We start from the raw sequence: 262,249 nt of genomic DNA on the forward strand, positions 1-262,249 counted from the left end.
AAATATTATTTTATAACTTTTAATAATCGGAAGACTTAATAAAACATCATCCTATAGCCAGACCGTGTACTTTACCCAAAATATATTATACGTTAAATAGATTCGTTTGAGCCCAAACCCGAACCAAGTAAAAAGTACATTGAATGTTATAGCAAGCGGAGCACCCGACCCGACAAGCTCCAAGCTTGCAAGACAAGCCTCCACTCTATTAAATGAAAAAATAAAAATAAAAAATGGAAAAGCACACGCAAATATTATCACAAAACACGTAAATGAAATTAGGGTGCGTTTGGTTCACGGAATGTAAGATTATCAGTGGGAATAAAAGATTATCAGTGAATAGGATTACTGAAATATTGTATTTTGTGTTTGGTTGGTTTAGTAGGAATTTAAGATTACCGTGTTTGGTTAAAAGAATAAAAGATTATTGGAATGTATATTTAACTAAATTGTCCTTATTATATATTTGTATAATATTATAAATTTTAAAATATTTATATATTTTCTTTAAAAAATCAAATTCATAATATTTATATAAATTTTTTTTACAAATTAAAAATATAAAAAATGTTTAATGAAAGGGTAAAAAAAATTTAACCCCTGAACTTCATATAAAATTTTAATTATAAACTTTTTTTTGTAAATAAAATAATTTAAGGATAAATTTGTAATTTAACCTTCGTAAAATTTTTATTATTCAATGACAGAAGAAATATATTTTTGAAAAAAAATAAAAATTTAAAGGCATTTTAATCTAAAACGCCGGTAATGTTATAATACCTAAGGGAAGAGAGGTAATGACATTCTCGGTAATATACCCCAAAAAATCTACTATTGGTAATAAAACATTACCGGGAATGAGATTCCCGACCAACCAAACATAGGAATGTGGGATTCCCATCCCATAGGAATCCCACAATCCTTGAACCAAACACCTGCTTAGGGTAAACTAAACAGATAGTCCCCTATGTTTAGGGATGGACATGGTCGGGTTTCGGCCAATCCAACCCGGCCTGAAAATTTTACGTCCTTCACCGATCCGACCCAAAAAATATATACCCTCCAACCGACCCGACTTTTTGAGATAAAATCCGAACCCGACCTGAAATAATAATAATAATAATAATAATATTTTTATTCAATAAAATGATAATTTAATTGAAAAAAATAATATATAGAGGGGTATTATTGTAATTATTTCTAAATATATAAAGTAAAATCATATTTTTTTCGGGTCCGACCCGATCCGAACATAACCTTTAAAAAAACTCGACCCGACCTGAAACCGATATTTTTAAAAACCTAACCCGATCGGGTTGGGTCGGTCGAAACCGTCGGGTTCGGGTCTCATGTGTATCCCTATCTATATTTAGGTTTGTTTGACTTTAGTAATCAATTTAAAAACTAAGGAAAAATTATATCTAACATTATTGATCCGTTTGATTTTAGTCTCTCAACCATTAATTTTTGTTAACCCCCTTTTGTTTAAGTTTCTAACATGATTGAGAGACTAAAATCAAATGAGAGTTAACGACTGATGAACTAAAATTGAACAGATTGACAATGTTAGAGACTAAATCGAATGTATAGATAATATTAGGGATCATTCCCCCTTAATTTTTAAATTAATGACCAAAGTAGATCAGACCAAAAACATAGGGGAGTATCTGCATAGTTTACCCATGAAATTATCTATATTTCGATCAAGCATCAAAACGGTTTGGATTATTTTTCTTCCTCTCCTGATTGAGCTGAGAAAACCAGTGTCGATGGTGATCTTTCAAGGACCCAATCTCAAATTGAAGTTCACATCTCTTCTTATTTCGTTACCCAGAAATCAAGAAAGATTGGCTGCAAATTGGGTAAGTTTCTCAACGGTGTTATACGCGAAGTTCACGATGCAAAAGACCCACTCATTGACGATGAAAACGAAGAGATTTTTTTCACTCCCAGAGAATCATTGGATAGTCTGGGTTATGAAATCGGCGACGGCAGTGGCTACGGTTGTGGAATCTGTGGGGAGATGAAGCCGGTGGACGATTCTTTCGACGTCAGAGGTTGTTCACACTTCTACTGCGTCGATTGCACTGTGAAGTTCATCGAGTCCAAGCTCGACTATAACGTGAGCTCGATCAAATGCCCGGAGTCGGACTGCGAAGGGGTTTTGGACCCTGAGTTTTGCCGCGAGATCCTTCCCTGGGATTTGTTTAACCGATGGGGGAACGCCCTTTGTGAATCTGCCTTCTTTGGCTCCGAGAAATTCTATTGTCCGTTCAGAGATTGCTCGGCTTTGTTGATCAATGACGGAAAGAGGGTTATTAAGAAATATCGATGTCCTTTCTGCAAGAGAGCGGTGCAAGGTAGCTTGGCACTCTGGTCTGAGTTGCACCAAGTTTCGGAAACTCGAATCCCTTGGCCCGGATGCTCTGTTCGCTGATTTGGCGAAGAGGAAGAGCTGAAGACGCTGCCCTCACTGCAAAAACTACATTGAAAAATCGAGCGACCAGCATTGTAACTGTCAATGATAAAAAAAATGTTGGTTAAAAAATCACTTTATATTTATCTTTTGAATTTGAGAATTACGTTGAGAGAAAAAATAATACGAATTCTAGATTAATTTTTTTGAAGTACATGACCAAATACCAATGCCTTTTACCCTTGATTTATGACATAGGTTATTGTTTAGAAAATGGTGTTTGTTCTAATGGTTTATTTGTAGGTGTGGGAATGCCTTTTGTTACGACTGTGGTGGAGCAGCATCAACCAGCAACACCACTCATACTTGCTATAATTGTGCTCATAGGCGGATGCATTAAGTTTCATAAGGGTCAAGTATATTCTCAATTTTAAATTTCTAGATCCGTCAATGATTATGCTCATTAGAATTAAGAACTTAATGCATCATATGGGGTTTCCTTTTACTATTATTATTATTATTATATATTTTACCTGTTGAGTTTGATTTCAATGTAAAAAGTTTTAATGATTGTGGTAGTAGACGTTGAGACGATGGTTATGAATTTTATTATTTATGTACATGTGATTTGTGTCATGTATTTATGTACGTGTGATATATGTTACATTATTATTTGAACATGTGAAGTATGTCACATTATTACTTTGGTACATATAGTATGTGTCATGTTATCACTTTAGACATACGAGATTTATCATATTTACGATAAATATTGATTGTTAATTAACTAGTAATATTCATCTAATCAGAGGTCATATTTTATTAAAACAAAACGTTTGAAGTAGAAATAAAAATAGAGATTAAAATAATTATTTAATTGAATATTAAGAGTGTCTTTTATCATTATGGTAAGAATATAAGGTAAAGTATACTAATGGTCCTTTGATTATATGACGATGCTTTATTGAGTCCATCGACTATTAAAAGTTACAAAATGATCTTTTGACTATAGGATGTTGTTTTATTGAGTTTCTCGACTACTAAAACTTACAAAACGGTCACCCGACTATTTCATATATTTTAAATTTATTATTTTTTGTTAGAAAATTGATTGCAATTTGAGTTGGACATTAATATTTTGACTGAGATATGATAGAATTTGATTCCAAAATCTCAAACGAATATTTTATAAACCTCAGTGACCAAAAATGCCTTATAATATACGATTTTAACCAACTTTTTTTGATTTGCCAAAATGACCAACTAAATCGCAATGCGATCGATAATTCGCAACGCGATCTCCGTATCGCAAATCAGTTTCCAGATTCGCAACGCGAACATCGACTATCGCAACGCGAACTTCGACTATCGCAATGCGATTTTCCAAATTCGTTGCGATAGTCCAATTTATTCCAAGTTCGTTGCGATAGTCGAAGTTCGCGTTGTGATTTATTCAAAGTTCGGTGCGATAGTCGAAGTTCGCGTTGCGATTTATTCCAAATTCGTTGCGATAGTCGAAGTTCGCGTTGCGATTTATTCCAAGTTCGTTGCGATAGTCGAAGTTCGCGTTGCGATTTATTCCAAGTTCGTTGCGATAGTCCAAAATCACAATGACTGGGGTATTGCATTTGTTTCTTAAGAATTTTCTCTAAAAAGATAGTATTCGTGCAGATGTGTCGAAGACACGTATTACCACGACCACGATCACGACCACGACCACGACCCGAGACGAGACGAGACGGACGGACAGCGGCGGCGCGCGAGAGTCCCCCTTGTTCTCTATCACTCAACAAGGAAGTGGGAAAGCCAAGCCTTAAATACCATTCCCATAGTGTTTCCAATACTATGTGGGATTGAGCATTACCAGTTCCCAATACTATGTGGGATTGAGCCTTAAATAGTGATATTATTGTGAATTATAGTTAATGACTTTAGTATTTGTATGAAAAGTACTTGTGGTTCGTTTAGTTTTCATGCAATTCTAATTTATTTTCAATTGATTGTAATTGCACGATAATATTTTTTTTATTCTCGCGAGTGATGTAATTTTTTTTGAACGTTTTGCTTAAAATTGCAATAATCGCGATTGATTGTAGATTGACTTTTAATTATAACATATTTAATCGTATAATACTAATGCAATTGGGTTGATTATTGTTTTAAGGTGCATGATTGTTAATTGTTTCCTGAATAATCATAGTATTAGAAACAAGTGTTGGTAATGCTCAATCCCACATAGTATTGGAAACACTATTGAGAATGGTATTTAAGGCTTGACTTTCCCACTTCCTTGTTGAGTGATAGAGAATAAGGGGGATTCTCGCGCGCCGCCGTCGTCGTCGTCCGTCTCGTCTCGGGGTCGTAATAATATGTGTCTTCGACACGTCCGCGCGAATACTATCTTTTTAGAGAAAATTCTTAAGAAACAAATGCAATACCACCAGTCGTTGCGAATTTGGAATAAATCGCAACGCGAACTTCGACTATCGAAACGAATTTGTAATAAATCGCAACGCGAACTTCGACTATCGCAACGCGAACTTGGACTATCGCAATGCGAATATGTAAATCGCAATGCGATAGTCGAAGTTCGCGTTGCGAATCTGGAAACTGATTTGCGATACCGGAGATCGCGTTGCGAATTATCGATCGCATTGCGATTTAGTTGGTCATTTTGGCAAATCCAAAAAAAGTTGGTTAAAATCGTATATTATAAGGCATTTTTGTCACTGAGGTTATTTTCTCTATTTTATATCATATTCAACATGTTAACGTCCAACTCAGATTGCTATCAATTTTTTAACAAACATAAATGAGTTCGGAATAAATGAAATAGTCGAGTGAATGTTTTGTAAATTTTAATAGTCGAGGGGCTAAAAAACAACATACTATAATCAAAATATCATTTTATAACTTTTAATAGTCGAGAAACTTAATAAAACATCCTCTATAGCCGGAGACCGTGTACTTTACCCAAAAATATATTATACGTTAAATAGATTCTTTCGAGCCCAAACCCGGAACCAAGTAAAAGGCACGTTGAATGTTATAGCAAGCGGAGCACCCGACAAGTTCCAAGCTTGCCAGACAAGCCTCCTCTCTATTAATCTTTTGGCGCTCCTTCGAACTCCTTTCAAAATTATTTCGCTTCCCTCCACCACCATCATCCATTCCCTTCCGCCTGTTGAACCCTCTCTTTTTCCAGGTTCTGGTCTATCTAAGCCGATCCTTGGGTTGATTCTTCGTGTGGTCGGCGATAAATGGAACAACAGAGAAACGCAAAGATGGTTCAACAACAACAAGAAGAGTCCGAGGAGATACATCACGGCCTCTTCCCTGTGGAGCAACTTCAGGTGAAAAATCATCTACTGAATTTCGTTTTGTTTTTGTAGGATTTTATTAGAAAGTAAGACGCTTTTCTATCTGGGTTTTTTCCCCTAGTTGCTGAAAAGATGTTCATTTTTCTTGTCAAGCTTGAACCATATCATATGGAGATTTTGTTTAGTAGATGAATAGTTTGAAGCTTGGGGTTTTCGGGTCAAGTTTGTTCATCATCGAATTGATCAATTTCGGAATCAAGTTTGGGCTGGAATCGACATTTCTTGGCTTAAGTAATAGTTTTGGATATTATTCTTAGGCATCGGGAATTGCAGCTCTAGGCGTAAATAAGCTCAAGGATGGGGCCTTTTCACGGTTGAATCTGTTGCTTATACCCCAAGAAAGATATTCTTCAGATCAAAGGAATCAGTGAAGCTAAAGTTGAGAAGATCGTTGAAGCCAGTATGTTGTTTCCACAATTCTGTTGTTCCATCAGTTTCTGTTGATGGTATTTTACTATAATTTGTAAATTGATTTGAATTTAAGAGGCTTTTAAGTCTTTACTGGTTCATGACAACATCCAAACTTGTCCCCTTGGGTTTCACCAGTGCTAGCCAGCTCCATGCCAGGTGGAGATTCCAGATACAGCGAGTGAACCATGTACTGCTCTGATGTATGCAACAAGTTGCCATAGCAAAGTGGGCGGCTAAATGGTCAAAAAATGGCTTAAATTTTATTATTTTTGTATGGTAAAATTACTAAAATTTAGTCACTAAACTTTAGGGTATTTACAAATTAGTCCTTATGCTTCAACTATAAATATTCTAGCTCATTTAGCTTCAAAACCATCCCAAATCATTTTAGCTTTCTTTCAATACTAGAGAAAATTTAAAGAGTTTCTTGAGAGTTGTTTTCTCTTTTTTATCAAGAGAGAATTATCATTGTTTTCTCCTTATTCGATCGAGAGAAGTTGTAATTCCTATTTTCTCATAGTGAAATTCTTCTACCATTGCCCGTGGTTTTTACGTTATATTATTTAGGGGTTTTCCATGTAAATTTTGTGTCTTTTTATCTTCATTTTTATTTTCTCAAATTATCAGTTGCGATTTTGCTCTATCTGATAGCCGTTTTCCGCAATAATTGGTATCAGAGCCAGATTAGAGTGTGTAATATCTGCTTATTGTCTTTGTGGTTGCCACCAAAAGGTAGATCATCCAACATAAAAAAGTAAGAAGGTATTACTCATTCTTTGAAGGTTCCAAAGAATTATTCACGATAGTGAAATAGTGGGAGCTATCCGTAATTGAAGATATGGCAACGAAATTTGATATTGAAAAAATTCAATTGGAGAAATTTCTCATTGTGGAAATTAAAGATGAAGACCATCCTGAGGAAGGACGTGTGTCTAGCGGCTATCAGTGAAAGGTAGGTGGATTTTGCAGATGACAGCAAATGGATCGAAATGGACGGAAATGCTATGACAAACTTTCATCTAGCATTAGCATATGAAGTATTGTCAAGCATCGAGGAGAAAAAGACAGCTAAGGAGATATGGGATCATCTCACCAAATTATACGAGCCCACATCGCTGCACAATAAAATTTTCCTGAAAAGAAAATTGTACACTCTCCGGATGTCAGAATCTACTTCAGTGACGGAGCACTTAAACACACTGAACATTTTATTTTCTCAGCTTACATCCTTAAGCTGTAAAATAGTAGAACAAGAACGTGCTGAACTTCTAATTCAAAGTCTACCGGATTCGTATGATCAGCTCATCATCAATTTGACAAACATTAATGTCACCAGTCTAGTCTTCGATTACGTTTCTACTGCTGTTCTATAAGAAGAAAATCGGCGCAAGAACAACGAAGATAGACAAGTAAATCTACAACAAGCAGAAGCATTGACAACGATGAGAAGGAGATAAACAGAACATGGCCAAAGCAGCAGTCACAAACATGGTAGATCGAAGTCGATGAGCAAGAAGAATTTAAAGTGCTACAACTGTGGAAAGAAGGGTCACTTGAAGAAGGATTGTTAGAGTCTAAATAAAAACTCCAATCCATAAGGCAATACCGCAAACACTTCAGATGATGGAGATGTTCTATGTTGTGAAGCGTCAACCACCGTGGAAGGCAGAAAAAGATTTACATATATATGGCTCATTGATTCGGGAGCGACATACCACATGACCTCAAGAAGAGAATGGTTTCATCATTATGAACCTGTCTCAGGAGGATCTGTGTATAGTTACAATGATCATGCCTTAGAGATCATTGGCGTGGGAACCATCAAATTGAAGATGTTTGATGGAACAATTAAAGTTGTTCGAGATGTGCGGCACGTGAAAGGCCTGAAGAAAAATTTATTATCCTACGGATTATTGGATAATAATGCAAGCAAGATTGAAACACGGAAAGGAATCATGAAGGTGTTCCGTGGAGCGCTTGTGGTACTGAAAGGCGAAAAGATAGCAGCAAACTTATACATGCTGAAGGGGGAGACTTTGTTAGAAGCAGAAGCCTCTGTTGCCTCATGTAGTTCAGATTCTGTAATGCTATGGCATCAGAAACTTGGACACATGTCAGAACAAGGAATGAAAGTCCTTGTGGAGCAAAAGCTACTTCCAGGCTTAACGAAGGTATCACTTACTTTGTGTGAGCATTGCATAACAAGTAAGCAACACCGGTTGAAATTCAACATATCAAATTCTAGAGGCAAAAGTGTTCTAGAATTGGGTTCACTCTGACGTATGGCAAGCACCAGTTACATCCCTAGGCGGAGCAAAATACTTTGTCTCTACTAGGAGATGTTGGGTGTACCCTATTGAGAAGAAGTCAGATGTGTTTTCAACTTTCAAAAACTTCAAGGCGCGGGTGGAACTTGATTCTGGAAATAAGATCAAGTGTTTTAGAACAGATAATGGAGGAGAATACACAAGCGAAGAATTTGATGACTTTTGCAGGAAAGAATGCATCAAAAGACAGTTCATAGTGGCGAACACTCCTTAACAAAATGGAGTGGCAGAGCGGATGAACAAAACCTTGTTAGAAAGAACAAGAGCAATGTTGAGGGATGCATGCCTAGAAAAATCATTCTGGGCAGAAGCAGTCAATACCGCATGTTATTTGGTGAATCGAGCTCCATCAACTGCAATAGAGCTGAAGACATCAATGGAGATGTGGACTGGTAAACCTGCTGATTATTCAAATCTCCATGTATTTGGAAGTATTGTGTACGTGATGTACAACTCCCAAGAAATCTCAAAGCTGGATCCAAAATCCAGGAAATGCAAATTCTTGGGGTATGCTGATGGAGTCAAGGGGTATCGCTTGTGGGATCCCACTGCCCGCAAAGTGATCATCAGCAGGGATGTTATCTTTGTAGAAGATAAACTACAAAGAAAAGAAGATGATGATAGCGCTGAAAAGTCAGAGACTACACAGATACATGTGGAAAAAGAGGTTGAACAAGGAGATTCTTCTGAAGTAGAACCAACACATGATGAATAAGAACCAAAGAGTTCTGAAGCTCCAATAATTCGTCAATCAGATCGTGTGAGAAGACGTCCCAATTGGCACTCAGATTATATTATAGAAGGAAATGTTGCATACTGCCTTTTAATAGAGGACGGTGAGCCATCAACATACCAGGAGGCAATAAACAGCTCAGATGCTTCACTGTGGATGATGGCGATGCAAGAAGAAATCGAAGCCCTTCATAAAAATAATACATGAGACCTTGTGACACTACCACAAGGAAGGAAGCCAATTGGTAACAAATGGGTCTTCAAAATCAAGCGAAATGGTGACGATCAAGTTTAGAGGTATCGTGCAAGACTTGTAGTCAAAGGATATGCTCAAAAAAAAGTATTGATTTCAATGAAATATTTTCTCTTGTGGTTCGACTAACAACAGTTCAAGTAGTTTTGGCAATGTGTGCTACATTGAATTTACATCTAGAGCAGCTAGACGTTAAAACAGTTTTTCTTCATGGAAATCTTGAAGAAGAAATTTATATGCTCCAACCTGAAGGTTTTGAAGAAGAAGAAAAGAAGAACTTGGTTTGCAGGTTAAACAAATCTCTGTACGGTCTAAAGAAGGCGCCGAGGTGTTGGTATAAGAGATTTGATTCCTTCATTATGTGCCTTGGATACAACAGACTTAATGCAGACCCTTGCGCTTATTTCAAGAGGTCTGGTGATAACAATTTTGTTATATTGTTGTTGTATGTGGATGACATGTTGGTTGCAGGACCCAACAAAGATCATATTGAAGAATTGAAGGCACAACTAGCTAGGGAATTTGAAATGAAGGACTTGGGATCAGCAAACAAGATTCTAGGGATGTAAATTCATCGAGACAGAAGTAATATGAAGATTTGGCTTTCATAAAAGAATTACTTGAAGAAGATCTTGTCATGATTCAGCTTGCAAGATTGTAAGCCAATTTCTACCCCTCTTTCTATTAACTTCAAATTATCCTCCAGTGTGAGTCCTAGCAGTGAAGAAGAGAGGATGGAAATGTCTCGAGTATCGTATGCATCAGCAGTGAGAAGTTTAATGTTCGCTATGATATGCACAAGACCAGACATTGCACAAGCAGTGGGAGTGGTTAGTTGGTACATGGCGAATCCAAGCAAAGAGCATTGGAATACAATAAAGAGGATCCTGAGATACATCAAAGGGACCTTAAATATTGCATTATGTTATGGAGGATCAAAATTACTAATCAATGGGTATGTAGATTCTGACTATGTAGGGGATTTGGATAAAAACAAATCTACTACATGATATGTGTTCAAAGTTGCTGATGGAGCTGTAAGCTGGGTTTCAAAATTGCAGTCAATTGTGGCTACATCCACAACAGAAGCATAATATGTAACAGCTACACAAGCCAGTAAAGAAACAATTTGGTTGAAGATGTTATTGGAGGAGCTTGGGCACAATCAAAAGTATATCTCTCTGTTTTGTGACAGTCAAAGCGCCTTGCATCTAGCAAGGAATCCGGCATTTCATTCAAGAACAAAGCACATACGAGTTCAATATCATTTTATTCGTGAAAAGGTGAAAGAAGGAACGATAGATATGCAGAAGATCCATACCAAAGACAACATAGCAGATTTCATGACGAAGGCAATCAACACTGATAAATTTACCTGGTGTCGATCCTCTTGTGGCCTGTCAGAGACGTAAGCAACATGATGGTACAAGGTAGAAAGAATTGTGTGAAGATATGATTGTTCAATCAAATCTTCAAGTGGGAGATTGCTGAAAGTCATAGCAGCCCAAGTGGGACGGCTAAATGGTCAAAAAAATGGCTTAAATTTTATTATTTTTGTAAGGTAAAATTACTAAAATTTAGTTACTAAACTTTAGGGTATTTACAAATTAGTCCTTATGTTTCAACTATAAATACCTTAGCTCATTTAGCTTCAAAAACATCCCAAAACATTCTAGCTTTCTTCCAATACTAGAGAGAATTTAGAGAGTTTCTTAAGAGTTGTTTTCTCTTTTTTATCAAGAGAGAATTATCATTTTTTTCTCCTTGGTCGATCGAGAGAAGTTGTAATTCCTATTTTCTCATAGTGAAATTCTTCTACCGTTGCCCGTGGTTTTTACCCTATATTATTTAGGGGTTTTCCACGTAAATTTTGTGTCTCTTTTATCTTCATTTTTATTTTCTCAAATTATCAGTTGCGATTTTGCTCTATCCGATAGTCGTCTTCCGCAACATTTGTTTCATCTGTTAGGGGATCAATTTTATGTATCGTTGCACCCTAACTTGGTCTTCTTTTTGACAGGCGGAATCGAGACAGGATCCATTACTGAGATATATGGTGAGTTCCGTTCCGGAAAGACTCAGCTCTGTCACACATTGTGTGTAACATGCCAAGTAAGAGCTTTTCTCCTCATTAACCGAGTTGTCTTGTACCTCATGTATATGCCAAGTGAGTCAATTTTGGCCAGCTGCTAATTTTGTATGACATTTTAGCTTCCATTAGATTAAGGAGGTGGTGAGGAAAAAGCAATGTACATCGATTCTGAAGGGACATTTAGACCACAAAGACTCTTACAGATAGCGGAGAGGTGATTGACGGATACCATGATAATAACCATACTGCTATTATGCTACGTGGCAATATCGATAGTTGACACCGTCCTTGCATGTTGCAGGTTTGGACTGAATGGTGCCGATGTATTGGAGAATGTGGCCTATGCTCGAGCGTATAACACTGACCATCAGTCTCGCCTTTTACTTGAAGCAGCTTCCATGATGGTGGAAACAAGGTATTGATAAAGTATTTCTTATAAGTTAGGCAAACAAGCTGAATGCTATATAGATTATTGATCATTTGACGGATTGCTCGACAGGTTTGCACTTATGATAGTCGATAGTGCAACCGCCCTTTACAGAACAGATTTTACCGGGAGGGGTGAACTGTCAGCCCGACAAATGCATCTCGCGAAGTTTCTGAGGAGCCTTCAGAAGTTGGCAGATGAGGTTAATATACCTGTATTTACATTGAGGAATGCATTACTTTCATGCAATGATAATGAGATGCTTAGAGTTGTCCCTGTTTATCATGTTTTTATGTGCATTTTACGCTACCGTAGTTTGGTGTGGCCGTTGTGATTACGAACCAAGTAGTAGCACAAGTGGACGGTTCTGCAATCTTCGCCGGACCTCAAATTAAGCCTATCGGCAGTAACATCATGGCTCATGCTTCCACAACAAGGTTTGTCATCGAAATTGAAGCCCGAATTTATCCCTTTTCTCTAAACTACCTTTCTTTGAAAGCTACTAGTAACTACAATCTTGTCACTGTCTATAGATTGGCTCTTCGGAAGGGAAGAGGGGAGGAACGCATTTGTAAAGTAATAAGCTCACCTTGCTTGGCCGAGGCCGAAGCTTGATATCAGATATCTCCGGGAGGCGTTGCTGATGTTAAAGACTGAGCCGTTTCAGCTTATTGTTTGGCAAACAAGTTGCTGCAGAGCTTGGTTGTATTGATGAATCAGAATCGATATATGTTTTTTTGTAGCCATATGTTTCTCCCATAACTATGCACTTTTGTGCTGGGTATATCATTCTTCTCTATTTCTTCTTTTTTTTTTTATTAATTTAAGGGTAAATTATACGTTGAGTTCCTAAACTATTAGTTTTGTCCGTTTTAGTACCTAAACTTTCATTTTTTTAAAATCATACCTAAAGTTTAGTTTTTGTTTCATATTAGTACATTGTCGTTAACAATTTTAGCTTTCATTTTATTTTAGTATTGTGTTCAAAATTTAACGTTATGTTTTGAAAAAAATTGAAAGATTAGGTATTAAAATGGACTAAAATTGATAGTTTAGGTACTAAATGTGTTATGTTTTCAATTTTGGGGATAAAATGAGATGAAAACTAGGTGTTAGGTATAATTTTGAAAAAAAAATAAAAGTTTAGATATTAAAATAAACTAAAATTGATAGTTTAGGTACTAAATACATAATTTACTCTTAATTTAAACTAAAAATGAAGTTATGTCAAATTAAACCAATAAACCAATTTTTTTTATGTAATTTGATTAAAAATAAATAAATAATTAAACATTAAAATTAAGTTCTTGTTTAATTGAACCAAAATAAAGTCTAAATATTAAAATCACATTAAGAGATCAAAATATATATTTATCCATTCATATATATATATATATAGAAAATTAGATTAAAATAAGAAAAGAACAATTTATTATTAGAATAGTTTTTCGTGTCAGATTTTAATAAGATCAAACATTATTTAAGTCTTGAAAATAAATTAATAAAGGGTAAAATACAAATGATCCCCAACTATGAGGTATTGTTTTATTAAATCCATCGACTATTAAAGTTATAAAATAGTCTTCCAATTATAGAGTGTTGCTTTGTTGAGTTTCTCGATTATTAAAAGTTACAAAATGGCCACTTGACTATTTATTATGTTCAATTCTTATCATTTTTCGTTAAAAAAAATTGACTTTATTCTAAGATGAACGTTAACGTGCTAATTATAATATGATAAAATTTGTTCTCAGAATCTCAAATGACTATCATATGATCTCAGTCATCATGTTAACATTTGACTTAGAAAATATCAATTCTTAACGGAAATGGACGAGTTTGAAACATAATGAATAGTCAGGTGATCATTTATGTAACTTTTAATAGTTGATGGACTTAACAAAGTAATATTCTATAGTTGGAGGACATTTTATAACTTTTGATAGTTGATGGGCTTAACTAAGCATTACCCTATAGTCAAGGGACCATTTGTGTACTTTACACAAATTGAAGTGAATACGACGTCGTTGAAGTGAAAACAGTACGTCTTGAAAAGTCATCAGCTTCAAGCCTCTACAACCGGCTTAAAAAAATGGCGTTAGATACAATCACTAGCATCGTTTAATGAGCAAACTCAAATAGCTAAGGTCCGTCTGGTCCATTAGAGCCAGACTCCCTGGAAAAGAAGAAGAAAACAACAAAAAATGGCGACAAATACAGCAGCTACGCCTCCGAACCTCCCCAAATCTGAAGCCATTTCCAAAGGCTACAATTTCGCTTCTACTTGGGAACAGGTAATCTTTCTCTTTTTCTCTTTCGCCTCTTGAACTCACTTTTCAGAACTCAACAATGTTTTCCTTCAAACTTCACGTTGTGAATCTCTTCTACTTTAGATCTGCTCTAATTTTATCTCAACGAGCTTAAAAACGTTCAAATTATAACTATTTTGATTTTACTCTATTGCTTCGTCTTTAGATCTAGCAATTAAAAGATCCGATCTCTTAACCGGAGCCGTAATTGTAACCGAAATGTGATCACATTATTTTTCCAAGTAATATGTGATATTATTGTTGTTAATTATTTGAAGATCAGATCTGTGGAATGGAACTGAATGCGATGTTTTAGATTTTTGTTTCTTTAATTTGATTTGTTTATTTTGGATTTGTGTTTAGAATGCACCTTTGACGGAACAGCAGCAAGGAGCCATACTGATGCTATCTCATGCTGTTGCAGAACGGCCGTTTCCGACCAATTTGGTGAGTAACTATTTTGCTTGTTGGTTACTTTTTTTAATTGCATTATGATTGTCTTGGTGAAGATGTTTTGATTATGCTGTTGTAGGCTCAAGAGAGAACCTCTGGCCAGGATATTGGATTGTCTGTTTCTACAAAGGCTAAAAATTTCGGTGACTCTGGAGCTATCGAGGAAATTTTGGTTAATACTAATCAGGTAAATCAAATTTATTATATATCTTGTGTGAATTATACATTGAATCTTATGTGGATGGTTACATCGTTTTGTTCTTCTAATGAACTCATCTACTAGGTTTTTATGAAATTGATGAATTTGGATCTAAAGGTTTTGCTTCTTCTTTTCTGTGCAGTTTTATAAATGGTTCACAGACCTTGAATCGGCCTTGAGGTCGGAGGTTAGTAGTGATATCTTGTTTCAACATATATGTTCGTGGAGTAATTTTCTTTTATTTACTTCATCACTGGTTCTCTTACTTCAGACTGAAGAGAAGTATCAGCACTATGTTAATACTCTAACAGACCGCATACAGACTATTGATGCTATACTTCGACAAGTACGTTCATGTTCTGTTTTATATCTCCATATATTCTCTCATTTTCTTTGCTAGTTATTTATTAAGTTAGATCTATCATTTCCTCATGATTTCTAAGCTAGGAGTACACTTCTTGTAGGTGGATGAGACCTTGAACCATTTTAATGAACTACAGCTGCAACACCAGGCAGTAGCAACAAAAACTAAAACTCTTCATGATGCATGTGACCGATTGGTATGTTATTTGTTTGTATGGTTTGGAATGTAGTTTTATCTTCTTGTTTCTACCTTCACTTTCGGCTTTATATTCAATAGATGTAATCCATTTGTCTGTGAGATGGAAAATTTTGGTTTAAATTAGTTGATTGTTTTCATCACCAGCTTATTCATATTGCAGGTATTGGAGAAGCAAAAGCTGATTGAGTTTGCTGATGCACTTCGCAGTAAGCTCAAGTATTTTGATGAGTTGGAGAATGTAAGGTTTGAATGCTATCTTAACCAGAGATTGGTTTACCTTCTGTTTATATATTGCTTCTTTGTCCTGATTTATAGTCTATATCATCCTTAAGGATTTATATTTATATATATATGTAGGGTCTTGATGACTTTCTGTTAGTGCAATAGTTCTGAGATTCATGGTTTGTGTAATTTTATCTCTTGTGTACAGATTACTTCTAACTTTTATTCTCCAAACATGAACGTTGGAAATGAAAGCTTTTTCCCACTTCTTAAACGGCTTGACGAGTGCATATCGTAAGTTACATTTGAACTCAGTCCAACTTTGCAAAGCCCCTCTGATGAGCAATTGTAATAAAAATTTCTCATAGTATTGATTTTGTTGTCCTTGTAGGTATGTTGAAAGTAATGCACAATATGCAGAGCCCGGTGTTTATTTGCTAAAGTTCCGTCAACTCCAGGTAAGGAATCATGGTGACTATTTATGGATTGTTTAATGTAGTGAATGAAATGCATGTGTATAAATAGACATTTTTGAGTTTGACTAAAATAATTTGGAAGCCTGTTTTTACAGTCTCGGGCCCTGGGTATGATCCGCTCTCATGTACTTTCTGTTCTCAAAAGTGCTTCTTCTCAGGTAAAATATTCACCTCTAGGTCAAATTTGCATACATGGGTATGCTTTTATGGATGGGTTAATGCTTTCCAAAATGCTTGTTCTTTCCGTCATCAGGTTCAGGCAGCAATTCGGAGCAGTAGTAGCAGCAAAACATCTCTTTCTGAGGGTGTTGAGGCATCTGTAATTTATATCCGTTTCAAGGCAGCTGCTAGTGAAGTAATGGTTTCCTTTTCTGGTCTGAAAGCTGTCACTTGTATAGAAATATGACTCTCCTTTAGCAGAGATCACTAACAGTTTTAAGCATTTGCAGCTTAAGCCGGTATTAGAGGAAATTGAAAGCAGAGCATCAAGGAAAGAATATGTTCATATTCTTTCAGAATGTCATAAATTGTACTGTGAACAGAGGCTTTATTTGGTGAGTGAAAGCTATATTACAGGCACACACATCGACCACTTTATGTAATATTTGAACCAATTCTTACTCTTTCCGTTAATTTATGCTTCTTTAGATAAAAGGCATAGTGCATCTACGAATATCTGAGTTTGCCAAGAAAGAGGATTTGCCACCATTGACTAGATCAGGATGTGCTTACCTAATGCAGGTATGGTTAACTAACTGTCCTTGTGTCTAGTACCTGTATATGATTATGATTCTAGGAATTTCTGATCGGCTGAAGCAAAACTTGTTATTTAAGTCGTACGCCCTTTGCACATTTTATATGTTTGGTGGCATTAGAGACAATAAAATCTAGCCTGAATCTTTAAGTTTCTTACACTGGTGTTTGTAAAGTGAAGACACAAGTTCTTTTTATTAACTGGGGCCTACATGTTACCATGGCTGCAGGTCTGTCAACTTGAGCACCAACTCTTTGATCATTTTTTCCCTTATACTTCAGAGGATGTTTCAAGTTTGGCACCATTAATAGATCCTTTGTAAGTAACCTTGTTGCCAATGTTATAGAGCTTTCTTTTCTCTTTTTCCCATGTTCTTTTTGTCTCTTTACTACATGGCTTAATGGCTTTAGGGAAATTAACTGAAATAATTTTACAGAGTTTTGACTTAAGAATAAATCTTTTGCATGTCTTACTAAGTTGTATTTACTTGCAGGTCTACATTCTTATATGATACATTGCGTCCAAGACTCATTCATGAAACAAATGTTGATTTCCTTTGTGAACTGGTTGATATCCTCAAAGTTGAAGTCTTGGGAGAACAGCTCAGCCGAAAAAGTGAGTCATTGGCCCGGTTTCGCCCTACATTGGAAAGAATTTTGGCAGACATTCATGAACGCTTGACTTTTCGTGCTCGAACACATATACGTGATGAGGTCTGTTTATTGCTTATGTATCTCTGTGTCTGTTTGAGTACTCATAAATCGATGGAAGCTACCAACACTTTACCATATTGAGGAATAGAAGTCTTTTGGCTACTTGATATTTGTGGTAGTTGATTGAAATGAAGTCTTGGTTTGTCTATCTGATAGTTTCATGCTGGAAATCATTTGATTGCTAGTGACTTCCCTCTGTGTTATTGAAAGCACCATTCTTTTAGTTGCTTACAATTTGAGATTGAAAGAGAAATTTTCTAACAGTTGCATTCTATGCTTTCAATGTTAGGAGCAATTATATTGTGCCTTTTAGAAGTGTGCGTCGCTCTGGGCAAACGCCACACATTGCTGTGACTGATTGTCATCCCATATTTCTTGATTTAGTTGAATTGAATCTCTGTCTTCTTTCTTACACAGATTGCAAATTATATCCCATTTGATGAAGACTTGGATTACCCTGCAAAACTGCAGCACTCTGAAGATGTGAAGACAGAAACTACTTCTGTAAGTTCACCAACACTTCTCCCTTATCCCAGATTATAGATAATAAATTATGTGTCTTAAATCTACATATTTGTTGGACAAATTTCAAATTCGCAAGCTATCTGCTGCTACTCAAGGTTACTGTTTCTAGTTCAGACCCTTGTATCTATGCTCTTTGTAACCATTATTATAGAACCTAACTTGATACCTATTATTTGTGTTTATTTATTCCGTACCTTTTCTGCTCAGACTTCAATGTTTCACTATATGTTTGTGTCTGTTTAGGCTTTGTTGTTACATTACCGAACACACTAACAATAATATGTGGAATTGCAACTCCATTGTTTCAATTCATTTAATGAAAGAATCATGTGCAATATGAAGATGTGGCATGTCTTGCATGAATACTTTTCCTATATAGAAATGATTGCAACATGAAATGGAAAAATTGGTACACGGGCTGTCTCATGGTGAATGGGAACAAATTTGTCATCCTGTTGTATTAGACCAGCGTGTGGTTGTTCCAGTTGGTTAGCAAACATGCATATCCAAAGCCTACTTGCAGACTTGTAAGTGGAAGCACTTAGTGAAGTATGCAATGTCTGCAGTTTTGAAGTATCTGGAGTTTGATGTTGGCCAGATTAGTAGGACGTCACTCATGGCTTCTTGAATTTCACTTTATGTTTTCTCCTTTTGGAAATACAGTTACATGAAATTAACACTTCTAAGTTCTATCTGTCTTGATGTTTTTCTTTTTCTTCTGCAGGCTGATACAATCCATTTGTATTCAAAACTTGGTATCCACCATTAGAGAAAACAATATCTATTCTTTCGAAATTGTATCGCTGTTTGGAACCAGAAGTCTTCACTGGCTTGGCTCAGGTGCCTTGAGTCTTTCAATAATCACCCTTCTTCAGTTTCTTATCTAAGCATTGCCCTTTGTGCGTTCTGTTAAATAATTAATTTGTGTTGTTTTTTTCACAGGAAGCTGTAGAATTTTGTTCTGACTCTATCCAAGTAAGTTAGCTGAATACCAGCTACTGTTCAAGGCTAAAGATATTTGCTTTCTAAGCATGCTAATGCGATAGAATGATACAATTTCTATATGTGGCTAAGCTTGGATTTAGATTCTTAACAAAATCATGTTAACCATTCTTTGAATAAGTTGACAGACTTATTCGCTCTCTGAAATAAGTGGTGGGCTTGGTTGGATTTCTAACCATTTGCATTTTTTCCTCTTTAATCTTTAAATTTTACCTAGAAAGCAAGCAAACTAATTACAAAGAGATCAACACCAATGGATGGACAGCTCTTCCTTATAAAGCATCTTCTGATATTAAGGGAACAGGTTATCTTTATTATTCCTCTCTTTTGCTCTCTTTCTGTCATTGGATTTTTAATTAATAGGATGAATTTTGGCCTCGCAGATAGCACCATTTGACATAGAGTTCTCTGTTACACACAAAGAACTTGATTTCTCTCATGTGCTGGTAAGTTTTCTGAGTCTAAACTTCTGTTTAACCGAAATGCACTACTTGATGTTTACAGTCTTTTCAGGCTTATTTAGCTTTAAAAGCTGAAGCTCTTTCTGAGTTTCAGCAGATACTGGGAAGACCAATAACACTATTATTGTACTTTCTTAAGATCTATTTGATGCTTAGATTGTTCAATCTCCAGTTCTTTTCCATCTCGAACAGCTCTTTCATATTTTACCTTCCATTTACTTGGTTGTTTTAATATGCCTTTGATAGGATCACCTGAGACGTATACTTAGAGGCCAGGCATCATTATTTGACTGGACCAGATCAACATCATTAGCAAGGACCTTATCTCCCCGTATTTTGGAAAGTCATGTAGATGCCAGGAAGGTTAGGATTTAACCTTCTTTAAATTTATGACGGTTCTCAATGAGTCAAAGTGGCTTGTACTGGTTTTGGTGCTTGTTGAAAAAAATCTTGTACCAACACATCACTGTTCACACGGATCAGGATACAAGAAAGGAAATTTCAAATCTTTTGTCCCTGAAGCTGATGATTATCGGCGAACTATTTATGTTTCTCCAATGCCCCTCCCCTCTTTTCTTCTTTTCCCCCGTTTTGTGATGGATGCTGGGAATTTGCTTTGTCATCAATAGTGACTCATTTTTTCCAGTTACTTTCAGGAGCTGGAGAAAAGTTTAAAAGCAACTTGTGAGGAGTTTATTATGGCAGTCACTAAGCAAGTTGTAGATCCTATGCTTTCATTTGTTACCAAGGTCTCCTTTTTCTCCTCAATTGTTCTTTTAACGATTTTAGGATATTAGAATCTTAAAATAGTAGATATCCCTCGGTAGTGAAATAAGACCACTTCAACTTGCTATGTGATATTTAACTGACCGCCTTGTTTCCGTTTTCTTCCCTGAATGAAATCACAGCATTGATGCTATTGGAACTTTTTTCTGCTTCGATTTGTGATTAATTGTGTAAGCCTTTACTTCTTTTCCTATAGGTAACAGCAGTAAAAGTTGCATCATCTTCTGGTACTGAATCAAAAAATAGACTCGATTATGGCCAAGCCACTCAATGAACAAGCCTTCGCTACACCGGAAAAGGTGGCTGAACTTGTTCAGAAGGTGTGTCGCATCTTTAATTCATGTTTTGCCAACCTATTTTGGAGGTTACAGTTTGCATTGGTTTTTGAAGATTCGCCTTTTTTTAGTGGCAAATCTGTTTATACTTTCAGAGTTTGGATTCACCAACTGATGATTTTCATATCTCGAACAGGTAAATTCAGCCATTCAGCTAGAACTTCCACTGGTGATAGCAAAGATGAAGCTTTATTTACATAACCCAACAACACGAACAATTCTTTTCAAACCAATCAAGTAAGTTACCGTCCCGAATTTATAACCTTAACTCCATAGTCGTTGACATAATCATGGTTTTCTAATCGTGAAGCGAGTTTCGGATGATTCGGATTCTTTAGCAAGCTTATTGTACAATGCACCAAGATGATTGTTTATATTTATGCAGGACGAATATCGTGGAAGCCCATATCCAAGTTCAATCCCTTCTAAAATCAGAGTATTCTCCAGAGGACATACAAGAACTGGAAGCGCAGCTCGACAATCTCGTTTAGCAAACTATCGAAGCTCGTTCAAGTATGTTCCTCAATCCAAACCTTTTCATTAATTTTTGGTGATATCGTGGTTCGGTCTGTTCATATGGTTATACTAATAATAGATAACTAAAAAAGGTACTGTAAAGAATGCTTTTACTTTTCTCAACTTCCATTTTGTTAAACCCATTTTTTGGTCCTGCCCCAAGAACATTAAGTTCCGTTCTTAGTCTTACTATCTTGGCCACAATCGATGGAAAATGCATATTTTTCGTGATACAATTAGATGGATTGGATCAATTTTTACCCTAAATTTGAACTAGATCTAATTTGATTTTATAAAACTGGATCATAACTCGTGTTCACCCTTAAGTACAATACTTAAACAACTTAGACCATCTCCAGCCCTCATCTCTACTCTATAACATCTATCTCTACTCTAAAGATAAAACAGTAATTCATCTCCAGCACTATCTCTACATTACCACTAACTCTACTTTATTCACAATATTTAACTATTATAATATTGATTTTTCAAATATAAAATAAAATATATACATTTCTAATAAATATCAAATAAAAACATAAATAAAATATTCATAAATAACATTGCGAAAATACAAATAAATAAGAAAATTATAATTCATAATAATAATGTGAAAAACATAAATTACATAATTATATATTTTAATTCTTCGAATTAGAATATTCATTTCACAAATGCTCAATTAGTGCATTTCGTAGAGCAAAATGAGTAAAATTAATGCAATTTAATCTACTTGAATATATTATATTATGTTTAATTTTTATTTTATTGTGTATAATTTACAATAAAAAAACATAAAAGATAGAATAATGTAACAAAAAAAGGAAAATAAAAAGAAAATAACAAAATATAGTAAAAAAACAAAAACCAAAAATCATAAAAATAACAAAAAAATTTTTTGTGGTGCAACTACAGTAACATGCTAGATGTATCGTGAAATTAACAACCACGTTAAAATGGAGATCATTGTTAGCGCAGCGCTGGAGTTCTCTTATAATCTCCTAAACCGTAATGAAATAATTGGAGGTAAATTTCACTCGCGTCTTTTAGATTGTTGCAACTTGAAACACCAATCATATAATCATAAAGTTACCAAGTTATAACCGCATGTAACTATTTCCATTTCAATTATGGGAAGCTAACTAATTAGCAGACTTGTGAATTCTAAATCTTAAATTTTAAATTCTGAATAAAATAAATAATATTAAAACGAATATGTTTACTTAAATTAAATTTTGTAAAATCTGTAGATCAAATAATATAATCGTGAGATATAACATGTTTTGTAACACATTTTACAATGTACTGTGATCACACAAAAAAGATCTTTCCAAATAATTGCATGTAAAAGATGGCAGTCAAATGGGCACTATTGGCCCTGTAACATCAGCCTTGTCGGGATTTAGAGTGACCGGGTCAATAAAAGGTGATGGGGGCTTTATCTTGGTGTAGAAAGTACGATGGGTGGCGGTTGGCTAACGAGGAATCCGAATAGCAACCGTATGAATCAGAGATGAGGGATAAACACATAATTTTATGTTAAGTGAATGAATTTGAATTTATAAAATTTTAAGATAATAAAAATATAATTTTAATGAAAAACATATTGAAAAAAATTAAAATATATAATAATTTTGAATTTTATGGTCCATCTTTGCTGTGAACAGTGCCTAACAGGTGAACAGAAGACCATGTCGCGTTTATTTGGGTGTAGAAGGACACAGCCGTAAACTTTGAAATTGGACTAATTGATTTGTACAAACAAGATGGATCGAGGGAAAGATAGACGAAAAAATCTTTTTTAATTTAAAATTATCATATATTTTAAAAAATCAATGTATTTTGTTAAAAAAATTATTTTCGTCCTATTAAAATTTTAATTTGTCATTCGTTTAAATTCACTCTTCCTAGTATAAAGTTCTACATCCGTCGATATGTAGAAAGGCACACCACTTGTAGACCAAAACAAAAACTTTGTTATCTTCCCACTCCTGGCCTTGGGTCCAGAAAATCAACAGTTGCCCACCATTATGTTCCCTTGTTTAACATTCTTCTTTTTAGTCAAAGAAATCATCTCACCGACAGATATTTCTTACTAATATATTGAAATATTATCGTGGATGAGAATAATGATATTATAATATTAATAAACGATTATTTTTTTTATTTGAACGAAGAATTATAATCAACAAACATACGAAAAAGATGAAGAATGATAAATTGAGAAAATAATAGAAATTATAAATTAAGAGCGAGATTGTTTAATCTATCCTTTCAGCCGTGCATGATGATTTATACATTAATCTTTAGTATTTGTATTATACTTGAGGCAATGATATAATAATTATCCGTAGGTTAATAGAATACAACTTTCAAAAATTATATTCAATTCTGACAAAGCACGTTGATACACTAATAATCTTATTAGAAAATTATGATTTTGTTGAGTATGTGTAACAATTACTGTCCTTAAATCATGTAATTTTAAATTAAATTTAAATTTTAAAATTGTTTAATTCAATGTTAGAAATCAAACTATAGAGGACCAAAGTGATAATTTATATTAATTTTTATCAAATTCCATCGTCATATGGGAAATCAGTAGAATCCAACCAAGCTTCACCGACTATAAACTCCGACACAGTAAAATTATATGCATCGTCGTATTTCATAACGTGGTAACCGGGCCAATTGACCCGGTTATCCGTCCCCGAACCTGGACCGTAATTACTATACTCTCCGTAATAAAGGGTGTCCAACCCTTCGTCGTTAGACCACTGAGTCCATCCACTAGGACTTATGAAATCATCAATGTAGGATTCAATGTAAACCGTTGTCGAATATATCCTCCACGGCCTTCCTAGGTAGCTTTCGACGGTGCTGGAGTTCGCGTACAGTTCGTCGGCGGCAAGAATCGAACAATTCTGAATCGAAATCCCGGTGTTTTCATCCGGGGTTTCCCGAGATTGCGCCGTGATCACCGTGAACTGGCCGGGCATCGGCATTCGAGAGATTATGTTACATGCTTGGAAAATGACCGCTGCATTGCCGAATATGTAATCTATAGTGCCTGAAATGTCGCATTCGCGGTAAAATTGTCGGAAAGAGTGAGCGTATAATGTGTCTTGGTAGCCATTGATCGAGCATTTGTATAATGCGGCGAAATCTGCATTAATTCGCAATGCAACCGCTTGGTGCTTCGCCGGACCGGCGGCGTTCTCGATTGTTATGTCCCGAGCTAAAAAGCCTTCACCAGACACAGCTGAAATGACAAGCAATGATTTAAGCTTAAAATAACCCGAATTTGAGTTTTAAACTTGAATAAAAGACTCAATCTAAAATACACTGAGAAACTCAAACAACTCGAAACCAAAAACCAGAGGTACAAATTTTTGAGAGATTACCTTAAAATGACTCGTAAATGAAACACTCGAATCGAAAATAACTCGAATAAAAGACTTGATTTAAAAATTTAACCGTGACACTCGAATGATCCGAACCCGAAATCCGAAACCCAAAATTTAGAGGTACAAGTTTTTGAGAGATTACCAACAGTTGCTGATCTGAAAGTGGTCCAGCCATCAACCACACTTCGATTACCGGTAATGAAAGTGGCATCATTTCCATCTCCAAGGAGAACTATGTTAGTTTTATAGCTTGGGACTTGCACATTCTCTTCATAAACCCCTTCTCTAACATAGATTATCACTCTGAAATCGCTATTGTTTGGAGCAAAGTTTATAGCATCGTTTATGGTACTGAAATTCCCTGTTCCATCAGCCGCCACAGTGATCACTTCACCCGGATCGTACTCTTCGTCGTCGCCCTGCAAAATCCGTCGAGCTTTCGGTTTCAACCAGCTCGGAAACCCCAACAATCGACGATTTTTACGGCCCTTTTTACCTGTTTTGGGAACCATTGAAAGAGAGTTGCTCACGTGTTTGTAAATATTCCCCAAAGATTTCACCAACACAGGTTTGAAAGACCCAGAGGCCGAATCCAATCCTTCTAAGCATGTGTTGGTGTTCGTAAGACTTGCACTTAGATAAGATCTTGCATCGGTCAGCTGCTTCGAGTCACCCGATTTGATTCTCGACACTGATTTTTTCAAGGAAGATACTGTGATACCATGGAGTTCATTGCAATCTTGCATCGTCCCTTTTTGTTTTTCGATGACGTTGTTTCCTCCGCCATTGGAGAGAAGATTTGTGAGCTTTCCTGCTTCGGATAGTGCGGTGTCGAGTGTTTGAAGAAGGTAGTTGAGTATGTTGGGACTGATGTTTATTGAAACGGAAAGCTTCAATGAATCGAAACAAGCATCGGGGTAAGGCTTCGATCGACAGAAATTTCGTATGGAAGAGAGATTGGAGTTTAAAGAAGTTGTTGAAGATGAGTTTACAGCTAAAGTCGAAGAGAAAGACAAAGTGAAACAGAGGGTGATCAAGGCTTTGGTAATGGTGGAAGCCATTGAAGAGTGTTTGATTTGCAGAAGGTGAAAGGATCTGTTTTTATTTTATAGCCTTTACACCATGAGATATCAGACAAGTTGTTGAGAAGGTGACAGAGAGAATTGATATTTAATTAATATACTATCACTCTTTATATATTTTAAATAAAATTTTAAGTTTAAATAACGGTTTACGATCGTAATAGTGTCTTTAATATAATGGTAGCGGTGTCGTCCTCGATCGTTATTATATGATTGCGATACCCGTAATTACAACAATAACACTCATTATATCCGTAATCACGATAAATACGATGCCAATTTAAATCTTTCATACCAACCACACCGACTTGGCTTGAGAAGTGTCAAATTCCATGTTAACCACACGGACTTGGCTTGGGAAGTGTCAAATTCCATGTTAACTTATCAAATCATTAGTTTTTATTTTTCTAGTATTCTTTGAGTTCATTTTATTATTTTATATTTGAAATTTATAATCATTCTTTTAAAACCTAAATTCTTTTCTTAAAAATAAAGTAGAGTAAACTATAAATTTAGTACTTAAATTATCAATTTTGATATGTTTTAGTACTTAAACTTTTAATTTTTTTTTCAAAATCATATCAAACATTTAGTTTTTGTTTCGTTTTAGTAACACGTCGTTAAAAACTTAACGACGGATTGACGTGGCATAGTTTTGATGGATGGAAAACCAATTCAAATGGTGGACCACAAGAAAAACTAAAATAGTTCAATTTCAGGTCCATCGGGTGGTAGACCATGGAGATAAAAGGATGAAGAAATCAAAAAGTTCATCATTGATTTGGAGAGAGGCACTTACTAGTCAAACATAGGTTGAAAACACTTTCAGGGTCAAAAAGGTGTTGGTTGACAGATGCAACAGCTGATAACTTTAGATACATTGATTGGTGAGCCTGTCTTTTAAGTTTTTAATGGTAAAATATTAAAATAAAACAAAAATTAAATGTGATTTTAAAAAAAATAATACCAAAATTAGCCCCCAAAGTTGACCAAAATAATCATTTTGCCCCTATTTTTTTAGCATTTTGGCCCTAACGTTTCATTTTAGGGCAAAGAAACCTTTAACATTTGACAAAATAATCACTTTGTCTCTTATTCTTTTTTCTTAGGCATTTTAACCCTTAACATTTCATTTTAGATTTAAAAAGTTCCTATTTTGGAGCGTTAATCATTTGTTAACTAATATGTTTTCATATATATAGAGGGAGCTTTTTGCCCCAAAGTGAAACGTTGGGGACTAAACTGTTCCAAAAAATAGTGGTCAAAATGACCATTTCGGTAAATGTTAGGGACTATTTTTAGTATTATGTCTTTTAAAAAAAATGAAAGTTTCTGTCCGTTTTCAACTTTAATAGAATCAAGAGTCCTTTACGTAAACGAGATTGGAGTCTCATTTGCATGACAGTGCATCAGACACTCACCTTTTGTTGACGCATTTTCAACGTTGCAATGCATGGGAAAAAGTTGGTCCACTAATATATTGAAGGATATGAATTTGAGACGATCACTCTTATTTTGTCACATGCCAATTTTGGAAATGAAAAACAAATCACATAAATTAAACTTATTTTTTAAAATTTTTGTAATTTTTTTTAAAAAATGAGAGGTCTCGTTAAAAACCCTTTCTCAATCAATCAAGAATCGGGATTCAAGGTCGAGTAACGAAAGGAATAACGGAAGGGGAAAAAGAGTGCCCATAGGCCATATAGTATCATTTATATTGAATGTGATTTCAGTTTAAACAACAGATAAAGCGAAGGTCTTGAGAAATCTAATATAGCTCGAAGATTTTGACTTCTAAAGCAACACTAGCACCCCCATTCAAAACGCCAAGACCCATCCTACTCATGCCCCACGATGGGAACTATGTACGAAGCAGCAATGTGGAAGCAAACTTGTCAAGGAATATACTGATCCCAACCAATCTTCTCGACTCTCGGGCTGTTCAACCAATACCCTTGTTGGCTAGGCAGTCCGCCTCACTATTAACCGCCCTTGGAATATGTCGAACCACTAACCACCCTGCCGACAGAACTGCAGCAATGCGGAGAACCACCCTGCCATGCAAAAGAACATGATGATGCCCAGATTCTGGCTTCTTTAGGCAGAAAGGGCACGAAATATAGTGATAGCTGAAACACCCCTCTTATATAATTCAACTTTAACCGGCACCCTCTTGTAAGAGTAGCCATTAGCTCCTCCCACCGAGAAATTTCCTAGTCGAACAATTTACGTCTGAGCGTAATGGACCAGCTCCATGCCTGGTCCCTTTTTTTCTCCAAATTCTGCAATAAAGCCGGTTTTGTTTACAGCCAAGGTATGCTGATGTTAGAGGGCAAACATCCAAGTAATGGTCTCACGGCTATTAATGTACTCGAAATTCTCTCCGAGGTACAGATGTATGGTTAAGATATAATATCATCTTTTAAAAAATGGATAAATTATATGTTTAGTATCTAAACTATCAATTTTAGTCTGTTTTAGTACCTAAACTTTTCAAAACCATTCCCAAAATTTAGTTTTTATTTCACTTGAGTACCCACAAAACTTTAGTTTTTGTTTTAGTTTAGTAACCCGTTAAAAATTTAACGTTAAATTTTGAAAAATTGACAGTTTATGTACTAAAATGGACTAAAACTGATAGTTTGGGTACTAAACAGGTTAAGTTTTTAACGGTTGGATACTAAAATGAAATAAAAAAAACCAAACGTTAAGTATAGTTTTGAAAAAATTAAAAGTTTATGTACTAAAATAGATCAAAATTAATAATTTAAGTATTAAATATGTAATTTATCCATAAAAAGATTAAAAAAAACAGTTCTAGTAATAGAAATGAAAATTTTCTTTTAAATAATTTGAATTTGAATAACATTATTTACACGATATATATTAACTTAAAAAATATGACAAATAATATTATAAAACAAAAAAAATACTCATTGGTCTATTAATTAATTAAATCGAATTAAATTTTATAAAAGATTTATTATAATAGTTTATTACTTAATTAAATCAAACCTAATCTTATAAAAAAAATTAATAATAGAACCGAATCTTATAAAAAATTCATTACGGTGACAACTTTCTTAACTTAATATTCTTCAACTACAATATCAAAATTCAAACTTTTAATCTTCAGACTATGAGAATAGGGAACATAACAGGTCAGATTAGGGTTGAGTTTTTTATTGAACCGATCCTACCTGAAAATATGCATCCTTCACCCGAATTTAATTTGACCTGAAAATTTTATATTCTATATTCGACCTGACCCGATCCAAAAAATATATATCATTTATCCAACTCCGACCTAACTCGATTTTTTAGAATATAAACTTGACTTGACCTGACCCGACCATATACAAATTAAATATTTAATTAAAAAAATAATATTTAAAAAATACATTATTATCCTCGAGTCGGGTCAGATTTTTATCACCCTCCATCCAAACCTAACTCGACTTCATCCCTTACAATATCCGACCCGCCGAACCCGAATATTTAAAAAAAATCCGACCCGATGGAGTCAAATCAAAACCCGTCGGATGCGGGTGAAATTGCCCTATATGAAAATATTAACTCATGTTTCCCTAAGAACTCACATTTTTGGACATTGCGATTAGATACATGCATACATCAAAGTTGGGGGTGACCTTTGCTGCTTCAGTGGAATCATGGATTATCCTTAAAGCTCTTATGAATTTCTAACTACATCAAAGTTTCCAAGGGCATTTCTGCATCATACAAGTCAACAAGAAATGCATTATTTCACTCACGGTCCTTCCTGTTTTGTCTTCAAAATCAATCAGTACAATCATGTCCCCCACTGTTGGCCAGCCTCCTTACCGATGATTCGCCCTGAACGATAATAAACCCGGATTTTTCGGTGTTCAACGGCACGAGAAACAGTTCACAAAACTGTTATGCAGGAGTTTGTCCATAGAGACCGTGTTAAAGGATGGAAGAGCTAAGGATCCACGACGCTATTTGTCGTTCCACTTCTTCCCAGTTGTGTACTTTAGTCACCAAAGGGTGATCCTCCACTGATTGTATCTTACACCAAGGATACGAGTTCTCGTAATCGAAAAGCAGAACCCTGATTCCAACTTGAGCACACTCGAGAGCATATCTCGGGTTATCATCGATTAGGATCTTGGCTCCTAATGTCCTGCAAGAGAATAAAAGCTAATCGAGACAACTGCCCTCAAAAGATGCTGGTATACTTGCATTATATAAATGATATAGAAACTAGTGTGCTTGAGATTATTAAAAGGAACTCATCGATGAAAAGAAAGCAGCATCTGTACATACCGGCATATTTCTGACTTAGGTCTAGACTTGCCATCAAGAGCAAAATGGTTGCCAAAGTGAATCTCCTGGAAAAGTCCAGGATAGTGCTTCTCTAACCACCCTATTGTATGATCCTTAATAACATTCTGCCGAGACCTACTCATAAATTAATGAAGGACCGGCTTAAGTGCAAAGGTAAAAGAATAAAGGCGTTATTAAGGAAGACAGTATGCACACATACGTTACGACCGAAAGGTTGCAGAATCTTGATAACTTGTGAAGAGCCAGCTGAGCACCTGGGAGGGGGTGGATACCTTTCTTGAAATATGGTGTCTTGAAGAACTCGTGGACACGGATATCGGCTGTCAAAACAAGAAAACAGGGCATGTTCGGAAGTAGTACTTAACCAAAGCAAATTCAATTTTTTATTCAGAGAGGATATCAAAACATCCAGCATTCTATTAAACAATATGAACATGTTCAACATGTCGAAACATAAGGCAAAAACTTACAATAGATGCATTTTACACTTGATCCAATGCTTTTCCATTTTTCAAATGTAAAAAGAAATTCCTCAAATCACTTTCTACAAGGATCAACTTAGTCTATTTATTTAAGATGGAATATCAAAGAACAAAACAGACCCACAAAGGACTAGACCTAGGTTATATACATACATATATATATATATATATATATATATATATTCATACACAGGAATTAATGAGTATGCCTACTGATACCTTCATCGCGAGAACAGTTCCATATCTGTAAAAACAACAAAAAAAGGCATTAGAACACTCACTAAAGAAACTTAACCAACACCAAAACAACAGCCGATTATCTAAAGCAGAAAACACGGGCAAAAGAACATCGACTTAACCGAAGACCACATATCCCCAACTGCAAAGTAAACAATCATGTTACTGCGACTTGAACATGAAAGCAAATTCATCTCACAATTATAAAACAGAATGAGAACATTACCAACAAAACTTGTAATACAAAGGTCAAGAAGCATTCACATGGAAACCATTAAAAACATTGCTTGTGGCTACACCAATCATATCAAAGATTTTCAGGACATTATTTTTTTTAATATGGGGTAAGTAAAGGCAATATCTATTTATAGATAATTCTCCTCTATTTGGGATTGAATGCTAACACCCTGGCATTTCTTGTTCTCGAACCCGGGAATTCAAGGAATAACAATTCCTTTATCACAGAGGTTGCTTGGTTCTTGCCATGACATTATTTTTTATTTATTAATCTAGGATAAGTACAATGTTATATATGTTCAAAAATAACTCTAATCCTTTTGACATTGAAGGCTTACACCCCTGATGCTTAAACCCGGATCCTAAAAAATATCAACAATTCCTTTATCATTTTATCATGACATTAAAATGAGCCTTTTGGGGGTCAATGAAGAGCCTTTTTTTTTCTTTATTTCTTCTTTGGGTCTTCGATCTTTCACAATAATAGAGCTCATCATTCTTTTTCACTTAATTAAAATCAACAACAATTGACTTACAGCAAAAGACTTCCATTATCCCCACTATTGATTTCGTTCTACTACTATTCACAACAAGAAGTAAATAAATAAATCATAAAAAAGAAAAGAAGTCTTACCCTGAAAAACTCGTACACATGGTACTCTGAAACCGAATGATTCAACGAATAACGATCCGCTATAAATCTGTTCAAGGCTGACACAAAGTTTCCTAGTACTGCTTATACCAAAAAGCAAGAAGAAGAAAAAAGATAATAATGGCGTTTAGAAAAAAAGCATTATTCTCATCCAAAAAAAAAGGAAGTATTGGCAGGAAAAAAGAAAGAAATTGTACCTTCATCGACATCGACAGCAACCGCAATTTTCTCCGGCAACGGCTTGTCGGGAAAATCAAGAGCCCCCCTCTGAAACGAACCGTTGGAATCAACCGCCGTCTTTGCCTTTTTCTGGGGTTCATTATGATTAGAAATTTCCAATTCGCGCGCCAATGGGGAAGCAAAGACAACTGTTTTCTGATCCCTGGTTCTAGGGGAATTCTCCAAGCAACTTCTGATGCTCAAATTCAACCCGGGGGCCGATCTGTTAAACTTAAACCCGCCGCCGCCGCAGGCATTGTAATTATCGAGCGGGACGAGTTTGAGCCGCCGTTGGCCCCCCGGCAACGCGTGGAGCGGGCTCGAAAACGGATGGTCACGAGCCAAAAAAGCCATGCCCTTACGATTACAGCCCAACGTCTGATCGAATAACAAACGAACACTACCAATTTGCTTCTTTAACATAACGAGCTCTTCGCATTGCCGCTTTTCCCACCCAGAAAATGGAAACCAACAATAATGATTTTGCAGCCAAAAAGAAAGAAACTTTGAGTGAAATAAATCGATTAATTAATAAAAAAAATCCCCAGGAAAAAAAAGAGAGAAAGAACCCCAGAAAAAATTATTATTGGAGACTAAAGGAAAGGAGCGCAATCCAGAAGCGCGGCGACGTGATTTATTTATAATCGCAGTTCGAGGGGAATAACTAATTAAAAAAATTCCAAGAAAATTCCTTTTGGAATTTAAATGGTTTAAAATCAAAGTAATTTTTGAAGGATATCTAGAAATTAGGAAGAGAATCTTAGGGATTTCGTAAAATGATGTTTGAATTATAATAATAGGAGTTGAACAATTTTTGTGATTTGGGGAAATTGGAAGTTCCTTTCTTTTTAGTACCAAAACGTCCAAAAACACAAAGAATATGCCAAAATGAGGGGAAATGTGTTGCTTTGGACCCCCGAATTTTTTTACGACCAACTATTTAGATACGTCTTTACAATATCGAAACTAATTAATTTAGATTATATAAGGATCATGTATGAAAAATGTTAAAAATTCAATAAAAAAAAACTCGAAAAAAGTATATACGAACAAATATGACTCTATCAATGAATTAATCACCAAAAAGAATTAAGTAATTGAAAGATCACAGAGTATAAAAAATTAGAGTCAAGCCTAAAATAAAAACACAGAATCGAGTATTAAAATTCAATCCTAAGGTCTATAATATGGAAGATCTACAGGATTACAAAAAAATATTGTCTTGATCAGTCGTGAAGTCGTCATATCTCACCCTAAAACGAAAAGCATGCTACAAAGCTGGAGAAAAATATACCACAAAAGTATAATTATTTTTCTTCAAAAAAACTAAAAAATAAACAAACAAAAAAAAGAGAATCGAATGACGACAACCAACATCAAAATTAATATCATCGTTGATTAAATAAAGTCAAAAAAAATTAATATAATTTATAGAAAATGACACAAACACTAAAAAAATAATTATCAATAATAAATGCTTATTCATCCTTATATATATTATATTTATACTTAAAATCTAAAAAATAATTTTGTAATCACTAAAATTCACTTAATTATTACATATAAAAACCATGTTTAAATATGAATTATATGAATTAGGGTCGGTCACGCATAAGTTGGCGACATATGATAATACATGAAATTGAGGAAAAAGACAAATTAAAAAAAAAATTAAAACACGTGGGTAGCTGTGCGGTGCAGCGGGGAACCTGGTAGGCATTGGCAGTGTGCTAGCTAGGCGCGCCGCTCGCCCAGCCACTCACTCAGTTACGAAGGCATGCAAATCAGAGTCATGTTTATCTTTTAAGTATCTATGTACAAGATAAAGCTAAAAACTAAAATACATTATAATTTTTAATTTGAGGAAAATCTTACACTTGATTATTAAATATAATAAAATATGAATTTAAACATTTCAATAATAATTAAACAGTAGAATAAAACATTATTTTTTAAAATAAAAATTGTTGATATAAATTAGTCGATAAATAATTTTTTTATGATTTATAAAATTTAAATAAAATCTTTGCCATTAATTGTCCGTATTATAAGTGATTGTGATTCAGGAATTTGAGTTTGTAAGGTTAAGTTTGAATCCTGTCATTGTCTCTCTTAGTGGGTAATGTAAATTCCTATGTAAATATCAACTGGATCGTTCTGGCCCTGGACTGGGGAGCCATCTTTTTTTTTTTGATAAGTAAATTTTATATATCCAAAGAATAACAGTAGCTACAGAACATCCCAAAAGGAGTACAGACAAATACTTACAACAAAATAATGGTTAGACTAAGCCCCAATTACAACTAAGAGTTAAGTTTACATTATCATTCATATATTGAAGTTTTCCCCTCTAAGTTGATTTCGGATTATGTCCTTGATAATAGACAAAATTTGATCAGCTTCTCTTGATCTTTTTTGAAAGATTCTTCTGTTTCTCTCCTCCCAAATCGAATAAATGAAGGAGGTCCAATCAATTTTCAATAAGGTGGAGATGAGGGATTTTCCCTTCCAGTCATTACAAGCCCATGATAGCATAGAATCCCAAGGCATGTGAATTTTATGCAATTGAGAGAGGTTTAAGATGGAATTCCATAGAGACTTAGCAAATTTACAATAAGCAAATATATGGTTCCTAGATTCAAGAGCTTCATTACAAAGCACACATTAACTATTAGTAACAATTCATATCTTTAACAATCTGTCTCTAGTTGGCAATCTGTCTAAGATGACCATCCAAGCAATCATACTAAATTTGGGTATATGATAAGGAAACCAAATAATTTTATGCCAAGATACCTTACTTCTTCTTTCTCGATAGCTTCCCAAATGTCCTTGGTATTTTTTGTTCTAGCATTTAAAACAGAACGAGCAGTAGAACGAAGCTTCAGAAGTTTCTTAATGTTCCAGCTATGAGCAATACTAGCAGACATGTCCATGAAGTTAGGAGCCATCTTTGACCTAAGCTTTTCGAAAACAAAAATAAATTATTTAGACTAATTAATTATAGGATGAAGTACACAAATGATCCATGATTATAGGGTACAACTTTATTAAATCCCTCGACTATTAAAAGCTATAAAATGATCCCTCGATTATATAATATTGTTTTATTGAATCCCTCGACTATATAGTATTGTTTTATTGAATCCCTCGACTGTTAAAAGTTACAAAATGATTACCCGACTAATCATTATGTTCCAAAATCGTCATTTTTTATTAAAAAAATCAGTTATTGCCTAATATGGATGTTAACATGATGACTGAAATATGATAGTCAACAAGTTAAAGTTCAATTCATAATACCATTAATTTTTAAAAGAAAAATGATGCTTTTGGAACATAATTAATAATCAAATAACTATTTTGAAACTTTTAATAGTCGATGGATTCAACAAAGCAACAATCTATAGTCAGATGATCATTTTATAACTTTTAATAACTAATGAACTTAACAAAACAATACCCTATAGTCGAGGATCATCTCTATACTTTACCCTTAATTATATTATAAAATAGAAAAAATATATTATATTATGTTAAACTATAAAAACAAAAAATGTTTTTTTTATTTAAGCATATTATTACATGACCAAAAATAATAATTTTAATATAAAATATTAATTTTACATAAAGGAAGCCCATGTAATTTATTTACGGGCCCATGGGCTCGTCTTGGTTTTTGTTGACCTTTGCTTATAGATTTTTCAAAGCATCAATTAGTCAATGCATTTTATTTGGAGCGGCCCAAGTTTTAGATCGAAATCGGCATAATATACAAATTGGTACTTAGACTCAATATTGTTTTTTCAATTTAGCACCTGATTTTTTTATATAATAAAGTATCTAAACTTGCAAGTAAAACAATATAGGAAAAGTACACCAATGGTCCCCCGACTATTGGGAGATGCTTTGTTGAGTCCTTCAACTATTAAAAGTTACATAATTGTCCCTTTACTATAAGGTATAATTTTTTTGAGTTATCGACTATTAAAATTTACAAAATGATCACCCGACTATTCATATGTTATAAACTCATTCTTTTATGTCTGCTAAACAATTGACTTAAGTCTGAGCTGGACTTTAACCTATTGACTAAAATATGATTTTATCATATCTCAGAATCTCAAAAGACTATCATATCCCAATTAGCATGTTAACGTCTAACCCAAATGACTGCTAATTTTTTTAACAGAAAAGGACGAGTTTGGAACATATGAATAGACATGTGATCAATTTGTAATTTTTAATAGTTGAGGGACTCAACAAAGCAACACCATATAATTAGAAGACCATTTTGTAACTTTTTAATAGTTGAGAGACTCATTAAAGCCCATCATATAGTTGAGGGACATTTGTGCAATTTTCCCAAAAATATATCCACGAATTTGACAATGAATTTTTATTATAATAATAAATGGTTAATTTACAATGTAAAAACAAGTTTAAAATGCTCAGTGGATTCTAAGGAAAAATTAACCTCAAATGGAAGTGGCGATTGGCTCGTTTGAGTGCAGCAAAGAACTCAAATCAATGAACACCACAAATTACTAAACCCAGAATCAAGGCCGCAAATATGCGTTGGATTTTGGCAGCCGAAGATCTGTAAACCGTAGGAGGAGACGCCGCCTTCTTCTGTTTTCGGGTGTCGATCATGATCTCGAACCGACAAGGCGGCTTCGTCGGATCAACAGTTGTAATGACGGCCAAGTTGTTAAAATTACATGCACCCTTACTCTGATTCATGGTCTGAAAGTACGTGTTGAACGCATAAGAAGCATTGCTCTGGGAGTCCAGATTGCCGCACGAAGAACCATAGCCGAGGCTGGTGCAATCTCCGTTCTCGCAAGCGTAAGTGATGCTCTGAGCCAACGTGTTGGGGTCCGAGACGCCGCCGGTAGAAGGCGACATCACGCACCATTGCTTGGCCAAATACTTGACGCCTTTGGCCGGCACGACGGCTCGTCCGTTTCCCATATCCAAAGGATACTTGATGCCGCCATCGTATTTGAGGATACCCCAATGCCTCTCGAAATTCCCCGGCAACGTGCTCTTATGGTCTTCGTCGATGAGCGAAAAGATATAAACATCGGGCGGCGTTCGTCTCCTCGGACTGCCTAGGCCTTGCACTATACGGTCCAGAAGCGCCTGGTTAAACCTCTTGGCGTTATCGACATTTGCGCTCGCATCGCCATCCGTCGGCCAGCCAACTTCTCCGATGACGACCGGCATGTGTCCGAAGCCATTTTTCTCGAGAGCTGAAATGAGGGTATCGAAATTAGCATCGTACACGTTGGTGTAAACGATGGAACCATCGACCACTGGCTTGGCCGTGTTGTTGAAGAAAGCATATTCTCTGGGGAAACTGGGGTCTGCTTTCATGCTAAGAAAAGGATAGATGTTGATGGTGAGGAAGCCACCATTGTCTTGAAGGAACTTGATGATGTTCATCATTAGATTCTGGAGTTCCGGCCGGAAATAGCCGCCGGAGGGTAGGCCGGAGTCGGTCTGGTAGACGTCGGCGTTTATAGGGATGGTGGCCTTCACTTGCTTACCTAGCCCGGCTTTGACAAGAGCTGCTTGAATGTTTTCAAGAGCCGGGAATATAGTATTCACGAACTGATCTTTGTAGTCACGTAGGAATGGTTCATTGCCTACGGCTACCGACCTTCGTAGTTGTCATCATACACATAAATTAGTGATTTGATAATACAATGATTAATTGTAGAATCTAACTTTAAACAGACTTAACATATATTTGTCCAAATCAGTACTGAAATTTTAAATTTTAAAAAATATAAAGATTGAAAATATATATTTTTGGTTTAAATACTTTTTAGACCTCTTTAATTTCAAAATTAAACAAATTAGATCAAAACCCTTCCATATATAATTTTAAATTGATGGATTAACAATTAAGCTATAATCACCATTTTAATCCTATTTATATTTATATTTATCCTTGAAGTTTTATTCTGAGTGCGTCCCTGTTAAGGATGGGCATGGGTTGAGTTTTCGGTCAACCCGACTCGGTCAAAAAATATAAACCTTCCACTCGAAACTTGATTTGATCTGAGTTTAGGGGTGACTTCACCCAATTCAAACTCGACCAGATTTTTTGAGATAAAAATCGAATCTGATTTGACCCGATCCGAAATAAATATATTTATAAAAATATTATTTTTATTCAATAAAAATAGGAATCTAATTGGAAAATTAATATATAAAGAGTTATTATTGTAACTATCCCTAAATACATAAGGTAAATTTACATTATTTTTCGGTTCGAATTTTTTCACCCTTATTCCGTGCTCAACTTGACCTGAATATATATATATTTTTTTATAGAAACCCGATCGGACTTGACCCAAACCTGATTTTTAAAAAAAATTCCAATCCTTTCAAATCAGGTCGGGTCAAAACCCATTGGATTCGAGTATCGTGCCTATCCCTAGTCCCTACATATAGTACATAGATTACTAAGAAAAGTTAACCTAATAACTACTTGTTCATGTACCTTATATATGTTCCATGGTTGGAGATGTAGTTGGAAACATTTTGTTGGACCCATGCCTCAGCATTTCCCACAGCACTCGCAAGCGAAGCCAGCATGTAATTTGGTATCCCAACCATGACCTGGATGCCTGACCTGCCGAGAGCTTTGAGTGCACCAGGATCAGCTTCAAACAGCTTCACCTTGCTGAACCCGTTGTCCTTCAACAGCCTCACCACTATGCCCGGTGGCAAAGGGTGCGTCGATTGCATCCCCCAGTTGCATGCCAGCCCCGAGCCACCCTTGGCCAACTCCACGTACCCCAGAAGGCAAAGAAAAATGAACAAAAACGAATCGATTTGACCCATTTTTGGAGATGATGATATAAATCTGGGGATGTGTTATTCTTTAGGGTTTGTTTGCATGTGCTTATATATGCAGCGGTTTGGGGTTTAAAGGCTCTTTGAGGGGGAGAAAAAAATGTGCTTTTACCGATGGAAAAAGAAAGGGAAGGAATTTGCATGAAAGACTCAACAAGGAACTGGATTCCAAAGGGAAAACTCACATTTGAATCTTGATAACATGGAGGAACGAATGATTTTACGTCGAAGGACAAATTTATAATAGGATAAATTACGTGTTTAGTACACAAACTATCAATTTTGGTTTGTTTTAGTACCTAAACTTTCACTTTTTCAAAATCATACCTAAAGTTTACTTTTTGTTTCATTTTAATACCCTTATTCGAAATTTAACGTTATGTTTTGAAAAAAATTAAAATTTTAGGTACTAAAGTGGACCAAAACTAGTAAATGCATTAAGTTTTTAATGGTGGGTACTAAAATAAAACAAAAACTAAGCGTTAGGTATGATTTTAAAAAAAATTGAAAGTTTAGGTACTAAAACTAATAGTTTAGGTATTAAATGCATAGTTTACCCTTTATAATAATTTATAGGAAAATAATTATAAAATTTTAGATGACGAAAACAAATTATCAACAGAAAATACAAAGAAATATCTAAAACATACGAGAATTTAAAATTTTCAGGCGTGGTCGTCTGAGTCAATCCATCACCGGTTAATAAGCATTGTTTGAAGGGGTTAATTGTGCCAAATACCCCTTGATTATAGACTGAATTCCAACTTAGTCACTAATCCTATCGATAAAGTCATCCTATGGATCTAGCTGTGTTTTAAGAAAGCTAACTTGAATCACGCATATTTAAGAATATTTATTAATTTATACATATCATCTTTAAACTATTATTTAATGTCTAAATTGAAGTCACTTGGTACAATTAACCCTAGTTTAGCATATAATGAAAGCTTAGGTATTACTTAAAAAAAACAACCTACGGGAAGAGGTTTTTTAAAGCAAGAAAGGCATAGAGTGAGAATGGTGGAGATGATTACGTGTAGAGAGACATTCCAGCACAAAAGGCATGTTGAGAGCACTTTCAAACTAGGGCATGTGTTTGGTCTATAAAGGTTCATCTTTCATGGAAAGTCTCTTTTTGGATGCTTCACTTTGTCACATCTATGACCGGTGACGGATCTAAAAATATCTTTTAGGATGGACACATATTTATTAACAGTATAAATTTTTTGAATAAGGTAAGCATAAATAAAATTTAAGAGTGTAAACCATCAATAAAATAAGTCACCAATCAAAGAAATTCATATTTCAGGGTGGGCTACATCAATAAAATAGATGACTAATCGAAGAAAATCTGAATTTCAGAATGAGCACGTGCCCACGCTCAGCCATGAGTGCATCCGCATCAAGAGAAAATAAACTCATTCGAACATATAAAAACAAGTTTGTGACACTTGAAGAATGTTACAACACCTATCCAAGCAATCCACATCAAGAGAAAAGCTCTTTCAATCTTATTTTTCCTTTTCTCTTGTACATAGAGTGTTTTAGTGAGCTAAATTGTGTAAACACCTTCCTTTGAAAGGTTTCTTGTTTACAATCTTTTATCCTTATTGAAAAAGAGGTTTTGGTTCTATCTCAGCCATTGTAAAAGATAGGAATTTATAAAGGTTGCTCTTGAGCCTAGAAAAAAAGAAATAGCAAATTAGTGAATTTGTTAGAAATCCTTAGTGAGGAGATAAGTTAGTGGATGTAGACTTCGTTAAGAAAGTTGAACCACTGTAAACCATTAAGCCAACTTTTCTATCATTTCTCCTTAATTTCCAAAAACAAATTGAAAGGCCAATTCACCCCCTCTTGGCAACAATTTCAGTTGATCAATAGAGCAACATTAAAGCCAACACCAACATAAATATAACAAAAAATAATTTAATAGGAAAATAATTCACATATATAATCTTTTAATTTAAAACTTTAATAACAACTAAAACTAGTATAACTAAATGTTCCAAAACAAACTTTAAAATTTATATAAAAAAAATACATAGTCTGAAATATAATTTTTCGTCAATTAAGATGAACTCTCATTTTCATAGAATTAAACCCATTTATGATCGAGACAAAAAATATTGAATAATTTTAATTGAATAAAACATGATATAAGGAGTACCTTTTAATTTTTTTATAATCTTATAGATAATATTAAAAATTTGCTAAACAAACAACTAATAAATTACAAGTTCATAAGTAATTAAAGAAAAAAAACAAAACATAAAAATTAAAAAATATATATAATAAAAAATCTGCGGAAGGAGATCAAAAACTCAAAATCCCAGTTAAGATATTCGATTACCTTAAAGTTTTAAAAAGATTTTTTTTGAATTTAAAAATCACATAATGAAAATAAATAAATAAGAAAGAGATCGCATCATATCATATAAGTTAGAAGAAGACAACTCTTAATTTAAGATCCTGAAGAGATAAATTTATAGTTAAATTTGAAATTAAATAGGACTCTAATTAATTTAATATTAATTAAATAAAATTAAAATTAAAATTAAATCTATAGAATTATAGGATTAATTCTTTTTTCTTGGCATAGGGGCCGCCCCTGCATGACTTTGGTAGCCTTCCCGTTCTAGGATTTCGTCCCGGTTAATCCAGATCGACCCGCACTATACACATGTATTTGGTGGATGAGTCTCTCAAAAATGATTTTCTACATACACAAAGACTCGGACCTGAAATATTGCTTAAGTGATATCAAGTTGCTTACCACTTTTAACCAGTCATTCATGAGTCTAATATAAGTTAGACTTTGGGTTATTGCATTATATGTCATTAAACTATTATCTTCATTCTAAATTGGTCTTTAAATTTTTGAATATTTCAATTTCATCCCCAAAATATAACTTATTTTTAAATTGATTCTCAAAACTTTTGAACATTCTTAATTCATACTCAAACTATAATCTTCATTGTAAATTAGTCTCTAAATTTTTGAACATTTCAATAGCATCTTCCAAAATAATTCAAAAGATTAGGGATATATTTGAACATTCAAAAGTTTAGGGACTGATTTGAATGAAGGTAATAGTTTGAGGATGAATTTTGAATGCTTACAAGTTTGAGTATCAATTTAGAATGAGAATCCTAGTTTGGGGATGAAAATAGAATATTCAAAAGTTTAAGAGATCAATTTAAAATGAGGATCATAGTTTACGAATATGTGGTACAATTAACTCTTTTATATTATAACAAACTTTTCTTATTCGTTGTAAAAATTCGAGACTAAATTAAAATACATTCTAGGCTATAATACATACATAGGTAAACTACATAGTAAGTACTCAAACTATCAATTTTTGTCCATTTTAGCACTTAAATTTTCATTTTTTTCAAAATCATACATAATGTTTAGTTTTCATTTCATTTTAATATCACACCGTTAAAACTTTTACACGTTTATTACTTAAACTATTAGTTTTGGTCTGTTTTAGTATTTAAACTTTCAATTTTTTCAAAACTTAATGTTAAATTTTGAACGAGATACTAAAATAAAAAAAAACTGAAAATTTTAACGACGAGATATTAAAATGAAACAAAAACTAAACTTTAAGTATGATTTTGAAAAACTTAAAAGTTTAGGTATTAAAACGGATTAAAATTACTAGTTTAGATACTACACGCGTAATTTACCCTACATATATTTGCATAATACTCTTACCCAATACTGAAAGTTGGTGCTAAAAGTGGGCCAAAACTTCACTACCCAAGCTTTGGATTCCCAAAGGTGCCAAATTTCACAAACCCAAGCTTAAGCAAAGCCAATGCTCGCCCCAATAGGTCATTTCCAGCATAAATCTCTAAATTTATTTCTGAATCGTGGCTCAACGATCAGCATAAATTTTCCCAATTGGCTCATTTTCTTCGCCCGTTAATCAAAATACCGAAATTTAGTGGCTTTGCGTCCAGTTTCCCTTCGAAGATTTTACAAAGCACACATGGAGTTAGCTACCTCTTGAATCTCTGGCGCACAATTAAGCTTGCTTTGCCCAAATAATCTCACACCCTCGACTCTTCCCTCTTACAAGTATCCTAAAAGAACCAATCTTCCCAACGTTCGGCCGTTTTCCAGTGGCTTTTTTTGCCAAGGAAGCAGCGAAGCAGCTTTGGGTTCATTAACAATGCTCCCTCCATGTCAAATTTCGGTAACATCACCCCTAGTAGGATTTTGTTGTGGATCAAGTAATTAATACCTTGGTCTCAAATACTCAACTGAATTTCATTGATAAGCAAGGAAAATACAGCAGAATAGAGAAGGAAAGATAAGAAGAGAAATATGGGAGAATTAGTAAGGAAGAGAGGATAACAGATTTGTAAAAACTTTTTCATGATTTCATTCTATCTTCTATTGCCTTTAATAGCCAGCTAATGTAACCATCAAACGAATCGATTTTGGAATGCCCTTTCTTACGTGTATTCTTCCTCACCATTTGCTTACTTGGCAATGATCGATGTGTGTGCTGAGTTGGCATGGACTGCTCTTGGGTCATAACAGATTTACAAAAGGTTGGATTCTTGTTTGATCATACCCCATCAGGGAACAATAAGCCACGTGCAATCATCAAGTTCTTGGGCGGTTCTTTCCTCGGAGCTGTCCCCGAAGTTACTTACATGTGCCTTTTTTTTTCTTCATTGTGGAGTGAAAAATATAAACCCTTTGCGATTTTGGGTTTGGGTTTTGTTTGTTTAGTTACTTGATTGAGCTTTTGGCCAACGAAGGATTTTTTTTATTATATCTGTGCCGTACAACGTTGCATAATCAAGTGTACGAGAGGTTCAATGCTTGCTTGGACAATATTCTTGCTTTTGGATACCCAGATGCTAATCTTACTCCCGCTGATCTTGTTGACCTTCCAATTGTCTCAGTTGGTCATAGTATTTCTTGGTGGGTTTTCTTTTTAATAAATGGTTGTCTCTTGTTCCCATATGTAATGGGGTAAGGGGAGGTAAGATAGTAGGCTGCCCCCAACATCAGGTTGAGAGCAACTTCCGTAGAAGACTTCCGAATTATGAAATGCCTTCCGTGGGACTCGATCCACGACCTCTTGTGAGTTTTCTTTTTAATGTTTGTTTGATAACGCCTAAATTTTTTATTCATATGATAAATGCAGCAATGGTGCTCTTCTTCAGTTCTCACAGGAAGTTATTTCTCTGAAAATATACCAAAGGTTTGCTTTTTTTCTTCATCTTTTTTCAGCCTTTGAAGCTTTCTTTGTTGGTTGCAGCTTTGAAGTAGTTGATTTTACATTTAGTTTTTGTAGGCAAAATGTAGATTTTTGAAGTTTTAGATAGTGTAAATTATTATTAGGCTCAGTAGTTCCTGGAGTGTGACAAAGAATGTTATCTCTTGTGGAAGGCTAATGCCATAATCTCATACAACAAGAAGTCAGTGACAGAGGCGGTGCCATACTTTGAGCAGGTAATAATCTTTATTTTATGAAAAGCCCTGCATATTGATTATAAATTTACACTTACCTAAGGGTATATGTTTAATCTTATTGCCTTAGACTTGCTCGAATTTATTAGTTTTTTTATCTTCAATGGTTTATTTCTTTATAGCTATATGAATCTAGTTGATTTCTTTAATGAATTGCGGGCGTATAAGATGATGGAAGTTATTGAATATTATCAGGTTTATTAGAAACGGAGCTTTTTTTGGGTACAGTATTAGCTATAATGTATCATTAATGAGGCTGATTTTGTTGGGATCAACTAAAATTATTTGTGATGTTCCATTAAATATCTCATATTGTTAACGAGGCTGGTTTTCTTGGGATCATCCTAAGATGTATGATGTTGTTTATAAGTTTTCACTCACGGTGACTGCAAGTATCTCATTAGTTGTTGCCCTGGCATGTTAGTCTAATGAACCATTTGATGGTAAACGTGGGGATCATCCTTTGCAGTTGGGTCCTCTAGTGAGGCAGATGATGCCAATCGTAGAAGCATCTCCCTTGTATGCAATGGCTAGGAGTGCTTCAGGTAAATTAAATCCTAACTCGTGCTCGCTGACTTTTGCTACTATGTCATTAATTTGCTGCTATATTCTTAACCTGGGCCTTATCCTTTTGTATGCCTAAATAATATGCTCCTTTTGTATGTATTTTTTTCATCGCAAACACTGCAGATGATGCGTGGAAGATGTTTATTGGCATGGCTGGATCAATGATACCTGAGAGACCAAGAAGCCCTAGTCTCGTTCTCCAAATTTGTGGATCAATTGCCTTCTGTTTTTGTTCAGGTATGTATCTGTCGATTACAAAGTTGTCCGAGTTAATACATGGAGTGGCTCACGTTGTTTTTGGTTCCCTTTTCTCTATGCCATGCTGAGTATCAACTTATTGTGTTTTGCATATTCTAGTGGACGAGACTCCAAGTTGGAGTTTGTTATCATAATCTTATTTGAGCAAATACAAATGCATGTACAAAAATGAGGATAATGCCGATTTGCCAGTCTGAATAGGCTCCCCTGAACTGGTGTACTCTAGTTTTTCACTTTGGCATTGTAATCTTGTTTCTTTTATAGTTCACGGAAGGGATATCAGAGTTCAGGCCAACACCTTCTAAGAACCGTGAATGTTGCAAGAACAAATACAACGTACAACACACACTACTGGTATATATTTTGTGCTCTCTAATTTGTTAATTAGATGATGTAAGTTGCTTTTGTGTTTATTCTTGTGAATCTCCTTTTCGTAGGTGAAGTTCAACTCGGACACGATTGATGAAACTGATCTCCTCGAAGAGATATTGAAGCCTCGTGTGGACACTATCGGTGGGACACTCGAAAAGGTGCAATTAAGTGGCTACCATATAACACCATGCGTGCCGGTATGACGTGCAAAACTCATCTCTTTCTGTCCACTTTCTATATGCATTTGCCTGTGTGGAGACCATTGGTAATACTGAGCTTCCATGTTCACAACGAGAGGCATCTTGAACTTATATGTTCAATTTATTTAGCTTGAACTGAGTGAACCAAAGTGCTCTCTAGAACAATTTCTGATTGGCTCAGACGTTTTGAAGAGTAACTGCCGAAATTCGATCGTAAGTTGATTCTGTGCAGGCACACAGTTTATTGAAATTATAATGAGAGTATTGAGGAACAAGGAGTTGAAAATTAGATAGCTCCATGTGTATAGTCAAGCTCAATGAGCTTTCATATGTACCAACAAACGAAAAATAGGAATTGAACTTTAGACTACAAACAGATCAAATGAGAATATAACCCCCCCCCCCCCCCAAAGAGCTCCTTTCGTCGGATATACTTTTCTTGCTTGAACATACATAGTATGAATTCCACTAGCCAAATCGGTTCTAGTTTGATTCCTAATCCATGAAATCAATGGAAAAAACTTCTCTAGCTTGTGAACGTTATTTCTAAATGGATATATACTGGTGTATGATAACTACTTTCCTTTTTGCTTGGATTATCGCCCTCTTAACAGCTGTTGTTCTGAACTCTCGGAGAGGATGTGTTCCAAAAAGGCTATGATCCTTTAAATTAACTCGGTTTATTCGCTAGTTGAAGAATACATTTAAGTTTGAATATTTCGTGTTGATTTGTACTTCTGCATACTTCGATCTATGCATCATGTTAAATGACTGATGCTCTCTTATCAAATAAACCTAGGCATGGCCTTTCAGACGACGCTACGACTGAGAGTGCTATCGAATTAGTCATCTATCGCTGCCCTAGGAATGATCTGCAGATTTATGCAACTTCCCTGCAAATGGGATGAACTTGGTGAACAAAGTCTTATCTTTTGTTGCTTAGATAATGATCTATTCATATTTGTCGGAAGTTACAATTTTCAGCCGGATCGTAACCGGATTCTCGTGGGAATAAGCTGTAAGTTGCATATCTAGAAACAAAGCTCGAGTTTATTCATTGGCATTATTATTCTTGTTCTTGCTTGCATGAAAAACAAAGAGACAAGCTACCATATAAAGACCACCCTGCTACAAAAATTGCCCTCTTGGTTAAGGAAAAAGGAAAGAATTTATCTTTGGTGGCATTATAACACAACTAAAGTTGCCTATGCAGCAGCCTTCACCTTCTCGATTAAGTCCACAGCGTCTTGGACGGTTGCAATGTTCTCAGCTCCGCCTTCTCCGACTGAAAATCCGAATTGTTCCTCCAACGCCATCATAATCTCCACCTGAAATGAATCCGATTCGAAACATCGGCAGTCAGGTTAGTTTTCTGATAGGACATCAATAATATAACCTACAAGGGATTCTAAGAATCTTCGATGTGAAAGACTTGCTGTGTCAAGGGAATCAGCACCAAGATCAGCAAACTTGGTTTCAGGAGCCACTGAGCTCAAATCAATTGACAATTGCTTAGCAATGGTGTTCTGAACAGTTTTCAATGTCTCGGGATCGGCCTAGTCAAAAAACGTCCGATGTGTATCAAGACGACCGAGCTTTAAACAAAGTTGTGATAAGAACAAGAAAGCATAATGCAAGGTTCTTACAAGAGAGCATGAAACTGTTGTCTTGAAGCAGCTAGATCGAGTAGGCAACTTCATCTTTGAGAATCGAATCTTTGGAACGAGCTTTAATCTATTACATACAACGGGAACCCCCTGCAATAAAAACTCGATTCAGTTCAATCGGTCTCGATTCACATTGTATTTCAATTCCAACAGGGGTGATTGCTTACAGTGGTGGTGAAGCTTCTGTGCTGAGAAATGGATCCCCTGGCTGTGGGAACCATAGCAGGGCTGGCCATTGAACATGCCGGGGTTGAAGCAAAAGCAGCCATTCGGAGCTCGATTAACTCGGATGGAAAACGCAGCCTCGAATTAATGCGAGATCGTTTAGCAGAATCAAATTGATGAAGGAGCTTAAAGGTTGTAGATATAAATATAGATCGTTTAGCAGATTTGAAGATGATTCCAATGTATTAGTTTTGTTTCTTAATGAGTTTTAGAAGTGAGCGGTAGCTTCCATGTATGTTTAGTACCCATCGACCGCCGCTCCTTGTCTAGTTGGTTCAAGTGCTTAACTTTTCATACAATTTGGATTCCAATTTTCAAATTCTAGGAGGAGGTTATTGAGTTTCGAAAGTTGCCGTTAAATTTCGATCAGTTAATGTGACATTTCGACTCGATTTTTGATTAGATCATATTCGACGGTCTATATTGTTCTCGGTTAAGTCTCATTGTGTGTAGACCTCGTATGTTTGGATACAAACTAGTATAGTAGTATATGTTTAAAGACTTTTAATCTTTTAACTTTCTCACTCATGTATGCGCGGTGCTCAAACCCGAAACACAAAAAAATAACAATAAATCTTTATGTTCAAATCCGAGACACCAAATGATAACAACAAATCTTATAATTATAACCACCGAGGTCGTTTGGTTCGTTGCAAAAAACTTATTTTATCGGTTGAACTTTTATTCTCAAGTCAAATATTTGAATATCAGACAAAGTACACAAATGGTCCCTCGACTATAGGGTATTGTTTTATTAAGTCTCTCAACTATTAAAAGTTATAAAATGGTCCTCAGACTATAGAGTGTTACTTGGTTGAGTCCCTCGACTATTAAAAGTTACAAAATAGTCACTCGACTATTCATTATATTCCAAACTTGTCCTTTTCTGTTAAAAAATGGACGATATTATAAGCCGAATGTTAACATGTTGACTGTGATATGATAAAACATGATCTCAGAATTTCAAACGACTATCATATTTTAATCATCATGTTAATGTTCAAATTAAACAACAACTAATTTTTTAATAGAAAAAGACGAATTTGAAACATAATGAATAGTCAGGCGACTATTTTGCAACTTTTAATAGTCGATGGACTTAACAAAGCAACATTCTGTAGTCGAGGATTATTTGTGTACTTTACCCTTGAATATTAGAATGCTACGTGTTCAAATTTAATGAAATTTCTTTTATAACATTATCGATTAGACTTTACTTTTTAAATCAGATAAGTAAAAGGATTAAATTTATAGAATCAAAAACACAAACACGTCTAAAAGCTTGAAGAATTTTGAGGATGTGAACGTAATTAAACCTTTCATTTTGGTTAATCCCCCTTCTCCCATACTCGCGGAAGATAACCTATATGTCGATATCAACTAATGATTTTTCCAATATCGACAATTTTCTTTGTATTTTCTCACCTTATAATTTTGGTATTCTTCTAGTTTATGCAAACTACGTATTTAGTATATAAACTATCAGTTTTAGTCTATTTTAGTATTTAAATTTTCATTTTTTTCAAAACCACACCTAACATTTAATTTTCATTCATTTTAGTACCCGCCGATAAAAACTTAATGTGTTTAGTACCTAAACAATCAGTTTTGATCCGTTTTAGTGCCTAAACTTTCAATTTTTTCAAAACTTAATGTTAAATTTTTGAATGAGATACTAAAATGAAACAAAAACTAAGCTTTATGTATGTTTATGAAAGAATAAAAGTTTAGGTACTAAAATGGACCAAAACTGATAGTTTAGGTACTAAACACGTAATTGCCCAAATATTTTTTTACTCAAAATAATTGTATAATATTTAATTTCGTAACCTAAAGATTAATGTATTTCATAGTATTTTTCATTAATTCTCAGCAAATCATTAAGATAGATGAAAGGTTTGTCATATGATGATCACTACAACAAAGGGTACATGACTTGCTTTATTCTTCATAGCTTTAGCCTAATTTTGGTTAAATCTTTTGTTTATCTTCTCCATAATCTCGACTGTTGTAAGGAGCAAAAGCTTCCAGCACCCAATTGCTCTTCCTCCATGACTTCCACCCCATCTCTTCACAGATTTCATCACTGTGATTAATGCTAAACGTCGAGATGCAATGCCTCTTGTAGAACCGAGTCGTTTTCTTCATGATCTCGGTTTCTTCCCCCGTTTGTTCGAGCATTTTCCCAATGCTCGGGAGCTTGAACATCACGTCGACGAGCCTCGCGAGCCACGTGCACCTCAGCTCGGCCGTGTGCAGGTTCGCGACGCTCTCGACGTACCCCACGAACGCCATGTTAGGGATCAGGGGATGGATGGTTCCCCTATATAATGGCATGATCCCCGAGGAGTCCGCTATGAGGTTCGAGAAGGGAGGCGGCAGTAAGTCCCGGATCTTCTTCTTGCCGTCGAAACCGGTGGCGAGCAGCACGACGTCGGCTTCGAGCTGGGTGCCGTCTTCGAACTCGAGTCCCTTGTTCCAAAACCACCACTTGGGTGTTCTTTTGAACATGATCTTTCCCTTGTCTGCCTCCGAGAAGAAATTTTCGGGCAGGATGGCCATTTGGCAAGATGCATAATCTTCTTCAAATGGATGTTCTGGTTTCAGTCCATATTTATCCAATGGAAGCTTCCATAGTAAATACGACTCTATGAACTTGGAAACTGCTTTTCTCTTCAGTAAAAAAAAAGTTTGAGGACCATAGTGCAATTAACTCGAGAAAAATGGACAAAAAAGTATTACCAGGGGAGACAAAAGAGGGCATAGCAAATTCCTGAGCAGCCCTTGGTTTGGCCTTTGATGGAGAAACTGAGAAGATCTTGTTGAATAAAACAGGGAAAATGGCAAACCCCAAATCCAGTAAGCTGGGACCGTCCAATGTAATGTCCTTATCACCATTGTACAAGGTTGACCATCTGCTCCTGTTTTTTTTATTTAACAAAAGTGATCTATTTGTACAAAAAGAAAATTGTAAATTACGTGTTTAGTATCTAAACTATCAGTTTTGATCTGTTTTAGTATCTAAACTTTTCATTTTTTTCAAAATCATACCTAAAGTTTATTTTTTATTCCGTTTTAGTACCTCGTGATTAAAGACTTAATGGGTGATTTGCACGTGGCACCTTTTTTATGGGTATTAAAGTTAATTTTTTTAATTTAATTACTTAATTTTCAAATTATTCATAAATTAATCACTCTAACTTTCAAATTTATTTTTTTATTTTTAATTATGTATTAATAAAATAATAATAAATTTATTAGAGTGATTAAAATAGGAGCAATTTGAAAGTTGAGTAGTTAAATTGAAAAATTTTAAACTTTAGTAACAAAATAGGAGTGAGAAAATAGTTGGGTGATGAGTGATGTAATTTAACTATAAAAATGTGGTGGCAGCTAAATTTTTCACGATGAGGTACTAAAATGAAATAAAAACTAAATGCTAGGTATATTTTTCAAAATTTTGAAAATTTTGAAAGTTTAAGTACTAAAATAGAGCAAAATTGATTAGTTTATGTATTAAACATGTAATTTACCCTAATTTTTACTTAAATTATTAACATATATGTGCATGTATATAAAAACCTTGGTTTGTCTCGGCACATTCAGTAGCTAAATCAATGGCGGATTTCTTGTAGCCAACAACGGCGACTCTCTTGCCTTTCAACAACTGCCGGGCGGCTTCTTTATCCAGCTTAGAATACTCCATGGTGTGCATCACTTTGCCGCTGTAAATCTCTCGGCCTTTGCTCGGAGGGAAAACCGGCATTCTCGGTACGTCGCCGTACTTGCCGATACATACCACCAATAATTCGAACTCGTACCACTGCATGCACCATGGTATTATTCATTTAATTTCACAAGTAATCAACGATTTCGAATAAGAGATATGTTATATTTTGAAGGAACAACCTCAACAGTCTTCGATGAATGTGTTTCCACGGCGACTTCCCACGCAGGATGGCCGCTCAGAAGAGGTCCGAACTCTCCGGTACCGTCCGTCTTCATGTCGATATTCATCGTTCGTTCGGTGCTAACGTAACGAATCTCGACAACCCTCGAATTGAACCTCACGTGCTTCAACACATCGAAGTGCGTAGCGTAACCGTGCAAGTACTCTAGGATCTCGAGGTGGGTAGGGAAACTCGTATTATCCCTCTCGGGCCACGGATAATCCGAGAACTCGAAATCGCATCGGGGCGTTTGGAGCTTGGTGGAAGAGAACGAACAATGTTTCCAAACGCCACCAATCGAATCGGTGGCCTCGAGCACGATCGGGTTGTGATCGGAGAGCTGTTTAGCGGCGGCTATGCCGCTTATACCAGCACCGATGATCCCAACTCGCGATGGTTTACGCTCACGAGCCATATTTGTATAGGCGTATAGCTATGAATGAGTAAACGGGATGGTATTGGTGTGCCCAAACTGAAGAGGCTAGCTAACTATTTATAGGGGGGAAATGATATAGTTTATGAGATTTGGTACGTCTAATAATCCCATTAACTATATAGTTTATTCTTCTAATTATATGTCATGAATAATGAAACTTGGTATCAATTTAAAATAGATTAGTTAGCAAACGCGGGGTTTGAATTATCGTTTTCTGTCTAGGGATGGTTACGGATTAGGTCAGATTTTTTATTCATCCGGATCCGATCTTAAAATTAAATCTCTTCACTTACATTTGATTCGATCTGAATTTAAGGGATTTTCACCTGATCCAAAATCTAATTAAATTTTCAAGGTAAAAACTCGTACTCACCTAACACACATTCAAAATCAGGGTGGATCGGTTCGAAATTCATCGAGTCTTATCTCACACAAGTCAATGCATAAAAAATACTAATTTTGATCATGGAGAGACCATGGTCTAACTTGATTAATTAATGTGTAAAGTCTAGGGCTTTCCCTTGTACTGACCATAAATATGCTTCATTAATTAGGCGGTTGACGTTAAATAAATATGCAACAACATTATTCTTCCTCAACAGTGTACATAGAATTTACTTTGTAAATTTAATTATAGGTCTCAATTAGTAAATTTTAAATTAATAAATTAAATTATCAATTAATAATATATTTGTAATAAATAATAAAGTAAGTGCTTTTCGATTTACAACGATATATCGTATATTATTTGACTTCATATTTACAATATATATATATATATATATATATATTAATTATCAACTAGGATTATGCATGAAATATGGATATGAGGGGTTTTGATTTTACTTTATAGAATTATCTTTTTTAAAATTTATGTTTAGATAAGTAGAATTTTTAGGGATAATATTAGGTTGAGTTCGAGTTTAAAGTGAAAAATCAACGATATCATATGATAGTATAATAGGGATAATTACAATAATACTCCCTATTTATATTTTTTTCAATCAAGTTTCTACTTTACTAAATAAAAATGAAATTTATATATATATATATATATATATATATATATATATATATATATATATATATATATATATCAGGTCGAATTTGTGTATTTTTTTATTCCAAAAAGCGGGTTAAGTTTTGACTCATGTTTGAGTCTACAATTAATGTATTATTTTTCAGGGTAAATTACGTATTTAATATCTAAACTATCAGTTTTAGTTTATTTTAATATCTTAATTTTTAATTTTTTAAAATCATATCTAACGTTTAGTTTTTGTTTTATTTTAGTACCCACTGTTAAAAACTTAATAGACTGGTTCACCAGCCATCGCGTCTACAGTCGATGTTCTATCGATCGATAAAGCCCAAACTTTCCAGCCCACACCTTTTATACTCCCTAAATGTGATTTCGATCTCCGTTTCACTGAAAAATACCTCAATCTCCCCAAATCAATGATGGACTGTTTGACTTCTTCATCCTTCAATCTCCGTCGTCAACCGTCCGATGGGCCTGAAACTGGACTATGTTGGTCGACTCATCATTCCCTCATGGTCCACCATTCGAATTGATTGTCCGTCTACCGGAGCTATGCCCTGTCATCCCGTCCGTTAAATTTTTAATGGCGGGTACTAAAACAGACCAAAATTAATAATTTAGATACTGAATGCATAGTTTGCCCCATTTTCTAACAAGATCATGCTTCTAGTAGGAGGGAAAAGTGAAGATGGAACCTCATCTCTCAATGTGGAAATTTTCCCGAGTTGACTCACTTTTTCTTTGGTGGCACAATTTTGTAGTTACAAATCACACTTCCGCCCCAACAACTTTTTTCTCTCTGATTTTGTGGAATAATGTTAATGCCTCTTTGATTTATTCATCAAAAGCCGGCCCTTTGCATGCATGCATATATATTCATCAAAGAAAATGATGTTCATTGCTTCCTCCCCTTCTTCTTTTATTATTTTGGGTAAGTTACGCGTTTGGTATCTAAACCATCAATTTTGGTCTATTTTAGTACTTAAATTTTTTATTTTTTTCAAAACCGTACCTAAAGTTTAGTTTTGTTTCATTTTAGTATCCGTCATTAAAAGCTTTAGTTTTTGTTTCATTTTAGCACCATCGTTCAAAATGTATTGTTAATTTTTGAAAAAAAAATCAAAAGTTTAGGCACTAAATCGGACAAAAACTAATAGTTTAGATTCTAAACGCGTTAAGTTTTTAATGGCGGGATACTAAAATGAAACAAAAACTAAACGTTATGCATGGTTTTGAAAAAATTGAAAGTTTTAAGTATTAAAACGGACCAGATATTTAGGTACCAAATGTGTAGTTCATCCTATTTTTAGGTCAAATTATGATTTCCGTCCTCATATAATGTTTAATTTAGAGATTTAGTCCCTATGTTTTTTGACTCGACATAAGGACCTTGATTTTTCTAATAAAACATTTAAAAACCAAAAGAAACACCTCTAAAGGGAAAGAAATCAATTCGAAATTGAGGCATGTTGCAATGGTCAAAACAGCAGTTTCCTAGCAACAGCACAGTGCCTTCATTTGGTGCGTACTTGCTACCAAGCTTCCTTCTCCACGTTACTTTGTGGAGTAGCTGGACTTCTTCTTTCTCCTTGAAATCTTAATTATTTTTTTCAATTCATAATATATAAATTTATATATCACCAATTAATCGCATGTAACAAAGCACCTTATTGGTTAAAAGAATTGTTGTTATTCTTAAAAGTCCTAAGTTCGAGTATCAACAACTGTAGCAAGAGCGATTGAACGTTCATCGTCAAATTATTTAGAGTATTTAGAACAAATATTATCTTATAATCGATTTTACTTGATCAATATATATATATATATATATATATATATATATATATATATATATATCACCGATAAATCATTAATACACATCATCAATAACTTAATTTTTATTACTATTTTAAAAACATTATTCACTTATAATTTATAGGTTTAAGGGTCACTTTTGTCCTAGTGACGGACTCAATTTATCATTTTCGCCTCTATTGTATTTTCGCATCAAATTAGTCCTCAAAGTTGTTTAATTGTATCATTCTATACCCTACCCCTAACTTAAAACCCTAAACCCTAAACTTTAAATCCTAATTTAGGGTTTATATGATTTAGGGTTTTTAGATAAGGGTAGGGTATAGAATGATGCAATTGAACAACTTCGAAGGTTAAATTAATGTGAAAATACGATAGGGTGAAAGTGATAAATTGAGTCTACTACAGGGGCAAAGGTGACTCTTTCACCTAATTTATAAAATTATATATTAAAGGTGTATTAAATATATACATACAAATAACATAAAAAAACTTTACATACAAAAATTCAAATACCCTGCATTATTAAGTTACGTAGGTTTTCTACCTTAAATGCGTTTATTAGTCAAAGACTCAAAGGTAGTAAATTAAGTCAGCTACAGCTAGCAACAGTCTAAAGGCCAATCATCGATTCATTTATGTCTCCATATTTATTCTTTCACATTTTTAAATAATATCCGGTTATTATAAAATAATATCTATTTAAACCGATGATATTTTAATAGGTTGATCCTTTTTATAGTTCGTTTACTAATGCGGTCAGATCTATGCGCATTTATCTTTTATTCGAGCTAATTTTGTTAGATTTCTTTTAACATTTTCATTATGTGGTCCTTACGTGATCTTAATTAGCTAGTTTTTTGTGTGAGTGATTATAGGAAAACGCTCTTGTTTTGTGTTTAGTTTAGTTTTTGTTTTATTTTAGTACCCATTGTTAAAAATTTAACATGTTTAGTACCTAAATTATCATTTTTGGTCCATTTTGGTACCTAAACTTCCAATTTTTTTCAAAACTCAACGTTAAATATTGAACGGGATACTAAAACGAAATAAAAAAAATAAACTTTAGGTATGGTTATGAAACAAATAAAAGTTTAGTGATTAAAACAAAATAAAACTGATAGTTTATATACTAAATGTGTAGTTTACCCTAAAAAAACTAACGATTCAATGGATTGAATAAGAAAATGATAGTCTGGCCGATTCAAATGCCGATGTTATTCCATCAAAATGAACAGATGTTTGTGTGACAAAGTCAAATGCTTTCTTATTAGATGATACGTGTGTTAATATGTGTGGTAGTTGGGAATAGTCAAGGAAGATGGGGACTAAAGTGGATGAAAGAGACAAGTTTGTGTGTTAAATATGTGTTGTACGTTTGTACACGTATCCAAAGATGGTTAAAAATGTCGAGAATTTATTACCATCTTTGGTGCCACTACTGTCTCTACATGCATGCATGCATGCACGATCCATTTTAAATGTTCTGTTTTGTAACTTTTTGCGACAATGACGTGCATTTGGGGTCCTTAATTGCCTACATTTTTCTTCCTTCATCTTCCCGTCCCACTAAGAGGCAAAAGTAAGGTGGTGACTGGTGAGTGGTTTGCATAATATATATATATAGGCACGGAACTATGATTTTATTTTATTTTTTTATAAAGGATGAAATTTTCATTTAAATTTGAATAACATCGAGTAACACATCGTCTTTAATACAACTAAGTTTATCATAGTAAAATCAGAAAGGATTGCTCCTTGACAGAGCTTAATTCGTCAGAGAGTGGGCAACTCTGTTAGCACAACGGTTGACATAGAAGACCTTGAAATGGCCAAGGCCATGTGAGCCTCATTGAGTAACAACCCGAAGACGGAAATGTCCTCTCTTCTGTTAGCAAGACGATTAACAATGGAAATAATATCTCCTTCGATGATAACTTGTCATCGATTCTGAAGCATTCAGGGGATCAAGTTTACGAAGTCATGATTTTAGTTCAAGGGATAAAGTATAATTAACAATAGAAAATCGAGGGTAAAATTAAAATAAATCAGAATTTAAAGACATAAATAAATAATTATCCCTATATCATTTACTTTTTTTTTAATTTAATATTAATATAATATCATTGGATGAATATAAGTTAATAGTTAAAATTAAAAAAAAAATAGTTCGAAAAAAATGAATAATGTAAATGCACAAAGTTTTAATCTTATCTATTAGTTTATATTAGTTTATATTCGTCTAATGATCTTAAATTTTAGCAAATATCACTTGAATTGTTTATATAATTTATTTAATCACTAATTTATTAAATTTAAAGATAATATAAACCCTGAAACTTTAAAAAAAATCAATTAAGTACGTAAACATTTTTTACAGCCACTAAATTTGGATCTTAAGCCTTAATAATTTTTATGAGATATACGTGAAATATTATAGTCTTGCCTTATTGAGTTTGTAAAAAAATTTTAATAATTTTTTTTAAAAAAATGAAATTTGAAATTTTCATTAATAAATTAATCCATAAGTTATTAAATTAAACATTTTGATGTGATATATAATGTTAATCGATTCAATGTTAGGGTTCGTCAAAGGAGTGAAACTTCAAAATATAAGGACTTCATTGATTTTTTTTTCTTCAAAATTTCAAAAACTTCCAAGACACTTAAATCATTTATTAGTATCATCCTATAGACAATGACAAAGTTATTCCCTAAATTTGCATAAATATTCATTTTGACTACTTATGTTCTTTAGAACATTTTGATTTTAATGTTTCAATTTTTATCAAAATACCCGTGTTTGGAATGAAACCGTTAGTTAACTAAAGTCAATACAAATTACTGACGTGATATTTTTACATGCAATTAATTATTAATGTGACACTCACCACATCATTATGACATAACACATGTCACATCATCACTATGAGTGATGTGACACATATAACATCATTATTTTAAGAGACATAACACATCACGTCATTAATTAAATATATATAAAAATGTCACATTAACAACTTGATCGTTAGTTAATTAACGATTTCTTTCAATAAAGGGTATTTTAACCAAAAATTGAAATGTTGAAAGCTAATCAAAGATGTATCATAATGATTAATAATAATAATGTTAGAGTTTGTTGTTCAGATTTTTGTTTGATCTCGATTGAAAAGCCATAGTGTGATGAGATTTGTGATGGATGCAAATGAAACATGGTCCAGTTATTGGCTGAATTTCTTACCGTTTCATCTTCAAGTCTGAGTTCTGCTTTCACTTCACTGTAAATATTATCCATTGTTCAATCGAGTTTTCTTCTTCAATCTGAAAGGAAAATTAGATAGCAGTTTAATGGCATATAAAGGCTTGTTCATAATCATGGATGCTTTCTATAAGGTAATAATAAGATTGACTTGTAAGAAATATTTTAACTTTGATGTAAACTAGCAAGTAAAAGAGAGATAAAAAAGTAAATTACTCGCTGTAAAAAACAAGACACGTCCCCGGTTGAAGGAAACCTCATGCTATTCATAACAATAACCTTAATCCATAGTATCTATTTATAGCGATAAGTTTCTTGTTTACAAAGTAAACTTGCATAGAAAGGAATTACTTAAACTGAGTTTTCTAATCTTCATCAATGTTCAAAAGAAAAAGTAGAATTTTACGCGAATTGAATTGTTTTGTACCGTGAGGGTCGATGGCCCTCACAGGCTCCCACCCCAAAGATTAAAATCTATGGCGGGTTCTCCTATCACCACATATCTCCGTTTTAACCTCTATTTTAAGTGAGTTTCTTCCTAACCATTTAAAGTCCGACCAGAAATGTAATTTATGGTTGCAGGTAAGATAATAGCTAAATGACCAAAGAGTAAAACACTTGCAAACAGTTACCAAGAAGTCAAAGCTTTGCTTAATTTTTTTCATTTGAAGTAATGGCAACTTTGGACTATCAAACATAACTTGAGTGACACCAACTGAATTTGCAAAAGAAACTAACCTCAAGTTGTATCATTAGTGGCTTTGTATGCATTGCCAACATGAGGAATCTCCAACTCATTATCATCATTAGTTAGTGAAACAACCTCTAAACCATCCATGATTTCCTCTTCCTCAAAATTCGCACATATATTCTCAATCTCAGTATCACCTTCAATCATAACCATTTCCTCCATGTCTGACAGATCACTGAAAGTAGGGATCTTTTTCTTCTTTCCTCTATAACCAACAAAGCTCAGGACCTTGTCCTTCCATACAACCAACGGCCACTTCTCGATCAGCTCAGAACCTTCATAAGCTTCAGTCAAGAAAACACTGAATCTCTTCCCCCTTTCAGAAACATAAAAGATGCCAAAATGCTTCAAAAGAAGCCTCATCAACTTCTGCGGCATCACGAGCTCCCGTCGGAAATGAGTGAGATGGTCAGTCACCAATCTCTTTTCGATACTAAAGCTAAGTAATTCGTGCATAACAGAAACCGCTCTCTTATCGAATTCCAACGACCCTGCTTTCAGCTCCCTAGCATCTGCATAGGGAGACAAATAAGACCTTTTCTGAAAATGCTCGATCTTCCCTCCATGTCTATACACCTTCTTGTAGTTAGAAGGGAACTTCAAAGCAAAAGGCAATGAAAGCACACCCGGTTCACGTCCAATCCCATCGTTCAAACCCAATGATTTCTTCTCCAACTCTGTAATAGCCCAAGCAGGATTCCAATTTACAAGCTCCAAAAACTCAACCCCATCTTTAGATTTTACAACTCTAAAATATTGTGGATACTGATTCACCCACTTGTTCCTAAAATCAATTGGCAAACCAAAATCTCTCCTAAAATGAGCGATCTTGTCTAACCGAATCCGTTTATCGACTGACATCATTAGTATCCTAGTAACATACTCAACAGCTTTGATCGATTGTTCCTCAACCAGCCTTTCCTCTTCTTCCAACAAATCCTCGGCTTCTTTAGTCATTCCACACCATAAGGTTCCCCTTTGATCCTTATATAATTCGAACAACTTGGGACATTTCTCGATGAAATCGGTTATTTTATGGGGTTTGGGTATATTGATTTGCTTCCTGTATTGATACAATGACCTCACAGGGATAACCATCTCGGTTTCTCTCTTTATAACTTCCATCAAAAACAAAACCTTTGACAATATTTTCCATTTCTCTTTTACAATTTCGAGATGGTGAATTCGTTTGTACTTGCTACGGTCTTGGACTCGTCTACTGGAAGTCATTGGTCTGATTTGAAACCACCCAAATAAGGGTTGTTGGTAACAGCTTCTCCTCAGGGACAAAAGACCGAACACTTGGCGGTTGATAGAATGTAGCCGCTGGATATTTAAGCGTTCATTCAATAACACTTCGTTTATAACAAACCAGATGACCATTGCTTCAGCCTTATTTCTTTTTGAAGCTTCCTGGGAGTATGGTCTGACTACAAAAAGAAGTCAGTGAGGAATAAATGGATTTTTTTTCACCTCTCGTCTTCTGAGTGAATAAATAGAAAAAAGCGGAAAGGGACCAAGTCAAGCTAGAGGGATTGAGACATGGAGGCGAAGGCAGAGGATAGGGACGTCGGAACTAATCACGGACGGCGGCGATCAAAACGTTGCGGAGGCAGCAGCGGCTATCGTTAACTCGTCCGATGAAATGGCGTAAAAGATTTAGAGGGTCTTGTGTTGGAAATAATCTTTTAATTATTTATACTTTTTGCATGTACTCTTTTGTCTAATTATGAATTTCATCCTCCAACCTTCTACTTTATGGAAATTGAAAAATAATTTATTTATTTTAATTTACAAGAATTTAAAATTTATATAATTTATAAAAATTATTTTATAAATTATTTAGTTTATGTTTATATTTTCGATTTGAGTCAAATTTGAAATAGAAAAATTAGAATAATAAAAAAATTAGATTAAAATAATATCATTGGGTCTTTAGTTAAGCAAATCGATAAATTTACGATTTTCTATTAAATTTATCTATTTCTTTAATTTTTCCTTTTTTAAGTTAATTATTTTGACCAAATTTAAACTATGTATCCTTAAACCATTTTAGGATACCTATGTAAGTTTTAACTTTAATTAATTTTTTATTTTATTAATTTAATTCTTTAATTTTATATAACTTTTCATTTATTAAATTCTCTTTTATTTTATATTTTTTTTATTAAATTTGAATCATATATTCATTTATGTAACTTTAATATATATTTTTTAAACAAAATTTCGACTATGTTAAGAATAACATGCCACATTGCAATTAGGGACAAACGCAAAATTTTGTATCAGATGTACGAATATAAAGAAATAATATTAAAATTTTAGGGGTGAGAGATTATAAAATCATAGGAGTGTGAAATTAAATAATTCATAGAAAATATAAAAAAAATAAAATATAAGAGAAATTAAAACTTTTAAGAGTTCAACCGCATCCTCTCAATCCATCCCTAAATTCAGTGTAGTTTAGGTGACACCTAATTGTCCTGTACATGCAAGTAAGCTTAGGGATGAGTACGAGACTTATAGACACTCATTTTCATCCGAGTTTGGACTTTTTTATTTATTTATTTTTATTATAGTAATATAGTATAATTTTTGAAAATGTTTTTGAAAAATATAATATATAGTTTTCAAAAAAAAATATTTTTTGAAATATATATTATATAGTTTTTTAAAACGTTTTTTGAAAACTTATATACAATATATAAGTTTTAAAACATTTTGAAAATTATATTGTATATAATTTTGAAATCATTTTGAAAATATAATATATAGTTTTAAAAAAAACATTTTTTGAAAATTTATATAATATATAGTTTAAAAACATTTTGGAAAACTTATATAATATTTTTAAAATCATTTTTGAAAACTATATAATATATAGTTTTGAAAACGTTTTTAAATATAATATATAGTTTAAAAAATATATTTTTTGAAACATATATTATATAATCTATATTATTACTAATATTTATTTTATTTTATTTTATTTCATTTTATTAATCTAATTTAATTTAATTTAATTTATTGTTATTTTTGTCAGGGTCAACGGGTCCAAATCCAGTCCACATTTCAGTCCAGATTGGGCCTGAACCAGCCCAGCAGAGGTTAGGGTTGTAACCGTCTAGGGTTTCGTTCAACCCTCAACAGCGCCACAAAATCAGGAGATCAAGGGTCACGTGAAACGGCCGGACGTCGGCCGAGGATCCCGGGACTGAACCATCCTAGGATTTCAGCAGTAACGTTCACGACCCCACGACCATCGGAACTGACCAGCACCGGTGGGGGTATAAATACCCCACCACAGATCGACTGAAAAGGACGTAACTCACGAGAGAGCCAACCAGCCACTAGAACAGTACCCATTACGAACAGAACCATCGAGTACCAATAGTAAACGAGAGCCAACAAAAACACACAATACCAAATAGTAAACCAGAACCTCACCAACGAGAGCAAATCGAAACACGACCAACCAAAACCCAAAAACAGTCGAGATACACAACATCAATGACAAGCCAACGTCAACAAAGAGCCAAAAACGAACAGCCAACCATCCTAAAAATAAAACAGTGAGACCAAAGCCCCACAAAAAAAACACAAAGCAAATACGCAAGAAAAACCGAAAGTCGAGGTCTCAATCGAGAAGGCAAAAGGTCGTCGGCAAAAAGGTACAAACAGAAGCTTTCGGACTAGATCTACGTTGATTGGCGGGGTTTTTGGGGATTTAGGCATCGGGATAGCATTTACGGGGTAGAGAGGAGTGTTTTGAGTGATTCAGGTGTTACCGGCCGTCGCGAGCGACGATCGATAGAGGATGTCTACGGGTGGCCAGTTCCCCGCCGATGGGGATCTCTAGAGAGAGGCGAGAGAGATTTCATCTTTAGAGGGAGAGGGAAGATGCCAAATTAAGAAGGCTTGGCCATTTTGGCCTTTGAAATGTGCATATATAGGGGGAACGAAACTACGCCGTTTTAAGCTCCCATACCCGTGTTTTCCAGCTGTAAAGGGTCAATTTCCATTTTGGTCCCTCGGGTTTTGTAAGCATTTGATCGAAACTATTAATTTGGTTCTAATTTCGTTTTTTTCTCTTAAATTTGTCCCTCGTTTTATTTTATTTTTAATTTTAGTCCTTGCTGCCTTTCTATTTTATTTTATTTTTCTCACGGTTTTAATTTAATTTAATTTTTCTTTTTTTACCTTTTTTATTCTAATTTATTTATTTGTTTACTAACCTTTTATTATTAATTTTTTTTATTTTATTATTTCCCATCATCTTTATTTTTTTTACTAGCTTTTGTTCATCTTTGTCAACTATTTTGTATTATTATTATTATATTAAAATGGGTGCATATATATATATATATTCTTTTTATTCCTTTTTGTATTTATTTTTATTTTACTCTCTAATATTTTTTGGCATTTACAGCGGTAATTTCAAACGATCAAAGGTAAATAATTCAAATCGAGTATTTAAATTTAAATTTCTAATTTTTCGCAATTAAAGGCAACCGTCAAATTAATTGGTACCGAAAGGGCGGTTCAAGGGTGCTAATCCTTCCTTGACCGTACACGTTTCTGGTACAATGCAGATCAAGTAAGATGGTGTCCAACCCACCTAAATTTGTTTTAAAATGGTCGGTGGCGACTCTAACCCAATCAATTCAAATCGAAATCCAATTATGGGGCTCAACCGAAAGACAGTTCCGACAAGACTCAAACCCAATGGGTTCCGACCCAACCCAAAAATAATATAAAATAGCTAAACTCGGGTCGAGTCTGGTGAAATTACTCTAAGCTCAGGTCGGATTAAATTTCAGATGGAAATATAAAATTTTCAAATCAAATTGAGTTGACTGAAAACTCGACCCATATTCATCCCTAAGTAAGCTAAAAGCAAAGGCAATAAGCATTTAAATAAACAAGACTTTTCTTCTTTAACATGTTTTAACCGAGGAAATATATATTATAGAGGACAAAATTAGCAACAATTACCAGTCTTACTTTACAAACGCGTACGACCACCAACATTCTCGTACCTATGACCTATCACTCAAACTTTCATCCATTGACCAATCTTAGACATTCCTTTGTCACCTTATTTGATATACATAGATTCCTTCAAATTAGATATATATATATATATATATATAGTAACTATCTTTCAGGTGGGTATGAAATTGAGCTTTAATTTAAATAAGTGGGTTAGAGTCGACACCGATCATTTATTTTTAAGAACAAAAATTAGGTTGATCGGACACCTCGGTTTGTTATCTTACCTGATCTGCGTCTTACCAAAAATATGTCAGGCTCGGAAGTCGGTTACAGTTAAGGAAGGATTAGCACCCTTATACTGTCCTTTCGACACTAATTTAATTTCCAATTGTCTTAATTAAGAAAATTGAAACTATATATTATATATATGTTTTCAAAATGTTTTCAAAAACTATATATTATATATATTTTAAAAAAAAATTATATATATTAAATAGCACTCCGGTTGAAAATGAGTGACTAGAATATATATATTTCTTTTCATATTGGTCAATTATATGGCTCGGCTTAATTAGTGTATACTTGAACAAATATTTTTTATTTATCTTATAAAATATTTCGCTTCTCTCCCTTTCTCTTTCACCTCACCTCTAATCATTAAGCATAAATTTGACTACCAATCTGAATTTAATAATCTTTTAAATTTATAGGATGAAGAACGTGAATGGTATTCCGACTATAGGTACTGTTTTATTAAGTTATTCGATTATTAAAAGTTATAAAACAATCGCTCAATTATAGAGTGTTGCTTTGTTGATTTCTCGACTATTTAAAGGTATAAAATAGTCACTCGATTATTTATTATGTCCCAGACTCACCATTTTTCGATAAAAAATTGATGATTGTTTAAGCTGGGTGTTAACATGATGACTAGGATATAATAGTCATTTGGGATTTTGGGATCAAATTGTATCATATCACGGTCAACAAGTTAATGTTCAGCTCAGAATATCGTACATTCTTTTTTTTTTATAAAAAAGGACGAGTTTGGAACATAATGAATAGTCGGGTGACCATTTTGTAACTTTTAATAGTCAAAAAACTTTAAAAAGCAATACCTTATAGTCTAGGACAATTTGCCTTATTTACCCTAATTTATAATTCTTTGTCTAAATAAAAGAATGAATGTAATTAACGCCAGCCACTATCAAATGGTAGTGAGCCATGCACTGATATTATGGTTGTGGATGATATGGCAAAAAATTTCGTAGATCCTGGACAGCCTACCGGCCATTCCCCTATGGGCAATTTGGCTCCGAGTTACATGCACGTGAACTCTATGGATAGCAATACCGAGGTAGTCAGAAATGAGGAGCATATTGCTCCTATGTCGAATTGAGCTGTTAGCTCTTTTTCTTTCCTCTTTGTCATGAATCTAAAAGTTTTCTGCTGGAATGTCCAAGGCTGTGGACATACTCGTTTCTTGTCTGTTATGCGTCAATATATCCGGGACCACAATCCGGATGTTATTGGTTTTGTTGAGCCTCGGGTTGGTGGCTCCAAAGCTAATGTTGTAGTTGTTGCCCTGGGATTCCCTAATTCTCATCGTGTGGAGGCAATATGCTTCTCTGGATCACTCATAGAAAAGATAAGTTCAAAACACTCACTACTGTAATTTATGCTAGCCCAAATACTACTAAACAGAAATTGCTTTGGGCTCGCTTACAACATCTTGCTCACAGTATTCATCAACCATGGTTCCTTCTTAGGGACTTTCATGCCACTTTGGTTTCAGGTGATCGTAAAGGGGGAGTTGGAACCATGCAGCCAAGCAAATATTTTCAAGATTTTCTCATGGAATGAGAGCTTATCGATATGGGGTCCTTTGGCCCGCCTTATACATGGTCACGGGGATTAACCCATGCTCGCCTTGATCGTGCTCTTTGTAATAGCTATTAGGGTGAATTTTGTCCTACTGCTGTTATCCATCATCTCCTTCGTATCCATTCTGATCATCGGCCCATTCGGCTGCAAGTTGGTGACAAACCGAGGAATCCTAATTTTAAACAATTTCAATACTTTTCGGAATGGAACTCTCACGGTTATTTTCGGCCAATCAGTCTCTGTATTGTCATATACAAGCTCCTTACAAAGATAATTGTTCGACGCTTGAAACCCATCATGCCCTCTATGATCTCTCCCAAGCAAACGAGCTTCATATCAGGTCGCTTCATCACAGAAAATATTATCCCTAATCGGGAAGTTGTGCATTCAATGCGACAATTCAAAGGTGAGAATGGATGGATGGCGATCAAGATCGATCTTGAAAAGGCTTTTGATAGACTTCGCTGGGATTTTATTCAAGACACTTTATATGATGTTGGCTTACCGGAAAATCTAATATGTATCATAATGCATTGTATCTTCTCTTCCACCACTTAGATTCAATGGAAATGATGAGCTGACGAAGTCTTTCAAACCAGAGCCAGGTATCCGTCAAGGAGACCCCCTCTCCCCATACCTCTTTGTTTTGGCTATGGAGCGCTTAGGGCATGCCATTACCGATTCAGTGAATAAACAGATTTAGGAAGCCTTCAAATTCTCTCGTAATGGCCTTCCTCTCTTGCACCTGTTCTTTGCAGATGACTTGATTCTATATGACAGAGCAGATATTGCCAATGTCGACGTTATCAATTCAGTTTTAACTTGTTTTGGCCATTACTCTGGGCACAAAGTCAACAGAAGGAAAACAACCATTTACTTCTGGCTCGACACAAGTCAATTGTTAAAGGATATTAGTGACCACTTGGGATTTTGCCAGGTTAATGAACTTGGCAAATATTTGGGGTCCCTGTTCGACATAGCCAAACCACCCGAGCTGATTATGAGTTTATTTGGAAAGAATGTGTAGTCTCTTAGAGGGTTGGGCTTCGCATACTCTATCTCGAGCTGGCTATATCACTTTAGCAAAGTCGGTGCTGTTCTCAATACCAACCTACTTTATGCAAACAACCATGTTACCAATTGGTGTTTGTAATGAGATTGAGAAGCTGATTCGCCAATTTATCTGGAGTTCCTTGGACTCAAAGTCGTCAATTTCCCTTTTTAATTGGGAATCCATCTGTAAACCTATCGATTGTGGTGGCTTGGGATTCAGGCGTATTGGTGATCAAAACCAAGCGTTCTAATGAAGATTTGCTATAATCTGGTCAACCAACCGAACGCTTACTGGATAAAATTGCTATGATATAAATATAAAATGCATGAGCTCTTTCCTACTTCAATTGAAATGTCAATTTGTACACCTCTTTGGCGTGTTGTCTCCAACATATGGAGCTCCTTTACGATTAATATGGCTTGGTCGATTGGCAATGGCACTGCTGTCCGTTTCTGGGATGATATATGGATCTCAGATTTGGCCCTCTCAAGAATCATCTCCTATCCCCATTTCGCACTATCTCTCTCCAAAGCTTTAATGACTTCATCACCCCAAACGGGGAATAGGATGTAATCGATCTTGCTTCCCTCTTTGATGACAACACTGTTCGCCACATCGTTGGCATCTCTCCTCCAACTCCTGAGGATCGCGAAGATAAATGCATATGGAGATGGTCCCCCGATCACAAGTTCTCAGTGTCTTCTGCTTATAAAACTCTTCAATCCCACAACTAGAATACTTCTTATGCGAATTGGGAGTCGGTTTGGAAATTGCAGGTACCTCAGCAGATCCGTGTCTTTATTTGGACCGCCCTACACCAACAACTTATGTCGAATCTTGAACGATACAAACGGAAACTCACTTCTGATATGACATGCCCTTTCTGTGGAAATGAAGAATCTATCATGTATTCCATTAGAGATTACCCAGAAATTAAGCATTTATGGCAGCAAATTATACCTCCAAGCTGGCCTGAAGCCTTTTTCTCTCTAGACTTGTGGAATCGGATCATTGTAAATCTTTATGTTACTTCTACACACAGTAATGGTAGCTTTTAATAGAATAAACTCTTTGTCTCTTTACTTTGGCAGATAGGGAAGCATCAATGTGACCTAGTTTTCTCCCATGATTGTTCTAATGTTGAATCCATTTTTCATATTGCTTTGGCTTGGGCGAGGAACTTTGAATTCTGTTTCCACACTAATAATGAAGTTCTCTCCCATGTTGACAAAGCAATTCAATGGAAGAAGACACCGCCGGGGTGGTTCATCAGCGGTGAGATTGATCAATGAAGGTGAAGACACGGAATCTCCTAGCTCACTGATCCGAGCAATTTGAAGACTTCAAAGGCGTCCATGGGCAGCACACATCGAGTGGATTCCGAGAGAGGCTAATACAGTTGCAGATAGATTAGCAAAGAAAGCTCTCTCAAACACGTCGGGGCTTACCTTACTCGACAGTTTACCTCCAGATATAGATGACCTTGTTAAAAGGGACGTTTATGGTCTTCCATATCCAAATAACTTATGTAATTTAAAGGTCTATCTTCTATTAAAAAAAAAAAATCTTTAACAATACATACAAATAAGTATCCGAAGTATATATCATCTTTTTCATTTTAGTACCTAAAGTATTTTTTTATCAAAATAGATACTTAAAGTATTCAACTTTTTCATCTACATACCTAAAGTATTCTTTAATTAATACTAATTGTCAATTTTTTTAGAACTTAAATGAAAAAAAATTAAATGGTTTAGATACATATTTTGATATAAAATACTTTAAACACCTTGATAAGAAAAATAACTTTAAATACTTATTTTAACTAAAAAATAATTTAAATACTTAAATAAAAAATATATACTTTAAATAATTATCTATAATATAAGGCTAAAGAGAACTTAAAAATCCATCAATTATCATACAACTACAACGTGGAAGAGGGCAGAGCATGTAGAAGTATAATCGAATCCACGATCAAAATTAGGATGCTCATTGGTCGGGTTGGATTGGGTTTTCGATCAATCTGATCTTATTCAAAAATTATAAACCCTTTATCTGGCTCGAGTTCAATCCATTCTTTTGAGATAAAATTTAAATGTGATTTGATCTTACACGAATTAAAATATTTATAAAAATATTATTTTTATTAAATAAAAATAAAAATTTAATTGAAAAAAATAGTATATATAGGTCTTATTGTAATTATCTCTAAATATATAAAATAAAATTATATCTTTCGGAACAATTTGAAAATTTTTCATCCTAAACTTAAATATGATTTGAACTCGATTTAGTAAAAAAATCCAACCTGATAAGATCGAATTGGGTCCGAATAAGTACAATATCTCGACCAATGATCCACTATAGGGCCCAAACTTTTAGCGGATAATCGTCCATGGAAGAAAGGATAAAATAGAATTGCAATTATTTTGGTAATTTAACTCGAATTTAATGAGTTTTAATCTGAAAAAATGTTATAAAATTAAAAATTATTTTTTAAAATATTTGATCTCGGGTCGAGATAAATTTTGTGGAGGAAAATGTGAGACTAGATTTAAGGTGAAAATAAGGGATGAAATCATAATTTTCTTATATATAGTTAGAGATAATTATTATAATATTTCTCTATATTTTTTCAATTAAGTCCTTATTTACAGAATAAAGTTGAGATTTTTTTATATAAAAGTATGAGCTTTTATCCTAAAGATTAGGTCGAGTTTGAGGTTAGGTGAGAGGTATATTGCTCGAATTTGAGGTATAATTTGATAAATTTAATAATTATTTTATATATTTTGAAAATTTAGTGACTAAAAAGATTATGTGAATATAGCTTAGTGACGTTTAGTGTACTTTATCCAAAATAAAAGATATAAAAGAAATGGGCAGGCCAAGACGCCTAGTGCATCGCATACAGCTCACAAGTTCTCAGTTCACTCTTCTCAAAGTCCAGATCGGCGATCTCTGAAGAAATTTCTGCTCTTTAATTCCCATTTCTTTTGCTCGTCTCATTGTTTTCCAGTTACTGCTGGATTTAGGGGCAAAATGACGGGCGAGGAGAGATGGTGCGTCGTAACCGGCGGCAGAGGCTTCGCCGCTCGTCATTTGGTCGAAATGTTAATCAAATGCGACATGTTCTCTGTTCGAATCGTCGACTTGCCTTCTAAAATTGATCTCGAATCGCACGAGGAGAACGGTCTCCTCGGCGAAGCTTTACGCTCCGGTCGTGCTGACTACGTTTCGGCTGATCTTCGTCACAAAGCTCAAGTACTCAAAGGTATTAAAAAAATATCATTTATTTCCAGTCGATTTATCAATAATAGTCAAATTTAACTCTACTTTTAAAAATTTTAATGTAGCTTTGGAAGGAATGGAGGTTGTCTTCCATATGGCGGCTCCTAATTCGTCGATTAATAATTTTTCGCTTCATCATTCGGTTAATGTTCTAGGTATGATATATATAGTTTTAGTGTTTAGGAATTTATTTGAGATTCTTTTGGTTTACTTTTATTTTGTTACTACAATCTGCAGGTACGAAAAATGTTATTGAGTCTTGCATTCAACTTAAAGTGAAAAGGCTTATTTATACGAGCTCCCCCAGTGTTGTTTTCGATGGGGTTCACGGAATCTTTAATGGGAATGAATCTTTGCCTTATCCAGCTAATGTACTAATTTCAATCTATTTGAATTTCTTTAAGTAGGATTTGACTTGTGTTTTTTATTGCTTCCAAGTTGCAATTGATTCGCTTTTTTCCCAGCATAATGATTCATACTCATCTACAAAAGCCGAGGGAGAGGCACTGGTCATGAAGTCAAATGGGATTGACGGGCTTCTAACTTGTTGCATTCGTCCGAGCAGTATTTTTGGCCCTGGGGATAGGTTGTTGGTTCCATCATTGGTTGCAGCAGCCAGGGCAGGGAAATCCAAGGTGGTTATGTTACTTGTAGTCATTGTTTTCTTCATTATAGTGTATGTCTGTTTGATAATTTGTGGTCTTATTCATTTATGTTTTAAATGATTAGTTCATAATTGGTGATGGCAACAATGTGTACGATTTCACTTATGTCGAAAATGTGGCTCATGCTCATATTTGTGCTGAACAAGCTCTAGCATCTGGAGGAGAAGTTGCAGAAAAAGCTGCCGGTCAGGTACTCTTTTTAACCACCTTCAGATTTTTTTACTGTAATTGCTATCAAATGGAGAGGAGGTTTCAGTGTTTCAAGATATAGTATATTGTCACATAGATTGGTTTAAGTGTTTTGTTGCAAAATTCAATTCCTTGATAGTGGTTATATAATAATTTCGCAGGCATATTTTATAACCAATATGGAGCCAATCAAGTTTTGGGAGTTTGTTTCTCGAATACTTGAAGGTCTTGGCTATCAGAGGTAATCTGAGTTCCAACTTCTTTCTACTCGTTTTTAGTCTTTGTTCTGCTGATTTACTACTGTATTTCCCCCAAACCACATCATAATCTATATTCTTTCTTCTTCCATTTTGATTATATAGATTAGCTTCATTTTTTTAAGTTAATGGGTAACATCATGTTGATGTTGTCTTTTTGTAATAGCAAGTTGCTAGTAACTTTCTTTGAGATCGAGGTTGACAATCCAGGATTCACACTTTTACTGATATTGTTTACTTTTGTCGTGTCTTTCTTTCTCATCCTGCCCTTCAAACCCTACAAATTTTCGGATAAGCCAAAAGACTGCTTATTAGTATATATATTGTTGTTGTGCTATGTGATTATTGGATTTTGCCTTATTTTTTATTTTGAGGTTGTGCACTTAGCACTTTTCGCAGATTATGTGTATTCTTATTATGTTTATGTGCACAATATTAATTTCCAAATCCATTTCCCTTTGGCAAAAATTTAGGAAATAAAAATGATTTTGAAACTGCTAATACCTAGGATATTCCTCCATTCTGGACTGCTGTACTTTTCAGGCCTAAAATAAAGATTCCTGCCATTGTTATAATGCCAGTTGCACATCTCGTGGAGTGGACATATCGGCTATTAGGCCCTTACGGCATGAAGGTTCCACAATTGACACCTTCAAGAGTTAGACTTCTATCTTGCAGCAGATCTTTTGATTGTTCAAAAGCAAAGGATCGGATTGGCTATACACCAATTGTCTCACTTGAGGTTCTATCATGTTTCAGCCCCTCTTCTGTTTAATTGCAGCATTTTTTCCTCTTTAGGTTTAATTACTTTTAAGACTTGGAACTGATAAATTGATGTGTATTGGACAATATACAATAAACTATGTTTAATTGCTACTTGGTTTATCGCAACTTCTAAACCTCCCAGTTAAGTAATTTCCCCAAGGTGGTAGTGGTCCTTGTATTTGACCAGGCTCATTCTTCTACTCTTAAGTTCAGTGTATTGTATCAGCTGCAAATGTGGTTATAAACTGGAAGCATTGGACAACATAGACTTATTAATGCCTTTTATTGCCTGTGCAATATTTGATGGTTTATTTATGACTGATTTAATAATGTTGCAGGATGGTCTACAGAAGACAATTGAGTCGTTCTCACACCTGAGGGCTGAAAGCCAACCCAAGAGAGAAGGGCCATCTAAAGCTTCAGTCTATCTCGGACGGGGAAGGGGTATTTTTTTTCTTCATACTCTTCCTCTGCAACATGGTGCTGCAGCATTGTTCACATTTCTGTCGTTGTATTGCTGCAAGTCTCTATGTCATTTTTCTTCTCTTTTCTTTCTAGTATTTTGGAGGGTCAAAATCTTGTTTTAAGGAGCTAGGATTTAAGACTTAGTATGCGGCTATCCTGTAATCTTGGACCATGAAATAGAATTTAATGAGCCGAAGGCTAAAAGGCAGTTGGGCTAGTGTAGAAAGGGCTGTGTGAATCTCGTAATCAAGCTTTAGATATGTTATTCAACTGGTGCGGTAGTCAGACTGTTACACTGATAATGGTGATATAGTTGACTGTTACACTGATAATGATGATAATCTATGTTATAAATTTATAATGGAATTGATATAATTATTCAGCGCATGTGCATGTTTTACATTACTTAACCCATCTGTGTTTTTTTGCAGTTGCTGACACACTACTTTGGAAGAATAAAAGGCAGACTCTGACAGTGCTATTAGCATCGGTTGCAATTTACTACTACTTCATTGCTTCGGGTGCTACCTTTATCACTGCAGTGTCAAAGCTTCTCTTCTTGTCATTATTTTTCTTGTTCATCCATGGCAGTTTACCGAATAAATTGTATGTATACCAAACTAGGCAAAACAAGCAAAACATCCTAATGTTGGACACAATAACTGCTGAGTATAAATGGTATTTTCTGACGTGCAGATTGGGATATACAGTAGAGAAAATTCCGGCATCAAATTTCCACTTATCAGAAGAGAAATCAAGGAACATTGTTATGTTGATGGTTTCGTCCTGGAATGGTGGTGTTAATGCTTTGAAATCCCTTTGCAAGGGGAAGGATTGGACACTGTTCCTCAAGGTATTATCATTTTTTGGGTTCACTTCTGATTTGTATGCTTTCAAATATGTTAGACGTTTAGTCCCAAGTACCTCCCCGTTTTCTAAACTTAAATACTATAAATTGATTGCACCTCAAGAAAAGCTGTGTAAGACAATGCAACCTTTGGAATTCATCTCTTATGTTGCATGTTTAGATGGTGAATGATTGATCACTAAATTTGGACTGGGTCCTCAATTCTTTGCCTTGAAGATCAGTAAGTAGGTACACAATAGGTTCACTCTGTTAAACACGAGCTCATGCATAAACTACCGACCTTCCTTTTCTCTTCCATATCTCTGCCAGCCATTGGCCTGTGTATGTCTCTATTACTGGACTTAATTTATATGTTCATTGTGAAATTCCAACACTCTTGATGTGAAAAATTATGGTGGCTGTAACCATTTGGCATTACTTTTTCTCTGCAATGAAACAGGTGGTTTTTTCCTTATTGCTTCTTAGCTTCCTTGGAGCCGTATCTTTTCGGACTATTTTTGTCATAGGTTTGCTCTCTCTCTCCCTCTCCCTCTCTCTCTCTCTCTCGCATGCTCACACGAACACACTGGAAAATATACTCTAGGCACCTGCAAATAGGTATCAACGAAAGGTATCTATATCGGTAAACACATAAGAAATATTTATTAGTACTCCAGGCAGCAAACGTTGCCACCTGTCCTTTACATGAAACAACCTGAAATTTCAGTTCTGGACAAAGCATTGCCATAGGCTTATATCCTTCTATAACCTCATTCTTTATGATCACCTCACTGCAACGGAAAGCGTATCGTTGCAGGACTTCCGCTTGCCTTTATAGCTTTCTACGTATACGAGAAAAAGGAGCAAGAAATCGATTCTTTCATTCTAGAAGCTTTCTCGAAGGGGTGCAAATTGAAATCTGGTATTTCCAGGAAAATAGTGGCCTCCAAGAAGAATGACTGATGGCATACTGCACCAGTTATCCTTTAGCATGAAGGTGGGTGGAACTGTGATCAACCATTTCGAGCTCTTTCTTGAGGATTTTATCCATATGGACATGTAACATTGGTACTTGTATTCTAGCCATTTCGGTTTCGGACCATTCATTTCGAGATCCCTTCGTATGTTTAGATTTGGTTCACCTGTATGTATACTGAGGTTTTGTGTTTGATTTGGTGATGAAAAGTAGTGCTTGGATTATGTCCTTTTTTTTACCTAACCAAAATATGTTTCTTTTGGATTGTATGCTGGAGATTAATTAGGAAATAGATGCCTTCCCTGATACATGTGGTTGATGTGGTATGTTTTTTTCATTGTCCTCTCGGTTTTAAGATTTTGGCTTGACTAATTCAAATCAATTCGTGTCGTATATCTAGTTTTACTGGGTGAGTTTCCCGACAGATAATAGTATATACTAAAAGTATCATTCGGATAATTTGGCCAAAGTAGTATATATTAGAAGGTGTCTAAATCAATCAACTTACTATTTAAAAAAACCCAAAATAGATATTATATCATGTAAGGATGATTTTGTTACGCTTGACGAGTATCAATGAATAAATGATGAACATATTAATTTAATTAAAAAATTAAAATTATAAATACTCAACATATAATTATAAACCTAAACATAAAATTATTTAAAATAAAATATTAATTATATTATTTTTTAAAATTTTATTTTTAAATAATAATTAGATCAAATATTAACCCATAAATTATTTCTTTTGCTTTGAAGTCATTACTGCCGCCATTGAATCAAAGCAAGAAAAAAAAATAGAAAATTTTAATTTAAAGGCTAATATTTGATTTAATTATTATTTAAAATAAAATTATAAAATTAATTAATTAATATTTTATTTTAAAAATTTGCTTTTAGATTTTTAACTAATTTGTAATTATACATTAAGTACTTTATAATTTTAGAGTTTTAGAAATTAAATTAATGATACTCATAGTTAGTAGTATTCATCGGTCAAGCGTTATAATCTTCCTATCTTTTAATTATTAGTTCGATTATAAATAAATTACTCTCTTGAAAAAGTTACAATTGTCATTCGATTAAAGCATTGTTATAAACAAAATATTGTCCTTAAAACTAAAAGGGTAAAGTACACAAATGGCCCTCCGACTATCGGTACTATTTTATTAAATTCCTCGATTATTAAAAGTTAAAAAATGATTCTTCAACTATATAATGTTATTTTGTTAAGGCTTTCGGTTATTAAAAGTTATACAATGGTCTGCTAATTATTCATTATGTTCTAAACTCGTCATTTTCCGTTAAAAATTTATCAATTGTCTAAGTTAAATGTGAAAAATAACTACTCGACTATTCATTATCTCCGTGCATTCGATAATGTCGTATACCGGGATGTTCAAGGCGATTTTCGACACGAAGCTGATGAACCCTTTTCTTCTATTGGGATAATGCATGAAATTAATGTTCATTCTTTTCTTCACATCAACAGGAGAAAAAGGAACGGAAAACTATGAACTACGATAAATGAATAAATAAAAAAGAGTCAGATTTCATTTTGACTCCTCTAACAATGAAAAATCTTTATTTTAATCCCTTCCAAATTTATAGAGTTATAATATAATGTAACAATAAAATTACATTTTGACCCCTCTAAATTTCTCAATTTCTCATACGCTTACATTACATTGTGGTTATGCATTAACAGGGGTGGAAATGATCCATGGTTGAATGAATAAGATTGTATTCATGCTCGTTTGTTTCTTTTTAAATATGTTCATATTCGATTCGTGTCCGTTTAAATTTTGAATATTATGTTTGCACTCGTTTATTTACTTTTGAAAATGTTCGCATTCGATTCGTTTAGCGTTCGTAAACATATTCAGCAGTCAACTCTTTCTTTTCACTCTTTTATTTTCCTACCAAAGAAAAAATGGTGAAACTATATCAAGGTTTCACGGTTTGAACTCTAAGATTTATCATGTGTTCAATTTAATCTCCACTTTCATCCATATTTAAAATGTAAAGAAAAAGAAGAATCGTGTAAGCAAACTTATAAACGAGTCGATAAATGAACTTACAAACAAATTAGTAAAGGAGTTTGTTGGCTCAACCACTCGTAAGCCAATACATCCACCTTTTGAACCCCCTTATTGGGAAATTGTCCCTCGAGTCGAGTCGAGTCGATTCTAGCTTCTATTGAATATCTCAAGTATATAACTCTAATTATTTTAATTTAATTTGATTCGAGTCGAGTCGAGCCTGTATATTACATGAATGATAGTGCTAATTGTTATGAAAAGTGAGAACTCAGAAATAGATATGGATGGGGCAATTGTACTTCGACTATAAGGTTCTCTTTTATTCCGTGATATTATTTTATTAAGTTTATTGATTATTAAAAATTATAAAATAATTCTTTGATTATAGAATGTTACTTTATTAAATTCTTCAACTATTAAAAATTATAAAATGCTCACTCGACTATTCATTATGTTTCAAATTCGTCATTTCTTGTTAAAAATTTGACAGTTATCTAAGCTGGAGGTTAACATAGTAACTGAAATATAATAAACGTTTAAAATTCTAAGATCATATTTTTATCATATCATAATCAGTAACTTAACGTTCAACTCAAAATACCTTCGTACGTAAAATTATCTCCTAACATAAAATTATACCTTCCTACCTGCCTAAAAATGGGGAAAAAGGTCATGATGTGGTCCACAGGTACTAAGCTAGTCAATCAATAATTCAATTAAGCGATGGCAACAGAGTTTGGTGAACCGGTCACCCTCGTTACCCGATACAGCACAAACCAACCAAACCAACCCATTTGTCCTTTTGTTTCTCCTGCTCTATATTAACAAACCCACCACCACGTATACTCTCAATGTTTCTCCCACCATCTACATATTAATGGTACGTTTGGTTCACGGAATGTAAGATTATCAGTAGAAATAAAAGATTACCAGGGAATAGGATTACTGGGAATGTTGTATTTTGTGTTTGATTGGTTTAGTAGGAATGTAAGATTACCGTGTTTGGTTAAAGGAATAAAAGATTATTGAAATGTATATTTGATCAAATTATCCTTATTATATATTTGTTTTTTTAACAAGTTGGAAAATATTTATATATTTTCTTTAAAAAAATTAAATTCATAAAATTTATATAATTTTTTTTACAAAATTGAAAATATAAAAAGGTTTAATGAAAGGGTAAAATTTTATTTTAACCCCTGAACTTCATATAAAATTTTAATTATAGATTTTTTCTGTAAATCTAAAATAGTTTAAGGATAAATTTGTAATTTAACCTTCGTAGAATTTTTATTATTCAATGACAGAATAAGGATATTTTTGAAAGAAAAAAAAATTTAAGGGCATTTTAGTCTAAAACGTCGGAAATCTCACAATACTTAAGGAAAGGGAGGTAATGACATTCGCGGAAATATATCTCAAAAAATCAACTATTAGTAATGTAAGATTACCAAAAATGACATTATCGGCCAATCAAACGGGGGAATGTGGATTCTATTCCCATGGGAATCTCACAATCCCCCAACCAAACACACCCTAAAGGTTAGTTTGATCATATTTTTTAAAAAAAATATTTTTTAAAAGTGTTATGAAAAATAATTTTTAAAAGTATTGATTAAGAATAAAATTTAATAATATTTTGTTACCATCTTGATTATTTCCGGGTGATCCGAATTACACATCTAGTTTTGGTGGATAAGTCTCTCGATGAAGATTTTCTACATTCACAAATACTCGGACTAGAGACATGTTTAAGGGGAATCAAGTTATTTTTCACTTGAAACAACATTCATTGGTAAATGTGTAATTTAAAATTTAATAATTTAAGATTATTGTTAAAAATTGAGTTTGAAAATATAAAATATCAATTATAGACATTATATTCTAATTTAAAATATAAAATAAAATTATATTTATATTTTTTAATACTATGATACATAAAATATAAAAAATATGGATAAAAATATATTTATACTAAAATATATACTTTATAATAAACTCACTAATAATATTTTAATATATAAATTATGAATTTTATTTACTTTTAAGTAATTAAAATAAATTATTAAGTGAAAAAATATTTATAAGGATGTTAATATTAAATTATTAAAATAAAATATAAATAGATAATTGAGTGGAGCCTATGCATTAAGGACAAAATTATAATTTGATTCTGAAAATGAAAAATCTACAAAATTATAAATTTTATTTATAAATAGTAAAAAAATATGACTATTTTATTTATAATAAATCGGGGATTTAATCATTTATACGATATTAGTTGATTTAAAAAAATATTTTTTATTTTTGAATAATACCTTTTTGTTTATATATTTTATTTTTCTATCTTCTATTTAATAAAAAATATATTTTTAATATATTACATGACTCTTATTATAAAAAATAAAGTAAATTTTAGTCCTATTAAATTACGAAAAGATATAAATTATATTTAGTTTACTGTCCGTAATCGTTGAATTTTCCTCCAAGAAAGTCGAGCTTTCGTATAATAGCGAGTTACACGAGTCAAAACCAACTCACCTCCCTGCTTCTTGTACCTCTTTTCATGGCCAAGCTTTGAAAATCGAAACCCTATTTTTTTCCTCCGCCATGGCACCCTCTTTTCTCAGCATCGTCTCCTTGTACGGAATCTATCTCCGCCGTAGCCTGACGGCAGCCGGCCTCACTTCAAAATCCATCGACATCGACTACGGCAACACCACCGTCCACTTATGGTCCCCGAAACCCGACCAAACACCACGAAAACCGGCCTTGTTTTTGCTCCATGGGTTCGGTCCCAGCGCCATCTGGCAATGGCGTCGACAGGTCCAGTTCTTCGCCTCCTACTTCGACGTCTACGTCCCCGACCTGGTCTTCTTCGGCGGTTCCACGACGAAGTCGAAGGAGAGGTCGGAGGTGTTTCAGGCTATTTCGATGGCTAAGTTAATGGAGAAGCTCGGGGTGAAGAAGTATCACGTCATGGGGACGAGCTACGGTGGGTTCGTGGCTTACCATATGGCGAAACTGTGGCCGGACACGGTGGAGAAAGTGGTGATCGCCAGCTCCGGTGTCAACATGCGGAAGGCGGATAACACGGCGTTGCTCGAGAGAGCTAACGTTGAGAATATCGAGGAGATCATGCTGCCGGAGACGGCTACTCAGATAAGGACTTTAAGCCGTTTGGCTGTTTCATGGCGTTTCAATATGATCCCTAATTTTTTCTGGAACAACATCGTCAACGTAAGTATATTTTTCATAATATAACCCTCTAATAGTTAGATGTTTAGCTTTTGTCTCCTAAATTTTATTCTTTTTATTTTGACCTCCCAATACTAAATGACTTGAGAAAACTTTACTTCATATTAAAGGGTCTAATTGATATAAATATTAAATTATGGGATTAGTATATAAACCATAAGTTTTTTTTATCTATTTTAATATCTAAACTTTAGTTTTTGTTTCATTTTAGTATTATGTTCAAAATTTAACGTTAAGTTTTGAAAAAATTTAAAAGATTAGGTACTAAAACGGGCCAAAATTGATATTTTAGTACTAAATGCATTAAGTTTTAAAGGCGGATACCAAAATGAAATAAAAATAAACTTTAGTCATAGTTGTGAAAAATTAAAAGTTTAGGTGCTAAAACGGACTAAAACTGATAACTTAGATACTAAATATGTAATTTACCCTTGATATAATTATTCAACACAAAAAAATAAGACTAAAAATATAAAGACAAATGAATCATGTTTAAATTATTATTTTGATCTCTAAACTTTATAAGTTACAAAGTGATTACTAAAATTACCAAATTGGTACCAAATTAACTACAACGTTATAATAAGTGTGAACATTTGATAAATTTAATGATTATTCTGTAATTATTAGATAAAATTTAATGATCATTTTATAATAGTTCAATAAGTTAATGAATATTAACTTTAGGAAATTTAGTGGCCAAAATACTATTTAAGCATAGTTTAGTGACCTTGGTGTGCTCTACTCAAAAATCAGGGTAAAGTACATTAGAGTCACTAATACATGTTGAAATGATCATCTTGATCACTGAACTTTCAAGAGTTACAAAATAATAATTAAATTTATCAAATATTAACGTTATATTAGATGTAAAAGTTAAAAATATTTAAGAGTAAATTACACATTTAGTGTCCAAACTATTAATTTTAATTTATTTTAGTATCTAAACTTTTTAATTTTTTTTCAAAACCATACATAAAATTTATTTTAGTACCCCGTTCAAAATTTAACGTTAAGTTTTGAACAAAAATTGAAAGTTTAGGTGCTAAAACGGACCGAAATTGATAGTTTATGTACTAAACGTGTTAAATTTTAACGACGGGTACTAAAATGAAACAAAAACGAAATGTTAGGCATGGTTTTGGAGAAAATCAAAGTCTAGATACTAAAACATACAAAAACTGATAGTTTAGATACTAAATGCATAGTTTTCCCTTACTTGAATTATCATATTTGTAACGGTTTCAATAAAATTTAATGACTGTTTTATAACTTTTGAAAGTTGATTGATCAAATCAATCATTTGAGCTTAACTCGTCAACCTCAATATACTCTATCCAAATAAAATTAATATCAGCTGAACTGGTATTCAACTGGCATCCATACTTCCTCTTCTTTTTCTTTCTATTTTGTGGGTTTTGTTAAGTGGAATAATGTCTGTGTCAATTACAAAGATAACGAACGTCGGATCTAAAAATATTGTTTAAGGTGGAAATACATATATATTAATCATGTAAAATTGTTATATGGTATTGCCACAGATAAAAATTTAGGTGGGTATGACTATTAAAATAGATAATTATTCGAATAAAATCCAAATTTTAAGGTAAACACGTGCTCACTCTGAATCCTTAATGGATCCGTTACCTAATGTTGTCATGTTCTTACTTCAAACTATAGTGTATAGTTAATTTCATGCAAAATGCAGCAATTGTACTCGGAGAACAGACGAGAGAAATTGGAACTTTTAAAGGGAGTTACCCTTGCGGCCGCCGATGAGCCATTCAAGCTAACTCCACTTCAACAGGTATAGATATTTTTATTGTGTTCGAGTATACAAATTGTCCTCTGACTATTAAAATTTATAAAATGGTCTCTCGGTTATAGTATGTTGTTTTGTTGAGTCCATCGAATATTATAAATTAAAAAAATGGTCACCGACTATTTATTATGTTTCAAATTTGTCATTTTCCGTTAAAAACTTAACGGCAGTCCGAGCTGGACGTTAACCTGCTGGTTGGATATGATGAAATCTGATTTCGGAATCTCGAACTGTTACTATATCTCAATCAGCATGATAACGGCTAGTTTAGATGATTGCCATTTTTTTAACGGAAAATGACGGAGTTTGAAATATAATGAATAGTTAGGTGATCAGTTGTAATTTTTAATAGTCGAATGACTCAACCTTCTATAATCAAATGATCATTTTGTAACTTTTAATAATCGAGAGAATCAACGAAATATCATCCTATCAGAGGACTATTTGTGTACTTCACATAGATATTAATGTCATATCTGAATTTAAGTAACATAGTATCAAGAGTTTAATATACTCTCTTTCGCTGTCGATTAGAACGTGCTTATAGTTTGGGGAGACAGAGACCAGATTTTCCCATTGAAATTGGCTCATGAACTCCAAGAGTAAGCTCATTACATCCTTCACTTGGTCTCACTCATTAGATCTTTAAAAGTTTTGGATAAATTACGCATTTAGTACCTAAACTATCAGTTTTAGTACCTAAACTTTTAATTTTTTTTCAAAATCATGCCTAACATTTAGTTTTCTTTTCATTTTAGTATCTCACTGTTAAAAACTTAACACATTTAGTACCTACACTATAAGTTTTGGTTTGTTTTAATACATAGACTTTCAATCTTTTCAAAACACAACATTAAATTTTGAACTAACAACGGGTTACTAAAATGAAACAAAAACTAAACTTTAGGTATGATTTTGAAATAACTAAAAGTTTAAGTATTAAAATCAATAATTTATATACTAAACACATAATTTATTTATTTATTTTGATTAAATTAACTGGGAAATGGCAGGCTTCTAGGGAAGAAGACAAGGCTGGAAATAATAGAAAACACAGCTCATGTGCCCCAGATAGAGGACTCAGCCCAGTTCAACAAAATTGTCAAAGACTTCCTCTGTGGCTGATCATCAACTCCCATTATTATTGTAAATTTATTATGTGAGGTTTTAAGATTATAATTTATGCAAACCTTTTGATTCCAAGTTTTATAATAGTATGCCATTTTAAGTATTATTTGATTCACTTTATTAAAATCAGGGTGAAGACATGAGTGGTTCATCGACTATAGGATATTGCTTTATTAATTTCTTTGATTATTAAAAGTTATAACATGGTGCTTCGATTTTAGAATGTTGTTTTGTTAAGTATTTCGATTATTAAAAATTACATAATGATCATTTGACTATTTATTATGTTATAAACTCATCATTTTCTGTTAAAAAATTGACGGTTGTCTAAGTTGGACGTTAACATGATGACCGGGATATGATAGTCGTTTGATTTTGGGATTAAATTTTATCATATTTCAGTCAATAAGTTAACACTTAGCTCAAAATACTGTCGATTTTCAAGGAAAAGGGCGAGTTTATAACATAGTGAATAGTTGGGTGACCATTTTGTAACTTTTAATAGTCGATGGACTTAACAAAGCAACACTCAATAATCAAAGGATAATCTTATAACAATAGTCGTCGAACTTAATAAAGCAGTATTCTATAGTCCGGGGATCATTCATTATACTTTGAAAGGATCAATAAGACTTCTTTGATAATAATGTTATCCCAATCCGAACCTTAACAATCTACAATGTTACAATTTACTCCTTTTCTTTTCAAGTCTCCCTTATGCTCTATTTCAGGCCCATACATATTGGACCAACCCAACTTTTTAAGTTTTTTAGGCCTAATAGGGCATAAAGGGGAAAAGTTAGGAAAACATGGCACCTACAATTTTAATTGGAGATCTACGATATTTGTTACAATATTTAAGGAATTCGTCACCTCGAAGTGACGAATTTCAATAAAATATATTTTTTTATTAATTTTCTCACATCAAGAGTAAAAAGTTTGAAAAAAATATTTTTATTGAAACTCGACACATTGAGATGACGAATTATATGTACTGTAGCAAATGTTGTAGATCCCAAATTAAAAGTCAAGGTGCTTTATTTCTCTATTTTTTGGGCCTGCCGTATTGGGCCAAAAAGGCCAACCTTTTACACCATTAACGAAACCCAAACAATAAAAGTAAAAAAAAAAATGGAATTACGAATTTTTGAGATTACAAAATTAGATAATTAATAAAATATATTAAAATTTGAAAATTAATCAATTTTACACAAAAGTATAGTTATTAAATGAATCTAAATAAATTGTTAAAATTACAATTATATATACTAATATTATTCTAATTTTTATACAATCTAAGTGAATTTTATCAGGTTTATATATATTATATTCTAAAACAGACACTTATTCCTTTGAAATATATAGTTGAGCAAATTTACGCAGTTGTTGTCCTGTTTGCTGTCCATTTTGGTGGGAATTGTCACATGGGGTTTCGTGGGTTTATAGGAAACAACCGTCAATGGCCTTTCCGGCCACCGCCCACCACCGCTTGGGCCAAAAATAGTTATCTTTCATGGACACATTCACAAAGAATAATGTTAATTTTAGTGATTTAAAACCTAAATTATAAAACTATCAAACGATCACACTAATAAAAGAGAATGTTATGTTTTTAGATATCTCGAATTCGAGTAACTAGCAAGATATATATATACTTTATCAATGATTAAATTTCTTTTAAACATATATTGTTTTATAATGGTCTTAAATTAATAAAACAAATAAATTATAACTTAAATTTGAGTAAACTATAATTTTTATCACTAAACTTTATTCTTTCTCCTATTATGTTCACTGAATTTTAAAAATTATCAATTTTCTCACTGGACGACATCATTTTGTACCTATATAAAAACTCATTTATAACTTAGTGCGAAAACGAATGAGTGATAAAAAAAAATCTAGTGCATTAAGTTTAATGAGAAAATTGAAAATATTTAAAACACAATGCGTGAAATGATAAAGTTCAGTACCGAAATTGTAATTTACCCATAGAATTTATGGGGCCGTAATAGTGGACAGTGACACATGTCGCAATGGGCAAAAACAATCCGAAGTTTAGGTGGTGCATTTGGTCGTAAAAGTCGGTCACATACAAGCAATGCGTATACTTCCATTCGTATTCGCATCTGGTATTTATTCATAGTATCAAAACAACAACTGTAAGCCACCGAATTGCCAAAACACCCACCTTTCCACATCACGGCACGTATAATAGTAGGGATATATACGTGATTTTATATTAAAAAATGAATTTAATTTTTTTAAATTTTAGGAGACCGAATTTAAATTTATAAAATTTTAAGAAGGAAAAAACCGATTATTAATAAAAAATACATAAAAATTTAAAATATATAATAATTTTAAATTTTCAGGGAGATGGATGTGTCATCACCTCGATCCATCCATGCATGTACGCCCACAAAGAGGTACATAACACACATTTAATTTTAAGGGTAAAATACATAGATGGTCCCTGACTACAGTGTATTACTTTATTGAGTCCTCCGACTATTAAAAGTTACAAAATAGTCACCTGATTATTTATTGTGGTCCAAACTCGTCCTTTTTCGATAAAAATTGATGGTAGTTTGAGTTGGACATTAACCTATTGATTGAGATATGATAATCGTTTGAGATTGTGGAATCGTATTATATCATATCTCAGTTAACATGTTAACGTCCAACTCAAATTGCCATTAATTTTTTAACGAAAATGGACAAGTTTGGAATACAATGAATAATTGGGTGACCATTTTATAACTTTTAATAGTTAAGAGACTTAAAAATAATGTACTATAGTCAGAGAACCATTTTATAACTTTTAATAGTCGGTTGACTCAATAAAGCAACACCTTATAGTTGGAGGACCATTCATGTAATTATATTATAATGTTCAAACATATTTGAATTATAAAATTTAAAAAAAGTTAATTATATCATTTCCCATTCTTCTTCCAAAAATAAAACGTCTAACAAAAGATTTACGATTATATTCTAACGAAATCTTTTAGCTGTAATAAACGATCATGTATAATTATACCCTACATGAATTTAGGGTAAAGTACCCAAATGATCCTTCAAATATAGGATACTAACTCATTTGATTATTAAAAGTTACAAAGTAGTCCTTTGACTATAGAGTATTACTTTGTTGAGTTACTTGAGTATTAAAACGTACAAAATGATCACTCGACTATTCATTATATTTTGAAATTGTCCTTTTTTTAGACTGTATTTTGAGCTGAACATTAAACTGCTGACTGTGATATGATAAAATTTGATCCTAGAAACCCAAACGACTATCATATCTCGGTCATCATGTTAACCTATAGCTTAGACAACCACTATTTTTTAATGGAAAAGGACAAGTTTGGAACATAATAAATAGTTGAGTGACTATTTTGTAACATTCAATAGTCCATGGACTCAACAAAGTAATTTTCTATAGTCAGAGGACTATTATTGTACTTTACCCGTGAATTTATTGATAAACATTAACGACGAAAGTTGGAACCGTCGGTTTAACAGAGTTTGACCGTTTTTCTTGTTACGACGGAGTGGGGCCAAAATCGTCAGAGTCACCAAAAAGTCAAAAATAAAGAAATAATAGGAAAGTTTTTTTTCCATTTTTGCCCTTCCAAAATACAAATTGCTTTCTATCGTCACTGTGATCTTCCTCGCTTTTGCTTTCCTTCTAACATCCCCAGCAAGCATATTCCTTGCTCCCTCGGATCAAATAAAAAATCTCGTTTTTCTCACACCAAAAGGATTTCAGAGGAGAAAATTTGAGAAGAACCCTAACTTCTCTCGTGGGTAACTTGAATCTCTTGATGTCTACACGCGTGTTCTCTTCCTCGTAGTTCCGGGTACGTTTCGTTTTCTTTGCATTTTGTACTTATTTATACTCGGAAGTTTCTGGGTTAAGCTCGTTAAACTTTTCCCTGTTTTGAACCGTTGTTGTTATCTCAATAAATTCAAATGATGGTTTCTTGTAAGGCAGGTATTTTGAATTATTTCAGTTTTTGTTTTGGTTTGCATAGGATGAATGTAGAATTAGCATTGCTGGATTAGCTTCTGTTTTGATTTTGTAAACTTTTACTATTGTTATGATTATTTTAATCGAAGAGTAGTTTTAGTTGCTGATTGTATTCTTTGGTTTTCTTTAATGTATCATGTTGTGTTCTAATTGGATCATCATTTTTTTCTTTGCAGGTGCATTTTTTTTTTTTGGAATTGGGTGGTAAATTTGATCACCCAATTTGCTCAATTCAGAGAGAAAAAAAAGGTTAAAGGTATCTGAATTGGGCATTTAGCTGACTTTGAAAGTATGCCGAATAATTGGTTGTTTTTCATGGATTTAGATGGAGGGTCTCCTCATATTTTTCCAGCTGAGACCTTTGTTTCTAGTGGTTTCGGAGTTGATTTGTTTTCGCAGTTTAGTTCGTTTGTTGACAACTCTTTGCACCATTCCAAACAATTGTATGTGCCCGGTAGTCCTGCATTTCAAGGAGCTTTTAGTTGCATGTCGAAGTTTACAGGGGTTGTTCTGTTCTGGTTCTCTACCATGTCAACTTCGAAGCTGAGTAGGGACATATCATCTGGTAACCAGCGTGGTAGTTGCGAGTCTTCAGCTCTGGTTAAACACATTGCGTCCTGTAAGAACAATATTTCTGGATTCTGCTTCGCTTCCGATTCAAGAGGCTTACAAGCCGCCCCGCTTTTTATTGGTAAAATTTCGAGTTATGCAATGAGAAACTTCTTTGGAGAAGTAGAAGCACTCCAACGCATTCCTTTACTGTCATTAGCTGCTGCTTTGATACCACCATTAGACAACTTGTAACGTTTTTTTATCTCACAAATTACATTGTGTTTGTCTAGTGACATGGTTTCTCATTGATTAAGGTATCTGATTTCATGTGATCAGATCTTCAAAGGTGATAGCTGTTCCTCTCGATAACGCAGAAGTTCAAATGCCAGAATACATAGACCGAAAGCCTTGTGAAGTTGGTCAAGGATGTGGCAGTCTATCTTTTCTAGATTTGAACTGGAGACGACATGCTGTAGAATCCAAAACCAGCATTGAGTTCCCGACAATCTTGGATAACATATTAGAAACACAATATAGTTCCAGCTTAGCTTCTGAGGTAAAATACTGGGGACATTTCTGTTTTATTCATCTGCAATATGCCATTTACTTCCCGCAGTTGGATAGATGCCTTATAAGCGCCTTTATTGAAAATGTAAACTAATTGATTTTAAAGCTTTTCATGGTTAGCCGTGAGATTTGTATTGCAAAACGTTATTCGGTCAAACTTGAATGTCACAGTGGGAACATGCATTGGTTTCTAACATTATCTGGTCTTTTTTTTTTTGACATGTTGGCAGTTCTGGGTTCTTTGTGCAATAACTTGAGCAATGTCTCTATGCTTATAGGTTCTTGTTGGAACTGGATCGAGAACGATGAAGATAATCAAAATTAAGACTGTGAAGGTGTATGCATTTGGTTTTTGTAAGTACTTGTGGATTTTGCTCCATTCCTCCTACCTCGTGTTATTAATGATGTGCTTCAACAACTCGTGCTTGATTCTCCGTTTCCCCTTATAGATATTCATCCGTACTCCGTTTGCCGGAAATTGGGTGCAAAGTACGCATCTATTCCAGTCGGTGAACTGAACAAAAACGATGATTTTTATCAGGATCTTCTTAGGTATTTAAGAATTTTCATGCTGAAGGGACGGTAAATTATAAATTTTGCTTCTTAAAAAATACCAATCAAGGCTTTTTTAAGGATTCAGAACATTCATAGAAGTTTTTTATGTCTTTTCTTTGTCTATTTTCTTACGAATCTCGTTTTATTCGAGCGTTCAGGGAGGATATCGGTATGACTGTTAGGCTAGTGGTAAACTGCAATGGAATGAAAGTCAATACAGTTAGAGAGTAAGTTCTTTGCCCCCATTTCTTTCACCCTTCAAAATTTTGTGAACTTGATGGTCTAATTGCATGCCCCCTTTATATGGCTCTAACTGCGCATGTTGCAGTGCATTCGAAAAATCGCTTCGTGCGCGTTTAGTAAAGGTAAGCAATTTACGTCCCTCTTTCCCCGTCTTCCTCCCTTTATTTGCTTTTCTAGGTGTGCTGGACTTCTAACAAATCTCTCGACTTCTACCAGACAAATCCCAACACGGATTATCGTTGCCTCAGTACATTCGGTTCCTACTTCACTCAAGATATTTCATTGCCTCCGGTAAATCCCCTTCGTGTTTCATCTCTATTTTTCTATCCAATCCAATGTCGTAGCAAGTCGACTTAACTCTATCGGATATTGCAGGGAACGATAATCGACTTCCAAAGGACGGCTGATGGACAACTAATCACCAGAAGTAAGTTTCTTTCTTGTTCAATAGAAAATCAGTGTTCTGCTCTTGGAAAATATTGCACGAATTACACCTCCTCGGTCGTATATTGCAGTTGGAGGTAACCAGATTGGAGCTGTCCATAGCAAGGATTTATGCAGTAAGTAAAAGCCCTTTGCTCCTACATTCCTCAACACTCTAAACGGTAGGGGTTCTAACATCGGCTGTATGCCAGGGGCTTTCTTCGACATGTACATCGGAGATTTCCCGGTGTCTGAGCAAGCAAAAGAAGACATCGGCCGAAACATCGCGAGCATCATGAGGAGATGCTGAAGTGGCTTGTTGTCCATAGCCATTCTTTTTTCAGTTTCTAAACGAACAAAACGTCGATACCGGCCCGAGGAACTCGAGTATTCCGTGGATGTTTATACTGTACCGTAGAGGGGGTTGGCTGATGAACAAAAACAAGTGGGAGAATCAGGAAAACATTGGAATGGCTTTTGTTAGGATAGTCTTGAACACATTCTTTGTTGATTTGGGATAATCATCAGTTAAAACAGATGCCCCCTTACACTATATGTTGTCATCTTCATCCTTTTTTATTACACGAAGGTAATCACGTTTCTACTTCTGTTGTAGTTTATTATAATCAATGTGGTACATGTCATGTCATCATCTCGAATGATATTGTATATGTCATGTCATCATCTTAGATAATGTGGTATATGTCAAAGCATTACTTTAGGTCACGTGATACATATTTATTGTCTAAACTATAAGTTTTAGTCTATTTTAATATTTAAACTTTCAATTTTTTTTCAAAACTATATTCTAAAGTTCAGTTTTCGTTTCATTTTAGTATCTGCCGTTAAAAATTTAACGAGTTTAGTACATAAACTATTAGTTTTAATCCATTTCAGTACTTAAATTTTTAATTTTTTTCAAAACTTAACGTTAAATTTTGAACGATATATTAAAATGAAACAAAAGGTATAGTTTTAAAAAAATTAAAAATTTAGATATTAAAATAGACTAAAACTGATAGTTTAAACAAGTGATTTACCCATAAAATATAACCAGATTTTGATTATACATCTAAAAAAGAAAATGAGTCAAAATCAAAAGGGGGCATTTTGAGTATGGATGGGCATAGGTCGGGTTAGGTCAGGTTTTTGGTCCACCCGACCCAACCCTATAACAAATTTTCACCCGACCTGACCCAACTTGATATATAACTTAAAAATTCCACTCGACGTGAAATAATAAAAAAATTATTTTTATTCAATAAAAACAATGAATTAATTGGGAAAAAAATATATATAAAGGGGTATTATTTTAACTATTCATAAACATATAAGGTAAAATTATATATTTTTCGGGTCGGGTCGGATATTTTTCATCATAACCCCGAACCCAACCCGACCTGAACATCATATTAAAAAAATGACCCGAACCTATTTTTTTTTTTTAAAAATCTAACTCGATCAAATTAGGTCAAATTAAAACTCGTTGAATTCGGGCCTCGTGCCCATCTCTAATTTTGAGTCCAGGTGAAGTGAGCGAGGAGTCCGAGTCACATGCATCCGGTGATTACGTCACACTTTTTATTTAATTTCCTTCTCTTCTTACCAAATCTTGCAAGTCCAAAGGAAAGCACACAAGCTTTGCTAAAAGCGAACTTGCCTTCACCACCTTTTCTTAACCCCTTTTTATTGCTTATTAATTCTTATCAAATCCAACCTAATCATTCATTACCATTAGCTTATCCCAAATAATTATTTTAACGAAATCTGATTAAGGACTAAATTGTAACTTGAAGCGTTTAGATTCATATTTGTTCGTATTTATTTTGATCCGACTCCAATTATATATTACATTTATCGAATGATATGAATAGTAAAATAATAGTGTGTTCTTTAAAGATTATAAATTCAAACAGTTACATGACAAGTGAGATAAATTGAGAACTCAAATATGACAGATAGACTGCCATGTCAGCATCATGGATCACCATGTCAATACCGTGAATTGTCACACCACCACCGTAACGGTTAACGACGAAAAAACGTTGGCCAAAGGTCACATTGGATTTATTTTATGGGTTGGAGAGTCCTATTGTAAAATGTTTAATACGAGACTCACAATTGTTTTTTTTATCAAATTTTGATCAAAATTTAAAACACCCTAAAAGGCTAGCGAGTCACTAATGTAATTCAATTTAAGATAATTATGATACTTAAATGTGACGATTGATCGATAAATTATTTCATGAATTTGTTTATTATATAATTTATATTTGATCATTAAAAAATTTTTATTTTACATTTTTGTATTGAATTAGTAAAAAAAATAGATAATTTTTATTTATCACACAAATTTTCATTTTTCAACTAATTAATTTATGTCCGCGTTTCTTATATAATTTAAACACATCATCATTATTTAATATTAAGTTTTTAAAAAAATTAAAAGTTTAGGTATTCAAACGACCAAAATTGATAGTTTAGGTATTAAACATATTAAGTTTTTAATAGTGAGTATTAAAATGAATAAAAAATTAAATATTATGTATGATTTTGAAAAAATTAAAAGTTTAGTTTTTAAAACAGATCAAAACTGATAGTTTAGGTACTAAATGTGTAGTTTACCTTTATAATTTTTTATCTAAAAAATATTTATTTTTCTTTTTTTTTTATATAAATAAAGACAATATTGTTTAATTTTCGTTTCGATCTCTGTAATCTCTTCAATCTCGGCCGTGATTGGAGAAAGATAACAATTTGTTTCAAAGTAATTCGGCGTTTGGCATTTGTACTGTTTGGCTGCGAAAGGGAAAATAATCGAAGCTAGGGATTGAAGAAAAGGTCAAACATCCATAGCCAGCTTCTCTGAGTTTCGTGTCTCGTCGTTCTTCTTCTTCTTCTTTTTCTTCTTCTTCCGATTGCAAAGAAATGCTGTATTTGAAGCAGCCAAGCTCTATTATCTGCAAAGGAGGAGCGACTACGATTTGGCAAGAATAAGATAATTCGGGATTAAGGTATGAATTTTTCTCTCAACGAGAAGTAAAAGCGAGAAAAGTTCGGTTGTAAGTGCATGCTCTTTTGATAAATTCCCTGAGCCCGGGGTTCGGGGAGATCTGAATCTAGAAATCGAAAACGGAGCGAGAAAGAAGAAGCTTACCATGGAATCATCCGATGCAAAAGGGTGCGATTGCGATGATGTTGACGATAATGGTAGCTCCTGCCAATTGCAACCGTCTACGTGTATGCAGAAATTCAGACTATACGAAACTCGATCGGTAATTTCACTTTCATTTCTATTTGTTTGTTTATTTGTATTAGTGTTTCTTTCTTTGCTTTGATCTCATTAGTTTACGTTGTTAGCAGCTTAGTTTGGATTTAATTTTACTTGAATGGATTTTTTTTTATGTTTAACTACTATTAAATTAAGTGGAAAATGAATTTTGTTTTAACTGATTTCATTTTGGTGTTTGTGTGCAGAACTTTTATATGATTGGAAGGGACAAGAGTAGAACGTATTGGAGAGTGTTAAAGATAGACCGGTTTGATCCTTCCGAGCTAAACATTCGTGAAGATTCTACCACGTATTCAGAGAGTGAATGCTCTGAGTTGTTGAGACGAATACATGAAGGAAATATATCCACAGGAGGATTGAAATTTGTTACAATTTGTTATGGCATTGTTGGTATGGATGTTGGAATTACATTATGACTTTAGGGGACTATTAATGTTATTCAAATGCCAATCTAATACCTGATTTGTTCCATGTTTTAGGGTTTATTAAATTTTTGGGGCCTTACTATATGCTCATTATTACGAAAAGAGAGCAGATTGGCTCAATTCGCGGTCATAATGTATATGCGGTTTCAAAGAGTGAGATGATTCCTGTTCCAAATTCAGTTGTTGACTCAAACATTGCGGACGCTAAAGATGAGAATAGGTCTTCTTCTTTTCTGTTTGCTGACAAACTTGGTCCACTTCTAAGAAGTCGTGGATGCTTGCATAAAGATTTTCTGTTCTGTTCTGTACTGTGATCAGTAGAAATTTTTGGCATGCTATTTTGCCCCCTTTGTTTTTACTTTTAAATTGTGACTTTTCCGCTACATGTTATGCATATAAATTTTAATATGATATCCATTGTTTCATTTTTAATTTAGATACAAGAAGCTCCTGTGCACGGTCGATCTGACAAAGGACTTCTTCTTCAGTTATTCATACCATGTTATGCGTAGTCTTCAAAAGAACATGTGCAATAATGAGCCAAGTCAGGTTCTTAATGAGACCATGTTTGTGTGGAATGAGTTCCTAACTAGAGGGATCCGCAAACACCTCCAGAATACTTTGTGGACAGTTGCATTGGTGTATGGCTTCTTTAAGCAGGTTAAGGATGGTGCTCATTTGAAGTTATTATCAGCTAATGTTTTATTAAGTTTCTGTTGTGCTTATAAGATGGATGGTTAGCTTTATAGCTTGACATTGGGCTATATGAATGTAGGCCACACTTTCTGTAGCTGGAAGGGATTTCAAACTTACGCTCATTGCCAGGCGATCCCGCCACTATGCTGGCACCAGGTAAGAAAGTTTTCCCGCATTAATGGGAAAAAAATCTTATTTTCATTTTTATAGAGCACTAGTGCTATGTGAGATGAAATCCTACTTGATTTTGTATTTAGGTATTTAAAACGAGGGGTAAATGAAAAAGGAAGAGTAGCTAATGATGTTGAAACAGAACAGATAGTCTTCGAGGATGTCCCTGATGGGCTTCCTGCAGAAATAACTTCTGTTGTCCAGAACCGAGGCTCAATTCCACTCTTTTGGTCACAAGAAACATCACGTTTGAATCTTAAACCAGATATTATATGTATGTGCTCGTAATTGCCGGGAGTACTTCAGGTTCTGCTGCAGGCATTTTTCATTTGCTCGGGAAAAGAAAAACTAACCCTTTTTCTCTTTTTTCAGTGTCAAAAATGGACAAAAATTATGAAGCAACAAGACTTCATTTTGAAAATCTCGTCAAAAGATATGGCAACCCTATAATTATTTTGAATTTGATTAAGGTGATTTAATTATACACCCCGTACCTCTTTAAGGTTTCTCGGCTGTATATCTTCATTATTTCATAAACTCGTATATTTCTTTAAAATAGTGCATGTGTAGAAAACCTAAAATTTGGTCCAAAAGAGGGGGGGGGGGTAGCATGGTACTTTGATGTAACTCTGCAATATCACAGATTTATTGATAAGGTTCGGTATCTTATGACTTTTGTGTGATGAGCAGACACAAGAGAAGAAGCCTCGAGAGTCAATTCTTCGTCAAGAGTTTGCAAATGCAATTGATGTTATAAATAAAGATTTTTCAGAAGAGAATCGATTGAGGTTCCTTCACTGGGATCTACACAAACATTCTCGGAGGTATATCAAAAGCTTGTATTTTGTCCCCAAACTAATGCGCATTATGCTTTCTTTCCCCTTATATTTATTTCTCCTTGCTCTTTTGGGTTGATTCATTTTTATTTTTATAGTTTGATTACTAACTAGCAATAAAAAACTCCATTTTTCCAGCAAAGCGACAAATGTGTTGTTACTTTTGGGCAAAGTGGCTGCATATGCATTAATGCTAACAGGTTTCTTTTATTGTCGGGTCACTTCAACCTTGAGACCCGAGGAGTGCATGGCTTGGTCTTCCTTAGAGTACGTGTTTCACATTAATAACTTCTGGTTTCATATATGAAATTTTTTTAAATGTGACATTTTGTAAAACATAGTAATGAATGTAGTCTAGATAGATACCCATCACAATCTCAATCATCAGTAGGGATTTTGAATTTGCAACAATTTTTACTTTTGCATAAGGTTGACACTTGGCTTTATGAATTATGGATTTCTATATATTATTAATGTAATATGGTGGGACTTTAATGATGCTGTGGTGTAAATATTAAAGATATCTGTTTTTTATCTCCTACGAGTTGAAAATGGCATTTTTGTTCTCAAACAATGATACAGGTATGATAATGATATTGACATATCACCCCAGAGATATTGCAACAATGTTACTGATGATGCTTACAAATTGGAGAGGAATTGTTCGGGATATAACAATTGTACTAATGGAAATCATTCTCTCAAGCCTCCAACTTTCCAAAGAGGGGTGCTTAGGACCAATTGTATAGACTGTCTGGATCGCACAAACGTTGCACAGTATGCATATGGATTGGCTGCTCTCGGGCATCAACTTCATGCTATTGGGATTAGAGATACCCCAAAGATAGATCTGAATGATCCGTTGGCAGATAATTTAATGTGTTTCTATGAGAGAATGGGTGACACACTTGCACACCAATATGGGGGTTCTGCAGCTCACAATAAGGTATTCCAATCTGTGATTGTAATATTTGTTCTTTGAGAAATAAATGAAGAGGGGAATACTTGTTACTTAACTCATTCCAGTAGCATGCTTCAGCGGCCTGTCAAAATTTAGTTATAGATACAATTGTCTCAGTTTGTTAATTTTCTGTTCTTTTATACCATGCAGATATTCTCTGAAAGAAGGGGTCAGTGGAGAGCCGCAACCCAGTCACAGGAGTTCTTTAGAACACTTCAACGATACTATAGCAATGCATATATGGATGCTGAGAAACAAGATGCAATTAATGTGTAAGCTTCAGTATCATGTTTGTGTTACTTCCAGGGTGAAAATTGATGTCCGTCTCACTTTGACACTGAATGGTCTTAAAGCATGTTGTTCTACAACTTTGATGCATATAGGTAGTTGGCCTTTCTTGGGTTAAGACTTAAGACATCCCTGATCCTACTGAATGGAATAAAACGTTCATATTTTATTTGGAGTTCAGTCAATTTGACATTTCTCTTATAATTATCCGTATTTCATTTCTTAAATGTGTTATTGTTAATATATTGACCAACTCTTGTAATAATTCTTTTACAGATTCCTTGGGCATTTCCAGCCCCAGGCTGGTAAACCTGCTCTTTGGGAGTTGGGTTCAAATCATCATTATAGGGGAAGAAATGGGGAGACCATTGTGGACGAAGATGGAAGGTAATTCCCCAAGTATAACCTTCAGCTTCATGCCTGAAGCCATAAAGTAGTCACTATAAATATCTTCCTTTCTTTATTTTCCGGAAGCACATCTCTGTGAATATGCTTCCTGCAATTTCTTGTTTTAAATGTTAAGCTTTCTTGTTAATTCGGAAATTCTGGTTATGGGGGCTTTTCTGAGTTGTGGTGGAAAGCCATTAGAGTGGGGTTCATTAGGACTTGTGAGAATGAAAAACAAACAGTTATGTAGGATTCCATATTTCATCATAAACTATATGACTCTTGTTCACAGTTTTACATATGCTTGATCTGGTGCAATGAATTTAGTAAGTAGGTAATGCCTGGAAACTAGATTTTTGCATCTTCTTCTTTGTTTTGATATGACTTTTTATTCGGTCATCTGATTATTTCTGTTTATCGCTTCACTTTCTGATCCTTAATTTTCAGGTCATTTTTCAAAAGATCATTTTCTGATGGAAACATTCTTCATCAAACTGGGTCACCTATGCCAGCCACAAAAGATAAGCAGGAGAAATTTACCAATTCAACTTTGCCTGACCGATCACAAGGAAGCAATGGCCTTTCAGAGTCATCACCCGAGATATCAACTTGTGAGAGTGATATGTCGTATTCAAGGTTACTTGCTTTCCATTCCTGTTGTTGAACATTGTTTACTTTGAATTGTCATTGGTTTCTAATGGCTACAACCTTCTATTCTCCATAAACTGCTGGGAGATGAGATGGGATGATCATTGAATCTTTATATATGCTTTGTTGAGCTAATCATTTTTTATCAGTGTTTTCATACCCTTTTAAGTACTGGTTAGGTGTTGCTGTATGAATCAGCTGTTGGAACTTAATGCTTCATGGTTTCCTGTAATTAACGGATCGCCTTTGATATATCTTCAAATTCTTTGCGCAGGTGTACACCCTCTATGCCTCGAAGGCAGTTGTTTGGAGACGTGCAAAGAGATCGCTATCTTGAAACTGGTCAAATTTTCTTTTCTGGACATGGGGATGGAGTGAACTGCTCTAACTTTGTTGACTTAGACTGGCTTTCATCCTCTGGAAATTCATGCGAGGAAGAACCGTATGAGAGGTACGGTTTCCTGTTCTATATTTCATGTATGCCCCGAAGTTCAAGCTTTAAGTCCACGGTAGCATCTGTTGTTCAGATAACATACCATAAACCTTGCTATATGGTCTTCTTCATTTGTACACTTTGTTTGTCTTGCTTATTATTCGGAATTGAACCTGTACTTCCCCCAACACTGATGCATGCATGCAAAAAAAAGGCACTGCTCTTTCACAGTTTGTTCTGTGAGATTTTTGCATTTTTACGGCTAAGAGATAATTTCTCGATTTTGTAATCACCATAGAACAAAGGGATAAATTTTGTATAACCTATGTGAGGAAACTACATTTCAGAGGTCGTCATAAATATCTGCAGGTCATCGCTGCTTCAAAGCTCTCCAGGGCTTTCGTCGGAGAATGTTGTCAATGGAGTATTGGGAGAAACAACCCCATCTACCAGTGAATACGGATCGAGTATGAAGGTTGGTACTTGTATTTCCAGTGGAAGGCTCTTGAATCATACTTTAATGGTTATATTATATAATATGGATTGTCACATAAAAAATGCACCATATATGAATCAAGGTTTTGTGATCAATTCGATTTCTGCAATGTATTATGAAAACTGCAGCTGTGTTTCTCTAGCACGAAATAATGGCTAACCCGAGTTATATATTAATGTAATGTAGGGAATGCAGCAGAAAGGAACCGAGGAATTTCCCGATAGTTTTGTGCAGTGGGTAAACGATGGACATGTGCTTTCCCATTAAAGTTTTACCCGGTTTCCTCAAACCAATGACATCCATGGCTCCACTGAGTCAATCTACTGCAGTGATGGAAGCAGTTGGGTCGAAAGGCAGTTGTAGTGGCACTCTTATGTAAGATAACCTCGCTCGCAATCCAATCCGATCCAATCCCCCATGAACCTAAGTCAGAAACTAATACTCCTACAAGAAAAAGAGTAAATAGTCTACGGTTAAAACAGGGATTCTTCTGGGAGCTCATCATCCATCTCTTTAATTCCTTAATAGGGCTTTCAGTTTCAATCGGCCGGTCTTTTAATCTTCGTCTTTCCGAAGAGCTCCTTTTCCGAGTTCTCGGGTCTTTGATTCTTTATTTACTTTTCGTCAGTGGCCGGACGATACATGAAAATGAAACCGACGTTGCGTTTGGAGGATGGGGGACTGATAGTTGTCTTTGTGGCAAGCTGCTGAGTTCTTGAGCTTTTAACTCTTTTCAGCCTCCCGGGGTTTGTTTCCATAAATCTATCAACTTCTTTTTTACCGTTATCATTTATCACCGATTTAAAAACAATCTTAAAATAATTTTTAAATAATCGCTCACTCTTTATTTACAAGTAGAAAAGAGGTGAAGATTTACTCTGAAAAAAGAACGAGATAAAAAAATGTTATTGGTTGAGATCACAGTTGATGTGGTGAACCGAATCCATCTAATAATTTTAACTCTAATACAGTTTCAAATCTTTAAGAAAGATTTAAACCGATTAATAAAAAATAGTACGGTATACACACTTAATAGAAGAGTTAAAATAGTGAAATGCAGTCTTTATAAAGATAAAGGAATATAATTATGAGAAATTTATTTAGAGAAATAAAATTTCTTTTCACAATAATTACCAAAATCGTCTCTAATTAGAGAAATTTCTTCTTCTTTTTTCACTTTTTCGTTTTAAGCTTTAACAATCAGACACTTATAATTAGAGCCAAAATACTAAATATTAATAGTATTTTTTTATTATTTTTCATTTAATTTTATAAAAAAATAGACAAAATGATAACTTTTATTTGAAGTAAACCTAATTTATTTCTTATGTCCTTATTGTATTTTCACATCAATTTAACTTTCGAAGTAGCTTAATCGTATTATTTTATACTTTACCCCTAACTTAAAACCCTAAAATATAAAATCTAAACAATGACTCATAACCTTTAAATCATAAACCCTAAATCTTAACTTAAGGTTTATGTTTAAGGGTTTAAGTTAAGAGTATGATATAAAATGATGCAACTTTGGGGCTAAATTGATGTGTAAATACGATAGAAACGAAAATGATAAATTAGGTCTATTACAGAGACAAATAATACCCTTAAGCCTAAAAAATATTATTAGTTTTAGTATCACAAACAATTTATTTAATTTATATTCGCATAAGTACATATTATATAATATCTTGTAATGAGTTTTTGATTTGGATTTACCGATCAATTAATCAAATACTAATAATTATTTAAAAAAATTGCATCCAAATAACATTAGAACATGGATAACCATATAAAAGAGAGATAAGCAGACTTTATTGCAATAAATGGGACAAAACCCAAAGTTCAAAACATTCCAAAGCAGAGAAGAAATTCAGAGAGGGACATTTTAGTCCAAGCTGGAATTAAACATTTAAAAAATGATCCTTTGAAATTCCAAGACTTCCTTTCCAAGCAACCTTCCCTTGTTGTTTACTCAATAGCAAGAGGAACAGTCTTGACCTGAACACCATCACACACATTAGCAAATTTGGAAGAAAATGAAAACAGTCTTCGATTCGAATATTTCGAGAGAGAAAAAATGAAGAGTTCGAATAACGTACTTGCTTCTTATACAGAAATGCGTGCAACTTCTCGATGTATCGCTTGCGGCCGCGTTGTTCGAGGTACGGGACATGTTTGGAGAAGCCGTAGACGCTGGTGAGAGTCAATAGCTTCTCGGAGTAAATCTGCCATGTATACTTCTCCTGTATACGTTGCAGGCCTCCCTTTGAGATCTCATCCCAATGAGATGGATCGGCCTTGCATTTCTCGAAGAAATTGACGAGTGTCTCGGCGGCCAAATCGGGTTTGTAAGGATCGATGTTGAACCCCGATTTGCCATGGACGATGATCTCCGCAGGGCCGCTGTAACAAGTCGCGAATGTTGGTAGTCCACAGGTCATTGCTTCGACGACGGGTCAAGCCGAAGGCCTCGTATATTGCGGGCTGAACGAAAGCGCCTTTGGTGTCACAGATGTAACGGTAGAGTTCACCGTTTCTTACTCGGTTGAAATCCATCTGAATTGTCCGTTCAACTCGTATTTTTCGATGAGTTCGTACATCTTCTTCATTTCAGCCTTCTCTTCTATGTCCTTGGATTCCTTTCTCCTATCTCCACCTACTACAACCAAGTTAACGAGTTCTCTCAGCCGGCTGTTCTTGGCATAGAACTCTACGAGTCCGGTTAAGTTCTTAACACGGTCCAACCGTGCCATCGTGAACAGAATCGGCTTGTTCTGATCTTTCAGGACACATCTGTGACACAGCAATCAAACATATTGTCATCATTGTGCAGATAAGATAGTGAAAAGGGTGTAAAACAAGGCACAAACTCACAAGTGCTCTGCATTCTCAACAGGGCTGTAAAGAAGCTCTTCGATATCCGGGTGGAACTGCTTCAACCTCCGGTTCTCTTCCGTGTAAGGGAAGTAAATGCTCATATCAGCACCGGGAGAGACGATATTGAATTTAGGATCGAACACATCAATTCCATTAACAACACGGTAGAGACCTGGAAGAGTGAAAGTTATGTGACTCTCATATTGGCCCAGAGTGTCCTTGCTGAAAATCACGAGACGTCGACGTCGTTAGCGTCTCGAATAGGTGCCGACATTAAAATTGGTAAAGTGGGAGACATTTGTTACCTTCCAGCAATCTCTTGGAAGGTGCTGGTGATTATAAAATCAGTTTGGTTCATTGCAATGAGGTCAGCAGTGAACTGGCAAGAGAAGTGATACTTATCATCTAGCTGTTTCCAGTTGATGTCCGAATCCGGGAACTTCGTCTTCTCGAGAGCGTGAGCAATGGTGCACTGCACAAAACATCGAAGGACAAGTTCTTAGACCATATGGAAAAATCGAACTAATTCGATGAATTCGACATCAACAAACCTGTGTTACATCAAACTTATGTGCCAACAAAGAGGCAACAATGTTTCCATCACTGTAGTTTCCAATAATCAGATCAGGCTTGCCCTGGAACTCTTTGGTAATCTCAGCTGCAACATCTTCGGTGTAAGTTTCCAAGTATGGCCAGACTTCGAATCTCGAGATCCATTGACGTACAATTCCCTTCTCGGTTCTGAAGGGTACACGAAGAATATCGGAATACTTGGTTCCATAAACTTTCTCGAGACGCTGACCGCAAGTTGTTCCTACGGCATCAGGGAGAAGTCGAGTGATCTGGTGGAAAAAAAAACAGCCAAAATAAGCATCAAACACAGTGTTAAACAAATTCTGATAAAACGAGAATCGAAACCGATATAACATTCGAACACTCACGATCAGGATACGTGGGGTAATGTCGAGTCCTTGCAGCTTGAATCAGTGAGGCAACTCTTCCTCCAAGGCGCGGACTTGATCCAAGATGTAAACAACCTGGCCACCAGTGTCAGGGTACCCCAAGACATTGTCTTGAGCAAAGTATCCATGAGGAGTCATGATAACAACATTGGTGACCAATGGGATCTTTCCGAGGAAGGTCTCGAGTGTGACGGGATCCGGTGCTTGCAGGAGATCCAGAAGAAGAAGGATCGTCTCGAGAACATGCTCGGCATTACCTCCCCATCCCTTCTCCAAACCGATCTCCTTGAACCTTTTCTCGAAAATCGAGTATGCGGTATCTGATGGAACGGAATTCAGATACTCCTCAGCCTTCCTCAATGCATGTTGCAGGGAGTTCACATCTCGAATTCCTTCGTTCAACAGCACACCCTGCGACATAACAGAGAACGATTCTTTAAGTTTCGATGTACTAAAAGCTGCAACGAACAACGAATCATTAGTCGATTTTACCTTTCCCTTCTGGCAATGAATTTGGAGAAATTCAAGCAACAAGTTCAAGTTCTTCTTGTCTTGAAACAGCTTGGAAGAAAGGTGACGATTGAGGAATTCCATGCCATTACCAATGGACTTGGAAAGAGTTGGACGAGAAACAGAGTTGTTGAATGCACCGAAGTCCAATTCCAACGTGAACTCGCCGCCACCGGAGCTGAAACACATCGTAAACATCGAGCATTGTTCGACATAAACTCGATACAACTCGAAAACTTAAAACATAAAAAGAGGCCTAAAGCTGCATACGTTCCATCAACAATCTCTTCCAAGAGCTTTTGCACATCCACAGCAATGTACTCCCAAACACCGGGAGCCAAACGAATCGCAAGCGCAACCGACGGAGACGACACCACAGCTTGCTATTAGCCAACATAAGCGCATCAAATCCCAATATCCTCATCAAACCAAAACGTAACCGAAAAAAAAAAAAGGGTTATCCATTGTCACCTGCGTGGACCTAAGGACATCGACGACAACCCCGTCGAGCACTTCTTTTCCGGCCTCCTTTTCGAGAACCGAGAGCAGCTTCTGGGACTTATGAATACCCTTTCCGAGGCCTTCAATACTGCATCACCACATATGAACAAACGTAATCAAAATTCACAAACAAAAACACGCCAAGAAAGATCATGGCATGCAGGGCTTATACCTCGAGAAGATAGACCTTGCTAGCTGAGGATGAGTAGCTAGAGATTCACCCAAACGCTCACAAATGGACACTGCAGCCATTGTTTTCAAGCTCCTTCAAACAGAAAAACTTGAAGAGATGAATGGGAAAATATCAAAGCTATGGATAAAATGAGCAGAAAATGCAGAATTACATAGCACTGGAAAAGCTGGACAGATGCATTGGAGATACCTAATTAATGCCATTAAATTTGATAAAAATTTAAAACAAAGTGGGTGGAGATTACTAGGACTACATCTAACTACAATACAAACAGTACCTACTGTCAAAGAAGTTAAAAAAATCCCACTTATTTTCCAAAAGAAGGCAATTAATATTTAAAAAAAAACCCAGAAAACTTGGTGTAAATGATGATTTTGAGGGTCTAAAAAACCAAATAAATAAGATTGAAGGACCGACCAAAGAAAAAGGCAATGGATCGAAAGAAAAATAATGGAGAAGTGTGGTCTAAGGAAGCATGAATTGCATTGCTTATATAGGAGAGTGACCACTGAACTAAAACTTGTAACCCTAAATGATCTGAGCTAACTCCACAGAAAGAAATGGAATTACCAACTTCAATTTTTTTGAAAGGGTAAATTACACCTATCATCACTGAACTTTACTCTCTTTCCTATAACTCACTGTACTTTAAATCCGTTCAATTTTCTTACTGAATTTAACGGCATTTTCTCATTAAACGACACTATAAATGAGTTATTATATAGATACAAAACGACATCATTTTGGTGAAAATTTTATTTTTTTTAAACTGCATCGTTTTAGCACCGTTAAACATTTAATGGCCAAGTGACCAAAAATGCTAATCGTATTAAATTCAGTAAGAAAATTGAACGGATTTAGAGTGCAGTGAGTGAAATAGGAGATATAATAAAGTTCAGTAGTGAATGTAATTTACCCTTTTTAGAAAAGGGAAAACTTTTTGCCCAATATTCTCTTATTTTTTGAGTATTATCCAAGAAATTGACATAAATATGGAATAAGTTTGATATTTATATGAAAATGTATAATTAATGCAAAGTGTATGATCGATACTTACTATAATATCGTCGCTTTGTCTTTTAAAATTGTAAGGGTAAATTACATGTTTGGTACCTAAACTTTACTTTCATGTTTCACTAATTGTAATTTCAATTTTTTTCAATTTACTCACTAAACTTTATAAATTGAATTTTTTTGCCATTCCAAGTTAAATAATTAAACGACATTAAGACATGTCAACTTACATCAAAACGACACTATTTTAAATTCCTAAAAAATTAAATTTTAGACTAAAATGATGTCGTTTTGATTAAAATACGACCACGTCATAACATTGTTAATTATTTAATGATGAAGTGAGCAAAAAGTTTAATCTATAAAGTTCTCTGAGTAATTTGAAAAAATTGAAAGTACGATGAGTAAAATAGAATAGAGTAAAATTCAGTTATCAAACGTGTAGTTTACCCAATAAATTGTAATTGGATTTGGAGGGAAGTTGGCTTCTGTTTTCAGTTATGTAAGACAGATTAGCTTACGCCTTTCGGTCCGTACGTCAACCAACCAACTAGATATGGTGATTGATTGGATCCAATCTTGTCGGATTTTTAGTCGGTTACCTAACTATTAATTATGTTCTAAATTCGTTCTTTTCCATTAAAATTTTAACGATAATCTGAGCTATAGATTAACCTGTTGACTGAGATGTGATAAAATATGATCTTATGATCTCAAATGACTATCATATTTCAATTAACATGTTAATGTCCAACTTATACGACCGTTAAATTTTTAACGAAAAATGACAAGTTTGGAACATAATGAATTGTCGAGTGACCATTTTGTAACTTTTAATAGTTGAGGGACTCAATAAAGTAACTTCCTATAATCAAGGGATCATTTTGTAACTTTTAGTAGTCAATGGACTCAATAAAATATTATCCTATTGTCGAGGACAATTTATGTACTTTATCTTTAAAAATATATAGTGAAAGATATATTATTATAATTATACAAATTATATAAAGGATAAATATATGCTTATCTTTGGTTGGATAAAAGATTTTTCACTCTAAATTTGATTTTAATCCGACTAAATCTGAAGTTTTTTTAAAAATACAATCCTATAAAAAAATTAATTTATTAAAAGTAAGATTAAATTGAGAGAATATGTAAATAATAGGGACCAACTAGGGGTGTTCAATCGGTCGATTCGGTTAACTGACTAAATCGAACTTCAAAATTTCATTAACTGATTTTTTTTCACTTTAACTGTTAACTGAATCAAATTTTTTTCAAAAATAATTAATTGAATCGAATAAAGTTTGGTTAATCGGTCTATTAACAAAATTAACCAAAATTTTAAATATTATATATTATATATTAAATATTTAATAATTTTAGCTAATTCGATCGATTAATTTGATTAAAACCAAAATTTAAACACTCCTAAAACTATTAATATATAAATAATATAAATAACATATTAAATATTTAAAAATTTTGGTTAATTCGTTTAATTAACCGAAAACCGAATTAATCGATAATCAAACTTTGATAAAATCACTAACCATTAACCGACCGATTAAAGAAATTTTTTTTTGGTTCGGTTGGTTTTATCGTTAATCGAAATTCTGAACACCTCTAGGACCAAATATGTGATTATATCAAAATATTTAATGACAGTTAACACGTGGTGACCACGTCTTAGTTAAAAAACGAAAGTGACCATATATTATGTTTTTTAAAATCAGTGAAAAAAAGTGGACAAAACACAAGCATAAATGATCAATAGTGTAGTTAACCATTTTTGAAAGATTAAATCATTATATTAGCGGCTAATATATTTTGACAGTATAAATTTTGGTAAACATTCTTGCCTATATTTCTTATAGAAGCATGAAATAGTTCCATTTTGATAAATAGTGCAGTGATTCAGGTTAAGATGAGAATTCTTATATAATTATATTTAAATTTTTAAAAATATAAAATTATACAGGTAAATTACGTGTCTAGTGCCTAAACTATCAATTTCGATCTATTTTAGTACCTGAACTTTTATCTTCGATTACATTATTTTTATCATAATGATAGATACATGGATGTTATTATGGTGATTACGAGTATCGTGATCATACAATAACGATCACAGACGACGCTGCTACCACTATATCACAAATATGATTATGGTCGCGGACTGGTATTTAAATCGGTGCCGCATAGGTTAAAGAAGAAATAAGAACCTGTTTGGGAACGGAGTTGGCATGAGGGTGATGATCCTTAGGATCGTTCTCTATACATTTAAGGAGATACTTGAACGTCTCGATTTCACATGGAAGAGTAAGTCTGCTGTTGTGGCCGTACCCGAATTCCTCCTCCGCCTTCTGCAGCAGGATAGTGAAGATGGGGTGGCTGAGGTATCTCGTCGGGATTATAAACCTCCGCAGCTCCATCCCCACGTAAACCGCCAAATACCCCTTTGGCACATCCGGCCGTGGTTCTAGACCGTGGCAGCTATCCTCGTCGGAATCATAACACATGAGGTGTTTAGCCTCGCCTTAATCTCCGGTGAGAAAACACCGTGATTTTCTTCCGGCGAGTCCGGATGCCACTTTTCGAGGATTTCATTGAGCCTGATGAACTGCCGGGTTCCGCCGGACTCGCTGCCGCCTTGATTGTCCATTGCTGAATCTGGCGTTTGAACCCAAAAAAGTAAAAAAAGAAGGAGAGATTCTTACCTGAAGATGGTCGTCGTTTTAACCGAAGAACAAACGCCAAAAAGACAAAATAATGGTCAGTGAAATGGAAGTTGGTAGTTGTTGTTGGTGGTCTGGGTTTTGATTATTTGGGAATGTTTCATTGATTGTCGGAGGAACATTTGCTTCCGGTAAAGCGACTGTGTCGGAGGTTGGAGTTTTCTGGTCTTTTGATTTTGTGGTTTCTTCTATCTTTTTCCCTTACCATCTAAATGCAACACGGTGTCCATTTCAATGGATTTCCGATCACTATTTTCAGCTAATCAGATATTAGTTATCCTTAAATTAAAGGGTAAAGAACGCAAAGGTACCGATTATAGGAGGTTACTTTATTAAGTTTTTCGATTATTAAAAATTATAAAATGATCATTCGATTATGGAGTGTTGTTTTGTTAAATCCCTCAACTATTTGACTGTGTTCAACTCAAAATATCTTTATTTTTTAAATTAAATTAATTTAAGTAGTATATAATTATAATTTTGTAAAGTTCATAATTACGATTATAATTAGGATAAAGTACACAAATGATCCTCCGACTAGGACGTTACTTTGTTGAGTCTCTTAACTACTAAAAAATATAAAACGATTCACTAACTATGGGGCGTTTCTTTGTTGAGTTCCTCTATTTTTAAAAGCTATAAAATCGTCATCCGACTATTCATATGTTCCAACCTCATCATTGTTTTTAAAAAATTAAATCATTTGAGTTGTACGTTAACCTACTAATTAGATACGATAAAATTATATTTTTAATTATGTCTATTGGCATCGTCGTTACTTTTAAGCATTGACTCAACGGTTTAATGTTTCAAGCATTGGCTTAATGACATAATGTAAACGAAGACTCGATCCACAAAATACATCTCAAAGTTGAGATCAAATTTTATCATGTCTTAGTCAACATGTTAACGTTTAACTCATAAGGTCGTCAATTTTTTAATAGAATATGATGAGTTTGGAACATATGAATAGTCGAGTGACCATTTTATAACTTTTAATAGACATAGTACTCAATAAAATAATATTTTATAATCAAAAGACTATTTTATAACTTTTTATAGTCAATGGACTCAACAAAACAGTACCTATAACCGATACATCGTTTCTCTACTTTACTCTTATAATTAACAATAAATCTAAACTAGGCTACAATATTTGATTAGTAAAAAAAGTGATTATACATTAGACCTTGTAAACTTGACCCAAACCCAATTATCTAAATTGATTTACTTGACCCAATATCCGATATTAATCTGAACATGATGATCAAATTCGTTTCGAAACTCAAATCAAGCCCGATTTGAATCATACCCGATCCAAAATTTAGTTGACCCGATATGGACTCACATCCAATTTGACCCAAATCGAAATCAACCCAAACTGAAATTAACCTGAATCTAAAGCAACCCGAATCAAAAATAACCCGAACAAAAACAACCCGAACTTAATTTAATCCTAATAAAAAAGCAAGCCAAACCGAATTTAACCCGATATGAAATTTATCCGAATCGAAAGCAATTTGAACCGAATATATATATATATTTGGTTAGACTTATAATCGAATTAACCCTAAATGATAAGATTAATAAACAAAAAGACATATTTTTACAAGAATATATCAATAATTCTATATATAATTAATTATATTCATAACTAATTCAATCCAAATTGACATGAGCTAAATGCTGACTCAAATCGAAAATCAATCGATCCGATCCGAAAATCGACCAATCTAATAGTCATTCGACCTGAAAATTGACCCGACCGGACCCAATTTAGCATACACCCGAACTAAATCCGAACCAAATCCGATTTGACTCAAATAAAATTAAACCAAATATAATCTAGACCCGAAATGACCCAACCCAAATCCGATCTGAATGATCCATTTGCCACCTCTATTATACATTAGTGATGAATCCTTCTATTCCAACACAAGAAGTCTATGAGAAAATACATTTGGTCGGATAGTTAAACTGCTCATCTTTGTTCCCTCATTGTCTCTTAGGTCATAAGTTCTAGACCCACTAAAATATATTATAATTTCACAGTGTTTGAACTACGACTTTTATTTTAAATTAATTTTTAAATTTTAAAACATTATGCATCAATCCTCTTGTTATTAATATCATTTCATCTTAGATATTTCTATTAACCTATCGTTAATTTTAATGATTAAAATAATTAATATATTTTTTAAAAGTTCTAGAAAATTGAAAGTATGGCCTAAAAGGTAGGGCATGCATGTGAATAGCGTGGCCTTCTTAGCAAAAGTACCACATATTTCTTCACACTTGACCCAGCAATTCCTTGTACAATTTAGGTACGTTTGGTTTACGGAATTTAAGATTACCAGTGAGAATAAAAGATTATCAGGAAATAAGATTATTGAGAATGTTGTATTTTGTGTTTGGTTGGTTTAACAAGAATATAAGATTACCGTGTTTGGTTAAAGGAATAAAAGATTATTTGAATATATATTTGACCAAATTGTCCTTATTATATATTTGTATAATATTACAAATTGTAAAATATTTATATATTTTCTTTAAAAAATTAAATTCATAATATTTATATAATTTTTTTACAAAATTAAAAATATAGAAAAAGTTTAATGAAATAGTAAAAAAAAATTAACCCCTGAACTTTATATAAAATTTTAATTATAGATTTTTTTTTTGTAAATCTAAAATAATTTAAGGATAAATTTGTAATTTAACATTCGTATAATTTTTATTATTCAATAACAGAAGAATGATATTTTTGAAAAAATAATAATAATTTAAGGGTATTTTAATCTAAAATGCTGATAATGTTACAATACCTAAGGGAAGGGAGGTAATGACATTCCCGGTAATATACCCCAAAAAATCTACTATTGGTAATAAAACATTACCATGAATGAGATTCTCGGCCAACCAAACATGGGAATGTGGGATTTCCATCCCATGGGAATCCCACAATCCTTGAACCAAACACCCCCTTAATACTTTACCTAAACATAATAAATAAAAATGTCCTGAAATTAATTATCAATTGAATAAATTTAATCATGTCAATTTATTTGAATTTTGAGTCCAAAATCTAAGTACAATTTTAAAGAAATTTTAATTTTGTTTCTAAAATATGATTTTATTATAATCCACATGGGAGGAGTTCTCTTGGGGTCAAAAGGGGACTCCAATCCCTATTAAAAAAATAATGTTCGATAGATTTTGATTTAACAATATTTGAATTCATGTAAAAATAAATATTCAAATTAAAAAATAAAACTTTATTAAAAATTTAATTAAGTAGGAGCCGAATTAAAGAATGATAATCCAATGTTCTCGATGTTTTGGTTTAATAACAATTTAGGTCATTATAAGATTAAATATTAGATAAATTAGACATTGTCTTTTGAATTTTAAGTTTAAATACCTAATAAACCATTATATATTTCTTAAAAAAATTAATATTTCAATCTCTGTCAATTTCTAATCCTGACTTCGTCCCTGATGATCGATCTCACTTAACTAAAAACCTCTGTAAACGATTGTTTTTTTTATAATATATAGTTATATTAAATGCCTTAAATGTATATAATAATATAGTTTTTGTTGTTGGTTTGTTGGCACACCTCACCCACTCATTTTTTGAACTGCGTAAAATATATATTTTTAAACGTGACGCAGTGTATTCTTTAACCACCATTCATATATCCCCACATGCCACATATCTTCGTAGGGTAACTTACAAATCTGGTAACTAAACTTTACTAGTTCTCCTATTTCACTCATTTTACTTTAATTTTTTTCAATTTTATTATTAAACTTAATATATTGGATTTTTTCACTCAGTCGTTTTCTCACTAACAACGTTATAATGGGCTTTTATATAGATACAAAATGATGTTGTTTTGGTGAAAATTTTATTTTTTTAAAAGCGGCATCGATTTAACGCTGTTAACTATTTAATGGCGGAGTAACCATAAAAGCTAAATGTATTAAGCTAAGTGAGGAAATTGAATTTTTTAAAGATCAGTGAGCAAAATAGGAAAGAGAGTAAAATTTAGTGACTGATCCAAAAATATTTTTCAAGGTGGGCACACATATATATTAATCACATAAAATCTTTATATAATGTGGGCACAACTATTAAAATATATAATTATCTGAAGAAAATTCCAATTTCAAAGTAGGCATATGCCCACCCTGGATCCTTAATAAATCTACTAATAATAAGGTTTATTGATGAAATTTGTAATTTACCCAACTTAATTTTAGAATAAACACTTGATCCAACACAAATATATAATAGATAAATATACTATTATCTCAGATTAGGTCGAAGATCTTTTATCCTAATCTTAAATTTAACCCGACCTAATCTTTTAAAAATATTTAACTCAATTTGAATCCATTTAAAAAAAAAACTCAATCTTGTAGTCTATAGAGTCCTATTATAACTATTTATGTCTGAATTTCATGCTCATTCCTACATCAACTCAACTAATAGTTTTCCTTTAAAATTGGTTATTTTGATAAGAAATAAATATTAAGGGATAAATTACTTAAAAAAATAAAAGTTAGAGTGATTATTTTATTAAATATTAATGAAATTTTTTAGTGTTACACCTTTTAAAAAATAAATTAAAAAGCACAAGGACTAGTAACAAATTAAACCATTTTATAAACCAAAATCCACTTATATTCTAATGCAATTCACACCAATGGTCAGTTTTACAAGAAGGGCAAGAGACGATAAATATTAAATCTCACAAGCGCCACTAGTTTTAATAAGGGTAAACAATGCATGTAGTACCTAAACTATCAATTTTGATCTGTTTTAACTCCTAAACTTTCAATTTTTCAAACTATACCTAATATTTAATTTTTGTTTCATTTTAGTACCCCACCATTAAAAATTTTAGTACCTAAAATATCAGTTTTGACCTGTTTTAGTACCTAAACTTTCAATTTTTTAAAAACTTAACGTTAAATTTTGAATGGATACTAAAATGAAACAAAAACTAAACTTTAGGTATATTTTTGAAAAAAATGAAAGTTTAGATATTAAAACGGACCAAAATTAATAGTTTAAATACTGAATATACAATTTACCCTTTAATAAATAAAAAAACAACAAATTCAAAAGAGTATAAAAAAGGAATATGCAAGCAACTGGATGGTTTATCTTAGCAAATTAGCATCTTTCCTCTCAGATTCTGGGCATCTCCTTCAACCCTCAACTTGCTCTCCGTTTAACCCTTATATTTTCATTCATCTAGCCCATGAATCTCACCATTTATACGTAACAGGCAGATTGTTTTTCTTTTTACAGAACCAAAATGAATCAGTTGTTGGATTCTCCAATCGAATCTTTAGCATTTAACTATGTAAGCTTTGGGATTTTCACGGTTGGCAATAATCTCTGGACGTGGATCGCTGTTGTCACGGCTGCGCTTAGTTTCTGGAAGATCAGAGCAGCCGCCGGAGCCGTCGTTTCATCAGGGTATGTTCAAAGCAACGACCCGAAACCGTCGACGTCCATTTCCGACGAGTCTCCACCGGTTCCCGAACCCGATAGCGAGCAGCCGACCCCTTCATCTTCGGTCGTGGATACGAGCGTTTCGCCGTTAGTTTGCAGAGGAGAAGTGGTGACCAGAGGGAAGTTTAAGCTGACTGTTTATTTCGACGATGACGGAGAAGAGAGTGACGTAGACGTCGACGATGGTGGAGTGAGGGTAACGGGACGGAGTGACGGCGGTGGCGGCGACTGTAACGAATGGTGGGAGAGCTGGGAAGGAGTGTTGAAGTTGAGGAACGGGGAAACGGGGTGGTACCGTCATCAGGATTTGTCGGCGTTAAACGGCAACGTCGTTAGGTTATGGGATGAATCATGCAAGTGTAGGACAAAAGCTCAAGCTGTTGTGCTGTAACGATGGCTGGTTGTGGTGGCATTTTAGGAATAATTATTATTTTTATGTAGTTGATATGATGTTTATATATATATATATATATATATATATATATATATTAAACGATCTTAATTCTTAGGGTTTCAAGGTTGTGGAAAACATATAAAATATAAATATTATATATTTGTTGGGTCCAACAACCGTCTAAAAAAACAAACAAAACAGTAACAACCAATTACCTCTATAGTTAAAGGAATTATTGTTGTTTCTATAGATCACAAATTTCAGTACTATCGACTTCAGTAAGGTGATTTATGTTTACTGTCAAATGGATAAGAGTATTTATATATGAAATATTAGATTAATTATCAACTGAGTTGGTTCAAGTGATAAGCATCATGATATCACTTAAATAAGTCTCGAGTTTGAGTTCTTCTCCTATGGGTGCAAAAAATTCATTCTATGAGACTTACCCACCAAAACTAAACAAAGCCTTGAAAATTAATTCGAGAACGCTTATGCTTATCTACCGTATAAACAATTCAAACACTCAATATTTGACTCTAAAATCACGGTAAAGGAATTTATTTATCTCTTTATATGTCATGACATCATTAATTATTTAGTAATAGAGTGATCAAAATGAGATTAATTAAAGAGTTCAGTTGTTAGATTGAAATTTTTCTAAAATTTTAATGACTAAAAGAGATGTAAAAAAAAGAAAATTAAGTGATCAAATTTGTATTTTATTCAAAAAGAAAAGGCGAGGATTAGTGAAAAAAAAAGATTAATTAACTTGGGTTTTGGTTAGCTAAGAGTAGGTAAAGTGGGACTGTGGGATGGGGACCAAAATGAAAAGAAAAAAAAAACAAAGGAACCTAAACTCGAAATTTAGCTTCCCATCGATCGAAAACCCGAAGAAGAAATGATAAAATGCATTGCCAATCTCAGGGATATGGATACTTTTGATCAACTCGATCAAACATCGATAAATACTTGGATCGAATGAACTCGACTCGAATTCTTAACGAGCCGAAACGAACTGCTTGATACTTAACTTAAAAAGCTCGTGAGCAGCTTGAAAATATAATATATTAAGATTTTGTTTTTAAAAAAATAAATTATTAATAATATTAACATTTAAGTGTTGATTTTTTTTTTAAAAAAATACAGTAAGACTTTTATGTATTTAAGATTCATATTCGAGTTTGAGTTTGAGGCTTCAATCTAGTTAAGTTTAAGATTTTTTTTCATTTTGAGCCTTTTCGAGATGCTTACAAACTTCAGTTCAGGATTTCGAGTTCGAGTCGAGCTTAAAAATTTTAAACTCGCGAGTTTTCGAGTCAAGTCGAGCTTAATTTCAGAGTTTTCGAGTCGAGTCAAGCTCAGCAATACGCGAGCTCGACTCGGCTCGTTTAAACCCCTACTGAGTGATGAAGGTTTTAGAGTAAAAAGACTGCTAAAATACTTTCCAAAGAAACCAAATCAAAAAGATGCGAAAAGTAGAGATGCTGTAAGCAGAGATGGTTAAAGCACATAAAAGGTCCTTAAAATATGTTCAGATGATCGATTTGACCACTATTATGTTATAATAAACGTAAAAGCTTAATAAATTTAATGATTGTTTTATAATATTCAAATTATGATTATTTTATATTATTTTGAAAAAAATTAATGATGTTGTATAATTTTTAAAACCTATAATATTCAAATTATGATTATTTTATATTATTTTGAAAAAATTAATGATGATGTATAATTTTTAAAACCTAGTGACTAAAATGATCATTTGAATATATTTCAATAGCTATTCAAAAAAAAGTATAGTTCAATAACTTTTGGTACAATTTATAACAAAGTTTGTGACCACAGAAAGTTTATTTATTTGTCTATTTGTCAGTAAATAATACCAATATCTTTTATATGGTAAATGACACCGTTTTTCATTGAACTATACATTATCTCTTATTTTTCTCACCCGACTTTTAATTTGGTCAATTTGCTCATTGAACTTTACAATCGAATCATTTTACTCACTCGACCATTTTCTTTCTAACAGTTGATGGCGTGGCATTTTTTATTAATATTTAATATAAAATAATTAAAAAATAAAATAAAAATAGAAGGTGGCCATGCCACCACCGGACACCATTGATCGGCCACTATCGATCGTCGTAGATTGTGGTCATTCGGTCCTAAATTAAGATGGGTCGCTTCTCCTCGACATCTTGAGTCTGAATCCAACCTCCATTTTTGTCAGAACTTGCTTCGAATTCTACGAATTTGATATTAAAAGTGAGGAAACCAAAAACTTTTAAATCCAAGTTCATGAGTTTTAGGACATTTTCTGGTGAAACAACCACTAGATTAGGACATAGGGGGTCGAGACGAACCGATCCATGAAATTTGGGACTGAACGACCACCATCTACGACGGTCAACGGTGGTCAAAATGAAAATAACGTGGTGACAGGCTGAGAGAAAATGAATAAGAGAAGGAAAAAGGGTAAATTATACCATGAGTCATTGAACTTTACTCTCTCTCCTATGTTACTCACCGAAACGATGTTGTTTAGCTCTAATTTATCATTTTTGTCTCTATCGTATTTTTGTATTAATTTGTAAGGTTTAAGGGTTACCTTTGCCCATGTAATAGATCTAATTTATCACTTTTGTCTCTATCGTATTTTCACATCAATTTAGTCCTCAAAGTTGATTAATTACATCATTCTATATTTTATCCCTAACTTAAAACCCTAAGTTATAGTTTAGGGTTTAAAAGTTATAGGGTTATATTTTAGGGTTTATGATATAGGGTTTTAAATTGAGGGTGAGGTATAAAATGATGCAATTAAACGACTTCGAGGGTTAAATTGGTACGAAAATGATAAATTGTCTACTACAAGGGTAAAAGTTACCAATATACCAATTTTTAATTATATGATTATCTTGTTTTATAATTCTAATTATATGATTAAATCAATGAATAATTCATTTTTTGATTCAACAAATTGATCTGATATGATTTTTTTTTATGACCGTAGTTGCCATCATGACACCAAGTGAACTTATGCCCAAACAAATGTATGGACTCATAGGACACGACTAGGTTTCAATAATTTGGGTCATACTGACCCATATCACATGTTCTTACACTCTTATCATCGCGTGGTTGGGGTAAAATTGACCCAATAAATTAGACGAGTAAAAGAATTAGTTCGTCTTTGAAATTATTTTTGGACTTACGATAAATGTTATAATAAGGAGAAATTCGTCACGCTCACATGATAAATTTTTTCAAATAATTTTTTTTATTAAAATTTATCATGTGACAATTTCGAGTCACTGTAATAAATACCGTAAATTTCAAATTAATTTTAAAGATAGTCTAATAGATTAATTGTTTTACCCGTCTGGCCTACTAGGCCAATTTTGTCTGTGGTTGAGACCTATCCTTAACCGTATAGGACCTTTCTTTAACCGTATATTAAGGTTGTCGTACAATAGAATTACCCATAATTTTCACATTCACGTTATGTTTTCTTTCTAAATGCTGGGTTCTAAACTCTTTTTTGGTTTTACTCCATATTCAAGGTTTTATCTTGATTAATCCGAACCGATTGGCATTGTGCACTTGATTTTGGTGGATGAGTCTCTCAACAGAGATTTTTTGTATACATAAAGACGTGAACTCGAGACATTACTAAACAATATCAAACTGTTTACCACTTGAACCAACCCACGTAGATTGGGTTCTAAACTTTGGTTCCAGAAGATATGCACTTTCGCGACAAAGAGCAAAGTTAATGTCACTATATTTTATATTTGGGTAAATTACCTTTTTAGTATCTTTCATATCCAAATGACGAGGAGATTTAAAAGGAAGAGAAAATCAATACATCTCAATTTCACGTTAATTAAACGGTAGAGATTACACATTAAACTAAGATACAATCAAGCTTTTAGTTTGAGTTTCATTAAGTACAAAGAAATCAAACTAAGAACATAAAACAAGAAAGAAAAAGGAAACGTTTTAATATTAATCACACCGTAAACGATAGGGATGGCAAACGGGCGGGTTGGGTGTGGATACCCATCCCCTATCCCCATACTCACCTAATATTTTTAAATCCACCACTCGCCCACCATCTATGATGGGTAAAAAGTTTCAAATCCACACCCACCCATACGAGTACATTTTCAAATCCATCCCCACACCTACTACTCAACTGGAGGCGTACCCGGCTAGACCCGTCTGACAGCAACCTTCAGTTATACATAAGCAACAAACATAAAAAAACATGTCCATTAAGAAGCATAACAAAATAAACCAAAGATTATATGAGTTAAGTATTAATATAGATTTTAAAGTACATAAAACACCATAATAAAAGACATAATTAAAGCCTATAAACATAAATGGTAAACACATAATATTTTTATTCTTTGGCACATCTCAAATTTCAGTCAATACTTATTCATAATATTTGGTTAAATTATAAGTTATATCTTATACAGTGTTAAGATTTATAAATTAGTTTTAAAAATTATATCTAAATTCATAATGGTCCAAAATTTAATGGATACTTAGTAGGCGGGCAGATGCAGGGCAGACGGATAAGGTCTCAAACCCATCACCCGCCCACTACCCGTGATGGGTACCACTTTCTAAATCCACACCCGCCCACTACCCACTAAAGTTATACTCATCTCCACCCCAATTAAAGTGAATACGGTGAAGAATCCACAAAATTATACCCGTTTTCCATCCCTAGTAAACGACGATCAAACTGTGATGAAAGAGAATGATATCGACAAAAAAAAACAAGAAGACTGAACTATTATGTCAATCTCACAAACGAAAATGCACAATACTATAGTATCATAATTTTGAAGTATTGACGTTCAAGTAAAGATAAATTACGCATTTAGTATTTAAATTATCATATTTAGTCCAGTTTAGTATTTAAACTTTTAATTTTTTCAATAGCATACGTAAAGTTTAGTTTTTGTTTTATTTTAGTACCAAATTTTAAAATTAACGTTAATTTTTAAAAAAATATGAAAGTTTAGGTACTAAAATGGATCAAAATTGATAGTTTAGGTACTAAACGTGAAGTTTTTAACGACGAGATACTAAAATGAAATAAAAATTAAACGTTATGTATGTTTTGAAATAAAAATAAAAATTTAGATATTAAATTGATTAAAACTAATAGTTTAAGTATTAAATACATAGTTTATCCTAAAATAAATACTTGCAATAACGGTGAGATTGATGTTAGTGAAGAGTCAAAAGCAAGAATGAAAGAGCAAATTGACATGGAACGGAACGAGGATAATGATAAGCAGGACCGACCTACTAACATGGGACGCATAAATTTATGTTAATGGTGAAATTTGAATTTTTAAAATTTTAAGTATGATTTTAAATTTATAAAAGTTGAGAACGAAAATATATTTTTAATAGAAAATATATAAAAATTATTAAATATATAATAATTTTAAATTTTCAGGAAAGATGATGATTACTTCCACCCATCCCCTCCGTCTATTGTGAAGACCGGCGGAGCATTAATTCGAATGCGTCGACGAGGACCATAAACGCACCGGTGAGGTGTATAAGCCCCCACGTCGAGTGGGTGCGCCATCCATTTGAGCCCCACATCCAGAGCTCTTTGTATTATTTGATTGATAGCAAAGTAGGCCAGCACTTCAGTGCAAGTCCATCTCATTTCCCCCACCGGCAACCGCCCCCACTTCGCTTCTTTTTCCACCGGTTGTCATCGTCAAATCACTTGTTTGAATTATGATTTAGGTTTTAAATTCATTTTTTTAAAGTTTAATATGTTATAATTAGGGATGGTATGAGTCGGGTTGGGTCGAATTTTTGGTCCACCCGAGATCCGATCCGATCGAAACAAGATTTCATCCGATCCGATCCCGACCCGGTATATAACTTAAAAACCCAACCTGACCCGAAATAATAATAAAAATTATTTTTATTCAAAAAAAACAGTGATTTAATTGGAAAAAAATGTATAGATGAGTATTATTGTAGTTATTCCTAAATATATGAAGTATAATTATTTTTTCCGGATCGGGCCGGATCGATTATTTTTAATCCTAAACCCGAACCCGAACATTACATTAAAAAATCCGACCCTACCCGAACCTATTTTAAAAAAACTCGACCCGATCGGGTCAGGTGAGAACTCTCAAATTCGGGTCTCATGCCCATCCCTAATTATAATGGAGTTTTGAAACATTAGTATCACATGAATATAAAATTTTGTTTAGTATATGTTCATCTTACACGTTAAATGTTAATCCATATCTATTATAAAATTAAAAAAAATATTTAACTCGAATTTATTTCTCGAGTCTTTGATATCCTCGTAAATATTTTATCCTCAAAACCGTTTCTTTAAAAATGATATTATAATTTTTTTTTATAATTTTATATAATATTTGATTTATTAAATTATATTATAAATCTTATTTATACATGTGAAATTAAATACGAAGAAGCATATATATATCTTATATGGTTGGAGAAATTTATTTAAATTGAAATCAATTGGTAACATAATATATTACAATAATTATAATTAAATTTGAACAAAAACTTTAATAAAACAACTCAAATTTCATGAATCCAATCAAAATCAATTAAAATTTAAACGATAAAATAAAATTTATCAATCTAGTTAACCTAATTTTTTTAAATTTAGGGTAAGTACAAAATAATATGTATTTAAAAATAAATATCAATTTTTTTACATTAAACGCTCATACTCCTAACATATATGTTGCTCAAACCAGAAAATCTACGTAAATATTAACAATTCATTTATCATATAAATCACTTAATTATTGAAATTAACCTTAAAAAAATTTACTCGACTTAATCGAATATTCAAGTATATTATTTTAACGATAGCTCCCCACGTGAAGTGATGTAATAAATAATAAATATACCAATGTACGTACTCCAACTAGATTCCAGCAATGCATTGAAACCAGGTGAGGTGCACCTACTGTTTACTATTACAATTCATTGTCGGTGTGACGTCGTGGGCCTATGGTATTTTTTTTTTTTGTCGTTCATGTTATCGAGATTTTGTTTTGACTAATTTAATCGATCCGAGTTATACACTTAATTTTTTTTGATTGAATTTCTCAACGAAAATTTTTTATATACATAAAAATTCAAACTCAAAATTTATTTAAATCATATCAAGTTGTTAATTACTACTTAAACTAACCGATTAATATAAAACTTATGGTATTTTGTGTTGTATATTTTCTACAATAAAACACATATTTTTTTTAAAGGAAAAGCAGAAAAATAAACAGAGAGATTGTTTGTATGGGTCAGAGCGACAGGGAAGCAATAATATTTACTGTCCCCTATATTCTATTTACTTAAATTAATTACTAATTCCAGTAAGATTAAGAACACAAAGTTTGCTGCTAAAAAAGGGTGTTAAATGTTATTTAATGGCGTGAATCTCGGATTCTTGTTCGCAGATTAGGGTTTCATGTATGAGTTTTATACTCACATGTTCACCTGATGCAGCCAGTGCTGATCTCGATAAAACCATGCATCGGCTTCCTTTGTTTATGGATACTGCTGGCTAAACATGGGGTTTTATTTTTTATTTTAGCATTCATAGTTTTCATGCCATTGACAGCACAATATATACTATACCTTGATCTGTAGGGCTTCAGCTTTTGCCCTTTATTAGGGTTCTTCCTCGTTATTTTATAGGATAGATGATGTGTTTAGTACTTAAATTATTAGTTTTGTTATATTCTAATACTTAATTTTTTAAAACTATATCTAGTGTTTAGTTTTTGTTTCATTTCAGTACATGATAAAAATTTAACATTAAGTTTTAGAATTTTTTTTGAAGGTTTAAGTACTAAAACGGACCAAAATTGAGAGTTTAGGTATTAAACGTGTTAAGCTTTTGACGGTGGGGTATTAAAATGAAACAAAAACTAAATGTTAGGTATGATTTTGAAAAAATTGAAAGTTTAAGTAGTAAAATATACCAAAATTGATATTTTAGGTACTAAATGCATAGTTTACCCAATTTTATAGGAAGTAAACTACGCATTTAATACATAAATTATCAGTCTTAATCTATTTAAATACCTAAACTTTCAATTTTAATACCCCACCGTTAAAAACTTGATGCGTTTAGTACCTAAACTATCAATTTTATTCCATTCTTATACCTAAACTTTCAAAAAAATGTTAAATTTTGAACAATAGTACTAAAATGAAACAAAAAAACTAAATATTAGGTATGATTTTTAAAAAAATTAAAAGTTTAGGTACCAAAATAGACCAAAACTAATAATTTATGTACTAAACAATTAATTTACCCTTTTATAAGGGTTGGTTCATTTAGTCAAAGGGATAGTGTTGTGTTCCCACTAGCCAGCTATACGTGTAGAGAGGGAGAGACTTATTGTACATGGTTTTGAGTGTATGAGTATATATATATATATATATATATATAATACACACATCCATACATATCTTAGGTCAAATTCTGTACCAAGGTTTTGAATCGAGTGTTTTTGTTGGAATTCTATCTTTTATTATAATTTGACCATTTATTTACTTTAAATGTTAAAATAGTCAAATAAGAGTTTATTATTGAAAAACGTCATTTTTTTTGTTGACCTCTCAGTTTTAAAGTTTCGTCATGACTAATTCAAATCAACCTGCGTCGTACATCTGGATTTGGTAGGTAAATCTCGTAGTAATTTTTTTTGTATACATAATGACTCGAACCCGAGATTTTGCTTAAAATAAATAAATTAAATATGAGCAAAATAAAGTTGGGCGAATCCCCGCCATTTCCGATTTCACTAGGATATGCTGAATTTTAGTTGTCTGGGGACCATGGGCACGACTCGTGTTTAACGTTAGGTGAAGATCAATCGAATATGGATGCATGTCCATGTCTCTAGATGCATATAAATTCCAAGTTCTATGGTATATGCATTACATGAACAACATTCACAGCTTCAAAAAGCTTGTTTAATTAACCCCACGATTAACTTATACATGTTAATCAAAGGCACACCATTTAATAAAGACAACCCTATCAACAACCCGTTGGTCTAGTGGGATGAGGCACTAGGTATCTTAAGTAAGATTAGGGGTTCAAATCATCGCTTCTGCAGTATCCGATCTAGATTAGTCGATCAATAGATCAGGTACCAGTGATTAATTCAAAAAATAATAATAAAGACAACCCTAATCGAGATTATTCCTTTGCTTGTCCCCCATCCCTCTCCTAATTTTGATTAATTGATATTAATCCTCTCTTTATACCCTTCTTTCATGATCAATAATAATCGGCATCTTCCTTGACCATGCGCAATCATGCATCATTTTATGATTAATCCCAATCATTCTATTTGCTTGCTTGCAATGTTTTATATTTTTATAATAGTTGGCGTCTGGACGTGACACGTGTCACTTAACGGGTTTTTTAAAGATGATCACCAAAAGTATAACGGAAAGAATATTAAACATCTATTTTTTAATGAAAAATTCTTGAAGTACCAAAACTCAATTTAAAGGTCCATTTGTTTCACGGAAAATAGATTCCGAAAAATGAATTACATTTTCTGGAAATCATTTTACAGTGTCTGGATGATGTTGTGTAATTCATTTTCCATTGATTGGTAATTTGTTTTAAATTTCTTTATTATAAACATCAAATGTAATAAATAATATTATTTATTAAAATAATAATAATATTTTTCAAATATTAGAATCATTTATCTAATATTATTTATATAAATATTATTATTAAAATATTATATCTACAATTTTAAATAAAAATAAAAATATTATTATATTTTATTAAAATAAAAAATATAATTGTATTAAATATTTTTTAAAATAAAAAATAATATATTATTAAGTATATTAATTAATTATTAAAATAATAATATTATTAAACAATTAAAACTTATAATATTAAAATAAGAATATTATGTTATATTTTAAGGAATGTATTTTAAATATTTAACAATTCAATATTATTTTTTATGAAATTAATAAATAATATTATATTTATTAGTAATCTATAATATATTATTAAAATATAAAAATTATATTATAAAAATTATCAATAAATATAATTTAATAATTAATATTTTAATAAAATGATATTAAAATAATATTTTAATATTATATATATATAATGTTTTGAGTGTTTATGATTTGAAGTGAAAAGTTCGTAAAATGAATTATAAAAAATTAATATTAAATATATATATATATATATATATATAATGTTTTGAGTGTTTACGTTTTGAAGTGAAAATTTCGTAAAATGACTTACAAAAAATCAGACCGTAAGTCAATTTCTAAAAAATGCAAAAAAAATTCAGTTGATCTGAAAAATGAATTACATTGACCATATATTTCCATCAACTAAACATTAGAAAATACGAAAAAAAAATCTAAAAAACTAACTAAAACCATATCTACACTTGCATGCGTCTGTATATAGGTTTATATTCTTTGTAACACTTACATGCATTGCATTATATCTTTATTTTTAATTTTCTGACTATCGGAGGTCTTTTACAGAAGCTGCTTTCAACCTGATGTTGGAGTAACCTATTACCCTACCTCCCCTTACACCCATTATATATGAAAATAGGATTTTATTGTTGTTGTTGTAGTAACATGAAACAAAACATTTATTGTCCAAAAACAACACCATTTTTCTCACACATCGCATCATCCGTAACTGTAATCCGATTGACAAGAAAACCGCGTAAGAGCAAGGCTGTGTTAGTTATGTCTTGTCTCCTTTTCTTGCCATCTAGGTTCTCAAGTTTCATCCCCATTCATTTAAATAGACTCGTATCCTACATTTGATTTTGATAATTAAGTCTTTTAGAGAAAATTTTTTACATACACAAAAATTTAAATTAATTACTTGAATCAACACCGTTTTTTACGTCTCGTGTTTTTTTTAATCTACCTAAACGAACACTTAACCCTAGAAGACGCCTGTTGCATTGTGATAAACCTCTAGATGACATTACTTTAAAACCCTAAAGTCTACCCTAAGGAAAGATCAAACATAATAGGGTTTGGTCTGGTTTCATTCCACTGTTGACTGTTGAGAGATCATCCCACGAAGGGTTACAATAATTTTTCTGAGATTTGCATGCAATTGTCTGAATTTTTTGGGAGCCGACAAAAGGTGGCAAGCAAAATGGGACCTCACTTGTTTAAACTGGTGCTATTCTACACTATTTATCTGCCACTTTTCTGGATTGACTAATAATGCAAATATGTTGTATGATTAAGCTACCACCAATACATAGCCAACAGCTATATTGATAATCTGTCTTTACTCTTAAAATTTTAGGGTAAACTATACATTTAGTACATAAATTATCGGTTTTGATCCGTTTTAGTACTTAAGTTTTCAAAATCTTCCAAATCATACCTAACGTTTAATTTTGTTTCATTTTACTATCCCACCGTTAAAAACTTGATGCGTTTATCAATTTTAGTCCGTTTTAGTACCTAAACTTTCATTTTTTCCCCAAAAAAGAACGTTAAATTTTGAAGAGAAATATTAAAATAAAACAAAAACTAAACTTTATGTATAATTTTGAAAAAAATAAAAGTTTAGATACTAAAATTGACTAAAGATACTAACTTATATACTAAACACGTAATTTATCCAAAAATTAGATGTTCATCCTCTAACATAAAATCATATATTATGCTCACCACTTTTTTTACTTAAATAAATTTATCATCAAATAATATTCCATCACTATAATTACATCAAAGTAATTACGAAACAGAATTTGAGTCAACCTGTAATATGCTGGCTGTTATAGTAAGTACAATCACTTGTTCCCAACCATGATAAACATGAGACTTTAGCTTAGATTTGTTGGTGAATCAAACATCGATATGGGGTCATCTCTCCAATAAGATCACCGGGAAACATATGTACAATTATAGCAGCATATGCTGTGTTTCGTGATGATAAGGTCCATGCACGGTACACTATCGAGAAAAAGAAAAACGGTGTACGTAAGTCCTTACAACGAGAGGGACGTACGTAGGTAGGAGAAAGAAAGGTGCAGGGGCCAACCGGAGCATCCATAGCCACTCGTAAAGGATTTCGATTCGGTTATTCAAGACAACGAAAGAAAATGGAAAACACAACAGGAGAAACCCCACAGTTCGGTCGGAGTTGGCGGTGGTTGACCCGACAAAAGCTGCACCACTTCACATGGCTTAGGGTTTGCCCCTTGGTTGCTTCCCTTCCTTGCCTTTCCATCTTCTCTTTACAAGCCATATATATAATATTATTTTTTGTAATTATTGTGGTATAATCTAAAGAGATCTAGAGGGATCAATTTGACAAAAGAATCGGGAAAAAAGAGCTAAAAGTACCTCTCATTTGAAATACGAGTTTCTTATCTCGATTGTAAATAAATTATTGTTCTTTAAAGCTTTAAATTCGAACATCATAAATAAATTGTTATTCTTTAAAATTTTAAATCCAAACATCATAAATATTAAAATATGAGCGTTTAATATCATATAACTAAGAGTTATCTCTAAGTAAATATTACATTATATTTACTCTAAATTAATAATAAAAAATACATGCGAATATACGAAGGATAAGGGTATGAATTCGATGGTCTACTTTACTAGGTAGATAAGCACATGTCTTTTATTTGTTTATTTATTTTTAGTTGGGAGAATATCATTTCGTTTAGTTATTTTCCTTTAAAGCGAAGATGCTTTCTTTCACATGGCAACCATATCACATTCATGTTAAAAGCTAGTCGGCCATGATTCAACACTTTACGATATACTTGAATATCGATGATTGGTTTAAGTAATAAATAGTTTGATATAATTTAAGTAATTATCGAGTTCGAGTTTTTGTGCATGCAAAATTTTTTGTTGTGAGACCTATCCACCAAAACCAAGTGTGTCTGGATTAGTCAAGACGAAGCCTTAAAAACCAATAGGCAACCAAAAAAATCATGTTTGGTTCGATTTTAAGATCTAAAATATGACATATTTGATGAAAGATAAATTATGAGAAAAATAAAGATCGATAATGATACACAGTGGCATATGCACGTAGAACTCAGGGTGGACACGTGCTCATCCTGGAATTATAATTTCTTTATGTTAGTTGTTCATTTTATTGAAAGTGTTCACTCTTAAATTTTGTCTATACCCGTCCCATACAAAATTTTTCTGTCATTAATATATATGTTCCCATCGTGAAAAATATTTCTGAATCTGCCATGGTTATACGAGTACTCTCAAATCGGAGCTCATACGGTACATTCTAGTATTATTTTAGGGTTTTCAATATTCTTCCAGCCATAAATATATATAAAGTTTTTACTTTCTAGGTTTAGTGATTGATTTTATATAGATTATGATCTCTATTATATTTCACTGGAAATATAATATTTTTTCCAAATTGTTTTTATGAAATCTATTTTTATTAATTTACAGTCAAATACTTATTATTAGTCTTACTCATAAAAATTTAAAAAATATATGGGGGTAAAATATAACACATCTTATAAATATCTCAAACCTTATATTATTATTTATATAACAAATCTTATAAATATCTCATAATTTTTTTTTGTAACTTTTGATAGTCGAGATACTTAACAAAACAATATTATATAATCGGATGATCATTTTGTAACTTTTAATAGTCGAGATACCATTCATGTATTTTACCCTTATTTTTTATATTTTTCCAATAAGAGGACTCACATTCCTCCCCTAGATTTTTCTCTTTTTCTCCCATCTAAATATGATTAATATTAGATTTAGAATTTATCGAAAAATATTTATTCTATTTAAATACTTAAAACTTTGGGTCCTTATAGCGAAATAAAAGAAAGTGCGAGTCCCGATACGGTGAAAAAGTCGGCAATTTGCATGGTGCCGCAATTTCAATAGAACCCAAACATTATTCGCAATGAAAACGCCGATGCCGTGTTGTATAATTAAGTGATTATAGGGTAAGTTGCTTTATATCTCGGCAAAATTTTCGAGATAATGTTATGAAAAAAATTAATTCACGAGATAAAACACTTCCAAGATTAATTACTTAAATAAGGTGAAATCCACAGTGTTGGCCGTAGGTCGCCATGCCTTCTGGGCGACCTACTAGGTCGCCATATCTTCCCGGCGAACTACAAGAGATTACATGTGCCATGCACGTCCCAACACGCTGGGCATCCGAGACCATCCGACCGAGGCCATCCGAGAGCATCCGAGGTCATCCGAGAGCATCCGAGGCCATCCGAACGAGCTATGCGAGGGCATCCGAGGGCAACCGAGCAAGCTATGCGAGGGAATCCGAGGGCAACCGAGCGAGGGTAGGTCACCCGGAGTGCATGGCGACCTACAAGGTCGCCCGGAAGGCATGGCGACCTATGTGTTGGGACGTGCATGTGCCATGCAACACGTTCATTCTCTTTGTTTGAGCAATGGTAGGTCGCCCGGAGTGCATGGCGACCTACAAGGTCGCCCGGAAGGCATTGCGACCTACAAGGTCGCCTTCCTAAGTCGCCCGGAAGGCATGGCGACCTACGGCCAACACTGTGGATTTCACCCTATTTGAGCAATTAATCTTGAGAGTGCATTAGCTCGTGAATTAATTTCTTTCAGAACATTATCTCGAAAGTTTTGCCTTATATCTCACTAAATAATAATTCATATTTTAAATATTATAATTGAGTTTTCAATATTAAATATCGTATTACTCAAGTTATTTTATTATTCTAATTATTATTTGTATACTAAATGTTATTTAAAGTCGATATGACTTGATAACGGAATTTGATTCGATTCAATTTTATATGATTATTTTTGGAAAAAAAAGTGAGTTCAAATTGGATCAAGTTTAATTTTAGGGTTAAGGTGAAAATTATTTGACTCGATCTAATCTAATCCAAAATAATAGTACAACTAATCTTTATATATTTATGAATAATTATTATTATACTCATCTCTTTATAATTTTTTTGATTTTGTTCGTGTTTTACACATAGTATTAAACTTTTAGTTTTACACCGTTTTATGATCGTTTGACGAGAAAAAAAATAAAAAAATTTGAGATTAACTCATTTTCTCCTGTAAATATTTTCTCATTTCATATGGTTAATCTTAGTCTTTGATTTTTCTTTATCCAACGATATTAAAGATGTGCAAAATTGTTTTGGGTATAATTAGGTCAGAGGTGGCATAAAACTTTTTAATTTTACACTATATAATTGGATTTTGTCCCTATATATAGTTATGATCCACCTACACTTGATGTAATTTTTTTATACATTTTCTAGACAGTTAGATGAGTGAAAATACATTATCGATATTATCTAATTTTTCGTGTAAATAACTTCTCATTTTATACTACTAATCTCAGCCCGTTATTTTCATTCATTCAATCATCCTAAAAAAAGCTCAAAACTAAAAGAATTTACACAATGCAAATGAAACTTGTTTCATATATTTGTATCGAGTCTGATCATATATATATATATATATATATATCTTTTACTTAAAAATTAAATCATGTTTTGAATAAAGTAAAGAAAAAAACAAATTCTGGCCTTTTCATCTTCGTTCCATATAGAAATGGAATGCCCCGACCCTACCTTCCAACGTAAACCCTTCTCCAATAGACCTATGGCTAGACTCGTGGTTGGATTTTCGGGGCACTGTATAAATTCTTATAAAGGGGCTCATATTTTTTAGATATATTCGATTTCGGGGCAACAATAGTGACGTATTTTTAACAAACGCCGCGATATATCCATCTATAATGACGTTTTATCAATAAAACTGTAATAATAGTGGCGTTTTTTGAAAAATGTCACAACAGGTCCATTTATAGTGGCGTTTATTGAGAAAACAACACTATATATATATATATATATATATATATATTTTCGCGCCGATGTTGCGCCACACATACGATGGTGAAGATCCAAGAGCAGTACTCGTAAAATCTCCCGAAGGGGAATACTTTGCTCGGTGGACCCTTCCCACTAGACAAGACGGGTTCATCAGAAGACGTCAACCCTGTTTCGCTAATAGGGCAATGTTAAATTTGTCAAATCTCGAAAACCTAACCCTCCATCTTCTTTTCGATGACATAATTGCCTCCAAGTGCACCAGTGAATACCTCGTGTGACGTTTCGCATTACAGATACGCTTAAACCGTATATCCAAGCCATGGCTCAAATACTTCAGCCTATCCGGAACCAGCCCCTCGGCCTCCTCCCATAAACGTCGTACCACCCCTTCGCAGGACTCCTCCAATAATCCTTATATTTATCTATCACATAAATAATTATAAATATTATTTTTAAGAGCCACATCAAATTTGTCCGCATAATAGGAATACACACATTTACGACTTCATTTGTGTTTTATATGTGCTTATTTCCGAATTCAAATGGGTGTTTACCCGTACCCGACATGTTTTGACCCGACCCGATTAGATCGGATTTTTTTAAAAAAAAGGAGTTTGAGTCAGGTTGATTTTTTTAATGTCATGTTCGGGTCGGGTTTGATTTAGAGTGAAAAATACTCGATCTAACCCGAAAAAATTATAATTTTACTTATATATTTAGGTATAATTACAATAATACTCATATATATATTATTTTATTTCAACTAAATCTCTATTTTTATTGAAATAATAATAATAATTTTTAATAAATATATTATTTCGAGTCAAGTTGAGTTCAGACTTTATCTTAAAAAATCGGATTGGGTGGAAGGTGTATACTTTTCAGGTTGGATTCAGGTCGAGCGGATGATTTATAATTTTCAGAATGGGTCGGGGACCGAAAATCCGACCCGACCCATACCCATATCCAGTTTATTGGCCTAAACGAACAAGAAAACAACGGGAGGAATTGATTTTGAGGACCAAATTAGAATCTGGACATACTTTAGGGATATATATTGCAATTAACCCATATTTTTACTTTGGATTTAATTTATGAGTAAAATATAATTAAAAACTACACCATTATATGGATGCTCAAAATCAGGGACTTCCCTTGTCCAGATTAATTGTAAAAGCACAGCAACTGCTTCATTGAGTTTTAAACAAGAGAAAATAACTTTATTGACCAAAAATGTCTTATAATATACGATTTTAACCAAATCCTCCATTATTATTTTAATATTTTTTTTCAAAAATAATAATTAATTACGTAAAAGTTTTAGCTTTAATTGATGTATAATAATAGATGTCCGAATAAGGAATCAACAAAGCTAACCCCGTGACATGCGAAGATCTCCCGCTTTTGCGGCTAGTGGGCATTTGTCGTGTGTATATTAATATACAAAGGAGCCTCTCTTTTTTTACCCCTTTTTAGTCAAAATATTACCACTAATATTATGTTTTTCCAGTTTAATAATAAATAAAGAAAATGGTTTTTTATTAAAATAATACGATTATAAAGTAGTACTTGTTCTAAATACTCTTAACCATTCGACAGTGAATGCTCATTCGCCCTGCTGCAATCGTTAGTACTCGAATTCATGACCTCTAGGAACAACAACGATTCTTTTAACCACTGAAGTAAGTTAGTTCGTGCAAAGAAAAATGGGTTTTTCGTTTACATATTTTCCATTTTTTATATTCATTTAAAATTCGGGTAAAGTATGCAAATGATCTCCCAATTATAGGGTACTACTTTATTAAGTTCATCGACTATTAAAAGTTACAAAATAGTCATTTGACTATAAAATGTTGCTATGTTAAGTCCATCGACTATTAAAAGTTACACAATGGTCACCCGACTATTCATTATGTTCTGAAATCGTCATTTTCTGTTAAAAAATTGGTAGTTGTCTAAGCCAAACGTTGACATGATGACTAGGATATGATAGTCGTTTGAGATTCTGGGAGAGTGGCGGAACTTGGTGATAAAGTTTAGGGGTCAATTTAAAACTTTAAAAAATTTAGAAGTTTAAATTAAAATTTTTAAAAAATTTGAAGGGTTCAGTTTACATTTTTCCAAATATATTAGGTCTAACTAAAATTTTGAGAGGCTTAATAAGAATTTTTTAAAATTATAGGAGAGGATTTAGTTAAAAATATTAAAAAAATTAAAGTTTAATTTGAATTTTTAAAATTTTTTGGCAGTCAAATTATTTTTTTTGAAAATTTAAGGGTCTAAACTATAATTTTTAAAATTTTAGGGGACCATGGCCCCTACTAGCCCTACTTATGTTCTACCACTATTTTGAGATCATATTTTATCATATCAGAGACAATAAACTAACGTTCAACTTAAAATATCATCAAATTGTAACGAAAAAAAGTAGTTTGAAACATAATGAATAGTTGAGTGATAATTTTGTAATTTTTAATAGTCAATGAATTCAATAAACTAGCCCTCTATAGTCAGAAGATCATTTTATAACTTTTAATAATCGAATGACTTAGTAAAACGATACCCTATAATCAAAAGATCGCTTGTGTACTTTATACAAATTTTATTTAAACTTGGGTATAAACAATATTTAAACTTATCACTTTGACCACTCAAAATCCATTAATTAATTAATTAGTTATTTAACCATTTAAATTTAAATTTTAACGTCGTAATAAGGTACCTTATACTTAATGAAGTCTTAAAATCCACGTGTCGCACCGGGAACTCTCTTCTAAGTAAAGATTTTATTATTTCTTTCATTTTCATAACAAGCCACTTGCTCCATACAAAAAAATTTAGGGTAAATTACATATTTAGTATCTAAACTATCACTTTAGTTCATTTTAGTATATAAATTTTTAATTTTTTTAATAATAATAATTTATTTATTTTGTGATTCTCGGTCATGAGGAGATCATGAGAAAAATCATGGAAATGAAGCTTTAGAGATGGTGGGACCGAACACCAAAAAAGAAGCCCAATCTACGGGGTACAACAGCCGTCAGATGCATCAAAGTGCTGTGCCACGTCAATTTAGGGATGAATATGGGTCGGGTGGGGTCGGGTTTTTGTTCACCCGACCTCACTCAAAAACAAGAAATTTTCCACACGAGATTTGACCTGATCCGACCAAAATAAGATTTTACCGACCCGATATATAACTTAAAAATCCGATCGACCCGACTCGAAATAATAAAAAAAATATTATTTTTATTCAATAAAAATAATAACTTAATTAAAAATAATAATATATAGAAGGGTATTATAATAAATATCACGTCAGAACCTCTCATGCCCATCCCTACATGTCATTGAGCATAAGAATATTTCCGTATCTAGCACACAGTGGATTTTTAATCCCATAACTTCAAAGAAAAATTATCTGGAAAACTAAAATAATATGCTTTTTTCTTTATTAAATATAGGGTTTTTCCCTCTAATTTTGAATAATGCTCGCCTAATAATTATTTACGAGAATAACATTTCATAACAATTTATTAAGTAATTTTAATAATAAAAAAATATTTTTAAATATCATAAATCTAAGTAATTGTATTTATAAAATATGTGTTGTCATTATATTATATAAATTTTGAACATTTCTACTTATTTTAGATTATTGAAAAAAATAATATTTTTAAAAAAATCTAGTTCATAATTTTCTTATTAAATTAAATTTTATTTTAAATGTTATTTAAATTTATTTGAGTTATTTTTATTAAATTTTGATTCAATTTTACTTAAAACGTTCTTTAAAAATATTTAAGTCATTTTCATTTTTATTCCCAAGCTAAAAAATGGCTATTTTGCCGGAATAATGCATACGGGGAGGTTTAATTCCCCAAATAATGCACTTTAATTATTATTTCCCCAAATGGGGTGATTGCTATAGGAAATATGGAAAGCTCGGCGTCTTCAGGCTGTCGTCGTCTTCAACTTGGATATCCCGACGTTTTTAGGGTTAATTTTTACATGCCAAGGTGGATCTCTCGGCGTCTTCACCTGTCGTCTGATGGGAATGCTCGGCGTCTTCAAGCAATTGGACTGCGGGATCTCTCGGCGTCTTCTGCATGCTACAAGGAATGCCAATGTGGATCTCTCGGCGTCTTCACCTGTCGTATGGCGGGAATCTCTGCATTACTCTCTGAATCGTGCATGCATTATGGGGGCCTGAACGTCTTCATCTCTGCATGCATGCAGAGTTGATTTAACAGTTCAATACAATAATAATAGGAGTGCTCGGCGTCTTTAGTTAATAGGGTTACAGGGGCGTTCGATTTCCCGGCGTCTTAAGATATACATGGAGAATATTTGGTTGCAAGTGGTCTTGTTCGATAGAGTTTTGCAAACATGTGTGTGGACCATTGTACCTTGTGATGACCCAAGCATCTTGCCTCTGCATTTTGGACACTCTGATCAACCATTTACACTCGGGCCCATATTTAACACACTTTGCGTACAAAGTTTTCTGGTTGGACTCTGCAGTCTTGCAATCTACATGGCCTCTTATGCAATACTCTTTAATCGCTAGTGTAGCTTCTTTTTTTCCTCTGTATTGCTTCCCAACTGCTAATTCACCAGAGTTATCGGACAATTCAATCATATAGCCTGAAGTTAAATGTGGCATCTCCGGGAATTCAGGTGCCCTCATTGCTTCATAATCAATCTCCTGCATGTGAGGGGTAGGTTGATACGATGTCGAATATTCATCAATATTGATATCAGCTTCATCACCATGGAACATGGCATCATCCTCAGCCAAAAGAGGTTCCTCAGTTTCTTCATCTTCACTGGAATCTTCAAGTATTTCTTCCCAGCGGTTTTCAGCATCATACTCTGCGGCTCCAGATGTTCCACCAACTTCATTTGCGCTTTCCAACATCGCCACAAAGCTGTTCATCGACCTATATGTTGGGTTATCGAAATGACTCTCGAAACCCATTTGAGATGAAGTTTCAACCGCATTTATTGATGACCCAGGCACATTAGATATATTACACAACTCAACAAATAACTCAATAATTGGAATATTTGTTGAGTCATGTAATTCAACCATAGTTATAATATCATCGTCTTCTTCAAGTGGTACTGCAGCATACCTGACCGGATTGGGACATACCATAAATCTGTACCTCAAACCATCAACTTTAGCACGTATTTTTCTTTCTATCCTCTCCTTGATCTCTGCAAATGTGATGTCCCTTTTAAACATCATATTTATAGGTGTTTCAGACTGAAAAATAACTCCGACCTCATTTTCCAATCGTGAAAAATTTGTTGCTCATTTTCTCTACACGTAAAAATATAGATATTCAGAATAAATTACATTAATAATGTAATGAAAATTAATTATTTACAAAACTATAAATAATAAATATAAATTATGTTAACAATTGTTTTATAAAAATAATACTTAAATACATTATTATTACGGTAAAAATATCAGGATTACATAATGGGAATTTTTTTCCCACTAAATCAAAATAAAAATTCTAATAATTATTATATAAAAATACAACTAAAAATTACACGAAAATTTAAATTAACAATAATACTCAAACTTAAATTTTTTGTATACCTAATCATCAAACTTACATTTTCTAATTTTAAATTATCATTAGTACTCTAAATTACATTACTATGGTCTCATGAACAAAATTTAAATGTATCATTCTCCTAACATATATGAGCATTCTTTCAACACGAAAAAAACAGAGTTCGCATGGGAAACGAGAAAGAACTTACGTGTTTTTGAACGACGTTAAACCAAAGCTCGAAAAATTACCGAACCAACAAAAATCTCCAATATCACTTCAAGTAGCAGCTTCAATTGAATCTAATGCAAAAAAAAAATTCCCTCACTTGCTTCTGTAAGTTAAAACCAACTGCATGCAATGAAATACAATACCCACCCCTATTTTATAACAAGTAATTGAAGACTTCGAGTAAATTATTAGTCTCACGCTTCAGACGAATCTCACGCTTCGGCCACAAAGAATACAGACGCATGCAGAACGAATCTCGGAAGAAGAAGACGCCGAGATTTCACGACCACCTGCAACCAAATATTCTCCATGTATATCTTAAGACGCCGGGAAATCGAACGCCCCTGTAACCCTATTAACTAAAGACGCCGAGCACTCCTATTATTATTGTATTGAACTGTTAAATCAACTCTGCATGCATGCAGAGATGAAGACGTTCAGGCCCCCATAATGCATGCACGATTCAGAGAGTAATGCAGAGATTCCCGCCAGACGACAGGTGAAGACGCCGAGAGATCCACATTGGCATTCCTTGTAGCATGCAGAAGACGCCGAGAGATCCCGCAGTCCAATTGCTTGAAGACGCCGAGCATTCCCATCAGACGACAGGTGAAGACGCCGAGAGATCCACATTGGCATGTAAAAATTAACCCTAAAAACGCCGGGATATCCAAGTTGAAGACGACGACAGCCTGAAGACGCCGAGCTTTCCATATTTCCTATAGCAATCACCCCATTTGGGGAAATAATAATTAAAGTGCATTATTTGGGGAATTAAACCTCCCCGTATGCATTATTCCGGCAAAATAGCCCTAAAAAATTGTATATTTAGTTTAAAAATAATTATAATTTTATAATATAAAAAATATTTTATACTTTAATTATCTTAAAAAATTTAAATTTACATTATATGAAATCAATCAAACTTCAACGGTTAAGGAACGTGTTGTTATCCATTGAGTTCCTAGGTTTGAGCGTCGTATATGCAAGGACGAAGTCATGATTATAGTTCAAGAGGACAAAGTATAATTGACGGTATAAAATGGAGGGCAAAATCGAATCGAACCGAACCAAAATTTAAAGGTCTTAATATGTGTTTACCCCTATATTTTGTAATGATAAAATAATGAGAGACAGTGTCCGCACCCAAGTCCTAAACGGCGAAAAGGATGCTACCAATATAAACGGTCAGCCTATTAACAGCCTAACACCACGCGCGAGAACTCACTCTCGCAAAGATTAAAACTTTAATTCAAAAAGTAAACAACTTTTTTTTTCATTTTCTCCCTCTTGCTCTGTTGAATTTACCAAGGTCGGATTGCTTCATAGTTCAGCCTCCACAATCTATTATGTGTCGGCATGTTTCACAAATTATATGTATAAACAGAAGGAAAAATAAAAAAAAGCTGTGTCTTTTCTGCTCTGCTTTTGCTTTGGCTTTCGGTTCTCTGATTTCCCGGCGACAAGCGTGTTCACCTTCTCCTTGATCCTATAAAGTTCCTTTCTTTTGTTTTTTGTTTTTTCTCTTTCGAAAATGTTTCTAATTGTCGGATTCTAGAACCCAAAACGATGAGCTTCGACTGAGTCGAGGAGCAGTTTCGGAAACCGGTTGTTAACGTTCCTTACAGTTAGTTCTTCTTAACCGATTCAGACGTGGAATCTGGTTGATTCATTTGGAGTATACCAAATGCTTGAAATAGCTGACAGTCAAAGCTTTTCACGAAGCTAACCGAAGAGAAAGCATAAAAGTTTTGGCTTTTGGTTTGCTTCCTAAGTTAGGGGTTTCGGATTTTTTCTGGGATTTTAATGTTAATTGGAGGAGCTGCGGCGTTTCTGTAATAGTTTTCCTACAAAGGGTTGCTGCTGCAAAATGGGGGTTTTTTTTGAAGGGTTGTGAAGAAAGTTGATCTCTTTTGTGTTATGTTGGAGCAAAACAAGTGATTGGATTCCTTAAGAAAGTTTTTTTTTTTTTTTTTAATTTGATCCAAGATTCTAAGCATGAAGGCTCCACCAAATGGATTCATGGCAAGTGCTGCAGAAGGTCTGGTTTCTCTTATTTCATTCATTTTGTCCCCCTTTAACTCAGTTTTATTCTTCTGGGAGTCAAAATAGTCTTTGGGTTTTCCTTAAATATTTGGTTGTTTTCCTCTGTTAACCAGATCCCTCTAAGCTGTCTTGGTATTGGTTTTGTTTTGATGCTCTAGCAGCTCTACATTTGTCTTGTAAGATGTCACATCTTTTTTGTGAAATCCTATGAAACCCCATTTTCATAAAGATGGAAACAAGCAAATAACAAGACTAAGAGTAAAGGATATGGTAACCAAGGTTAAACTTTCCTCATTTTAATGAGGAGAAGGTTTTGGGTTTGGGATCAATCATCATTTGCAATTTGAAGGTTAAAAGAAGAAAGAAAGCATGCAACAATATATATATATATATATATATTTGTCATGTTTAAATATACAGAGTTGCATAAGAATATTCATGGTAACTTTTAATTGTGGATACCAGGCAATTGTGATTTGTTTTTTGCTTTGAGGCCTTAAAATTAATTGCTGCCTTGTTTATGGTTCAAATTTTGGAAGAATGTGGATAGAGATCTTTTTGCAAGTTGATGCTTTGTAATAATTTTAGAACTTCCTCTTTGTGTGTCCGGTTTTTTGGGATGTTCGATTAATATTCTGGTTGGTTTGTTGAAAGCAGCAGAAAGGAAGAGTATCAATTCAGAGTTATGGCATGCTTGTGCTGGACCACTTGTTTCTTTGCCTCCAGTTGGAAGTCTGGTCGTTTACTTTCCACAAGGTCACAGCGAGCAAGTGAGTTGTTTTCATCATTCATTCCTATGGAGTAAACTTGTTCTCCTCGGATCTGGCGTTTTATGGAATTTTCTCTGATTATGATATGCTTTTTTCCCAGGTTGCAGCATCAATGCAGAAGGAGACCGATTTCATTCCAAGCTATCCTAACCTTCCTTCCAAGTTGATTTGCTTGCTCCATAATGTAACATTGCACGTAAGCAAAAGCACCGCACCGTTATCCCAATTTTCTTATATATTCGGTCATTGAAGGGGAAAAGTTTTTTCCTAAATGAGCTTTGTGCACGTATCAGCAACTTTGGATTGATACTATCTCTTTCATATTTTAGACGGCCTTTCTGTTTAATTGCCAAGTCGTTTGTTGGCATACGTACTTGGCGCATCCATGTGCTATCTGGTTCGTTGTGGACCTTGTGGTTGTATTGACTACTTCTAGGAAGCTATTGTTAGGTGCTGAGTCATATTGCAATATGAACAGGATCGATCTTTTTATAGTATATGCTTGACGATAACTTTGTAATGGTCAAAATGATGTATGGAAGGTAAGTTGTATGATTATATGAGTTTACTAATTGGTTCGATTATTTAAACTTTGAATCAGGCTGATCCAGAAACGGATGAGGTGTATGCCCAGATGACTCTTCAACCTGTGAACAAAGTAGGTCAGCTATTCAATTTGAGAATTAATTCATGGATATTGCAGAACTGCATCTCTTCCTTTTATTTCCCCTTCGATGAAATATGGTATGAATCTCTAAATTATTTTTCGACAGTATGACAAAGAAGCGTTACTGGCATCTGATATGGCCCTCAAGCAAAGCAGACAACCCGCTGAGTTCTTTTGCAAGACTCTTACAGCCAGTGACACTAGCACTCATGGTGGATTTTCCGTGCCTCGACGAGCAGCTGAGAAGATCTTCCCACCTCTGGTGCTTAGAAACTTTCAATTTTAGCTTTCTATTATTAAGATTTGAGAGGTCTGATGGAAACATTTTGCGTTCATTTTTCTTGAAATCTGAATGATGATATTTGATAGGATTTCTCGATGCAACCGCCTGCTCGGGAGCTAGTAGCTAAAGATTTACACGACAATACATGGACATTTAGACATATCTATCGAGGTATCTTTCTCTTCAAGATGTAGTTAGTAATCTTTAGGGTGATACTAATAAGTCAGCGCATTTCGTTCTGCATATTATGGTAGCTTATTTAATGTTGTAGGCATTGGAAACTGAATAGCATATCTAAACGATTAATGGCTTCTTTCCAGGACAACCAAAGCGACACCTTCTGACTACTGGTTGGAGCGTCTTTGTTAGCACGAAAAAACTCTTTGCTGGTGATTCCGTTCTTTTCATAAGGTATGATTCATATACATATATACCCGCAAATTCACACACATGCACTAACACTTGCTGCTTAACCGAAATTCCTTGCTTAAATGTAGAGACGAGAAGTCTCAACTTCTCTTGGGTACGAGGCATGCAAATAGACAACAGCCAGGTCTCTCATCCTCTGTAATTTCTAGTGATAGCATGCATATTGGGATCCTTGCTGCTGCGGCTCATGCTGCGGCAAATAATAGCCCGTTTACTATATTCTACAATCCAAGGTATCGATGTAATACATTTGGTCGTATATAGATTCATGTTTATTTTCTAATCATCAAAAAAGGATATTCATTGAAGGTCTAAAAAGATTTTATTAATATCGACAGGGCAAGCCCTTCTTTGTTTGTGGTACCCTTAGCGAAGTATGACAAAGCTATGTATACCCAAGTTTCCCTTGGCATGCGGTTTAGAATGATGTTTGAAACAGAGGAGTCCGGGGTGCGCAGGTACATGGGCACTGTAACTGGTATCAGTGACTTGGACCCCGTGAGATGGAAAAATTCACAGTGGCGTAATCTTCAGGTGTTTTTACCGACATCCCGAGTGCCAATATTAGCCTTTCCTTTTCCTTTAGCGAATTATTATCATGCAAATATTAAGTTAAATCATGGTTTTGTCATTCATAATACATTGCTCTATCATGGTGATGAATATCTCGGCATATGTCCTTCCGGTCTTGTTATTTGATTGTGCAACTGTTTAAACTGATTCCGTCATCGATTCAAGATTCTTCCCGTGTTGAATCATACATTCCGTTTGAATAATACTTGCTCTTATTTTAAAGTCAAGGTGATGTTGCACAAGGAGAAAATACCAGTTAATTTTTTTATTCTCAACAGGTTGGGTGGGATGAATCTACAGCTGGTGAGCGGCCCGGCCGAGTTTCAATTTGGGACATTGAGCCTGTCATAACTCCTTTCTACATTTGTCCACCTCCGTTTTTCAGGCCCCGGTTCCCCAAGCAACCCGGGATGCCAGGTAAATCATATTTGCCGTACATATCTTACTTTAAACGTTGACAAGTCATAGGAAAATTCGAGAACTTAGTTTTAATCTCTTAAAAGATTTTGCAGATGATGAGTCTGATGTTGAGAACACCTTCAAGAGAGCTATGCCCTGGCTTGGAGATGAATTTGGCATGAAAGGCGCCCCTAGTTCCATCTTCCCGGGTTTGAGTTTAGTTCAGTGGATGAGCATGCAACAGAATAATCAGTTCCCAGCTGCTCAATCAGCTTGCTTTCCATCTATGGTTTCTTCAAATCCGCTCCATAATAGCCTTAGCACCGATGATCCTGCCAAATTATTGAATTTCCAATCTCCCGGGTTAGCTCCGCCGAATATGCAATTTAACAAAGCAAATACAAACCAAGTCAACCAGTTGCCTCAGACACCTATGACATGGGCCCAACAGCAGCAAACACTACAGCAATTGCAACGACATCAACAACAACAACAGCAGCCTCCGCCTCAGCCTCAGCCGCAGCCACTGCAGCAGGAGCAGCAACAACAAAAAGGACAACAGACGCTACCACCGCAGCAGCTGCAACAGCAGGCATTCATTCCGTCTCAAGTAAATAATGGAATCATCGCCTCTACCCAGATCCCAAATCAAAATTTGCATCAGCCGGCTGTTTACTCGCAGCTTCAGCAGCAGCAATTGCTGACGAGCAATAGCCAGTCTGCTCAAACCATCCTCTCGGCCAATAAAACTTCATATCCTTTGTCGTCATTACCGCAAGATACACAGATTCAGCAACAGATGGAACAGCAAACTAACCTCATACAGAGACAACAACAACAGTTGCAGCAGTCATCACTACAATCGTTGCAACAGAACTTGTCGCAGAGTACACAGCAGCAGCCGCAGATGCTGCAATTGCCTCAGCAGGGATTCTCGGAGCAACAGCTTCAATTACAACTGTTACAGAAATTGCAGCAACAGAAACAGCAGCAATCATCTCAACAGTTACTCTCCCCTGCTGGATCACTGTTGCAGCAACAGCCGACCCATCAACAAAACCAACCGTTGCAGCAATTGCCTCTTTCACAGAGCCAATCACAACCTCTCGGAAGCAATGGCTTCTCGGCATCAATGCTTGTCCAGCCTCAACAACTTTCGGTGAACCAACCTCAAGTTCATAACAAGCCTCTTACTGCTATGAGAACCCATTCTGGTCTTACTGATGGAGATGCACCTTCATGTTCGACCTCTCCTTCTACCAATAATTGCCAGGTTTCCCCATTGAACTTCCTGAACAAAAACCAGCAAGTACCGTCCATGTTGGTGACGGATCCACTTGTTGAGCCTGCAAGTACCCTCGTTCAAGAGCTACAGAGCAAGCCTGATATAAGAATCAAACATGAACTGCCCACCTCTAGAGGACCAGAACTGTCAAAGTACAAAAGTAATCAATTAGAAGCATCCTCTTCCGGAACATCATACTGCCTGGATGCAGGAACAACCCATCATAATTTCTCCCTCCCTACCTTTCTGGAAGGTGATGATCAATCACATCATCGGAACAATCTTCCATTTACAGCTAATATTGATGGATTGGAACCTGACACTTTGTTATCGAGGGGATACGACTCTCAAAAGGATCTTCAAAATCTGCTTTCCAGCTATGGTGGCCACCCAAGAGATATTGATACAGAGTTGTCTACTCCTGCAATAAGCTCTCAGTCGTTTGGTGTGCCAAACATACCTTTCAAGACTGGGCGTTCTAATGATGTCGCCATCAATGACACAGGAGTCCTAAATGGCGGATTATGGGCCAACCAAACTCAACGCATGCGAACATATACAAAGGTATGTAACCATAACCCCAATGATTATGGTTATGCATGTTACCGGTTTTATTCTAGATACAAATTTGACATCTAGATTTCCTGTTGCAATTACAAGTTCCTCGGTCGTCTAAATCTACGAATAATCCTTCCCTCATTATAACATGGTCAATTGTGTGTCTGCCTTTCGCTGAAAACTCTAATGTATGGTGCTGGTTTTAAATAAATGAAGGTGCAAAAGCGTGGCTCCGTAGGAAGATCAATTGACGTGACCCGCTACAAAGGGTATGATGAACTCAGGCATGATTTAGCTCGCATGTTTGGCATCGAGGGGCAGCTGGAAGATCCACAAAGCTCTGACTGGAAATTAGTTTATGTGGATCATGAAAACGACATATTACTTGTTGGCGACGATCCTTGGGAGTAAGTGAAGAACCCCAATTTGAACTCCTTTTAACATTTACATTCGGTATCGATGCATCCTCATCTGAATTTCTAATTCCTTTGCAGAGAATTCGTAAGTTGTGTTCAAAGCATAAAGATACTGTCATCTGCTGAGGTACAGCAGATGAGCTTGGATGGTGATCTTGGAAATGTGGCAGTTCCCAATCAAGCTTGCAGCGGGACCTACAGCGGAAACGCATGGAGAGGACCATACGACGATACCTTGGCTGCTTCATTTAACAGATAAAAAGGTTTTGAAATTCTGATAGAACAATGATTCGATAACGTATATTCATCTGTTGGGAGGAAGATGATTGTTTAATAAACTTTTAACAGCAACTCTCTGACTTGACCTTTGTATGGTGCCATAAGGGACCATTGATGTACAACCATTATATTGATAGAGCTGATCTGATTTTCTTCTTTTCTCCTGTAAATGGATATGATGTAAGAACACATCCTATGTCTTGTACAAGTTAGCATGAATTTTTGTCGCAGTCGCACGTCGCAACCGATGCTTCCTTTTACCTGTTTTCGGCTATCGTCGATGATGAAATACGGTATGGTTCGTCACATGGAGGGGCAAAACACTCGACTCAAATATGATAAACATGGAGCTGGACTTGTTTTGAAGTTGATTGATAAGTTGAACAACCTCACGTGAGGCAAAGCCAAGGTAGAGAGATTTAGAGATCGTGCATGACGTAAAGCATAAGCGCGTGTGTCAGATGGTATGTAATGGTCCCAATGGGCGCTTTGGACACCTCGGTTCATTGTCTATTTTGGATGGCGATGCTTTGTTTCTTTACGTTGGATTATAAAATTATGTGTTTAATACTTAAATTATTAGTTTTGATCAATTTAAATATCTAAACTTTTAAAACTTAACTCAATCCGAGTTTAAAGTGAATCCACTCGACCCGAAACCTTACATGACTTTTGAGATAAAACCCTATTATGATCTAAAAGAATATAAAATTATTAATTTATTTAATAAATATGAACTTAATTGAAAAATAATATAAAGAACGTCACTCTTGCAATTTTTCCTAAATATATAAGGTATTTTTATATTATTTTTTGGGTCGAATCAGGTCAAATTTTTTTACCTTGAACTTGACCCGAACTTATTCTCTATTTTTATATTTTCTATAATTTTTAGGAAAAGATTTCACCAAATTGTAGCATATAAAATTGATTTTGTGGTTCAGCCGTGCATGCAAGTGGTGTTAACTAGTGTAGCGACATGTCTATATGGTTTTAAAAATCCCCTAATAAACAAGTCTCTGCCTTGTCCTTTTCCTTTACTATTTTATTTTTAAACTAAAAAATGGTAAATTATAAATTTTATCACTGAACATTGCTCTCTCTCTCATATTTTACTCACTAAACTTTAAAAGTTTTCACTTAGGGTCTGTTTGTTTCCCGTAATTGGAATTACGGAATTGGTTTTTCCCGAATTCCCGTGTTTATTTCACGTAATTCGTTTTCCGGAAAATGTTTTCCCGTGTTTGTTTCACGTAATTCGTTTTCCGGAAAACGTTTTCCCGTGTTTGTTTCACGTAATTCGTTTTTCGGAATGTAATTCATTTTCCTAGTAACAGAATTTCCTTTGTGTTTTCTGTAAAATGACTTACGGATTCATTTTCCATAAGTCATTTTTTCGAACTTTTCACTTCAAAGCAAAAATACTCAAAATAATTTTATTTTATGAATTTAATATTAATAAAATATTTTAATATCATTTTCATCAAAATTTTAATTATTAAAATATTTAAAATATATTTATTAATATTTATAATAATATAATATTATATTTTTAATATTATATATAAAATAATCAATTATATTATAATAATATAAGATATTATATTTTTATTTTAATAATATATAATAAATTTTTTTATATATTTAATAATGAATAATATTATTTATATATTTCAATAATATTTTAGTAAAGATATTAAAATTTACTAATTAATATTTTTAAAATATAATATAGTACTATTACTTTAATAAATAATTAATATAATTTATAAAATTTTATTTCACTAAAATATACCGAAAAAATGTTTAAATAACATCTTCCAAACATCATAAAACGTTTTCCAGATGTTTTCCAGAAATGTAATTCATTTTCCAGAAATGTAATTCATTTTACAGAAATGTAATTCATTTTCCAGAATTCAAATTCCAGTAATTCATTTTCTAGTAATTCAAATTCCAGTAATTCAAATTCCAGTAATTCATTTTCTGGAAAACCAATTACAGCTAAACAAACAGACCCTTAATACATTAGGGTTTTTATCACTGAATTTTACTCTCTCCTACTTTGATCACACCGTCGTTAAATAGCTAACGGTGTTAAATGGGATTGTAAACGAGAGGAGACAAATCGTGAGCTACTCGAGATCGACTCGGTCAACGCTCGATAAATACTCTACTCGAGTTTTTAATGAGCCGAAACGAACTACTTGATACTCGACTCAGAAAGCTTGAGAGCATCTCGAAAAAAATTATATATTAAAATTTTATTTTTTTAAATATATTAATAATATTAACACTTATGTGTTTACTTTTTTAAAAAATGTATTATAATGTTTTCATGTACTTAAATTTCAGGTTTGAATTTGAGCTTCAACCGAATTAAGTTTAAGATTTTTTTAATTTCGAGCTTTGACGAGCTTCAATTCATGATTTCAAGTTTGAGTCGAGTTTGAAAATTTTAGACTCGTAAGTTTTCGAATCAAGTAGAGCTCATCGATACTCAACTTGAACATAATACTCGAGCCATTTTGGAAAAATAAAATTTTCACCAAAACAAAGTCTTTTGTACCTATATAACTGTTCATTTTAACGTCGTTAACTATTTAACGTCCGAGTGACAAAAAAACCTAATGTATTATGTTCAGTGAAGAAATTAAAAAGATTTAAATACAGTGAGTGAAATATGAGAGAGAGTGAAGTTTAGTTATCAAATTTGTAATTTACCCAATAAAAAATAGTTAAGTAGTTCTAGATGTGGAATTTATGCACGTGAAATAAAAAGCGCCACGTGGTGGAAATATCACCTGGGACAACCTCCGAACGCGTAGCGACGCTAGAAAGGGCCTTTGACAATGCGCCACGTCGGCATCGTGAAACGCTTTTCGGCTGCCAAACGCTATATCAAACGCGTCTCTTCGTCTTTGACTGCTCACTCTAAGTCAGAAACCATGGCTTCCCCCTTGTAGCTATAAATAAGCCGCAAATTCTCCCTGTTTTCTCTGTATCCAAACAACAAAGATAATCAAATTATCTGCAGCCAGGAATCAAAAATAAAAACAAACAAACAAACAGAAAGAAAACTCAAGATTGCCAAACAATGGTGAAACACATAAGCGAAAAGCCTGCTGCCGAGAGAACCGAATCGAAGTTCAAGGGCGTTCGCAAGCGGAAATGGGGGAAATGGGTATCGGAAATCAGACTGCCAAACAGCAGGGAAAGGATTTGGTTGGGATCTTACGACTCAGCCGAGAAAGCAGCCCGCGCTTTCGACGCCGCTCTTTTTTGTCTACGCGGCCGTTCCGCCAAATTCAATTTCCCCGATAACCCACCCGAGATTGCCGGCGGCAGGTCTTTGACGCGGCCCCAAATCCAAGCCGCCGCAGCCCGGTTCGCTAAATCAGAATCTCCGATCGGGTTATCGGAGGAATCCAACACTCAAACGGAATCCCCATCGCCGTCGGTCTCGGACACAGAGTTGCCCATGGACGAGTCGTTTCGGGATCTCATGACAACCGGGTCAAGCAATTTCGGGTACATATTCCCAGAATTCGATGATTTCTCAAGTGGTTTTCTCGGATCATCGTTGCCCAGCATCGGATATGAAGAGGAGAATTTTGATGGGATCTTTGTTCCAGAATCTTTTCTTTGGGATTTCTGAAAACGGGTCGACCTGGGCATTTTAGTATCCAGAGTTGGATCCGGATATTTGGCGGGTCTAATTTTGTACAGCCCAGCCTTTTTGCTCATTCATAGAAAGATCAAATCATTACTAGAAATGTATTTTAATCCTTATGACGAATGTAAATTAGAGCTTATATATATATATATATATATTATTTTTGTAATTTATTTAGCAATTGGTATATTTTTATTTTATTAATATTTAACTTAAACAACTAAAACCGAACCGGTGGTCTCCGTGGTAAAATAATTTTTTGTTATTCCTTGATGATTTGGAATCGAGCACTGTAGATACCAAGAGTTTGAGCGTTCAATATTAAAAGGTTGAAATTTTATCTTTGAACAGATATCGTATGTACTTACCCATATTAATAAAAAAATTAATATACTTACTATATATATATATATATATAAAATTTTTTAAATCAATTCAATATTTATATAATGTGGATCTAAAGTAATATATTTATTTATATGTACATTTAATAATTAACAAGATTTTATCTAAAATAAATATTCTTAATTTACTTAAAATTTGACTAGAATAATCTATGTGAATATAACATTAAATTTAATAATTATTTTATTAAAATATTAATCATATAAAAATGTAGGGTAAAGTACACAAATTATCCCTGACTATAAGATATTGTTTTATTGAATCTTTTGACTATTAAAAGTTACAAAATGGCCACTTGACTATTTGTTATATTCCAAACTCGTCATTTTTCGTTAAAAAAATTACGGTCATTTGAGTTGGACGTTAGCATGCTGAATGATATATGAGTCGTTTGAGAATATGAGATCATATTTTATCATATCTCGGTCAACAAGTTAGCCTACAACTTAGACTACCGTCAATTTTGTAACGGAAAAGGGCGAGTTTTGAATATAATGAATAATCCAGTGATCGTATTATAACTTTTAATAGTTAAGGGACTAAAAAAAAACTTCCTATAGTTAGAAGACTATTTTGTAACTGTTAATAGTCGAGTGACTTAATAAAGCAATATTTTATAGTCAATGTACTATTTATATACTTTACCCAAAAATTTATAAATGTATAAAACTCAATTTATATTTTAATACAAGTGCATTCCTCTCTTACTTATGATATAAGAAAAAATTAAAAAATACTTAAGCAAATTTTAAATCTAATAATAAAAACTAAATTTAATTTTTTAACCATTTTTTATACAAATAATTAATTACTTTTATGAACAATTACTACCTAAGAAGACAAGGAGAATTTTAAATTTAATCATATTATTTTTATTATTGATCAATTAAAATAATCACAATTTAAAAAATAATAATAATAAGGAAATATTATTTTTATTAATATCTCCTCCAAATTAAAAAAAATAAGTAAAGAAAATTCTTGCACCTTACAAGGAAAAATTAATTTAAAAAAATCCAGCCGGAAATGTTAAGAATACAAGGAAAAAGACATTTCCGTACCATGCATGCATGCACAGCTCATGTCATATAGTGATGAGAAGAAGAAAAACCCCAAACGCCGGTCACTAGCATGGCTTGCCGGGGCTGCAGGTAAGTGCACCGGAGTAATGAACGATGAGGGGCACTTTATGGCCCGACATAAATTTTATCGTTTTCTCAGGCGCGAACTTCTTGATGGCGTCTGGACTCCCTGATTGGATAAAGATGGCGCCGTTCAACAACACATCGCCGTCCGATCTCCAGTCCCAGCACTTCCACACTTCCGGTGCCGTAAACTCCCTCTTCAACACCTCTTTGGCCGCGATGTTCCGTGGAGCTCTGAACCGGTTGCCTTGTGAGATGATCGTGGGGTGGCTGCTGCCGCCGATGGCGTACATGTTCCAGAAAGTGTAGTCGTTGTTGACGACGTGGACGAAGCCAAATCGAGCTCTCGGCATTCTCTGTACAAGATTTTTGCCGAAACGGTTGAACGCGACGGTGACCTGCATCTTCTCGTCCTGCGTGTAGCTGTCGCTTGATCCGAACAACATCACGTCGTTGTGATCGGTGATATGACAATTAGAGATGGTGATGGCGGTGCTACCCTGAATGATGTCGATGATGCCGTCGGAGCATTTGTAAATCGAAAGATGGTCGAGCCAAATGTTGGTTGCTCCGAAAATGGAAACCCCATCGCCGTCGCTCCTCGTCCTCAACCCGATGTGATTGGCGCCGTCCTGAATCAGCCCGCCTTTCCCCGGAATAATGTGGTGGATATGGATGTTATGGATGATAACGTTCTTGATAAACTGGATGGTAAAACTAGCCCCATAAGCAATATGCACATTAGCTCCCCGACCATCGATCGTTTTATCGCACGTCATAATGAGCTCCTCCTTCAGTCTGATGATCATCCCCCTCGAGAAGATGATCCAAAGCGGCACGTTCCGGGTGACGGCGTGACGTAAAGTCCCCGGCGCCGGGTTAATAACATCATCGGAACAATTTGTCACGACGTAAATTTCTCCATTCTTTCCGCCGGTCACACCACGTCCGAATCCAAGAGCGCAATCAGCCAGCCTCTTCCTATTCTTTTCCCAGTTAGGATCACACCGCCAACACTGGTCGATCGGGTTGGTCGCCTCACACTTAGTCTCTCGTCTCTTCCTCCCCAACCTCGCCAACGACCGCCTCGACGTGGCCGTGCCGTTAGAACCGAGCTCCGTCAACGTGGCGGCGACACGGTCGTTCAGATGATTCGTAACCTCCTCCGGTCTGGGATTATACTCTCTTTCCAGATTCTCTTTTGCCTGCAATTCACGTTCCCTCCAGTAATCATCGTACTCGGCGATGTGAGCCTGCGGTGTCGGGATTATTACAACAAACAACAAACACAACAAACATAAACTAAAACCTTGGTTCCCCGTAGCGGCAGCCATGATTACAGCCCTTGTTGTCCTCAGGCTTTGATTGTTCAAGTCCTGTCGAGAAAGGAGCAAGAAATACAAGTTTTATTTGATACTATACAAAGAATTTCCAGGCCAAAGTCCTGCACACAATTTATTCGATTGCAACAAGACCCTGACCGGAGATAAGCCAAGCCAAGCCAAGCCAATAGCAATGAGATACTCACGTCGATGCTCATCTAATATAGGGTGCAATCCGCTACTAATACGCCGAGGCGGTTAAGGTCTTTCCATGGTTCAGAAATTTAAGGTCTTGGCTTGCGTCTTCCTCGCTATTTGCTTTCTAAGCAGTTTTCACAAAGTTTTAGTCTTTAAAATATAGGGTAAAGTACACAAATGGTCCCTCGACAATTATGAGTTACAAAATAATCCTCCGACTATAGAGTGTTGCTTTGTGGAATCCCTCGACTATTGAAAGTTACACAAAACTCACCCGACCGTTCATTATGTTCCAAAATCGTCTTCTTCCATTAAAAAAATTGATGGTTGTTAAGTTGGACTTTAACATGATGACTAGGATGTAATAGTTGTTAAAAATTCTGGGATCAAATTTTATTATATCATAGTTGGCAAGTTAACGTTCATCTCAGAATGCCGTCAATTTTTTAATGGAAAAGGACGAGTTTGTAACATAATGAATAGTCGGGTGACCATTTTGTAACTTGTGATAGTCGAGGGACTCAACAAAGCAACACTCTATAGTCGGATGATCATTTTGTAACTTAATAAAACAATACTCTATAGTTGAGGGACCATTCGTGTACTTTATCCTAAAATATATTCCTTGTTACTAAATATGAATTTAGGTATGATCTTAATTCTAAGAGTTAATTACATCATATATCCCTAAACTATAACTCTTTTAAATTGATCATTAAACTTTTAAATATTCCAATTTCATCCCCAAACAATAACTCTTATTCTAAATTTATCCTTAAACTTTTAAATATATTAATTTCATCCTTAAACTATGACATTTTTCTAAATTGGTCCCTAAACTTTTGAAATTTCCAATTTCATCCCAAATGCATCCAAATATATAATTATTTTTGAACATAATTTAACCTAAATTTTGGGGACTAATTTAGAATGGATATCATAGTTTGGGATAAAATTGAAATATTTAAAAGTTTAATGACTAATTTAGAATGATAGTCATAGATTAGGGATGAAATTATAACATTTAAAATGAGAGACATACTTTGAAGATATGTGATGCAATTAACTCGAATTTTTTAAATCTTAGCAAAGTCATATAATGGCATAAAAATTATTTAAAAAATGAGAGCATTTCTTAAGTAAAATGATTCATATGAAAGTTTTTTTATTCATGTGGTCAAAGCATGAACACTGTAAAAGTTCAAGGACAATCAAAACAATTCATCTTAAAATAAATATAATTAATAATTTGACTTTTAGTTTTTTCAAAATCATACTTAATATTTAATTTTTTTTATTTTAGTACCTCATTGTTAAAATCTTAATGCATTTAGTACCCAAATTTTCAGTTTTAGTCTATTTTAATACCTAAACTTTCAATTGTTTTCAAAATGTAACGTTAAATTTTGAACGAGGGTACTGAAATGAAATAAAAAATAAACTTTAAGTATGATTTAAAAAAAAATAAAAGTTTAAGTATTAAAATAAAAAATAACTAATAGTTTAAGTACTAAATCCATAATTTATCCTATTAATCAATAAAGTAGATTATACAAAATTTTAACTATATTTTCATCTAAAAAATCAAAACAAAAATACACTATAAGACCAAATCGAATCAATTTTTTATTAATCTATAATAAGTATAAGATAATGTCTGTTTAAAGATAATTTTTAATTTTTGGATATTGAATATTCATACCTGATATTTATGATGCTTGAACCCAGATTTTTAAAAAATAACAATAATTCTTTTATTACATAGACCACTTGGTATATGTTAATTGAATCAATTTTTTTAGAGTGAATATATATATATATATCATGTTTTACGGGCTAAAGTGCCGAGGTAATGCATGTGGAATGTTTATTTCCTAAAATAATGCAGTCACACGATTAATTCTTCAAATGGGGTGAATGCTACAGGATTACATGCAGTACTTGAGATCTCTAGGCGTCTTCAGAGTTGATCAAATTTATCGGCGTCTCCAGCTTTGCTGATCTCCTCCTCTGTGAAAGAAACTTGAAGCTGTTGGCAACATTTTTCAGCTCTTGGTGGTCAATTGCACCATTTGAATCATCATCTACAAAACAAAACACAATACAACCGTCTCAAATCATAACAGAAATGAATTGGGGAAGAAAGGGGGCATACCAAACTGCTCAAAAATAGCTTTGCACTTCCTTAAGTTCTCATCGATTTTAGGTAATTTTAAGATTACGGTGTTGAAGGATTTCATTGCAGTTCCTGTAGATGCCCTTCGCTTCATGGCTTCAACCAGTTTAGCTTCTAGTTTTGTTTCAAATGATCTGTCGTTTTCGGTTTCGCCTCCCATTTCCAACCAAAAAAACAAATGGAAAATGATGGGAGTTTAAAAGCAAAGCTGGATCCTTTTAGTGTTCTGGCCCACATGCAACAACATCAAAGTTTCAGGTCCCATGCAGCAGCAGCAAAGCTGAAGACACCGAAAAATCTTCTCTAACCATGAAGACGCCGAAAGATCCCAAACATTACATGTAATCTTGTAACATTCATCACATAAACATTACATGTAATCTTGTAGCATTCATCACATTTGAAGAATTAATCGTTGACTGCATTACTTTGAGAAATAAACATTCACTTTAGCCCATGTTTTACGTTAACCTATAAGATGTTGTATGTTTCGACCAATTAGACATCATGGTTTTATCCAAAAATCTCTGCTTTCTTCTTGTTGTTCTTTGTGTGTTCATCTTGTTCCTTTGAGCGCGTGGGATATCAGCCATTCATATTATCTTGGTGGGAGTCTAACTTGAACCGCTTCGCAGAGTGAGGCGCGTGCTTATCAATACCTGCCCGAAAAACGCCAATATTCTAGAAGTCTCTAAATCAAGTGATAAAGCCCATTTAACAGTAGGGTTTTTATCTTCTCAGACTGCTCCAGTTTCAAGCAACTAAACGAACCCTTATCCTTTTCCATTATCTTTCTCAAAGGTATGATCTTTGCTGTTCTTCCTCTTTAAAAAGCCTGGGTTTTTGTTCTTAAGAAAATTTGGTTTACAAAGGGTTGGATTTTGTTTAATTTTCGGGGAAATTTGAATGCAGAAATGGCTGCTTCTCAGCTAACGACGTTTTCACTCACAGCACCAGCGAAGAACTTGGCTTCATTTGAGGGGCTTAGGCCGTCCACTGTGAAATTCGCTTCCTTTGGAACATTAAAGCCCGGGGCTTTGTCCCACAGGTCCTTTAAAGGTTTGGTTGTTAGAGCTGCTACCGTTGTTGCCCCAAAGGTAATTCAATTCCTCTTGTTGTTCGACGAATACTCGAATGCTGTTGTGTTGTTGGACTGATTCTGTTTAGGAATTATGGGGTTTTGGAGTATGTCGATGTATTGCCTTGATTGTATGCATTTTTATGTTTTAAATACGTTAAAGATGTATGAGACTTGGCATGGATTTGTTGCTATCGGCTTATTTTAACTGCGAAAATCGAGTAATCTATTGTGAATAGGCGGAGCGAAGGTGATTGTTTGTTCTCTGCTATGTGCAGTATACTTCAATTAAGCCCTTGGGTGATAGAGTGTTGGTGAAGATCAAAGAAGCAGAGCAGAAGACTGAGGGTGGAATTTTGCTTCCAACAACTGCTCAATCGAAGCCTCAAGGAGGTGAGGTCGTCGATGTTGGCGAAGGGAAGACTGTTGGGAAGACCAAAGCGGAAAGCTCTGTGGAGGTGAATTTCATGGATGAGATACGCTTCCGAGCTCTTTTTCTCTTTGTTTTTTTCGTTATTGTACTTATCCTACACTGTGTTTGTATTAGACTGGAGCTCAGGTCATATATTCCAAGTATGCCGGGACGGAGATCGAGTTCAATGGTGCAAATCATCTACTCCTAAAGGAGGATGACATTGTTGGAATTCTTGAAACGGATGACATCAAAGATCTCAAGCCTTTGAACAACAGAGTTTTCATTAAGGTCCGCTTTCTTTAAAAATATGCATGTTTGGTTGTCATCCCAATCTCCTGTTGAAGTTTCAATTATTAATGTGAGGAATCATGAGTTCGTTTTTATTTGGTTGAATTGACGAAGAATCAGTTTCTTTCTCATTCCCAAAGTGTGAGGATGACCTTCCCTTGTAATTTAGTATATCTTGCGATACTGTAGTGATAGACGAATGTGGCTCTCCTTTACAGTCTATTAATTTCCGATGCATCTTTGATCACCATTGACAAGTGATCCTTACACTGGTAACCGACAGAAGAAAGTAATGAGTTGGGCATTAGTCCATGGTAATTGACTTCAAAGCACTCAATGTCGTGTTTGAATTTTGATGCAGGTTTCGGAAGCTGAGGATAAAACCGCTGGAGGTTTGTTGCTGACTGAGGCAACCAAGGAAAAACCTTCCATTGGCACGGTGAGTAACAGTATTGGGAATACAGCATAATTACTATGTTGTGAAATGTGGTACTTATGCCATGAACTAAATGAAACAGGTGATAGCGGTTGGACCCGGTACCTTAGATGAGGAAGGTAACCTGAAATCATTATCAGTCACACCGGGAAACACAGTCCTGTATTCAAAGTATGCCGGGAATGACTTCAAGGGCAACGATGGTAGTGATTATATTGCTCTGAGAGAGCCTGAAATAATGGCTGTACTCTCTTAGTTGTCTAGTGAGATTGTGCTTTAGGTTTTTTAAGCTAAAACTGGATTCTAAGGATGAGTTGCTTCAAAGCACATGGATTTTGTAATTTTTCCCCTTGAATACAAATGGTTGCAGCCTTTTGTAAGAAATGGCTTGTCAATAACATGCTTAGCTTCTATTCTCCACCACTCAACTGGGGTTTTGATTTTTCTTTTGATCATTTCCTAGTTATGTCAAGGACGAGGAGACGACGTCCGATGATCGGAAAATTGTCTGAGCTCTTGGTTTCCGGCAAAAAAACCCGGATTCTTTAGGGATGCTGCTACAAGCCCCATGAGACCATTAGATATCAAAACCCCATCGCCAAGAGGTATGAAGAGATGAGATGATTTAGATATGATTTAGTTAGCCAAGGAATGAGTTTAGTACACAAGATGAGGGTACAAACAGAGAATTTAGCTGTCCAGCCAAAAAACAAAAGAAAAAGGCAACAGCAGACGCATCCTACAGTTTCTCCCCGTGAAGCAATTTTAGGAGCAGGATCCCTCCGATTACTGGTAGTACATAAGCTGCTGGGTTGTTGCAACGTGTTGGTATCCACCGTCGTAGATTGCTTGACCAGCTGCAGCAGCACCCATTCCCATGGCTGCCTGCTTAAGGGTGTGTTGACCCTGTGGATGCATCATACTCATTAGCTGTGCACCACTATATTTACTCATTGCCATCTGCCGTTCATAGGCAGCAAGGTCGGCAGCTGAAACAACAGTAGAGCTTGTTCCTGGTGCAGTAGGTTTGCTACCCCATGAGCACCGCAGAATTTAAGCATTTTGTAGGTCATGCCACCAAAAATTAAATTTGTACCAACCATAATTATAGCGAATCTAGAAGCTTGTCCGGCAAAAACACTCGTACCAACAACTCCACACCAGAATGGATGAGGGTCGTCTGTGACATCAATTTATCAATACAAGTATGGTAATTGAACCACATTAAAAACCATAGCTACTGCAAAATCTGAGGTTGGGTTTCAACACTGAAGGATGGCCTTACCAGAGGTTCTATTTGTCGGCTCTACAACACTTTTGGCATCCGAATTTAGTTTCTCATCATTTGGAGTGGCACCTTTTGCAGCCCAGTGAAGTGACCAGTGTACCTGCTGGTCCCTGAAAGAAACAAAGCCAAAACCTCTTGAACGCCCAGTTTTTTTGATCCCACATGACCCTTGCATCCCTGCGCAAGGTATGTCTTTCAGTCAGCTATCCTACTAGTTGAACGTTGATTACCCCGAAACCCCTTTAATTGATAAGAGGTAATCTCAATGTAAAATGAGAAGCATCGACACTCACGAGCAAATAGAGTACACAGAAAAGCATGCAAACAAAGTAGAATCTGTAACTTCAGGACTAAGGTCACCAACAAAAATGTTGTGATGGGATAGAACTCGTCGGTGGATATCTAGAGACCTGATGTATCCTCCCTCTGACTACTAGCATATGCCCAATTAACTTTGCCTATATTGGACATGAACACTCGTTACCAGGGATTTAAATAGTAGCCGGATAGCGGTATAGCGGCCACTATATTGAGATCGTGGCGGCATCCGAGACCGCTATTGTGAAAAATAGTGGTGTGAAGCGGAATCACACATAGCAGTGGCTCGCGGCCGTTATTTAACAGGTAGCGGCCAATCACGGCAATAACAGACCATTATTACGCTATTTTATTTTTGTAAAAAAAATCAGAATTCATTTAGAAAAAAATTATGACCATATATCCGCAAATGCAAAGACGGCTGTAAGTGCAATTTAAATCCATGCTCGTTACAGTAGCAAAAAGGATCACATTTACGCTACACAATTAAGCTGGCTAATTGCATCAAACTATCAAAAATTATTTTTGATTATTAAATTATTTTTTAGAAAATAAGATAAATAATAACGTGAAAGTTAAATAAATTTATTAGATTATTTTTTTCAATTAAATCGTCAAATTATTAAGATGTTATTAATAAAATCATTACGTTAATATTCAACATAAATAATAACGTGAGAGTTAAATAAATTTATATAATAATACTTTTGATTTTTCTTACTTGTACATATATATCAATTTAATAAGATAAATTTATTTAACTACCAAGATATAAGTAAGACCACAAATATAATTATATAAACGTACTTAACTATCATGTCATTATTTTCGTTAAATGTTGATAATTTAGTGGTCTAATTGAAAAATAATAGTTTAAAGATCAAAATAAGATTAATGATAAATTACACATTTAATATTTAAACTATCAGTTTTAGTCCGTTTTAATATCTAAATTTTTAATATTTTTAAATCATATCTGAAGTTTAGTTTTTATTTCATTATAATACCCCTATTCAAAATTAATGTTAAGTTTTGAATTTTTTTGAAAGTTTAGGTACTAAAACAGACAAAAACTTATAGTTTAGGTACTAAATGCATTAAATTTTTAACGGTGGGTACTAAAATAAAACAAAAATTAAACGTTAGGTATGATTTTGAAAAAAATGAAAGTTTAGATACTAAAATTGATCAAAATTGATGGTTTAGATACTAAATGTGTAGTTTACCCTAGAATTAATATCATAGTTTAGTGAATATTTGGATAGTTTACCTTTAATTTTCTTTCCCATGGCTAATAAGATTGGAGATTAAATTACAAAAGGGTATAGTATAGTAGAGGCCACTAAACTATACCCAAATGATATTTTAAGCCATTAATCTTTAAAAATTATAAAACAGCCATTAATTTATCAAACTATTAAATCACCACAACATTACGAAATGATCATTAAATTATGAATCATGAATTTGAAATAGGGATGGCAACGGGCCGGGTATTGGTCCCGTCCCCGTCCCTGTTTAAAAAACCCATACCCGTCCCGCTTAAAAAACCATGAGGATTTAAACGGGGATCCCCATCGGGTAATCGGGGAAAACCGCAGGGAAACGGGTATCCCCGTTTAGCATAAACGATTATTTAAATGAGTTTCGGGCTGGGTATCGGGTAATTGGGGGCGGAGATTACTAAACCCGTCCCGTCCCCGTTTAACATAAACGGTTTTTCTCCGTCTCCGTTTAGCATAAACAATTTTTTCCCGTCCCCGTTTAATTCGATTTTCGGTTTTCCCTATCGGGTTCGAATTTTTTTACCTTCCCTAATTTAAAACACTCAACTTAAATTGAGGACTAATAATAACCCTCATAAAAAAAGAATTCGACTCAACTCGACTCAAACTATTACGGGAATCGAGCAGCCAAACCGAGCCATGATTCGTCGTTGACAGGCTTGGAAGGCGATGCTTCCGGGTTACTTATCTAGTATGGTGCTCTTGTAGTGATCCTGTAAATTTTATCATACAAGGACATCAAACACAGACAGACACAGGGGGACATGAACTTGTTAATAAACACTGCATCTGCTGCAACTTTATTAAGGTCTTATTTCGATGGATACAACGGCCGACGGTCGATTCCGACCGGAATCGACTCGAATCCTAAACATTCTCGAACTTTACTACGAAATCAGATATAATCAAGGACACAAAGAATTGAGTCTAAATCACTATGTCAAAAGCAAATTACAAAGGTTTTTACAGTATAGTTTGCTTTATTTGATCTCTAGGTGCCTACCTATCCTTTCTCTTCGCCAGGAACCGGTGGAGTGAAGCTCTCCTTGCAATCGGTAAATGTGAACCGCGAAGTGGAGAATTAGGCTTACCGCCGGCGGGAATCGGCGGCTGAGCAGATCGCAGGCAATCTTGCGTTACGGTGTTGCCAGCTAAAAGCATGATTTCGTTAGCTTTATCGGCGGGGAAATCGTTGAAGACAATCATTTGTCCACCGTAAAAGATGGTCATCTGTGCAGTTTGAGGCTCCGTCGTCATAGCCGGATTGTTCAAGGCGGCGATACTAGAATCAACCCTTTTCGGTCCATCGTCCGGTGACGGAAAACCGGCTTGATTAGGGAAGAAATCCATCGATCTCGGTTTCCGAGTCGCCGCCACGACGTTGAGGACACAATCATCACCGGACTTCTCATTGACTGGAAACAAATTCATGGTTCTCCCTGCAACATATCCATAAACAAGACTACAATTTAGACTCAAAACAGGGCATGAAAATCTCAAGATCAAAACTTGAAAAATTAGGAAATGAAGAACTTACCATCAGCTTCAACGTTGCACGTCATTCCCAGATTCAGATCACCAAAGCTACCTTTTTCCTTCAAGTACTGGCTCAAAAGGCTACATGTTTGCGCGAAGCTTGACTTCTCCGGTGACTGAACCGGTTTCCGACCCATGAATTCCGGCGAACAAGACATCTTCAGGCAAAACAGAACACAAAGATTTCACCCCTTCTGCTCTTTTGGGTTTTCAGGGATTCTTTACAACTTTACTTAGCAAACTAAATCAAGAAGCAAGAGATTTTATTCATATGAAAAGACCGAAACTGGCTTTTTATTGTCGTCTTTGAAAGGAGAAAGGTAGAAGAAGGTGGGCTAAAAAAGCACGAGGAATAAATGGAATTTTATTTACACGTGTTGTTTTTCTTTTGGTGTCGACGACGGCGATGTTTGATCAGTTTGTGGTCTTTTTTTTCTAACACGTTTTCAATATTTTTAAGACGACTTTTAATATTTGAGGTGCATTTAACTTGTTGTTACGTACTTTCGAGATAATATGAGTATTGATTTTTTTGATTTTTTCATCCTTTGATCTTTATCGTTAATTGTGTGATGAATCTGAAATTAAATTATGTTGGTTGATTTATTATTTTTTATAGTCCACTATTCAAAATGATCATGCGTCACCTGAGATATGTCTCGTTAGCTCGTTCTTTAAGTTTTTAACGGTAAATAATAAAATGATACAAAAATTAACTGTTAAGTATGATTTTAAAAAAATTAAAAATTTAAGTACTAAAATTGATAAAAACTGATAGTTTAATAACTAAATGAGTAGTTTATCAAAAAAAAATCCAAAATGGCGTTTAAAATAACAGCATTCGGCGTGCCTTTCCTTTTACGAGCCGTCCTGCAGATGCGAGAGCCACAATTTAAAATCACCGCCTTCGCTTCGCTTCTCATCCTTGAATCTCAAAACAGGTAAACGGCAAGCGCACGTTCTTTCCTCCAATAATATTTTGACACGTTAAAATCAGTTTTCTTATAAAATGGGTAAATTACGCATTTAGTACCTAAATATTCATTTTTCAAAATTATACCTAATATTCAGTTTTTGTTTCATTTTAGTACTATATCATTAAAAACTTAACGAGTGGTCTCATTGTTCGCCCTATATACAACCTCCAATTGTCGTATCCGTCGATCAATGAAGCCTAAACTTTAGAGCTCACACTTTTTTTGACTCCATAAACGTGATTCAACATCCGTTTCACTGAAAAATACCTCAATCTCTCCAAATCGACGATGAACTTTTTGACTTCTTCATCCTCTAATCTCCGTCGTCAACTGTCCAATGGGCCTGAAACTGGACTATATTGGTCAACTCGTCATTCTTTTGGAGTCCATCGTTCGGATTTGTAGTCCGTCCACCGGAGCTTTGCCCTGTTAACCCGACCGTTAAGTTTTTAACGATGAGGTATTAAAATGAAACAAAAACTAAATATTAGATATTATTTTAAAAAAAATTAGGTACTAAAATGGATCAAAATTGATAGTATAGGTGTTAAATATGTAGTTTACCCAAAACTTATAGGCTTAAACTAAAAAAATACATTTTTTTATCAAAATAAGTCTTTAAACTATTACATGTAACCAAATTAAGCATCTTAATTATTTTTTGATCAAAATAAGTCCCTAAACCATATATCCTTTTTTTCTTTAAACCCCTAAAGACAAATACCTAATTTTATGTGACATGCCAATATCTTATTAGTCGAAAAAGTAAATTATAATTGAAAAAATATTAGGACTTAAAATAATTAAATATAGTAATCTAAGTATTTAGTTGGACAGAAAATAGTTTAGGTACCTAAAACAAAAAAAAAATCAATTTAAGTACTTATTTTTACTTTTAAGCTAAAAATATATAAAAAGTTGAGGTAAACTTATTAAGTGACTTAGGTTGTAAAATGTAGTGTTGTTTTTCTAAAATATTTGGATTTAATTAGCTATATTTACAAAATGTGTATAAAAATAAACGAGTGAACTTGTAAAATTTTAGAAAATAAAAATAAAATATCAATATAAATTATAAAAAAATAATAAAAATATATCACTTAGTGTCCATTTACATGTCCTCTCAAAAATTAAGAACTTTAGTAGGAGGATTTACAGTAATATAATTATCGTTAGTCTTAAACAGATATCGTTATTAAAATTCAAGACATCCGGAGAGATTAATATTCGATTTTATCACTTGATAGATTAAATTAATATTTTTTATTACAAACGAATAAAAATGATTAAATCATAAAATTACATAGATAAGAATCAAATTATATTTTTATAATCATAAGGTGTTTAGAGTTTAAGATTTAATATTTAAGGTTTAAAGTTATTTACGAGCACAATTACTTGAACTTATGATTTCTGGAGAGAAAAACGCTAACCGATAATTCTACTCGTATGCATATCGCGAGTTTATTTTTCATGTTTCGAGTTAAATCGAATATAGAAACCCGGTCCGACCCATGTACACGTGTGGTGGGAGATTCTTCGCTTATTTTGGTGGACCGTTTCAATGAAACGTTGGGAGCTTATAATTCAGCCACGTGGAGCTTATAGTTCCTTCTTCAACCCAACTAATATAATTATATATATATTATAAAACGACGCAGCGGTAATGTATCGAACGGTGGTGAATCGCAACCTTCTTAGCGGAGGAGGACGCCGCCTCCTCCTTCACCCTGATATGAGAACAGTCATTGTCTCCTCTCGGTTTTCCACCACAACAGAAAGTCAACCGATTCCTAATCGAGCCCATAATCCACCTGATTCTTCCACGTCATCGTCTTCTTCGACGGGTTTCCAGCAATCATCCGTGGCTGGGGATGTTCCGCGTCATGATAGGAAGAACCCGAGAGCCGAGTACGAAGGGGAGCAAGCTCGGGTTCTTCAAGCCTCACTACGACACGTCGTCCGTACATCGATTAATTCTGTGATAATATACTATTTTGAAACTATATTATCGTTTATGGTTTTCTTAGAGTTAAGAAATTGTTTATTTTTCTTGTTAAAATGTTTTCTCAATCCTTTGTAGGCACATCCGTTGAATGTTTCAACAAGTTTTAAGCAGCGGGCAATGCTGGTTGATGAAATCTGGCATGCAGCCGGTGATGAGACTTCCGATCTAGATTTGTATGTGAAGCGCACTGTTCTTGGGGGGATATACTCAACAACAGAGATTTACATGCTGACCGACAGCTCCCCAGGTTCGTTTCCTTTACCTTCATCTTCATGTGCTCAGAACTATGGTGTTAGGGATTAGGTATTTAGGTGTATGCACCTTTATAATTTCTTCAGTGACCTTGTAGAGATGCAATGTTTATATATCATTTCATTTACTTATCATTTCCTTGCAGAGTTCCGGGATACATGTCTGTTCTTGGATAATCGAGTGAAAGATGCTTTCGATTTGAAGAAGACAATTCAGGAGGTAGTTCTGCTTCCTCTTTTTTCTTCTGTACGTATGGGAAAAATTGGAATCTTAATGAAGTGACATAATGCAGGCAAAGTATTTGGCAGAAGCTGTTGGTGCTGGAATGGTTAGCTCTTTGCAGGGTTTTGTTGGTAAAGAGCTTCAGAGATAAAAGCTCGAGTCAAGACAGTTCTTTATAATTGTACGACTCGCTTCAGATACGAGATTACGCTCGATGAGCTATAAAAACTAGTAGCTATCAAGCTTAGTATTTATCACTTGGCACAAGCTGTTAAGTTTAGGTTTCATAACAAGTTTATAGCAGGGCTTTAGTGCATCAACCACGATCCTTGATTCATCTCCTTGGCAATTGATTGAACATAAATTTGTAGATGCAAGCGTAGTTATCATTTGTTAACAGGATACTGTTGCTTCACAATTTATATGAGACTATATTTACTTATAATAAAGCATCTTTTGGTTGTTTACAGTCCTATTGCTGAAACTTGTCTTTGTATCGCACTCTGATTTGAAGAACCTAATATATAGCTATTGCACGTATAGTTATTGACATGCTATGGAGGTAAGCAGAAATCATCTCTTATTAAGACGGCTCAAAACAGCATACCAGCTCTCCTATTAAGACCACGTTCTCCCCCACGGAATACATATAGACCTAAGGGGATGTCACAGTACGAATCTCCGACAATAACTCTCTCGCAAGCACCGTCTAGAACAACATTAGCTGAAAACATAGAAGGGTGGACACTGGACATCACAGATTATAATCCGAAGAAACCAAGAAAGAAGATAAGACCTTAGCAAGGAATAAGATCAGGACAAACTACCGAATTGATCGAAAGACCGCAGTAATCCCAAAAGCTTCCGGCCATCTCTCAGCACGACAAGGAGTTTCTCTATAAAATATATAAAGCACAGATAAGTAACTAAACAACTGTTGCAAAGTGAAACCAAAGCATTCAAGGGAATCCAAAGAACACGAAAGGACAAATGTCAGCAACATCTCCATGAAACACCTTGTGCAAGAGCATTAACATGTCTCAATAACACAAATCTGATTAGGAACAAATGTCGGATTGCAACACAGCAAAGGGGATTTTCATTCACTGTTATCCGAACAATTCAATTCAGAAACTCCAAAATATAAAACTTCAAAGCTTGTAACTTTAGACATGCCTGTTGCAAAGTGAAACCAAAGCATTCAAGGAAATCCAAAGAACACGAAAGGACAAATGTCAGCAACATCTGCATGAAACACCTTGAGCAAGAGCATTAACATGTCTCAATAACACAAATCTGATTAGGAACACATGTCAGATTGCAACACAGCAAAGGGGATTTTCATTCAATGTTATCCGAACAATTCAATTCAGAAACTCCAAAATATAAAACTTCAAAGCTTGTAACTTTAGACATGCAGCACAAAACCAGCTCTCTCAGTTGAAACAGAAATTGGAAAACACAGAAAATCCAAGAACATGAAAGGACAGAACTCCACAAATGGAAAGAACCCATCGCAGTAAAGTGCACAAAACAGGGAATCAACTGGATCAAACAGTGTTATCAAACAAACCCAAACCTAAAATCGAAGAAAAGGTAAAAAGAACAAAAAATTGCACATAATAAATCAAATAACTCAATTGCATTGGCCTAGGGATTACAGTCACGATAGATGGCGGGAGAAGTGGAGAGAAAGATATCATCAGGATCAGCCCACGACATGGAAATTAGTCTTCTTTAATACTTCAATCCCAAATCCCCAAACAAATAGCACTGGCTGGAAGAGAAGGATTTAAATAAAAACCCTAGCTTTTTTTTACTAAAACAAATTATGGGAAGCTTTAAAAAGAATGGAAAGAGAGAGCCTTCGATGGATCAATCAACCATTCTTTATTTTATTTTAATTTTGTTCATATTGATTAATTAATGTTAAAAACTCAACTCCTTTGACCTTGGACAGCTAAATAATGTTTTAATTTTTAGAGAAAATAATTTTAATGACCAAAAATGTCTTATAATATACGATTTTAATCAATTTTTTTTGAATTTGCCAAAATGGCCAACTAAATCGTAATGCGGTCGATAATTCGCAACGCGATCTTCAGTATCGCAAATCAGTTTTCAGATTCGCAACGCGAACTTTGACTATCGCATTGCGATTTACATATTCGCATTGCGATAGTCCAAGTTCGCGTTGCGATAGTTGAAGTTCGCGTTGCGATTTTCCAAATTCGTTGCGATAGTCGAAGTTCGCGTTGCGATTTATTCCAAATTCGTTGCGATAGTCCAAGTTCGCGTTGCGATTTATTCCAAGTTCGTTGCGATAGTCGAAGTTCGTGTTGCGATTTATTCCAAGTTCGTTGCGATAGTCGAAGTTCGCGTTACGATTTATTCCAAATTCGTTGCGATAGTCCAAAATCGCAACGACTGGTGGTATTGCATTTGTTTCTTAATAATTTTCTCTAAAAAATATAGTATTCGCGCGGTCGTGTCGAAGACACGTATTACCACGACCACGACCACGAGACGAGACGGCGGCGGCGCGGCGCGCGAGAGTCCCCCTTGTTCTCTATCACTCAACAAGGAAGTGGGAAAGCCAAGCCTTAAATACCATTCCCAATAGTGTTTCCAATACTATATGAGATTGAGCATTACCAACACTTGTTCCCAATACTATGTGGGATTGAGCCTTAAATAATGATATTATTTTTGAATGTTTTGCTTAAAATTGCAATAATCACGATTGATTGTAGATTGACTTTTAATTATGACATATTTAATCGTATAATACTAATGCAATTGGTTGTTGATTCAGTTGTTTTAAGGTGCATGATTGTTAATTGTTTCCTGAATAATCACATTGTATTGGAAACAAGTGTTGGTAATGCTCAATCCCACATAGTATCCCACATAGTATTGGAAACACTATTGGGAATTGTATTTAAGGCTTGGCTTTTCCACTTCCTTGTTGAGTGATAGAGAACAAGGGGGACTCTCGTGTGCCGCCGTCGCCGCGTCTCGTGGTCGTGGTCGTGGTAATACGTGTCTTCGACACGTCCGCGCGAATACTATCTTTTTAGAAAAAATTCTTACGAAACAAATGCAATACCATCAGTCATTGCGATTTTGGACTATCGCAACGAATTTGGAATAAATCGCAACGCGAACTTGGACTATCGCAACGAATTTGGAATAAATCGCAACGCGAACTTAGACTATCGCAACGAATTTGGAATAAATCGCAACGCAAACTTCGACTATCGCAATGAATTTGGAAAATCGCAACGCGAACTTCGACTATCGCAACGAATTTGGAATAAATCGCAACGCGAACTTCGACTATCGCAACGAATTTGGAAAATCGCAACATGAACTTCGACTATCGCAACGAATTTAAAAAATCGCAACGCGAACTTCGACTATCGCAACGCGAACTTGGACTATCGCAATGCGAATATGTAAATCGCATTGCGATAGTCCAAGTTCGCGTTGCGATAGTCGAAGTTCGCGTTGCGAATCTGGAAACTGATTTGCGATACCGGAGATCGCGTTGCGAATTATCGATCGCATTATGATTTAGTTGGTCATTTTGGCAAGTCCAAAAAAAATTGGTTAAAATCGTATATTATAAGACATTTTTTGTCACTGAAGTTATTTTCTCTAATTTTTAATAGTAAAATTTAATAAAATAACATTCCTAGAATATAATTTTCTATCTGTTAATAGTTAAAGACTTAATAAAGTAGTATAGTTAAAATTAGATGATTATTTATGTACTTTATCTTATTTTATAATAATTTGATGAGAAAATCTGGCCCGACGTACGTGTCATGGAATAAAGGATGTAACTTTGTACGTGGCAGCATGGCGAGCAAAGATAGGCAAAGTCCCCACTCTAAACTCTAACCGGCAACGGCAACGGCAACGGCAACGGCAACGGCATCCCCTTCGTATCATCCATTATCCATTTCATCAACTCTGCTTAACTTTCAAAGCTTCATTCCAGATTTCTAATTTCCATGGCCTCTTCTTTACTGGGTTTCAGGTGCAGCTAAAACTAGGTTTATGATGGTCACCAAATAAGCTTCTGTGTATATGTATATACATATATGTATGTATGTATAAACTGGATGAATTAGGGATGGCAAGCGGCAGTAGCAATGTCGTTTTAGCATATGAAGATGAATATACAGATCTTCACCGTCCGGCAGTGATCATCAGAGGATCCTTTGCACTTGCAGCTGTGGTTCTCTCTCTTTTTCTCGTTCTTCAGCATCTCAGATCGTACACTAATCCTGCTGTAAGCAAATTTATCTCTCTAATATGTACGTTACTCGGTACTGCTGTTGATTGTTTGATTTTCCAGGAACAAAAATGTATTGTTGCGATTGTGGTCATGGTTCCTGTCTATGCTACTGAGTCTGTAAGTTTGTCATCTCTTTTTTGTGTTTGCGTTATTGGATATTGGTCCAGCAAATCTGGTAGCCGTTTTCGACATCAGCTGACCGGCAAGGTACTATCATTGTTTCGGATGAGCACGGATCGATATTGTATCGTGTTCTTTAGACTGTTTTACCCCCATGAAATGGTATAGCATAGTTGCAAAATGGAGGGATTCCCTCTAAGATTTTGAGCTCGAGAGATGCACTGTAGGAAGATGATAATGTCGATTACTCGAATTGTGCTCGATCACGATGCTGGCTAAATGCAACACACCGTGTTCAGATATGCCAGACATTGTGAGCACGGATATCAGTATGCTTCTCTTTGAATGTCTCACATCTCCTTGAGATTTTGTCATCCTAAAAGGATTCCCTTTCCTGAATTCGAATTCGAGAGGAGCTTTCGGGACAATAAAGCCTTCAAGGGCTTATGGATGTCCAAAAAGGACAATCCTAAGTTGTAGGAACGAAACTAGGATCAAATATCGAGAGGGGTCAAATTGCTAACTTCAAAGCTTAATGTTATATTTATTCAAACATACCTGTACGGGATATATCCATATATATCCAATATTCCTTCCTTACTTGGAGGCAATGTGATGTCCCCTTTTCTTCGATTTCGGCAGATTATGTCGTTGGGGAACACTCGATTCTCCCTCGCCTGTGATGTTTTGAGAAGTTGCTACGAAGCTTTTGCTGTATATTCTTTCGGAAGCTATTTGATTGCTTGTATAGGTACGTAGGTAAGCACCATTTTATTATGACTCGTATGCTTCGATATTAACTTGATTACTTCACCAAACATGCTTCATTTAAGCATAAGAAAGTTTGTGTCAGGTGGTGAAAGAAGAGTTATTCAGCTTCTCGAAAACGAATCTATAAAGCAGCTGGTTAAGCCATTGCTAGAAAGAGAAGAACAACAAGAAGAAATACATCAGAAGTCATTCAGCAACTTCTTCTTCCGTCCGTCTCTCATCGGGAAAGACTTGCTCACGATAGAAAATTTCGGTCTCGTCCAATATGTAAGGCGTGGTAATATTTCTATGACTATCATTTGATTATGTTTGTGACGTTTTCGTTGAATGTGATATCTGCTGGCTAACTCAGATGATTCTAAAGACAATCTGCGCATTGTTAATACTGTTATTGGAGGTCTTTGGTGTTTACGGTGACGGGGAATTCAAATGGTTCTATGGGTATGTATGATGGCCTTTTGTACAATCCTTTATCGAGTATATAAGCATTCGAATGCCGAATGCGGATTTACGAATCTAACTCCTTGTACCTTTCTGCTCTCTTGCAAGTACCCATATATAACAGTAGTTATGAACTTCAGTCAAATGTGGGCACTATATTGCCTTGTGCAGTTCTATGATGTAACTCATGAAAGGCTTAGACCCATAAGGCCACTAGCAATGTTTATAAGCTTCAAAGCCATTGTCTTTGCCACCTGGTGGCAAGTAGGCATTGCTCTTCTTTGTGCATATGGGGTTCTGCCCAAAGAAGGGAAAGTGTGGACTGCGTTGCAAGACTTTTTGATTTGTATCGAAGTAAGTCGTTTGCGGTGCACATCTCCATTCGAACTTTTTGCACCTTTGGACAATACTCGGCATGATATATTTGTGGTTGGCAGATGGCAATTGCAGCGGTTGCTCATATATTTGTCTTCTCCACTGAACATTACCATTTTCTCCCGGTTTCCGAGAACATAAAGGAAAGGGTATCCACCGAAACGACCAAAGCACAGCAGTGAAGGTAGAACAAAACAATGAGGAAAAACCAGCTGTGCTAGAAAAAAAACAGAAACTCAGGTGGAAGCACCTGGAACAAGCAACAAAGAGAGTGTCCAAGACATAGTTGTCGAAGGTGGTCAGCGGGTAAATCGCGTTTCTTCGATGCTGCATATTAGAAAGGTGTGACAAAAATCCAGGAAACTTTCCACATGAAAACAGATGCAGATGAGGATCATGTCGAGTCCAAGCTGGACGTCGAGGAACATGTTGAACGGCATCTTCCGGAGGATGATAGTCATTCTGAGTCCCATGTCTAAGGATTGCTACTCAAGATAAGTGATAAAATTGCATGTACCATATTTCCAGTTCTGAAATAATCCATATCATTCTTCGAGTTTTCGATTTTATATACTGTGATGCAGCAAATGTGTATATTGCATGCTTCAAACTGAAGTAACATTCCAATTTTTATCATTTTACACATTATACAATTATAGGAATGCGTTTATTAGCCATCTTTGTCCAAGGGAGAACAGTTTTAAGAGCAAAATCGAAGGCAGCCGAAGCAAAAGCCCAGAGCAGAACCTAGCAGGGTTAATATTGTGGCCAAATTGATCACTTTAAAACCGTGGGAAAAGGGTCTATTACCCTTCTTCAGGGAAGCAAAGTGAGCAACATTGACAGCAGCCAATGCATGCAATAGCACCGAGTACTTGTGTACATACAATGGCACATTGATTGCTCATCTTTGAACAACATTGGATGCAGCACATGCAACAGCAACTTGCACACAGCCGAGGGCAGCAATTTGAAGTTGCCTTGTTAAGGATTTCAACTTTGGGCGGAATTTCTTTCTCGGATCCCAGACGAATGTTTTTGGTTGTTGCAATCAGATTGCCGAAACCAACTGTAAGTACTTGAAGCAACACCTTTTTAGGCTCTTCAGACTCCAAAAGTTTACATGCATCGCCTTTCTTCGATGCCTGTACTCCGTCAATCAAAAGATATGCCAGCATGACTGAGTGGATAATACTGAGGTGTCCTATGTCTATATACGATAGCTTACCTTCTGACCTCCGGCGACTTCTGCATCTGTGTCGATTTTTCTTTTATCGAGTAATACCATACGGGAATACTCAGAGATATTGCAAGTTCTTATGCTCAAATTGGCAATCTTCCATTTATAAGACAATAGCATCAGAAACGGCTGTTACTATAGGAGGAAGATGTCAAGAATACTGAGGAACAAACCTGCTCCTCGAGTTGTTTATTTTTGAAAAACCATGCTTGCGCCGTGAGTAGATCGATCTGCTGCCTCGCTATAACCTGCAAGAGAAGAATGAGATATATAGAACACTCCGAGAGAAGATCATTGAAGCTACGCAGGCAAAAACATTCAAATTGCAGCAAGTATCAGGGACCTTACTCTGTCAAGAGGTATGTCAGCTTTTTCTATCTTCAAGTCCACGATAAAACTGCTTGAATCTCCTAAGATGCCTTTAGCTTTAAGAGTGTCCGGAAAACTGCCTTGATACCTCCCGCTTATTATCAACGGGCTTTCGGATGAAAGGTCGGGAACGTGTAAAGAGTACACCTATACGGGGACATCGGAGAAGAAACACACGTTAGGCAGTGCAGATACGAGAAAAGAAAATCTATATTGGCAATATTGGGAACATGATGATTTCTAATAAGGTGTAGAGAAAATACGAACACATAAACAACACATTTTTGAACACGGGTATGGAGACATGATCCTTAAAGATAAACATACTCGTGTCCTATACATATCCGTATAGGACACTAGTATCCGTGTCGGATACATATTCATGTAGGACACTCTTATCCAAGTCTAGGTAACGTATGAGGAAAAATGTCACAGATAATGAAACTTATAAAAGCACTCAAACACTTACCTCTATTTGTCCATGATCATCAGCTGCATCAATGGTTATATTTGCAAGAACAGTGGATAAACTTTTACTAAACAGTTTTTGCATCTGAGGCTCGATTGAATCTGACAAAAAAGATGGGCATATTAGTAAAATCAATGATATATGACCTATTTCCACGGTTTACTTGATTAAGGAGCTTGAAGTCGAAATACATACAAACCTAGATCAAAAGCAGCACCGTATTGTCCCTGGCTAATCATGGACAGCATGCGCAGGAAATGGTGATTGCAGAATGATCCTGCAATATCACTGAACAAGTTAACTAGAAGCTATGGTGTTCATCTGCAATTAATACTATGCTTCTAGCTGAAAACGCAGGATCTAAAAACCGAACTTATTTACCGATCCCAAAAGTATGTATCCGTGGACATAATGGCCTTCCATTTTTCACAACTTTATTCATCCACTCACAGTTTTTCCTCTCATCTTCAACGGCCCCATCGGTAACAAGAAAAACCATAGGAATTGAACCTTTCCTGTCTGACAGCATATAAACTGCCTGACAAAAGTAAGCAAAATATAAAAGCTGCATTTCCTATTCTCTTGAACCAGTACGGAAAACATGAAGTTTAATGGAAGGAAAAAAAATGAGACGTGTAAAGTGTAAACACCTTTTGAAGTGGAATAAAGATATTTGTACCAGCCCCTTCACTATGGTCCTTGGCTATCCAGTCAGAGGCCCTTTCGACTTCTTCATCGGAAGCCGACACCATGGATGTGCTAAATAGGAAGGTCTCATCACAAAAAGCTATGATGTTAAATGAATCTTGTGGACTGAGCTTGGAAAGGGCTGTGTTTATTGCATTCTTGGCACTCTCAAACGACTTCCCTTGCATGCTGCCACTTATGTCAACAACAAATATGACATCCTTTCTGAATACCTATAAATCCAACAGGACGAAGATAGATACCAAAAAGAAGAATCAAACGTAGAAGCCAAGGCAGGAAACAAATGCTAAACCAACCTTTGTATTGCTCTGACTTCCAGGGAAAAGATAAATACAGAACATATCCCTTTGATCCAAGTCATCTATTGATGGAGACTGGAAAAGGGCACCTCCAAATATGTTACTGGAAGAAACCTATGAAGTTGTAAACAACCAGATGAAACCAGAAGCGTCTGATGTAAGTAGCATCACTTTCATGTTTCATGAAACTGTTTTGCAGTTCTACAGGAAAAGATGGTATGCAAACAGTCTGATTCAAATTCTTACGCTATATGATAAATTCAAGTCAGTTTCGGTCCATGTGAGAACATTTGCTTCATATAAGAAACCAATCCCCCCTGTCTCATGTCTCAATTCCTGAAATGTTGAAGAGGTGAACTGAACAATAAGTAGAATAAAAGGATAGTAAAAAAGAATATCATTAATGGTCCTTAATCAAATATGCACCTTGAAAGGATGACTAGTCGCCTGGACCATTCCAGTTGCAAAACCAGAGTGTACATTCAATTGTATCTTCTCTTTTCTTGCAATTTTCTTTATAGAAGGATTAACAAACTCAGGGAAACTGAAGGGCACAGCCAAAGTTAACTGGCCGTCATTATATGTCAATTTCTGAGACCAGTGAAGCTTAATTGAAATAAAAGTACCACCATCGATCTGGAAATATAAAGCAAACATTCATTAGATAGAAACAGTAGGCTAATCCTTTGCTCAGTGGAGTGAAATCATTATAACTTTGAGACATTGATGCACCTTTGGTATTGTTATGGTAAATATTTGGGAATTCACAAACTCTCCATCTTCTGGTTTGGCTGTTTTTTGAATTCCCTTACTTTCTTCTACTCCAATCAGTTGGGAGGAATATGATTTTGTAGGAAGATCAACCTCAACACCTAGAATTGAACCCTGTTAGCCACTTGACGCCATTAATAAGCACTCCAAACACCAGATTTAACCAAAATAAACACACATCAAGACAAAATCAATTCGTTCCCATATAGCAAATTAAACAGAGCTTCATTAGCCGAATACATGATCTTGTTAAGGGAACCGACCTGGTCACCCATCGGGACTGCGATGCGACAATCACAAGAACGGCTAGCCATAACGCAATGAACCCTCCACGACCCAGAAACTCGAACAAAAGCCGTATCGCCATAACAATCGACGTCGAGATCGACGGCGTTCATCTGGAGGGGAATCAACGCGGGTGGATCCAGCCTCCCGTGCACGTGGGGTTGGTAGCTCGGGATGTCCGGATTGTCGACGATCCTCGGGTCGGATATGACCGCGTAAACCATCGGCGCCGATGGCAAGTAAACGTGCGGTGACTTCTGCATTGGTGGCAGTGGCTTCGGTGGCGCCACCGCCCTGTCTTTCCCTAAGTATATCCGTTTCCCTAGCTTTAGCCCGTCCTCCACCGCCTTTGCAAAATCCTCCGCCATTGTTTAACGTGAAGTTTAAACCCACAAAAAAAAAAAAAAACTCTTTCGACCTCTTCTTCTTCTTTACGTTAGAAAAAGAAAGGGATTGTTTTAGACAGCAAGGAACGGAGAAATTCAGCTTCGTTGGGATCTGGGATTACTCGGGTGATTGGGTTCTTGGTCTCAGAAATGATTTGGTTTTCATTTTTTGAGAGAAAACAATAAGCCTATTTTTATCAATAATTATTTTGTAGTAACACGTAATAAAACTAATGCATGCAGCAAGCTTAACTCCATAACCGATTCAGACTAAACTTCGTCAACTTAACCCTAGATTAGCATTTCTGTGAATATCTTAGGGTTAAACTATGAGCTTAATACCTAAACTATCAAGTTTGATCCGTTTTAATATCTAAACTTCTGATTTTTTTCAAAACTATACTTATTAAAGTTTTGTTTTGTTTTATTTTAGTACCCGTTCAAAATTTAACGTTAGGTTTTAAAAAAATTAAAATTTTAGGTACTAAACGGACGAAAACGGACCAATACTTGATTATTGGGGTTTTTATCGACCATATAAATGAGAAGGTTCACCCTTTAAGGATTGTTTTTGAAAAACATTTTTAGTTCATCAACATTTTATTTTATCACTATTTTCGGTTGATAAATTCTATTCATAATTTGTTCAATGATTGTTTCTGTTAATTGAATTCGTCTCAATTGTTAATTTCTTGTTTCGCAACGATAATTTAACGATAAAATTTTATTTTAAATAATTACTTTTAAATTTTTAACTAATTTATAATTATACGTTGAGTCCTTTAAAATATTATTTTTTTATAAATTAAACTAATGGTGTTCAATGGTACTCATCGTTAATTGGATTAACTAGTCAGTTTTTATAAAGTATAATAACTGAAATTTAACAAATTAAAGGTAGAGGGACTAACTTTTTCAATTTCAATAAAGTAAATGGACGGATTTCACAATTACACCAAGACATTTCTGCCAGATAAGTATATCTCAAACGGGGGGACTACGAATATACGATGGTCTGGCGAAGCAGAAGATAAAACTTACCGTATCTTAAATTCCCAAAGGTAGTTATTTTAGTTATGACCAACTACCAACGGCTATAATTCAGTGCATTATCTTTTATACATCTCTTTCTCTAATATCCAACCGTATATCATTCCCCCTCCCTTTGGTGCTATTTTTCTATCCGTTCTTCCTCGGCGGCACCGGAAGTACCTAGTTTCGGGCTAAATTTACTCCGATGCTTCATCCGGTCATGATCGGAAAGTTTAAGCTCAAAACAAGAATTGATATACATGAACAACCACCACAATTTGTGGTTATACAACACAAATGAGCATTGGATCGACATGGAAGTCTTGCCACGGAAGATGCGGTTAGAGGATGCCGTCAAGAGTATGTTCAAATAATGATAGGAACAGGCAGCAGTTTCGTGTCTCGGGTCATGCTGCAAGGATTCTTCATTTAGTAACGACCGACCGTGTTGGATTAGATTTGTGCAAAGAGGATTTCCTTCCATGTGTCGGGAACACCGGGCAAACACCACTGCAGGCAGTCTTGGACTCCTGGCGCTGATGTAACAATGAAATGGGATATGTGTCCCTCATCTCGCACCTGAGGCAAAGCTTTTATGTCGAGAAGCTTAACCCCTGTCCCTCTCATGGCACTGGCAGCGATAGGATCATTGGACTCTTCTTGTAATACTTCTTTACCTATGGACATTGGTGCAGTATTGATGCAGCTCCCTCCTGTGTGCCAACCCCCATTCACGAAATGCCTAGTGGAGGTGCTCCGATAAAAGGCATTCAAACGAGGATGCTTCGAAAACTGAGAGTCCAGCCATTTCACAGTGTTGTGGATTGTAAAATTCTTGGCACGTCCAATATCTGCTAACATCCGGCTGGTGTTGGGTACACCCCCAAGATACATGACCCACCTGTTAGCCCTGAGTTTCCCTCGATTCCAATGGTGTCCCGTGTTGAGAACCAGGACATCAATTTTGTGCAGAAACTGGCGCAGAAATGACGGAGGCCGATCAAGATGCATTGCATACTCTGTTTGTGGGTCCTTGACATTAAAAGGTTCTAATTCACAGAGGCTTGATGACCAATAGTAAAGGACGGTAGTATTGGTTCTGAGAACCCGGTAAGCCCAACCATCACGACGTACACCACCAGGCGGTATGACAAGTCCATACTCGCTGCCCACATCGAGTAATATCACTCCCCTATCTAATTCAATAAAAAACATTCAGAAATGTCTGAGGGATGGAGGCCTAATTTAAGGTTAATGTTGCCTCCAACCGAAAATGTTATGCCTTTTATAACATTTTCGGTGGTTGCGTCTCTTCCCTGCCGTTCCTTGGCCCTAAATTAGGGTGCGCTATGGCAGAACTTCCCAAAACATTATGGTAACCAAAATTACACTACGGAGAGCCATTTTCCGGAGAATCAACAAAGCTAAGCCAAACAAGCTTGATTCAATTATCCACCGTCCACCGCGTTTCTTGATTCTCTAACCACGCCTTTAATCATAAACGATTAGCCTCGTGACCTAAAATCGAAATAGACAGTCTTAATGCCCATTAAAATAATAACACGAAGAGAACCGAATCAAAAGAAATCACAATCTACATTAATGTCGGCAGGATTGTGATCCGTACTCAAGATCAAACGGCTCTGATCTATTGAAAACGACGGCCACCATCTATATTTTCTAGTGAAATAACCACCAGAATGTGGCCATCATTTACGGTGGTCGAAGGTGACTAGAATGAAAAAAATTGAAGAAGAAAAGGAAAAAGTGTAAATTACACAATGAGTCACTAAACTTTATTTTCTTTTTAATTTTATTCACCAAAACGACGTCGTTTTGATGTCCATGTCACGTCATAACGCCGTTAAATAATTAACGGAAGAGTAAGCAAAATGATTTAATTTATAAAATTGAGTGATTAAATTGATTAAATTAAGTGAAAAATGTTGTAATTTACCCTTTTAAAAAATTGAAGTACTCTATTTTGGACAAATAAATCAGTTTTCTTCATCTGTGAGTTAACTCGAAAGAGTCCTATTTCGTTCTTGGGGAAGAAGCTTTCTCTTCTAATTAAGATTCGGTGCATCCACAACACCAAAAACAACAGAAAGAAAAACAAAACAGTTCCAAAGAAACAAGAGAGGAAATGAGTCGAGGAAGTGGAGGCGGATACGATCGCCATATTACCATCTTCTCTCCCGAAGGTCGTCTATTCCAAGTCGGTATGTGTAGATATATATATTCGCTCTATTAGCTTACTTTTGTAATTGATTCTTATAAATGGATTTGACCCAATTTTGATTTTGTAATGAATTGAGCAGAGTATGCGTTTAAGGCAGTGAAAGCTGCTGGGATCACATCGATTGGTGTTCGAGGAAAAGATTCAGTCTGTGTTGTTACTCAGAAGAAAGTTCCTGCAAGTTCTCTCTTTGATTTTTTTTCTGGGTTTCCTTTTTTGGGGTTATTTAAGGGGTTTTGGCGATTTGGGTGTTTAATTTTTGAGTAATGCAATGCAGGACAAGCTTTTGGATCAGACTAGTGTCAGTCATCTTTTCCCTATTACTAAGTTCCTTGGATTGTTGGCTACTGGCATGACAGGTTTGGTTTCTTCAGATACCATTTTTATTTGATGTTGTTTGTTCGAACTGATAAGATTTTGTTACGTTGACTACTGAAATTAGGGTTTGGGGATTTTAAGGATTATGGGTTAATGTAGTTAATTTCAAGCTTATAATCAGCCTAAACTAGGGTTGGATTTTTTTTTTCTCCAAAATTTTATCCAAGGTATGAAAGGTTTAGAAATGTCCATTAGAATTTAGAACAGAATGGTTTTCTTAATAGATTAACCCTGGCATTCACATAATGATCAGCTTTATTTCGACAATTTGCTTGCCTATCTTTAGCATAGAACTCAAATATAGTTTTGACGACTACATTAGATTAATGCTCAAGGTTAAATTTTCTTTACCGTTATGCAAATACTTTGAGAGGGATGCTTTGCTAATTGGCGTTGTCGCTCTGCAGCTGATGCAAGGACCTTAGTTCAGCAGGCAAGGAATGAAGCAGCTGAGTTTCGGTTCAGATATGGATATGAGATGCCTGTGGATGTATTGTCCAAATGGTTTGTTTTCTTATATCTTCTTCAGTTGAAATTTCTGATGTTTAATTGTGTTCCTGTTGGTGTCTGTTGTATGTATAGAGTTCTTCTAGAGAATTTTTGAACTTTGAACAAATTTAGTGACATCAATAACGGTCATTTGGATATAAGCTGGGTGTAAGTTTATGCCCTTCTATGTTTCCGTGTAGAAATTGGGAAAATTTTTCGACCCTGATTCTTTAATTGCTCTTCTTTACATCAAGATTGCAGGCAATGTATTCTATTTTTGTAGCTCATGAATATAATCTTGGTTCAAAAACCAGTAACTGGCTACGTGTTATGTTACTATTATTTTGAATTATTCATTGATTTCTCTTGGACATTTGGGGTTCTTTTGGATTTCAATGATCATACAGCTTATTTAGAATAACATGCTTTATTGATGTAGGATTGCCGACAAATCACAGGTTTACACTCAACATGCTTATATGAGACCTCTTGGAGTTGGTACGTGTATTTATTCTTCAAAATCTTACAACTGTGGCTTTGTTTTTTATTATTTGTACCTGTCACAGTAGATTTACAATTTTTCAGTTCGTTAACACATGTAAGCTGATAAATGCTAATGTATTTACGAGTAACTTTCTCAAATTTTGCCTGTTAATACCTTTCTACAATTTTCTGTGAAGTTGCTATGGTTTTGGGTATTGATGAAGAGAAGGGACCCCAACTCTACAAGTGTGATCCAGCCGGCCATTTTTATGGTCACAAGGTAGTTTTCAAATTATTTTTTATCGCTCATTGAGTTTGAATCCTTGACTTTGGTTCCATACACCTGGTTCTGGAAGCATATTGTATTATCATAATAATGATTCATTGCTATTTTCGCTTCTAGTTCTCTTTGACTTATCATCTGCAGGACCTTTATTTGCATTATGAAGGTAGTAATGTACTTGCAGAAGGTTTTTTTTCCCTTTTTGTTTACAATTTGTTTATGATAATGAAAGACCGCAAAACCATCCAAACAAAGTTCTTCAAATGGGAATTATCCAATAATCTTGTACCTGGCTATTCGGTACCCTTCCTATTATGGGTCTTTACTGCCACGAGTTCATGATACTAACTATTTCATTTTCTTTTCCCCTCTCTTTAGGCATGAAAGTAGCGTGCTTGTTCTCCAATCTGAACTGATTGGTGCAATAACATGATTCAAAATTATTTTGACTAATTTTAGGATAAGCATTTGGACTGTGGGATGAATTTTGACTGACTGATATGCTGCAGGCAACCAGTGCTGGATCAAAAAGAGCAAGAGGCGATTAATTTCTTGGAAAAGAAGATGAAGAATGACCCTGCTTTTACTTATGAGGAAACAGTGCAGGTATTTATATTTCATTTTTGCGATGTACGGTAAAGGAAGTTTCCAAAGATCACATGTTTAACATTATTAGCTAAAGTAATCACATTTATCTAATGGTTCCTATTACTACTCTTCTGCAGACTGCCATTTCGGCTCTGCAATCTGTTCTTCAAGAGGATTTCAAGGCTACTGAGATAGAGGTACGATGAGTCAGCTGGTCCTTCTAGTTGTTAGTGGTTACAGTATTTAGTATCCGTCCTTTGTAACTTTGCAACTATCTAAATGTTTGAATGATTAATTCTCATTGGTGATTTTCTCGTGTCTAATAAATATTCTCCGAAGATAAACTATATAATTAACACATGTTTGATTAAAGGAAACACCAATAGGCAGTAGTCGAGTGCTAGCTGATTAAAGCAGCCCAGTAGGGGGTTGTCCAGACATTTGGAGCGCACCACAGGCATGTACACACCAGTAGTTAAAAGACCTATAAGAAACTTACATTTTCGATGTGGATTTGAAAAAAAATCTCAAGGGAGTTGTCCGGATATGCGGAATGCATCACACCTGTTTTTACATTTTTAGCCAAAGGGACGCACCACTGTTAAAAGCTAGCCTGCTTTCAGCCTACTAGACACCCGCACACAATGCCAATGTGGATCCGGAAACAACCCACTACCGGGATATCCTTTGTTGGTTTGATAGGCTGCTTATGATCTAGTCTCACTCTAGCTTAGTTGTTTTTGTTTCTCTAATATAAAATGCATAAATATGTTCCCAATAATCGCAGAATCTGAAGATATTGTAGTTTCACCTCTATTTGAACTGTAGTTGGCATTAACATCTTCTGATGCTCGGCAGGTGGGAGTGGTGAAAGCTGATAATCCGGTTTTCAGAGTGCTGTCAACTGAGGAAATCGATGAACATTTGACAGCTATAAGCGAGCGCGACTAGTGAGCACGGACCGACACTAGCTGCTGCTGCAATGATCTTTCTGTTATCATTTGAAACAACAAACGTGCTTTAGTTGATCATCATGTTTGAAAGGGATTGGAAGAAGGTTAGAGCTTACAATTATGTCGCCTTCTATTACTGCTTCAAACTTTTAAATTAAATTCATGTTATTTCCGAGAGTTTCTCCTAGAGAAGGCAAAATGTTACTGGATAATTGTTTGAAAACACAATTGACATCAGCTACATTTAGATTACAGTTGTCCAAATTTGTTGCATGTTTGTCGATTACGATTCTAACCGGCGCTCCTGTCAATGGCTGTCGAGTTCTGGTCCACGACCATCAGTTTTTGCCCCTCTTCGGATTCTCTTAAAACCAAAAGGCCATAAATGGACTGGTTCAGATATTGTAAACTCCGAAACAAAAACCAATACTTTAAGATCCCTGTCTTAACCCGACAGTCACCACTTTTTGCTTTCGTCCTCCATTTTAGGTTTCATTCAACCAACAACAACAATTCGGACAAGACGATGATGCACATGACCTTCTACTGGGGAAAGCACGTGACTCTGCTCGTACATTCCTGGAAGACCGATTCATGGAATTACCTCATAACCTTACTCGCTTGCTCCATCTTCGCTTCCATTTATCAGTACATGGAAGCTCGATGCCTCCGCTTCAGTTCCGTCGCTTCCTCCACCGTTCCTCTCCTCCCCGATCATCGCAACTCCGCTAAATTCACGACGGCCTTGCTCTTCGGAACCAACTCGGCTGGGGGATAACTACTTATGTTGGTCATCATGTCGTTCAACGGAGGCGTTTTCTTGGCTATCGTTTTGGGACTGACTGCCGGGTACTTGCTTTTCAGGTCCGCCGATCACGAGGAGTGGCGGCGGAGAACGCTTGCGCCTGACACACCATTTTTCCTGCAGACTATTCTTTAGTTTACCAGAATTACAAGTACTTTTGGGTAAATTAGACTTTAACACCTAAAATATCAGTTTTGATCGTTTTTTTGTAAACTTCTAATTTTTTTAAAATCACATATAAAGTTTAATTTTTATTTTATTTTAATATCTTCCGTTTAAAATTTTAGTTTTTATTTTATTTTAGTATCTGTTCAAAATTTAAAATTAATTTTTTAAAAAATTAAAAATTTAATTATTAAAATGGAACAAAATTGATAGTTTATGTATTAAATGTATTAAGTTTTTAATGAAGAGTACTAAAATGAAATAAAAATTAAACTTTAAGTGTAAATTTAAAAAAAATTAAAAGTTTAGATACTAAAAACTGATTGATGTTCTAAAAAATTGTTCCTTTTCCCATAATCTTCAACTCAAATCTGCTAACTTTTTTCCTTCATCGTAAAGATGACGACTTTATTAGTTTATTTCAAATGCATGACTGCTTGATGAAGCAAACATACCCCATTTTACATGATTCTTCATTAAATTTAAGTGGCACAAGTAGAACAAAACAAAGCATTCCCAGTAGTAGACAAGCTTATCCATAGATACTTCAAACTCCTCGATCAGCACCTGGTGGATTCACCATGAATGTAATCAAAGAACAGCAACGAGTCCGAAAACGAAAGCTTGGTCGATTCCGGGTTTCACCACCACATGGTAAAGATCTTTACTTGCCATCAGCAACTCCTCTACTTCCTTCTTCACTCCGATCTGAGCGACGACGTTGCCTACGGAATCGATGATGCTGCAATCTCGATCGGGGAAATAGCCTTTGATCTCATAGTCCCACTCCTCGCCGCCGCCGGTTCCTTTCGGTTCAGTGGAGATTCTTATGGCATTGTTCTTTGCTAGACATGAACGAGGCTCCTTTAAGGTGAAAACCAGATTTTTTGATCCTTCATAGTCAAAAGTGTAGCCTTTCCATTTTTTATGCATGCTTAGTGCCTCAATTATGCCTCCCTTGAACATAAGAATCAACAACCATTAGGCTTTAACTTTAATGGACCACATCGAGTCTTGTTGATAAAAAAAATATTAGAAGAGAGCTAGGACCGTGGCTAGGTTTTCGGGGCCCTATATAAATTCTTATAAAGGGGCCCCTACTTTCTAGATATATTCGATTTTGGGGCGACAATAGTGGCATGTTTTTGACAAACGCCGCAATAGGTCCATCTATAGTAGTTTTTTTTAAATAAAAGATGCAAAAATAGTGGCATTTTTTTTAAAAAACGCCACAATAAGTCCATCTATGGTAGTTTTTTTAATAAAAGCCACAACAATAGTGGCGTTTTTTTAAAAACGTCGCAATAAGTCCATCTATAGTGGTCGTTTATTAGAAAAACGCCACTATAGATATACTTTTTTGGGGCCCCTACTTTTTGGGAGCCCTGCGCGGTCGCCCATTTCGCACCGTCCCAACCACGACACTGAAGAGAGCTTTGGATCATGTTCAAGGGTTCGGTTTAGCTCGAGTTAAGATATTGTAATCATGACATATGTGAATTGACAGGTCCACAAACCCACGTTATTAGCTGAATCTATTTAGCATGTCAACCTACAAATTGCATTACCTTTCGACGTATGAGAAGCAAAGCATCACCATTTCCATCTCTCAGAACCAGCTCCCCTTTGGTACCGAGAACGCCGCAACCGTTGACCCGGAAAACAATGAGCTGGCTACAATTAGTCACCACGAAACCGCCTCCGTTCACCGCATGTGGCCTCCTCCGAACCACAAGTACCACCTGAGAAGAACGGTGCAGCTTACTTATAACCGGCATTGTATTGCCTTTTGTCGCCATGGATATCCTTTCTATCTCTCAAACAAAGAGTTCTAAATCTCCAAGCTGTGAACTTTCTTTGGCGCTAAGCAGATGATTGACAAGACTGAGACAACCTATACTTATACTACACCTGGGGTCACTAACTATGTTCAAATAGTCGTTTTAACCGTTGGATTTTCAATATTTACAAAATAGTTATTAATTTTATCAAAATATTACGAATTTCATTGACTAAAACAATCGTTCAAACATAATTTAGTTACCTCTTATATACTTTACCCTTATTTTTTTGTATGTGTGTCGAAAGATTAGGCGAAGTTTGACTATCGGCAAGCATGTGGATTGAGTAGTTTGCTTGTGGAAGATGAGGATTGCAACGTATAAGCCAATATATAAACCTCAGCCAATGATCTTTAATGCGTACAGCACATGTTATAAATTGTTTTCTTTTGTTAAATTGTAAGTTGGTCCCTGTACTATGATTTTTGACAAATTTGCTCCCTATGGTTTGATCATTTCTGATCTCTTTACCTTTAAAGGTGTGTATTTTCAGTCCTGGAATCAACTTTATTTCATTAATCTCATCAAATAACATATCTTGTTTTTTTTTGGGGGGGGGGGGTGGGGCGAGGGGGGGGGGTAAAGTACACAAATGTCATTGAATTAAACTATGTTTAAATGATCATTTTAGTCCCCAAACTTTTAAAGTTATAAAATGGTCATTTTTTTCTCAACAAGGAATCGTTTGCATTTGTTTTTGAGCTGCAAATGAAGATTTTCAAAAAGGGTTTCTGAAACTTTTGACAAAAATGGACAGAGAAGGAATCTTGGAATACTTGAAATCTATTAACAAGTCTTCAATTATGGGTAAGCAAAAGACTTTAGGGACCATTGTTTTCCGCAACTAATTAAAGGTATCTTCTTGAAGTTAGATAACTGTTATAATTTAGGGTAAAGTATATAAATAGTTATGACAATAGGATAATGCTTTCTTGATTCTTTTGACTATTAAAAGTTACAAAATGATCCATCGACTAGAAGAGTTGCTTTATTGAGTCACTCTTGACTATTAAAAGTAACAAAATAATCACCCAACTATTTATTATGTTACAAACTCATCATTTTCTATTAAAAATTGGACGGCAGTCTGAGCTATACGTTAACCTACTGACTAAAATATGATAAAATTTGATCTCATAGTCTCAAACGACTATAAATTCTCAGTCAACATATTAACTTTCAACTCAAATGACCATTATTTTTTTAACAGAAAAGAATCGAGTTTATAACATAATGAGTAATCAAGTAATTATGTTATAACTCTCTATAGTCAAGGGACTCCATAAAGCAACTTCCTATAATTGAAAGATCGTTTCGTAACTTTTAATAGTCAATTGACTCAATAAAAAAATATCCTATAGTCGGAGGATCATTTGTTTACTTTACCCTAAATTTAACGAAGTTCGACGTTCATAAGCTCTACTCAATTATATCCGTAACCATACAACAGAAAGCATCGAAACAATAAGATTTTTCATCAATATCTGCAGATGATGGTAAATCATTTGATTTATGTTGGCAACAGAGCAATCCAAGTAAACAATAAGGTTAAATGTCACGAGCAATCTGATTAGCCGAGGAATAATATTCACATGAAAACATATTCATATGCACCCACGTTCAAAGAGAAACTAACACAAGAAAGATAATCCTCATATATTTGCCATGTCACACTCGGTGCATATCAAATGTCTATATAAGATATTACCGCAACTCGGTTGAAGAATACCGGGAAAACGTGTGTGATCGTCTGCCACGTGTGCACCCGGTAACATCGAAGATCTAGTGGCCATACTTTTGGAACTCCCATTCACTATTATCTGCATAAGCAGATTATAACAAAGACATTAACGTTATGCAGTTGAGCAAAAGTGGGTGGCAAAACATCAGTGTGAGATAAAGAGCATACCCAACGGGCATACTTGACGAGTCTTCAACCAGCGGCTGATACAGTGAAAGTGGAATGCATGGTTGCAGACCCCTATTAGAAATACAGTGTAAGTTAAGCGACGATTATTACAGGTAAGGCCATGAAATTTCAAGACCAATACAATACCAATAACAAGCAAAACAGCAAATCTGTTCATGTTGTTCAAGACACTGTTGCCCTGTCCTGATCGTTATGTTATTCTCATCCACATGCTTCAATGGTTTCTCCAAACCATGATATGAATTTTAAGAGCATTTGAACAACCAAGTAAAGATCAACATCTAATTTCTTAAGCACTTCATGCAGTGTAGTCACGGATTTACGAAGGGTTGGGATTCACCATTTTGGCTAACTTTACACAACCAGGAAAGCAAGATATACCGATATACTTATGGTACTTGGTCGAGCCCGAAAATCAAAGAAATTATCAGATAGCTTTCAGATACAAAATCACCCGGCATTTATGAACAACGTAGTCTGTTGGTAGAGTACTGGCCTCTTACATCCAGTTATCAAACCTCGACATCCTCAACATAAACAAAACAAATCAATCTGACATTTTGCTAAAATTGCACAAGCCCCAGCTTCAATAAGTAAACTATCAGACATGTTGAATTGCTTAAACTGATCTTTTTACAGAAGAACATACAAGTTATGCATCTGGATACGGATGCCACTAGGTGTAAATTACCCAAAGCAAAGCTTTAGAAAATCAAAATTGGATTAGTCAATCACCATTAACATCTTAAAAGCTATAGCATAGATATGTTCTTAGCAAAGTTAACCTAGGACTAGGGCCGTAAAAGAGCTGAGTCGAACTCGATTATTGCTTAGCTCGACTCAAAAACTCTAAAATGGAACTCGACTCGGCTTGAAAACTCACGAGTCTAAAATTTTCAAACTCAACTCAAGCTCGAAATCATGAATTGAAGCTCGAAAAAACTCAAAATAAGAAAAATCTTGATCTAACTCGGTTGAAACTTAAACTTTATATAAACCACAAGTAAATGAAAATTTTCTACTACATTTTTCTTAAAAAATAAACTCATGAATGCTAATATTATTAATAATTTATTTTTTTTAAATATAATTTTAATATATATTTTTTTTCTAGAAGTTATTCGTAAGATTCTAGAGTTGAGTATCAATTAGTTCGTTTCAACTAGTTAAATACGGTAACTGAGTCTATCTCGAGAAGCTCACGTCGTCTCATTTAGAGGCCCACCTAGGACATTATAGGGAGGGAAGGTTAACATACCCCAAGCAACAGTGCATTCCTCGCTGGTGGCGCTGGCTTGGTTAGCTTGGCATTCGATACCTGAATAATCAAATTAAATTTAACAACCGGAATTACTAAACCAATGGAAAAACAAAACAAAAAATCATAGAACGAATAAAAAAAACTATTATTCAAGATAGAAAATAAACTCACAGAGGTCCATAATGTGATTCCTGCAAATTGCACAATTATCCACCACAATATCTGCGTCCATTAAACAAATCAGGTTCAAAAGAATAATCTATTTTCAAATAGAAACTATATGTAGAGAGATTGAGGGAGTAGATTAGGATTACGCACCCCAAGCCCAAAGAGCAACAGCACTCCACTTTTTGATCTCGAATCGCTTGGGCTTCTTAGATGAGGAGGAAGGAGCGGTGGCGCTTGAAGCCTCACCGGCGGGAACCATCGGGAAATCGGAATCTAGAGCGGCCATGGCTGAGATCGAACGGGGATAGTGGGCAGATGTTTTTGCCGCAGAGCAAAGGTGGTTGCGGGCACAACGAAGACTACAATAATAAGGGTACAACAAAATAAGGGTAAACTACATCAAATACCACTTAATTTTAGGATTTGTATAAATTTTATCACAGATTTAAATAATTTTAATTTAAACACTAAATTTTAGTTTTGACTTCAATTATAGTATGATCCTTAAACCATTAACGGCAAAATTTGATGAAGTGATTGTATTTTTCCTATTAAACTTTAATTTTTGTATTGATTTTATTATTAAATTTTAATTTATCATTTTTATCCCTGCAATTATTTCGATTGCTTATATCGATCAATCATCACCATCATGGCATCATCTATGGTCGTTTGCCACCCATTACTTTTTTAGGATAAATTATACATTTAATATTAAAATTATCAGTTTTGATCTGTTTTAGTATTTTAATTTTTAATTTTTTGAAAACATACATAAATTTAGTTTTTGTTTCATTTTAGTGTCTCGTCAATAAAAAACTTTAGTTTTTGCTTTATTTTAATATCCCATTCAAAATTTAATGTTACGTTTTAAAAATATTAAAAGTTTAGGTACTAAAACGGACTAAAACTGATAGTTTAAGTACTAAAAATCTTGTATTTGAATGAATCAGGGTAAGTAATGCAATCTCCAAGGCAATCTGTGTAATTGATCCTATTTACATGTTGTTCCATAGCTTTACTAATTTATATACTCTATGCTCCCCTTGACTAGTGATGCATTGGAGAATTCGACCCGTTTTTAACGACGTCGTTTTTCGAGTGAATCGGAGACATCCTTGGTGATCTGTTCCGATGCCGCTGTCCATGACGGAGTTTGTGGCTTCTTTGATGATTCCCATCATCTTTCTTCAACTCCTTTTTGGAGTCACTTTCCTCGGTGTCCTTGTCCTCCTTCGGCGAACCACTTTCGGTTGGAACCGTGTAAACAAAGGTACCAATGTGGATATCTTCACAGTCCTGAAGTGACTCCAATGTCTGGACCACATCACACATTTTTGGTCTCTGCTTCGGCCGTTGGCCGAGGCATCGATAAGCCAATGCAGCCGCCTTTCGTGCCCCGATTTCTGAGTATTGCCCTTCGAGTCTAGGATCTATTATCCGACCAAGTTTCCGATGATCATTCAACACCGGCCTCACCCACTCTACCAAGTTCTGTTGTATTGGACTACGGTTCTTGTCTAAAGATCTCCTTCCGGTTAGAAGCTCCAAGAGTACCACTCCGAAGCTATAGACATCGTTCATAGAGGTCAAGTGACCGGTCAAGACGTATTCAGGAGCAGCATAACCTTCTGTCCCCATGACCCTTGTGGAAACATGCGTGTCATCCCCTTCCGGACCATCTTTCGCCAGGCCAAAATCCGAAAGTTTAGCATTGTAGTCGTGGTCCAAACATGGCATCAATAAACTAGAAAGATTAAGGTTACTTGAGAAAGAAGCCAAGGCTATACTTACAGAGTCTAACAAGATATTTGATGCTTTGAAATCATGGTAAATGACCGGCTTTTCTGCTTCATGGAGATAGACAAGACCCTTGGCAGCTCCAAGAGCGATTTTCATCCTCGTCGCCCATGGAAGGGAAACCGAATACCCTGCATCAAGGATGATCGACATTAGAGACTCGGGTTTCGGGTTTCGGGTTTTAAGTTTAGGCTTACAGAGAAAAAGAACGTACTTCTAAAAAGTTGATTCTCTAAGCTGCCTCTAGGCATATATTCATACACCAGCACCCTATTTTCTTCTTCGCAACAATATCCGATCAGCTTCACCAGATGCGGGTGCCTCAATTGTGCAAGAAAGATCACTTCAGTCTGCTCAAGAACCAAGCAAGCATTCATCATTAGCGTTGAGTAAATGATCGGGGTTCGAGTAATTGCGTCTATATATACTCACCAGCCACTCTCTATGACCCTGCAGACCTTCTAAATCCAGGTTCTTAACAGCAACAGGCTGAGCTTTCAACCCAGGCCTAAGTTTGTCATCAATGAACCCTTTATGAACCAGTCCGAACCCACCTTCGCCGAGAAAATTAGCCGACGAAAAGCTCTGTGTTATCACCTTCAACTCCCCGAGCGTAAACGCATGAAGATTCGAACCGGCGAGCGAGGTCGACAAATCTTCCGACAACATCGTCGAGCTCGGATAACTTAAGTCTAACATGGCGAACCTCGTGAATGAACTTTGCTTTGAAACTTCCTTCTTAGGTCTACTATCTGGTTTCACAACACCCTTTGAACAGCTCGGGATGATGGATCTTAAAGCAATCTTCATCACTGTCATTTTTTTTCCAGAATCTGGAAATTAAGTTCTTCAAATTTGGCTTGTACTGTCGACGTCTATGAATCCCAGAACTGAAAGGATAGTCTGTAGTTGGTGAAAGAAGAAAATATTCAACCTCGAATCACCAACTTTCTTACATAAAATGGAAATCTTTAGGTTTTCTCTCTCTATATATATATACACACAAGAGTTTGACATTAGTGTGTTATATATCATTTTGATTTGATTAATGGAGACGATAAGTCCACATTAGGCGGCTGCACCCATTGACTTTCTTCCTTCTTTTTTCCATTAAAATTAGAAGTTTGTTTGCATTTGGAATCTTCTGTATGAAAGCACACTCGAAAACTGCTTGCTGTACTTTTCCGGGATTAATTCCGTTAGAATTTAGTGTAAAATACACATTCAATACTTAAACTATTAATTTTTATCTGTTTTAGTATCTAAAATTTTAAAACTATACCTAAAATTTAGCCATTTAAAATTTTAATTTGATTTTTTACGTTATTATATTTCAAATAATAAAAGGGTAAAGCACACAAATGGTCCCTGATTATAGGGCACTGCTTTATTAAGTCATTCTACTATTAAAAGCTACAAAATGATCATCTGGACATAATGTGTTGCTTTTTTTAGTTCCCCGACTATTAAAAGTTACAAAATGATCACTCGACTATTCATTATGTTCCAAACTCGTCCTTTTCCGCTAAAAAAATTAGTGATTGTCGAAGTTGAACGTTAACATGATGACTGAGATATAATATTCGTTTGGGATTCTGCACAGTCAACAAGTTAACGTTCAGCTCAGAATACAATCAATTTTTAACGGAAAATGATGAGTTTGGAACATAATGAATAGTTGGATAACCATTTTGTAACTTTTGATAGTCGAAAGACTCAACAAAGCAACACTCTATAGTCAGAAGACCATTTTGTAACTTTTAATAACCGAAAGACTCAATAAAATAATACCCTATAGTAGGGAGATCGTTTGTGTACTTTACCCACAATAAAAAGTGAATTCAAAGGTTTGAGGGTTATTTTGTTGAATAGAAAAAAATGGGGAATTAGGTATTAATCCTGCTAAAATCCTCAGTCAGAGGACCATTTTAATTTTAATTTTTTTTAGTTAACCAAATAGGAGATTCTGTGTTAGTTTTGGACTTGGTAAACGACAGAGGTTGGCACACTTGCAATAAGTCATATGTTTCTTCTTATCCAATGAAAATATATATTTAAACTATATGATACATTCTGATACCTCAAAAATGCTTAAATTCAACACCAGCCCCATATGGCTGCAAAACGTCGAATTCAGTCACCAAATGGCTGCAACACCAGCCCCGTTGTTTCCATACAGTCGGATTACAGTCGGCTTACATGAACAGTTTCGTTCAAGAAGAGACAACCAAACACAACATTGAAGAAGTCGCGGCCTTTAACCGTTCCGCCCCCTCCGACTATCGCTTCGGTATCGTACTTGCATGCTCTCCCACGGTCGGGGCAGTACGTAACCTGCATAAAAATTGGCGTATCCGGTTTATAAAATAGGATCATTCAGTCATGAAGCGGAACATCAAATGGAAGGATGTAATTTTCAGTAACAAACCTCCGATAACTTGGGCTGGAAAGAGGCATCAAGCATTACATCCACACCGTACATTGCCCTCGACTTCGGATCATGCATCTCCGGATGTGCTGATGCAGCTGACTCAAAGGCGGATCTGATCATGCTTTTTACTCTCTGGTGGATGTCGAGCCATTTAGCTGTAACAAAGAACACGTAAATCGTCAATAAAGAAACGACTTATATATCGCCTCTAGGAAACTCATTCAATATATGGCATCTCAGTCGGACAACAGAATGTGCATTACCCAGAAGATATCTGAAAGGAAGATCTCCAAAGGGTTTATACTGCGAACGAGTACAATGATTTAGAGTGGTTCGACTTCTAAATCAATTTTACATCTATTATTTTAGTTCCACAATAAAGATATTCTAACAAATTCACTAATTTTATTCTCTTTTTCTAGGCTCAATAGTAACATTTATAATTTATCTAATTTTTTAAAGACTAAACTAGAATCGCTCTCCTTTGTAGACAAAGAATATAAATAAGAAAAATATCTAAAGGTATGTGTTTACAAAATTAAGCTCACAAAAACATTATGTATAAAAAAAAGAATAAAGAGTGAAAAAAATTTCTCTTAATCTTGATTGCTTTAATAGGTGTTTTAATCTTCTTCGAGTGTTATTGATTTGTTTTTATATATTGGAATGAGTTTGTAGTCGTTTCTAGTCGTTATGATGTTTTGGAGTCCGTTGGAGATTAATTTTCTACAAAACAGAACAACCTAGAACAGAGAGTATCAGTACTCGAGTTAGGAGTAGCGATACTTCCTTTATAATATTTAAATAAACTAACTGTGACGGTTAGGCTTGACCAATATCAATACTATAGTTTTATAGTATCGGTACTTCTTGTAGTTTTGGGCCTCCAAAGTTTGGGTCGAGGTGGCCCAGGTGTTTCCGGGCCTTTCGTCGGCCTTCCCGTGCCATATTCTCTTCGATTAATGAAAGTTTGTGGTTTTATATAAGCCTAAAAGAAAGCAATTGACACGAAGCGGTCAACCAAGATCAAGGACAACGATCTCTACAAGAAAGTCCTACGCAGCCCTCTTTTTTTCTTTCTTAATTCCTACACAGCCAAAATATCTCTATCCAATCTTATTTGCTCCCTCTCTTTTGTTCTTTCTTCCATTTTACAATTTTCAACATCAACGAAAGAAGGAATTTGCCATCAGGACAAGGCTTCCCCATCTTCATTTATTCCATCCAGTGTTCAACTATTTCAGTTTCATAGTAATATAGTATAGAAGAAATTCAAAGTAACCCTCTTTTTTCCTTTAATTTTCTTTACCTTTTATCATCAATGGAGGAGATATAGCCTCCCCGTGTGCACTTCACCGGATGATTGAGATACTCACTGCTTTTACTAACTCCCTTTGCTTCATCTGCTGCTTTCGTTTTCTCAGACGGTGTCGTGTGTTTTCGAAATGAATGACGAATCTTGTTCGATGAGATCCTCTGGGTTTATCCACGGGATGGAGCGTATCTCGGTCCACGATTCGGCGGAGGATCCGGGGTGGTTGTCGTCGGAAGATGATGGAGAAGATGATGATCTGGGGTCTAGTAGTTCGTCGTCGATCGGAAGGAACAGTGATGTTTCCGGTGAATCGTCAGCGGAGGGTGAAGATTCAGCGGAGGCTGAAGTGGAAAGCCAGCTTAAAGAACCCTTGGATTCCATGGATGCTCTAGTGGATGCTTTGCCTATGAGGTAAGTTTTTTTTAAGAAATAAATAAACCAAACCCACAAATTTTTAGAACTTATTCTTTCTGGGTTTTGATTCAGTATTGAATCTCTGTTGATGGATTTTATTAAAATTGTGCAAGAAAGTTTAGGGGAATGGCTAGGGTTTATTGTGAGATTTATTGAGCTTAGCGATAATCTGCTGATGCACTTGTTAATTAAACTATCTGACCACAATCACTGTTTGAAATTGCATGCTTTGTTAATCTAGTGGTGTTAAAGCATCACATGATAATGTAAATTCATTTTTGAAGATTAAGAGCTCCTGTTTTTCCCATTAACCGTTGCTTGGATCTCGAGAAAATGTTTTCCGAGAAGGATTTCTGTGATTTTGTATGGTTTATTATTTTTGTGCTTTAGTTTCTTATTGTTGTACTTTTGCTTATTTCAGAAGAGGCATATCCAACTTTTATACTGGCAGATCAAAGTCCTACACTAGTCTAGCCGATGCAGCTGCCGCTCCGTCCGTTAAAGATTTCGCCAAGCCGGAGGATCCTTATAACAGGAAACGCAAGAACTTATTAGCCCATGGTTCTTTTCTGGGGAAAAATCGCAACCGAAGTGCAATGGCTCTTCGAGCTATTGCGAGCACCTCCGACTTCAACTCGATCTCATCATCACCGTCCAGCAGCGGCCTGCCACCACTGCATCCACAGCATAAAAAATCAACTGCCATCAGATCATCATCGCTGACTTCTCGACCGATCCCTCCTTGTCGGTCTTTCTCCTTGTCTGATCTACAGTATGCTGATGCTTCAACTCCTCACACAGCAGGTTTGGCTGTTCACAGTGGCAACAATGACAACAAACCCTGTTGAACTCAACCAAAGTGTACGTATTCAAAATTGTGAAACTGGAAATACCTGAATGGAACTGGTCTTCGAGAATGGAGACCGTCACCTCCCCGTTTCGAACTTTGATCAAATGGTTTAACTTGTAGTTATAGGTGTACCATGGCCATGCATTTGAGAAGTTGTCCCTGCAGCTGTACTGTATTTTCCCATTTCTCTTGTTTGATTTGAGGTAATAATGAGAATGCTATGTTGTATAGTACAAGAACTAAAATACATTCTCTTACTATGCAGCAACCGTCGACCGCCTTCTTATTTCTCGGTGATATTGATACTGGTTACCGGATCCCGGATCGGAGTCTCTATGTTACCGCAGTTATGGTTATAGTCCAATGATCAGTGCTTTACAGTGGCTTGAATCTTGATGATTGATTTACTGGAATTCTTAGTTAAGGTCATCCTTATGGATCTTGATCTTTGTCAATTGTGTGGTTAAAGTGACCCTCTTTTCTTCCATTTCTAGTATTAAATTATAGGGTAAACTAAGCATATAGTACATAAATTATTGGTTTTAATCCGTTTTAGTACTTAAACTTTTAATTTATGATAAAATTAATATGAACTCTAAAATGAGATTAATTTAAACCGATGATTGCAATCGAGGACCTGTGAAGTACTTTAACCGAAACTAGTGCTACGAATAGGAATGACAACGAGTTAGGTTACGGTTGTGTTTTTGGTTGACCCGACTCAAAAATATGTATATTTCACTCGAATTCAATCCGATCCGAAAATATATAACTTTCACCCAATTTCGATTCGACCCAAATTTTTGGAGTATAAATCCGATTGACCCGATATAAAATAAGGATTTAATTAATAATTTTTTTGAAGAAAATATATTATTTTCTCCATGTCGAGTCAGATCAGAATTTTTTTACCCTTCAGTTCACCCAAACCCGATCCAGATCGGAATTCGATTTCTTTTTAAAAAATCTGATTATATCATATCGAAACCAGTCGGTTTCGAGTTAAATTACCGTCTCACTACGAATCAATAGCACTGGATCAGGGCCTTATGCATCAATGAATCCTGCTGGTCCCCGATGAACTGAAATCGAATACGGTGGACCATGGCCCAAGCTCAAACCAGAGGAGGAATAAATGAGCAAGGATTCATAGCCAGATAAGGCCAAATCAGAAGCATCATCACAAGAAATTCACAACAAGAAAGACCTCAAAATCTCCATTAAAATTGCCCAAGAATCGCAGAATCCGGACCCGAAAACACTTGACAAAATATCGCATGTATTCACTTTTCTAGTATAATCCTATCCTATCTTATAGGTAAGTATACTTTCAACTCAGAACTTTCCAGTACTCAAAATCCGACTCTGAGTTTAACATTGGCTTTCATCGCCTGGGTTCTCTTGGGAACTGATTTTTCAGTTTTGGTGGGTCGGAAAATGGATCCGGCGCCTAACGGTGAAGAACCCACTTCCTGGGATGAATTATGTAACATAAATTTGATTCCATCTGAACTGTTCCTCAAATTCAGAAAAGAAATTCAGGGGTTGCGAGTTGGAGTCAATTTGGAGGTTATTTTTCTTTGCTTTTTTTACAGTCTTGGATTGTTCCATTTATGATATATGCTATCCAATTCTCGTTATCCTGTAGGGGTTGTTGTTTTTGACCTGTTGAGTGTTTACATCTTAGTTTTGGTTCAGTTCTACAATGCCCCCATCAATGATTTCCAAACTAAGCTTGTGCTGAAGCCTTTATCCCCTGAACGGAGGTGGAAGTTCGCTTATGAGCCTTTACATCAAGATGTTCGACTTCTTTCCAAAAAGATTCCCGTTACAAAATTTCTTAATCTCCAGGTCTGGTTCACTGTGATTTATCTTTTCTGGAAGATGAACTTTTCTAGTAGTGATTGAATGTAGGAGTGTATTCATATTGTTGGAAATAGGTTGGGGTAGGCCATAATTTCAAGATGAACGCAACTGGATGGAAATGGAAGCTCACCACCTGTTTGGGTGGAGACGGAGTTTCTCGGATTCGGAATAAGACAACGCTTGGCTTGGTTCCTGGCCTGGATTTTAGATTCGGGTGGAGGGCGGATTATGTTCTACCGGAAGCTACGGGGTAAGTTCCTTGATATTCTTTCGATATTGTATTTAAGAATGTTATGTGACAATGGCGGTGGCGTTGAGGTCATGTATAATATAAGGATTGTCTTTGATGTTAGTTTTACGAATCGTTCCCTATAATTTGTTGAATATTTTTCAGGTGATGTTGGATCCCAAGGTAGCTGCAAATCGATAGCTATTGACTCGATGATGATAGAATGTTCATATGCTTTAAAAACAACTCGAAATATATGAAATGTGTTATTGTTGTGCTTCTTCTTCTTGTTAATTGTGTCATTTTGTTTCTTTAGAATTTATTATTCAGTAATTCCGTATATTCCTTCTTTTACCGGTGATGATTATTTGTAGCTTACCATTAGTATCTTGAACTTAACAGAGCTCTTGGTACCAATGAACCATTGTTCAACTTGAACTCAGGGCGGTTGCAAGCATCGTTAGATAGAGTTGAGGCCATTGTGACTCATTCATCTGATAGGTTGTGATCAGCTGTCAACACATCAGGTATGATTATCTCGAGACCTTTTCCGGAGCATTTAAGATCGACTTTTGACGTAGTATAACTGACAACTTGTAGGATACTTTCAAAGTAACTGGAATCTTCAGCCATTTAATCCGGGAATATGCATTTCACATCTGCGTTTTTACCTATGATGTCTGTCTCTGAACATGCTTCTTTTCACATTAGCACGATGAGTTATATTTCACGACAGACCCTCATTGTGTTACTTAGCTGCATTTAGATTCAGATGAATTGGATTTTTTGTATAACAGTTTTCTTTCGGAAACTTCAATCTTAGCAGGGCCAGCTTGAACCGAAATTGAATAGAGGTACACTTACTAAATACGAATGTTGTGGCTCTTCCGTATAGCATTAAGTAGCCAGTGTTTGAAGAAACCGGGATTTCGAATTCAAATATTCTCCTCAAAACTAAAGCATGCTAATGTATGAAGTTGGCTCTGTTATGCTCCTTTTATTTCCTTTCCCCAACTTCCTTTCATATGTTCATTACTTCGATCGGCGGGTCTCCCCATGAAATTACTGGTAAATCGGGTTATTTTTACTGTTTGAGATTATTCATATGTTTGCAAATAGTAGCTAGCGGTTCAACATTATTAATTTGGGTTTCTTTCTTTCTTGATATGTGATCGTCCCTCTCGATAATACGTCTTGGGCCGCAATCATTTTTATATTCGAATGACTCGATAGACTTCGAAATTTGAAACCCGAATACCGACTGTTTCAGAATCTATCTTTTTGAACGTTTTGAAAGCATGTAGAGGGAAACACCGATATCAACATCATCAACGGAGGTCAAAAGTGTGGACCCTCTCCACGTAGCCGTTATAACCTTTGTATCTTGCAACGGCTACAACACTCATTGTATATAGCATTTCAAATCCTTCACTTTCTTCAAGACTCCATAGCCAAAAACTCACCTTGGAAGATGACTTCCTCTAAGCTCAGAAGATCCTTTTCCTTCCCGAATCTCCTTCTTTCCTTCTTAAACTTCATTCTCTTCACCCTCTCTGCCGCCTCAGTTGCTCCCATTATCGTCCTTAAATGGCCACCGACGTCGCTCGGTTTCGCTTTCCTCATGGTCTCCTCCATTTCCCTTCTCTCCTCCTTTGTAGGTTTCTACTCTCAATTAACACGGTTCTGCTTCATAACCCACGTTTCTCTTCTCGTTGCCTCGTTGATCGGCCAAGTTCTCGGCATACTGTCATTGTTCACCAGAGAGAGATCGAGCATATCGATGCTGAAAACCACGGTGGACGTTAAAGAAGCGAAGCTGTTGGTGAGAGTGGAGTGCGGGGTTTTCATGGCGATGCTGGTGACGCAGTTGCTGGTTTTGGCGCTGACCTGCGCGGTGCATCATTGGTGGGTGAGGGAATACGAAGGGTTAGAAGCCGAGAGAGAGTCGACCGCGAAGAAACGGAGCAGGAGGTTGCAGAGAGTGCAAGAGGAATCGATGGCGAATGCGGCGAGGATCGCCGAGTTTAAAGCAAAGGAGTTCGACGAGAAGATGAAGAGCAACTATTGCCAGTGGGTGAAAACTGATTTTGAAGGCTGAGAGGATTACATGTAATTGTGTTGGTTTCTTGCTCCGGGCCACCGCTGTGGTGGCGCCATTGGAGTCGTTCTGGTTTTTAGAATTTGCTATTTCAAAATTAAGTGGTTAACGGTATCGTTGATGTTTTTTCGAATCAGATCGAATATAAGTTTTTATTTTAAAAATCGAGTCGAGTATAAATGAAACTTGTCTAAATCTTATTCAAAACGACTAATAAATGAAGAGATACTATGCTCCGATAGAGCTCAAATAGACCGACTCATGATCATCTCTAATTATATCTATTATCCTAAAAAGAAAAAAGAAAAATCATAAATAACATATTAGAGGTGTTCGAAATCGGATATCTAAAATATTAGGTATTTAGGGTTTTCAAGTACTAAAAATGTCATAATAGTATCTTGACCCATTAAGTTTAGGTACTCGTAAGTTAACCAATCGTAAAATTCGGATATTTGTATTTTCGGGTCATAGACACTTGATTTGTATTTATTAGTCTTTAAAGAATATTATTTTTTTCAAAATATTAACATAAAAATGTAAAAAATCTATGATACGTAATTTACAAATAAAAAATAAAATTACATAATTACATAATTAAAAGATAAAGTTTATTAAAATAAAATAAAAAATTAAATTAAATTTAAAATATTTTGAGATTAAAAGAAATAATTTAAAATTATTATTATAAAATAATTTAAGAAATTAATAATCTAGGATGTTACGATGAAATAATTTGAGAATTAAATATATAAAAATATAATATATATTTATATATAATCGAGTCTGAATTAATGGATATCCTATTAAAAGATATTTTGTGATTCGGGACACCCGAAAAATAATAGATAAGATATTCAACCCGTAAAATTTTTGTATTTTCATTATAAATATCGAATATTTTCGAAAAAAAAAACAGACCCGCCAATCAATTGGAGCCTTTATCTTAATGCCACATCACAATGCGTCCACGTGTCACAATCTCAACCCACATCACAAAATGTCGTCTTATCCACTCTTTGAATGGGCCCCACTGTTTCGCACTCAACGCGCGTCGCCGTCTTCGGTTTTCCTTTATTGGATTTTAGTATTATTTTTCACATTTTTTTACCCAATTTTCAAATAAACAAGGAAAACACCATATTATATATTTTCCGGGAAAGTTTAATTTTCCGGGAAAACCTTTTAGCTCTGCCGTGTCAACCGTCTCGGTTTACAGAACTGGATTCCTGACTTTCTCTAGTCATGGATCCATCCACCGCCGCAAACTTCAAAGACTCTCCCTTTCTCCCAACTTCAAAGACTCTCTATTCAGATACACATTGTGAATCTAACCTCTTGCAGGAACTTCTCAGGGTAATTTATGTATGCTTGTTTCCAAATTGTAAATGCCATGGATTTCTTTCATGCTTGTTCTTGGATGTTAAAGGTACAGTGGAGTTTTATTTAAGCATTAGCAACAAGCAATAGGGGCATTCGTAGCCCTCGGCCTGCTCAGCCTGGTGAGGGGTAATGTTAACGCATAGGTCATGAAACCAGTTACTACATAAGTCGCAACATATCCAATCCTCATGTGATTCACGTCCTCCGCATGCACCACATTCCTCATCATCCGATGATAACCTTTCTTTACCCTTTGCTCCCTTGCTCCTGCTGGAGGATCTACTGCATCCCTGTATAAACATCTGGTTTGACCCATCCATTAATAAGCCAACACATGATTTTTTTAGAGCACTAAGAATGTCCTACTTACAGCTTGTGCACTTGGGTTGAATCTCTTTCTGCTAGGGTTACGATCCGGTGGCTTTCCCTTTGCCTTTTCCTTTGCATTCCCACTGACAATATCAAACAACGTGGGGAGTTCATTGATCATCGTGAACAGACTATTCCTGCATCACATAAGTTCTAACTTGGTTACATATCTATCTGTTGGACACGAATACTCGAACAAAAACAAAGAATCTGAGAAACATAGCCGCGGAGAGCATCGGTATTGCCTATGTTATAATAAATTTCTGTTTGTGTTCGGTTTTTTTAGTGTCCACGAACATATTTGATAAGTGAACATGAACATGTTGGACAAATTACATTACTAGTCCTTAAGTTTTTTGGGTTTCACGATTTGAGCTCAAAAGTTTACCTCATATTCAATTTAAGCCTTACCTTCACAAAAGTTTATAAAAGAAAAATGAGAACTGGGTAGCTTATAAAAGAGTTTTTAAACAAGCTTGTTCATTCTGTTCGTGAATATGAACAACCAGAACGCACATTTATTCGCGTTCATTTGTTTATTAAATGAACATAAATATTTTGTTCATGCTCATTTATATAGGTTTAAACGAACATAAAACAATGATATATGAACGGTTTATCGAAGATAAAGGTGAGAGGGTGGGGGAGTTATACCTGTTAGCTTTACCGAAAATACGGACAGCACCAAGATGGAAAGCCACTGCTATGAGCCATGTATCACTTGCAACGGCAACAGAAAGCAACCAGTTATTTCCATCTCTTGGACAGTTAATACCTCTAAAAGGCTCCGGTATATCTGGAGGTACATCCTCAACAGGTGGCTTAACTTCCCATTTCCCATCTGGATGTCCATACAAGCACAGGTCCTCCTTCTTATCTGCAAAAACCAAGAAAAAAATAACACAGCATTGCCTCGTAAAGAAACCAAGGTGCAGTTTAACAAAGAGGATAAGTTTCTCTTACCAGGATCGCATTGCTTTTGAAATTCTTCAAAGTCTGCTCCAAGGAAAAGGAAAGAATGGGAATTAGAATGAGAAAAAGATTAATGGATGATAAAGGAAGGAAAAGATTAAAGAAAGAAGAGAGAGACCGGTGGTTAAGGCTTTTATCAAAGCTAGGCGTCGGCCTTGGAAGTCCCTGAAGACGGCGTACACTGCTGTGTCTTGTTCTTGAGCACTACTTCCCTCCATTTGTCTACAGATTGATTCACACCACTGATATTGCATTAATTTTTCTTTCTTGGAAAACAATGGAGAGTCATGAAATCCTGAACTATCTATCTATCTATATATGTATAGTGATAAGCAGTTCACAGGAACACTTGGCTTCGTGTGATCAGGTCCGGGTCGGGCAGCAGCTGGAGGACCGCTTCGAGACCAGTCTGGTTCTTGGACTAATGATTTCCTCATTAATATTGGTTGCTTTGTTTTAAGACACAAGTCTTTTTCTCTTTTTGAATGACAGAAAGAAACCCTTTACACACAGCTTTGTAATCCCGTGAGGTTCTTGAATGATTGAAAATGGGGAAATATTAGGATCCAGTCCCCACAAGAATGTAATCCCCTGCCATTACTGCTCAGGGGAGTTTATGCGTGCTTGTTTCCAAACTGAAAATTGTAAATGCCATGGATTTCTTTCATGCTTATTCTTTGATGTTAAAACTACAGTGGAATTTATTTGAGCATTAGCAACAATCAATCTTGTTTGGATTAATATGAGTATCAGATCTAGATATAGTTAATCTGTTTTAAGCTTTTCAATGTATTTGGACGACCCCCAAGATAAGTACGTGTACGTGACATTTTCCTTTATGCATCGACGATCAAGTCGGTCTTTCGACATTTTCAACAAATTAATGCAGAATAGGTTTGAGAATCCTCTTTCTGATCGACATGGGATTCACAGTCTGTTATGATTTTCATTCATGCATGGATAATCAACTCAGTCTTTGACATTTTGATCAGAGTTCTATGGGGGATTAACCTTAGTTATTATCTTCAAAAACAATGGTCGAAGCTAGTCAGAATCACTTGGCCTGCTTTCCCGGGTTGCTGCAATAGGGGCATTCGTATGTCGCCGCCTTCTCAGCCTCGTCGGGGGTAATATTTACGCATACGTCATGAAACCAGTTATTACAGAAGTCGCAGCATATCCAATCCTTATGTGATTCACGTCCTCTACATGCACCACATGCTTCATCCGAATCCGATGATACCCTTTCTTTACCCTTTTCTCTCTTGCTCCTGCTTGAGGATTTACTACCTCCCTGTGTGTACAAAATGCCAACAATCATCTACTTTTACTCATCCATTAATTAGCCAACACATGATCATTTTTTCAAAGCATTACAATGCCCTACTTACAGCTTGTGCACTTGGCTTGAATCTCTTTCTGCTGGGGTTACAATCCGATGGCTTTTCCTTCGCCTTGCCACTGACGATTTCATACAATGTAGGGAGAGCATTGATCATTGTGAAGAGACGACTCCTGCATCAGATGTAAGGTCTATCTTGGTCACATATATATGTGTTGGACACCGATACACTCGAAGAATAACGAAGAATCTGAGCAACATAGCGGCAGAAGTTATACCTGTCAGCTTTACTGAAAGGATTACCACCATGACAGAAAGCCACTTCTAGTAGCCATGAATCACTTGCAGCGGCAACAGAAAGCAACCATTCATTTCCAGACTTCTTATCTCTATTAGAGTTAATACCTAATAAAGGCTCCGGTTCATCTGAAGGTACCAGCTCAACAGGTGGCTTAACTTCCCATTTCCCATTTGGAAGTCCATACAAGCAGAGGTCCTCCTTGTTATCTGGAAATAAACCAAGAAAAAGAATACAGCGTTGCCTTGTAAAGAAAGCAAGGTGCAGTTTAACTTCATAACCAAGAATCATTTATGCGCCAAGAAAGAGAAGAAGCTCTTACTAGGATCACATTGCTTATGAAATTCATTAAAATCTACGCCAAGACAAACGAAAGAATGAGGAAAAGATTAATTGATTATGAAGAAAGGGAAAGATTAAAGGAAGAAGAGAGAGACCGGTGGTTAAGGCTTTGATCAAAGCTTGACGGCGGCCTTGGAAGTCCTTAAAGATGGCGTCCAATCTTCTGGTGTTGTGTTGTTCTTCAGTATTAGTTCCCTCCATTTACCTACAGATTGATTCACACCAGTGATATAGAAGAAATGTGTATTACGTGTAATTTTTATTTCTTTATAAACAATGGAGAGACATGAAATCCTTCGATATATATATATATATATATATGTATATATATAAACAGAACATGTTACAAATAATACAATCCAAACATTATTACACTGAAACAGCCTATAGTTTCCAATTATTTAAGCACCTCATAACAACAGCTCCCAGTTTCCCTTCATTAATGGCTTCACAGACCTTCTCTATATCCTCTCCTGGACTCACCTTCTTTTCACCAACAAGAAGCTCAGTTCCCACTTCCTTCCTCACAAATCCATATATCGGATAAGTCCTGCATTTCTCGATCTGATTAGCAACCTCGAATTCTCCATTGCCGAATTTTGCTCTTGCTTTCGGTAACTCTTCCTCGAGTTTCGCCTTCAATTCCTCGACGAAAACCGGGATCCTTTTGAATATCGAAAACCCTTCTTCGTCGCCCTTTTTATCTTTTAGTGCCCTTTCGACAAGTACTTCTCGAAGCTTAGGCAAAAGGGTGTACGAAGGGTTCATCGGGTCATCGAGATAGGAGAAAACCGGTTGGTGTTCGATGACCTGCAAGAGTTCTTTCTCGCAGAAACGTGATTGGAGCAGTGATCCATCTTCTGCAAGGTAGAGTGTTTTCTTTACTACTTGGAGAAGTATTTTTTTCACTGTTTCTCTCATGTTTTCCTCCAAATGTCGCAAATCAATAGCCTGGCAAAGTGCCACCATGAATGTTGAGGACATCAGCTTGAGTATTTCAATGGCTTCTGCACTTTTTCTAGCCGAGATAAGGCCGAGGGAGTTGACATCTTGGTTGTGTTGTTCGGCGCTTTGCACATGCGTCGTGACGGGATTCGCGAGGTATTGTAGCTCGGAGCAGTATGCAGCCATGGCAATCTCTGCGCCTTTGAATCCGTAGTCCAAGCTTGGATTAGTTCCTCCGCTCAAGTTCGACGGCAAACCGTTGTTGTAGTAATCGCAAACGAGTTCGGAGAATTGAGCAAACATGAGCTTCCCGATGCCTGCGATTGCGATTCGGAGATTGTCCATGGAGACACCTATAGGCGTCCCCTGGAAATTCCCACCGTGGAGAGCGATGTCACGATCGACATCGATCAACGGATTATCGTTAACGGAATTGATCTCCCTCTCGATCGAATGCGTCGCTTGTCGAATTACTTCGACTTGAGGTCCAAGCCATTGAGGAGAGGTTCTAATTGCATACCTGTCTTGTTTAGGCTTAGTAAGAGGGTCTTTCTCATGCCTGATCTTAGCTTCTTTCATGTAATCACTTCCGTCTAAAAGAAACTTCATGATCGCAGCCGATTCGATCTGGCCGGGATGGTGCTTGAGCTCATGCGTTAAGGGATCGGTGAACTCCGGCTTGCCGTGCATAACTTCGCAAAACAAAGCCGAGAGAATCACCGAAAGGAGAGCCAAAAGATTGGCATCGAAACAAACCGTGGCAGCAACAGCAGAACCAACGGCGGTTCCGTTCACAAGAGCTAAACCTTCCTTTGCTTGGAGCTCGAAAGGACCATTAATTCCAGCTCTTTTCAAAGCCTCGACACCGTCGATCTCTCCTCCGTCAGCAGTGACGACCTTGGAGTTTCGTCTCCCTGTTAACAACCCTGCAATGTATGATAACGGGACGAGATCACCGGACGCGGTGATCGTCCCTCTGAGCGGCAGTTTCGGGATCAAATTCCGATTCATGAGTTCCGTCATGGCTTCGAGTATCTCCCACCGGATACCGGAATAGCCTTGCATGAGCGTGTTGGCACGAACGAGCATAGCCGCCTTGGAATAACTGGTCGGAAGATATTCTTTCCCGATCACACCGGCGTTCAAGAATCTTATAAGCTCCGTCTGGAGGTCGGAAGTCTTCGTGGTACGTCTATGAGACGTAGCACCAAAACCAGTGGTGACTCCATAAATGTCAATCCCACGAGAGACTCTGTCGCTAACCCAATCAGCACTCTTCGCCACCCTGTCACGAGCAGCCGCCTCATCAAGCGAAACCACCACTTCGTTCCTTCTCGAAACCGCCGTGACCTCAGCCACCGTAAGGGTAGTCCCCTGAATTCCAACAACTTTCGCCTCCGCAAACTGCGACACCATTCGGCTAACCTCGTCGACATAAGAGCACCGGAGGGCATCAGCAGCCTTTTGCCAGTGCAAATGAGTTAAGACAGAGCAACCATTCTCGGAAACATCGAATTCACCAGTTGCCATTGCAAGAGAAAGAAGAAAGACAACAAGGGTACGTGAAGAATATGGAAGAAGGGAGATTGAGAGGTAGTTTTTAGGACTTGGAAGTGGTGAGTTCTGATAGAGAAAGCAATGGGTGAGGAGTATTTATAGTGGTGTGTGTGAGGGTGAAGTGTTTGTTAAGTGGGAAAGGGCTGCGGTTGGTCAAGTCCTTTAAAAGTAAGCCACCCTCATTTTGACTGGTCTCAGATGCTGTTTCAGGGAAACTGAGTGGAAAGATACTTGGGCTTTTCTTTCTTTCAAAGAAACAAGTCTTAGTTGTTGAATGGAAAAATGTGTACAATATTAAAATTCCACCTTACTATTATTTCTAAATAATCACTTTTTGGCATGGTTTTCAGAATCGGATCGATTAGCGAATCGGTCATATTATCGGTTCATTGGTTCAATCGGTCGAATCGATTCGATCGGTCAGAAGAATCGGACGACGTCATAATTATTTAAAAAATTAAATAAAAAATACCAAAATGATTTAATAAAAAATAATTTTTTATATTAGAATTCATATTCAAAGCAAGTCATAACATATACAAGTTAAAAACCATAAAATCAAGTGAAACAAAATGATTCAAATTAACTACAACATAATATTTAAGGTAAAACATATTAAATAATAAATATAATTATATAACTATAATTAAAAAATAAATTTGAGGTTAAAAAAATCATAACAAAATGATATTGTTTGGTTTAATTTTTTTTTAAAACAATCCCACATGACTAAGAAACATAGAAGAGCATCCCAAAAGTTTAAAGAGTAAAAATATGAGAACAAAACAATCTCACATTGCTAAGAAACATAGAAGCGCATCACAACTAACTTCTATAAATAATAGAGGTAATTTGGCATTCAAAATCATGGAGTCTTTTGGTGAGCATTGAGTGAACTATTCTTTCACTTCAATCAAGCTCGAATTTTAGGCTTCAATCGAGCTTCTAATTTTTTTTTGAGTTCAAGTCTTTTTGAGTTCAAGTTTCAATATTATATTTCGAGTTTGAGTTGAACTTAATAATTTTTAGCTTGTGAGTTTGAGTTGAGTTGAGCTTACTTTTAAAGTTTTCAAGTTCGAGTCGAGCTCAGCAATATTCGAGCTCACCAATATTATATTTCAATATTAATTTTTTTTTTAAAAACAAAAATCCCGGTTTTTTCCGGTTTTCAGCCGGTCTGGTTCGAACGGTTCAGCGATTCTGGTCGGTTCACTAATAGCGGTTCAACCGGTTTAGATTGAACCGGACAAAGCAACGGTTTCTGGTTGAACCGGCCGGTCCGATCCGATTTTCAAAAACAGAGCTTTTTGGTATATTTTAATATTGAAATTTTATTTTTTTTCAAAATAATACTCAACACATTTTTATTTCATTTTAGTATTCATCGTTAAAAGCTTAACGGACGGATTGACGTGACATAATTTCGGTAGAAAAACAACCAATCCGAAATGTGGACCACAAGAGAATAACGAGTCGACCAACATAGTTCGGTTTCATACCCATTGGACGGTAGACCATGGAAATAGAAGGATAAAATGCTCGAAGAGTTCATGTTGATTAGGGAAGATTGAGGTGTTTTCGATGAAAATGAGGTCGGAATCGTGTTCAGGGGTCGAAAAGGTGCGAGCTGGAAAGTTTACTCTTCATCAATCGTCGAAGAATACGACGGCCAACAACTTTAGCGATCAACGAGCCCATCCGTTAAGTTTTTAATAGCGGGTACTAAAATGAAACTAAAACTAAACATTATGTATGATTTTGAAAAAATTAAAAATTTAAGTACTAAAACGTACTAAAATTAATAGTTTGTGTACTACCCTAGTAATTACTATTCGGATATTATTGTAAAAAAGTTATATTAATAATTAAATTATCTTTTGTTAACCAACTCTTTTTGGTTTTCTTGATGTAGTAAGTAGAGGTGAAAATAAAGGGGAAACTGTTTACAAGTGAGGACTATTTTTTTATTTATTAATAAGTGAGGACTATTTTTTTTATTTATTAATAAGTGAGGACTAAATTGAATATTAAAGAGTTCATGGTAGTGAGGAATTGACCATTGACCTTATGGAAAATGCGTTCCGCAGTTGGTACAAGTACATGAACGACAGCTTTTATTCGGACCATATTGACCCACGTGGACATGGGTCATTTTTTTTAGTTCATACGTATACCCACCATCCATTAGCTAACATTAGCTTATTCCTTATGTATTTTTTATACCCACCGTCCCTAAACTTTAAAGTATTCTAATTTCATCCCTAAACTATAATTATCATTTTAAATTAGTCTTCAAAATTTTAAACAATTTAATTTCATCTCCAGATTATGACTTTCATTCTAAATTGGTATCCAAACTTTTTGAGCATTCCAATTTCATCCAAAACTATATCGATATACTAATCACGTACCTTATTAATAAAATCGTTAGGCCAAGTTATATGATTGTATGTTTGAAAAAAATAAAATTTAAGTTAAATTATGGTTAAAACTAATTACATATATATTTGGATGAGTTTAGGGATGAAATTGGAATATTTAAAAGTTTGAGGACTAATTTAGAAAGAGGATCATAGTTTGGGGATAAATTAGAATGTTCAAAAGTCTAATGATTAATTTAGAACGAAAGTCATAATTTTGAGATGAAATTGAAACATTCAAAAGTTTAAGGACTAATTTAAAATAAGAGTAATAGTTTAGGGTGTAATTAACTCTAAAAATAAATTATATATATTTACATAATTGAGTCGAGTATAAGTTTTAATATAAAAATATATATCGGATTTCGGGTTGATAAAGATACTCTTACAATGGGTCGGGTCAACTTCAAATGGAGATGTATATTTCTCGGGTCAAATTTTGAGTGAGAAAAAAAATTCGATCCGATCTCTAGCTACGAGCCATTAATCTTTAAGTGTTGGATGAGTAGGGTCAGACATTTTCACCAAATTAATGACGAAAAGGTTTCGGAATCCTCTTTCTGGTATTAACAAAGCTAAAAACGAAGAACACAATTCAGGCCACCAATGTTCAGCCAACAGGGCAGCACCCTCAACACTAATAAACTTCCCTCAGAAAATCATACTGGCATTGATATGTATACGGTCCTTAACATGATGCATGTGTTGGTTTCTTGTGGTTGCAAAAGGGGCATTTTTACACCTCCTCGGCCGATAATTTTCCTTTACCCTTTGCTTGCTCGGTGGTGCCGCTCGAGGATTGAGCAGATCCGGACCCTCCCTGTGTAAATGGCAACGAACATGTTCAAAGTCTAACCCTAATCATCCAACAGTTAAGGATCATGCACAATGTCCTACTTACAGCTTGATCAGTTGATTCGGATCTCTTGGTGCTTGGATTATCAGAATCTGATGACTTAACCACAATTTCATGCAATGTAGGGAGATTATTCATCATCTTGAACAGACGATCCCTGCATCAAAAGATATTGACGATTCCCAGCAGCATAAATAAACCAGTGGAAGTAGTAATAGCTAGTAAGCAATACCTTTGAGCTCCATTAAAAGAACGCTCAGAAGCAAGAAAGAAAGCCACAGCTAGTAACCATGAATCACATGCAGCAGCAACTTTACGCATGCATGGATATTTATCCAACAAATCTCTGCGAATGTGGAAACCCCATGTAGGGTTTGGTATCACTGGAGGTTTATGGGCAGCCAGTTCAGCTTCCCATCGTCCATCTTCAAGTCTAAACAAGCAAAGGTCGACGCCCTTCACTGGACAAGAAACCCAAACTCAGAAAACAGTTATCATAGGGTAACAAAGAGAAGAAGATATTACCAGGATCGCATTGCTTATAGAATTCTTCAGAGTCTGCTCCAAGAAAAAGGAAAGAATGGGAATTAGAATGAGAAAAAGATTAATGGAGGATAAAGGAAGGAAAAGATTAAAGCAAGAAGAGAGAGACCGGTGATTAAGGCTTTCACCAAAGCTTCATGGCGGCCTTGGAAATCCCGAAAGACGGCGTCCGCTTCTGTGGTGTTGCCTTGTTCTTGAGCATTACTTCCCTCCATTTATCTGCAGATTGATTCACACCACTGATATAGGAGAAATATGTATTGCAGTAATTTTTCTTTCTTGGAAAACAATGGAGACTCGTGAAATCCTGATATATAGTGGAAAAAAAAACAGTTGGCGGGAACAGTTGGCTGACTCGAGTGTGATTTGGCTGACTCAGTCTGGTTCTTGGACTAGTGATTTCATCATTAATATTGGGCGAACTGGTGGTTAAAAGTTAAATATGTCACGAGGTAGTTTAAACCATACCGATTATTCCTCTATTGACTTTGAATTATATTTAGATAATCAACACTTAAATACAAGAAAATGTTAATGACTTGCAATCGATTTCCTTTGTTATTGCTTGTTCTAAGCTCCGTGTGGCTCGTCTCCTCCTAACATAGACATCGGCCTACTCGAACGACGATTTCATCTTTATTTCCGATCAATGAAATAACACTAATGGAAGACAAGGGAGACAACAGATGCTTTTAAGTAAAGTTTTCTGCAACAAAAAGAAAAAAGAACACCAAAGAAGCAAATAGAAGGCTCATCGGTCTACAACTGCAAAATGGAGTCCACAAGATCAGACAGAGGTGCAAGTTCTCCATTGTCAATCAACCGAAATTCCTGCTTAAAATGACAATGTTTCAGATATGGAGGTCCCTCATAATCATTACCATAAGCACATGGGACTTTGAGAAAGAAAGAAAAAAAAACTTACCCAAGTAAACAGAACAAAATGCTTAAAGCAAGTATTCAAATGAGCTTCCTCTTTAAGGCTCATAATCTCCTGAAAATGTGAGTGGTAAATGTGTGCATATACTCTGAACAATCTCTTAATATCGCCTTCACGACATCTCGAAAATTCGGTGGAAATGGTGCCTCTCTATTCAATTACACTTCTCATCAACAATGGCAATAGCTTCCATTTTTTAGTTCATAACATGATTACATGATAGTATACTGAATTACTAACCTGGTTTTTGTGGGAAAATTGCTTCATGATCCAGCTGAGCTTCAATCCAGTCCATTAGATACTCAACATATTTAGGAGCAGATACCTATATAGGCTTCTTTACTGTAACCCCATCAGCCCAACGATACTCGTATCTGCCGACATCGATCGTCATCGATGTGCCTTTGGAGCTGAGCACCCTGCAAATGCATTTTCATGGAGAATTGCTGAATCTCAACTTTGTATAAACATTAAATCTGAAAAAACAGAACAAGGGACGCAGCACTTGAACCTTGCTCCCTGATGGAGCATTCTTCTTTGGCCTAAATGTCTTCTGGTTTCTGCATAATGTAAAAAAGATTTGGAACAAACACTGAATCTAAAAACTTCGGGGGGCAAAATGAGATTTGGGCTATTGAAATTGTGCGAACCTGCTACCGAGGCCGAAGAGACTCGTGGAAAATGACCAACTCTTGGCGTTTCTAGCTGTGTATACAAATGGAAGAATCAGAGGATAAAGAAAACAAGAAATCCGTATATGCTGTATTTTGGATTTGCATTTTAATTCCGTAATTAAGTTGGATTGGATTGGCTCATTCAATTGCTTGACAGATAAGTCTCCCGATCACTACCGAGCCTAGCTGTTAAGAGTCCATGGCGTCGAGGTGATCGATTCCCGGTGAAATTCTGATAGCTACTCTATCTGCACCGATGGCTTCAGCTACTGCTCGAACGATTTACATCAAGAATCAAGTTCACTCAAGTTTCTCAACTAATGCTCTATATGCATGGTGAATAACAATTGTGAATGAACGATATAGGAGAAATATGAAATCCTGAACTATATATTATACCTGTCACCTTTAGTGAAAGTAAAATTTGATCTCCTTCTAGTTTGATCTCTACAGTTAATTATCCAATGAAACTGAATTCAAAATACGTTCTTCTTTATAAAAGAATATTTCTCATCGTTAGAATTTTTTAATAGACACCTCAAAACTCATGTTTCAAACCTAATGATTAAGTGACTAGAAAAAAATAAATACGCAAAGTTTAGTGATTAAATAAAAAAAATTATAATCGGGTGACCAAATGAAAAACATGTGAAAAGATGTATATACAATATGCATCCATCTTTACATAGTTACCGTATGTATTTAAATTCTTGTTTAACCATTAACGACACATATACTACTTTGTAACCACCTTAGCTTAATAAAAAAATTACAGGGAATATTAGATGTTGATGTCCCCGATATAATTCTTTTATTTATTTTTTACTTAAAAATATTATAAAAAATATCATAATTTGAAAGAAAAAAAAGTTAATATTAAAATAAAATTTTGATAAAAAAAAAGACTAAACTTACTATCATATATCAATTACAATATTTATTACATCTTCTTAGTGTTGAAATTTTAACTTGTAAGATAATATTTTAACAAATAAGTATAAATTTATATATTTGTGATTTGTTTTCATAATAATTTATAAAGTAAATGCATACATATTTTGTATAGAGAATAACAATTTTAATTTAATAAAATATATAAATTTATATAAACAAACCAAAAATTTAAAGAGGAGAAGTATCAAATATCTTAATGGAAAATTTAATTTAAAAAAGAATTAGAAAGAAAATTTTGATTTTGATGCAGCTTCAAAAGAACATGGACGAAAATTTGCGATCCAAAAGCTTTGCATGCCACACCAGTGAGTCACCTCCTCAGGAAATCTGAAATCAGGAACCCATCAATAAGGGAGATGTTAGAAATTTATAATCCAAAAATAACTAAAATAATAATTTTAACGTAAAATAAAACACGTGTAAAAAAGAGAAATTTAATGTAGTTCGGTTGTGTTTACTTACACGATGAAAGAAACTATAATCATCTATAAACGTAGAGGTCGAAGAGTACAAGTACATAATATCATATCGTTATGTATCCAAAAAACCAGTATATATCAAAACTCGATGTATCTCAAAACACTCTTCCAATATCATTCGAAACTATCTCTACAACGTAAACCTCAAAAACTGCAGAAACCACAAAAGGATTATATCTCTTCAAATAATTCTTATATATTCTAAATTATAAGACAAACTCCTCGTTTAGAATTACATCAAGTAATTTTCAACATGTAGAATTGTAACAAAATTCAATGTGATTTTTAATTAAAATTTGAGTCAATATCTAACTAGAGACAAAAATGGCGAGACGAGGGGAAGTAAGTAATCACATACTTTGCAGGTAAGAAAACGAAATATGCGTGTCATAAAGAGAAAATGATGAAGGAATGAAGCACAGTTCAATAGCTGTGAAATGCTCCAGTTGGATGTAATCTTAAAACAATGCAAACCAGTGCCATGACATTAGAAGATTATGACAGTAACATATATTCTCCCGAACTTTTCAACAAGACAGAAACTAGGTTGCAAACAAGGTGGCTGCAAGGCTTGGGGGATAAGCAAGGATTAGGCAAAGAAGTATGATGCAACCTTATGATCCTACCAAATATCATCCGGTGACAATTCATTTGGGAAAAAAGGTGAATTACCGTGTCCGTTTTGCGACGATTCAGTTTCCTTTTTCTTTGGCAGATGTTGTTCCAAAAACTGCTTGATTGTTTTCCAGTATAGGTCACCTTCAACCAACCAAGTGTCCATGTGCATGCCAGTAGGGAATTCGACAAATTGACATCGCCTGTTACGAGCTGCTGCTTTAGCATACAGCATTTGCATATGGGATGGGGGAATCATCTCGTCTTGTAAACCGGAAAGAAAAAGGACAGGCTGCTTAACCTGAAGATGTTAAGTTCAAAATAGAAGAAAGTTATGTCAACTAGTAAAGTGACTTTGAGGGCATACACAAGAAAAAACAAGCATCATCTTCCTGTCCTAGTTCAAGAAGTTTCTTGAAGGCGAACTAATTTTAATCATAAGCATGTCTACAACCAATGAACAATAAATTGATTGTAAGCAAACGAAAAAATGTGTAAACAGTTGCTTATCAATCGAAAGAACTTGTTTCCTTCACAAATTAGAAACAGCTTGCCTTAAATGCAAAGGACCATGCGACAGAGTGCTAACAGTTTATCTACATGCATGTCACTAATATAGTTTAAAAGTTTAGTCAAGCTAAAGTTCCAACCAACATGTAACTACCTGGCCAATGGCATCAATGGTACACCATGGAGAGCGAACAAGAAAATTAAGAATTTTAGGACCTTTTGTACCAGGGCCTCCAAGAAACCACTTCAGGAGAGGGAATAAAACTCCCGCCATGTCCAGAATAGATGTGAAAGTGTTTTCTAGTATCAGTGCAGCAACCTGAAATTTAAAGGCAAATCAAGAAACGACATGCCAAATATGACTCAAAAGGATAAAGATATCTAGAAAAGCAGAATAAAAAAGTCTCATGCCATACCTACTTTAACAAGAATGACTCATTTAAGAGAACCAATATCTCTAGTAACACCACTATATTGCCCAAAAAAAGTATCATTCAATGTATCATGCTCAAATGCCTTCCATTTTAGGTCGTCAATATAGTACTAGTGCTCATACCTAAGTGGGCTGTTGATCTATTTTCATTCCACTCCCCATCATGATGTAAATTCCCTTCTTTCCAAACCACAGTCTAAGGCTTATTTCATTAGCATGGTTAGAGCTTTTGACTAACTAAAGTCAAACTAGATCATATATTTGTCCCACTCGTGCACTGATGTAAATCTACACTGCAAGTAATTCAACAAGCTTTACAAGTAATTACAATATTTCCACATTATTGATACATGTTGAAGCAGACAAGTATAACATCTTCAACCAATGTGTTGTTCATTTGTTTCAGCATGAATATGAACCATGCAATTACAATATGCTGGTTTTTATTTTAAATATTCTCAATTCACAGGAAGAGAGAGATTTAAATGGAAAAACCACCAGAGGGATACCTTATCATTGTTGTTTTTGGTGAGTGCAGCTCCCACAGCCCCCCCAAGTGATCTTCCAAAGACTACTATTTTATCTGTGTCAATATCAGTTCGCTGAGAGAGATGATCCAATGCAGCCTGATTGAGAAAGAGAAAAGAAGGAAATAAAGAAATAGTTAAGATTGATGGCATATTAAGGTATCTTTTTTCAATAAAATAGAATAGAACAGAGACAGAACCTGAGCATCATTAATAATTCCAAGTTGAGAAGGATAACCATCACTCGCTCCATAACTGTTTAACCAATTAAGATTCATTAAACAGATGAGTGGTATATTAAGGGGAATCATGGTCATACATATGAAAGCTAAAAAAGAGAAGCATTCATAAGATATTTAAGACTCGCACCCTCGATATGAAAGCATGAAGACATTGCACTGTAACCTCTGTAACATCACGCGAATCATTTCCAGACGGTGAGCAATATCTGCAGACCAGTGGTCAAGGCTGAGCAAGAGGAAAAATAAACCACCAACTGAATCCAATAAAAAGAAGATTATAATACAATTATAAAATGAAATATCAATGAAAAAGAAAGGATACTTCCAGCGTTCTCTTGAAAAAACAGGAGGGTTGGACCTGCAAAACGAGCATGAGTAATTTCTAAGCATTGAAATGGCAAGTCGTCATTCTCATTTTCTTCTAACAATTTTCAAGTTTTTACTGCAAATTTTCAACAACGTGTAATAGCTAAACCAAGTGCTTAACTTAGAGAGTAGCAAATAGCAATCGGCCAAACAAATCTTAAGCCAACAAAAACCACCACTAGCTAAAAAGGTCTTCATACCACAAAAACGAACCACGATCCCCCTAAGGAGAACAAATACCACTAAAATCTCTATAATTCAATTAAAACGTATAACGCAAATACGCAATCCTCGTAGAAAAGGCTAAAATGAAGCGGATCAGGACTCAGAGTGACCTCGGCAATCAGGGAAGAGCTTGATGAACCAAGAATGGAGTCGGACTCCGTCGGACGACCGGAGCCAAACGTCCTCGTAGATGAGCCGGAGACGTGCCGGCGTGATCGGGTAAGATTTGGTTAGACCCGGCAAAACCGGAATGTAAACGAGCTTCTCTTGGAACGCCACCAGCAATGCCAGCCCTGCCACCAGTATCCCTCCTATTCCGTACAAAATTAAGCTCATGTAAGACTCCATTATCTTCTTCCTGTTCGTCAGTCTCGTAACTTTTCTTTTTCTTCAGCTTCCTCTGGAGATTGTTTCCGTTGTATAGATTTGTATAAAATTAATATTTACTAATTAAAAAATGACATTAATATTATGGGTAAGATACGCCTTAGATCATTCATTTCTAAAAATTATAATTTAATCACATAATTAATATATTATTACAAATAAACCATTCAATTAAAATAGGAGAAATTACACATTTAGTACCTAAACTATCATTTTTTCCATTTTGATGCCTCAACTTTATTTATTTATTTCTCAAATCATACCTAACGTTTAGTTTAGGTTTTATTTTGTTATTCCACCGTTAATAACTTAATAGTGATAAGTTAGTGATTCTGTTAAGTTTTCAACAGTGGGGTATCAAAATGAAACATAAACTAGACGTTAGGTTTGATATGATTTGAAAAAAAAAGTTTAGGTACCGAAATGAAACAAAAGTGATAGTTTAGGTATTAAACATGGAATTTATCCATTTAAATATTATTATAAATAAATCAGTGATCAATAAATATTAAACAAAATAATGACACAACCTAATATATATTAGGGTAAATTACACGTTTAATACTTAAATTATCAATTTTGATCCATTTTAATACCTAAACTTTTAATTTTTTCAAAATCATACCTAAAATTTAGTTTTTATTTCATTTTAATACCCAGTTCAAAATTCAACGTCAAGTTTTGAAAATAAAATAAAAGTTTATATACTAAAACGGGCCAAAACTGATAGTTTAAGTACTAAATGCATTAAGATTTTAACTATCGGGTACTAAAATGATATAAAAATTAAATATTAGGTACAATTTTGAAATAATTGAAAGTTTAAGTATTAAACCATATCAAAACTAATAGTTTAAGCACTAAATGCATAGTTTACCCTATTTATTAAGACAATATTAAATTAATACAATTACATACTTAAAATTCAATTTTAAATCAGTTTGATCTTCATAAAATAATCACAATTCCAGGTATTATAATCCATGATTAAAATTAGGATCAATTGTTACATAACACTATCAAACTAATAATTAGAATATGTCTGAACTTGAACCAAAATAAACCATAGCACGGTCATGTTTTCATTAGCGTCGTGTTTCCGCTATATCCCGGGCGCTATCACGCATATGGACCGCTATTTAAATCCATGATCCATTCTAATGGACACAAGCAACATTCATAACAAATAAGAACCAAGTGGGCAGAATCTTAGAACAGATGTTTTTAAGACACTTTACAGTTGCATAACGAGCATGGAAGATGGTCGAAATGTTGATGATAATAGATGATACAAAAGCCAAGGATGAGTTGCCAACTTCGTCGCCCCGGTTTCTCACAGGACAACCGAAGCATAGTGTCGGATTCCATTGGGCACGCTGCTCGCGCCGGGAGAGATGTCTGTGAATCCTTGTTTCGACCGCTGGAAGCTGCCGTTGTTGTTGGAGATGCTCGAGTTGTCCAAGCAGCTTGTACTTGAACCGCTGCAGTCTGCTACACGTGAATAGCTCTCGAAGCCTGATCCGCTGTTAATTCGGTCTAAGCAGCTGGCATCGGAAATGGAACGGGACCTCGGGTTGAAAGTTGGATCGGGAGGTTGTATGAGCTTCTTTTTGCTAAGAAAGCGTCCACCGCATCCCCTAACCCTATTCAGTGCATGACGATGTCGAGATTCATGAAGATATGGTCAAGCTTGTTTCGAGATTTGACAAGTTTGTTTTGTGCTTCAAGCTTCGCACGATGCCGCTTCCTTCTAAGAATCCCATTATATTGTTTTGCATTGACATAAACGGGGCAGTCTTCAGCAAGATCGAGTGTCTAGAGATTAAAAATGGGTGAATATAAAAGAATGAATATAAACGAACTTCTCATCGAACAGTTCACAAATAATTTGTTGAACGTTCGATTCATTTATAGGCAAATGTAATCTCATGCAACATCGATGTAGTGAGTTATGATCTAGGACTGACCATCGATAACTCTACTTAGTTTAGAAGGGCTATAGCATGTACTAGCGTCCACTCTTCATCTACAATCTCTCAATTCACCTTTAAATAGGGATGGGCGTTGGACCTGAACTCGACGAGTTTCGATCCGAATTGATCTAACCAAATTAGATTTAGGGTAAAAATATCTTATATGAACCGATTTGCAAAATTATAATTTTACATTATATATTTAGAAATAATTATAATTATACTCCTCTATATATTATTTTCTTTCAATTAAATCCTTATTTTTATTGAATAAAAAATAATATTTTTAAATAAATATATTATTTAAGATCAAGTCAGATTTGGATCGGAAAAATATATATATTTTCGGGTCGGGTTCGATGGATGATTTATAATTTTCGGGTTAGATCGGGCGGATCAAAAATCTGATCCGAAATGACCCGACCCATGCCCATCCATACCTTTAACCACCACTCTATCCTTTATACATCAACATATGTATTTGTACCTTCTAAACTTGAAAATTTATCAAGGGTTTAGATCCAAAATTCGAATAAGAGAGGGACTAAAACCATGATTAGACCAACCAAAATCAGACAAATCTCTGGAGTTGGATCTTCATCAAAGGAGCACAAAGGTACATGAGGTATTGCTTCCATTTCATTATTGTCTGATTCAGGAGGTGAAAACTGGGTGAGTGAAAGGAGAAAATGACCAGACATTACGCACTCCATTGATATCTGATTGGCTGTTGGCTGTTGGCTGACAATTTAGCCCCTGCAAAGAAAAAGAAGTCACCTTTAGTCCCTACAAAAGACATCATCAAATTAAGTAAAAACTAAAATACTAAATAAAAAAGTTTACCCAGCAACAATCAAACCTGCAAACAGCCTGCCCTTGTACACCCCCACCCGCACGCGCGGCACTCTCAACTTTACATCAGCAACAAAGTACACAATTAAGTATTAATTGCACCTTCATCCCTAAACTATGAGCTCAATTATAGTTTACTCCTTCAACTATTTCTCATACAGTGTAAATCGAACCCAACAACCCAAATCGGCTTATGTGTTTCAAACTTGTTCACTGTTTAGTACTGTACATAAATATGAACGTATGTAGAATTCGATTTACGTTAATTAATCAATAGATCAGATATCGGTTTTCGAAGAGTAATGCTATCTCTTTCTTTGGTCGTTGTTTCACACGATCTACTTGCACATTTCTACTTGATCTGTGTCGTTGCAGCTTTTGACACACTCTAAGTAGACATTAAAGCTTTAAATTAACCCTTCCCTGTCCCCTTTCTTTTGTTTCCCTTCTTTAATCTCAAAATTCCCCTGTTTTCTCCCTGTATAAATCTCTGTTTCCCCTGTTCTCGTCTTGTGCTTGTGTACGCAAAAAAGAAAACATGCATAGGAGAGAGTGTTCCGTGATAGACATTACGGTTCCTCATAGAAGAAGAAACCCTTCTTTCTCTTCGACTCTTATAGATGTTATTTATCGTTCCGTCGACGATTCGGGGAACGGAGACGAGCCGTCATTGTGCCATTACAGGGAGAAAACAGGTGCAAACCCTGTTAAGAAACAGGGCAGTGGTTCCATGGAGAAGGCTTCGAGTCTAAAACGGGCTATCATGATCGAGAAATGGATTGAAAAGCAGGGCAATTATGGCTCAGCTGTTGATTCCAACTCGGTTTCGAGCTCCTCGGGTTCCAGCAACGGAGGGATCTTCTCGTCCTCCGAAGCCGAGTCGAGAAGATCCAAACCGGACAAGAACAACAAGCAAGAAGGTGGTGGAGGGTTCACGAAGACCAAACTCAAGGCATTGAAAATCTATGACGAATTGAAGAAAGTGAAGCAACCGATTTCCCCCGGTGGTTGGATCACTAGCTTCTTGAACTCCATTTTCAATGCCGATGCCAAGAAAGTGAAGATGTGCTCCGATGGGGTCTCCGGCGATGTGAACTTTCGTCGGAAATCGAAATCGACAGCTTCGTCACCCACTTCATTTTCCAGGTCCTGTTTGAGCAAAACACCTTGTTCAAGAGGTAATAATAATAACAAGTACGGTGTCGTAACCGTCTTTCGGTTGGTTCCCGGAATTGGGCTTCGACTTAGAAAAATATGGATTGGAGTCGCCACCGATAATTTATTTAAAAATAAATGGGTTGATCGGATACCCTATTTCTTACATGATCTGCGTCTTACCAGAAATATGTCGGGCTCGGGAGTCGGTTACGGTTAAGGAAGGATTAACACCCTTGAACCGCCCTTTCGGTACTACGTAATTTCCAGTTGTCTTAATTAAGAAAAATAACAAGTTAAATTAAAATGTAAAGTTTCAATCCTAATTACTTACCCTTGATTAATTTGAAAATATCCTTTAAAAAGAATCGAGAAATGTGTTAGATAAACAAGGTAAAGAAAACAAATAAGATACAAGGGAAAAATAAAATAAATAAAATAAATAAGTAAGAAAATAATAGTAAAGTAATAATTATATATAGTAATATTTGAAAAAAGAAAAAAAATATAAATATATATATATATATATATCAAAGTATTAATAAAATAAATAAGCTATATATATACGCCAAATACTTAAAAATAGAAAAGCTACCCTCCCAATTCACCGAAAGTGGGGGGCTTTAGTAAGAAATAAGACAAAAAAAATGGACCATCTAGGTTAGTAGTATATAATATAATGTTTAATAATGATAATGATAAAGACACAATGTTTTTTTTAAAAGAAAATAATAATATAATAATAATGAATAAAAAAACAAAAATAATATAAAATAATATAAAGTTATAAAGTTATAAGATATATTACATAAATAAAAAAATAATCAAATAAAAATAATTAAGAATATATATATTTAATAATAGGTATATAAATAAACTATTAAAAGTATAAAAAAATATATACGACTAGATAAAGATAATTACAATATATATATATAGTAATATTAGACTTATAAGTAAAATATTAAATAAATATATATATAATAATAAAATAGTAAAAAAAAATAAATAATTATATATATATATATACATATACATAATAATAATATGAATAATAAAAATAAATGAATAAAATATTCATATAATAAATAAAGGGACTAATTCAGATTTTTTTAAAAAGTTCTTCCCCACCTTTAACCGAAAATCAAACCGGTTTTTAAAAATAAGCCTCGGGGTAGATCTAGGTTCGAAACTTCGAAACCCCACCCATTTTGGTCATCGGCGCAATCTACGTTTTGAGTTATTCGAACCAAATCTCAAGAAAAATAACGTGCACATGCAAAAGAAAGAAAAAAGAAAATGCTACCTTTTATTTCCTTTTCGAATCCTTTACAATAGTTTTGCCTTTGTATCTTCCCGTGCTTTCCTCTATGTTTTATGTGTAAATCGTGTGTTACAATAGTGAGTTACAATGGCTATTTATAGTGCTTGTGGATCCTATCTTTAGGAGTTTAAATAATAGTAGAACTCTATCCTATTTTTTGAATCCTAGTAAAATTCTATCCTATCTTTAGGAGTTTGAATTCTAGTAGGACGAAAATGTGTGTTGACAGCTGCCCCTCTTTGCCCATAGTCGTGTAACGGGGATAGGGCAAAGATTAAAAGACACACTTTTCGTTCGGTGGAGTTGAAAATTGACTATGATGTTTCAATAACTCCCTGTCGAATTGAGTTACGGATGACTCCTCCATCGTGAAGTCGAGTTCATCTTGAAATGATATGAAATTAAAGCCGTAGTTCGGAATTTGAATCAGCACGTGGCTTCCCGTTACCCTTCGGTCTTCTTCTCGGTTTAAAGACCTTGGATCGGAATCGAACTCAGAAATCTTCATTGACAGATAGCTTTTTCTTGACTTAAGCTATGCTGTTTGAAAATGGTTGCTTGTCACTAAGGCACGGCTAACCCAGGTCCTCTTCTCGACTTGAAAACCTCGACTGCAACCGGAAAGTAGTGTGATTGATGTGTCATCGAGCTGAATGGAGTCGAACTCGACAATTTTGATGGCAGATAATCTTTCTTTGAGTTGGATATCCTTCGTCGTGAAGTTGAAATCCAAGTAAGTAGCATTGTTCCAAGTCCAATATCCTCCGTCGTGAAGTTGAAATTGGCTCTGGAACCGGGAAATTGTTTGTTGACAACCAGCCGTCCCTTCGTTGTGAAGTTGAACTTGTGTTGTCTCGAGTCCAATATCCTTCGTTGTGAAGTTGAAATTGAATCTGAATGAAATTTTGTTGACAAGCAGCGGTCCCTTCGTCGTGAAGTTGAACTTGCGTTGTCTGGAGTCCAATATCTTTCGTTGTGAAGTTGAAATTGGCTCTGGGATTGGGAAGTTGTTGTTGACAAACAGCGGTCCCTTCGTCGTGAAGTTGAACTTGCATTGTCTGGAGTCCAATATCCTTCGCTGTGAAGTTGAAATTGGCTCTGAATGAAATTTTGTTGACAAGCAGCGGTCCCTTCGTCGTGAAGTTGAACTTGCGTTGTCTGGAGTCCAATATCCTTCGTTGTGAAGTTGAAATTGGCTCTGAGATTGGAAAGTTGTTGTTGACAAGCAGCGGTCCCTTCGTCGTGAAGTTGAACTTGCATTGTCTGGAGTCCAATATCCTTTGCTGTGAAGTTGAAATTGGCTCTGAATGAAATTTTGTTGACAAGCAGCGGTCCCTTTGTCGTGAAGTTGAACTTGCGTTGTCTGGAGTCCAATATCCTTCGTTGTGAAGTTGAAATTGGCTCTGAGATTGGAAAGTTGTTGTTGACAAGCAGCGGTCCCTTCGTCGTGAAGTTGAACTTGCATTTTCTGGAGTCCAATATCCTTCGTTGTGAAGTTGAAATTGGCTCTGAGATTGGGAAGTTGTTGTTGACAACCAGCGGTCCCTTCGTCGTGAAGTTGAACTTGCGTTGTCTGGAGTCCAATATCCTTCGCTGTGAAGTTGAAATTAGCTCTGAAATTGGGAAAATTGTTTATTGACAACCAGCGGTCCCTTCGTCGTGAAGTTGAACTTGCGTTGTCTGGAGTCCAATATCCTTCGTTGTGAAGTTGAAATTGGCTCTGAAATTGAGAAGTTGTTTGTTGACAACCAGCCGTCCCTTCGTTGTGAAGTTGAACTTGTGTTGTCTCGAGTGCCACGATATCCTCCGTCGTGGAGTTGAAATCGCGGATGGCCCCTTCGTTGTGAAGTTGAGCCTTGACTTGAATATCCTTCGTCGTGAAGTTGAAATCCAAGTATTGTATGTTGCGGGTGGACATAATTCCCTTCTCCGTGAAGTTGAAACCGTGGAGACCCCTTTATTGTGAAGTTTAGCTTCGAGCTAGATATCCTTCGTCGTGAAGTTGAAATCCACTCTCGAGCAAATTGTGTCGCTTTGAGTGCAATATCCTTCGCCGCGAAGTTGAAATTGACTCTAGCTAAAACCTGAAAAGTTATCCATATGTGATGCTATGGATGCAATGCTCTTAGGTGTGCCTAAAATGCATATGCAACATATGTTATCTTGGGGCTCTGGAGAGAAATCTCGATCTCCAGTTGCCTGTCTGGAATCTTGATTCTTGAATCTTCAAATTTTGATCCATGATCTTGAATTCTTCAAATGTTCAAATCTGATGTGCACATTCTATTTTTGATTTGAGAAATGCTTCTCGACCATCTCAAGTATGTGCTTGAGCTGAGTGTAACAGTTCAGATGATGCTTCAAAAGAAGTTGTCTTGAAAGAGATAGAATTCGTTTCAAGGGAAACGATCTCAAAGATATCTGTTGTTTCATGAGAAACAGTTTCAAGGGAAACAAAATTATGTTTTAAGGGAAATAAATTTGAAGATTTTGTGTTTCAAGTGTAACTGTCTCAAGGGAGACAAAATTATTTTTAGGGGAAATAAATTCAAAGGTTTTGTTTCAAGGGAAACTGTCTCAAGATAGACGAAAATTGTTTCAAGAGAAACTGTCTCAAGAGAGACAAACTTAGTTCCAAAAGAAACTGTCTCAAGGGAGACGAAATTTGTTTCAAAGAAAACATATTCAAATATTTTGTTTCAAGGGAAACTGTCTCAAGAGAGACAAAATTTATTTCAAGGGAAACTTTCTCAAGATAGACGAAATTTGTTTCAAGAGAAACTGTCTCAAGAGAGACAAAATTTGTTTCAAGGGAAACTGTCTCAAGAGAGAAAAAACTCTTCTAGTGAAAACGGTCTCAAGTGAGACAAATCTTGTTTTAAGAAAACAATCATGAGTGAAATAAATCTTCTTTCGAGTAAAACAGTCCCAAGTGAGACAAAGTCTGTTTTAAAAAAGCAATCTCAAGTGAGATAATCATCTGCATTAAATGAAACTGTCTCAAGCGAGACAGAATTTATATTGTAAATGTCGATCTTTCTGTCTGTCGAGTTGGTTGAAGTGTAGTTTCTTGCTGCTGAGCTAAACAACTGACATCAATCTGTAAAGGTGCTTTTGAATCGAGTATTCTTCGTCTTGAAGTCGAACTTGACTCTAAAGCTGTAAAAATTATGTATGTGGAAAGAAAATGATAGATATGACGCTTAAAATGTATGCATAAGATGCATGTAACATGAATTTGTTATATTTTATCTCTTGAAAAAGGTTCGATAATTCGCATTAGGATGTTGAATCCCCAAAAATGCCTCAATATCCAAAAATGCCCCAATATTTGATGTTGAATCTTCAAAGATACCCCAAATGTTCCTCATTTCTTGCTTCATCATTGATTCTAAGCATGAGCTTTGTGTTTGAGAGTCACATGTCATTTACCAAGATCCACTCTATAGATACTGTCTTGTTTGAAAAAAAAATGTTTTTCTTTCTCTTTTATTTTCAAAGTCATGAAAATATCAATTAAAAGAGTTTCAAAAAATGTTTAATCTCAAGTTTTAAAAATATTGCCCCTATCACGGTTTTACAATAGAGACGAATCATAAAACTAGAGTTCATCGGATATCAAAGAATTAATTATAATGTTAATCCTTCAATAAATTATAGTTATTTGACAAGTGTCAAGATCAAAGCTATCTTTGAGAGATGGTCAACTAAGGAAAGGATAAAAAGTCTCAGGTCATTGTGTTTGGTCAAAGGTTTGGCATTTGATGCTCAAAGGATTGATGGGGTAGCTTGCATGCTCAAAGGATTGATGGGGTAGCTTGCATGCTTCTCTACTGGAAGTGTTCTCTGACTCCCAACCTTCGTTGTCACACTCGGATTGTGCGATGCCTTATCAAGGAATTTGTGTGATCACCTCAGTTGCACAATTTTTATATTCGAGCCGCCTTTTCAGGTTTTCAACTCGAATCCTCCTTTGGTTTCAAGACGTTATTCAGGATTTATGTCTTGAACCCCCCTTTGTTATTTTTCTCTACCATACATTAATTACATTGTTTTTTTTTTTGCAAACAAAGATTAATCCTGATGGGCGGGATGAAATCTGAAGATAGTCTCTTCTGTTTAGAAATCCATGTATGATTAGAAGGGACTTTTAAGGCACGTAATGTAGGCCAGGGTTCGTGGTTATAAAAGAAAAGGATAAATAGGCCCAAATAAGTGTTTCAGGGTATTGAACCAAGGATCAATTCATTCTGATGTCATCGATCTTGTCTTGCTCAAAAATGTCTCTTTCTCTTGATGCTCTATGATCTTTGAGTGAAGGGATTCAGTGATTCGGGAATGATTGTGCTTGATCAATCTCATTGAAGCTTGATGCACCATTTGTCTTTAGGGAATTTTTGTATGTGTTTTTTGTTCCCTTTTTTATTTTTGTTCTTTCTTTTTTGTTCTTGTTTTTTCCTTTTTTGCTTCTTTTCTTTTTTCTTTTTGCCCTTTTTGTTCTGATTGAATCATCGCACTTGGCATTTGGTTCACCTTTCGGTATCTCATCTGAATCAATGTCTTCACTCATGTGAGCAGATTTTCTCCACCTTGCCCCCAGTATGGAGGGTGATCCTTGGTTAGGGTTGAATCAAAAGAAAAAAAAATACTATAGGCTCAAAAGGGGACGCAAGGGATATATATTTTCTCCTGTTGTGAAGGGATAAAGAAAGAAAGCCGTTCATCATTTCATACATATAAGTCTTCACAGAAGAGGTATCCCCAGGGGGATAGATTTTCAGGATTAATTCTATTCACATGAAAACAGTGCAATTAATGCATGATAGAATTATTTCGAATGAATTATTTTTTCTGCTCCTTGCTCCCAACAGGTCTCAATGTTCAGGCTCCTAGCGAGATGCCCCAAACTGTATCTTAGAAGAATGCTCATATTCAAATGAACAACTCAATGCCTTGGGTTTTAATGGTAAAAAAGGTTAATTTTGAGTCTAAAAAGACAGTTGTGTGATCTTATTGACTCAAAGAAAGATGTGGGTGTATCAAAAAGATAAAGGTAATGTTCAAGAATTTCAAAGGGAGGTAATGTCAAAATTTGGTTTTTTGGTAATGGTCATGAGTTATTTTGGGTAAAAAAAAATCGAGGTATTTTATTTTGGGGTTTGAGATAGGGTAAGAAAGGTCTAATCTTGTCATGTGTCAAAAATCTATAATTCTTGAAGAATTAAAAGAATCCTTAATTCATTTAATATTCGAAGAACTAAAGATTAAAATTTGTTCAATTGCTCCACTTTAGAAAGTAGCATAAATTCAATCCTTTAAAAGATTAAGTAAACATGAAAGATCAAAGACGTGTTCAAACAAAACAATCCTCTAAGTGCAAATGGTATATGCCATGCCCCCTTCGACAAGTGCCTTACAGTTTTTAGAGGAATGTTTGGGGTTTTTTATGTGGTAACAGCTAACAGCTTCAACATCGTAGCCCTTAGGATATGGAGATTCTTTAGATCTTCATGGCAGGCTTTGTCCTACAATCAGCTGATCAGGCTCCTACTGTATTGTTTTCAGTTTTTTTCTTTAAGGTTACAATCTTGCTTCCATGTGGTTAAATCCACTTCATCGAATCATCTAGGAAGAAATTTCATGTTTATGATCATGCTTAAAAATGTAGATGAAGATGAAAAAATGCAAGAATGCATGAAATGTTCGAGGCATTGATCCAAGAAATGTGCATGTTATTATGAATAATCCTTATTGGGGACAAAAATGTTTTATCTTTTAAGAGACAAAAATATCCTGACAGCTTCTGACATGTTGACTAGTCTTCTCCTTTCGTCTTTCACCGGTTGAATAACCTGTCGAACCGCTCCAGCCTCTCTGGATGAACCATGAAAATGTTGAGTTATTTTTCGTATTGGTCCAAGAAGTCTCGAATGATCGCATCTCGAGCACCTACTTTTGTTGAGCCTGTTCCCAACGAATTCGTCATTGGAGCCCTTAATTAATAGGAACTATGTGAAGTTCATTAATCTGTTTCTTGAATTCGCCAGCAATGGTCTCCAATTTCAGCTATCATTTTGCCATTGTCGTGTTCAAAGGGACTTCCAAGATACATAACCTTCATCCTGCCCCTGCAACCTCTTCCAGTCAGTTCTTCAAATATAAGCTTTCATTGTGCTTGATGTAGACCCGGTTCATTCTGAGTCATTTATAATGCAGCAGAGTGATATACTCTTCAATTGTGGGCACCAAGTCTTCTGGATTGAATGTGACACATAGTCGCCTTGTAGACTATCCTTTGTATTTTCATCTCTTGTATTACAACACCTTTGTTCATGGATTCAGATTATTCGAGTTTTAACAAACACGTTTTAGTGGATCAATACCTCTTTTAAATGATGCAAGTGATGAAAATAAAAGAAAAGAAAAGAAAGATGAAAAGAGTTAATGAGGTGAAAAATAATAAAAAACGATCATGAAAATGAAAAATTCTACCCCACATGATATCTACCCCACATGCTTATTATTCCTACCCGGACATGATCTCTATCCCGCATGCTAATCTCAAACAAATCCTAATCGCATATTTTTCTAGTTCGCATGCTTTGAACATAAAGTAAGGTAGGAAATAAAATCAAAGCAGCCTAAGGTTTGGAATGAGGTTTTGGGGTGGGCTCTAATTCTCCATCATCTCCCGGTTTAGGTTCTAAAAAAACGGTACCCGAGTTCTCCTTGCCGGTGCCCCCTTGGGCTTGCCAGACCCTTAGTCCTAAACCCATCACAGGCTTGTATGGACTAAGTTAAACTCGAGAGGACACATTCCCTTATGCCCGCACGGTGAATAAATTCACACGAAGACATAAGGTATATGAATCCCGAAGGCTACTTGCTAGGCCCGCACGGTGAATAAATTCACACGAAGGCATCGCTTTCACCCCCACTTAAAATAGGGTTTGGAGTTCGGGTATAGAGCCTTAGATGAAAAAAACTTTGAAGGCTGAAATCATGAGAAAACGATTAGTCCAACTATTTACTCGAAAATATAATCAAAAGTGAGTAAAAAGGATCGAAATATTACCTTAAAATTTAAACTTACCCATTTCGTTAAAAAGACAACTGGAAATTACCTTAGCCTGACTCACTTACCTGTGTCCCCAGTGGAGTCGCCAAGCTGTCGTAACCGTCTTTCGGTTGGTTCCCGGAATTGGGCTTCGACTTAGAAAAATATGGATTGGAGTCGCCACCGATAATTTATTTAAAAATAAATGGGTTGATCGGATACCCTATTTCTTACATGATCTGCGTCTTACCAGAAATATGTCGGGCTCGGGAGTCGGTTACGGTTAAGGAAGGATTAACACCCTTGAACCGCCCTTTCGGTACTACGTAATTTCCAGTTGTCTTAATTAAGAAAAATAACAAGTTAAATTAAAATGTAAAGTTTCAATCCTAATTACTTACCCTTGATTAATTTGAAAATATCCTTTAAAAAGAATCGAGAAATGTGTTAGATAAACAAGGTAAAGAAAACAAATAAGATACAAGGGAAAAATAAAATAAATAAAATAAATAAGTAAGAAAATAATAGTAAAGTAATAATTATATATAGTAATATTTGAAAAAAGAAAAAAATATAAATATATATATATATATATCAAAGTATTAATAAAATAAATAAGCTATATATACGCCAAATACTTAAAAATAGAAAAGCTACCCTCCCAATTCACCGAAAGTGGGGGCTTTAGTAAGAAATAAGACAAAAAAATGGACCATCTAGGTTAGTAGTATATAATATAATGTTTAATAATGATAATGATAAAGACACAATGTTTTTTTAAAAGAAAATAATAATATAATAATGAATAAAAAAACAAAAATAATAAAATAATATAAAGTTATAAAGTTATAAGATATATTACATAAATAAAAAAATAATCAAATAAAAATAATTAAGAATATATATTTAATAATAGGTATATAAATAAACTATTAAAAGTATAAAAAATATATACGACTAGATAAAGATAATTACAATATATATATAGTAATATTAGACTTATAAGTAAAATATTAAATAAATATATATATAATAATAATAAAATATAGTAAAAAAATAAATGAAAATAATTATATATATATATATATACATATACATATAATAATAATAATATGAATAATAAAAATAAATGAATAAAATATTCATATAATAAATAAAGGGACTAATTCAGATTTTTTTAAAAAGTTCTTCCCCACCTTTAACCGAAAATCAAACCGGTTTTTAAAAATAAGCCTCGGGGTAGATCTAGGTTCGAAACTTCGAAACCCCACCCATTTTGGTCATCGGCGCAATCTACGTTTTGAGTTATTCGAACCAAATCTCAAGAAAAATAACGTGCACATGCAAAAGAAAGAAAAAAGAAAATGCTACCTTTTATTTCCTTTTCGAATCCTTTACAATAGTTTTGCCTTTGTATCTTCCCGTGCTTTCCTCTATGTTTTATGTGTAAATCGTGTGTTACAATAGTGAGTTACAATGGCTATTTATAGTGCTTGTGGATCCTATCTTTAGGAGTTTAAATAATAGTAGAACTCTATCCTATTTTTTGAATCCTAGTAAAATTCTATCCTATCTTTAGGAGTTTGAATTCTAGTAGGACGAAAATGTGTGTTGACATACGGCAATTGCAATAGAAGGTCAGTTAAATTTTGTCCGGTTAGTGTCATTGTTGATGAAGATTGCAGACCTTGTGACCATAAACGCATCTACGAAGAAGATCCCAGATTAATTCCAACTTCAAATGTTCAAAAGAATCTTAAATTCTCTTCAAGAAACGAGGAGTTGAAGAAGAAAGAATCTGCAGTTGGCAGTCAAAGAAGGGGTATTGGGAAACTGGCTTTGAGAGGGTTTATAGAACATTATGACAATGAGGACGATGAAGAAGATGACGGTGAGTTGAGTTGTTCGAGTTCGGATCTTTTCGAGTTGGATCATCTGATCGGAATCGGAAGGTATAGAGAGGAACTACCGGTGTATGAAACTACTAGGTTGAAAAATAATGAAGCCTTTGTTAATGGCCTCATGTTCTAAGCATATTTTTTTTTTGTTAATGACCTTAGGGTTTTCAATTTGAAAAATTCAAAGTTATTTGAAAACAAAAATGTCATCAACGTCTTTTTTTTATGATATTGGTGCTCGAAGAACGGAACTCAAAGAATAACAACAATTAAACGTTACGAAATAATCCCCCGATTATAAAATGTTGTTTTATTTAATCTCTCAACTATTAAAAGTTATAAAATGATCACTCAACTATTAATTATGTTTCAAACTCATCATTTTTCGTCAAAACTTTGATGATAATCTGAGTTTAACGTCAAACTCAGACAATTGTTAAATTTTTAAGAAAAAATGACGAATTTGGAACATAATGAATAGTCGAGTAACAATTTTGTAACTTTTAATAGTTTAGGAACTTAAATTTTTAAGAAAAAATGACGAATTTGGAACATAATGAATAGTCGAGTAACAATTTTGTAACTTTTAATAGTTTAGGAACTTAACAAAGCAACTTCTTATAATTGAAAAATCATTTTGTAACTTTTAATAATCAATTAACTTAATAAAAATATTATTCTATAATCGAAGAACCATTTACGTAGTTTACCCTAGAATTTTCTACTGATGTAAAGGAAAGATACATCTAAAGTGAATAAAGGAAAAGGCAACACAAATCTTCTCCCCACGAGAGAAGGGAGAAAGTGAAAGCTCTTTGCTTTTCTTTTCAACCGGCTTAAGCACATGGCCTCAACAGCCACGAAAAAAAATCTTTATTGTTTTTCAGGGTAAACTGTACATTTAGTACTAAAATTATCAGTTTTGATCTATTTTAGTATTTAAACTTTTAATTTTTTCAAAATCATATATATTGTTTAGTCTTCATTTCATTTGAATACCCCACCGTTAAAAATCTTAAAGCGTTTAGTACCTAAACTATCATTTTTGGTCTGTTTTAGTACTTAAACTACCAATTTTTTTAATCAAAATTTAATGTTAAATTTTGAGTTGGGTACTAAAATGAAACAAAACTAAACTTTAAGCATGATTTGAAAAAAATGAAAGTTTACATACTAAAACAGACTAAAACTGTTAGTTTAGGTATTAAACTCGTAATTTGCCCTTTTTTCCTATACGTTCATTTTCGAACCACACATTTATCAGATCATTCACATAAAGTGAACTAAATTTCGTATTCACATCTATTATCATATCGCTCGTTTTCCTAACGTTCATGCACCATTGCATTGCATTAAACCGACTATCACATCAATGCTTGGATTCTCTTGGGGGCTATCACATTGAATATGGACCCTTTGAACATTGTTACGCCATTGTAGGGTTGTTTTTGTTGATCCGAACATCGAACTCCTTATCACTCGATCTACGAACAATGTACGAATCGATGAAAAAGGTCTCATAAGGAATTTCAGAGGTCAAAATGCAACAGTAATTTGTGGGACACCATGGTTGAAATGAAGATTAAGAAACAACAATATAGAGTATAAACTCTAAACCCTAAACCTAATTAAACCCGAACTTGGATAGTTTGTGGTACGTACCATAGTAGGTTACTTGGATAGTATTGCATGTGGAGCATGCAATGCCCTAACCATTACCCAGTTGGTTTTCAAAGGATAAGTGGTAGTATATAGTTAGTTAAGACTTACAAGTACCGGTTCCTCGCCTATATAAAGTCCCATGCAGGGATGATAAAAAAAATCATATCGACCGGTTTTTATTCGATTTGATTTGATAAAAGTAATTTTTTTTTATAAAATTCGGATTTTGAATTCGATCATAATGGATATTTTTATGGTAAAGTATACAAATTATCCTTTGATTATAGGACATTATTTTGTTGAGTTTCCCGACTATCAAAAGTTTCAAAATAGTCCCCTAACTATAAAGTTTCACTTTGTTGAGTGATTCAACTATTAAGAGTTACAAATTGTCACCCAACTATTCATATGTTCCAAACTCGTCAATTTCTATTAAAAATTTGACGGCAGTAACGTTATATAGTTAAAGGACCATTTTGTAATTTTAATAGTTGGGAGTCCTAGTGTATATAGATAATCTCCGCCGAGAGACTCACCCACCAGAGTCAGGTGTGTGGCACAGGTCGTTCCGGATTAATCAAGAAGAAACCTTGGAACAGAGAGGACACAAAAAAAAATTAGGGAAAATATACCGTCCCATTCTAAGATAACTATAAAAATATTGTTTCAATGTATTTATATTTTATTAATTAAATATATGCTAAAACACATAAAATACTTATTAAATTAAATAAAATTATATTTTATTTCATAATTTTTTTTATCTTAATAAAAAATGTGAAAATTAAAATTTATATTAGATTAAATCGGATCAAAATCATATTTTCAATTAAATTACTGTGGGGTTGATGCTAGCAATAATTATATTAGATTATACTGTGTCGGGTCCTAGGCACGTGATCTCTGCTCCGTAATGCTGGCCTGACAAAGCCCACAGAGGAGCGCGTGAAGTACATACAAATTGAATGAGAGTGAGGAGAGAACTGAGGACGACAAAGCCGCACGTGACCGCCTGCTGTTTCTCTGTACAAAGCATGTCCACCAAACGCACGTGTGCTGCGCTTTTTGTTGACTATTTTAAGGTTAAGAAACCAATAAAAAATAAAAAATAAAAATACAGCTTTTACTTTGGCTTTATTTAGAAAGGCCCTCCAAATAATGTTTTTCTAAAAAAAAGCCCTCTAAAATATAACCTTTTTTCAATCTTAGGTACATATTTTTTTTATATTTGAAATACCTCACCTATATATGTTTCATCAAAAAAATGTTTTAAATTTTATAAATTAAATAATAATTAATTTATTATTAACATTTAAAAAAATAATAAACACAATAGAAATATAACTTTATATCATAATTAAATATATAAATTTATTATTTATAATAATATAAATTTAGATAAAATATTAATTTAAATAACTTTTTTAAATTTAAATTTAAAAATAATTCGAATCAACTCTCATCATAAGAAAAATATTACTATAAATATAACTTGAATTAATATTTTTCCCATCATAAGATTTCATCCGAATAAATTTAAATTTAAATTAATATTTTAGTTAAATGTATATCATTATAAACAATTTTTTATAAATTTAATTATGATATAAATTTATATGATCAATTTCTTTATTGTTACGAATCGAATGAGTCCGAGCTTCATATAACGTACCAAGAGAAAGCCCAAAATTTCAGAGTCCATATGAGTAGACTAACATATAGGGATGGGCATGAGACCCGAACTTGATGAGTTTAAACTCGATCGAGTCAGATTTTTTCTTAAATTTGGGGTCGGATCATGCCTGTTTTTTAAAGTTATGTTTGGGTTGATCAGAGTCGAGTTTATGGTTAAAAGTACATGACTCGAAAAAATTATAATTTTATCTTATGTATTTAGGAATAATTAGAATAATACCCTTTATATATTATTTTCTTCTAATTAAAACCCTATTTTTATTGAATAAAAATAATATTTTAATAAATATATTATTTTGGGTCGGAACGAATCGGGTCGGACTAAAGTCGAATGGAGGATTTAAAATTTTCGGATCAAGTCGGGTAGACCGAAAACTCGATCCAACTCGACCCATGCCCATCCCTACTAACATACAACGAAGCCTGGGGATAACAATGAACCCTAACACTCAGATGTAGCCGCGTCTGAAAAAGGATTTAATCATTTTTTTAACTGTGTTTATTAAACTCATCGAATGACCTTAATGGTTAATGTATTGTTCTTTCTAAAAATATCAACTCTGAACAACTACATCTATAAAATGTATAATTATAAATAAATAAAAATATTATAAACAAATATAACTTATAATCACTGTATATTATTTAAAAGAAAGGTAAAGTACTCAAATGGTTCATTGACCGTAGGATGTTATTTTATTAAATCTTTTGACTATTAAAAATCATAAAATGATCACTCAATTATAGGGTGATACTTTGTTGAATCCATCAACTATTAAAAGTTATAAAATAGTTACTCGACTATTAAATGTTATAAAATAGTCACTCCTTTATCACTTCGTAAAGCGTATAATTCGACCGAGATAAGAAGTTTTTATTAAGGTTATTGAGTTTTGATTTGGTAGTCATTTTCAATAAAATATTTTATTTTTCTTTGTATCTTTATGTTTAATATTTTACTTTTGTATGAGTATTTTGGTGATTGTTGTCTCCAAATTTATATTTTTGATTTCTTCCATTATTAATGAAATCCAATTGCTACTGTTCAAAAAAATTGACGACAGTCTAAACTGAACGTTAACCTATTACCTGAAATATGATAATCATTTAAGATTTTGAGATCAAATTTTATCATATTACAGTCAGCAAGTTAACGTTCAGCTCAGACTACCATCAATATTTTAAAAAGAAAAGAAGAATTTAAAATATCTAAATAGTTAAGTGACTGTTTTATAACTTTTAATATTTAGGTGATTTAATAAAATAATGTTCTATAAATAAGGACATATTTCATAATTTTTATTAATCATCAGCGGCGGACTATTTGTGTACTTTACCCTCTAAAAATAACGTCAATTCTCCTTTCGCGGCGTAAAGTAGCAAGGAAGTTATCTTCGCGGCCGAGCAATCAAACAAACAACCTGGAAGGAGCAATCTCCTAACCGTGTCGAACGTGAATTTATATCAGATCGGATCATCGTAGCCTCCGTCAAATCGTCTTCGGACTGTTTTCGTAGTATTGATCCAACATGAGTTTTCTCTTTGGCCGGAGAAAAACTCCAGCAGGTATCAATTTTGTTTTTAAACAATTAGTTAGCATTAATTTCCAAAATTCCTACTGATTCTGTGTTGATCAGTAGGTGCTTGAATTTGATAGAGTGATTTTAGTTTAGATGGTTTTTGCCAATTGGATAATTAAGTAACCTAAATGTTACTGATATTTTTTTTCTTTTGGAAATCGAATCGAATTAAATTTAATTAGAATCAAGGATTTGATATTTGAAATAATTGTGAATTCTGCTAATGAAAGCATTTCGACTGTGTCATTTTGTTTATTTTATTTTATTTTGAATTAATTGTATGGTTGGTTGTTTGTTCACATCTAACAATTGGGTTTTGCAACTGATTGAGCCTTTCTCACTTTAGTGTATGAAAGTCTTTTCAGTACTTTATCAATATCAAAGTCTTCTCACCAAGATAAAGAAAATTGAGAATCTTTATTCAGTCCTCCTCCCTGAATATGAAGGGGAAGTTGTGAATAATACCCCGGAGATGAGTGACTAAGAATAACTATTATGGGGAGAAGTGTTGGAATAAGATATAAAACTGCATGGTTTTATTCTTTAATTTGTTTTGCTCATGCTAACTTATGCTGTAGTAATAGTCTTGTTCATTTATTGGATTTCTTCCTAAAATGTAAAATCTGCATTATCTATTGTATTTTCGACTTGAAACTTCACTCGCAAAGCTAACTGTTGTATGTAGTATGTATTCTGTTCTTGACTGTATTCTTCCTTTCATCAACGAGCATGCACAAGAAGGTTGCTGACTCTGCTTTTGCTAGGAAAAGGCAAAGAGGAACCTGTTTCGGAGTTGCCTTGTTCAATTTCACCAAGGTGCTCCTATCGATGAAGAGTACCAGTCAAGAACATAATACATACCACATACAACAGTTAGCTATAAGAATGAAGTTTCAAGTTGAAAATACAATAGAGAATGCAGATTTTACATTTTAAGAAGAAATCCAGTAAATGAGCATGCACAAGGAAGTTGCTAACTCTGCTTTTTGCTTGGCGAAGGCAAAGAGGAACCTGTTTCGGAGTTGCCGTGTTCAGCTTCACCAGGGTGCTCCCATAGATTCCTGTCTAACATGTCGTCGCTGCATGGTGTGCTCATCCCATGGGTGCTCTTGAAACCTACTTCTGGGTCCTCCAATATCTGTCGCAACAGTTCCCACTCGTCTGTCAGAATAAACATTGGTGTCAGAAGGTTAGACTTTAATGTTACATTGACAAAACAAGAGAAGATATTGACACAAACCATCAGAGTGGAAGTCTTGAGGGTCGTCTGTGAGATATCTAGTCAACTGCTGATTATTATTCACTGGTGCTGATGTTTGAATCGGTTGTCTAGTCAGCTGCTGATTGTTATTCACCGGTGCTGAGTTTGTATACGGAGCTAATGCTTGAATCGGTGGTTGTCTAGTCAACTGCTGATTGTTATTCACCGGTGCTGATGCTTGAATCAGTTGTCTAGCTAACTCTGGATTGTTATTCACCGGTGCTGATGCTTGAATCGGTTGTCTAGTCATTTGTGGATCGTTATTCACTGGTGCTGATGCTTGAATCGGTTGTCTAGTCAACTGCTGATTGTTATTCACCGGTGCTGAACTTGCATATGGAACTGATTCTTGAATCAGTTGTCTAGCTAACTCTGGATTGTTATCCACTGGTGCTGATGCTTGAATCGGTTGTCGTGTCAACTGCTGATTGTTATTCACCGGTGCTGAACTTGTATACAGAGCTGATGCTTGAATTAGTTGTCTAGCTAACTCTGGATTGTTATTCAATAGTGCTGATGCTTGAATTAGTTGTCTAGCTAACTCTGGATTGTTATTCAATAGTCCTGATGCTTGAATCTGTTGTCTAGTCAACTGCTGATTGTTATTTACTGGTGCTGGATTTGTATACAGAGCTAATGCTTGTCTAATCAACCGTTGATTGTTATTCACCGATGCTGATGCTTGAATTGGTTGTCCAGCCAACTGCAGATTGCTATTCATTGTTGATGATGCTTGGATCGGTTGTCTAATCAACTGTGGATTGCTATTCACTGGTGTTGAACTCACATTCGGAGCTGATGCTTGAATCCGTTGTGATGGATATTGTTCTTCCCTCAAACTCGACACAATACTCGCCATTTCGGATAAACTAAAAGGAGAATCTGCCAAAAAGAGACATGAAACTGAGGCCGGCAGGAGAGCCAGACAATAGCTAACCAAAGAATTCAAAAAGGAGTTTGTAAATACTCACGAAGTAGGAAACCGCAGAGCAAGTATTCTACGTCATACAACAGGTCCATATAAATCTCATATAGGTCACTATCTGCTAAATCTTTATCAATTGTAGCGCTCACTTCTGACAGTCTTCCTTTTCCTGCAACCTGTATCAATAAAGCCATTTAAACAGCCGAAGAAACGAAGAGCTGCTTATACTTTCAGTCATCTTACCACAAATATGCCACCTCTAGAAGTGACTTCGGTGAAGATTCGCTGCAGGTTCAGTTCTTTTCCCCGGAACATCGGAACTCTGATTTGCACAAAGGAAATGGAAGTTAGTAAAATCAAGCACACAGTGAAACAAGAACAAAATGGTGAAAGAACAAGCTGCAAGAGGCTTACCGGCAAGGTTTGTTTTTCGCAATCGATAGAGATCGCACAAGTGAATAAAAGTGATGGGGATTTCTCAATGCATGTTCATATTGATTACGATGGCTGTCCGGTACATTTACGACGTTCGAGGAGATTGTTGAAGGATGACGCGGCAAAGGGTTCCGTTCTGTAGCCCGATGGAGCTGATAGCAGTGATCGCATTGAACAGTTCGGTTCATGAAAATCATGCAATATTCCTTCTCTGCATTGCACGAAGGGCAAGCAGCCATGAACGATTGTTGCTTTCCAACAGACGGGGGCAGGAAGAACGGTTGTTTGACCATCGGAGAAGCCTGTCGCCGGAACAACAGGTTCTTTCCTTTTACCTCGGCCTCTGCTTTTTCTACGTTCTTTTTCCGGTTTATCACCGCCTCCCATTGGTCCCCGTAATCTTTGCTTGAAATCTTGCGTCCAAGAAACGAAGTAGATGAGAAAAACTGAGAAAACAATTGCTTACTCGAGAAACCCAGTTTGTTTAGAACAAAGAGAACGGAAAAGATCAAACAAGAACAGGAATCAAACCAGATTAAGAAGAGCTGAATTTGTTGGAACCAAAACATAATACACATAAAATCTAATCAAGATCTAATAACATTAAACCATTTGACTCACTACCTCCTTATCCATCTGATTTAAGAATCAGTTATGATGTGTATTTATAATTATGTTTCTCATTAAATTATAAATATAATTTGATAATATCTACACTTTTATATCTATGAATTCTTTTATCGACTTTAAATTTTATACATAATTTTTTTTATTATTCTTATTTTTAAAAATATAAATGATAGCATCAAATAGGCATATTAGTTCTATCATTTCTATGAAATAACAATTAAAAATTTAAAAATAAAATTAAAGTAAATAATAAAAAATATACTATTTTAAAAGGTATCAAAGATATAACTATCAAATAAACATAATAAAACACATTGCTCCTTCAAATCTTGAAATGCATCCACGAGTGATATTGTACTAAATGTATTAAAATTAAATATAAGATCAAACAACTCCAATTAATAAATATAATATTGTTGAATTTCTTACCTCTGTCCCCGTCCCCGTTTAAAAAATCCGTACTCGCCCCCGCTTAAAAAATTACGGGGATCCCCATCGGGTAATCAGGGAAAACCACGGGGAAACAGGTATCTCCGTTTAGCATAAACGATTATTTAAACGGGTATCGAGTCGGGTATCGGGTCGGGTATATATATTTAAATTAAATATATAAATATTATATATATATATATATATATATATATATATATATATATATATATATATATATATATATAATTTAATTTAATTTAAATTTTTTAATATTATATATATATATAATAATTATTTTTAATATTTATCGGGTCGGATAATCGGGGCGGGGATTACTAAACCCGTCCCCGTCCCTGTCCTCGTTTAACATAAACGATTTTCCCCCGTCCTCGTACCCGTTTAGCATAAACGGTTTTTCCCCGTCCCCGTTTAATTCGATTTTTCAGTTTTTCCCGTCGAGTTCGAATTTTTTTTACCATCCCTAAAGGGGTCTACTTTTGTTGTGGAGCTGATGGTTTTATCGTAATATTTTATGATAGAAGAACGAAGACTTTACAACTTATTATATTTGAGAGAAAATTTTGCTAATTTTTGGGGTAAACTACAAGTTTAGTATTTAAACTATTATTTTTGTTCTGTTTAGGTACTTACACTTTTTAAAAAAAAACCATATCCAATAAAGTTTAGATATCAAAATAAAATAAAAAATAATAATTTAAATATTAAACTTATAATTTATCCAAAATTTTAACTATTCTTATATTAGTGTAGAAATAAAAATAAAAATAATTTAAATACTAAACTTATAATTTATCCAAAATTTTAAATATTCTTATATTAGTGTAGAAATTAAATTTACAAATTATAACAGGGCCGAGCTCTTTGGGCCCTCCGTCTCTGATCTTATGATTTATATAACATAACTGATTATATAATTCTGTGTCATATTGTATAATAATAATATTATCTAAAATAATAATAAAATGTTCAAATAATAGTTCTTTGAGAGAAGACATTAAATTGTATAATAAAATCATTATATATTAGAAATTAATATTTTAGAAAATAAAAATAAATTCACATTTTTGTAACTTCTATTACGATGATTTAAATTATACATAAATTATATTTTAAATGTGTCATTAATTTAGGTAATGTGATACATTTTATATCATCATTTTATTGGTATGATTATGTTACATCAGTAATTAAACATATGTAAAATGACACATCAGAAACATATATTGATTCGATAATGATTATTTTGATTAAAGAAATTAAAACGTTGAAAGTTAAAATGTTAAAAAAAACTAAAATTAAAATGATCATTGTATAAATATTAGGGGTAAATTTTACCATTATATCTAAAATTTAATAAACTTAAGAATTATTTTATGACAATTTGAAAAACTTAATAATAATTTTATAATAATTTAATAAAAATTTAATCATCAATTTATAATTATTTAAAATTTAAAATATTATTTTTTTTTAATTTTTAGAACTTTTTAAAAATCAAATTATATATATTTAATATAATATAATATAATATAATAATTATTTATGTAGTTTGTAAAAACATTAGGGTAAACTATGTATTTAATACCTATACTATTAGTTTTGATCAGTTTTAGTATTTAAATTTTTCAATTTTTTTTTAAAATCATACCAAATGTTTAGTTTTCATTTTATTTTAGTACCCACCATTAAAAATTTAACTTGTTTAGTACCTAAGCTATTAGTTTTGGTCCTTTTTAGTACTTAAACTTTCATTTTTAAAAAAATCATACCTAATGTTTAGTTTTCATTTTATTTTAGTATCTCGTCATTAAAAACTTAATGCGTTTAGTACCTAAATTATCAGTTTTGATTTGTTTTAGTACTTAAATTTTTTTTAAAAAAAACTTAACGTTAAATTTTGAACGGGAGTACTAAATTGAAATAAAAACTAAAGTCTTTAATGGCATGGTACTAAATGAAAAAAAAATTAAATTTGAGGTATGATTTTGAAAGAATTGAAAGTTTAGGTACTAAAACGATTGAAAACTGATAATTTAAGCATTAAAAGCATAGTTTACCCAAAAAATTCTTTCCCAAAAGATAACCTTATCCATGGATGATGGATCACAGCATGAGAGCAGCCACTTGGTAACAGAGATAGAGATGAGAAACCAACCTGATACCCTCAAATTCCCACCTCTCAAAAACACCTACTTTAACACCCAATCTTCATTTCACTGCGAAATTCTCAATAAAAAATTGCTGCTTTTAGACGAAGAACCAATCCAACAATGGCTTCTGCTTCACCTATTTCAATGGCTCTCCCATTAACCGGTGCCACCACCCAAAGGAAGATGCTCGGTTCCCAGGCTTTGTTTAAGCCACTGCCGGTGAAGCCATCGACGGCAATGGCGGCTAAGAGATCCAATGCAAGGCTGGTGGAAGTCAAAGCTTCTTCTTCTTCTTCATTCAGTGAGAGGGTGGTCAGTGGATTGACAGCTGCTGCTCTGACAACATCCATGGTGATCCCGGAGGTGGCTCAAGCCGCCGATGGAGTAACGCCGTCGCTGAAGAACTTCCTGCTTAGCATTGCGGCTGGTGGTGTTGTGGCTGTTGCCATTATCGGACCCGTCATCGGTCTGTCCAACTTCGACCCTGCAAGCGGAGCTGAGCCATTGATTCTTTTCCCCTTTATGTATCTGTTTGATATGTTTCCAGCAATAAAATTCCATCTTTTCTCTGTGTTTGATATGTATCGGACCCGTCATCATGTGTTTAATCTAAAATTTTAGGAGCTAAAAGTTAAATTTTACTTAAATTTAGATCGATAAAAATACTATTAAACCAAAAAATTTTAGAAGGGTTATAGCTCGGTCCTTGAATATAAGAACGATCTTCTCAATCTAACTCGTTTATAAATTATAAACATTAAATTTAAATCCTTAATCTTGTTTAAAAGATTTAATCTTGTTTAAAATATTTAATGTATTATCTCGTTAAATCAACCAGTAATCACGGTATAGTTTGATTGCTTTAATCTTAGCTATTATAACAGCTGTTACTACAACCGTTAATGTTGCGCTAATTAAACCTTAATATTAGTTTAACGATTAATAACTAGTATAGGCAACCATATCACTTGCAGCCAATGTCGTAATTCGATCTACGATTGCTTTCAATCATACATCAATCTATTGCGATGTTTGTTAGACAAACGTCACTATATATAGTACGTGAAACGGCGTTTCTTCTAAAACGCTCAATATGTATAAAAATATTAGTGTCTACTCATAGACAGGGCGTTTGAATCCCATAGGAGACTAGCTGCGGTAGGAGCCGTTGCTCGCGACTCGGCTGGTTCTGTCCTAGGAGGCATGGCGTTGTCCTCTCCTGGTGATGTGGAAGTTGGATTGACAGAGATTCATGCTTTAACCAATGGATTGCATTTTGCAAGAGACAATCAGTGATCAAAGGTGGTTTCTAAATCAGATTCTACGGTGGTTATCAATAAAATGCAGCGAACCGATAAAGATATTTCCATTTTTAAATCAGATTCTACGGTGGTTTCTAAACCCTAAACCCTACTCGTAATATACTCATCAGTATTCAACTCCTCTCTACCAAGTTGGTGGGTCTTCATCTCCTCCCATCCAAAATACTTTTAAACGAATTATTTAATGATAAATTTAGTAATAATCGATAAATTAAAATTAAAAAAAATCGATCCGATCGGGTCAGGTCGGGTCGAAACATCATTTTTTTTCTCTTAATATTTCCTTTAAAAATGTTTTTTCTAATATCTAGATGATGGTATTAATTTAGAATCACATAAATATCAATCTCGTAGTTGCCTCTAGGGATATACATTGGTCGGATTTGGGTCGAGTTTCAGCCAACCTGACCCAACTCGAAAACTTTATGTTATTCACCCGACCCTAATTCGATCCGATTTTTTGAGATAAAATCTGAATCCGACCCGAAATAATAAAAAAATTATTTTTATTCAATAAAAACAGTGATTTAATTGAAAAAAATAATATATAAAGGGATATTATTGTAATTATTCTTAAATATATAAGGTAAAATTATATTTTTTCGGGTCGAGTCAGGTCGGACATTTTTCACCGTAAACCCGAATCCGACCCGAGCATCACCTTTAAAAAACCCGACTCGAACCTGAATTTTTTTTTAAAAAAAATACGACTCGATCGGATTAAGTCAGATCGGGTCGAAACTCATCAGATTCGGGGTCTCATGCCCATCCCTAATTGCCTCTCCTATTATTATTATTTTTTCCCTCCTCCAGATTCTAAGACTTCGTCTTGATAATTCGGACCGACCAATGTAGTATACCTAGTTTTGATGAGTGAATCTTTGAGTAGTGATTTTTTACCTATATAAAAACTCGAAAATAAAACCTTACTTAAACGATATCAAACTATATTAGTCGAAACCTCTTTTATTATTATTGTTGATAATAATAATTTTACAAGATATTGTACTTACATGTCACCCTTTGAAAGAGACATCCTACCTATATATAAATAATTGTCATTGTCAAACATAAATGCTCCATAAGGATTAGATTCTTTCTTTTTCTTTATATATATTTATATATATATTAGTGGTCATACATTTGTCGTCCATCCTCATAAGTCATACGTAATATTATTAGCCGACATTCTTCTTGCAAGAGCACACAATATTTTGATAATATATAATTGTAACAATGATATACATTTTATTGCAACATCATCCATGGCTGCTGTTTTAAACCCTAAAAAGGCTGTGGAAATGTATGGGTTTGAGTCATTTTGATGATTAAAATGATGGTTGTTATTTGTAAATGTTTCGAGTTTGAGTATTAACGATTGTATGCTATTTGAATGTTTATTTTTAAATAATTAAAAGTTTATGTAACATATACTATCACTTATAATCACCTTAGACTAATAAAAACAAGTCGGTGGAAAATAACCTAATCATGAACATAAAACGGTAGAAACAATGAATATGGATAAATATCCCTAACAAATTAATATCTGTTTATAATTTTTTTTAGTGATTGATAATACACGTATAACCTAAAATCTCAAAAAGAAGATACTACTCCTTTTAATCACTAATATCATTCAATAAGTTTAAAAATATTACTTTCTCCGTCTCCCTCTCTCGCCCCTTTTTTTTTCTCTTTACAATTTGTGTAAACTTCTATAGATTAGATCAATTTTTTTCTTTGATTTTGTTTAGCCGGCGACGATATCGAATTTGATGCTAGTTGTTGACCGCTAGTTGTCTTTTTTTTTAGTTTTTAATAAGAATAATTATGTCTTTGTAGTATATTTATCTATGTCTTTGTGGCACGTTTTTTTTCTATCTTTTTGGTTGTTTTTGGTCGTTTGATTGTCGTTTCCGTTTATTTTTTTCTCAAGGTTGGATTTGACATTGCCACGACTGATCAAGATGACACTTATTTGTTATCATACTGATCTTCCCTGCTATGAATCCTCAGATTGATTTGGTACGCGTTTTGCATTCATGGATAGTTTTCTCGCGTCAATCAACCATGATTTACGATTTGTCGGTGATCTTTCAATAATTTCATCCCCTTTTGTGGTTCGTTTGTCGATACAGTCAGATTTATTCGAACATTTTGGTTAGATTTTTTTAACTTTTTCCTTCATAGTCATTGTGTGATTTAGGTGGCTAGTTTTTGTGTCAATGGTTATAGGAAAATGTCTTAACTATAATTTAGTTTACGTTTACGATAATACTCGTAAATCTTTATTGTGATTTTGAATATTTTATATTTTTAATAAAATAATAATTTTCTATAAAAAATTATAAATATTAAAATATGAGTCATTTATTATTCAACGAATAACCTATAAATATAATCATATGTATATATAATGTGGGCACATCAACAAAAGACAACTGTTATCTATGAAAGGAATCTATCATAAAGAAGTCATAAAACACATTTATTATATAAAGAGAATAGCATGTGGGGGGGAATATTATATATATATATATATATATATTATGGTTAAAGGAGAATAAACCTAAGTAGGAAAAGAAGGGGATAAGCATGGAGAGCTTGATGGGGCCCTTGTCATGTTGTTGGGGGTCACCGTTCAATATTTGTCTTTCTCTTGCAACTCTTTGTGATGCTTTATTTTAATCTACCAAAACCATAACTTTATTTTGAACTCATGAAATAGTCTAAGATACGAGGGGAGTGTCGGCTTTTCTAGAAATCTTGAGTTTAAATAATTACGTCTACAGGTAGTTTATTGTTGTTAAAAAAATTCTGAACAAAGACTACGAGGGGTTTATCATTTCATAAAGGTTATTTTTTGCATTGGTGGATTGAAAAGGAGATTAAAGCAGATAGAAAAACAGGTGAAGATCTCATCAATCTCTCATCTCAGATTCTGTTTTCTGTGGTGTTTGTGTGATGGGGGGAGTGGGAACCAAAAAGGGTTTAAATCCAAAGCTGCTTTGCCTTCATTATTATTATCATCAACTTTCTTTTCTCAACATCATTTTCCCCAGAGAATGTTGGTTTGCTTTTAGTTCTCCCCAGCACAAAGCAATGAAAACACAGTTTCTTTCCATCTAAAAGTTGATAGTGAACCTTCAGGAGAGAAAGTATACACACACACAAACACACACACACATATATATATATATATATACACACACACAGGGGAAAAAGTTGGGATAAACTAAAAGCTCTAAAGCTTTCTTTTTTTTTCATTACTAAAAGTTGAAATTCCTAAGTATCATATGTTGTAGAGGGCTGAAAACACAGTTTGTTCCATCCAATAAAGTTCATAATGAGCCTTCATGGTCAAGAATCTAATATATATATATATGTATGTATGTATATGTAAATCGTTAAGGACCCATTACATATAGCTATCATTCTTTTTGACAAAGAGGGGGAAAAGTTGGGATAAAGTGGAGAAGGTTTGGTTTTAGAAACTGCAGCAAATGCAAGACTTTGGGTTCGAACATATAGACAGTAAAAACATACATGAGAAACTGCAAAAGGCACAACTTTCATTACACAACATGCAAATCTAATATATATATATATAAATGTATATGTAGAAAAGTGCAGCAAAAGGCCACAACATGCATTCATTTAATCAAATAGGTCAAGGGTTACATTACACAACTTACAATGCAATATCAGACGAAGCTTCAGATCCCCATTATTCCTCTCTAGCAAATGTTTTTGATAATCTAAAAGAGAGTTTAGAGCTACAGAATCTGACCATTTTTATACGAATTGGACCTCAAACAAGATCAGCTGTGGAAGTTGTATCATCGTATTCGCCAACCGTGCAAAAGAATGACTAATAAAACCCCAGAATCATGCAGGCCTGTTCCTTTTATGCCCGCCATTGGAGTCACCTTCAGACGAGGCAATATGGTCGGCGGAATTAGAGACGGAACTGGAAAGATCAGCATAAAGATCAACCACCCTCCTTATGTTGTTGTTGAGCTCCCTAATCAACCCGACGTTCCTTCCCAAGTTGTCAGGGATCTTGGATTCATGGTTCTGGTTTATCTCGTTGATCAGTAGCCTGTTCTGGTCCAATATATTCTGAACCTGAACAAAACTCTTCTGAAATGTCTGCACCACTTTGCCATCTACCTGACCGCCATTGCCGAGCCTAAATGTCTCACCCTCCATCCCTTTCTTTCCTTAACCTCCAACTCACAGCTCTATCAAATCAAAATAAACCAGTAATGAACCAAAAGAAAAACCAGTCAATGATGCTGATAAGATTAGTACTATGCTGCATACAGACAACATTATTAATCTTTTCAACACCAAAAACAACAATGAAACACACACACACACACCCACATATATAACAGATACAAACAATAATTCGCATATCTTTTTATATAAAAGAAGGGGGAAATAGCATCAAATTCAGGAAGTAAGAAGCTGATAAGGAAATCATGAGCTTAAAGAAAAGAACAGCCCTCGTTAATTCAACTACACAAGAGGTAAAATTACACAGACAAAGTGATATCATCACATGTTCTTGTTATTTTGAACTGTTCCCTAAAGATGGACTTATAGCAGCCATATAGTATTTATTTTAGCATACGTACCTTGCTGGAGCATCATGTTTTCCGGGAATTATACACAGATTCAAAGCAGGAAAGCGTTTTTCAGAACCCCAAAAAAGAATGAATTATTGAGAGTTTTCGGAGAGAAAATAGTATATGTAGATTAAGTATATCTGAGTTCTATATATACATAGACACACACGCATATATAGACACAACTTTTTCCTTTAGTTTTTGGGGATTGAGTGGGGGATGAGATTGGTTTGTGTGTTATGCTCAGATCCGGGGGGATGATGAATGATTCGAGCAAGGTGTTCATTATTAGCCACGTGGCAGTTGGACATTGATGGAAAATCACCCATCTATCAATATTAGTAAGCCTACTTTTATAATATTCATTCATGTTTTGTTTGCTTTAATTTGGTAGATGGAAATATATATAATATTCTATAATAATTTTATTATTATTATTATTATACTAAAATAGAGTTTGATTATTTAGTGGGATTGTTTAGTACTCTGAAGAATATTTTGAATGTCATTTTCAATTTTTTTCAATAATTAATTGATTTAATTTGGGATAATGTATCAATATGGTTGATTCAAGTAGTAAGCAGCTTGATATAATTTAAGTAAGGACTCGAGTTCGCTTTGTGTATGCAGAAAATCCCTGCAGTGAGATTCACTCATCAAAACTAAGGGTCGACCTTGATTAATCAAGACGAAGAATTGAACCGAGAATTAATTTTTTTTTTTGGAATAATGGGATTGGTTATTGGACAGACAACCATCTAATTGTTTTTTATTTTATTTTTTAATTTTTTAAGGAATGTTATCCAAAGTTTTCAAACCCAATGAGAGTCTCATAATGCAAAAAATGGAAATCTCGTAAACTGATTAAATTATCAATTAATTTATCTGGAATTTATTTTAGTTTTTAAGCATAATTATATATTTAATTTTTAGTCAATGTATTTACATTGATTATCGTAAATTTTTTATTATAAGGATGATTATTTCAATTTAATAACTTATTAACTCGAATATTTTTTAGTCTATAATTAAAATTTTATATGAAGTTCAGGGGTTAAAAAAATTTACCCTTTCATTAAACTTTTTTTATATTTTTAATTTTGTAAAAAAAAGTATATAAATATTATGAATTTAATTTTTAAAGAAAATATATAAATATTTTACAATTTGTAATATTATACAAATATATAATAAGGATAATTTGGTCAAATATACATTCCAATAATCTTTTATTCATTTAACCAAATACGGTAATCTTACATTCCTGCTAAACCAACCAAACATAAAATACAACATTCTCAGTAATCCTATTCCCTGATAATCTTTTATTCCAACTGATAATCTTACATTCCGTAAACCAAACGCACCCTAAAGAACTTAATGCATACCTATTGTTTTGGACATGTTATCAAATATAGTTCCATATATTAAAAAAAGTAAGAAAAAATTTAAAAAAATTGTACATCCATTAAATCAAATAAATGATTATTAAAATTTTGGACACCATTTTTAAATTCAACACTGGACATATGTTTATTATAGGAATAACTCTTTCGACTCACTTTTCTACATTCACAATATCAAGACTCTCAACTCTTAACCTTACCTAAAGACTAATGCTTTATCTCACTGGATTAACTGATAGTCGATTCTCCTTAGGGATGGACATGAGTCACACTGGGTCGAATTTTTATTTTAATCGGATCTGACTCAAGTTTTATACCATCCACCTGTCACCCGACTCCACTTCGATATAGAGAGACTTCATTCGACCTAATTAAAAAAATATACATATACATATCATTATCCCTAAATATATAAAAAATAAATATATTATTATCTCGAATCAGATCAGACCTAACCTAATACGATCTTATCCTAAAAAAATCTATCTTAAACCATAGTTTAAAAAGATTGAACATATTAAACTAACATAAACTATTTTTGTAGTTTATCAATGCAGAACTCAATAATTTTTGAGAGGGAAAGGGACAAAGTATTTGACTGCAAGTGGGATCCCAGCCCACGTGGGAATGAAATTTGAAAGATTAAAGACGACGGATGAGTGCAAGTGGCAGACGATGAGATGTGACGCCACTTCCATCTCTTCCGTATTTAGTTTAAGATTTTGTCAACCCTGTTTTCCTCAAATGAAAAAGAAAATCAAAATGATCGTAACTTTGTTAAGTTTCTCGATCGTTAAAAGTTATAAAATTTATATTTATCTATTTATTATATTCTAAGTTAGTCGTTTTTATTAAAAATTTGATTGATATCTGAGTTGGACGTTAACATGATAATTGAAATATGATACTCTTTTGAGATTCTAGGATTGAATTTTATCATATCACATAATTAACATATTAATGTTCGAGTTTGAAACATAGTGAATAGTTAAGTGATCACTTTATAACTTTTAATAGTCGAGGGACCAACAAAGCTATACCCTATAGTCAATGGACATTTTATAACTTTTAATAATCGATGATCACGAACCGAGCGACCACAAATGAATCGTTGTTATTTTTTGAAGTCTCAAGTTTGAGAATCAGAAACGCTAGCGGTATGAGCGTTCAATATCAAATGATTGAGACTTGGGTGTTATATTTGAAAAGATAATGTCTTATACTTATCTCAGATCAATAAAAAAAATAATAGTCGAAAGACTTAATAAAGTAATAATCTATAATCGGAGTAACATTTGTGTATTTTACCCTAATATATAATGTCCCTCTATATAATGTTCCTCGAGTCATATGTTATCATTTAAATTAACTGATAAATTATTTTAATTTAGTTTCGATAATATTAATTAAAATAATTTTAGAAAACTCATTTTTCAATTTTTACATTAATTTTTTTTTAAAAATCAATGAGGTATATATATTAGGAATGGAAACGGGTCGGGTTCGGGGCGGGTTTTCCTCGCCCCATCCCCGAACCCGAAATGAATCCCCATCCCGACCCCATCCCGATCCCCAACAAGTTTTTTATCGGGGCACCTCGTCGGAGATTTTTTTTGCCCCGTCCCCGAACCCAACATAAAATATTATACCAGAACCCGAAAAATTTTATATATAATTAATATAAAAATATTATATATTATATATTATATATATAATTAATATAAAAAATATAAAATATTATATATATATATATAATCGGGGCAGGGCGGGGCGGGGATACCTTGCCCCGAACCCGAACCTGACCCGAAAAAACCCCTGAAAAAATCTCCGATACCCGACCCGACCCGAACTTGATCGGATTTCGATTTTCCCGTCGGATTCGGGTCACACTGCCATCCCTAATATATATGTGATATGTTATGAATATATATTATCAAATATAAATAATTATGAAAATTAAGATACTATGAAAAAACTATAATTGAATGGGGGCAGGATAAGGTTAGGACCACGTCCACATTTATTCTTGTGTTTACTATCAATAAAGAGGCAACAAGGATGTACCCAAATTGTGGTCCATGAATTTCATCCACATGAAGACAAATATGTTGTTTTCCCCCATTAAAATATATACCTAATTTCTTAAAAAATACATCTGACATTTTATAAAATAAATAAGAAATAAATTGAGAAAAATAAATAAAGATATATGATTGATCGATATATGGTTGGTATTTTTATAGGCTTCGACTTTGATCACTAGTAAAAGTAACAGGTGGGATTGGGCGTTTATTGCTAAATTAATGAAAATATTTAGAATAAATATTACTTTGTAATCATCTTAACTTAATAAAAAATGAAAACGTCGTTCTATTAATTTTTTTTTATAATGGATAAAGTATACAGATGGTCCTCCGTTTATAGGGTATTGTTTTGTTAAGTCACTCGATTATTAAAAGTTACAAAATGGTTCTCCGACTATAGAGTGTTGCTTTGTTGAGCATCTCGACTATTAAAAGTTATAAAATGGTCAACCGACTATTCATTATGTTCCAAAGCCATCATTTTCCTTTAAAAAATGGCAGTTGTTTAAGTTGGACGTTAACATGATGACTGAGAAATGATAGTCGTTTGAGATTCCGGTATTAGATTTTATCATATCATAGTCAACATGTTAACGTTCATATCAGAATAACATCCTCTTTTTTTAACGAAAAATGATGAGTTTGGAACATAATAAATACTCAGGTGTCCATTTTGTAACTTTTAGTAGTCGAGAGACTCAACAAAGCACCACTTTATAATCAAATGACTTTTTTATTACTTTTAATAGTCGAATGACTTAATAAAATAGTACTATATAGTCAGGGACCGTTTATGTACTTTGCCTTTTTTATAACTAATCAATTATTCTTTATATCGTTCAAGTCAATTTTGTTATTTTTTTTTATATAATTACTCGTATCAATTAATCCGAATCGGATACTATAAAAACAAGGAGGACCCTCCCAAACGAGTCGCTCCATTCGCAATTCAACATTATGATAAATCTGTGATTTCTTTTACTTGTAGAATATTTTCTTCTTCTTTAATGTGCAAGATATACTTGAAGTTGGGCCATGTCCAAATGTAACACAAATAAGTTTGTATTAGGGCTACGTCCCCAACAAAAGAACTATAGTTTGGGCTACTCTCACCCCAGAAAATATAAATTCGATTCGAACTTAAATTTTTTCGATGTAAATTTATTTTCGCTGGCCTATATAAAGTAGATTCGATTAAAAAGATTAAAATTTAAATTAAATGATAACCCGAACTATCAAATTAAACCCCACCCACCAACAACCAGTTAGCTTAATGGAATGAAATATTAAATCCTTTAAATAAGATCAGAAATTCGAATCATGACGATTGCGAATGGAGTAAATTGGATAGGAATTGTCGCATCTGACTCTGCAGTACCCGATCCAGATTAATCGATTAATAGATCGGATATAAGTGGTTATAAAAAAAATTAAATCCCACCCTGATGTGACTTTGAACTTCATATGGAAATGGAATGGAATTAATCGTCACATATTGCCAGATTATTTGCATTAATTATTACACATATGGTGAAAGTCTAAAAGTAAACAATTCCACTGTGACCTCGCTGATTCTATTTCTGGGTAGGGTTGGGCACGAGACTCGAATTTGACCAGATCGAATTGAGTTTTTTTAAAAAAAATCGGATTCGAGTCGGGTCGGGTTCGGATTTAGGGTGAAAAATATATATAATTTTATCTTAAATATTTAGGAATAATTACAATAACATCCCTCTATATATATATATTTTCAGGCAAGTCACTTTTTTTTATTGAATAAAAATAATAATTTTATTATTATTTCGGGTCGGGTTGAATTTCTAAGTTATATGTCGGATCGGATTTGAGTCGGGTCAAATTTTGTTTTGATCGGGACGGGTCGGGTCTCGGGTGGAGGATCTTTGTTCTCGGGTCAGGTGGACCAAAAACCCGACTCGACCCATGTCCATCCCTAATTCTAGGTCTACTTTCTAAATTTAACTTTTTTTAATATTTTTTTATTAATTTAAAGTAAATATAGATAATATCTGTTTAAAATTATTTAAGCCATTTGATATTGGAAATTCGTACCTTTAATTTTCATGATATTCGAACTCGAGATTTCAAGAAATAATATTTATTCTCAAATTATTTTAATGATTTTTAATTAGTAATATGAGCTTGCAGAGAAATAATAGATATTTTCTATTTTTCTCCTAGATTTCCCATGAATATACATAATACCCATCGAGTATTCTGCTCAATGTGGGACAAAACGACAACTATTTGACTTATATGTATTATCATAGACACCAAATTTGTTTACATTCTTTAAAATGTTTTCTGAGAGTGAATTCATTTGGATTTTGTTTAGTTGTCATAGTTAATTTGTTATATTTTTGATTGCACTCTGATTTCAAGGTTTCGTCCTGACTAATCTAGACCGATCCGGGTTAGTCATCTGCGAATTCAATTGGGGGTAAAGCCTGTGGGTGCCATTTGCTTAATTAGGTTTTGCAACAAACTTTCCATGCCATGCATCACTCAAGAACGTTATATTCAACTTAATATATATATATCACGAATCAAGTGGCCTCCGTGGTAAAATAATTATTAATATTCTTGAGAATACGGGTTCGAACACCATAGATGTCAGGGGTGTGAGCGTTCAATATTGAAAGGTTGAAAGTTATATTTGAACAAATACTGTCTTGTATTTATCCCAAATTAATCAATATATATAGGGTTAGGATCCATTGTGTCACAATATAAAACTCTTTAATTTTACAGAGATTTAGGATTGTTGGATGACTGAGATTAACTTTTTGTTTTTTTTTTCAGTAATTGTTTCCCCCCCAATGAATTTCATGCCTCTTGACAAGATTATTGACAAACTCAAGAGATGTGTTGTTGCGTGTTGCGTGTGCTTAATATTTAACGCAAATGATGTGTAAGTATACACAATCACAAAAGTAATATAATGATAAGTGAGTATCGTATCCACAGGGATTGGTGAAGTTTATAAGTTTGGACATAGCAACAAACTAAATTATCTAAGTATAGTTAATGATATTTACACTAGTTATGCCTAGGCAAAGGAAATGTGCATGAATGATGGAAGAATGGTGTGGTGATATGAATGAGTGATCAAATGGGGGTGTCACAGAAAAATGGATGGAAATGTCATGGCAATGGAAATGTGTATAGTATGATCAAGTGAAATGTCAAGGCAAAATAGAAATGTAAACACACGAATTGAATAAAATAACTTGATAATGCTCACGGTAAGCTTCTATAGGAATGAATGGTGAGGGTCACTTACGAAACTTAAATCTTATCTTTTAGGATGATATAATCTTCTAATGCCTTACTTGTTCGACGGAGTTTGCTAAAGGTGTTCTATGCTATCTCTAGTCTAAGAACCTAACAAAATAAGATGCCACAACAAATCCTCTCGACCCAACAACAACATTCTAATCTATTGATTAAGCTTTACCCCTCTTAGTCATTGAAATCTTAACTTAGTTTCTCTCGAACAATAAGTGACTAGGCTCTAGTAATTAACTAAAACCCATTGCTTATGCTAATTTTCCTTTAGTTTCTCTTGAACACTAAAGATTAGTGACTATGTTTCTCTTGAACACCTAGTCTTCTACTTAAGAAATGGACACTCTCATACCTCCTACAATCTCAAGTGATCAAGAACTAATAAGCAAAACAAGTAATGAACAAAAGAAAACATTAATTAACCATTTATAATAAAGATTCAAGCATCCATCATTAATCCCACCAAATATAGTCTAGTTCATGGTAGGGTTCGAATAAACCATGGAATAATCCAATACGTCCATTTGTTCCTTACAACCCAATTCAAGATCAATCATAAAATAGAGCAAATGTTGGAGAAGAAGACAATCCGACGTGCACTACAGGCGCTCCCTTCGAATGACCACGAACGACTACAGTGGCTAGCTTCTCTAGGATGCACGGTCCACTCACTCGAACTTCACCAATGGAGGAACACCATGAAAAATGGGATGAAAAAAGAAAAAGAACTTGAGTTTATCAATGGAGGAATGATAGTTGGAGAGAGTGATTCCTTCTTTCCCCCCCCCAAATGTGGCATTCTTTACATAATAAATCTAATGAATGTACTTAGGGATTTTTACCCAAAATTCCCATGATACCCCCATGTACATTCCAAATACGTAAAGGTTGACTCCATAGGTGACAGTGAGTCCCATTCAGGTGGTTAGCAGCAACAAACACGTTCTAATAAATAGTTGACATTTGTGAAAATATCTTTTTGTCCTTTTATGCGTCCAGAAATGCCAAGGCATTTCAGTCAACTTCAGCAACTTGTTATGCCGTGACATTTTTCTCGCACACCTTATGCTCCTTGCATCCTGCACATCAACAACTAACCAAACCTTCCCCATAACATAGTACATTTACAAGATAACATGCCTAGGCCTTTAGACAATCAACAACTTAAGTGAAAATGCCCTAAATATAGCATTTTTACGGAGTTATCATGCATCAACCCTAAATCTATCAATTGATGACCACCTTTATTCATTTTTTTTCAATTTATGAATAATGATTATGATATTAAAACTGACACTAGTACGTACTAAGGATCAATATATAAATCCTTATGCCGAGCGAGATAGATGATGATCATCATTATCTTTGTTTTTCTTCGCTAATTCCCTAAAGAATATTTTTCTCTGTTTTCCATTTACTATCAATATTATTGGTCATAACTCTTCGTTTAAATCGAAAAAGATGAGTATTCTACAATCGTCATAACCTCTTTATTATTGTTAACATATAAAATTATTATTTTACATACTAATGAAAAAATATATTTTATAAATAATATTATATATTATGTTTAAAATTTAATGTCTAGAGATATTGTCAACACTCCTATTGATATTAAGGGGATTTTTTAAATAATGTGTTTGGAATTTTTATTGGTTAGAATAATGGTCAGTTGAAATTATTTTTTGAAATAGAGCGTTTGTTATAATATAAGTTTAAGACGCATGACTTACAATACGATTCCAATATAATTTCAATATAATTTTGGGAAGCCGCATGGAGTGCAATCCGTTTCTCCCATACTTTGTTTTTATTTTTTGATTTACATTTTTTTATTTAGGTTTTAGAGTTTAGGGTTTAACTGTATACTTTGAGTTTAGGGTTTGGGATTTAAGGTTTAGGCATGATTTAGGTGTTAGTGTTTAGGATTTAAGGTTTAGATAGAGTTTAGGGTTTAGAATTTAGAGTTTAAGGTTTATATTTAACTTTAACCGTTATTGCAAAAAAAAAAGTTGGAACACAATGCATATCTCAAATTGGAATCGCACTGTGCTACTTACGATTTAAGAGTTACTGTAGAATTTACGTTATTCGAACAAATAATTTTGGTTCACTATTATTCAAGTAATTTTTTTCCTGAACGTTATAGCAAAAAAATAATCCTATATTATGGTTCCCTTAAATTCATTTATTACATCAAATTTAAAGACAAAACATGCTTACACTATTAATTTAAACAAATTTAGTGTATAATTTCGTTTCTAGGGATGACAGACAGGTATAATTTCGAAGATTTCGCATTGCACCCGCTATAATTGAGACGGAGATGAATATAAGTTTAATGGGTAATGGGCGGGTGTAGATATAAAAAGGCATACATGCCTGAGTAGTGGGTAGGTGATGGGTTTGAGACCTTACCCGCTCTATATCCACTTACCCGCATCCGCCCGTCCCACATCCGTCTTCCTACTAATCACCCATCATATAAATATTGGATCATTATGAATTTAGGTATAGTTTCAGAGACTATTATATAAATCTTAAAATTTTGTAGGATATGACTTGCAATTTAACCAAATGTTAGAGTATAAACTCAATTAATCCTTAGTTTATTTTATGTGTCAACACACCTTTTCGTCATACTAGGATTCAAACTCCTAAAAATATGATAGAATTTTGTTAGGATTCAAACTCCTAAAATAGGATAGAGTTCTACTATGATTTAAACTCTTAAAGATAGGATCCACAAGCACTATAAATAGTCATTGTAACTCACTATTGTAACACATGATTTACACACAAAACACAGAGGAAAGCACGGAAAATACAAAGGCAAAGCTATTGTAAACGATTCGAAAAGGAAATAAAAGGTAGCATCTTTTTTACATTGGTTCATTCATTTCTTGCATGTGCACGTTATTTTTCTTGAGATTTGGTTCGAATAACCCAAAACGTGGGTTGCGCATATAACCAAAAAGGGGTGGGGTTTTGAAGTTTCGAACCTAGATCTACCCCCGAGGCGTGTTCATTTTTTTTTTAAATATTTAATTCACCCCCTAAATCATTTTTTCCTACTTTATTATTCTTGTTATATATGCATGTTACTTTCTATTAATTTTATTATATATGTATATATGTTTTTTTAGTGTTATTATATATATATATATATTTATATATTTCCTATTTTACATGTATAAATACGTATATTACTTTTGATTTTCTTTTTTTTTGTTATTATTTTACTTATATATATGCTTTTACTTTTTTATATATTTTACTCATTTATTTATCTATTTTCTTTTTATCTTTATCCTATATTTTATGTTTTTATATTCTTTTACTTGTTTTATTTATTTATTTGTATTATCATTTTATTTTTATTTAGTTGTTTGCTATGTATATATTAGTGTTATTGTATTTTTTATTTTATATATTCTATTCATTTTATATTTACTTTATTTCTTTCTTAATCTCCTTATTTTATTTGTTTTACTTTATTTATCATTTATTCATCTCTTCTAACCCATATTTTTGACTTTTAAAGGATATATTTGTAAATCCGTCAAAGGTAAGTAATTTTGGATCATTATTTTATCTTTTAATTTAAACTTATAATTTTCTTAATCAAAGACAACTGGAAATTACGTAGTACCGAAAGGGCAGTTCAAGGGTGCTAAGCATTCCTTGACTGTAACCGACTCCCGAACCCGACACATCTTTGGAAAGACGCAGATCAGGTAAGAAATAAGATATCCGATCAACCTATTTATTCTTAAATAAATGATCGATGGCGACTTCAATCGACATTTTTTAAGTCGAAGCCCAATTCCGGGGCCCAGCCGAAAGACGATTGCGACAGCTTGGCGACTCCGCTGGGGACTCTCAAGTGAGTCAGGCTAAGGTAATTTTCAGTTGTCTTTTTAACGAAAAGGGTAAGTTTAAATTTTAAGGTAACATTTCGATCCTTATTGCTTACTTTTGATTATATTTTTTCGAGTAAATAGTTGTACTAACCGTTTTCTCAATGATTTCAGTCCATAAAGTATTTTTTCATCTAAGGCTCTAAACCCGAGCTCCGAACCCGTTTTAAGTGGGGGTGAAAGCGACGCATTCGTGTGAATTTATTCACCGCATATGCCTAGCAAGTAGCCTTCGAGATTCATATACCTTATGTCTTCGTGTGAATTTATTTTCCGCATAGACATAAGGGAATGTGTCTTCTCGAGTTTAACTTAGTCCACACAAGCCTGTGATGGGTTTAGGACTAAGGGTCTGACAAGCCCAAGGGGGACCAGCAAGGATAACTCGGGTACCGTTTTTTTAGAACCTAACCCGAGAGACTTTGAAGAATTAGAGCCTACCCCAAAACCTCATTTCAAACCCTAGGATGCCGGAATTATTTCATGCTTTACCTTTTGTTCAAAACATGCGAACTAGACAAATATGCGGTTAGGATTTGTTTGAAATTAGCATGCGAGATAGAGATCATGTCCGGGTAGGAATAATAAGCATGTGGGGTAGGATTTTCATTTTTATGATTGTTTTTGATTATTTTTCACCTCACTAACTCTTTTTATCTTTATTTTATTTTATCTTTATTTTATTTTATTTTATTTTCATCACTTTCATCATTTAAAAGAGGTGTTGATCCACCAAAAACGTGTTTGTTAAACATGAATAATTTGCATTAATGGACAAAAGGGTTGTAATACAAGAGATGAAAACACAAAGGATAGTCTACAAGGTGACTATGTGTCACATTCAATCCAGAAGACGTGGTGCCCACAATTGAAGAGTGTATCACTCTGCTGCATTATAAAGGACTCAGAATGAACTGAGTCTACATCAAGCACAATGAAAGCTTATCTTTGAAGAACTGACTGGCAGAGGTTGCAGGGACAAGATGAAGGTTATGTATCTTGGAAGTCCCTTTAAACATGAAAATGACAAAATGATAACTGAAATTGGAGACCATTGCTGGCGAATTCAAGAAACAGACTAATGAACTTCACATAGTTCCTATCAGTTAAGGGCTCCAATGACGATTTCGTTAGGAACAGGCTCAACAAAAGTAAATGCTCGAGATGCGGTCATTCGAGACTTCTTGGACCAGTACAAAAAATAACTCAACATTTTCACGGTTCATCCAGAGAGGCCGGAGCGGTTCGACGGGTTATTCAACCGTTGAAAGATGAAAGTAGAAGACTAGTCAACATGTCAGAAACTGTTAGGATATTTTTGTCTCTTAAAAGATAAAATATTTTTGTCCCCAATAAGGATTATTCATAATAACAGGCACATTTCTTGGATCAATGCCTCGAACATCTCATGCATTTTTGCATTTTGCATTTTGCATCTACATTCATTTTAAGCATTTTCATAAACATGAAATTTCTTCACGGAGGATTCGATAACACCACAAAGAAACAAGATTGTAACATCAAAAGAAAAAAACTGAAAATAATACAATGGGAGCCCGATCAGTTGGTTGTATGACTAAGCCTGCTAGGATGATCTAAGAAAAGAATCCCTATATCTTAAGGGCTACGATGTTGAAGTTGTTAGCTGTTAGCACATAAGAAGCCCCAAACATTCCTCTGAAAACTGTAAGACGCTTGCCGAAGAAGGGGGCATGGCATATACCATTTGCACTTAGTGAATTGTTTTGTTTGAACACGTCTTTGATCTTTCATGTTTTCTTAATCTTTTGAATTTATGCTACTTTCTAAGGTAGAGCAATTGAACAAATTCTAATCTTTAGTTATTCGAATATTAAATGAATTAAGGATTCTTTTAATTCTTCAAGAATTATAGATTTTTGACATGTGACAAGATTAGACCTTTCTTATCCTGTTTTAAACCCCAAAATAAAATACCTCGATTCTTTACCCAAAATAACTCATGGTCATTACTAAAAGACCAAATTTTGACATACCTCCCTTTGAAATTTTTGAACATTACCTTTATCTTTTTAATACACCCACACCTTTCTTTGAGTCAATAAGATCACACCACTGTCTTTTTAGGCTCAAAATTAACCTTTTTACTATTATAACCCAAGGCATTGAGTTGTTCATTTGAACATGAGCATTCTTATAAGACACAATTTGGGGCATCTCGCCGGGAGCCTGAACATTGAGACATGTTGGGAGCAAAAAGAAGAAGAATTCATTCGAAATAATTCTATCACGCATTAACTACACTATTTTCATGTGAATGAAGTTAATCCTGAAAATCTATCCCCCTGGGGATACCTCTTCTGTGAATACTTACATGTATGAAATGATGAACGGCTTTCTTTCTTTATCCCTTCACAACAGGAGAAAATATATATCCCTTGTGTCCCCTTTTGAGCCTATAGTATTTTTCTTCTGATTCAACCCTAACCAAGGATCACCCTTCACACTGGGGGGCAATGTGGAAGAAATTTGCTCACATGAGTGAAGACATCAATCCAAAACAGATACCAAAAGGTGGACCAAATGGCAAGTGCGAAGATCCAATCAAAAACAAAGAAAAAAGAGAAACAAAAGAAAAAAGAAAGAACAAAATCAAAAAGAAAAAGGGACAAAAAACACATGCAAAGATTCCCTAAAGAAAAATGGCACATCAAGCTTCAAGCACAATCATTCTCGAATCACTGAATCACTTCACTCGAAGATCATAGAGCATCAAGAGAGAGAAACATTTTGAGCAAGATTGAAGGCATCAAAATGAATTGATCCTTGGTTCAACACCCTGAAACACTTGTTTGAGCCTATTTATTATTTTTTCATAACCATGAACCCTGGCCTATATTACGTGCCTTAAAAGTCCCTTCTAATCATACATGGATTTCTAAACAGAAGAGACTATCTTCAGATTTCATCCCGCCCATCAGGATTAATCTTTATTTCCAAAAAACAATATAATTAATGCATGATAGAGCAAAATAACAAAGGGGGCTTCAAGATGTAAATCCTGAATAACGTCTTGAAACCAAAGGAGGGTTCGAGTTGAAAACCTGAAAAGGCGGCTCGAATATAAAAATTGTGTAACTGAGGCGATCACACAAATTTCTTGATACGACATCGCACAATCCGAGTGTGACCATGAAAGCTGGCAGTCGGAGAACACTTCCAGTAGAGGAGCATGTAAGCTACCCCATCAAACCTTTGAGCATCAAATGACAAACCTTTGAACATCAAATACCAAACATTTGAGCATCAAATGCCAAACCTTTGACCAAACACAATAACCTGAGACTTTTTTATCCTTTCCTTACTCAACCATTTCCCAAAGATAGTTTTGATCTTGGCACTTGTCAAATAGCTATAATTTATTGAAGGATTAACATTGTAATTAATTCTTTAATATACAATGAACTCTAGTTTTATGATTCGTCTCAATTGTAAAACCGTGAAAGGGACAATATTTTCAAAACTTTGAAAATAAAGAAAAAAACATTTTTTTTTTCAAACAAGACAGTCTCTCTAGAATGGATCTTGGTAAATGACATGTGACTCTTAGACATAAAACTCATGCTCAGAATCAATGCTGAAGCAAGAAATGAGGAACATTTGGGGCATCTTTGAAGATTCAACATCAAATATTGGGGTATTTTTTTATATTAGGGCATCATTTGGGGATTCAACATCCTAATGCAAATTATCAGACCTTTTTCAGGAGATAAAATATAACCAATTCAAGTTACATGCATCTTATGCATACATTTTAGAGCATCATATTTATCATTTTCCACATGCATAATTTTTTGCAGCTTTTAGAGTCAAATTTCGACTTCACGACGAAGGATATCTAGCTCGAAGCCAAACTTCACAATAAAAGGGTCTCCACGGTTTCAACTTCACGGCGAAGGGAATTGTGTCCACCCGCAATATACAATACTTGGATTTCAACTTCACGATGAAGGATATTCAAGTCAAGGCTCAACTTCACAACGAATGGGTCATCCGCGATTTCTACTCCACGACGGAGGATATCGTGCCACTCGAGACAACACAAGTTCAACTTCACGACGAAGGGATGGCTGGTTGTCAACAAACAACTTCCCAATTTCAGAGCCAATTTCAACTTCACAGCGAAGGATATTGGACTCCAGACAACGCAAGTTCAACTTCACGACGAAGGGACCGCTGGTTGTCAATAAACAATTTCCCAATTTCAGAGCCAATTTCAACTTCACAGCGAAGGATATTGGACTCCAGACAACGCAAGTTCAACTTCACGACGAAGGGACTGCTGGTTGTCAATAAACAATTTCCCAATTTCAGAGCCAATTTCAACTTCACGGCGAATGATATTGGACTCCAGACAACGCAAGTTCAACTTCACGACGAAGGGATCGCTGGTTGTCAATAAACAACTTCCCAATTTCAGAGCCAATTTCAACTTCACGGCGAAGGATATTGGACTCCAGACAACGCAAGTTCAACTTCATGACGAAGGGACCGCTGGTTGTCAACAAATAACTTCTCAATTTCAGAGCCAATTTCAACTTCACATCGAAAGATATTGGACTCAAGACAACACAAGTTCAACTTCACAATGAAAGGACGGCTGGTTGTCAACAATAATTTCCCAATTTCAGAGTCAATTTCAACTTCACAACGAAGGATATTGGACTCCAGACAACGCAAGTTCAACTTCACGACGAAGGGACCGCAGGTTGTCAATAAACAATTTCCCAATTTCAGAGCCAATTTCAACTTCACAGCGAAGGATATTGGACTCTAGACAACGCAAGTTCAACTTCACGACGAAGGGACCGCTGGTTGTCAATAAACAATTTCTCAATTTCAGAGCCAATTTCAACTTCACAGCGAAGGATATTAGACTCCAGACAATGCAAGTTCAACTTCACGACGAAGGGACCGCTGGTTGTCAATAAATAATTTCCCAATTTCAGAGCTAATTTCAACTTCACAACGAAGGATATTGGACTCTAGACAACGCAAGTTCAACTTCACGACGAAGAGACCACTGGTTGTCAATAAACAACTTCCCAATTTCAGAGCCAATTTCAACTTCACAACGAAGGATATTGGACTCCAGACAACGCAAGTTCAACTTCACGACGAAGGGATCGCTGGTTGTCAATAAATAACTTTCCAATTCCAGAGCCAATTTCAACTTCACAGCGAAGGATATTGGACTCCAGACAACGTAAGTTCAACTTCACGACGAAGGGACCGCTGGTTGTCAATAAACAATTTCCCAATTTCAGAGCCAATTTCAACTTCACAGCAAAGGATATTGGACTCGAGACAACACAAGTTCAACTTCACAACGAAGGGACGGCTGGTTGTCAACAAACAATTTCCCGGTTCCAGAGCCAATTTCAACTTCACGACGGAGGATATTGGACTCGGAACAATGCTACTTACTTGGACTTTAACTTCACGACGAAGAATATCCAATTTCAGGCTCAACTTCACGAAGAAGGGAATCGTGCACACAAGCATCATCCATCTTTAGATTGGATTTCAACTTCACGACAAAGGATATCCAACTCAAAGAAGGAGTATCTGTCAACAAAGACCTTCGAGTTCGACTACGCTCAGCTCCAAGGCATATCATTTACAACATAACTCAAGGCTAGAAGGGTTATCTGCCATCAAAATTGTCGAGTTCGATTCCATTCAACTCGATGACACATCAATCGCACTACTTTCCGGTTGCAGTCAAGGTTTTCAAGTCGAGAAGAGAACCTGGGTTAACCGTGCCTTAGTGACAAGCAACCATTTTCAAGCAAAAGCTATTTGTCAAAGAATATTTCTGAGTTCGATTCCGATCCAAGGTCTTTAAACCGAGAAGAAGACCGAAGGGCAACAAGAAGCCACGTGCTGATTCAAATTCCGAACTACGACTTCAATTTCATATCATTTCAAGATGAATTCGGCTTCACGACGGAGGAGTCATCTGTAACTCAATTCGACAGGGAGTTATTGAAACATCAGAGTCAATTTTCAACTCCACCGAACGAAAAGTGTGTCTTTTAATCTTTGCCCTATCCCCTTTACACGACTACGGGTAAAGAGGGGCAGCTGTCAACACACCTTTTTGTCCTACTAGGATTCAAACTCCTAAAAATATGATAGAATTTTGTTAGGATTCAAACTCCTAAAATAGGATAGAGTTCTACTATGATTTAAACTCTTAAAGATAGGATCCACAAGCACTATAAATAGCCATTGTAACTCACTATTGTAACACAAGATTTACACACAAAACACAGAGGAAAGCACGGAAAATACAAAGGCAAAGCTATTGTAAACGATTCGAAAAGGAAATAAAAGGTAGCATCTTTTTTACATTGGTTCGTTCATTTCTCGCATGTGCACGTTATTTTTCTTGAGATTTGGTTCGAATAACCCAAAACGTGGGTTGCACATATAACCAAAAAGGGGTGGGATTTCGAAGTTTCGAACCTAGATCTACCCCCGAGGCGTGTTCATTTTTTTTAAATATTTAATTCACCCCCTAAATCATTTTTCCTACTTTATTATTCTTGTTATATATGCATGTTACTTTCTATTAATTTTATTATATATGTATATATGTTTTTTTAGTGTTATTATATATATATATATATATTTATATATTTCCTATTTTACATGTATAAATACGTATATTACTTTTGATTTTCTTTTTTTTTTGTTATTATTTTACTTATATATATATGCTTTTACTTTTTTTATATATTTTTCTCATTTATTTATCTATTTTCTTTTTATCTTTATCCTATATTTTATGTTTTTATATTCTTTTACTTGTTTTATTTATTTATTTGCATTATCATTTTATTTTTATTTAGTTGTTTGCTATGTATATATTAGTGTTATTGTATTTTTTATTTTATATATTCTATTCATTTTATATTTACTTTATTTATTTCTTAATCTCCTTATTTTATTTGTTTTACTTTATTTATCATTTATTCATTTCTTCTAACCCATATTTTGACTTTTAAAGGGTATATTTGTAAATCCGTCAAATGTAAGTAATTTTGGATCATTATTTTATCTTTTAATTTAAACTTATAATTTTCTTAATCAAAGACAACTGGAAATTACGTAGTACCGAAAGGGCAGTTCAAGGGTGTTAATCCTTCCTTGACTGTAACCGACTCCCGAACCCGACACATCTTTGGAAAGACGCAGATCATGTAAGAAATAAGGTATCTGATCAACCTATTTATTCTTAAATAAATGATCGGTGGCGACTCCAATCCACATTTTTTAAGTCGAAGCCCAATTCCCGGGCCCAACCGAAAGACGGTTGCGACATTATGCTTCTTAATGGTTGTGTTTGTTTTATGTTTTGTAGCTTATGTAATATGTGAGGTGGTTGCCAGATGGGTACGGGCGGGTTCGATATGGATGGTGGGTATCTAATTGGGTAGTAGTTATGGGAATAGATTTGAGAATATACTCGCGTAGGAGAGTGTCGATTTAAAAATTTTACTCGTCATGGTTGGTGTGTAGGTGATGAATACAAAAGTTATTAAGTGGGTATGAGAATGAAAAAGGGGTATATGCATCCACCCCGCCTATTTATCATCCCTACTCGTCCCTTGATGTTGTTTGATAAATCTTTAACCACTTAAACTAAGGGTAGTTTGGGAATATTTATGAAAATATTTTTTGTTTAAAATTCTGTTTGAAACGCAAAATATCATTTTTTTTATTTAAAATTTAATGTTTAAAAAATGATTATTAACTCAAACAAAAACGAAGAAAACATGAATAAGAAATGTTATTTTGTGCATAATTGTTTTAATTATCACCCCTCTTACTAAGAAATGAATTAGGTGTTTCGATTATATTCAATTTAATAAATTTAACCGATTTAATTGTTACAATAAAATATACTTACTAGTATATTGTATAAGAGAACTAATAATAGCAATCAGTTGATTTAGTGAGAGGAGACATTAGATCCTTTAAGCAAGGTTAGAAGTTCAAATTTCAATGTTTGTGAATGGAAAAAATCGGTTTGAGAGGTCGTCCTCACCTATGCAATACATGATCTAGATTAATCGATCAATAGATCAGATACTGATAATTATACCCCAAAAAAATAATAGCACTTAATTTATTAATAAAATAAAAATAGA

General features: G+C 34.6%; 33 protein-coding genes, 1 long non-coding RNA gene and 8 pseudogenes across 44 annotated transcripts; 21 read left to right on the top strand and 21 right to left on the bottom strand.

Moving 5' to 3' along the window:
• The first annotated feature begins 1,628 nt into the window (after positions 1-1,628).
• LOC120181797 lies at positions 1,629-2,525 on the top strand (annotated as a pseudogene).
• Positions 2,526-5,591: 3,066 nt separating this feature from the next.
• LOC120201058 lies at positions 5,592-12,695 on the top strand (annotated as a pseudogene).
• Positions 12,696-14,138: 1,443 nt separating this feature from the next.
• On the top strand, positions 14,139-25,725 carry LOC120201089 (annotated as a pseudogene).
• LOC120201078 (probable pectinesterase/pectinesterase inhibitor 12) lies at positions 23,876-25,891 on the bottom strand. Its single transcript, XM_039201763.1, has 2 exons — positions 24,901-25,891; positions 23,876-24,613 (listed from the first exon to the last, which is right to left on the bottom strand). The coding sequence occupies exons 1-2, from the start codon at positions 25,817-25,819 to the stop codon at positions 23,925-23,927; spliced, it is 1,608 nt and encodes a 535-aa protein (XP_039057694.1). The 5' UTR covers positions 25,820-25,891; the 3' UTR covers positions 23,876-23,924.
• A 3,581-nt stretch (positions 25,892-29,472) lies between these two features.
• Positions 29,473-32,566, bottom strand: LOC120201099. Its single transcript, XM_039201772.1, has 6 exons — positions 31,978-32,566; positions 31,763-31,860; positions 30,874-30,898; positions 30,372-30,492; positions 30,152-30,286; positions 29,473-30,008 (listed from the first exon to the last, which is right to left on the bottom strand). Exons 1-6 carry the CDS (start codon positions 32,420-32,422, stop codon positions 29,792-29,794), a joined length of 1,041 nt encoding a protein of 346 aa, XP_039057703.1. The 5' UTR covers positions 32,423-32,566; the 3' UTR covers positions 29,473-29,791.
• Positions 32,567-36,459: 3,893 nt separating this feature from the next.
• LOC120192800 (glucan endo-1,3-beta-glucosidase 5-like) lies at positions 36,460-38,857 on the bottom strand. The gene is made up of 2 exons (XM_039195547.1): positions 38,514-38,857; positions 36,460-37,664 (listed from the first exon to the last, which is right to left on the bottom strand). Exons 1-2 carry the CDS (start codon positions 38,855-38,857, stop codon positions 36,527-36,529), a joined length of 1,482 nt encoding a protein of 493 aa, XP_039051478.1. The 3' UTR covers positions 36,460-36,526.
• A 5,099-nt stretch (positions 38,858-43,956) lies between these two features.
• LOC120192904 lies at positions 43,957-45,736 on the top strand. Its single transcript, XM_039195608.1, has 6 exons — positions 43,957-44,100; positions 44,289-44,351; positions 44,839-44,914; positions 45,060-45,173; positions 45,459-45,548; positions 45,632-45,736. The coding sequence occupies exons 1-5, from the start codon at positions 44,038-44,040 to the stop codon at positions 45,497-45,499; spliced, it is 357 nt and encodes a 118-aa protein (XP_039051539.1). The 5' UTR covers positions 43,957-44,037; the 3' UTR covers positions 45,500-45,548; positions 45,632-45,736.
• A 1,235-nt stretch (positions 45,737-46,971) lies between these two features.
• Positions 46,972-47,702, bottom strand: LOC120193003 (acyl carrier protein-like). The gene is made up of 4 exons (XM_039195664.1): positions 47,601-47,702; positions 47,413-47,523; positions 47,203-47,322; positions 46,972-47,094 (listed from the first exon to the last, which is right to left on the bottom strand). Exons 1-4 carry the CDS (start codon positions 47,700-47,702, stop codon positions 46,972-46,974), a joined length of 456 nt encoding a protein of 151 aa, XP_039051595.1.
• A 1,927-nt stretch (positions 47,703-49,629) lies between these two features.
• On the bottom strand, positions 49,630-52,023 carry LOC120181897 (probable flavin-containing monooxygenase 1). Its single transcript, XM_039186953.1, has 4 exons — positions 51,568-52,023; positions 51,241-51,481; positions 50,401-50,579; positions 49,630-50,331 (listed from the first exon to the last, which is right to left on the bottom strand). Exons 1-4 carry the CDS (start codon positions 52,021-52,023, stop codon positions 49,630-49,632), a joined length of 1,578 nt encoding a protein of 525 aa, XP_039042884.1.
• Positions 52,024-58,085: 6,062 nt separating this feature from the next.
• Positions 58,086-60,294, bottom strand: LOC120201108 (protein WHAT'S THIS FACTOR 1 homolog, chloroplastic-like). Its single transcript, XM_039201782.1, has 2 exons — positions 58,899-60,294; positions 58,086-58,222 (listed from the first exon to the last, which is right to left on the bottom strand). The coding sequence occupies exon 1, from the start codon at positions 60,292-60,294 to the stop codon at positions 58,900-58,902; it is 1,395 nt and encodes a 464-aa protein (XP_039057713.1). The 3' UTR covers positions 58,086-58,222; position 58,899.
• Positions 60,295-69,717: 9,423 nt separating this feature from the next.
• On the top strand, positions 69,718-74,446 carry LOC120201117 (3beta-hydroxysteroid-dehydrogenase/decarboxylase-like). Of its 2 annotated transcripts, XM_039201794.1 has the most exons (13): positions 69,718-70,121; positions 70,204-70,293; positions 70,376-70,509; positions 70,603-70,773; positions 70,868-70,993; positions 71,154-71,233; positions 71,793-71,991; positions 72,353-72,458; positions 72,911-73,085; positions 73,176-73,332; positions 73,787-73,853; positions 74,144-74,293; positions 74,378-74,446. In XM_039201794.1, the coding sequence occupies exons 1-12, from the start codon at positions 69,890-69,892 to the stop codon at positions 74,287-74,289; spliced, it is 1,683 nt and encodes a 560-aa protein (XP_039057725.1). In that variant the 5' UTR covers positions 69,718-69,889; the 3' UTR covers positions 74,290-74,293; positions 74,378-74,446. The 2 variants fall into 2 exon arrangements, with proteins under 2 accessions (XP_039057725.1, XP_039057719.1); XM_039201788.1 differs by lacking the exon at positions 74,378-74,446 and having other exon boundaries at positions 74,144-74,301.
• Positions 74,447-78,899: 4,453 nt separating this feature from the next.
• On the top strand, positions 78,900-93,355 carry LOC120201152 (2-hydroxy-6-oxononadienedioate/2-hydroxy-6-oxononatrienedioate hydrolase 1-like). Of its 3 annotated transcripts, XM_039201828.1 has the most exons (5): positions 78,900-79,587; positions 81,314-81,412; positions 81,962-82,029; positions 82,441-82,586; positions 93,346-93,355. In XM_039201828.1, the coding sequence occupies exons 1-4, from the start codon at positions 78,958-78,960 to the stop codon at positions 82,550-82,552; spliced, it is 909 nt and encodes a 302-aa protein (XP_039057759.1). In that variant the 5' UTR covers positions 78,900-78,957; the 3' UTR covers positions 82,553-82,586; positions 93,346-93,355. The 3 variants fall into 3 exon arrangements, with proteins under 3 accessions (XP_039057759.1, XP_039057752.1, XP_039057763.1); XM_039201821.1 differs by lacking the exon at positions 93,346-93,355 and having other exon boundaries at positions 82,441-82,610; XM_039201832.1 differs by lacking the exons at positions 81,962-82,029; positions 93,346-93,355 and having other exon boundaries at positions 82,441-82,610.
• LOC120201144 (fatty-acid-binding protein 2-like) lies at positions 86,817-89,405 on the top strand. The gene is made up of 10 exons (XM_039201810.1): positions 86,817-87,394; positions 87,483-87,702; positions 87,992-88,067; positions 88,163-88,265; positions 88,427-88,495; positions 88,597-88,633; positions 88,728-88,802; positions 88,887-88,938; positions 89,027-89,071; positions 89,147-89,405. Exons 1-10 carry the CDS (start codon positions 86,886-86,888, stop codon positions 89,242-89,244), a joined length of 1,284 nt encoding a protein of 427 aa, XP_039057741.1. The 5' UTR covers positions 86,817-86,885; the 3' UTR covers positions 89,245-89,405.
• On the top strand, positions 91,995-97,869 carry LOC120201134 (phosphoinositide phosphatase SAC3-like). Its single transcript, XM_039201801.1, has 16 exons — positions 91,995-92,209; positions 92,412-92,616; positions 92,706-92,871; positions 93,089-93,311; positions 93,427-93,503; positions 93,605-93,792; positions 93,891-93,988; positions 94,209-94,342; positions 94,493-94,621; positions 94,937-95,300; positions 95,466-95,587; positions 95,880-95,990; positions 96,438-96,626; positions 96,913-97,089; positions 97,441-97,546; positions 97,754-97,869. The coding sequence occupies exons 1-16, from the start codon at positions 92,093-92,095 to the stop codon at positions 97,832-97,834; spliced, it is 2,487 nt and encodes an 828-aa protein (XP_039057732.1). The 5' UTR covers positions 91,995-92,092; the 3' UTR covers positions 97,835-97,869.
• A 1,666-nt stretch (positions 97,870-99,535) lies between these two features.
• LOC120181989 lies at positions 99,536-102,669 on the bottom strand (annotated as a pseudogene).
• A 9,005-nt stretch (positions 102,670-111,674) lies between these two features.
• LOC120193103 lies at positions 111,675-129,051 on the top strand. The gene is made up of 2 exons (XM_039195737.1): positions 111,675-112,317; positions 129,036-129,051. The coding sequence occupies exon 1, from the start codon at positions 111,693-111,695 to the stop codon at positions 112,281-112,283; it is 591 nt and encodes a 196-aa protein (XP_039051668.1). The 5' UTR covers positions 111,675-111,692; the 3' UTR covers positions 112,284-112,317; positions 129,036-129,051.
• Positions 129,052-135,392: 6,341 nt separating this feature from the next.
• Positions 135,393-141,919, top strand: LOC120201175 (auxin response factor 19-like). 3 transcript variants are annotated; one of them, XM_039201837.1, is made up of 13 exons: positions 135,393-136,099; positions 136,762-136,874; positions 136,975-137,070; positions 137,476-137,532; positions 137,648-137,803; positions 137,911-137,995; positions 138,145-138,235; positions 138,322-138,486; positions 138,592-138,787; positions 139,105-139,243; positions 139,330-141,074; positions 141,285-141,475; positions 141,563-141,919. In XM_039201837.1, the coding sequence occupies exons 1-13, from the start codon at positions 136,057-136,059 to the stop codon at positions 141,741-141,743; spliced, it is 3,258 nt and encodes a 1,085-aa protein (XP_039057768.1). In that variant the 5' UTR covers positions 135,393-136,056; the 3' UTR covers positions 141,744-141,919. The 3 variants fall into 3 exon arrangements, with proteins under 3 accessions (XP_039057768.1, XP_039057775.1, XP_039057779.1); XM_039201844.1 differs by having other exon boundaries at positions 135,394-136,099; positions 139,339-141,074; XM_039201848.1 differs by lacking the exons at positions 135,393-136,099; positions 136,762-136,874 and having other exon boundaries at positions 137,004-137,070; positions 137,476-137,536.
• A 2,907-nt stretch (positions 141,920-144,826) lies between these two features.
• On the top strand, positions 144,827-145,535 carry LOC120201237 (ethylene-responsive transcription factor ERF017-like). Its single transcript, XM_039201892.1, has one exon. It carries the CDS (start codon positions 144,861-144,863, stop codon positions 145,419-145,421), a length of 561 nt encoding a protein of 186 aa, XP_039057823.1. The 5' UTR covers positions 144,827-144,860; the 3' UTR covers positions 145,422-145,535.
• A 1,435-nt stretch (positions 145,536-146,970) lies between these two features.
• LOC120182087 (pectate lyase-like) lies at positions 146,971-148,323 on the bottom strand. Its single transcript, XM_039187132.1, has one exon. The coding sequence runs from the start codon at positions 148,321-148,323 to the stop codon at positions 146,971-146,973; it is 1,353 nt and encodes a 450-aa protein (XP_039043063.1).
• A 3,055-nt stretch (positions 148,324-151,378) lies between these two features.
• LOC120201208 (20 kDa chaperonin, chloroplastic-like) lies at positions 151,379-153,286 on the top strand. The gene is made up of 6 exons (XM_039201867.1): positions 151,379-151,486; positions 151,598-151,782; positions 152,042-152,221; positions 152,311-152,466; positions 152,828-152,905; positions 152,985-153,286. Exons 2-6 carry the CDS (start codon positions 151,600-151,602, stop codon positions 153,156-153,158), a joined length of 771 nt encoding a protein of 256 aa, XP_039057798.1. The 5' UTR covers positions 151,379-151,486; positions 151,598-151,599; the 3' UTR covers positions 153,159-153,286.
• A 3,278-nt stretch (positions 153,287-156,564) lies between these two features.
• Positions 156,565-157,599, bottom strand: LOC120201225 (protein TIFY 10A-like). Its single transcript, XM_039201888.1, has 2 exons — positions 157,332-157,599; positions 156,565-157,233 (listed from the first exon to the last, which is right to left on the bottom strand). The coding sequence occupies exons 1-2, from the start codon at positions 157,486-157,488 to the stop codon at positions 156,794-156,796; spliced, it is 597 nt and encodes a 198-aa protein (XP_039057819.1). The 5' UTR covers positions 157,489-157,599; the 3' UTR covers positions 156,565-156,793.
• Positions 157,600-159,964: 2,365 nt separating this feature from the next.
• On the top strand, positions 159,965-161,258 carry LOC120201218 (ubiquinone biosynthesis protein COQ9, mitochondrial-like). Its single transcript, XM_039201879.1, has 4 exons — positions 159,965-160,288; positions 160,391-160,562; positions 160,713-160,786; positions 160,860-161,258. The coding sequence occupies exons 1-4, from the start codon at positions 159,974-159,976 to the stop codon at positions 160,938-160,940; spliced, it is 642 nt and encodes a 213-aa protein (XP_039057810.1). The 5' UTR covers positions 159,965-159,973; the 3' UTR covers positions 160,941-161,258.
• A 3,667-nt stretch (positions 161,259-164,925) lies between these two features.
• LOC120201197 lies at positions 164,926-167,281 on the top strand (annotated as a pseudogene).
• A 185-nt stretch (positions 167,282-167,466) lies between these two features.
• Positions 167,467-171,461, bottom strand: LOC120193191 (inter-alpha-trypsin inhibitor heavy chain H6-like). The gene is made up of 13 exons (XM_039195778.1): positions 170,922-171,461; positions 170,620-170,772; positions 170,314-170,523; positions 170,134-170,223; positions 169,885-170,001; positions 169,531-169,800; positions 169,262-169,418; positions 169,080-169,157; positions 168,881-168,981; positions 168,391-168,558; positions 168,216-168,290; positions 168,031-168,138; positions 167,467-167,947 (listed from the first exon to the last, which is right to left on the bottom strand). The coding sequence occupies exons 1-13, from the start codon at positions 171,309-171,311 to the stop codon at positions 167,609-167,611; spliced, it is 2,256 nt and encodes a 751-aa protein (XP_039051709.1). The 5' UTR covers positions 171,312-171,461; the 3' UTR covers positions 167,467-167,608.
• A 1,208-nt stretch (positions 171,462-172,669) lies between these two features.
• Positions 172,670-173,576, bottom strand: LOC120182187 (protein trichome birefringence-like 16). Its single transcript, XM_039187219.1, has one exon. It carries the CDS (start codon positions 173,574-173,576, stop codon positions 172,815-172,817), a length of 762 nt encoding a protein of 253 aa, XP_039043150.1. The 3' UTR covers positions 172,670-172,814.
• An 833-nt stretch (positions 173,577-174,409) lies between these two features.
• On the top strand, positions 174,410-177,986 carry LOC120201249 (annotated as a pseudogene).
• Positions 177,987-179,204: 1,218 nt separating this feature from the next.
• On the bottom strand, positions 179,205-180,584 carry LOC120193292 (annotated as a pseudogene).
• Positions 180,585-182,082: 1,498 nt separating this feature from the next.
• LOC120193390 (RING-box protein 1a-like) lies at positions 182,083-184,296 on the bottom strand. Its single transcript, XM_039195921.1, has 5 exons — positions 184,095-184,296; positions 183,948-183,998; positions 183,774-183,833; positions 182,495-182,566; positions 182,083-182,405 (listed from the first exon to the last, which is right to left on the bottom strand). The coding sequence occupies exons 1-5, from the start codon at positions 184,228-184,230 to the stop codon at positions 182,368-182,370; spliced, it is 357 nt and encodes a 118-aa protein (XP_039051852.1). The 5' UTR covers positions 184,231-184,296; the 3' UTR covers positions 182,083-182,367.
• A 698-nt stretch (positions 184,297-184,994) lies between these two features.
• LOC120193488 (serine/threonine-protein kinase RIPK-like) lies at positions 184,995-186,607 on the bottom strand. The gene is made up of 3 exons (XM_039196003.1): positions 186,177-186,607; positions 185,959-186,094; positions 184,995-185,875 (listed from the first exon to the last, which is right to left on the bottom strand). Exons 1-3 carry the CDS (start codon positions 186,561-186,563, stop codon positions 184,995-184,997), a joined length of 1,404 nt encoding a protein of 467 aa, XP_039051934.1. The 5' UTR covers positions 186,564-186,607.
• A 2,599-nt stretch (positions 186,608-189,206) lies between these two features.
• Positions 189,207-191,143, top strand: LOC120201260. Of its 2 annotated transcripts, XM_039201910.1 has the most exons (4): positions 189,207-189,452; positions 189,600-189,901; positions 190,326-190,765; positions 191,020-191,136. In XM_039201910.1, exons 2-3 carry the CDS (start codon positions 189,621-189,623, stop codon positions 190,750-190,752), a joined length of 708 nt encoding a protein of 235 aa, XP_039057841.1. In that variant the 5' UTR covers positions 189,207-189,452; positions 189,600-189,620; the 3' UTR covers positions 190,753-190,765; positions 191,020-191,136. The 2 variants fall into 2 exon arrangements, with proteins under 2 accessions (XP_039057841.1, XP_039057834.1); XM_039201903.1 differs by having other exon boundaries at positions 190,326-191,143.
• A 777-nt stretch (positions 191,144-191,920) lies between these two features.
• LOC120201288 lies at positions 191,921-193,821 on the top strand. 3 transcript variants are annotated; one of them, XM_039201934.1, is made up of 6 exons: positions 191,921-192,061; positions 192,169-192,323; positions 192,453-192,605; positions 192,695-192,870; positions 193,252-193,376; positions 193,450-193,821. In XM_039201934.1, the coding sequence occupies exons 2-5, from the start codon at positions 192,192-192,194 to the stop codon at positions 193,355-193,357; spliced, it is 567 nt and encodes a 188-aa protein (XP_039057865.1). In that variant the 5' UTR covers positions 191,921-192,061; positions 192,169-192,191; the 3' UTR covers positions 193,358-193,376; positions 193,450-193,821. The 3 variants fall into 3 exon arrangements, with proteins under 3 accessions (XP_039057865.1, XP_039057869.1, XP_039057862.1); XM_039201938.1 differs by having other exon boundaries at positions 191,921-192,072; positions 192,175-192,323; positions 193,252-193,821; XM_039201931.1 differs by having other exon boundaries at positions 193,252-193,821.
• A 193-nt stretch (positions 193,822-194,014) lies between these two features.
• Positions 194,015-194,948, top strand: LOC120201278. The gene has a single exon (XM_039201922.1). It carries the CDS (start codon positions 194,321-194,323, stop codon positions 194,945-194,947), a length of 627 nt encoding a protein of 208 aa, XP_039057853.1. The 5' UTR covers positions 194,015-194,320; the 3' UTR covers position 194,948.
• Positions 194,949-196,389: 1,441 nt separating this feature from the next.
• Positions 196,390-197,889, bottom strand: LOC120182284 (PHD finger protein ALFIN-LIKE 3-like). Its single transcript, XM_039187307.1, has 5 exons — positions 197,790-197,889; positions 197,663-197,695; positions 197,354-197,576; positions 196,701-196,836; positions 196,390-196,620 (listed from the first exon to the last, which is right to left on the bottom strand). The coding sequence occupies exons 1-5, from the start codon at positions 197,887-197,889 to the stop codon at positions 196,390-196,392; spliced, it is 723 nt and encodes a 240-aa protein (XP_039043238.1).
• An 836-nt stretch (positions 197,890-198,725) lies between these two features.
• LOC120182373 (PHD finger protein ALFIN-LIKE 5-like) lies at positions 198,726-199,170 on the bottom strand. The gene is made up of 2 exons (XM_039187389.1): positions 199,063-199,170; positions 198,726-198,965 (listed from the first exon to the last, which is right to left on the bottom strand). Exons 1-2 carry the CDS (start codon positions 199,168-199,170, stop codon positions 198,726-198,728), a joined length of 348 nt encoding a protein of 115 aa, XP_039043320.1.
• Positions 199,171-199,996: 826 nt separating this feature from the next.
• Positions 199,997-202,203, bottom strand: LOC120201311 (phenylalanine ammonia-lyase-like). Its single transcript, XM_039201949.1, has one exon. It carries the CDS (start codon positions 202,126-202,128, stop codon positions 200,038-200,040), a length of 2,091 nt encoding a protein of 696 aa, XP_039057880.1. The 5' UTR covers positions 202,129-202,203; the 3' UTR covers positions 199,997-200,037.
• A 3,108-nt stretch (positions 202,204-205,311) lies between these two features.
• LOC120182466 (PHD finger protein ALFIN-LIKE 3-like) lies at positions 205,312-206,189 on the bottom strand. Its single transcript, XM_039187469.1, has 5 exons — positions 206,084-206,189; positions 205,957-205,989; positions 205,664-205,892; positions 205,477-205,588; positions 205,312-205,395 (listed from the first exon to the last, which is right to left on the bottom strand). The coding sequence occupies exons 1-5, from the start codon at positions 206,187-206,189 to the stop codon at positions 205,312-205,314; spliced, it is 564 nt and encodes a 187-aa protein (XP_039043400.1).
• A 536-nt stretch (positions 206,190-206,725) lies between these two features.
• On the bottom strand, positions 206,726-208,267 carry LOC120182564 (annotated as a pseudogene).
• A 1,376-nt stretch (positions 208,268-209,643) lies between these two features.
• LOC120193583 (alpha/beta hydrolase domain-containing protein WAV2-like) lies at positions 209,644-212,326 on the bottom strand. The gene is made up of 7 exons (XM_039196070.1): positions 212,050-212,326; positions 211,671-211,706; positions 211,476-211,554; positions 211,307-211,361; positions 211,089-211,205; positions 210,301-210,465; positions 209,644-209,937 (listed from the first exon to the last, which is right to left on the bottom strand). The coding sequence occupies exons 1-7, from the start codon at positions 212,285-212,287 to the stop codon at positions 209,644-209,646; spliced, it is 984 nt and encodes a 327-aa protein (XP_039052001.1). The 5' UTR covers positions 212,288-212,326.
• Positions 212,327-215,689: 3,363 nt separating this feature from the next.
• On the top strand, positions 215,690-226,718 carry LOC120182662 (protein BIG GRAIN 1-like C). The gene is made up of 2 exons (XM_039187592.1): positions 215,690-216,336; positions 226,304-226,718. Exons 1-2 carry the CDS (start codon positions 215,690-215,692, stop codon positions 226,716-226,718), a joined length of 1,062 nt encoding a protein of 353 aa, XP_039043523.1.
• Positions 226,719-231,301: 4,583 nt separating this feature from the next.
• Positions 231,302-234,765, top strand: LOC120193680. 3 transcript variants are annotated; one of them, XR_005522888.1, is made up of 4 exons: positions 231,302-231,508; positions 232,287-232,711; positions 233,483-233,797; positions 233,899-234,765. It is a non-coding gene; the product is annotated as an uncharacterized LOC120193680 (long non-coding RNA). The 3 variants fall into 3 exon arrangements; XR_005522883.1 differs by having other exon boundaries at positions 232,287-233,797; XR_005522891.1 differs by having other exon boundaries at positions 232,522-233,797.
• A 2,675-nt stretch (positions 234,766-237,440) lies between these two features.
• LOC120182765 lies at positions 237,441-238,672 on the top strand. Its single transcript, XM_039187665.1, has 2 exons — positions 237,441-237,976; positions 238,487-238,672. Exons 1-2 carry the CDS (start codon positions 237,497-237,499, stop codon positions 238,670-238,672), a joined length of 666 nt encoding a protein of 221 aa, XP_039043596.1. The 5' UTR covers positions 237,441-237,496.
• A 3,649-nt stretch (positions 238,673-242,321) lies between these two features.
• LOC120201333 (protein ELF4-LIKE 3-like) lies at positions 242,322-243,522 on the bottom strand. Its single transcript, XM_039201963.1, has 2 exons — positions 243,345-243,522; positions 242,322-242,945 (listed from the first exon to the last, which is right to left on the bottom strand). Exon 2 carries the CDS (start codon positions 242,911-242,913, stop codon positions 242,590-242,592), a length of 324 nt encoding a protein of 107 aa, XP_039057894.1. The 5' UTR covers positions 242,914-242,945; positions 243,345-243,522; the 3' UTR covers positions 242,322-242,589.
• Positions 243,523-262,249: the final 18,727 nt, after the last annotated feature.

Source organism: Hibiscus syriacus, unplaced genomic scaffold (assembly GCF_006381635.1).
Source record: "Hibiscus syriacus cultivar Baekdansim isolate YM2019G1 unplaced genomic scaffold, ASM638163v2 tig00000340_pilon, whole genome shotgun sequence".
Lineage (NCBI taxonomy): Eukaryota > Viridiplantae > Streptophyta > Magnoliopsida > Malvales > Malvaceae > Hibiscus > Hibiscus syriacus.

Excerpts from the sequence above, each read along its gene's own strand:
- LOC120201218 (XM_039201879.1), top strand. The coding sequence starts at position 159,974 with ATGTATCGAACGGTGGTGAATCGCAACCTTCTTAGCGGAGGAGGACGC. Across the intron at positions 160,289-160,390 it reads TCCGTACATCGATTAATTCT|GCACATCCGTTGAATGTTTC; the intron begins GTGATAATATAC and ends AATCCTTTGTAG. Across the intron at positions 160,563-160,712 it reads GCTGACCGACAGCTCCCCAG|AGTTCCGGGATACATGTCTG; the intron begins GTTCGTTTCCTT and ends ATTTCCTTGCAG.
- LOC120193103 (XM_039195737.1), top strand. The coding sequence starts at position 111,693 with ATGAATCAGTTGTTGGATTCTCCAATCGAATCTTTAGCATTTAACTAT.
- LOC120201134 (XM_039201801.1), top strand. The coding sequence starts at position 92,093 with ATGGAATCATCCGATGCAAAAGGGTGCGATTGCGATGATGTTGACGAT. Across the intron at positions 92,872-93,088 it reads GACGCTAAAGATGAGAATAG|ATACAAGAAGCTCCTGTGCA; the intron begins GTCTTCTTCTTT and ends TTTTTAATTTAG. Across the intron at positions 97,547-97,753 it reads AATACGGATCGAGTATGAAG|GGAATGCAGCAGAAAGGAAC; the intron begins GTTGGTACTTGT and ends AATGTAATGTAG.
- LOC120193390 (XM_039195921.1), bottom strand. The coding sequence starts at position 184,230 with ATGGCCGCTCTAGATTCCGATTTCCCGATGGTTCCCGCCGGTGAGGCT. Across the intron at positions 183,834-183,947 it reads GAATCACATTATGGACCTCT|GTATCGAATGCCAAGCTAAC; the intron begins GTGAGTTTATTT and ends TTGATTATTCAG. Across the intron at positions 182,567-183,773 it reads GGAATGCACTGTTGCTTGGG|GGGTCTGCAACCATGCATTC; the intron begins GTATGTTAACCT and ends TATTTCTAATAG.
- LOC120201311 (XM_039201949.1), bottom strand. The coding sequence starts at position 202,128 with ATGGCAACTGGTGAATTCGATGTTTCCGAGAATGGTTGCTCTGTCTTA.
- LOC120182373 (XM_039187389.1), bottom strand. The coding sequence starts at position 199,170 with ATGATCAATGCTCTCCCTACATTGTATGAAATCGTCAGTGGCAAGGCG. Across the intron at positions 198,966-199,062 it reads TCAAGCCAAGTGCACAAGCT|GGAGGTAGTAAATCCTCAAG; the intron begins GTAAGTAGGGCA and ends TTGTACACACAG.
- LOC120201278 (XM_039201922.1), top strand. The coding sequence starts at position 194,321 with ATGACTTCCTCTAAGCTCAGAAGATCCTTTTCCTTCCCGAATCTCCTT.
- LOC120193488 (XM_039196003.1), bottom strand. The coding sequence starts at position 186,563 with ATGACAGTGATGAAGATTGCTTTAAGATCCATCATCCCGAGCTGTTCA. Across the intron at positions 186,095-186,176 it reads AGGGTCATAGAGAGTGGCTG|ACTGAAGTGATCTTTCTTGC; the intron begins GTGAGTATATAT and ends GTTCTTGAGCAG. Across the intron at positions 185,876-185,958 it reads AGAGAATCAACTTTTTAGAA|GGTATTCGGTTTCCCTTCCA; the intron begins GTACGTTCTTTT and ends TCCTTGATGCAG.
- LOC120201237 (XM_039201892.1), top strand. The coding sequence starts at position 144,861 with ATGGTGAAACACATAAGCGAAAAGCCTGCTGCCGAGAGAACCGAATCG.
- LOC120182087 (XM_039187132.1), bottom strand. The coding sequence starts at position 148,323 with ATGGCTGCCGCTACGGGGAACCAAGGTTTTAGTTTATGTTTGTTGTGT.
- LOC120182765 (XM_039187665.1), top strand. The coding sequence starts at position 237,497 with ATGGCTTCTGCTTCACCTATTTCAATGGCTCTCCCATTAACCGGTGCC. Across the intron at positions 237,977-238,486 it reads TGTATCGGACCCGTCATCAT|TGTCTACTCATAGACAGGGC; the intron begins GTGTTTAATCTA and ends TAAAAATATTAG.
- LOC120193003 (XM_039195664.1), bottom strand. The coding sequence starts at position 47,702 with ATGGCTGCTTTTGCTTCAACCCCGGCATGTTCAATGGCCAGCCCTGCT. Across the intron at positions 47,524-47,600 it reads ACAGAAGCTTCACCACCACT|GGGGTTCCCGTTGTATGTAA; the intron begins GTAAGCAATCAC and ends TTTTTATTGCAG. Across the intron at positions 47,323-47,412 it reads CAACAGTTTCATGCTCTCTT|GCCGATCCCGAGACATTGAA; the intron begins GTAAGAACCTTG and ends TTTTTTGACTAG.
- LOC120201225 (XM_039201888.1), bottom strand. The coding sequence starts at position 157,488 with ATGTCTTGTTCGCCGGAATTCATGGGTCGGAAACCGGTTCAGTCACCG. Across the intron at positions 157,234-157,331 it reads GTGCAACGTTGAAGCTGATG|GGAGAACCATGAATTTGTTT; the intron begins GTAAGTTCTTCA and ends GATATGTTGCAG.
- LOC120201108 (XM_039201782.1), bottom strand. The coding sequence starts at position 60,294 with ATGGTCATCTGGTTTGTTATAAACGAAGTGTTATTGAATGAACGCTTA.
- LOC120201288 (XM_039201938.1), top strand. The coding sequence starts at position 192,192 with ATGGATCCGGCGCCTAACGGTGAAGAACCCACTTCCTGGGATGAATTA. Across the intron at positions 192,324-192,452 it reads GAGTTGGAGTCAATTTGGAG|TTCTACAATGCCCCCATCAA; the intron begins GTTATTTTTCTT and ends GTTTTGGTTCAG. Across the intron at positions 192,871-193,251 it reads GTTCTACCGGAAGCTACGGG|AGCTCTTGGTACCAATGAAC; the intron begins GTAAGTTCCTTG and ends TGAACTTAACAG.
- LOC120193191 (XM_039195778.1), bottom strand. The coding sequence starts at position 171,311 with ATGGCGGAGGATTTTGCAAAGGCGGTGGAGGACGGGCTAAAGCTAGGG. Across the intron at positions 169,419-169,530 it reads TCTTTATTCCACTTCAAAAG|GCAGTTTATATGCTGTCAGA; the intron begins GTGTTTACACTT and ends TACTTTTGTCAG. Across the intron at positions 168,139-168,215 it reads ATAAACAACTCGAGGAGCAG|ATTGCCAATTTGAGCATAAG; the intron begins GTTTGTTCCTCA and ends TATAAATGGAAG.
- LOC120201099 (XM_039201772.1), bottom strand. The coding sequence starts at position 32,422 with ATGTTAAAGAAGCAAATTGGTAGTGTTCGTTTGTTATTCGATCAGACG. Across the intron at positions 30,899-31,762 it reads ATGTGTACGAGTTTTTCAGG|ATATGGAACTGTTCTCGCGA; the intron begins GTAAGACTTCTT and ends TTGTTTTTACAG. Across the intron at positions 30,287-30,371 it reads TGCAACCTTTCGGTCGTAAC|GTCTCGGCAGAATGTTATTA; the intron begins GTATGTGTGCAT and ends ATTTATGAGTAG.
- LOC120201117 (XM_039201794.1), top strand. The coding sequence starts at position 69,890 with ATGACGGGCGAGGAGAGATGGTGCGTCGTAACCGGCGGCAGAGGCTTC. Across the intron at positions 72,459-72,910 it reads CTATCTCGGACGGGGAAGGG|TTGCTGACACACTACTTTGG; the intron begins GTATTTTTTTTC and ends GTTTTTTTGCAG. Across the intron at positions 73,854-74,143 it reads TCGGACTATTTTTGTCATAG|GACTTCCGCTTGCCTTTATA; the intron begins GTTTGCTCTCTC and ends GTATCGTTGCAG.
- LOC120192904 (XM_039195608.1), top strand. The coding sequence starts at position 44,038 with ATGCAGCAATGGTGCTCTTCTTCAGTTCTCACAGGAAGTTATTTCTCT. Across the intron at positions 44,352-44,838 it reads CGGTGCCATACTTTGAGCAG|TTGGGTCCTCTAGTGAGGCA; the intron begins GTAATAATCTTT and ends CATCCTTTGCAG. Across the intron at positions 44,915-45,059 it reads AATGGCTAGGAGTGCTTCAG|ATGATGCGTGGAAGATGTTT; the intron begins GTAAATTAAATC and ends CAAACACTGCAG.
- LOC120193583 (XM_039196070.1), bottom strand. The coding sequence starts at position 212,287 with ATGGAGTCTTACATGAGCTTAATTTTGTACGGAATAGGAGGGATACTG. Across the intron at positions 211,555-211,670 it reads TTTTCAAGAGAACGCTGGAA|ATATTGCTCACCGTCTGGAA; the intron begins GTATCCTTTCTT and ends ACTGGTCTGCAG. Across the intron at positions 210,466-211,088 it reads CCAAAAACAACAATGATAAG|GTTGCTGCACTGATACTAGA; the intron begins GTATCCCTCTGG and ends TTTAAATTTCAG.
- LOC120182284 (XM_039187307.1), bottom strand. The coding sequence starts at position 197,889 with ATGGAGGGAAGTAGTGCTCAAGAACAAGACACAGCAGTGTACGCCGTC. Across the intron at positions 197,696-197,789 it reads GATAAAAGCCTTAACCACCG|ACTTTGAAGAATTTCAAAAG; the intron begins GTCTCTCTCTTC and ends TCCTTGGAGCAG. Across the intron at positions 196,837-197,353 it reads ATTTTCGGTAAAGCTAACAG|GAATAGTCTGTTCACGATGA; the intron begins GTATAACTCCCC and ends TATGTGATGCAG.
- LOC120201260 (XM_039201903.1), top strand. The coding sequence starts at position 189,621 with ATGAATGACGAATCTTGTTCGATGAGATCCTCTGGGTTTATCCACGGG. Across the intron at positions 189,902-190,325 it reads GTGGATGCTTTGCCTATGAG|AAGAGGCATATCCAACTTTT; the intron begins GTAAGTTTTTTT and ends TGCTTATTTCAG.
- LOC120201333 (XM_039201963.1), bottom strand. The coding sequence starts at position 242,913 with ATGGAGGGTGAGACATTTAGGCTCGGCAATGGCGGTCAGGTAGATGGC.
- LOC120181897 (XM_039186953.1), bottom strand. The coding sequence starts at position 52,023 with ATGGCTCGTGAGCGTAAACCATCGCGAGTTGGGATCATCGGTGCTGGT. Across the intron at positions 50,580-51,240 it reads ATGTGCCGAGACAAACCAAG|GAGCAGATGGTCAACCTTGT; the intron begins GTTTTTATATAC and ends TAAAAAAAACAG. Across the intron at positions 50,332-50,400 it reads GCCCTCTTTTGTCTCCCCTG|AGAAAAGCAGTTTCCAAGTT; the intron begins GTAATACTTTTT and ends TTTTTACTGAAG.
- LOC120201144 (XM_039201810.1), top strand. The coding sequence starts at position 86,886 with ATGCCGAATAATTGGTTGTTTTTCATGGATTTAGATGGAGGGTCTCCT. Across the intron at positions 87,703-87,991 it reads GTTCCAGCTTAGCTTCTGAG|GTTCTTGTTGGAACTGGATC; the intron begins GTAAAATACTGG and ends CTATGCTTATAG. Across the intron at positions 88,266-88,426 it reads TTTTATCAGGATCTTCTTAG|GGAGGATATCGGTATGACTG; the intron begins GTATTTAAGAAT and ends TCGAGCGTTCAG.
- LOC120192800 (XM_039195547.1), bottom strand. The coding sequence starts at position 38,857 with ATGGGTCAAATCGATTCGTTTTTGTTCATTTTTCTTTGCCTTCTGGGG. Across the intron at positions 37,665-38,513 it reads AACCATGGAACATATATAAG|GTCGGTAGCCGTAGGCAATG; the intron begins GTACATGAACAA and ends ACAACTACGAAG.
- LOC120201175 (XM_039201837.1), top strand. The coding sequence starts at position 136,057 with ATGAAGGCTCCACCAAATGGATTCATGGCAAGTGCTGCAGAAG. Across the intron at positions 137,533-137,647 it reads CTCTTCAACCTGTGAACAAA|TATGACAAAGAAGCGTTACT; the intron begins GTAGGTCAGCTA and ends ATTTTTCGACAG. Across the intron at positions 138,788-139,104 it reads CACAGTGGCGTAATCTTCAG|GTTGGGTGGGATGAATCTAC; the intron begins GTGTTTTTACCG and ends TATTCTCAACAG.
- LOC120201078 (XM_039201763.1), bottom strand. The coding sequence starts at position 25,819 with ATGGCTTCCACCATTACCAAAGCCTTGATCACCCTCTGTTTCACTTTG. Across the intron at positions 24,614-24,900 it reads TTTCAGATCAGCAACTGTTG|CTGTGTCTGGTGAAGGCTTT; the intron begins GTAATCTCTCAA and ends TTGTCATTTCAG.
- LOC120182662 (XM_039187592.1), top strand. The coding sequence starts at position 215,690 with ATGCATAGGAGAGAGTGTTCCGTGATAGACATTACGGTTCCTCATAGA. Across the intron at positions 216,337-226,303 it reads CCTTGTTCAAGAGGTAATAA|ATACGGCAATTGCAATAGAA; the intron begins TAATAACAAGTA and ends ATGTGTGTTGAC.
- LOC120182187 (XM_039187219.1), bottom strand. The coding sequence starts at position 173,576 with ATGTTTTTTATTGAATTAGATAGGGGAGTGATATTACTCGATGTGGGC.
- LOC120182466 (XM_039187469.1), bottom strand. The coding sequence starts at position 206,189 with ATGGAGGGAAGTAATGCTCAAGAACAAGGCAACACCACAGAAGCGGAC. Across the intron at positions 205,893-205,956 it reads CTATAAGCAATGCGATCCTG|TGAAGGGCGTCGACCTTTGC; the intron begins GTAATATCTTCT and ends TTTCTTGTCCAG. Across the intron at positions 205,396-205,476 it reads CCGAATCAACTGATCAAGCT|GGAGGGTCCGGATCTGCTCA; the intron begins GTAAGTAGGACA and ends CCATTTACACAG.
- LOC120201208 (XM_039201867.1), top strand. The coding sequence starts at position 151,600 with ATGGCTGCTTCTCAGCTAACGACGTTTTCACTCACAGCACCAGCGAAG. Across the intron at positions 152,222-152,310 it reads AAGCGGAAAGCTCTGTGGAG|ACTGGAGCTCAGGTCATATA; the intron begins GTGAATTTCATG and ends TGTTTGTATTAG. Across the intron at positions 152,467-152,827 it reads ACAACAGAGTTTTCATTAAG|GTTTCGGAAGCTGAGGATAA; the intron begins GTCCGCTTTCTT and ends ATTTTGATGCAG.
- LOC120201152 (XM_039201828.1), top strand. The coding sequence starts at position 78,958 with ATGGCACCCTCTTTTCTCAGCATCGTCTCCTTGTACGGAATCTATCTC. Across the intron at positions 81,413-81,961 it reads AGCTAACTCCACTTCAACAG|AACGTGCTTATAGTTTGGGG; the intron begins GTATAGATATTT and ends GCTGTCGATTAG. Across the intron at positions 82,030-82,440 it reads TTGGCTCATGAACTCCAAGA|GCTTCTAGGGAAGAAGACAA; the intron begins GTAAGCTCATTA and ends GGGAAATGGCAG.